We start from the raw sequence: 260,335 nt of genomic DNA, 5'->3' as shown, positions 1-260,335 counted from the left end.
AATGAAAGCACGGCAACTGACTAGATTTTTAAATCTAAGATGACTAATTTCTGTGCAGAATTTGATGTACTAAAGAAGCGGCCGCAAAGAGTTTCAAACGGAGAAAAATTTTCGCGAAACTCTCGTTCAGAACATGTTCTATCATACGCAGTCTATTATTTGGTTCTTGTTGATCATTATCAAAGAAAGCAGCAGTGTAAGTAACAACAAATAGCAGTCTCTTGCCATTGTTTCGCTAATGAGACGATTCCTCTCTTTTTTTAATTGTAGGCGGCGGTAGCGCGCACAAAAGCAAGCCATGCCGCGAGCAGCGACAGGCCGTAAACACGCACTATCGAATGCGTCAAACAATGCATGACACAGTATAGTAATGCATTTTCAGCTTAGAGTGACTGACGTAAACACCTATAACATAGAAAACGGAACTTATCAGATCAAAGCAAAATAAGCAATCGATTCAAACCAGACGAAGCACGTGAAAAAGGAAGGGTATCCGTATAAATACGGACGGAGCGCCTGACACATAGCAATGGCTACCTGGTAAAGCTTAACTGCTAAGCTTTCGACTCGAACCAAACTACTGTAGCTGTATGGTCATTCATTCGACCTAAATTGTGTCTCATATTACAATGGACCAACTTTGTTTTGATTTGGAGGTGCGGCCTAAAACTTTTCTCTCCCCTTGAATTTCGAGTCTCAAATTTCAGGTGCGGCTTAGATTTGGGATTTTTTTTTTCCTTTATTTCGAGTCTCATTTTTCAGGTGCGGCTTAGATTCGAGTGCGGTTTAGATTCGAGTAAATACGGTACATCTCCACTAACCTGTTTTCCACTGCCTTGTCTTACCTTTTCTCCGCTGTCTTCTGTTCACACTATTCCTTCTCCATCCAGATCATGTACTGCCTTCTCCTCCTCCCTCCCCCCCCCCCCCTCCCACCCCTCATGCAGGCATTCTCTCTCTCTCTCTCTCTCTCTCTCTCTCTTATATAGTCTTCCCTCTGAATTCATGCAGCCAGTGAGTCATCTGTTGAAAAATCAGTCTCATACTACAGAATATCCCCCTGCCCTCACCCCCCTTTCACCGCCTCATGCACTCTTCCATACTCCCTTCCCATCCATCTGCCAAGGCAACTACTATTATTGATAATAACCAGTCTGTCTTGTCACGGCCATGGGTTTGTTCATTTGGTGGGGTATCTATGTTTCTGAAAGTGTGTATTTCTATTACAGAAAGACCAAAAGCTTGAAAGCTAGTGTGAATAATGTTTTTCAGAATAAAATTCAGTCATCAGCTGCACAGATACTTTTATTTCACTTTACCAGTTTCAGTAGATTAAGTTGTGATTTTTCAGAAGCTTAGTATTGGTTTATCAGATAATAGCTTCTTCACAGAAGCCTAATGCCGCGATATCTCCAGACTCTACATATTCTATGTGGTTGGTGTAATCACTGCCAAAGCGAAATGAAAATATCTGTGTAACTGACAATCAAATTTTATTCTGAAATATATACTACAGTTGCTGAAAAATAGTAGCTATGAATAAAATACTTTTTTCTTTTGTGTATTTCTATGTGCCACACATCAGTCAGCTATAGGTGAGTGGTTGCCTTTTCTTTACTTTACATAAAGTCTTTGTTAGGTGTGATGGTGGCAGAGTGGTAAAGCCCTGTGTTCAGATAACAATTCACTTCCATGCACATGGATTCAAATAACAGTTCTTGCAATATTTTTTTTACTGTTCACCAACAGAATGAAAGTTTTTGTAAAATTTACATGTTGCTATTGTAAACAGTTAAACAAATCAGAGTACTTGCCTACAAACTCTATTTTTTCATTGTTTTTTCCTCACATAATATATTATGCTTTTTTATACAACTATTTCATCTGTGTGTCATATTCGAGGTCATGTTATTGTGTGGGCATGCCAGAAAATTCAGAGCTGATTTAAAAACAATGAATAACACCACATCAGAAGATAGAATCTAGGCTAAATGTCTGAACTATTCCATAATTCAATCTTGTATTGGAACAAAGAAATCAGGACCTGGGTATATAAGTTAAAGGAATAACTATTAGCAGCTTGAGTAAAAACAGAATTCATTTGTGGTGTTTGGCTTCCACAGACAACCTAACAATTCTCTCCAACTGCAAAAGAAATGATATACTTTCTAAAAGAATGTCATGAAATAGCAGCTAAAACTGGACTGCAGATCTCATACATAAAAACTCAGTCCATGGAAGAAACACCTCGGAATGTAGATGGACATCCTATAGTAGCTCAATTTGACAAAATATTTCAGGCACCTAAACTCAGATACCTAGGTGACATCATCTAACTTTCAGGATTAAATCATGAAGCAAACAAACAGAGAATCTCTGAATTACAAAAAGTCAAAATGTTATCCTGTAATGCAAAATTAAGATACTACATCTACATCTACGTGATTACTCTTCTATTCACAATAAAGTACCTGGCAGAGGGTTCAATGAACCACCTTCAAGCTGTCTCTCTACCATTCCATTCTCGAATGGCGCGCAGGAAAAACAGGCACTTAAATTTTTCTGTGTGAGCCCTAATTTCTCTTATTTTATCATGATGCTCATTTCTCCCTTTGTAGTTGGGTGCCAACAGAATGTTTTCGCAAGCGGAGGAGAAAACTTGTGATTGAAATTTCATGAGAAGATAGCGTCACAACAAAAAACACCTTTGTTTTAATGATTGCCACTCCAATTCACATATCATGTCTGTGGCACTATCTCCCCTGTTTAACGATAGTACATAATGAGCTGCCCTTCTTTGTACTTTTTCAATGTCATCCATCAGTCCCACCTGATGCAGATCCCACACCGCACAGCAGTACTCAAGAATAGGGCGGACAAGTGTAGTGTAAGCAGTCTCTTTGGTAGACCTGTTGCACCTTCTAAGTGTTCTGCCAATGAATCGCAGTCTTTGGTTTGCTCTACCCACAACATTATCTATGTGGTCATTCCAGTTTAGGTTATTTGTAATTGTAATCCCGAAGTATTTAGTTGAATTTACAGCTTTCAGGTTTGTGTGAGTTATCATGTAATCGAAATTTAGCGGATATCTGTCAGTACTCATGTGAATAACTTCACACTAAGCTTTACTCAGGGTCAATTGCCACTTTTCACACCATACAGATATCGTATCTAAATCATTTTGCAATTCGTTTTGGTCATCTGGTGACTTTATAAGATGGTTAATGACAGCATCATCTACAAACAATCTAAGAGGGCTACTCAGATTGTCTCCTATGTCATTAATATAGATCATGAACAATAGAGGGCCTACGTATACCACTTCCTTGAGGAACACCCGATATTACTTCTGTTTTACTTGATGACTTTCCATCTGTTATTACAAACTGTGACCTTCCTGGTAGGAAATGATGAATCCAGTCGCACAACTGAGGCGATATTCCATAGCCACACATTTGGTTGGAAGACACTTGTGAGGAACGGTGTCGAAAGCCTTCTGGAAATCTAAAAATATGGAATTAATTTGATATCTCCTGTCGATAACACTCATTAATTCATGAGTATAAAGAGCAAGTTGTGTTTCAAAAGAACGATATTTTGTGAATCCGTGGTGACAATGTGTCAATAAGTTTTCTTCTTCGAGGTAATTCATAATGTTCGAACACATTATATGTTCCAAAACCCTACTGCAAATCGATGTTAGTGATATGGGCCTGTAATTCAGCAGATTACTTCTACTTCCCTTTTTTGGTATTGGTGTGACTTAAGCAATTTTCCAGTCTTTAGATGCGGATCTTTCTGTGAGTGAGCGGTTGTATATAATTACTAAGTATGGAGCTATTGTATCAGCATACTCTGAAAGAAACCTGACTGGTATACAGTCTGCACCGGAGGCTGTGCCTTTATTAAGTGATTTAAGCTGCTTTGCTACACCGAGGATATCCACTTCTTTTTTTTCATCTTGGCAGTTGTTCTTGATTGGAATTCAGGAATATTTGCTTCATCTTCTTTGGTGAAGGAGTTCTGGGAAACCATGTTTAATAACTCTGCTTGTGTGGCACTGTCATCAATGACTTCAGCATTGTTATTGCGCAGTGAAGGTATTGATTGCATCTTGCCACTGGTGTGCTTTACATATGACCAGACTCTCTTTGGGTTTTCTGCCAGATTCCAAGACAGAGTTTGATTGTGGAAATTATAATAAGCATCTCACATTGAAGTATGTGTTATCTTTCAAACGTCTGCAAAACTTTGCCAATCTTGGGGATGTTGTGTTCTTTCAAAGTTGGCATGTTTTTTTCGTTGCTTCTGTAATAGCAATCTGACCCATTTTGTGTACCATGGGGGATCAGTACCAACACTTATTAATTAATGTGGTATATATCTCTCAATTGCCGTTGATACTATCTCTTTGAAACCATTCCACATCTTTTCTACACTTACATGATCAGAATGGAAGGAGTGGAAACTGTCTCTTAAAAAGGCATTAAGAGCATTTTTATCAGCTTTTTTAAATAGATGTTACTTTGCATTTCTTTTTGATGGTTGTGGGTGTTAACGGTATTTAGCCTAGCAGCAACTGCCTTGTGGTTGCTGTAACCGTCATGACACTCCCTATTTGTCCAGGATTATTTATCTTCGAGTGGGATCTTGTACTAATGCTTCAAAATAATTTTCTGAGAAAGCAGTAATCAAACTGCAAGTGCTATACACATGATAAACCTTAATAATTAGAGGGAGATTACTAGTTCATGATATACAAAAGCTAAAAAGAAAAATCATAAGAAAAATTTTTGGCCCGCTTGCAGAGATGGAACGTGGATGAAAAGGAAATCTCAGGAATCGTATCAGCACACTGAAAAGATCTGACACTTTCAAGGAAAAACAGTTACTGGTCATATTCTTAGAATGAAAGATGACATCTTACAATCTCATTGGCAGTTAAGAACAATTGGATGCTTAAAACTGAAAGAAATCTTCAGGAAATTGGTCACAGATCAGATGGTACAGGATATAGATGCATTCAGAACACTAAATGAGATAAATATTTTTTTAAAATTATATTTGCTCTTCGATTAAATCAGCCCAGGATTTGTCTTTGTTTTAAACTTTGTCCTCAAAATCATAAATTTTGAGTGAAATAAACACAAAGATCAACAGAGCAGCAGACCAATGAAATAAGTGATATAAGAACATAAGTGTTTCACCTTTTAATGAAAATATCATCATTTTTTCTACATCACATACATTATTTAGTTAAGTGATTTCCCTTACATTTCTACCTCTACACCTATCATATACAGGCATGCGGCCCAAACGTTTAATAATTCCAACCATGAAATATGGAAGTGAGTTAGTGCTTGTTTTAGGCACATAGTAAGTTGGCCTGGAATCAGAAACTAGCATCTCATTTAAATAATAATGTGCAATGTACTGATATGATGAAGGCAAACATGCGTGAGTGTGAAAAAAACTAGGTTTGAACTGAAAGCGGTGGTATATAGAATACCTTTTGCCTCACACAATATTGTGGACTGTGACATATAGATGTAGATGAAAACAATCTATCTTCCAACATGCGGTGTTACTAAGCATACAGCTACAAATCCTAAACAGTTGAAGACACCCCCAGTCTCCTGATTTACTGTAATTATGTAGAAAATTTGTGGTACAACGTAGGATCCTGCACTATAAGCAGTCATATTGCAAAGAAAAGCAGTATGAAGAAGCCACATCCTCAAGCATGGGACAATATGTCAGCAGCGGTACATCAAAACTGATTGAATCAACTAATAAATACTTCCAAAGAGTACTGACACAGAAGAAACAAGACATCTGTCTATGGTGGAATAATGTAAGGTATCTGTCTGTTTTCTATGTTTATTTTCTAAATAAAAGTCACTGCTTTGAATTTTCAGACTCCTTTATAAGTTGATACTGTTGCAGCAATTCAATCTTCAACATCAAATGCCTTTGCACCAGAATATTGTTTCTAAATTTTGTGATACATTCAGTTTACTTTAACATGAGGATTTGAACAAGAACTGTTAAATGAACCTTAGCATCATAATAATTGTTATTAGTCTGAAGTTGACAACTGCATAAAGTTATTTTATGCAATGTTTTATTTTGAATTATTTTGTGTACTTCATGTATAAAATAAACACATCATCATCTAAAATCAGTGGCACGCTTTATTCTTAACACAGTGAACTATTTCCTAAACAAGCTCCAATCCAGAAATATTTAGGTGCTCAAATACATTTTACACTTTGTGGAGACAGAGCAGAGGTAGGTAAACAAGGAAGTAATTACAAAAGTCCACTACAAAGAAAGTAAATACTGTCACATTGAAACCACAATCAAGTCTAAATCTGAAGACATGGGTGTTAATGAAGTACAACACTTAGCACTGAAAGCATGGCTATTACCAACGTAAGTGTACAGCCAGAACAGGGCTAATCTCCTGGATGGAGAGTATATTTCTAGAAACTTCAAATTTTTCCAGAATGCCAGTATTTACACAATTGTAGAGTCGTCTAGAGATACAAAAATAACGTATTTCAAGGACATCAACATGTTTAACAGATATAACCATCTGTCCTATCCCCATAGGCTACCTGTCCTATCCTCTAAAAGCGTGTTATATTTTGGCTCATTGATGGCATTGTATTACCTGGACAAATCCTATATCACTGTGATATGGCCCTTGCATGAATAAACAAATAAATAATTGCTGCTGGCCAGGTCTGAACTGGAAACCTGCAAGATGGCAACCAGCTATGCTAACCACTACACGACACTGTATGCACTATAGCTTGCAGCGTTGGTCACTCTCCTGAGCAACGACAACCTGCTGTTTCATCAGTGGTCTTCTGTATGGCAGAGCTGGTGGATCCTTGTATTCTGGCGGTGTTGTCACATCCTCTTCATTGTGATAAGTATCGTAAGTAGCCTCCCTCTTGTCGAAGATTCACAGTTGTTGAATGGGTCTTCAGTTTCCTTGAATCTCCCATCATTGATTTGTGCCTCTGGTGTGTACTAGGGATTCATATGGAGGACATGGACAACATCTCTGCATTTTTGTCTTTTGGATGAAAGGTCATAATTCTCAACTTTGTATGAGACATGTCATAAGCAATGAAAGATATACAATATGGCCCAGAGTAGGCTCTTTGACAACTTTGCTGATGGTCCTACTTTCCGCACAGGTTTAAAAATCCAAGCTAGTTCTCCTGGACTGTGTCTCACTGGTCAGTGCTTGGACTGTAGTCCAGGTCTGTACATGAGCCAGCTGTTGTGCTTCTTCAGTCTTGGTAATGTGATGTTTCAAATAGTTCTCATGAGTATTATCTGGATAAAATAGGGGCAGTGCAGCAGAAAGAACTGTGTGAAGCCAGTGTCTTGTTCTCTGTGTTGTTTGTGAATGTCACAAAGGGCACCACCTGGAGTGGCCATGCAGTTTGAGGCACTATGCCACGGATTGCACAGCCCCTCCCACCTGAGGTTCAAGTCCTCCCTTGGGTTGGGTGTGTGTGTGTTGTTCTTAGTATAAGTTAGTTCAAGTAGTGTGTAAGTCTAGGGACCGATGACCTCAGCAGTTTGGTCACTTAGGAATTCACACACATTTGAACATTTTCACAAAGGGCAGTATTGCATCCTAGTTTCTGTGTTTGACATCTACCAGTGTCTTATATCCATCAATTCCCATTTGTCGACTTCAGGAACTACCCCAATTCCATTTTGATGGAAGGGTGCTGCTCCAGGTGGGATTGGTGTCACATGCCTCAAAAGTAATTGCAGTACATGCTTCTGTCATTGGCATTCCGTACAGTGCCCTATGTAGTGTTTAACGGATTGGTAAAGATATAGCCAGTGATACCTGCATCAGATTCAGTCTAGAGTCTTCAGGAATCTCATATGAGCAGATGCTGGAGTGTCGTGGGAATACTTCAGGATGGCAATACCTTTCTTCTGTTGAGCAGCAATGTCATTTAATGCAGTAATCCACATTGGCATGTTCCACCAAAGGATTCATTAAAAGGCAGTTGGTGTCCTTATGTTTGCATCCACTTTTCTGTACCACTGTGATGATGTACTGCTGAAGCCTCAATGACCATCTTGCCACTTGACCTGAGTGATCCTTCAGACTAGTCAGCCAACATAGAGAATGGTGGTCCATCACAGAGATGAATGGTATGCCAAAAAAAATATGGGCAGAAATCGCTCGTAGACTTCGTCTCGGACTTGGTGAGTACTCTGGAACTGTAAGTTATCACCCTCTTTATACCTTTCTGAATCTGTACTAGAACTTCCCCTATTCCAAAATCCCTAGCATCAGTGTGAAGCTCTGTCTTGGCATTCTCATCATCAGTGCTAGAAATGGAGATGATGTCAGCACCCCCTTAAGGACAAGGAAAGATATTTCTTGCACATCATTCCCTGAAAATTTGGTGTCTCCTTGCAGTACTTCTTACAAGGGATGTGCTGTGGTACAGAAGATCCTGGTAGTACGAGCACATTCTGGGAAAACTTCTCACTTCACGAAGGTGCCGAGGAGTCAGAAAATCTGTGACTGTTCTCATTTTCTCTGGATTGGGCCGTCCCGATCCAGAGAAATAATCCATTACCATTCATCAGGTGCCCCAAGATTTTTCTTTCTTGGGCACTGAAGAGGCACTTTTTTCAGATTCAAGTAGAGACATGCAGTCGGAACACACACTTCATCACAGTTGTCAGGTGGTTGAGTTCTTCAAATGTTTTTGAAAAGATGATACTATCATCCAGATAGCAAAGACACATCATCCACTTAAGATGCCTAAGCAGATTGTCCATTATATTTTCAAAGTTAGCTGGAGCATTACATAGTCCAAACATGATAACTTTGAACTCTGGCGCAATCGGGAGTTATGAAGACAATCGTTTCCCAAACAGCCTCGTCAGCCTTGGTTCACTAGAAGCATGTCTGAATGTCCACAGCTGAGAAATGCTTTGCTCTATTCAGGGTGTTGCAATGTGTGGCAATGGATAGATATCTTTCTTCGTGGTTTTGTTGAGTCATTAGCAGGCGACACAGAAACCCCATATGCTGTGCTGCTGCTTCACACGGACTACCGGAGAGGACCAAGGACTTTCTGAAGGTTCAGTGATGACATCTTGCAGCATTTTCTCCACCTCCTTGTGGATTATTCATTCTTCAGCCAGCAAAACTCTAAATGAGCATTGGCTAATTGGTGGATGATCCTTAGTGTTGATACAGTGTTTTATCATGGGCTGCTTGGTCTGTATTTTATCTACTCAGGTTTTGAAAACAACTAAAAACTGACGCAAAATAGCTATTATTTGCTGACATCATTCCTAGGTCAGACCAGATCCTATTGGCAGTTTGACATATTAGCTGCCTCTGATGCATAGTCTGCAGTGGTACAGGAGCACAATTCTTCAGTGACACTAAGATGCCCTTCCTGTTATGGTTCAGCAGGGATGAGTTATGGCTGCTCATGACAATTAATGATCCAAAGTTCTCCTTAACCACCCACAATGCTTACGACCATCACTGGCATGTAGATTTCTTTTGTAAGCCTGAGTAGCTTTTTGCAATTGACAGATGCTTCACAGTTTAACTGTGCATCTTGACTGGTGACTGGGATTCATCTCAGATAATGATGGTAACAATGCCTTCAAAGGCAAAAAACCACCCAGAGCAATCTTCATTGTGTGCTTATTGGAATAGCTTTGTCAGTCTGTCCACACACTATGATTTCTTTGATGCCTGCAAGAAGTCCCATCTGAGAATGTTGTCATGATTACATTCTGTTATTGATAATTATTCTTGCAATACATGTTCCTGTTAGCTGGAATTATTTCCCATTTGTGATCTTCAGCACAACCACTTTTGTATGCCCTGACTAGATTTTCTGTCATCTTGGCAACTGTTGTCCATGGTGGTTGCCTCACTTAGTTTTCCTTGATTTGGCAGCTGGCAAGTGGAATGGTATTTGTTTATGGCAACAGGGAATGACTATGGAATGTTGAGTAAGGCGATGAATTTCTGCCTACAGTCGACTATGATGCCTGCAGTTGACTGCTGTGAATAGGACTGTTAAGGTAGTTGATGCCTTGTGGCATAATAGTTGTTGAACACTCATCTTATTTCTGTACAATAGTGTACAACATCCAGAGTGTCCACAATGGAAAGGGCCAAAACGCTCTGTACTTATGCCTGTGTCATTTTGCTATGGCCTCGAGCCCTGTTTTTCAATTGTTGTTCTGCTACACAAACCAGCTGTTGATTGTCATCAAATGTTTTCTTCAGCTCAAGTTTATTTGTCCAGCTACTGAGCTGCTCTGCATTGTTCTCAAACCATTGCTGGGCTGTGCCATCCAAGTGAAAGTATACATTTGCTAAACACATCATGTCATCCCACATGTTGTATCTGTCAACTCAGTTGAATCCTTTCAGCCATTTTGATGGGTCCTGAACAACAACTCCAGAAAATACTGATGGATGCGTGCTGTGCAGCTGACTTGCTGCTCTTTTGGAATCCATCTGTTTCCTGGATATATGGACTTTATTATTGATGTACTGCTTATATTCTGGCTATTGTCCATGTAGATGACCACTTTTACATTGCCTAATAGGAGCATGATGATCCAGATGTTTCGAAGTACCTGATGTCTCCACCAAACAATGCCATGTCGAAACCATAATGAAGTCCAAATCTGGAGGAAGAATTGTCAGTGTATTACAACACTTGGAACTGAAATCATATTTATTACTGACATCAGCTTACAGCCAGAACAGAACTGATCTGAACAGTGTGTGCAGTCGTTTATAAAAAGAAACGTCAAGTGTTCCAGAATGTTAGCATTTATACAACCATCAATATTCCATAGATACAAACATTACAAACAACAGATAATTACAGAACCTCCCATAATTGAAAAAATACAAAATAACAAATTACTGATGGGTTTGAACCAGCAGCCTGCAGCAAGCCAGCTAGAGACTCTAACCACAACAGCACACTGCATACACCAGAGCTCATGGCAATGTAATGTATACCATACTTATGGTGAAACATCATGATAATCAGCTATGACTCGTCACTCTTCTGCATTTTGTACTGACCTTATAATTTTTTGATAAATTCAACAGCTTGTTTCTTTTAATAGATCTTCCACTATTTTCTTTCTTGGCCACCTCTTGGCTTTCTTTTCTAAATTTTTATCTTCCAATGTGTGTGTGTTAAAACCTTATTGGCTAAATAAATGTTCACACAGCTTTGGGTTTTTTTCCCCCCCTGTAGGATATATGCTGCAAGATTTTTTTTCTCAATGATATCTTTCGAAACATCTAATTCAGTTTATTTCCTGTCCAGCTAGTCTTCATTAGTCTTCTCCAAAGTTACATTCTCATCACTTCTAAGTGTTTCCTGTCAACAAGTGCCCAGTTTTCATGGTCTTTCAGGAGCACAACCCAGATGAATGTCCTAACAAATTGGGCTTTTTCTTTGGTACTTAACAACTTGTTTACCAGTAGTTGTCTTCTTTCTTTGAAAGCACATGTAGCAGTTGTGTTTTTTTTCCTTGTTTACACACTGTGTATATTGTATTTTGTAATTTAAGTGCCTAGATAATAAAATTTATCAAGTATCCCAGTTTATTTCTGTTAGTTTAGGTGCCAGGTGTCATTTTTATTTGCTTACTATCATAATTATCAGAGTTTTACTATTAGTTTAAGTTCAAACTTTTTCGTGGTTGCTGAAAATTTAGGAAGTATATTCTGCAAATATTTTTCACTATCATATATTACAGTAAAATCATCTGCAAATCTATACGATGAATTTGAATTACAGTTCACTTTAACTCCATGTGGTTTTTTCTTCGTATAGTCTCATAGCTTTGTGATGAAAAGATTAAAACAATAACATGATACTGAATGTCCTTTTACTCTTTTTCTGATTTTGACTTTACATTGCTCTCCATTAACATCTGGCCTCTCGCACTGGTTTTTGTATATATCTGATAATGTTCTATCTTTTCAGTGTATCTTTCAGGATCTTCAAGTGTGTCTTCCTGCTAATTCTGTCAAATGCTCATTCTATACCAGTAAAGGTCATGTCAGTGTCACTAATTCCAATGTTTTCTTTAGCAGCTCTTGAGTGGTTAGAAGGCTTCTCTTGTTCCTGATTTTTGTCTAAAACCAAAGTGATCCTCTTCAAGTTCTATTCTGCATTTTGTGCTATGTTTTATGTTGAATTTATTTTTGCTGCATATGAAATTGGGCTTGGTGTTCTGTAAATAGAGCAGTCTTTGCTTATGAATGAATATTGCTTTACTTCCTGCAAAGCCATCTGGAAGAGACCAATAACAATAATAGTTTACAACTTTGTTTCATTTTTGACCATAATTCTGTCAGAGCTGAGCTGGCAGGTCATCTGGAACTAGAGCTTTCTTTGCTCTCATTTCTATTTTTATAATTAAAAGAACTCATCTGCTAACACTACTCCTCCTCCTTCCATGATGATGTCTTTTTCCTTTATAAAACCACAAATCTTCTCATTGTCTTGAATTGTAATATCTCAATCTTCCTGTAGACTTTATTACTCATTTCATCCCCTGCACATATCATTAAACCAATGTTCCTGAACCTATCTGCATTATTGTGTAATTTTTCTTGATTTACCGTGTGTTTTCCAGTATTTACAGTATTCCTTTCCTGGACTAAGTCTATTATGATGTCTGTCATCCACAGTTTTCTATGTCCCATTTTTTCCTCAGTGCTTCATATGTCATTTTTGTTATTTTATTTCGTTCCCTGATTTTATATGAGTATTATTTAATTTCACATCATGTCAACTATTACATATTCAGAAATTCTTCCATGGAGTAGGGGGAGCTGTGAAGCAGATATGATTTCAGTTTGCATTTATTTAATTGTAATATCTATTAAAGTCTGCACATCAGTAGGTACGTGGTTGATTTTTGTGGCTGAATACGTCACCCTCTCTTCTTTGCAAACCTAAGACTGAGTGATGGATAGAGCAAGCTATTTCTCTCTCAAGTATTATATTTATGAATATTAATATTACTGTCATTTTCAGACTATGATTGACTGTTGACAACAAACTTCATAAGGGAGAAAGTATATAGTGGGGCTGTTGTCAGTATGCCAAACTGTTTAAAGAACTATCTCTAAGACGTTCTAGAATCGACTCTACATATCTTTGGTGCAGGGTCAAAGGGGCTCAAGTCAAAACTATGACTTTTTTAGGAGAGCCACAATAAAGTTCACAATCCTATTTTAAATCCAAATATGTATGTATTTAGACTATAACACATTATTACATAGTAAATATTCCCTATTTTATGGCCCAAATTTCCTTGGGTTCTTAAGTTTATTTTTCCCCCCTTTTCATCCCGTAAATGTAGATATGTGCTCCAGCCCATTTGCATAATAATTTTATGACCTTAATGAGTGTGACATGAAACAACTTTATTTGCAAATAATTATCACATTCGGACAACATTATATGAGAAGCACTAAATATTAAACAAGAAAGTACATACTGTGTAAATATTTCTATAACATTCTACCGTATCTTCCTTCGCCGTCGGCGTTGTCGTTGTTACTGTGAGACACCGTTATACCAAGAGGAAAGGCGCGTCGATCTTAGAGCATGAGATATGATGACCTTAAGCCATTGACAACACACAACGGTCACGGTAGCACCTGATTCCAGAATAGCTGCAGTAGTTAAGATCTACGAACTATCCCCTGTTGACCAGGTCCCCAAAACTTAACTCGTAACGAGATCCCTTCAAAGCAAATTGTCATAACGATCGTCTATAAAGGCTTCGTACAATGAGAAGAAATGTTACGGTTGATGGAATAATAACAGATACGACCAAACTGTCTTGTCTCTTCTGCTTTATTTAACATAACTTCGTTCACAGTTTCATTTCCCATTCACCACTCATTCACCGAAACCCTTTGATGAACAGTTTTGGTTGCTTAACACCAACAGTCAATGATAATGATACAGCTTTTCTCCTTTTTATAAACTGAAGCCCGCTCTCCGTGATATAATTAAAAAAAAACCGGTCTCAATACCGCGTCCCTCGTGAGATGCGAATAGACTTATCCCGGAATTGACCGCCCTGTAGGTGTACTCAATTTAATGACCACACTTCGCTGTCTGCTATTTCGCGTAACTGAATGTCCATTTGTTAGTCTGATTATACAGTGTAGCTATTTAAAATTCGCCCCTATATTTTTGACAACGCACAATTAGCACTTCGCTACTTATTTGTCTTTTTTCTAAGAGTAAACGGAAAAAAAGACACCGTATCATCGGCTTAGTCGACATAAAGCAAAACACCTTAATATGCCCAATTTCACCTCTTCTTATAGGATCGGCTACCTTACTCATTAATTTACTACATATTATTTCCAGTAACACTAAACAGGTATCGCCGTTATATTTTAATTGTATTCAAAAGCATGTTACTACTATTATGACCAACCAAATCGTCACAAATCGCGCGGCGTGCGTTTTTAATGATAACTTTACGCTATTCAATTTCCGTTACAGCTATCTTGACTCGTAATGTTACAACATGTTATGGATGTTATGAACAAGAACAATATTGTAGATTCAGTTATTCCAGAAATCAGTCTGATGTTATAAATAAATCGAACACAATACAACAAGAATGCTACTCCAACTCAATTTCATTTAGATCTGGATCTTGTGCAATTGCATCCGGATTTGTAGGAAGATTCTATAAAATCTGGTATAAGAGGCGGCAGGTGAAGTAAATCCTCCTCCTTTTTGTTGGATATAGGCACGAGTGATTTGTATGTCCTTTCTACTTGGTCCATTCTTCTGAAACTCAACATCTGAAAGATTCGTCACCCAAGGAATTCTTGTAGTTGACCATTCCTTCATTGTTAGTATACTGCAGCCATTGACCAACATGCCATGAGTAATGTTCTCCATCTGTTTTTCCTTCTAGAAATAAAACTAGTTTTGAGCAGTCCAGCAAAATCATAAAACTGATCCTTGTTTAATTCAACAACGTTGAATTGTTTTTTTGCCAGTGCTCCTCCCCAACTGGTACCAATCATGAGGATAGTAAACTGGTACCTTGCCTTATTTCCTCCGTTTCTCTGTCGTGGAATGGTCGATGTCACATTCCATGTGCTTGTGTACAGCAACTAGGAATTTATGATTGATGACCCTGATGTGAGGGAAGTCTTTCAAAGCATCAATGAACATTGCTGCAATATGGGATTTTTTTATTTTGACCCCCACATGTGTCAGAATAAAAGATTATTTCTGAAATACACTCCTGGAAATGGAAAAAAGAACACATTGACACGGGTGTGTCAGACCCACCATACTTGCTCCGGACACTGCGAGAGGGCTGTACAAGCAATGATCACACGCACGGCACAGCGGACACACCAGGAACCGCGGTGTTGGCCGTCGAATGGCGCTAGCTGCGCAGCATTTGTGTACCGCCGCCGTCAGTGTCAGCCAGTTTGCCGTGGCATACGGAGCTACATCGCAGTCTTTAACACTGGTAGCATGCCGCGACAGCGTGGACGTGAACCGTATGTGCAGTTGACGGACTTTGAGCGAGGGCGTATAGTGGGCATGCGGGAGGCCGGGTGGACGTACCGCCGAATTGCTCAACACGTGGGGCGTGAGGTCTCCACAGTACATCGATGTTGTCGCCAGTGGTCGGCGGAAGGTGCACGTGCCCGTCGACCTGGGACCGGACCGCAGCGACGCACGGATGCACGCCAAGACCGTAGGATCCTACGCAGTGCCGTAGGGGACCGCACCGCCACTTCCCAGCAAATTAGGGACACTGTTGCTCCTGGGGTATCGGCGAGGACCATTCGCAACCGTCTCCATGAAGCTGGACTACGGTCCCGCACACCGTTAGGCCGTCTTCCGCTCACGCCCCAACATCGTGCAGCCCGCCTCCAGTGGTGTCGCGACAGGCGTGAATGGAGGGACGAATGGAGACGTGTCGTCTTCAACGATGAGAGTCGCTTCTGCCTTGGTGCCAATGATGGTCGTATGCGTGTTTGGCGCCGTGCAGGTGAGCGCCACAATCAGGACTGCATACGACCGAGGCACACAGGGCCAACACCCGGCATCATGGTGTGGGGAGCGATCTCCTACACTGGCTGTACACCACTGGTGATCGTCGAGGGGACACTGAATAGTGCACGGTACATCCAAACCGTCATCGAACCCATCGTTCTACCATTCCTAGACCGGCAAGGGAACTTGCTGTTCCAACAGGACAATGCACGTCCGCATGTATCCCGTGCCACCCAACGTGCTCTAGAAGGTGTAAGTCAACTACCCTGGCCAGCAAGATCTCCGGATCTGTCCCCCATTGAGCATGTTTGGGACTGGATGAAGCGTCGTCTCACGCGGTCTGCACGTCCAGCACGAACGCTGGTCCAACTGAGGCGCCAGGTGGAAATGGCATGGCAAGCCGTTCCACAGGACTACATCCAGCATCTCTACGATCGTCTCCATGGGAGAATAGCAGCCTGCATTGCTGCGAAAGGTGGATATACACTGTACTAGTGCCGACATTGTGCATGCTCTGTTGCCTGTGTCTATGTGCCTGTGGTTCTGTCAGTGTGATCATGTGATGTATCTGACCCCAGGAATGTGTCAATAAAGTTTCCCCTTCCTGGGACAATGAATTCACGGTGTTCTTATTTCAATTTCCAGGAGTGTATTTATGGGCATATTAGACAAATGCATGTATAAGTACGAAGTTATTTTGTTTGCTCCCCTACCAGCTAAAGCTTCACGCCACATATAGTTGGTGGATTGTCCTGCACCACTACGTGTACTGTCAAATTACGTGTCCCCAGCTGACGTTTGCAGAAAGCTACGGAAGAACCAAGGCATGGTGTAGGAAGGCATTGCTGCAGATCAAAGCTGAAACATTTTTTAGAATCATCTTGCTTACACATATCTTTGTCTTTTGCTTTTGATAAGTAAGCAAAGTCAGCTGCCTCTTGATGTAGGTTTTGTTTGGCTGAGTAATTTGGTAAATCTGCTGTATTACCAGTTTCTTTTGCAACTTGTATTTTCATACATAAGACATCACGTTTGTGGCATGTATCTATTCTGGGTTTTTTGAAGGAGAGTTTCGAGGTATGAAATTCCCTTTCATAGATAAATCTGGATACAGCTTTTGATTTGTTCTCTGTGTATAACTGGTACATAATTTGTAAATTCAGATGAGAAGGGAGATACCTCTTGTCATTGCCCCTCCTGGTGTAATGACTTTCATACATGGGGAAAGACAATAAATGAGCTCTTACGTCATTCAATTCTTTCTCACTCTTCTTATGTTTCATTGTATGTTTTCCACGCCTGTCACTGGGGGGTGTTCCAGTAGTACTTCGTCTTATTTTTAATGGCATGTCTAACAAATTTCTCATCCTTGTCTAGTGTGCTGAGGAAACTGTTTGCATACAGGTTTCCTTTGATCGTTGATTTCAAAACAGTATTCATGGGTTTCACTCCTGTTTCTAGAACATGTTTCCTTTCTGAGTCTCCTGGTTGCCACAAAATGCTTTGTTATAAACACAACTCTTTCATCATGTGAACCGAGTCCCCAGTATTGCGAAGAAATAGTTTTGTGAATATGATTATCCAGAATCAGAAAACATTTCTTTTTGCACTGTGTAAGAGCTTTCATCTTTCTAGCACATACTTCCTTCCCACTAACATTAATGTACAACTGTCCAGTATGCAAAAGAACAGTTCGTTCCTTGCACAGTGCTCTAGCCCAACAATGTTGAATAGCCGTACCTTCACCATTGCCACTGCTTGTAGAAGGCTGCTCAATTCCATCTCTTGAAAGAGATGTCTTCACCATAAGGTCTGCAGGAACATTTTACGCAATGTATTCTTCCTGCTGATCTGAATCAAGAGGGACTTTTAGTTTTTTAGTAACGTGACTTTTTCTTCTCATTATTATTTCATCATCGAGGCTGCTTTCACTTTCTGAATTGGTACATATGTCTTGTCTTGATCACTGTCATCATCATAATCCAAACTATTGGACAGTGAAGATGCTAGTTTGTTCATTGATGGTTTGTCAGGGGCTCCCTCCAATACACCCCACACTTTATCTTGTTTGGATAGCTGTGAAGACAATATTAAATTGTTATCACTGCATTCATCTAAAAATAAACAATAAAATGTTTTGTAGAAATTAATCGTGTTTCATATTCAGTATCCTTAATTTTTGTCTCTGTAGTTTTACAAGAAGTGCAATTTGACACAACTTTTATGAAGAGGCCTATATGACTACAGTTTATTTAGTCTTATAAAATGAAAGCTACTATACTGGTTTAGAGATCCACTTACTTGTGTTAATGCCAGCCTGTTTCTGCAGTGAATGAACCATTTCCTTCCCACGGGTAAACATTTTCAAACACGTTGAATAATCAGTGAATGTTAATCTTCCCTCTTTCACAATGCAACAACAATGCACATATTTATAGCACGAGCTTCCTCAATAATAAAGTATTGCCAACCCTGGGAAAGATTACGAAATAACAAATATAAATTAAAAAGTTGAGTGTTACTAAGGATTGGACTGGATTGCTTGTGGGAAGAGACCAAACAGCGAGGTCATCAGTCTCATCGGATTAAGGAAGGACAGGGAAGAAATTCAGCCGTGCCCTTTCAAAGGAACCATCCCGGCACTTGCCTGGAGTGATTTAGGGGAATCACGGAAAACCCAAATCAGGATGGCCGAACGCGGGATTGAACCATCGTCCTCCTGAATGCGAGTCCAGTGTGCTAACCAGTGCGCCACCTCGCTCGGTTGAGTGTTACTAAGGGCATATGCCAACATAAAACTTATTCAGTTTATGTCATACTGCTGATACAAAGGGCATAAGTTGACAGAAGCCCTTAATACAAAACAAATGTTAGCAAATATGACTTAAGGTACAGTGACAGTTTGAGTCAGTATGCCTTGTATTGCACCCTGACATAAGCCTTTTATATCACACTAAAGCTTGTGTTTTCCATGTCAATGTCATTTAACAAACCAAAAAGTGATTTGCGCCCTAATGACCCTGCACTAAAGATATTTGCCTTCACACTTCTGTGTAATAAAAATTTTTTTCCTAAATGAGTTCCTTGGAATATAATGTCTTAAGACATTAGTGAATGAAAATAAAAAGGTAATCTTTTTGCTGTGCTAATATTAGTCTTAGTCATAGGAAAGGGGAATTTTGTTAAAATTCAGTAAAGGCACGGTTGGGCGATGAAGTCTGGGGCCGCTGGCAGTGTGTGATAACAGTTGGCAGCCAGTAGGCCAGGCAGGGTAAACATGGAGTGGAGCAACAGCGAGACAGGGAAATGCAGCGTTGCTTTAAGTTACTGCAATGTATGAGGTGAGGCAGAAGGCCAGAGCTGGGAGTGGCGATGTGTAAGTGGATGACGTATGGGAATTTATCCCTGCCATAGTTTCTGTCTCTCTCTGACACTGCGTCAGAAGTGAGGGGAAAAGCAGTATAAATAGTCAGGCACTTTTAGCTTGATAGGGTGTGTTCCAGAGTCGGGTCGGACTTGTGCTGGTCTACGCTTGTAGGGGCCAGTCTGACAATTTTGTAAATATTCCATGTAAACCTGTACTTTGTTTCTCTGTACTTTTTTGGGCTGTATTCGCCTCCGTGGACACAACACCAGGGCGGGATGGAACAGCAGCCAGGAACTTTGAGATTCCACAATCTACCTGAAGGAGGGCAGTGACAGCGGTCTGTAGCTGGTCCAGGACAAGCCATGTTCGCTTCCCATCTAGCGTACTGGGGTCCGAGTGAGGCGTATGCTGCAGGAGGTGCAGCAGTGCTGAAACAGCGTTAGGGACGGTGGCGGGTGTTGCCATCCAGTGAGCACCACTAGGGGCAAGTTGCGGCATGGCGTCCAGGAGGGCAAGAGGTTCGAGTCCGGTCCTGTCCTGGGAGCAGCAGTAGGTATATGATTGACAGATAATTTATGTCCCATGTCCCATGGTTGGACAGAGCTGGCCAAACGGGGCGGAGGGCGACAGGGACCAGGGACCGTAACAGTCTCCGGAACCACAGGCAGTAGAGCAGCGCCAGTTGCTATGCCTCAGCGGGCGGCAACTGGGCGAGCGCGGCTGACTTCCATCGTCAGGCAGCCTTGATGACCGCAGCAGCGGTGTCGGCAGACCAGGAGTGCTGAGACAGCCAGACTCGTGGGCGGTGCGCCGACTATGCTTCTGTAAACTAGCTGAATAAAGGAATACTTCTGAATGCCGCTGTATCACACTGCACTGCCCCTTGACGCTATTGAACGTGCTCGGCCTCCTGATGAGAAATGGCGCGGTGGGGCCTGGTTTCAGCTCTGCCAACTGGAGTCCCGGGTTCGACCATAGACGGTCCACAACATTTTTGACATTTTCATCTCCACAATCTGATACCTGTGCCAAAGAAGTTATGGAGCTTAGTGGCTTAAGATCTGTAATGTTTGACTTCATGTTATTATTAATAAAAGTGTCTAAGAATTTAGCATATTCTGTTTCATTTATTGATGTACCCTAATTTTTTTAATGGTGTGGTCATGCCTTGTGCAGTGCAGAATTCCAAGTATTGTGTTTTATTTAAGATTATTGAAAGTCTGCAGATAAACAGATATTAGTTTTCTAGAAATTATTATTTTCTCCATTAGATTTGATTACAATTCTTGCGTCATAAGGAAAGAGAACTTCTACTGCTTCTTGGGTATATGATTGACAGATAATTTATGTATAAAGAGAATCAGACCAAATATTGATCCGTGTGGTACAACTGAATGGTTATTCCTGATTCTGAAGATGCTATTTCATTGTGTACACTCACTAAACTTCTTAATGTAACACACTACTTTCTTTTACTTATATAGGATGAAAACCAGTGTAAACCAGTTCAGTATTTTCAACATCTCTGTGACCATTTGCACTGCCCTTCTTTGTAGACATCCAATATCCCCTTTTTCCTACGTGGTATGAGTCCCATGAGTGTTTTGTGATGGAAATCCTCTACAGAGTGATTGCATTTTCCCATTCTATCAATGAACCAGAGCCTAGTCAACTGCTTTGCCAAAATATAAAGAATATTTTAAGTTGACTGATCTTACGTGATCATACAAACCACTATAATCAAAAAGTGAAAACACCAGGTAGGAATATCAACAATGTAGGAAAAGACAGATTGAGCTACTCACCATAAAGAAGACACATCACACGCACACGGAGGCACACCTCACGCACACACGACCACCAAATGCTGGAGTTGACAGGTGTGTGTGTGTGTGTGTGTGTGTGTGTGTGTGTGTGTGTGTGTGTGTGTGTATGTATGTATTACCCTCGTAAATTTGATCTGATATCAATTGTTAAACTGATGAAAATACAAATAGCAACAAGCTTCTTGAACAACTCAAAATAACTTTGCACAACATGAGTAAGTGATAATATCTTGATTTACATGCATTTACTATTATTTATTGTCCAACTAATTTTCATGTTATAATACTGTAGCATAAGTAACTATTGATATAAATGAAAAATACGTATGTCATAAAGCTTTGTCCAAGTTATACAAAACTTTATAGCTGTCCAGAATCATGAATTAAATACTTTATAAATAAAAAGGAGTTCAAACACGACCAAAAAAAAGTGGTATTGTAGATTTCTATTGGGGGAGAAATTCCAACATGGCTACATTTATTACAGTATGCAAAAAGTCAGATGGGCTAGAGAGACTGTAGTCAGCCATATGGAAATGGAAATGCCTTCTGGCTAGGGCCCTCCGGCACGTAGACCATTTGCCTGGTGCAAGTGTGGCTAGGGCCTCCCATCGGGTAGTCCGTTTGCCTGGTGCAAGTCTTTCATGTTGACACCACTTACTTGCATGTCAATGGGGATGAAATGATGATGATAACACCCAGTCCCTGAGCGGAGAAAATCTCCGACCCAGCCGTGAATCGAACCTGGGCCGTTAGGCATGACATTCCGTCGTGCTGACTATTCAGCTACCAGGAGCGGACAGTCAGCCATAGAACAGGAAAGAACCATGTGGATAAGTACAAGCAAACTGACTTAAGAAAGGATTGCACCCTAAACTTGGACACAGTTCACGAATGGGTATGGCCATCTTTTCATTACACTAAAAGGCTCAATATAATATTAACGCCTAAGTTTTAATCTTTTCAGATACAAAATAATGTTTTGAAAGATTCCATGTATGCAGTTACAACAAAGAACTTGTTCACTAATTAAAATTAACAGGATATTCACTTTCAAAAACTAACAGATCTTTGACAAATAAAATCAAGACAACCAAGGCCAGAGATTGAGAAAGTATTTGCTAGTCTATACAGTACAAGGAAGAAGCAAATTGAGCAACTGGGTAATTTGCTCTAACAGGCAGAACTCTTCAAAGACAGAAGGGTGGTTGAATGAAGAATGGATACCATACAAGAGGAAAATGCAGGAACATATTCAGTTTTTCTCAGCTAAAGACACACACTATTGCATCAAAACAGTAAAGTGTTAGATGCTTTTCTCTACTGGGGAAAAAAACTGTAATGCAAAATACTCTAATACTGGTAGTGGTGAGAACTATGGGTTTTTATCTAAATTAATACTGTGAACATTTTCCTGTGCACTTTGACTGACCATAAGTGAATGTGTGAGCTGGGGGTTAAAATTTAAAAAAGTGGAAATTTGTGTAAATCTTCCAGGAAAGCAGCTGTTGGAAAACTTATGGTTTATAAATGTTGCCATAATTAATTTTATTAAAAAAATGAAAGATCTGCAGGAAAAATGTGAAGAACGAGGTGATATACTTTGAATATATTTTAATTTCATACAGATTCTTCCTTTGCTGAATATACTAGTGCAAGAAAATTTTTATTATAGGCAACTATGGGTGGACCATATTTTGTAATCATAATCTCAAAGACAATAAGGCACATTTCTGTTCACATCTATAAGGCACTGGCCGCAAAATTTCCAAATGAGGTATGTTAAGTTCTGCTTCATTATGTTCAGAATAGGTAGTATCCTCTAAAGAGTGAAATAACTGCATATTTTTTACAACTACTTTGGGGGTAAAAATAAAAATTCGTTGAGTCATTTGACATGGGATGGTTTCGAAGATTGCTTGCTATTTCTCACAACAAGGTCATTCATTTCTTCTATCAACCTTGGCTTCAGTGCCATGAGATAAGATCAGACGGGGTGTATATGCCAGAACAGTATAAAGCCTTTGTCATCCACCCAAATGTAAACAATAAATCAGATGTAAAAGCAGTCACTTCTAATTATGTTCATAAGTTTAAAGACTGGTTGCCAGAAGTTTACAAGAGAACCTACTGCTCAATAGTCACAATTGGGATCAAAATATAAAGAGAAAATAATGTTTCCTCCAGCACAATTTGGTGAATTTGTTTACTCAAATGGTACACATGTATTTGTAAGTGCTAATGTTTACAAAGGCAATGAAATTACTTGGCCTATATTTTCTTTGTGAAAACCTGCACTGTATAGGTAGCATTGCCCTCACCTAAAGCATTAGCTGAGAAAATTCCCATTAATAGACAAAAAACCTCCAAGACAATCACAAAGTGAAACAGTACATTTCAACAGAACGCAGTTCCTCCTCTGAAGAATATTGAATTGGCTGTTTTGTGGTAAGAAATGTACTGACCATTATGTTCAAGAAGATAACACTGCACATATCCAATACTCCAACTAACTGTGGCTATTAGCTTTGAAATATTTGCAAATAAGACTGAAATAACTATTAAGATGTAAAAATGGTTAGTCGAAGTCTGACTTGTTCTTTAACATTAAACTATTTCATCTTGTACTACTCTTAACTGTTTATTGATTTACATAAATACTTCATCTAATGTTCCAATTATTATTATTATTATTATTATTATTATTATTATTAATTGAAGAACAGTAACATAGAATATACTGCATCTAATGTTCCTATTATTATATTAGAGAAGGATAGTTTCCACTCACCATATAGCAGGTCAACAATAGACACACATACACGTATGTGTGTGTGTGTTTTTTTTTTTTTTACAAGGCCGAAAGCTATAATTGTGAGAATCCACTAGATGGTGAGTGGCATCTTTCCTCCTCTAATATTGTTACATTCCATCCTGGACTTTTCATTGTTTGGTTCCAATTATTGTTATTTTTATTATTATTACTAATTGGAGAACAATAAAATAGATTCTATTTCGTATGCAGTGCCATAATGTTCTTTTTACAGGAGAAAATAAACTGAAAAGTAGTGTGAAATTTAGGTTATGCCACTTGTATACTTTCTATTTTTTTTTAAATTAGCCATTTTCATTTTCAATTGTACTTGCTAAAAACACATATTTCGAAACATTCTTAAGACATTATCTGTCACTTCCTTGCACAAATGGAATAAGTCAAGGTCTGATAAAATAATGTTCTGGGAACATGGTTTGTTGCACACTTAAGCTTCTTAAGCGCTAAACTTAGCCTGAGAAACGGGGCTACAAATATTACTTAATTATTGGAAGAATAAACACATTTTCTTTCAGTGTCTCAAAAGCTGAATTCCTTTCCTTGCCTTATCTCGATTCTGCAATGACTGATTCAGTTGTCACTCAGCCTATTGGCCCACTCCCCAATATCCTGTTGTTGTTCTCATTCTTCAGAGTGCATAGGAATCGTGTCAGAAGTGTGGTTACATTCCTTAGCCTCATGAGTTATTCTTTACTAAAAATGCATTGGGAAGTTCTTGAATCTCTTGATGTGCTGTCATTTTACAGTCCCTACTACAACGGTGGCTGCTCATTTTGGTGATACCAAATCAGCAAAAAATTTTAATACTCACAAGGAGAGGTCCACAGGTAAAACAATCTATAAGATGGTGTAGGTTACAGTTGCAGGTCTCAAAACCTGAAGCAATTCATCAGAGTGGGCCCTCATTTGCAAATAATAAAAAATAATTATTATTATGTGATCTATAGTAGCGTAGTAGAGTGACTAAGATACATTCATGACACACAGAAAGTTGTGGGTTTGAACCTTATCGGATGCTTTCAATTTTTTAATATTAAATTTTTATTGAAATGACTTTCATTATTATTTTTATTCAAATAATTGGTATAAAGCATTTTTTTAAATTTTTAGTCATCTGCTGCACCATTATGTTGACTTTTTTTATTTGCTCTAAATTTTTTCTTCGCTATCATTCTCTTTTCATTTGGAGTCATCGTGCACGTGATTTTAATTATTTTTATTTGCCTATGATACTTTTTAAACATTTGTAAATGCAGATATATTGGTTAAAAAATGAAAGATGAGATAATCTATTTACACTGTTTGTTCAAAGTGATTAAAATGTGTTTTTCATTACAAGATATACATTTTTTTGGATAGTAACTGTCATACAAACATTTCAAACATAAATTGTAACTGTACTTTGGCCAACACAGATGAAAATTTAATTGGAAAAAGAGATTAGATTAGATTAGATTAGATTAATACTTGTTCCATAGATCGTGAATACGACACTTCGTAATGATGTGGAACATGTCAGGTTAATAAAAGATGTCTGTACAAGATATTACATTACACAAAATATTGCATGACACTAATGTTTAAGATGGTTTTTTTCCCCCTCCCTTAAGTTATATCTAAAAATTCAGCCAATGAGTAGGAGTTGTCATCTAGAAATTCTTTTAATTTATTTTTAAATGTTGGTTGGCTATCTGTCAGGCTTTTGATGCTGTTTGGTAGGTGACCAAAGACTTTTGTGGCAGCATAATTTACCCCTTTCTGTGCCAAAGTCAGATTTAACCCTGCATAGTGAAGATCATCCTTTCTCCTGGTGTTATAGCTATGCACACTGCTATTACTTTTGAACTGGGTTGGATTATTAACAACAAATTTCATAAGTGAATATATATACTGTGAGGTTACTGTGAGGATCCCTAGATTCTTAAATAGATGTCTGCAGGATGCCCGTGGGTGGGCACCAGCAATTATTCTGATTACACGTTTTTGAGCAATGAATACTTTTCTACTCAACGATGAATTACACCAGAATATGATGCCATACGAAAGCAGTGAATGAAAGTAGGCATAGTAAGCTAATTTACTGAGATTCTTATCACTAAAATTTGCAATAACCCTAATAGCATACGTAGCTGAACTCAGACGTTTCAGCAGACCATCAATGTGTTGCTTCCAGTTTAACCTCTCATCAATGGACACACCTAAAAATTTTGAAAATTCTACCTTAGCTACAGACTTCTGTTCAAAGTCTATATTTATTACTGGAGTTGTGCAATTTACTGTACGGAACTGTATATACTGTGTTTTATCAAAATTTAAAGAGAGTCCGTTTGCTGAGAACCACTTAACAATTTTGTGAAAAACATCATTTACAATTACATCATTTATTTCTTGGTTTTTGGATGTTACTACTATACTTGTATCATCAGCAAAAAGAACTAACTTTGCATCTTCATCAATGTGGAATGGTAAGTCATTAATGTATATCAAGAACAGTAAAGGATTGTAAATAAACTAAATGCAAGCAAAATGAGGAATATAAATAATGAATGCAAAAATATGGCCAAATACATAAAATAATAAATTGAAAGAAATTGAATGTAAGTTAATACAGAAAAAGATACTTTAAATCACATAGACAAAGAATCCAAATGAAAAAAAAAGAAGACAGGAAGAAAAACTGAGGACAAATAAAATTAATACAATGATTAAAATGACATGACAATGAATTATAAATAAAGAAACTTACATTTAAATGAATTAACTGAATGAAAATAGTGGCCAAAGTCATAATATAAAATTTCAATGTACCTGAGAGGATTCAAACCCACAACATTCTCTGCACATCAGGAATATATTGTTACCACTACACTACACTACAAAGCTGCAAAATACTTATTTTTAAGGCACTCCAGAATGACACAAAATTCTTTTTTGTATATTACTGACAAACAAGGGCCCATTTTGATGAATTGCTTCAGAGTGTAATATCTGGGACCCTAACCTACACACTGTACAAATGGTTTCGAAGGTCAATCCTACCACTGGAGACCTCTTCTTGTCGATTAGAAAGATTGTCATTGCCAAAAGATGCAACAATTTTTGCAAACAGCATCTGTCAAGGAAAATCTAATGCTTATGTATTTGGTGTGTTATTGGCAGGTGCAGTGTTTGCTGCCACCAAGAAGAAGTAATCATCGAGTGTAGAAGGGACATGTTTTTAAACACTTCTTGGTCAACACTACTTGGTCTGTGATCTTCTCAGTATTTTTCACATAGTTATGTTTCCTATATTAACATTGCTCATTTGAGTGAAGCCATTTCTGTTTCATGCATATCATTATACTTACACACATTTTTTATTTACATGATAGTGCAATTTCTCATGGCTGAATACAGATGACTGTGTAAGGAATGGATTATCTAGAGTGACTGTGTTTGAAGACGTCCATTAGTTTTGTTCTGTCCTATCAACTGACATTTAGAGCATTTTGTAGCTGTACTAGGAAACTTTAGCTCATTTTCTATACAATGATTCACAAAGCTACTAGATAGTATAGATCAACAGTGTAGTCAATATAAAAGACTGTCTTTGTTATTTTATGAATGAGGAATCAATGTGACATTCATGAACATACACCAGGGCTTAATAGTACTTATATTCAGTGGTAGGTAATATAAGCAGCTAAACGAGGCTAGATTGTTACTCACCAAAAAGAAGAGTCATTATGGAGCAAACAGGCAAATAGGAAATGGCAATTACCAGAAAAGCTATTGGACCAATCCCATTTTCAGTGAGGTAACTCCCTCTCCCCAGTACCATGCCCCACATTTTTGTAAGTTCTATGCTCTGGAGAAGGACTGTATCCAGAAACTACCTCTTTGTCAGCTTTAGTTCAGAGACACAGGGCACAATACAGAACACATTTACCTCTTTATCCACAATGTGATCTCACTGCTATACACAGATGAGAGTAGGGGTGTTTACTGAAGTATTCTGTGGAAATGAATCTTCCACAGGGTGTGAGAAGGTAGAGCAATAAGACACAAGATGGGATATTGTTTTGATAACTTTATTTAATCTCTTGTTACAGAAGTAAAATACATCTCTTGCCAAATGGTTAGGTTCTGCTCTTAATGGAAGCACTGAGTATCTCTTGGGATCCTTTTACTTCACACACGCGTAATTATTTCTTTACAACTTGTATAACATCTTCATCATGCATAACATGATGCAAACCAACACGCTGTGGAGAATATTTTGTACTTGTCCCCTGCACAAAAAGAAATTACAGATTTTTCAGATCACCTAAGTTTTATGGCTCAGTCTCCAATAGATAACTTTTATTTTATGGTGAAAGATATACACATGAAATCTCCTTATTTCGATAAAGTAAAATCTTCTTACAGATATCATCCCCTATACTTCCCTAAACTCTACGCTACATATCATAACATGGTACCAGAACATTCTTGGTGGAATATAGATAAGGCATTGAGTTGTTGATAGGCACACAAACAAGACTACAAATGTCGCTGAGCTTTCAGATAAATCCTTGTACAGGGCTGAAGGAGGATTCATCCAAAAGCTCAGCACCATTCTCAGTCCTGTTTACATGCCTGTCGATAATTCAATGCCCCAACTATATGGTGAGCACTTATTTTTATTCCTTCCATTATCATACTATTACACCTACAGCCCTTTGCCTGACAGTCTCTGTATGGGTGATTTTACTAAATGAGAATACACTGCAACTACATCTGAGAGGATAAGGAGCAAAAAAGGCCATAAGTACAGGGCTATTACAAATGATTGAAGCGATTTCATAAATTCACTGTAGCTCCATTCATTGACATATGGTCACGACACACTACAAATACGTAGAAAAACTCAAAGTTTTGTTCGGCTGAAGCCGCACTTCAGGTTTCTGCTGCCAGAGCGCTCGAGAGCGCAGTGAGACAAAATGGCGACAGGAGCCGAGAAAGCGTATGTCGTGCTTGAAATGCACTCACATCAGTCAGTCATAACAGTGCAACGACACTTCAGGACGAAGTTCAACAAAGATCCACCAACTGCTAACTCCATTCGGCGATGGTATGCACAGTTTAAAGCTTCTGGATGCCTCCGTAAGGGGAAATCAACGGGTCAGCCTGCAGTGTACAAAGAAACGGTTGAACGCGTGCGGGCAAGTTTCACGCGTAGCCCGCGGAAGTCGACGAATAAAGCAAGCAGGGAGCTAAGCGTACCACAGCCGACGGTTTGGAAAATCTTACAGAAAAGGCTAAAGCAGGAGCCTTACCATTTACAATTGCTACAAGCCCTGACACCCGATGACAAAGTCAAACGCTTTGAATTTACGGCGCGGTTGCAACAGCTCATGGAAGAGGATGCGTTCAGTGCGAAACTTGTTTTCAGTGATGAAGCAACATTTTTTCTTAATGGTGAAGTGAACAGACACAATGTACGAATCTGGGCGGTAGAGAATCCTCACGCATTTGTGCAGCAAATTCGCAATTCACCAAAAGTTAACGTGTTTTGTGCAATCTCACGGTTTAAAGTTTACGGCCCCTTTTTCTTCTGCAAAAAAGACGTTACAGGACACGTGTATCTGGACATGCTGGAAAATTGGCTCATGCCACAACTGGACACCGATAGCGCCGACTTCATCTTTCAACAGGATGGTGCTCCACCGCACTTCTATCATGATGTTCGGCATTTCTTAACAGGAGATTGGAAAACCGATGGATCGGTCGTGGTGGAGAACCGATGGATCGGTCGTGGTGGAGATCATGATCAGCAATTCATGTCATGGCCTCCACGCTCTCCTGAATTAACCCCATGCGATTTCTTTCTGTGGGGTTATGTGAAAGATTCAGTGTTTAAACCTCCTCTACCAAGAAACGTGCCAGGACCGCGAGCTCGCATCAACGATGCTTTCGAACTCATTGATGGGGACATGCTGCGCCGAGTGTGGGAGGAACTTGATTATCAGCTTGATGTCTGCTGAATCACTAAAGGGGCACATATCGAACATTTGTGAATGCCTAAAAAAACTTTTTGAATTTTTGTATGTGTGTGCAAAGCATTGTGAAAATATCTCAAATAATAAAGTTATTGTAAAGCTGTAAAATCGCTTCAATCATTTGTAATAGCCCTGTATATATAACCAGAAATGTGTTTCATTGAGGTGCACTTACTTGAAGCCACAGAAAAAAGATTTTTGATAGTGTACGTTTAAATTATTGAAAGCACATGTGGGAACACGCCAACGAGTGGGAATGTTCTGTCTTATCTCCACACTCAACAGGGCTGGGAGCTCAAACACCACCATGTAGTAAGCCGTAATAGTAATGCCTGGCCAAACAAGCGGGCATTATGAAGGTTGGCGATACAACTCCTCGCAAAGGTAACCTTATCTGTGAATAGGATGGATAAAAAACTCCAGTAATGAGGTGCCTCTGCAATGAACCAGTGACAAAATCATCACCGCAGAGGCAAGTCTGTAGGTAATAACACCTGCATGTGGTGTTAGTAATACGGATAATGGCTGTTGTCACGGGGAATGTTCCACATGGTTGTCTGACTTACCCCTTGCATGTGAGATGTCTGCCTGGTGCTGATACCAGGATCACTGTCAAAAGTTATTTTATCTCCATCTTCAAGTGTGAGTACCTACTCTGCAACATATTTCCAGCCATATGTCCACATGACCATTTTTGCTCCTCATCCTCTCAGGGTTTGTTTCCTGCTGTCTGTCTCCATTTAGAAAAATCAACCTATATACCGATGTACACTTAATATATGTTAATAACTGCAGTAAAATATTACCAGGTTTCAATGTCAATGTTTTGCAAACTTGCACAATACATGCAACTGTTTGTGACTGAAATTTTTTACTTAAAAGACAACAATTGTCTGACACTTTTCCTTTGAATTAAATTACAACACCCACTATATCAATATAAATCTACGAAAATTACTGAGGGAAAACATGGTCACCTAGTATGAACAACAGAATCTGAAAGTATAACACTCTTTGCGACAATTAATTAGGCCTTCCATGTCAAATTACAAAAAAAATCCAAATGATAATCAAGCTAAACTTTCTCTTTGTTAATGATTATCAGGATGTAAAAAGCACAAATTATTTGTACAGCTACTTCCAGCTTTATACTATATTTGTGAAATAACAGTTACAGTTATCTACAATATTCACATGACACTTATTTAATGCCATCATGGGCGGTTTTAACTATAAATTTTATAATGGATGGTTGGTTGGTTATACACAAATTTCACTGGGCATCAACTGTGTGCATTGTTGCCACATTATTTCAAATAAAGTGAAGGACGTTTCAGGGAGCTTCCAAATTACTGTTTGGAAAAATCAAATAATGGGAACTCCAAGTAGGAATATCAAGAATGTAGGAAAAGACAAATTGCTACTTACCACAAAGAACACATGTGAAGTTTCAGATAGGCACAATTAAGAGATACTTACATAAAGCTTTTGGCCACAGCCTCCATCAGCTAAAGAGGAACACACGCCATTCATGCAGACACGCAAACACATCTCGTGCACACATGACCACCGACTCCAGCACCTCTGGCCAAAATGCTGGAGATGCTAGACTTGGCTGGCCAAAATGCTTGAGATGCTGGACTTTGCTCTCATGTATGCAAGAGGTAGTTTTGTTTTGCTTTGCTTTAGGGTGCAAACAACAACTGGGGTCATACGTGCCCAAGTCAAAACTATAGAACACAACAGAGAGGAGTTAAAAAATGACTATAAGTCAGTCCCAAGTGACATTAAGAGAAGATAGCTAAAAACAGGGGCGTGGAGAAAGAGCTAATAAAGACACCATGCAGAAACGGAGCTCCGAAACTAAAAATTAAATGGCCTTTGCCATGTTGCTTTAGCAGATAAAAAGTAAAATGCCGTCAACAGCCCCCACATATTTTGCCAAAATGGCCGATAACTCAGATGGCTAACCCAAGCGGGAATGTAAACGGTTAAAAAATGTACATTCCGTCAGGAAATGGTGGGCAGTTAAAACTTGGACGCAATGTGTACAGAGTGGTGGGGTAGCGCCACTTATCAAATGATGATGGCTAAAAAGGCAGTGCCCAATATGCAGCCTAGTTAAATTGACATCATCCTGGTGGGAGAGCCGAGAGGAGGTCATCCAAGCTGCTGGGAGAGGCTTAATAAACCGGAGCTTATTCCTGTGAAGGGAGGACCATTGACAATGCCAAAGGGACACCACCTCTTGCCAGACAGCAACACAGAGATCATCCGAGGGAATGTAGGGACTAGTGGGCTGAGGTACGAGGACTGCAGCCTTGGCAGCAGTGTCAGCAGCCTCGTTTCCTGGCAGACTGACATGACCAGGAACCCACATAAACATCACAGTGGCTCTACCAAGACTGAGCAAGTGACAGTTTTCCTGAACCCGCTGCACTAAGGGATGGGTGGTATTCAGCGCACATTGACTTTGAAAGGTGTTGGTGAGTCTGAGCAGAGGACACACTGTGGCCTGATACAGGGCGAAGAGCTTGGCTCTAAATACTGAGCAGGGTGCCAGAAGCTGATACCGAAAAACACAGGTGCCAATGACTAAGGCACACCCGACCCCATGGTCAGTCAGAGAGCCATCAGTGTACACAAAAGTACTAATGCAAAGTTCCATGCGAAGGTTGTGAAACTGAAGGCGATAGAGTGAGGCTGGAGTAGTGTCCTTAGGAAGCAAATGAAGGCCACGGTTAACATAGTCACTTCACTTCAAGAACCCACCAGAAAAGTTGCAGGTAGCCTGAAGTTAAGCTGCCATAGCAAGTGCTGAATGCGGACTCCAGATAGTAACAGAGAAAAGGGATGAACCCCATAGTGGCGATTGAGGGAATCATCGAGGGACGCATAGGATGAGTGGCCATGCATGGCAGACTAACGGCATGCATACCTGCTGTGGAGAAAGTCACAGCAGTAGGACAGTGGTAGTTCAGTAGCTTCAGCATACAGGCTCTCAACCAGGCTAGTGTAAAAGGCACCAGTTGCCAAAAGGATGCCACGATGGTGGATAGTGTTGAGACAGCATAAGAGGGATGGACGTGCAGATGTACAAACAAAGCACCCATAGTTGAGTTTCGAACAGACAAGGGACCAGCACAAACGGAGTAGGTGGTTCGATCGGCACCCCAGGAAGTACGATTGAGGACATGTAGGACAACCATTGAGGACACGTAGGACACTGAGGAGCCGCATACAGCAAGCTGCCAGGTAAGACACATGGTAGGACCAAGAGGGTTTCCTATTGAGCATGAGCCCCAGGAATTTCGTAGTTTCAACAAATGGAAGGGCAACAGGCCCAAGATGTAAAGATGATGGGAGAAACCTGCCAGACATTCATACAGACGGGTTTGTCAGTGGAAAAACGAAAGCTGATGTTGATACTCCACGAGTAATGACAATCAAGACATTGCTGAAGATGCCGCTCAGTGAGACAGGTCAGTGGAGAACTGCAATAGATGGCAAAATCGTCAACGAAAAGGGAGTCGGAAATGTCCAGCGGCAGACAGGCCATTATAGGGTTAAAGGCGATAGCAAAGAGGACGACACTCAGGACGGAACCCTGAGGCACACTATTTTCCTCAATAAAGGTGTCTGACAAGGCAGAACCCACACGCACCTTGAAAACTTGGTCTTTTAAAAATTCCTGAAGGAAACGGCAGATGCCCACGAAAGCCCCACGTGTAAGAGTACAGAGGAAATCAGTTCTCCAGCAGGTGTCGTAGGCCTTCTCCAAGTCGAAAAACACAGCCACAATCTGGGATTTCCACAGAAAACCATTCATGACATGGGTGGATAAAGTAACAAGACAGAAATCCACATTGTGCATTCATTAGTAAATTGTGCAACTCGAGCCACAATACCAGCCAGGCATGAATCATACATTCCATCACCTTGAAAACGCAGCTGGTGAGAGAGATGGGGCGGTAGTGTGGTAGTGAGAAGGAAGGTTTGTGTCCTTACCAGGCTTAGGTATGGGTATGAGAGTGGCTTCACACCAAAGTCCAGGAAATGTGCTCTCTGCCCAGATGCGGTTGTACGTGTTAAGCAGAAAGTGCATGCATGCAAGAGAAAGGTGTTGCAACATCCGAATGGAGGAAGGTAGGGTGATAGTGGGAAGAGCTTGAAACTTCCTTAAAATGGTGGCCCATGGTGTTGGAGACAGCAATAGGGTCCACAATAACATTGTCTGCTACTGTCAGGCCAGAAATTGGCGAATGGATCCTGGTCCCAGATAGCCATTGGAAGTTGGCCCACACAACAGAGGAACGGATGGGACTGTTAAAAGAACTAGTGAATGAAATCCAGCTAGCTTTTTTGCTTTCCCAAAGAAAGCAATGACACTTTCCATGCATCTGTTTATACGGAATGCAGATTGCCATTGTAGGTTGACGGTTTAAAACACGGAGAGCACACATGAATTGTGTCACAGCACACCTCAGTCCAAAAAGAGACTGGGACACGGTGTGGTAAAGAGAAAGTGCGAGGAATGGAACATTCTGCAGCAGTAAGTATAACATTTGTGAGATATTCCACCTGGTCATCACAACTGGGGAAATCTTGTGGTTTGAAGTTCACCAGGGAGGAGTAAAGCTGCCAGTCAGCCTTAGTAAGTTGCCATTTGGATGTGCATGCAGGTGGGGTAGGAGTCAGGAAACAGATAGCACAAGGGAAATGGTCGCTCGAGTAGGCACCAGAAAGAACAGACTACTCAAGACGATGGGCAAGGTGGGCAGTGCAGAAGAAGAGGTCCAAATAATAATAGGTGTGCAAGGAGTAGGAAAGGAAAATAGGTGCTCCAGTGTTAAGATGGGGAGGTAGCTGCCCAATAAGCTCAAGGAAGTCTGCCCTGGTGACATTGAATGACGGAGGGACATAAATGGTACAGACGGAAAAAATCAGGTGGGGAAGGAAAAGGCGAACTGCAATAGCTTGAAGATGGGTATTCAGGGAGATGGGTTGGCTATGAATGTCATCGCATACGAGCAGCATGATGCCCCCATGAGATAGGGTGCCGACCTCAGAAGGAAGGTGAAAACAAACCGGGAAGAAATGTGAAAGCTCAAACCAGTCGTGAGGGTTCAATTTCATTTTCTGAAGGCAGAGTACAAGGGGACACTGCAATGCTAAAAGCAGCCGTAAATCCTCTTTGTGGGACCGAAGGCCACAAACATTCCAATGGAGGAGAGGCATGATGAGGAAGAGGTGTAAGGGTGTCACCTCGGCGGCTGCCGAGTGACAGCCTGTGAAGAGTTGCTATTACAGGGCACAGAAGCAGGAGGATCCTGCTCCATGGGTTCCACAGAAGCATCGGATTGCTTGTGCAGTTGGTCTGTGGAGTTCAATGCTGAAAAATGTTGGTGGTGAGCACCGGTGACACGGAGGCTGGCTGGGCTAAGGTATCACATTGCGACACCGTTGAAGAGGATCTTCGAGTTGTCAAAGGAGAAGACAGTTTGCCTATGGTGGACTTCTTCGAGTGTTCCGGTTAGAGGTAGATTCAGGTGTTGGTTGTCTGGAGGGATATAGGAAGTCTTTATGGAAGTACTCTTTCTGGCCTACTGGTTGTGTAGCTGGTGGCTCGCCCCTTGAGGCGAGAGTTTAATGGCTTGTTGCACAGCTGAATGAGGGGATGGCGATGCTACCTTGACACTGGGCGATTTCAGAACCTCACAGCTGAATTGGAGATCACGTCTGTGTGGTCATGTCCTTCATGGAGCGAGGGGTAGCAAGAACAGAAATATAGGTGCCAGGGTTTGCGACTAGCCAACAACTTGTGAGCGACTGAGTACAGCACTTTTTCCTTTACCCAGATCTGTTGGACAGCCTGGTCATCAAGATACATGGGACAACCCTGAGAGGAGGTGGCACGGCCGCCATTGCAGTTGATACAGAGGGGAGAAGGAGGCAGACAATCGCCCTCATGCGCATCCCTACCACTGGTTACACATTTGGCTGGGTGTCGACAAGACGTTCTAGTGTGGTTGAAACAATGACACTGGTAGCAGCACATTGGGTTCAGAATGTATGGCTGCACTGTGATAATTTCATAGCCTGCTTTGATCTTGGACAGAAGTACCACAGTATCAAAGGTGAGAAAAAGAGTGTGGGTGAGCACTAAGGAGTAATGTGCCTTTTTCATTACCCGGTGGATCGCAAAAACACCCTGATCAGAGAGGTAAGATTGGATTTTGGCCACCTCAGCTAAACTGTTGAGCAGCCTAGTATAAATAACACCACAGGAAGAATTCAAAATTCTACGGGCCCTGACGTGAACAGGGTAGCAATGGAGAAGCGAGGTGGCAAGCAGTTGTTGTGCTTGAGAAGCAGTAGTAGTCTCCAACAGCAAAGTGCCATTCCGTACACGAGATTAGGTTTTCACACGATCAGCAATTGCATTAACACCTTTCTGAATAATAAATGGATTTACCTTGGCAAAGGACTGATCGTCTTCAGCATGTGAGACCACAAGGAACCATGGTGCAGCGGGAACAATCTTTGAATCGTTAGCCTCATTATGTTTATGTTTCGTAGATGTTGATTGTGAAGATGATTGACTCAGTGCGAGAAAATCCCCCATGATTGCCAGCATCTCCGATGGCGTGCTCCTTCCAACTGGGGGGCCCTCCTTCAAAAGGGGGCGCACCCACCTTAAGTGATTGTTCACATCTCAGGTCATACCTCCCGAACACTTGACAGAGGGAGCAATCGACAATTTGGGAAGGTTTCAGCTCAGGCACTCACCCCTCCTTGAGCCTGGCCCGTACCAGGGGTACACCCGAACCCTACTGTCATTCCGGGGCTGGGAATTACGCATTACCCAGTCACCTGTTACACGTCAGACACATGGGCCGGCCTTCAGGAGCAGACAGGAAAGAAGAAGAAAAAGAGGAACCTCAAACTTTGAAGCGGAGGAATGAGAGGAGAAGGGAAACAAAGAAAGGAAAAGGGAGTGAAAAACAATGAGACTCTGGTACCGCATGCCGTGGAATTTGAATCCGCGCCAGACGTCATGGACGTCGAAGACCCATAGAGGTCGCTGCACCATAGGTTGTGGCGGCGTGCACCTCCTGGCCCGCTTTTAGTGTGGGAGCGCCACCAGTGGAACACGTGGTCCCAGCGGCCAATAGCGGCGTCCCCAAGAGCGTACTTAAGCACCAGCCACTCGCACATCAAGTCATTCTTATCTCGCTTACGTCGGTTTGCACCTCGCTTGCACTAGACTGCTTTCTTCCTGGTTCGCGTACGAGTTTGTTTCCTTATGACTCTGTTGTTCGGTCTTGTCGTATTCGTTCTGTCCTATGTTGGTCGTGTCCATCCTTTTTCTTATGTTGTTGTTCGTGGGCCTCTCCGCGGGTCCCGCCGCGCCTTTCGTCAGTGCTACCCTGCAACCATCCTGGTCGCAGTTACAACACAGACTGTTCTTACATCATCGACAGACAATGCATAACATCCCCAATAACATCCCAGACATGTTCGCCAAGGGAGGGGGGAAAAAGAATAGCAAGATGATACACATGCAGCATGGAAAGGAAAAAAATATTGCAAAGGCTGGGGCTCCGTGGTAGACAAGCATGAACCCACCAAAGAGTGACAAGCCCCCTGGGGGGCGGGGGGCGGGGTGCATGAGGTTTGCTTGCTGAGTTGTGTGCATTTCTGTTTTGGCTCTGTGGCCAAAAGTTTTATGTAAGGGTCTTTTAAATGTGCCTGTCTGCAACTTAACGTGTCTTCCTTACAGTAAGTAGTAATCTGACTTTTCCTACATTGTCAATTACCGTTTGCCATTTCCATCGTACTTATGCATTCTTTGCAGTAATTGGTGGTTTGAAGGACCACGGTGGATTCTGAAAACTCACTGGAGAATTTTGACCAAGTTGTGACAGCACTTAAGCTCTATAGTTTTTATGTTTATCCTCTTCAATATCTGATATTCTTAATCACTGACAATTTGTTTATACCCTCAATTCGTCTGCAGTAACAGCATTTTGCCACAAGTGCTGTGCATAATACTCAAGAATGATAAAACCAGCATAAAACTGATTGCAACAATAGCATATATTATTTTTTAAGTGTTCTCAACAAACTCTCAGAACTCTCTGATAAACTAAATTCTAGTATACTCAATGCTTTGGCCTGAAAGTCACAAGAAGTTTATGTATTTTTCCTCCATCCCTTCCCTAGATTTTGGTGCGGGACAGTGGCACTGCAAATAAAGACGTCCAGGTTTCACATTCGAGTAGGTCCTACTATTTTTCAGTCACTTATAATTTCCTTTGCCTCAGGCAATGATTCATTAACATGAAAAAGTCAATTCGCACAACAGTTCAGAACCCATATTGAACTGTAGGCACCCATGTAACAGGCTAAGCCAGCTCCAAGGTTGGAGAAAGGCAATAACATACCATCTCCAATATGAACATGTCTAGTAAAGCACTGAGGTGTTTAAACCAATCTTTGGGTTGAGAAGAGCTTTTATTTACTTAAATTTCTTTTATAGAAATCTACATATATTAAAATCACATGAGCCAATTGCAGTTCCTCTTCTTTTCAAATCTCCCACATTTATTTAGCATATTTTAGGTGGTGATGGTCTAGTAAATTATATCCCTAATAGTAACATTTTCAGTTCTTGATTATAGTGTAGCAAATGTTCTTATTGGTTTGGGGCATTCAGTACTGACTGTTCGTCATCAATGAGGTCATAGACTTTTCTAGAAATTGAGGATAAGCAAAAGTATTAAAGAATCAGTTCAGTCATTCAGTCAGTTCATGCCCTTTTCAAAAGCAGGTATAAGTCTGTAACACAATTTAACTACTTGATTTTGAAGTTATAAAGAAATATTGTATTCTGTTTTATAGTAGCTTGTTTCGGATGATCTGAAGTACTTGTCATGTTGTCAAAAATGTTTTACACTAATAGTCTACTTTGAAGATCATGCAAAAAGCTGAGTTGTGTTTCAGTCCATGCTCATTTAAGTGTAAAGTGGATTCATGTGAGAGTTTATATACTTACCCAAACAAGTGCATATTTGAATGCAGCAGCCAATGTACGATGAATAGCGTGGCAAACATGCTCAACAGTAACACCTTTTCTTAAAATAAGGCCATCATCAAAGTCTGGAGGCTCACCAGGCTTCTTAGTGTACACACGAATCAAAGACAGATACTCCCACAGTTTCTCCAATAGGTAATCCAGATTTAGCTTCATATTGCAACTGAAAAAATAATGTGTGAAATTTTTTTTTTCTGTAACAGTGCACACTTTGTAATACACTACTGGCCATTAAAATTGCTACACCACGAAGATAACGTGCTACAGATGTGAAATTTAACCAACAGAAAGAAGATGCTATGATATGCAATTGATTAGCTTTTCAGAGCATTCACACAAGGCTGGCACCAGTGGCGACACCTACAACGTGCTGACATGAGGAAAGTTTCCAACCGATTTCTCACACACAAACAGCAATTGACCGGCGTTGCCTGGTGAAACATCGTTGTGATGCGCCATGTAAGGAGGAGAAATGCATAACCATCACATTTCCGACATTGATAAAGATCGGATTGTAGCCTATTGCGATTGCGGTTTATCGTATTGTGACATTGCTGCTCGCGTTGGTCGAGATCCAATGACTGTTAGCAGAATATGGAATCAGTGGGTTCAGGAGGGTAATACGGAATGCTGTGCTGGATCCCAACGGCCTCGTATCACTAGAAGTCAAGATGACAGACATCTCATCCGCATGGCTGTAATGGATCGTGCAGCCACGTCTCGATCCCTGAGTCAACAGATGGGGATGTATGCAAGACAACAACCATCTGCACGAACAGTTCGGCGATGTTTGCAGCAGCATGGACTATCAGCTTGGAGACCATGGCTGCGTTTACCCTTGACGCTGCATCACAGACAGGAGCGCCTGTGATGGTGTGCTCAACGACGAACCTGGGTGCATGAATGGAAAAACGTCATTTTTTCAGATGAATCCAGGTTCTGTTTACAGCATAATGATGCTTGCATGCATGTTTGGCGACATCGCAGAGAACACATATTGGAAGCGTATATTCGACATCGCCATACTGGCGTATCACCCGGCATGATGGTATGGGGTGCCATTGGTTACATGTCTCGGTCACCTCTTGTTCTCATTGACAGCCCTTTGAACAGTGGACGTTACATTTCAGATGTGTTACGAACCGTGGCTCTACCCTTCATTCGATCCCCTCGAAATCCTACATTTCAGCAGGATAATGCATGACCGCATGTTGCAGGCCCTGTACAGGCCTTTCTGGATACAGAAAATGTTCGACTGCTGCCCTGGCTAGCACATTCTCCAGATCTCTCACCAATTGAAAACGTTTGGTCAATGGTGGCCGAGCAACTGGCTCGTCACAATACGCGAGTCACTACTCTTGATGAACTGTGGTATCATGTTGAAGCTGCATGGGCAGCTGTACATGTACACGCCATCCAAGCTCTGTTTGACTCAATGTCCAGACAAGGCTGTTATTACGGCCAGAGGTGGTTGTTCTGGGTACTGATTTCTCAGGATCTACGCACCCATATTGCACGAAAATGTAATCACATGTCAGTTCTAGTATAACATATTTGTCCAATGAATACCCATTTATCATCTGCATTTCTTCTCGTTATAGAAATTTTAATGGCCAGTAGTGTATTATTATCATCAATGTTAACTATAATGCTCTTATCTAACTTCTCTGGCAGGTTTTACTTAATGTGACTTCTGTATAATCCTGCTCTCTGATGTAACAGCCATATAAATGTTTTACTGATTACTTATGATAATTTATATCACTGTAATTAATCTATGGATGTAACGTCTAAAGTATGTGCTGTAAAAGAATGAAGATGTTAAATTTCACTGGTTCACACACAGGGAAAGTAGGTGTGTAATCGTGTAAAACTTGGTGGGGGTGGGGGGTGGGGAAAGACCTACCACCCGCTGCAACAGAACTAGATAGGTGGGGATTGAAAAGGTGAATCTGGCAAACAAACTGCAAAGCTACTTTGTGGCATGAGTTAGTTTGTGGCTAGCAAGCAAAGAGCACACATCTTGTGAACTGAAAGAGGTGAGAAAAACTGCAAGACTATATAACGTAGCCTCAGATGCAGTCGTAACGTGGAATATTATTCATGGCGTACTTTGGTTAGCTCTGTACTAAGAAAATCTGACACTAAGAAGAGAATTTTCAGAACTTGTTACACTGGAGGAGTCATGGATACTTTTGCCACCTTTTTTGAATAGCACAGGAGATCAACATTGACACCACCTTCATCTCATTATCAGATGTGTACTGTATAATGGCATGAACCAGTTATATGGTTTCGTTTCCAATAATGAGTTTGAGTCTGGTAAATATTATGCTCAGTCACTGTTTTTTATGCTTAGTCATTCAACTAGACAGTATCCTATCCCAAGTGCTGCGATGAATCAGTGTATCCTATTTTACTAAACTGAAAAACAATTGTCTTCCTTAACAAAAGTTACAAAACTCTGAAGTTGTAAGATACATAATTATTCAGTGAGCAAAAGTTTTGAAATATTCCACACTGTTTTCATAAAGTGACAGTTAAAGTATTCGGTTCAAATATTTCGCTTATTCAAATAATAGTAAGCCTATTTATAACTTCATGTGTTGCGTAGTTAACAGTGTTTCCCAAATTGTGGTGACTAAAGTGTTCAGTCACAATTTGAATCTATGGATAGATTAGTTTCTGCATCCCCATGCTGACAGTTGAGCCAGATTTAAATGTCGTATAACAATAACAGCAATCAAGAATACGCAACTCCCATTTATCTTGCTAGTGCTTCCTTTCAATTGAAATCTTTAAGGAGAAAAAAATTAGTAAAATATCTTTCCATTAGGCAAGATCACAGTCAAAGAAGTATCCTTTTACAGGAATTACATTATCAGCATATTACTAATTTAATAGTAGCTGGTAGTGTTATAAATTTACAAAGATTATGCCAAATAAAGACTGTTCAGGACAAAAAACAGCTCTGTACATTCGTTTAAAATGCATGGAAAACAACAGAAGACATGTTCCAAGTCTCAAAGTAATGTGAATATGATTTCAATCGATGTAGTGGTTGAGTTAATGTGATCCCATGGTACAGTCTACAACAACTCTCATGGCACATTTCTGCATGTATCCCTAGGTTCATATACGTAAATGCTGAAAAGGACTAGGCACTTCCTTTAAGTATTGAAGAGGCAAGAAATTCAGTCACAAGTCTTTAGTGAACTTCAAGTTGTGAACCAGTTGTGACTAACAGTATCAAATTTGAATTAATTTACTTTATTGGCTGCCTCTTTGCTGTATACATGTTTGCTGTCATGTAAAAACAAAAAAGATGCAAGTTGCTCTCTGCTTTAATCACATACAAATAATTGTACTGGTAGTGAAACAAGAAGAAATACAGTTGAGTAACTTGTACGGAATGGATCCATTGTGAGTGATGGTGAAATAATTAACATTGTTACTTCAGAACTCGAGTGTCACCCATCCCATGAGAATGGACTTCTGGAGCTGCAGCCTTCTTCTGGAAAAAAAGGACCATGATGACAACCTATTGAAAGATAGGTACGTGACGACATAAAGTGTGCAAGAACAACATGGATGCGATAATTGAAACTGTAAAGCATGAACAAGTCTGAAAGGGGGGGGGGGTTCATTCAGCAGTGGAGCTTCATGGCCGATGTGTCTTTGATGGATAAATATGACAATAAAAATACGGCAGGAGGCTTTGCCAGTACTTTGCTTCCAAAGACACAGAAATATGCATTGTTATGTCTTCAGTTCCACACTAGTCACTTTCTCTTTTCTTCATATGAAAAAGACACATTTCCTCACTTTTCTCCTCTGTATATTTCTCTATAGAAGCTAGCCATTCTCTGCCTCTCCAGCAACATTTTTTATTGGTTGGCTTTCTCTTACTTCCATTGTCACAATTTTTTCCAATTGTTTTCTCTTACTTTTTCCCTTAGTTTCTCTACTCTCTGATTAGTGCTGGTTTCTTCATCCAATCACTTTTTTGTTGAGTTACTATACTATAAGTCAGTGGTTGTTTATTTCAGCTGCCAAGAAAGCACCTGTTCCACTTTGTCTAGAAAGCTGACTGAAAGAAGAATTAGCTAACCAGTAAGTTTGAGAGGGAAGAGACAATAAACGAAATGACTACACTCTTTGCTGGTTTACCAATACAAGGAATCAATGTCATATCACCAAAGGATAAGGATTATTGCTAAAATAAACAGCAGTTTTGTTGATTAAAGGTAAGCTTGCAGCTATCATGATAAGTATAATTACTTTCAGATATTTAATGACTTACAAAATTTGTGTTCTTTCACATGAATATTTGGAAATCAAGCAGTTGTGTAATGAAGGACAATTAAATTGAGGAAACTATGGACAATACGAAACTGAACTTTGTAGCTCTTATCAGACACTGGCTTGCCCAATATCACAAACATATCGTTAACTGGCAGTCACGGAATTTATGAACACCAGGAACAATAATGCAGTAAAGTAGAACAACTAAAAGCCCTTACCTCACGACAACACTATTTGGTTGTCTAGCAATTCGGTCTACTTCTTCTATTGATATCTGATCTATTTTATTATAAACATAAAGGCATGGCATATAGACTCTGTTAGCACTTATAACATCAATCAGTTCATCTGGTGTACAGTCTTCCCTAAACAGAACCTGAAAAAAAAATTATAGAAGAGAGGTATTACGTTACACTACTAATTCCATTTATTTCAACATTTAAATAAGGAACTAATACATTTTAATTCGGTGGAGGGAATGGGCTACCATATTTAAATCAAATTTGATATTGTGAAACCTTTTAAAAAAGCTAAAATGCGTTCTTGATAATTTTATTCCTTCTGCATGGCAAGATCTTTGAAATTCTTAAATTAGAGGCTGCGTGGTTAAAATACACAAGTAAATAATACATTTATCATTAATGAATAGTTACAGAAAGTATCACTTAATACTTAAATGCTACCAATAGGATTTCACAATTAACTTCAAGAAAGATGGGCAATGCCAAAGTAACCAATTCAGAAATTGCTTAAAAAGGTAAGAGACAACATTCAAGAGGTCGCAAAACTTATGAAGAAGAAAAATATTTTAAATAAGTGGACAATTATAGAATATAAATCACTATTAACTCACTCCTGTGAGGCTAATATCCCTTAGTCCATTTACTAAAAGAACTGCAAAATTATGCTTGCACTGAATGTTAGCTCTTCAAGGAATGTTTACGATGGATTGCCAAATTTGGTTGCATTGAAAGTTTGAATATTTTGTAAGTAATCATCTTAGAAAATGTACAGTTCCCATAAAAAAGCGCAGTTTAACTATTGTAATCAGCCTCTTCTTGTAAATATTCACAGATTTTGTCAACAAGCCACACTTCAAATGCCAATACACGAAAAAAAAAAAAAAAATATGTTCTCAAGACAGAATTACCTTCAAAAAACCTTTTATCCCCTACATTTACTGACCTATGGAGGCCTAGAACATATTAATGAACAAGGAGTAAAATGGTAATTAATGTATTACAAATGTTGATACAAACAACTGACACATACTCCACACAAAGTGATGTATGTGGAATTAATAGATCACTGGAGACACCTCTACAGAAACTATGGTTGAGCTTCATCCTGCATAATCAAAGATCAACAAGAAAATAAGTTAAATCTATGATAAAACAGTTCTTTGGATTAATACACAAATGGCAAATTAAAATTGGACATGTCTTCATAATAGCTGTGTTCAGGAAGCATAAAGCAAAATTATACTAAAGCAGTCCAGTTAACGTCTAGAATACAGCTAAAACAATAAAGCAGGAGAAATATGACAAAACATGTAAAGCTTGCCTATCTCGCATCAGCATAACTGTTATGCAGCTAATTACAATTTATAAAGCTACTGTCTACTTGTCAAGTACTTTGAGAAGGAAAGAATCGCACGCACGCACCCAACCAATTTCCAGTATCCATCCATCCATCCATCAAGGCATATTTAAATGTCAATGAAGTTAATATTCTGTATACTGACTCATTGTGTGTCTGTATTATATATCACACAAAGTGACCCATGGAACATATTATTAAATAACTAATCAATTACATCATAATCAAGACAGATCATATGTTAGTAAAATTTGCCAAGAACAAGCTATTTGCCTTAACATATTGTTTCTCATAGACAAAATCAATTAGTAAATGGACCAGTCAAAGGACAAACAGTACTAAGAATAAAACTGACTCTGATCTATTAAATGGTATATAATGATATTAGGAAACACACAAAGAGAACTTTGAAGCCTATATATATGTGTGTGTGTGTGTGTGTGTGTGTGTGTGTGTGTGTGTGGTTTGAGGTTTTCGGGCGCTAAACAGCGTGGTCATCAGCGCCCAAACGCATAGAAACTGGAACACATGCAGTGAAGGGACGAAGACGAACACCGAACAAGGAGAACGGCTAAAAGACACAGACCTGACGCAGTTCCAAATCCTCACATACAGAGGCAAAACAAGAGGAGAAAAAACGCACTAAAAGAGGAAAGGAAACACAAGGAAAAGAGAACAGAAATCGAAGTGAAACAAGTAGGTAATCGTGACTGGCGGACCTCTTAACTAAAGCCTGGGTGAGCCAGTCACCCAGCAGCACATTAAAATCCTCTCCCTAAAATCCGAGGCAACAAATTGGACAGGACACAAAACCGTAAGACCTTAACCACAGTCGTTGCGTCGTCTTGCAAAATAGAGGGCAAATCTGGTGGCAAGGAAACCACCGCCCTCTGGTCACACAATAAAGGACAGTCAAGTAAAATGTGGCGGACCGTAATCTGGGCGCCACAAACACTGCAGATTGGGGGGTCCTCCCGCCGGAGTAAAAAACCGTGCGTTAAGGGACTGTGCCCGATGCGGAGGCGAGTGAGGAGAACCTCATCCCGCCTGCATGACTGGTAGGACGTACGCCATGGCCGCGTGGTGGCCTTGACCAGACGCAGCTTATTTTCACCGACTGCCAGCCACTCCTCTTCCCATTGACACATAACACAAAAACGCAAAAGGGAGGTAACAGCATGGAGGGGGACGGCACATTCAACAACGTGAGGGGGGGAACATGCATCTTTGGCAGCCACATCCGCCAGTTCTCGTTTCCCCTAATACCCACGTGCCCCGGCACCCAGCAGAAAGAAACCTCCTTCCCCTGCCGTTGCAGGTGGAGTAGGGCATCGTGGATGTTCTGGACGACCGTATCCGCTGGGTACAAGTGTTGCATGGTCTGAAGGGCACTCAGGGAGTCAGAACAGATGAGAAACTTAAGACTGGGAACACATCTCATCTGCTCCAATGCCCGCAAGATCGCAAACAATTCGGCATCAAAGATGGTAAACGCTGCAGGAAGCCGTAACTTGACGACTCGATCAGGGAAAACAACAGCACAACCAACAGAGTCCCCCTGTTTAGAGCCATCCGTAAATACTGGTACATGGTCGGGATGCTGGTTTAAAATATCATAAAATAAGGAGGTAAAAACAAACGCAGGAGTGCAGCTCCTCCGGTACTCTGACAAGTCTAAAAGGACGCTGGGCTGCTGGAGCAACCAGGATGGCAGACGAGTAAAACCCTGGAGTTGGGGTGCCACACGCTCCACACCAAGGGACTCAAGCAAATGCTTGGCACGAATCCCAAATGGTATATTTGCCCTTGGGCGACTGGAAAAGAGACGTTCCATAGGTGGTCGGGCAACAGTAGGGTATTCAGGGGAGGTAGGACAGGCAAGGAATTGACACACCCGTCGCACCATGAGGAGTTTCCGCTGGATGGCGAGCGGCGGTTCCCCTGCCTCAGCACACAGGCTGGGGATGGGACTGGTACGGAAGGCACCAGTAGCCAACCTGATACCCTCATGGTGTACTGCATCAAGAATCTTCAGATACGAAGGCCTCGCTGACCCATACACAGTGCATCCATAGTCAAGACGCGACCGGACGAAAGCCCTATAAAACTGCAGCAGACGCGCCCGATCTGCTCCCTAGGACCGATGGCTCAGACACTTAATATATATTGATGACTTGCCATTCTATATTCACGAAGATGCAAAGCTGGTACTTTTTGCCGATGGTACAAGTATACCTATCACACTCCTTGCCTTTACAAATGTCTGCTTGTGTCTGTGTATATGCGGATGGATATATGTGTGTGTGCGAGTGTATACCTGTCCTTTTTCCCCCTAAGGTAAGTCTTTCCGCTCCCGGGATTGGAATGACTCCTTACCCTTTCCCTTAAAACCCAAATCCTTTTGTCTTTCCCTCTCCTTCCCTCTTTCCTGACGAGGCAACAGTTTGTTGCGAAAGCTTGAATTTTGTGTGTATGTTTGTGTGTCTGTCGACCTGCCAGCACTTTCATTTGGTAAGTCACATCATCTTTGTTTTATATATATAAAGGCAAATGCCTTTACAAATGTCTGCTTGTGTCTGTGTATGTGTGGATGGATATGTGTGTGTGTGTGCGAGTGTAAACCTGTCCTTTTTTCCCCCTAAGGTAAGTCTTTCCGCTCCCGGGATTGGAATGACTCCTTACCCTCTCCCTTAAAACCCAATCCTTTTGTCTTTCCTTCTCCTTCCCTCTTTCCTGACAAGGCAACCGTTGGTTGCGAAAGCTAGAGTTTTGTGTGTATGTTTGTGTTCATTTGTGTGTCTATCGACCTGCCAGCACTTTTGTTGGGTAAGTCTCATCATCTTTCTTTTTATATATATATATATATATATATATATATATATATATATATATATATATATATATATATATATATATATATATATATATATATATATATATATATATATATATATATATAAAATACTGGAGACCTACCGGATGTTTTGTGTTATAGTTCCCTCTTAGTGGTTGAAATTTAGACTACAGCCACACATTTGTGGGCTTCATTTACATTACAAATTTAATAAGAAAATACAAAATTTTTCACTCAAAAAAGATTTTTTTTTATAATTTGGAAAGTCACAGAATGCTGTTTTTCCTGTCATATTTCCAGATGCTACTGATGTAATTATAAACAGTATCTTCTCTGCTCCAGCTATCTGTATTATGTAAATATTTATTACTAAAAAGTAAACAAATTGCATTTTTATGAATTATTTAGTCCAAAACCCCCATCCAAAAGCCTTTGAGAATTCCACAAAATATTGTTTGGTTAACATGTTAGCAGTCAGTGCAAACACAGAAGGCAATATTTTTCTGTGTAAAATATTAAAAAATTTTCAAGATTCTGCATATTTTGCATCACTGAATTTATAGAGTAAAATATTCATGTTGGCAGTTCTGTATCCAGCACTCTTCTGTTTATAACAAATATGTGAGAACTTGCACATAAACCATTCTGTGTTGAGTTTTCTGTTTGGTTTGAACTTTTTGTTAGATACAATGTCAGTGTGGAAATACAGAGTGAAAGAGTGAGATGTTTGGACTACGAAAAAAGATACAAGAAGGTGGTGTTTAAGAAATCGAAAAACACTTCACAAATGTTGGAAATATGTTAAAGGTATTGCAGAAATATCTTGGTCCTCAAGTAATGGTATTACCATCACACCCATTGTGTAGGAATTGATACACCCACTACAAGAAGAAATTTAGCCACAACCCACCTGAACAATCACCATAGCCCAAATATGAAACTGAAAAAGACAATGCAGGTGTTTATATTCCTGGGTATGAAGCTGTTGATGCATTGAATGTTACCATTTCTGCCATAGTTCCTACTATATATCCCTGTAAACGACCACGAAAGATAAGAAGCACAAGAAGAAAACTATGTAAAAAAAAAGGGGAAGAAACTGAAACAAGTTTTACACAAGCTGCGGCCGAACCGCCCCACGAGGGGTCTCCCGGCCAAAAATGCCATACGCTCATTGTTATTATTAACATCTCCAAAACTTTGTGGAATGTACAATATAGATGCACTTGGTGCAGAACTTAATATGGTCGTATGTGCACAAACTGTGATGTGTGGTTTCAAAACCTAAATATTACACTATCTCCACAGCCACCTATACTGAGAAGGTACAGTTACTGACACTGATACCAGGCAGCTGCTCTCAGCAGCAGATATAGAAATAAATACCCACTTCCTCACATTATTTGATTTCAAAAGCTTGTAAAATAAAGAATGAGAAAGGTATTTGGGCAAGCCCAGATTCTTATTGTAGGCATCCATTGCAAGATGATATGCTTACTGTTGCTTTGGAATATTACCTAAATGATGACAAAGTTTGCAGCAGGCAAAGTCCTAACCAGGCTGATGTCATATCTGTTAGTGAAAACGGTGAAAAAGTTAAAAAGGTGAAAAAATATATGACAAAATAAATAAGAGAAGCATACCTCCCAATGAAAAATGAGAAATCGAATTTAAAAATTGGTCTCTTAATATTCTACTCTTTACAAAGAAAATGGGTAAAATGCCAGTAAGTGAAGGAAGTATGCACATGTATTTACTGTACTAATTTGAAACTTGTTCATCTCCCATCAAGCAGTGTCACAGGAGAGAACTGCACAGAGATGGACCTGATGCTTTTGAGTATATGTCAAGAGCCGCAAGATAAATGTTGGTTGCTGAAGTGTGCAACGCGTCCTGGTGCTGAAGTGATTACTGTTTCAGCACTACACCTTCAGGACACTGGCAATGACATAACTTATGTGTTGTGGGAGGGAGAAGAGATGGTGAAGAAGACAGTAGAGCCAGAGAAGTTTGTTACAGAGGTTAGGCATTGGATCATGAAAGAAATAGCTCACCATCATATCCAGAGGATTCAGAAACAGGCCATAGCAGAAGTAAAATCAGCCACATCCCAGAATGCTGACACATTAGTTCTTCATTTCTACTTTGCTGAAAACTGGTCTGTTGCTTTGCAAAACAAAATTCAAAGTTAACACTGGCACACATCACTGGTATCAACATTCATATGTACTGTTCACTTCATTGAAGCATCACATTGTTTTGCTATTGTCAGTGATGATCTCATTCTTGACAGTACACATGCATGCTATGCTGTCAGCATGATAATTGATGACATAGCATCTAGAGACCATGCATTTCCTAAACATATGTATGTGACTGATGGCACAGAATTTCACTTTAAAAACTGCTTTCAGCTTTATGTGCTTGGTAAATACTGTAGTACAGGAAATAAGACAAGAAAATGGATATTTTCAGCAACAAGTCATGGAAAAAGTGCATGTGATGGGTAGGAAGTCTCTGTAAACATATTGTAACAAGATTTAATTTCCAGCATGAAGCTGTTGATGCTATAAGAGATGCTATAAGAGATGCTACTGGATTTGTACATACCAGATCAACTTTAATAACAAACATGAAACTCTTAATCCTAAATGAAAGTACATTAAGGGAATTCTGTTTAAAAAGAGAGGTCATAGGAATTCAATCAAGTCACAACTGGGCTGCATCCTGGTGTGGCACATACATTGCAAGAACTATTCTCCACAAAATGCAGCCTGTTGCTACATGTGAAAATGCATACATTAGAAGACTTGTAGTGAGCCACTTCATTTCAGTTGTGATGGGACAGTTAATACGTGCCTCTCATGAGCTGCAAGATTTAACAGTCTCCTTTATGACACCTCATGGTCCTGCTAATGCTTTCAAATGGCCAGCATCAAATAATTAGTGTGCAGTTCCCATTTCCCAAGTGCTGCTCTTGTTGGACCATCCTTGTCCATGTGCAAATTCAGTTGGCTGTACAAGTTCAATGAGAAACAGATGAAAAAACAAATGAGCTCTTTTCAATAGTGCAGTGTCGATTGTTACATTACAGGCAATTTTAATTCATGGACAGTCATGAAGAAGTAAAATCATGACACAAAACAATTATAATTTGTGAATAATTCATAAAAAGAAAAATGGGTATAAATATTCTGTCTCTCATTTTTGTTATGAAATGCTTTCAAACACAATTATAAACTGCTTTCCCACTCACTTATATGTTGTAAAGTAATTATTTTGATTTGAAAATACCAATTTTGCATGACATTTGCTTAAAATCAGTGATCAATTTAAATATTTAAATGTCCATGATTTTTTTGACCTTGAGAGTAGAGCTAGGTCCACCTAAAAAATTTCTCACATTTTGTACAGACAAGTATTGCCCACTCTGACTGTACATTCCCTAACAGCAACGACTGACTAACATACCATGAAAGTTTCAGAACATTTAGGATGGGAGTTTTGGAAAAAATAATTTCTAAATAACCAAAAACTATTAGATTCTTTCATCTTTATGTACAATTTTTGACAGATTAAGAATTTCATGCCTTAATGTCATAGCTGACAGTTAGCAGGCCATCCACTTTATCATTTCCAAAGACAGTTAACATCCAGTGACTCCATATTTTCAAAAAATAATTTTGAAATTCACAAAAAGTTACAAATTTTCATAGTTTATTTTAAAAAACCGACAGAAAGAAACAGCTCAGACACGTGTATGTATTCATCATGTCTCATAGTATTGGGAACAAAATACCTATTGAAAATAAATTCAGTTGTCTATCACTTTCACTTTCTTTATTATAATTTTTCAATGTTCCCTTTCATTATGACATTTTCACAAATACTCTCATTTAGAGAGGTCTGTAACATTTTAACAAATCATCAGAAAATCAAAATATTGTAGTTTTGGAGAGGTATCATGAGGAACTTCAACATGTATTTTTTTCAGCAAACTTTGGAATAGTGATGTGACACATTCACTCTTGACCTGTGTGATTTGACAAGAAATTGCCCTCGATACAGTCAAAAACTACAGCTTTCATAGTTCCTTCTGTAACAAATACAGATCTCAAGGAGGTGTATATAACTGCCCTACACTGCATAAAACAATCGCCTCTGGTCTGTGTCTACCCCAGAGTGCAACTACAGAAAAGTTATTCTCATAAGAAAGAAAGTATTCTGTCATGCCAATGATGCAATTTAATATCAAGTGTGATTCATGTGATCAGGAATCTCATGCCCATTGTTTCAAAATGTTCTTGTCCCCACTGAAATCCCAGTGAACAGTTCTTTTTTATACGTTCAAAATGGATCCACACATTTGCAGCAATGTGAAATGAATGGTGTGCTCCAATACCCTTGCTTCTTACATGCTCTCGAATCAGAGCTGGACATCTGGAACCTTGTCATATGTTTGTGGTTTTACCACCATTCTCTCACCTCTCACTAATGAATTAATAGTTACAACCTGACACAAATTTAATGAAGCTGCAGTTTCCATAAGACTCTTTTGTAGACTTTTGTTAGTGCCACCTGCAGCTTTTTCCATTTTTGTACACCCAGTTGACCAGATGATTTCTTGGCAATCCTGGTATCTGCAAAGCATCTTTTGTATCACATCATATGACCTCTACATTCGAGTACATGATTTTTTCATAGTAATGGGAGTAGTCATAATGCTCTGATAGCCTAGTGACAAGCCAATCAAACAAAAATATTTTCTTTTGTGTTTACTTGTTTCTTTCTTTACTCACTTCAGCATTGAATATCTTATACTCGTGTAAAATCATCTGCACAAGTTTCTCATCTACTCGTGTAAGAGGACAAGTAGAGTTAAATGACAGGCCACCACCTTTCTTCACCTGAAAAAAAAAGATATATATACATATATATATAATAAATTAAATATGTAGTGACATGTTGAGAACAGACATCATTAAAATAAGCTTAAGGAGCGGGAGTGATAGAAATGATCTGCAAACTTTTGTTCCACGGGTGATTAAATGTACTTCCAGCTCTACATCTTTGATTACACTGCAATTTACATGTACATGTTTGGCAGATGGTTTATAGAACCACTTTCATACTCAATTCCAGCTTTTTCAATCCCTATGAGTATGTGGCAAAAATGAACCCCTATACATTTCTGTGCAAGTTAAGGCTTCTGTTTTACCACATTGTAGGTGGGAGTCAACAAAACATGTTGGCTTTCGAAGGTGAAAGATGGTGATTTTAATTTCATGAAAAAAAGTTCACCACAACAAAAGTCTGTTTTAATGATTGCCACCCCAATTGCTCTCTCTTATTTTGTGATAATACAAAATGAACTGCCATTCTCTGAACTTTTTCAGTGTCATCCATCAATCCTTCCAGCTTAAGTTGTTTGTAATTGTAAATCCTAGGTATTTAGTTGAATTGACAAAGTTTCCGCTTGTGTGATTTATCATGGAATGGAATTTATTTAGTACTAATGTATAGGACTTCATACTTTTTATTGCTTAGGTTCAACTGACACTTTTCATACCATGCACATAAAGTGTTTAAATCACTTTCGTAATTTGTTAGGATCATCTGCTGACTTTAATAGATGATAAGTGAAAGCATCTACAGAGGTGGCCAAATTATTATGGTAAAGCTGTAGCATCAACATTTACTTTGAAATTTTGTATTTAATGTGCATTTTACACAATCAGGTCAGATAAAATTTGGCGTGAATGTGGAGTGTTCAGACGTAAGTTTGAGCATTTGTAGAGAATTTTGAATTGCATAGGTTGGCTACAATGACTGCAAGACACTGACAGTTGACAATCGGGTGTGTGTATGCAGTCCTGCATTCATTATGTAACGAGAATTGTTTGAGTGTTGTGCTGATTGTTGATAATATTAGTGATTATCAGTTGTTTAAACAGTGTATAATGATCTAAGTAAACTACTTGGAATTAAGTTCAAGTACAAGATCAGAGGCCAATTGAGTGTTTATTTCAGTTCTTTTGGAGTCATGCAATTTCAGGTTATGGGTAGGACAGTTGCCGTTGTTAGGATACTTTTGGCAGAAGGGCACTACACACAGCATCAAATTGCTTCCAGACTTAGGATCTCTCAACAGACAGTGATTATCACTAAAAAATTTAAATTCAAAAAATTTGTTGATCGACAACAAAGCACAGGCAGATGCGAAAGGGAAGCAAAATTGAGCCCTAGAATTCTGTGAAAATTGAAAAATACTGTCACTTCCAATGGCAAAGCTACCAGTATGCAACTCTCTGTGCAGTTGGAGGATTATGGAGTGACAAGTGTCAGCTACAACTGGAAGGAGAGTTCTGAGTAACACAGGTCTGCCAGCACTTTGACCCCATCCTAAGACCAAGATCACCCCAGGAATTGCCTTCAAACGGTTGAACTGAAGAGAAACACTGCAACAATGGACTGTTGATGACTGGAAAAAGGTATTTACAAATAAATAAATAAATGAAAAAATAAAATAAAATAAAAAATAAATATGTGATTGGTACATATTTCACTAAATGAAATCATTCCTAAATGTTGCTCTTGAAAAATTTGTGGATATGGCTGACATGGGTAGCAAAATTTGCCTATGAATTTTTTTTAGTAATGCAATGTATGATACCAATGGAAGGCTTAATATTTACTTCTAGATGTGTTTCAGTGATGAATCAATCTTGTGTTCACAGAAGAAAGTAGCCAGTATGTGAGGAGGAGGGAAATGGGGTTTCATCAAGACTGTATATGCCATACTGTGAAGCATCCCACCTCAATTATGTTCTGGAGTGCTGCACTTCTCTGAACTTTCACGATTTACTCCGTTAATACTATCTAGTAAGGATCCAACCACACAGCAGTGCTCCAAGAGAAGACAGACAAGCATATTGTATGCAGTTTCTTTAGTAGACCTGTTGCATCTTATAAGTGTTCTGCCAATACAGTGCAGACTTTGGTTTGCCATCCCTGTAACATTTTCTACACCTTCCCTGTAACATTTTCTACGCATTCTTTCCAATTTAAGTTTTTCATAATTGTAATTCCTAGATATTTAGCTAAATTTACAGCCTTTAGATTTGATTTATCATCTGCAAACAACTGCAGAGGGCTGTTCAAACTGTCTCTCAAATCATTTATATAGATTAAGAACAGCAGAGAGCCTATACTAATTCATTAGGAAACTCCAACATAACATCCTGTCACTTACTAAGAGCTGTAATCTTTCTGATAGGAAAAAAAGTCGTTTGGAAATCTAGAAATATGGAATTACCCTGAAATCCCCTGTTAACAGAACTCATTACTTCATGTTTATAAAGAACAAGATGTGTTTCACAAGAAAGATACTTTCTGGATCTGTGTTGCTTATGTGTCAATAGATTGTTTTCTTTGAACAACGCTGCTGTAAGTTTCCCCAAGTGAAATTCCCTGATTTCCATACAAGTATTAGCACTTTTCGCCGACAAATTTTGAGATCTCAAGTGTAAGTAATATATAAGTTGACCAAAAAATGTAAGGAGTTCTGTATTTCTACACATGTTACTAACCCTCTAGTTTAGAATAAACAGCAAGTTGCCTCCTTTACAGGATTTGTGATCTGAGGGGTAAGTAAACAGGTAAGGAGAAGAACTTGAAGCCATATTGACTATTTTTCGACCGTAGCTGTCTCACAAATATGTAAAGTTTATTTTTATTTTTTTTTACAAAAAAAACTTTACAAAAGAGTAAGTTCATGTAAATAAAGGCAATTTTTGGACGAAGAATTTCTGTTTTTATTAACGAGTTAACTCTAACTTTGAATTAATATCAATCCTGTAATTGCTGACACTGAAACAGGAAAAACTGAGACAAATCATTTTATTCAAGAACTTGGCTTCTGTTTCTGTTAGCTTACTTTTTTGGTGGGTTTATTTAGTTTTTAAATAAACAGGAGCTGAACATTAAATTGTAAGACATTCAGGTAAAAATGCTGCAAACATATCAGTCCTCTTCAAATGCAGAACAAGTATTGACATAAATCTGTATCCCTAAAAACACAAATTCATCAAAGCAAAATATTGAAGTGTGTACAGAAAATTTTACTTGGCTAAAATTGTTTTTCCATCTAATAATTGTGGCAGTGACATATTATGAAATCATAATTTAAAAGAATCTTTTATGACAGAACCTAACATTTAATTATAATTTATCACTCCAAAATCTCATACATCACATTGAATACTTTGATTTTAAGGTGTTTATATTAAGACCATATTATAGCTTCCATCAATGCTTTTAAAGATAAAAGATATTTTCCATGGATGCAAACCTTTTTAACATATGTGATGGCATCAAATCATCATACAAATTATTTGAATCACAGTGCAAGAATTCAATATGAACAGAAAGCTGTTCACCAGATTAAGATCAGTAACAAATTTTAAGTATGTCACAACAGCTTTTATATCTAAAACACTCACAATCTTACTATTACATGAAAACTAAGCAGTTTTGCCTTTTAATTAGATGTTGCAATATGTGAAAATTCAGTAATTTTCAGGAAATTAGGTGACACCTTCAGTCCTTTCGTGTAAAACTCAAATTTTAAGCTGTGAGAAAACACACTACATGTATAAAATGGGCAGTCAATGGATTCAGACATTCTATTCAGTCTTGAGTGATAGAATGTGTATTTTTACATAGCTGCAGTCCCAATAATTATCAGCAGTCCCAATAATTACCATCTGGGGCTGGAGGACTGAGCAACTGGAACAATTATATACAAGTGCTAAAATAATATAACAATAAAATAAAAATAATAACAGTAGATTTCTTCATCATTTGTATACATGGTTTATCATATATTTTATTATGTGCAGGGATAGGAAATTTAAAATTTGTACTTGAAGTTAACTTTCAGCAAATACAGAATGTTTACCTGCCCAACATCTTACACAATGTACCTGAAAAGTTGTTAACAAAGAAACTAAGAATTTTTAACAATTCACATCATAACTGTAGTACACATCCTTGCAACATCCTACTAGAAATGGAAGTTCACATGTACAATAACAATGTTGATTTACTACTATCTCGTTTTCAAGTTTTGTCTCAAACCATATAAGAAATTTTTCAAATAATGGGCCTGAGGACAAATATTGCAGCACAGATGACATCAAAAAATTATTCCTTAGGATACATCTTTCTTTACACAGATGATTAGCAGTTGTCACACACCCTCCTGACAGATCAACAGTGTCTGTTGTTTTATGACACAAACCTACACTCTTGCACGGAACAACTAAATTTGGAAAGTTGAGATAGGTACTGAAAGATGTGGGTAATGATGTGTGCCTGAAAAGGCTGTGAAGTAAGATGTTCATCCGCAGAATGGTTGTGAGGCTCCTTCACAACTGATGGAAATGAAGTAACAAATGTTTTACAATACATGGCTGGAAATACTTTTTGGCAACAGTTAATGTCACACATTTTGTAACTAATTACTTTATGAATTTTCTTTTCTTTGTGTGCAGTTTACATCTGGCACATAAGCTGCCTGGCCATTATTTCCCTAAATTAGCATGGATTGTTATGGGCTCTCCCCTATGCTCAAAATTCTGGCACTAAATATTACAAGGGATTATGGAAAAAAAGGACACAAACTAGACTGTATAAAACATGTATTCATATTCTGAGGAGCCTGGTAAACTGAACATCAAAATGTAGGTCTTTTCAGTCATCTTTTTCATTAGGTTTCATACTTTGGTAACACCCTTGTCCTACAATATAGGATTTATGAACTATCCAAGCAAGATAATGCATCACACCAGACAAATGCAAAAGAAATATATTGTATACTACAAGATTAAAGTTTAAAAAATAAGAACAGCACTGGGGTATGTTCTGTGACTTTTCCCTGCCAAATAATAATATTCCGTATTCTGTCAAACAAACAATTCAAATCAATCAATGAAAACTAGTCAAAACTCATTTGTGAGAGAAGCGATCTCTCCATCAATTCCACTCAGTACAGTGGCTCTTTCAGCCAGTATCCATGACACTTTGGCCAGCAATTATTTAACATGCTGGACAATGGACCCTTTCTGTCTAGCTCTCTCAGCTTCTTCTTCTTCTTCTTCTTCTTCTTCTTCTCCTTCGTGTTGCTTCTGCTTTAAAGCCTCACCATACCAATCTCAAGCACCAAAATAGTCCACAATCATTCTCTTGTTAATGTCAATCTTGAAGATATCACCAGCTGATTTAAGGTCACTGTATACTTTATGTATGGCTTCCAATGACTTGGTTTCTTGGTTGACTATATACAGTCTTTATTAATGGAAGGACCTTGCTCTACAAAGGCCTGACCATGGCTCAAAATGAGAATCTTTTAAAGAAAGTTATACAAACACTGACAGGTGGTATCACCATCCAATAAGTCTCTTCAAAAGTGATCGATTCTCGTCTCAGTCCTCCAGTTGTTTGCACAGAGATCCAAAAATACCTCCTTAGCAACAAGCCGTATGAACTCTTTCTCAACTTTATCACAGTCCTCAGTACTATCTAATTCTATGAAGATAATTTCTGCAAGGCATTAAAGACTCTAGCCTTGCTAGTTCTTGCACTGCTATTTATCACAACTGGATCACAAAAGCTTATGTATCTACACATGCTGTCCTTCAAAGATGATGTAAGGAGGTAGTTTGAGCACATTTTGATTAGAAAGTCCCTGCACTCAGTCCTGAAAGAGCACCAGTGCCCCTTTGGCATGCACTTTTATTTTCTGAGTTCAGACCATACAACATGACATACGTTCATGTCTATTGCAGGAATATGACCAGCTTTATTATCAAGTATTATATCACATACAGGTTTTGTGGCAGATAATACTGCAGCCTTAATAACTAAGGACATCAAACCAGCAAGTAGAGACAGCAAAGCATTGTACAGGAAAGGTGGCATGGGGGCACCACATTCGAATTTCCTCAAAAAGGGTATGACCTGCACCAAAACAAAGCTAAAAAAAAAGATATTTTAGCTTGCAGTAGAGGCTCTTCAAGGTACTTCAACACTGTTCGCCAGCTGTAAGTATCTATTCTAATCTTGTGCTCCTTTACTTTGTCTGCATAAGTCTTTAGATACAGGATGATTTTTAAACCCCGGTCGGCTGCATCCTCGTTTTCCAGCCACTACAAGGAGCAAAATTTTTTGGTGGATTTTCAGGTTTATTAAATATTTTATAATCATCTTTTCTTGATAGGTACATTCTTCAACACATTATAAATCATCTCAGAAAGGTAAAATGCCCCAGTTAGTCTTTAAGGCTGCATTCTTGAAGCTCTGATGAATTGTATTAAGATTCCATATCAATAAAAACTGATGCACAGTTCCCACGAATACTCTTCAGATCAAGATGCAAATTATTCAAGATTGCCCAACTGACGTTAAGCCCATCCGTTGATACTTGAAGCAGGGTGATAACATTGAGATCAGAAGTTTCTGTCTTAAAACCATACAGCATATTGGAAGCACTGGAATGGCTTAAAAATGCAGATGAAAAATAGTGCATTTCAACTTGTTTGTGACCAAATCTGAGAGCAATATCTACTTGCAGCAACTCTTTCACCTGATTAATAAGGCTCTCATCAGATAAGATTACAACAGGAATATCCCCTTCAAGATCTTCAAAAATGTTTTTCCTAAAGAGTGGAGTTAAGCAATGAACAATACTGTATTATGTCTTAGTCCGCCCAGGCTGCATCTTACTAGCTACATTAGCATTGGGGAACAGGACCGGAAACAAAGCAGTCTGCTTTCCTGTAGCAGAAAAGGGCACACGATTTTCGACAGCATGCAAAGTTCATAATATATCTGCTCTTGTGTCGTCATTCTTAATCAGGTACTTTGATATGACTGTTAGCCGTTGCAGTGTTAGGAGCAATGGTGGAGGTGACAATACAACTGTTAGCACAGCGTTAGTGGCAGTGGTGGATGTGATGCCAGGGTGCAATAGCTGGGAGGTCAACAAACCAACTGTCAACTGCGAGCTTCCCGATTCACCAGTCACTGCGATCTTACCAGGAGCCAAGGGAGCGTATTTATGATGCACAGTTACCTCGTCAGATAACAGGGAGTGTGATCTGGAAGTACCAGCACCCCAAAAACAATCAAAATATCCAGATAAGACAATGACATGACCCTTGTGATACTACATACCTGCAACCTTTAAAATCTAAAAATTGGGAGATGTCGTTTTAAGAAATTAGAAGATACGACTCATCAAAAATCATGACTCTTTTGAGTATAGTCCCAAGACAACTGATTTGAGTCTTTTCCTGTGACGTCAAAAAGCTATATAATGGCTATAAAATTACAAATACAAACACTGGAACTAACCATTATCTGCAGCATTGTTCAACTGTTGGGATGTTTTCTTGACCATTTCTCCCATGATTGTGACCATTTTTGTTCTTGCAGAACTGTATTTTTTCGCTATACTGCTATCCGGTAACATTTTCCTGAACAGGTCACTAGCGTGGTCAGTGAAATTAATTGGCAAACTGTAAATGATGTAAATAATTCTAAGACCAAATTCTATTATTTTTTTTATTAGTCGCAAACTTAACATTTTCTCGGTGGTTTGAAACATCGCTTTTTCCACCAAGTGGTATCCAAATGTCAATATCTGTATGGTGTGCAAAATGGCAATTGACCGTAAATGAAGAAAATTGTGGTCATCCACATGAGTACTAAAAGATATTCATCAAATTTCTGCTAGAAGATAAATCGTACGAATCTCAAGGTGTCAGTTTAGCTAAACTAGTATTGCCTGTGGTCGAAATTTGACCAACTGAGTAAGTGGACCTGATCTGTGATTAAAAAAAGTCATATGTCTTAAAGTCATATGTCTTAAAGTGATACACTCAATGTGACCCACAGCAAATGCTCCATTGTAGCTATGAGTATTCTTGACGTCACTCTTTGATTTCACTTTTACTGTTCGATTCTTTTAAAAGAGTCCTTGATACAGAGTGTTGAAAAATAAGTTTTGTGTTAGATTAACTCACGACAACACAATGTGAATGCTGTTATATCGTGTAAAGAAACCTGAGATGTGTATTGGTTTGGATTACAAAATTTTGACTGTAAACCACAAATATAACTGAATTATTTGGAATTACGCTCAGTGCACATTTAAATGTATCTTTCAAAGCTACACTATGATTATTGTTATCAACGCCCACATTATTCTTGTTACTTTGCCTACGTAAAAATACTCTCTCTCTCTCTAGCTCTTCGTCTTTCTGTCCAACCCAATAGCGTTGTTCTTTGCGGCATAGCCTAAAATAAATATAGTTCCTACACAATAAGGGAAGCTTTTGCTATTCATAATGAAGAAATTAAAAATTAGAAATTTCAGATTTTGCACTGACAGCAGAAACTGAATATGAAGTTAGTTCTGTTTACTCTTTGATGAAAGCAAGGGAAAAAATGATGCTAATAAATTTTTTTTGCCTCTAAGAACTTGGTTACTAAATTACATTTTCCACTGCTGCCATCAATGATGTAGCAGTTGCGGCACTGTAACTGCCCGCTATTCGTGACATGAACCATCTGCAACATTAAAACATGAACCTCCCTAGAAAGCGATTTCATGAAATGTTGAAATGTTACTGTCGTGTGTCATTGGTACCCGAGCAACTCATCAGTACGCATGGTGGAAGATGGTGTCTACGTGCGAGATAGCAAAACTGTTATCGACTTTCATTATATGCCTATCACCCCTTTTACAAGGTGCTCTCAAAACCGGATTTCGTAAACCAATTTTCCAATACCATTTCTGGATGATCATGTAAACACTTCAAAATAAATTCTGGAAATCCGCTTCTAATTGCCGGTTTTCGAATTCCTCAATCGATTTTCACTCCCATGTAAATGCAACCAGTTTTGAAACGCGCTTCGGCTGTCAGATCTCGTCTTGTTTCTAGAAATTTTTGGCTAATATGGCGGGGTGGCTTTTTGTACAGTAAAGTATAAGTAGAAATATTAGACTGAAGCTGTTTACGGCTCATCTAACTGAAGAGAAATAGTGATCATGCTAACTAAATCAGAAAATGTTACAGCGGTTTTCCAGGTGCCATATTTAACTGGGCTAGCAAATCCGTTTCAGACCATAACACAACAGCGAAAAACCATTTTCGAAATTCGGTTTTTGTCTTTTGGAAAATGGTTGCATGTAAACATAGTGGGTGTCTACTTCCTTCTATCTCCCTTATACCTATGTACGCAGACAATTTTTTTGGGCAAATCTGTGGGAAAGTACCTTTCGAATTATGTAAGTTTCATTGGCCTCCTTGTATAATTAATATTAATCTGTACTTCTATTTTCGTGTTCAGGTATTACGATACCTAGGAATTACAATTATGAACAACTTTAATTGGAAAGACTATATGTGGAAAAGGCAAACCAAAAACTGCACTTTGTGGGCAGAATGCTTAGAAGATGCAGCAAATCATTCAAGAGATGGCCTACTCTACACTTGTCTGCCCTCTGCTACAGTACTGCTGCATGGTATGGGATCATTACCAGGTAAGGCTCACGGAGAACATAAAAAATATTCAAAGACAGGCAGCTCGTTTTGTATTATCCCGATATAGGGAAGAGAGTGTTATGGAAACGATACAGGAGTTGGGGTGCAAACATTAAAAACAAAGGCATTTCTTGTTGCGATGAAAGCTACTTACAAAATTTCAATCACCAATTTTCTCCTCCAAATAAGAAAATATTTTGTTAACCTCCAACTACATAGGGAGAAGGTATCACCATAATAAAATAAATCAGAGCATGAACACAAAACAGTTCGGTGGTCGTTTCTCCTGCGCACTGTTCCAAGCAAAAAAGTAAAGGAATAACCTGAAAACGGTACAATGAACCATCTGCCATGCCTTATGTATGAACTGCAGGCTAGCCGTGTGCATAAAAGTCACGAAATACAAAAAATGGATCTTTCCTTGACAAATAATGCATGGAAATTGTTGCAATATTTCTCCAAGAAAACAAAATGCTAATGTTTGAGGTCGGCTGATTTTTAAAATGTTTAAATGATTGCTCTGGTTGCAGCACTGTAACATATTATTATTGTTCCTAAAAATTTGGTGATGCTAATGTCTGCTGATTCATTGATTACAATGTTATACGTACTGTCACCAATATCTTGCCGCAAATTTTCCACAAAATAGGACCTTAGCACTCATTTTATAACTGCACTATGTTTTGTTCTATGCACCTGAAGTTTCTGGCAACTTCATTATCTAAATTTACTCATGTACAATTCACTTTAGTGACCATATGCTATGATCGCACAATGGCAAAAAATGCAACGGAACACTCAGCTTGGTTCACTTCTAAAGATGTTTTAATGGTTCTCAGAGCTACTTTTGTCAGGGTGCTGCAGCTGTCTTGTATTTTTTTGTGCCACGATGGCTTATATGTCGGCATAAGATTCTAACTAAATACTACGACAAAATTTACAAGATGCACTTGTGTCATTGCCAAAAATTCTTTCTAACCAGTCCACAAATTTACTATCATGTAGCCACCCAGCAAGACATTTATGGGCATTCTATGTCTTCAGTTTACCCATGTTTACTCCTAAAATAATATCCAATGATGTAAAAAACACCACTTTAACATCGGCGCTATATGTACGCACAATGCATGCAGCTGCAGATTTATTAATACTAGAACGCATAACAACACAGGAACAAAGACAAAATACCCTGTACTATAAATATTTAGGTGATATAAATTCAAGAGCTAGTAAATGTTAATAAATTAAATAGTGCTACTTTCTGCACATTGAATGGATCAAGTGAGTTTTAAAAGCAATTTTACTGTAAAACCACCCTAATATTTTTAAAATCTACCATAGTTCCCACTAGCCACTACACTGATACTCAAAACCCCAGGTTTAGTGAGAAAATCACTAGCTTGGCAGTACTGGCACAGTGACAAGCCACAAACTTAGGTCCAAACAGAGCACAAAACTGTACAATATGAGTATACGGTCTACAAAATCGCAGGAAAGAGGAAAAGTACAATCTATAACAAGTTGCGTGCAACTTCCTGATTTCTATAAACTACAACAAGTACATTGATTAAAAAGATTAATAAGCAAAGAACTTTCCATAGTTGGCCAAAAACCTAAATGATGGCTTTTCTAAACAACCATCTTAGGTTTGACAATCATTAGCTAAAAATCAGAAGAAATAATGGAATAATTGGGAGGCAGAAGAAAAAGCTGAAACTCGGGGTCTCCTGCCTAAATCAGGATAGTTGGCAGGACTGTACTATCAAGGGAAGAACAATAGATGTCAATAGATGGGTATGTCTGGTTTCAGAAAGGATGCGCGATGAAGAAGGGGTTGATGAAATCAACCCCCTAGTCTAAAGAAGCAAGAAGATCAGAAACTTCAGGAAAGGAGGGCGATGAGGCATACTTTGCCAATCCTCCCTCTTCACTGAAAAAGAAGTGGCAAATTTCCATAATGAATGCCAAAACTTGACAATAGAAAGGATGGGTTACGTCAAGCTGCACAACGGTATGACAAAAATGCCAAAGTCTGTCGGTCACTTTTGAGTGCCACTCAGCTCCGTTAGCAAGGTTTCCCAGCTTGCTCGATGTTCCTGTTCTCCTCACTTATATTTTAAAGCATTATTGGAATATCCTTTTAATTGCCTAACACATCACCAAAATGGCAGGGTCAAAATGCAATGCAGTCGTTGACCCATTAAGGTCAGCGAGATGTTGTGCAGCCTTTAAGAGGCTATGCATCACTTAAAAGTCATAGCACTTCACTTACTGAGGACTGATGTAAAAGACAAATGTCCGCTGTATTCTTAACTGCCGCAAATGCGTTTCAAGTGTTAGCTCCTTCCACGTAGGTGATTATGGCCATTTCCCTCACGTTGCTGAGAGCGAAAGACTTGCTGCATACTGTGCAATGTGCCTGGAATTCTGATGTCTTGTGGGCCTTGATGCCCTCAACCCTAGAGTCATACAGCATTCAGTTTCACCTGGCTTCATTTCACCATAATACTCTACTAGAACACTGCAAAAGTGGCCACAAGACTGAGGAAGGAAAGCTGTTTGTTGACAACACTCCTGCAACAATCAAGTGGTGATATGCCTTTGAAGGTGAGATGCCACACAAAAAATTTCCGGTGGGTTCTTTGATACCTGCAGCCCCTGTGTGTGTGTGTGTGTGTGTGTGTGTGTGTGTGTGTGTGTGTAGGCCCGACCTTGAGAGTGTACCAGTAAAATGCGAGATTAAAATATTCCCAGCATCCCTCAAGCGAGTTATCGAAACAAGATTTTGACAAATGATAGCACTGAAATATCTGAGCATTTTTTCTACCTGATAAGCATGCAGAATTTTCTTACCTAATATTAGTAACTGTATACTTATTCTGTCACACCTGCAAGTGTGTTAGGAAGCTATCTAGGTGACACTGTGCAAACTCCATTTTGTTTTGCCAAAGGAATTAAATCTTAACAAGGAAACAAGAGTAATGTAGCTGTTACTCAAAATGCACCACTTCTGAGTGAGTAGGTTTCAAGAGACAGCAAGTTTTAGTTGTTACAAATATAATGAAGGGGCTGTCCCAATGACTTATGTGTGAAAATTGACAGACGAACATTACACAAACAACAATGTAAAATATAGGGTGTACCAAGAGATGGTTGAAAAATTTCTAGACAGTGTTCCAACTGTGAACTACAGTGTTGTTATAAAAAACAATAGCTACAAACTTTGAAATAAAGTTTCAGGAAAAAATTCTTTGTTGGTGTGACCATATTGTCCACAGCAGCTTTATAATAACTGAAGGTGCTTTAAATCTGTCTTTGCAAGGTATTTAAAAAAAATAAAATAAAATAAAATAAAAAAAAGAGGATATTGCCAGACGAGGAACTACACTACTGGCCATTAAAATTGCTACACCAAGAAGAAATGCAGATGATAAACGGGTATTCATTGGACAAATATATTATACAAGAACTGACATATGATTACATTTTCATGCAATATGTGTGCATAGATCCTGAGAATACCCATTGCGGTCGGAGGAAGGCAATGGCAAACCTCCTCCACTAGGACCCTGTGCAATGGCAAACCTCCTCCACTAGGACCCTGTCAAGTAAGGCGGCGCGGGTCTCCCGCGTCGCTCCCCTACGCTCTGTAAAGAAGTATGGGACTCATCATCATCAGATACTGGGAAATCAATACCCAGAACAACCACCTCTGGCCGTAATAACGGCCTTGATACGCTTGGACATTGAGTCAAACAGAGCTTTGATGGTGTGTACATGTACAGCTGCCCATGCAGCTTCAACATGATACCACAGTTCATCAAGAGTAGTGACTGGCGTATTGTGATGAGCCAGTTGCTCGGCCACCACTGACCAGATGTTTTCAATTGGCGAGAGATCTGGAGAATGTGCTCGTCAGGGCAGCAGTCGAACATTTTCTGTATCCAGAAAGACCCGTACAGGACCTGCAACATGCGGTCGTGCATTATCCTGCAGGGATCGAATGAAGGGTAGAGCCACGGTTCATAACACATCTGAAATGTAACGTCCACTATTCAAAGTGCCATCAATGTGAACAAGAGGTGACAGAGACGTGTAACCAATGGCACCCCATACGATCACGCCGGGTGATAGGCCAGTATGGCGATGACGAATACACGTTTCGAATGTGCGTTCACCATGGTGACGCCAAACACGGATGCGACCATCATGATGCTGTAAACAGAACCTGGATTCATCCGAAAAAAATGACGTTTTGCCATTCATGCACCCAGGTTCGTCGTTGAGTACACCATCACAGGCACTCCTGTCTGTGATGCAGCGTCAAGGGTAAATGCATCCATGGTCTCGAAGCTGATAGTCCATGCTGCTGCAAACATCGTCGAACTGTTCGTGCAGATGGTTGTTGTCTTGCAAACATCCCCATCTGTTGATCGAAACGTGGCTGCACGATCCATTACAGCCATGCAGATAAGATGTCTGTCATCTCGACTGCTAGTGATACGAGGCCGTTGGGATCCAGCACGGCATTCCGTATCACCCTCCTGAAGCCACCGATTCCATATTCTGCTAACAGTCATTGGATCTCGACCAACACAAGCAGCAATGTTGCGATACGATAAACCACAATAACGATAGGCTACAATCCGACCTTTATCAATGTCGGAAATGTGATGGTTATGCATTTCTCCTCCTTACACGAGGCATCACAACAACGTTTCACCAGGCAATGCCGGTCAACTGCTGTTTATGTGTGAGAAATCGGCTGGAAGCTTTCCTTATGCCAGCACATTGTAGGTGTCGCCACCAGGGCCAGCCTTGTGTGAATGCTCTGAAAAGCTAATCATTTGCATATCACAGCATCTTCTTCCTGTCGATTAAATTTCGCATCTGTAGCATATCATCTATGTGGTGTAGCAATTTTAATGGCCAGTAGTATATAAACAAAAAAACTCTCAAGCAGATACCGTTTCCTGATGTGAGCAAAAATCTTAAGTACTGACATCAACATATTTTGTAACAAACTGTTTCTAGATAGAGAAAGCAGGCCAAATGCTGTGTGTGTTTCATAAAGACCACTAACGTGGGTTTTTTTTCCCCCCTTACTGCAATAAAGTGAAACATTTGGTGACAAAAATACGCATTTCCTTAAAGTCGCTAGACAGATTTAAAATATCTTCACTGATTTCTGAAATAACCTCGGAAAAAAGTAGGGCTCTTGAAAGAAGTGTAAAAGGCGGGGAAGAGTTATGTAAACTAACACTATAGGTGATCACCAAAAAATGTTGGTTCTACTATGTTCATTATTGTCAGTTATTACTCACTGCATTATGCCTATTGTTTTACCAGTAGTGTGCAATTTTTCTTTCGAAAAATATACAAGTACATAGCATACAAACTGCAGTGACTAGCACAATTTTCTTATCGGCCATACTTTCTAATACATTGAACTACTTTCTAAGTGCCAAAATGTGCTAGAATACATAAAATGTCTATAAAACATCTCGCCACATTGCCCATGGTCTCTGATCTGTCGAGGAACAGCACAGTCCTGGGTCCACGGATATATCGTGAAAATCTGCCACATTGCGCCACACATGTACACACCCATCCTGCGGGCGAATTGGTGAGACTAGGTCCGATGGACGGGGCCTGCACATTAGTGGAAAATGACAGGCTTCAGATCGGCAGGCCCAATCTGTTAGAGATATAGAAATGGCCTGCAGTTTTGGCCCATCGTGGTAATCCACTTGTGTTACCAGCTATTCACGAGTCACAGAGAGCATGTTGATGAAAAGAGACTGTGTGATCATTCCATGCAACAGATAACTTGTGTGAATACTCTGAAAATCAATAATATTGAGGATAGGTGCACTCACCCTAAAGATGATCGTTGAGCCACAGATAGGTACACAGAAAAGATAGTCACACTATCACAACTAAATATTCACCCATAGCCATTGTCAGAAAACAAAAGCACGCACACACACATTCACAGAGACACAACTCATGCACACATGACTGCCATTTCTGTCCTCTGCTTCTAAAGTTGCTGAGAATCAGATCCAAACAAACCACTGCTCACACCTCCCTGCCCCTCATCAGCAGCTGCTAGGCTAGCAGCAAGAAGTGGTGGCAGCACTGTGTGCAAAAGCTGAGGGGAGTGGTAGGAAAGGGAGAAGTAGTAGGCACGAGGGAGTAGGGAAGCAGCGCACGTACCAGCTGCACCTAGCCAGTGACGATGCATGATGTCTCGGTAAACAAACCATTTCATCTACAGAGGCAAAAATGAGATTTTCCCTTTTTTTCTTTTTTTTATGAATTTCCCTGGAATGTTTGAAATTCCCTGACATCCAGAACTTATGGCAAGCCTGTTTGAAATATTACACGATGATGGAACAAAAATTCTACTACAAATCAATGTTATTTATTTGAGCTTATAGGTCAGAGAATTCCTTTCTTGTGCATTGGTGTGATGTGCACAACTTTCCAGTCAGTACGGATCTTTCATCGAATGTGCAGTTGCATGTGAGTGCTAGAAATGAAGCTATTTTGTTATCCCGAAAAGAACCTACTTGGGATGAGATCTGAACTCGAAGCCTTGTGTATACCAGTAACTGAAGTTGTTTCACTACACTAACGAATCTATTTCATAAATTATTCATGTTGGCGCTGATCTTGATTCGAATTTTGGAGTATTTATTGCTCTTTCTTTGGTGAAGGAATTTCAGAAAACCGTATTTAATAATCTGCTTTATTAGCACTGTCATCGGTACCATTCCCATAGTTATCATGCAGTGATGGTACTGATTGTACACTCCTGGAAATTGAAATAAGAACACCGTCAATTCATTGTCCCAGGAAGGGGAAACTTTATTGACACATTCCTGGGGTCAGATACATCACATGATCACACTGACAGAACCACAGGCACATAGACACAGGCAACAGAGCATGCACAATGTCGGCAGTAGTACAGTGTATATCCACCTTTCGCAGCAATGCAGGCTGCTATTCTCCCATGGAGACGATCGTAGAGATGCTGGATGTAGTCCTGTGATGATGTTTGGTTTGTGGGGCGCTCAACAGCGTGGTTATCAGCGCCCGTACAATTACCCAATCTTTGCTCAGTCCAATTGCGCCACTTTCCTGGATGATGATGAAATGAGGACAACACAAACACCCAGTCATCTCGAGGCAGGTGAAAATCCCTGACCCCGCCGGGAATCGAACCCGGGACCCCGTGCTCGGGAAGCGAGAACGCTACCGCGAGACCACGAGCGGCGGACTGTAGTCCTGTGGAACGGCTTGCCATGCCATTTCCACCTGGCACCTCAGTTGGACCAGCGTTCGTGCTGGACGTGCAGACCGCGTGAGACGACGCTTCATCCAGTCCCAAAATTGCTCAATGGGGGACAGATCCGGAGATCTTGCTGGCCAGGGTAGTTGACTTACACCTTCTAGAGCACGTTGGGTGGCACGGGATACATGCGGACGTGCATTGTCCTGTTGGAACAGCAAGTTCCCTTGCCGGTCTAGGAATGGTAGAACGATGGGTTCGATGACGGTTTGGATGTACCGTGCACTATTCAGTGTCCCCTCGACGATCACCAGTGGTGTACGGCCGGTGTAGGAGATCGCTCCCCACACCATGATGCCGGGTGTTGGCCCTGTGTGCCTCGGTCGTATGCAGTCCTGATTGTGGCACTCACCTGCATGGCGCCAAACATGCATACGACCATCATTGGCACCAAGGCAGAAGCGACTCTCATCGCTGAAGACGACACGTCTCCATTCGTCCCTCCATTCACGCCTGTCGCGACACCACTGGAGGCGGGCTGCACGATGTTGGGGCGTGAGCGGAAGACGGCCTAACGGTGTGTGGGACCGTAGCCCAGCTTCATGGAGACGGTTGCGAATGGTCCTCGCCGATACCCCAGGAGCAACAGTGTCCCTAATTTGCTGGGAAGTGGCGGTGCGGCCCCCTACGGCACTGCGTAGGATCCTACGGTCTTGGCGTGCATCCGTGCATCGCTGCGGTCCGGTCCCAGGTCGACGGGCACGTGCACCTTCCGCCGACCACTGGCGACAACATCGATGTACTGTGGAGACCTCACACCCCACGTGTTGAGCAATTCGGCGGTACGTCCACCCGGCCTCCCGCATGCCCACTATACGCCCTCGCTCAAAGTCCGTCACCTGCACATACCGTTCACGTCCACGCTGTCGCGGCATGCTACCAGTGTTAAAGACTGCGATGGAGCTCCGTATGCCACGGCAAACTGGCTGACACTGACGGCGGCGGTGCACAAATGCTGCACAGCTAGCGCCATTCAACGCCCTACACTGCGGTTCCTGGTGTGTCCGCTGTGCCGTGCGTGTGATCATTGCTTGTACAGCCCTCTCGCAGTGTCCGGAGCAAGTATGGTGGGTCTGACACACCGGTGTCAATGTGTTCTTTTTTCCATTTCCAGGAGTGTATTTTGTTGCTTCTACAGAATCTCTCTGGATATTCTGCCAGATTAAAAAACAGAGTTTCAGCTTGCACTGAAATTCACACTTAAGTTTCAAGCTTTAGTAAACCATCACCAATGTTAAAGATTTTGTGTTCTTTTAAATCTGATGCGCTTTTTCTTTGTCTCTGCATCAGTGTCTTAACCTGTTTTGTGTGCCAGGGGGAATCTGTTCCATCTTTCAGTAACTTACTTGGAATAAAACTTGCAACTGATGAAACACAGCTGTTCAATGCTTACATAGTTGGAATGGAAGGAACAGAGATTGTCTGTTAGTGAGGTGTCAAGTGAATTTTTATCTGCTGCTTAAATAGACATATTCCATGTTTATTTGTGGAAAGTTTGGATGTTACGGCAGTTCATTTCACTAGAATGACCTTGTGGTCACTAATTCCTGTATCCATCACAACACACAATTTTCTCAGGATTGTTTGTCACCACAACCATTTACACTTCCCTTGAGCTCCTGAAACAACTGCTCAAAACAAATTTCTGAAAAAGCATTTAATACAATTTTGGATGATGCTTTATACCTACCGCTGACTTTAAAAATGTATTTTTGCCAACATATTGAGCGTAGAGTGAAGTCACCAGCAAGTGTAATTGCACAAACTGGATACTTGTTTGAAATGAGACTTAAATTTTCCTTTAATCAGGGTGTAGGTAAGAGGAATCTACCTATACTAACACACAGCAATTGTCTCTCTAATTTTCGTTACAAGGTGACCTACTTTCAACAGCAACAAACACACTGCCACTGACAGAATTCAATCCATCCCTTGTGTATACCATTGGGTCCTTGGTAAAATCTTCAGTTTAACTTTCTGTGGCTTAAGTCAGCTTTCAGTACCTGTAACTTTATCTGATTCAGTACTTCTACAGGCATCAGCTGCTTTGTTTCTTTCCCAATACAGCTATGATAATTTACAACTATAATAACAATGTTTTCTAGGTCTATTCTCATCCTTTGCCTGAACTGTTCTCTTTGAGTTGGTGGAAAGAGACATCCTGGGTGCCAGGAAGAGCACAGGGTACAGCCGACTGCTGTGGTGGCTCATTTTGGTACTAATTATGTGTGTCACTTCGGTTTGGAAAAGATTCCCTCTGGTTTTGGGCAGCTATCCAAAGTGGTAAAGATTGCACAGCTTGCTTGTGAGATGAAGGCAGGGCTTGCCATGTGTAGCATTATCAAGAGGGACTGGGACCTTTTGGCAAAGAGCTGAGTGGAAGGACTGAATCAGAGGCCCATACAGTCCTGCAACTCCTGTAGATTTTACAACTTGCGCCATATGGTGGAGAGGTTTCATGTTCTGCTTAATAGGTCAGCAGTCCATTATACACAGTATGTGTCTACATGGGTAGCAGGTGCAGCATGGACTGGACTTAACAGTTTCTTTAGATTAGAGTGTCTTGGAAAGGCACAAAAGGGTTTCAGTCTGAAAGGAAGCAGAGCAAACATAGGATGAGAGTAGAGCTAGAAACAATTGGTATTATATTTGTAAACTGTCATAGCTAAGTTGGGGAAGAAGCTGAGCACCAAGTGCTAACAGAAAGCACTGGAGCTCAAATCACTATAGGTACTTAAAGTTGGCTAAAACTGGAGTTAAGTCCAACAAACGTTTTTTTTTACAAAATGCCTGATGGTGTTAAGTATGTGGTAGCATTGTTTCTGTTAGAAGTAGTTCATCTTATAGTGAAATCGAAGTAGATTGTTCCTGTGAGTTAGTATGGGTGCAAGTTATACTTGACAACTGAAATACATTAATAACTGGTTCCTTTTAATGAATTCCAATTCACATGATGACAGTTACGAAACATTCAAAGAAAACTGGAGTCTTCTCAAATAGGTACCCACTCATACAGTTACAGCTGGCTGTGACTTCAATTTACCCTTGACTTGTTTGAAAAAATGTATGTTTAAAGTCATCCGAAATTATACTAAATCCTTTCTCCAAAACTTTTTAGTAATTAGCTCAGGAGCCCACTTGAAGTGTAAATGGTTGCAAAAACATATTGACCTCTTCACAACAAATAGTCCTGAGAAAATAGGGAGCATTGAGACCACAAGGTCATTGCAATTAGATTGAATACCGCAACAACCACATCCAACAAAAATAAATGCAAAATATTTCTATTAAAGAGCAGATAAGAATGCATTTTTAAGAGAAAGGCTCCATTCCTTCCAAACTAACCATGAAAGCATAGAGCAGACATGGCTTAAATTTGAAGAAATAGTATCAAAGGGAATTGAGAGATTTATACCAATATTAAGAGATGCAACTGATCTTTCATGGAACACAAAACAAGTCAGAACACTATTGCAGAAGCAACAAAAAGTATGGCAAATTTAAGAGAAAGCAAAATTCTCAAGATTGGCAACCTTTTACAGAAGTTCAAAATTTGACACAAACTTCAATTGAAACTTCCTGCCAGATTAAAACTATGTGCCCGACCGAGACTCGAACTCGGGACCTTTGCCTTTCGCGAGCAAGTGCTCTACCAACTGAGCTACCGAAGCACGACTCACGCCCGGTACTCACAGCTTTACTTCCGCCAGTACCTCGTCTCCTACCTTCAAACTTCAATTGAATGCTTTTAGTAGTTTCGACAATGAAATCTGGCAGAAAATCCAATAAGATTCTTGTCATATGCAAAGTACACCTGCAGAAAGACACAATCAATACCTTCAATCCATATTATGATGACATCCCTCTAAAATGATTTTGTTGTTGTTGTGGTCTTCAGTCCTGAGACTGGTTTGATGCAGCTCTCCATGCTACTCTATCCTGTGCAAGCTGCTTCATCTCCCAGTACCTACTGCAACATACATCCTTCTGAATCTGCTTAGTGTATTCATCTCTTGGTCTCCCTCTACGATTTTTACCCTCCACGCTGCCCTCCAATACTAAATTGGTGATCCCTCGATGTCTCAGAACATGTCCTACCAACCGATCCCTTCTTCTAGTTAAGTTGTGACACAAGCTCCTCTTCTCCCCAATTCTATTCAATACCTCCTCATTAGTTATGTGATCTACCCATCCAATCTTAAGCATTCTTCTGTAGCACCACATTTCAAAAGCTTCTATTCTCTTCTTGTCTAAACTATTTATTGTCCACGTTTCACTTCCATACATGGCTACACTCCATACAAATACTATCAGAAATGGCTTCCTGACACTTAAATCTATACTCGATGTTAACACATTTCTCTTCTTCAGAAACGCTTTCCTTGCCATTGCCAGTCTACATTTTATATCCTTTCTACTTCGACCATCATCAGTTATTTTGCTCCCCAAATAGCAAAACTCCTTTACTACTTTAAGTGTCTCATTTCCTAATCTAATTCCCTCAGCATCACCCGACTTAATTCGACTACATTCCATTATCCTCGTTTTGCTTTTGTTGATGTTCATCTTATATACTCCTTTCAGGACACTGCCCATTCCGTCCAACTGCTGTTTCAGGTCCTTTGCTGTCTCTGACAGAATTACAATGTCATCGGCGAACCTCAAAGTTTTTATTTCTTCTCCATGGATACCTACTCCGAGCTTTACTTTTGTTTCCTTTATTGCATGCTCAATATAAAGATTGAACAACATCGGGGATAGGCTACAACCCTGTCTCACTCCCTTCCCAACCACTGCTTCCCTTTCATACCCCTCGACTCATAACTGCCATCTGCTTTCTGTACAAATTGTAAATAGCCTTTCGCTCCCTGTATTTTACCCCTGCCACCTTCAGAATTTGAAAGAGAGTATTCCAGTCAACATTGTCAAAAGCTTTCTCCAAGTCTACAAATGCTAGAAACGTAGGTTTGCCTTTCCTTAATCTTTCTTCTAAGATAAGTCGTAGGGTCAGTATTGCCTCACGTGTTCCAACATTTCTACGGAATCCAAACTGATCTTCCCCGAGGTCAGCATCTATCAGTTTTTCCATTCGTCTGTAAAGAATTCGCGTTAGTATTTTGCAGCTGTGAGTTATTAAACTGATTGTTCGGTAATTTTCACATCTGTCAACACCTGCTTTCTTTGGGATTGGAACTATTATATTCTTCTTGAAGTCTGAGGGTATTTCGCCTGTCTCATACATCTTGCTCACCAGATGGTAGAGTTTTGTCAGGACTGGCTCTCCCAAGGCTGTCAGTAGTTCTAATGGAATGTTGTCTACTCCCGGGGCCTTGTTTCGACTTAGGTCTTTCAGTGCTCTGTCAAACTCTTTACGCAGTATTATATCTTCCATTTCATCTTCATCTACATCCTCTTCCATTTCCATAATATCGTCCTCAAGTACATCGCCCTTGTATAGACCCTCTATATACTCCTTCCACCTTTCTGCTTTCCCTTCTTTGCTTAGAACTGGGTTTCCATCTAAGCTCTTGATATTCATGCAAGTAGTTCTCCTTTCTCCAAAGGTCTCTTCAATTTTCCTGTAAGCAGTATCTATCTTACCCCTAGTGAGATATGCCTCTACATCCTTACATTTGTCCTCTAGCCATCCCTGCTTAGCCATTTTGCACTTCCTGTCGATCTCATTTTTGAGACGTTTGTATTCCTTTTTGCCTGCTTCATTTATTTCATTTTTATATTTTCTCCTTTCATCAATTAAATTCAATATTTCTTCTCTTACCCAAGGGTTTCTACTAGCCCTCGTCTTTTCACCTATTTGATCCTCTGCTGCCTTCACTATTTCATCCCTCAAAGCTACCCATTCTTCTTCTACTGTATTTCTTTCCCCCAGTCCTGTCAATTGTTCCCTTATGCTCTCCCTGAAACTGTACAACGTCTGGTTCTTTCAGTTTATCCAGGTCCCATCTCCTTAAATTCCCACCTTTTATTTTATTAAACAGAAATGCCTTCACCAAAGAAAACCTAGTAAATATTCTATAACTTGATCGCGAACACCTGCCGACATGAGTAAACTCAGAAGTAGATCTCCTCAGTGAAGTGAAACAGCTTGACTTACCTAATAATGGCAAGTATTCCACTCCAGACTTTACACCAAGTACGTTCATTTCAGCATATGCTGATGTAATAGCTCCATATTTAGTAAGCATATATAACTGCTCACTCAATAGAAGATCCGTACATAAAGACTGGAAAGTAGCACAGGTCACACCAAAAGTCAAGAAAGGAAATAGGATTCACCCAATGCACTACAGGCTCACATCACTCGTGTCAATTTGCAGTACATTTTCAGAACATAGACTGTGCTCAAACATTATGAATTACATCAAACACTGATTCATAAAATACCATTCCTGTTAAACACAACTAGCTCTCTATTCACTCGATGTAATGAATGCTATCAATAGGATCTCAAATTAATTCAGGTTTTTAGATTTCCAGAAGGCTTTCCAAAGCAACTTCTAATCAAACTGCATGCCTATGGTGTACCAGATCAGTAGTACAATTGCATTAAACAAAAGTGATATCTGGCATTCTCCAAGGGAGGCTTCTGCTATTCCTAAGCTACATAAACAATTTAGGAGGTAATCTGAACAGTCCTCTTAGATTGTTTGCAGATGATGCAGTTGTTTACCAGCTAGTAAAATCACAAGGAGTTCAAAACCAATTGCAAAATAATGTTGACAAAATATCTGTACAGTGCAAGAAATATGACTGACTCTAAATAATAAGAACTGTGAGGTCATCTGCTCAACTACTAAAAGAAACGTGTTAAATTTAGGTTACATGATAATTCACACAAATATAAAGGCTGTCAGTTGAACTGAAAACCTAGTGATTACAATTACAAACAATTTAAATTGGAACAATCAAACATATGTTGTTATGGGGAAGGCAAACCAGAGTACATTTTATTGGCAAAATGTTGCAACAAATCTATTAAAGAGACTGCATGCACGATGCTTGTCTGCCCTCTTCTGCAGTTTTACTGCACATTATGAGATCCTTATCAGACAGGAATGCTGGAGGACACTGAAAATGTTCAAAGAAGGGCAGCTCCTTTATATTATCACAAAATAGAGGAGTCCGGGTACAATATATGAGTTGTGGTGACAATCATTAAAAAGGAGGCATTTTTTTTATTGGAGTGTAATCTTTTCACAAAATTTCAATCACTAACTTTCTCCTCCAAACACAAAAATATTTTGTTGGCGGTCACCCACAAAGGGAGAACTGACCCTCATAATAATGTAAAGAGAAATTCTTCTTCTTCTTCTTCATGTGGTTAAAGTTTATTAAAATTGTGTGGACACAATAAGCTACATGAATTATACACAACACAATTATTTGCATACTGCGATCTTATCTTAAAATTAACATTGCAAAGCAATTCTCACATCATCTGCAAATTCCTATCCACTAATAATATATTCAGGCTATGTACCTTCTAGTCATCATCTTCAGGAAAACTAAGCTCAGAAAAGTTTAGATTTCAGACTGTTTGACTAAAGATGTCAGGTGAAAACTGACAATCCTTGGAGCCGCTTATGTGAGGTCCATCCTTCAGATTACAACCAAATAATTCAGTACATGTGTAATGCATATAATGACTTCTTAACAATACAATGAAAATGATAGTTGCTTCTCACCATATAGTGGAGATGCTGAGTTGTGGATAGGCACAACAAAAAGACTGTCACAAAATAAGCTTTTGGCCAACAAGGCCTTTGTCGAAAATACGAAAATAGACCCCCCCCTCCCCCCCCCCCCCCACACACACACACGTGCGTGCAAGTGCAACTTGCACACACAACCACAATCTCTGGCAGCTGGTGGTGTGTGTGTGTGTGTGTGTGTGTGTGTGTGTGTGTGTGTGTGTGTGTGTGTCCGAAAGCTTATTTTGCAACAGTCTTTTTGTTGTGCCTATCTGCGACTCAACACCTACACTACAAGGTGAGTAGGAACTATCCTTTTCATAATATTGTTACATTCTATCCTTGATGTTCCACTGATTGATTTTAATGATTTCCTAAGTTATTTCCAATCTAACCCAGATATAAATACAGATGGGGCACTAATGACAGCTGAAGTTTCAGAAACAAATTGTGAGGATGGAATAATAAGAACATTACGAAAAGGACAGATACACAGACACACACAATGCTAAACAAGTAAGCTTTGACCAAAAGGCTGTCTTTTGAATTAGAAAATACACACACAAATTCACTTACACACATGACCATTGTCTCTGCCAATGCCAGAGGCACTGGTCATGTGTGTGCATTTGCGTGGATGTATGTTTATGTTTTCTAGTTTGGAAGGAGGCCTTTTGGCCAAAAGCTTACTTGTTTAGCAGTCTTTTTGTTGTGCCTGCCTGCGACTCAGCATTTCCACTATATGGCAAGTAGCACTCTATCCTTTTCATAATATTGTCAACAAAATATATTAATATAACACCAGGTACCTAATGGTACTCTTAAGCGAAAATACAAATGAAACTAAAAAATTACCATAAAATTGTGTATGTGGAGCTGCATTGTGAACTGCAAGAGGAAGCTGTACTGGTTTGATGTGAAATGAATATAAAGAGACGAGGAAAGGTTAACACTTGAAGCTGTGAGTGAAAAGCAACAAAGTGCTTTAATGAATGAAACAGAAAGCAACATCGGAAAAAAGGGCAACAAAAAAGAATGGAACACAGAATGACAAAGAAAAAGATTGGAATACAGAATGAGACTGTGTAAATTATGGGGAAAAAAGGAAAAATTTACATAAGATGGTGGAATAATAACTAAAACTTTCACCTGGAATGTTTTGCGTTTGTGACATTCATTAATACTAAAGCAAAGATAAGACTAAGGCCAAATTAATCTTCATATGAGACATCAATTTTCTCTGTCATTATTTAATTTTTCAATTACTTTTCTAAAAATATCACACATCAAGTGTCTCACCTTTACTAAAAAACCTACTTTTGTCATTACGGATTCCAATACATCCACCATTGAAGAAACAGTCACCCACAAATAAACTCTGAAACTATCATACATCTAATACCCAACAGTTGAATTCTGAAGTACGGAAATTAAAGATACTGATTACTTACCCCACGGATGCTACCTGCTAAATGAGGCTTCTAACCGTACAGTGCTCGACACTTGCTTTGCAGATTACAGCATTTCTTCAAAATGTACTCAACTAGTCACACATTTTCTTCTTAATTAAGCTCTTCTACCCCCCCCCCCCCCCCCCCCCCAAAAAAAAAAAATGCTCATTGTAACAAAAACTGTCCTCCATTTTCAGAAGTATTTCATTGCTTCGGATGTCTTCAGCTTTATTGTGAATCTTCAACTTTACTGTGAAGTACGTGCCCTTCTGACACCATAAGCTATAAATGCTCATCCCTTGTAACAATTGCTACCAATGCCCACATTGAGTCAGTGGAATAATTCACATTTTATTTCTATTATTCTCTTCATTTCTTGTCAATTCTTATCAGTTGCAACCAATAGTATGTCTCTATTACTTCCTTAGCCACTTTTCTTGTCTTTATCGCTTTCAAATTGTATACAGGAAAACTACATTTAAACAAATGCCTAAAACTTTAGCTTATTTTTCTGTACTTTAAGTGTAAGGTTTCTACAGCTAAATTCTTCATTTGTGTGGGCATAGTGCCCATAGCTGCTTTATAATTCTTGATGGTATTTTTGGTCTGTTGTTGAAACTATAAAAATTCGGGATTTTGTCACCAGACGTTTTCCGCTTTATTGGGTTCAAATGGCTCTGAGCACTATGGGACTTAACTACTGAGGTCATCAGTCCCCTAGAGCTTAGAACTACTTAAACCTAACTAACCTAAGGACATCACACACATCCATGCTCGAGGCAGGATCCGAACCTGCGACCATAGCGGTCGCGAGGTTCCAGACTGAAGCGCCTAGAACCGCTCGGCCACACCAGCCGTCCTTTATTGAGGTAAAGCATCATCAGTGGTCTGCAATTAAGTCATTTACATTTTGATTTGCTTTTTAGATAGAAAAACAGTTTGTTAAGAGTGATTTGTACTTACGATGATTTTTCAGCCGATTTCTTGCTTACATCGGGAAATGCGGTCCACTACCACATTGATGTTTTTCTGTTTTTGACATTGATAATTTTCGTCTAATTCCTTAGCTGCTCTGTAGCACTATGCATTTCGCACACGACACTTTTATGCACACCACTGTATTTTGTTTCTTTTTGCACTTCATGTATGTGGTGTTGTTTGTGTTTTGTAGTGTTGCCAACGTGACCTTTCCACTACTCTGTCTTTGACCAACAACATTATTTTATTTACATTGTTGTACATGTGTAATTCCATTTAATGATGTTTCTGTGTATTTATGTACTGTGTAAGAGTAGAGAAGCAATAGCGATGTAGAGGGTTTTTTTTTTTTTTTTAGTGAGGGGGAACTATGTTGAGTGGACATAAGCATATAACATTGTTGTGGGAGGGGGTGAAGAATGGTAAAGGCTCTTCTCTTTTTCATGTAATTTCATCAATTGTTCTATATTGAGTCTGGTTTCCCATATTTGTTTGGTCATTGAGCAAAGGTTTATTTTGTCTTAATGTTTTTTGTATGTGGAAATTTTCTTGGAAAGCGAGGTGGTGTCTGTCTTTACTGATTTTTATGATATTCATATTGCTTGGTCTATGGGGTTCTCCTTTTAGATGATCCACAAATGTTGAATGATTTGTGCCGTATTTGAATGCTCTGATATGTTCTTTATATCTTATGTCAAATGTCCTGCCAGTCATTCCAGTGTATATCTTCTCAAAATCTCTGCAACTGAGCTGATAGATGGCACATTGCTGGTATCTGTCTGGTTTTGATTTTAGTTTTGGGATGTGCTTTTGTATGGCATTGTTTGTTTTGTAAGCAATGTTTATACCTTGTTTTTGATTATGTTTCCTATTTTAAAGGGAATTTGTTGTGGTGAGGTCATTGTATGCCATTTTCTTATTGTAGGGCAAGTTGTACGAGTTACTGTGGTTTGATTAGTTTTTTTCGTTATTTGGCTTTTTATTTTGTATTTGGTTCTGTGGGTGGTTTGAAGTTGCATTTAAGATAATGTCACTTCTTGTGGGTTTTCTGTACATGTCAAATGTGTGTTAATTATTGTCTTTTCTTATGGTTATGTCTGAAAAGTTGAGTGTATTTTCTTGTTCTTCTTCAATTGTGAACTTCATGTTTTGTGTACAGTATTTGTGTGTCTGTGTAGTTGATGTATTCTGCTTTAGGTTCATCTACCATGCATATTATGTCATCCATGTATCTGTACCAGTAGATGACACTGTAGCTTTTATTTGTGATTATGTCTACAAATATTAATTTTTCTATGTGATTCATGAAAATGTTGACTAATGTCCTGAGATAGGTGAACCCAAGGGTAAACCTTTTTCTTGTGTGTCGTATTCTTGATTGAATTCAAAATAATTTTGTTTTGTTATTAACTTTAATAATTTTATCATTTATCTGTGTGTTCGTGAGGTAGCTATTTGTGGGTTTTCAGATTTTCTTCAATTATTTTTATGGTTTCATTAACAGGGATGCAACTGTACATTACTAAAATCAAAACCAGACAGATACCAACAATGTGGCATCTACCAGGACAGTTGCAGAGGTTGTGAGAAGATATACTGGCAGGACACTTGACACAAGACATAAACAACATATCAGTGCATTCAAATACGGTATAAATCATTCAACATTTGCAGATCATCTAAAAGAAGAACACCATAGACCAAGCAATATTGAAAACGATATGAATATCATAAAAATCGTAAAGGCAGACACTTCCTCCCTTTCCAAGAAAATTTCCACATACAAAAAGCATTAACACAAAATAAACAGTTGCTCATTGACCAGATAAATATGGGAAACCAGGCTCTATACAGAATAATTAATGAAATAACATGAAAAAGAAAAGAGCCTTTTCCATCCTTCACCCTTCCCACAACCCTACAATGTCCCCCCCCTCCCCCAGCCCTCCCCCCCACAGTTTCAATTCACACTTCTTGCTCCTCACCTTCTCCTCTAACTCACACTCCATCACAATGCTATATGCTTAGCTTATGTCCACTCATCATAGTTTCCCCCTCCACTTGAAAAAAACTCTGCATCGTTATTGCTTCTATACTCTTACACAGTACATAAATATACAGAATCATTATTAAATGGAATTACACACGTACAACAATCAAAATTTAAAAAAAAAAGTTGTAGATCAAAGACAGAGTAGTGGAAAGGTCATGTTGGCAACACTACAAAACAGAAACAACAACACATACTTGAAGTACAAAAAGAAACAAAATACAGTGGTGTGCATAAAAGTGTGGTGTGCGAAATGCATAGCACTGCAGAACGTCTAAAAAATTAGACGAAAATTGTCAGTGTCAAAAACAGAAAAACATCAATGTGGTAGCAGACCGCATTTCCCGATTTAAGCGAGAAATCAGCTGAAAATCGTCATAAGTACAAATCAACCTATTCTTAACAAACTGTTTTTCAATCTAAAAAGCAAATCAAAATGTAAGTGACTTAACTGCAGACCACTGATGATGCTTTACCTCAATAAAGGCCGGCTGGTGTCGCCGAGCGGTTCTAGGCACTTCAGTCTGGAACTGCGCGACCGCTATGGTCACAAGTTCGGATCCTGCCTCGGTCATGGATGTGTGTGATGTCCTTAGGTTAGTTAGGTTTAAGTTGTTCTAAGTTCTAGGGGACTGATGACCTCAGATGTTAAGTCCCATAGTGCTCAGAGCCATTTGAACCTCGAAAAAGAATACAGTGGTGCGCCTAAGAGTGTGGTGTGCGAAATGCATAGTGCTGCAGAACATCTAAAAAATTAGACGAAAATTATCAGTGTCAAAAACAGAAAAACATTGATGTGCTAGCAGACCACATTTCCCAATGTAAGCAAGAAATCAGCCGAAAAATCACTGAAAGTACAAATCAACCTATTCTTAATGAATTATTTTTCAGTCTAAAAAGCAAATCAAAATGTAAATAGCTTAATTACAGACCAATGATGATGCTTTACCTCAATAAAGCGAAACGCATCTGGTGAAAAAACCACGCATTTTTGTAGCTGCAACAAAACACCAAAAATACCCTCAAGAATTTCTACAACTGCTTATTTATTTTAATTTTTCTTGATGAATATTCACTTAGTGTCACTTAGTGGCTGATTGCAGTGGGTTCATAGCTTTCAATATGGTATTTGTTGCTAACGTTCTAAATTTCAACCTTTTATACACTTCTAAAGGGCTTTCTACTCATCTTTGTTTCCCCTTTATCAGGCACCAGGCCAAGTTGGTATATTTATGGTACTTTAACTATTCTGTTTCAATCCAGATTCATTCTTCTTAAACTGGTCTTTAATCAGTTAATTCATGTTGCTTTATGTCTCCTTCTTGCCCTAAAACTTGGCCTGCATCATTTGTTTTGGTATTGTTCCACCTTCCATCCTCTTTACATGTCCAAACCATTTTAATCTGTTCTTCACAATTCTCTCATTAGGTTCCCTGTCATCCACTGTCAAAAAAGTTCCATTTCCATACACTGGCATATCGTAGGTAAACAAATCCATCAGTTATTTCTTTATTATGTCTGCTAAGTCTATTATTTTATTCATGACTTCACTTTCTGGACAAACTCCTGTATAATGAAATTCTTTATCCAATTTTCATACAGCAACTCACAGTCATTCATTTAGTTGAGTTTACTTACGAAAAAAAAGTGACTAAGAATTTAAGCAAATTATCATGAACTTTTCATTGTCAAACTGTAATTAATATATCCATCAAACAGTACACAATGGGTGTGGTTTCTTCATACATTTTTAATAAACGATTTATTGCAGCAGAATAGCCATTATAGTTTTACATTAGATTACAATCATTTGAGAGTGAATTACAAGGATGTATTGAGTGTCTGCATAATTCTTAGTAGATTACATTCAGTGTAGGTATTATAACAGATTATCATTGGAACCATTTATTGCATAGTCTCTAATTGATCTGGTCCTCTTGTTGCATGTTTCTATATGGTATCTCTCACAAGACTGCCCACATAGTGTAGACTTGCAAAGGTTTGACGGTTCGTGGTATGCTGTATTTGCACAAATTTCATGGTGGAATCCGTGTACTGTGAGTCTTGTAAGTACGTGTCTCATCTCAAAATTTGCTGCTGTCGAAGTGCGGTCGATCATGGCCCCGGATCCATAGAATTCCGTTGGTACTTCCTCTCTTTTCTTGAGTAGTGACCTTAGTAGGTTCTCCGATGCTGATGTGTTGGGAAGTAAGAACATTGTCCTTAGATCCTCGATGAGGAAAGATTCTCGGGCGAGAAGGTAGACTAATCTTGATCTTGTGGTTTTTGCTACCCCTAATGCTCTTTTGATATAGGTTGCTTTTACTCTTTCCAATGTTTCTAAGTTCTTTTCATTTAGGTGTATCCATATGATTTCTATCCCATAAGCCAGTATCGGTATTATTTTTGATTTAAAGAGTGCCATAGCTGTGTCTAGATTTAGTGTTCTGATGGAACTTATTTCGTTTATCGCTCTGATGGCCTGCGCCGCTTTCTCTGTTGTGTGTTTAGTGAAGCACTTTGCGGACGGCTGGAGTGTTATCCCTAGATATTTGTAATCTTTTGTGATAGATATTTCCTTTCCTTGTAGTGCAATTCTTGTCGTTTTTGGGATTTGCCCACCTGGTCTGAATACCATCATTTCCGTTTTGTCGGTGTTGATTACAAACTTGTGTTTTCTACACCATTTTTCCACGTCTTCTATAGTCTCCTGTAGTTTCTTTAAGTTTTTTGAGCCTATCACGATGTCGTCCGCGTAGGCATATGCTTCGACATCTTCGTCATGAGCGATTTCCATAATGTCCTTTGCTGCCAGAATGAACAGGAGCGGGCTTAGTGGGTCTCCTTGGAGTACTCTGTTTGTTTGCCTTATTGGTTCAGACAGGTCGAGGTTGTCCGAGATCCTTATCTCATTCCATTCATTTATGGAGTTTATAATCCTCGTCCAGACGCTGTCTCTTCCCAGAGTTTTGTCGAGCATCCTTTTTACTAATGATCGGTCGAGGAGATCGAAGGCCTTTGTGAAGTCTATGAATACAGCATAATATTTTTGTTTCTTATCGATGGTTTCCCATATGTTTTTTAAAAGCAGCTCCACTGCTGTGATAGTGGATCTTTTTTCCCTGAACCCGAATTGAGATTCTGGGAGGTGGTCTTCCAAAGTGTGTCTTATTCTTCCTGTGATTAGTTTTGTGAATACCTTAAAAGGGTTGTTTTCCAAGGCTATTCCTCTGTATTTGTTTGTGTCCTTTGGGTCGCCCTTCCCTTTGTACATTACCCTTACTATTGATTTTCTCCACTGGCCTGGGATTTTTGCTGTTTCAATGCATTTGTTATAAAGTTTTGTCCAGGTTGGTGCTAGCAGATGGGCTGTATCTTTAAGGTATTCGTTGTAAAGCATGTCCGGTCCTGCTGCTTTCTTCCTTTTTGTTGATTCGATGATGTTTCGGACCTCATTTGGAGTGAGTGGGGACCAGGCTGCCATCTCTTGTGATGTGAGCTCTTGACTTGCTACCTGTGCTCCTTCTCTACAATCTTTGTTGAGAATGTCTTTGAAATGTCTCGTCCATTCTTCCATGCTTATATAGTGTGACTGTGCCTGCTTTCGGGGGCGGATTGCAATGAATGGGTCTCTCCTGGCTTCTTCAGCTAGCCTTCTTCCCTCTTCTTCATACATTTTTGTGATCAGCATATGTATTTCAACAGCATCAGATTTTAATGCAGAGGTTAAACAAGTCCAAGTTCAGAAACCAATCAAATTTAATGCTTATCATGTACTACCCATAAGATTTTGCCCAAACATTCTTGGACAATGTAATTATTATGTCTCACCAAGCAATAGTCCACCATTTCAAATATTTGGGAACAGAAAAAATATCACATGGGGCCATGTCTGGCACACACGCAGGCAGGGACATTATTACAGTCTGTATTTGGCCAAAAATCACGAACAAGCAACAAAGTGTGAGCAGCTGCATTATCACACTACAAATAAGGGTTTTTTAATTTTTTTTTTTTATTTTTAACTGCCTCATACAATGGCACTGAGCTTTTAAGCAGTACTTCTTACTGATTGTTCAACATCATCGTAATGAGCACAAATTCACATTTGACAGAGCTTTATTTAGTCTCGGTGATTCAGAATGCTTGCACCACAGTCTAACGTAACAATCACAACACTCACTGCTGTAAAAGTAGTTACTGTTTAACAGCTGGGTCGACTCTAGCGCTCCAAGCGGCGAGAAAGTTAAATGTCAGATGCGTCATAAGCATAATGTTTGTTTTGCATTCCTTTCCTAAGTGATTTATGAAATATTTGAATTACTGTTTTGCCTCCAAGATTTGTGTAGTATCAGAAGACATAGATGTTTCTAAAAATGATCCTAAAATAAGCACAAGTAGGGATAAAATCATGAATCCAAAGGCAAGCTACAACACATTCATGAAGAAACACTTGTGACATTGGATAGAACTGCTGCTTACCACGTTGATATCAAAGGAATACAAACACACAGTTTCACACGTAAGAAGCACAGACATGCAAATGGGATCAATGCCTCATTTGTCGTTCCTAGATTAGATTAGTTTTTCGTTCCACAGATCCGTGCTGAGGAAATCCTCATGGATGTGGAACATGTCCTTAAAAAAAAAAAAAGCTGAAATAACAATACTAGTAGTATGAGTATATATAATACATCATTTTTTTAGCTGAAATAACAATACTAATAATATGAGCATATACAATACATCATTTGTTTCTATTAAAAAATTTGTCAATGGAGTAGGAGTAGTTGGCCACTAATAAGTCTTTCAGGCTCCTTTTAAACTGATCTTTATTTGTAACTAAATTTTTTTATGTTTGCTGGCAAATTATTGAAGATGAGTGTTCCTGAGTAGTGGACCCCTTCTTGGACTAAAGTAAGTGCTTTTAAGACCTTGTGCACATCATTTTTGTTCCTGGTATTGTATGTATGAACTGAGTTGTTTGTTGGAAAAAGAGATATATTATTTAGGACAAATTTCATTAAGGAGTAAATATACTGAGAGGCAGTAGTTAGTATACCCAGATCCTTGAAGAGGTTTCTACAGGACGTCCGTGAATTTACTCCACAGATAATACGTCTTACACGCTTTTGGACTCTGAAAACTTTTGCTTGACTTGAAGAGTTACCCCAAAATATTATTCCATATGACATTATGGAATGAAAGTAGGCAAAGTATGCAAGCTTTTTCATTTTTATGTTGCTTATGTCTGCTAACGTGTGAATTGCAAATACAGATTTATAAAGGTGTTTCTGCAGCTCTGTGGCGTGCTCCACCCAACTGAATTTCTTATCAAGTTGTAATCCCAGGAATTTAAGACTGTCAACCTTCATACTTTATGCACATGCTGGGTGGAAACCTCTTACAGGTTCTGGATTGCATGTAGCGAGTCTCTTCGAAGTTTAATGTCAGTGAGTTGGCTTTAAACCATTTATTAATATCCATGAAAATATCATTAGCAGATCTTTCTAGAACTACACTCGACATACTACTTATTGCAATACTTGTATCATCTGCAAACAAAATGAACTCTGCTTCTGGCAGTGTAGCTGATGAGAGATCATTAATGTACACAAGAAAAAGCAATGGCCCTAAGATGGATCCTTGTGGGACACCACATGTAATTTCTTCCCATTCTGATGATGACTGATGACTTAATTCACTAGTCCCTTGCACTGACACCCTTTGTTTCCTGTTAGCGACGTATGACATGAACCATTTTGCAGCACTGCCCGTGACACCATAGAATTCTAATTTATTTAAAAGGATGTTGTGGTTCACACAATCAAATGCCTTTGACAAATCACAGAAAATACCTGCTGCTTGTTATTTAATGAATTAAGTACATTTTCACTGTAGGTGTAAATAGCCTTCTCGATATCAGAACCCTTCAGAAATCCAAATTGTGTTCTTCATAATATGTTATTTGTGGTCAGATGGTTGAGAAGCTGCCTGTACATTACTTTTTCTAAAAAAATTTTAGAATGCTGGCATAAGTGAAATCAGTCTGTCGTTTGATGGTATCTCTTTATCCCCTTTCTTGAATAGAGGCTTAACATCTGCATATTTTAGCCAGTCAGGAAATCTCCCAGTTATAACTGACTGGTTACACAAGTAACTTAGAATTGTACTAAACTCACAAGAACATGCCTTAATTACCTTTGTTGATATTTCATCATAACCACTAGAATGCTTTGTTTTTAAAAATTTATTATGGAAGTTATTTCTTTTGGTGAAGTGAGTGACATATTCATGTTGTTGTTGTTGTTGTTGTTGTTGTTGTTGTGGTCTTCAGTCCTGAGACTGGTTTGATGCAGCTCTCCATGCTACTCTATCCTGTGCAAGCTTCTTCATCTCCCAGTACCTACTGCAACGTACATCCTTCTGAATCTTCTTAGTGTATTCATCTCTTGGTCTCCATCTACGATTTTTACCCTCCACGCTGCCCTCCAATACTAAATTGGTGATCCCTTGATGCCTCAGAACATGTCCTACCAACACATCCCTTCTCCTAGTCAAGTTATGCCACAAACTCCTCTTCTCCCCAATTCTATTCAATACCTCCTCATTCATTATGTGATCTACCCATTTAATCTTCAGCATTCTTCTGTGGCACCACATTTCAAAAGCTTCTATTCTATTCTTGTCCAAACTATTTATCGTCCATGTTTCACTTCCATACATGGCTACACTCCATACAAATACTATCAGAAATGACTTCCTGACACTTAAATCTATACTTGATGTTAACACATTTCTCTTCTTCAGAAACGCTTTCCTTGCCATTGCCAGTCTACATTTTATATCCTCTCTACTTCGACCATCATCAGTTATTTTGCTCTCCAAATAGCAAAACTCCTTTACTACTTTAAGTGTCTCATTTCCTAATCTAATACCCTCAACATCACCCGACTTAATTCGACTACATTCCATTATCCTCGTTTTGCTTTTGTTGATGTTCCTCTTATATCCTCCTTTCAAGACACTGTCCATTCCATTCAACTGCCCTTCCAAGTCCTTTGCTGTCTCTGACAGAATTACAATGTCATCGGCGAACCTCAAAGTTTTTATTTCTTCTCCATGGATTTTAATACCTACTCCAAACTTTTCTTTTGTTTCCTTTACAGCTTGCTCAATATACAGATTGAATAACATCGGGGATAGGCTACAACCCTGCCTCACTCCCTTCCCAACCACTGCTTCCCTTTCATGTCCCTCGATTCTTATAACTGCCATCTGGTTTCTGTACAAATTGTAAATAGCCTTTCGCTCCCTGTATTTTACCCCTGCCACCATTAAAATTTGAAAGAGTGTATTCCAGTCAACATTGTCAAAAGCTTTCTCCAAGTCTACAAATGCTAGAAACGTAGGTTTGCCTTTCCTTAATCTTTCTTCTAAGATAAGTCATAAGGTCAGTATTGCCTCACGTGTTCCAGTGTTTCTACGGAATCCAAACTGATCTTCCCCGAGTTCGGCTTCTACTAGTTTTTCCATTCGTCTGTAAAGAATTCGCGTTAGTATTTTGCAATTGTGGCTTATTAAACTGATTGTTCGATAATTTTCACATCTGTCAACACCTGCTTTCTTTGGAATTGGAATTATTATATTCTTCTTGAAGTCTGAGGGTATTTCGCCTGTTTCATACATCTTGCTCACCAGATGGTAGAGTTTCGTCAGGACTGGCTCTCCCAAGGCCGTCAGTAGTTCCAATGGAATGTTGTCTACTCCGGGGGCCTTGTTCCGACTCAGGTCTTTCAGTGCTCTGTCAAACTCTTCACGCAGTATCATATCTCCCATTTCATGTTCAACTACATCCTCTTCCATTTCCATAATATTGTCCTCAAGTACATCACCCTTGTATAGACCCTCTATATACTCCTTTCACCTTTCTGATTTCCCTTCTTTGCTTAGAACTGGGTTTCCATCTGAGCTCTTTATGTCCATACAAGTGGTTCTCTTTTCTCCAAAGGTCTCTTTAATTTTCCTGTAGGCAATATCTATCTTACCCCTAGTGAGATAAGCCTCTACATCCTTACATTTGTCCTCTAGCCATCCGTGCTTAGCCATTTTGCACTTCCTGTCGATCTCATTTTTGAGACGTTTGTATTCCTTTTTGCCTGCTTCACTTACTGCATTTTTATATTTTCTCCTTTCATCAATTAAATTCAGTATTTCTTCTGTTACCCTAGGATTTCTACTAGTCCTCGTCTTTTTACCTACTTGATCCTCTGCTGCCTTCACTACTTCATCCCTCAAAGCTACCCATTCTTCTTCTACTGTATTTCTTTCCCCATTCCTGCCAATTGTTCCCTTATGCTCTCCCTGAAACTCTGTACAACCTATGGTTCTTTCAGTTTATCCAGGTTCCATCTCCTTAAATTCCCACCTTTTTGCAGTTTCTTCAGTTTTAATCTACAGGTCATAACCAATAGATTGTGGTCAGAGTCCACATCTGCCCCTGGAAATGTCTTACAATTTAAAACCTGGTTCCTAAATCTCTGTCTTACCATTATATAATCTATCTGATACCTTTTAGTATCTGCAGGGTTCTTCCATGTATACAGCCTTCTTTCATGATTCTTGAACCAAGTGTTAGCTATGATTATGTTGTGCTCTGTGCTCTACCAGGCGGCTTCCTCTTTCATTTCTTAGCCCCAACCCATATTCACCTACTACATTTCCTTCTCTCCCTTTTCCTACTGTCGAATTCCCGTCACCTATGACTATTAAATTTTCGTCTCCCTTCACTATCTGAATAATTCCTTTTATCTCATCATACATTTCTTCAATTTCTTCATCATCTGCAGAAGTAGTTGGCATATAAACTTGTACTACTGTAGTAGGTGTGGGCTTCGTATCTATCTTGGCCACAACAATGCCTTCGCTGTGCTGTTTGTAGTAGCTTACCCACATTCCTATTTTCCTATTCATTATTAAACCTACTCCTGCATTACCCCTATTTGATTTTGTGTTTATAACCCTGTAGTCACCTGACCAGATGTCTTGTTCCTCCTGCCACCGAACTTCACTAATTCCCACTATATCTAACTTTAACCTATCCATTTCCCTTTTTAAATTTTCTAACCTACCTGCCCGATTAAGGGATCTGAAATTCCACGCTCCGATCTGTAGAACGCCAGTTTTCTTTCTCCTGATAACGACATCCTCTTGAGTAGTCCCCGCCCGGAGATCCGAATGGGGGACTATTTTACCTCCGGAATATTTTACCCAAGAGGACGCCATCATCATTTAATCATACAGTAAAGCTGCATGCCCTCGGGAAAAATTACGGCTGTAGTTTCCTCTTGCTTTCAGCCATTCGCAGTACCAGCACAGCAAACATATTCATGTATCTGAAGCTATTTGTAAAGGCTAGTTTCAGATATTCAATTATTTACTGATCCTGAAAATTCCATTCTATCAGTAACAGATATAAAGTACCTGTTAAATAGATTTGCCACACTATGCCCATCAGTTACTAATGTGTCATCTACCCTTAATGCTATTTGCTCCTGTTCCTTTCTGGTTCTACCAGTCTCCTCTTTCACTATACCCCATATTGTTTTTATTTTGTTCCCTGACATTGCTATCTTCTTCTCATAATGCATTTGTTTAGATGTCTGAATTACTTTTTTTTAATATTTTTCAGTATTCCTTGTATTTAGCTAAATGGTTGGTTGGTTGGTTTCGGGGAAAGAGACCAAACTGCGATGTCATCGGTCTCATCGGATTAGGGAAGGAAGTCGGCCGTGCCCTTTCAGAGGAACCATCCCGGCATTTGCCTAGAGCGATTTAGGGAAATCACGGAAAACCTAAATCAGGATGGCCAGACGCAGGATTGAACCGTCGTCCTCCCGAATGCGAGTCCAGGGTGCTAACCACTGCGCCACCTCGCTCGGTATTTAGCTAAATCATCAGCATTGGAGCTATTCTTGGTCGACAGATACATTTTCCTTTTTGTCTTACATTAAATCTTTATTCCTTATGTAACCCATGGTTTTGTTATTGATTTCTGTTTAATTTGAGTAACTTTTAGAGGAAAACAGTTTTCAAACATGGTACTGACATTGTTCATTAATGGGTTATATTTTTCATTCATGTCATGAACACTATAAACATCTTTCCAGTTAATATCTTTGAGCAGTTTTCTAAAACACTCGATTTTAGGTTGATTGACTACTCTCCTGAACTCAGATTTAGCAGTCTTGATAATCTGCTTAGAATTTACATCTAAAACAAGGAGCTGCATGTCATGATCTGATAGTCCATTTATTACAGGTTTTATGATATGATTTTGTTCCTTTGATTTGTCTATAAAAATGTTATCAATGGCTGTCCTCGAGGATTTAGTGATTCTAGTTGGAAAGTTTACAGTGTGAATTAGATTGAAAGACAACATTACTAACAGCAGTAAATGTTTACTGGAAAGTCACCAGCAATCAAAATTTCTAGAGCTTCTAGATGATTTATGAATAGATAATAATTTCCTGAAGGTGCTCGGTAAATAGTTACTATTATATAGGATCTGTTATGGAACTCTACTTCTGTTGCACATGCTTCTAGATGCTGCTCTAAACAAAATTTATTAATGTCAATGTTCTTGAATTTATGGCAGTTTTTAATAAATGTGGCAACTCCTCCTCCCTCCACATCTACTCTGCGGAAGTAGGAAGCTAGCTTAAATCCTGAAATGTCTAACATATCTATATCAGTGGTCACTTGATGTTCAGAGAGGCAGATTATGTCAATTTGGTTAGATGAAATCATTTCATCAATACAAATGAGTATTTCATCAACTTTATTTCTGAGTCCCAGAATGTTCTGGTGTAATAAAGATAACTGATACTGCATACTAATGGGATTATAACTGCTTTGACGAAGATGAACTGGCAGTTTCTGATTACTTTCTGTTGAACATTGCTTAAATGTAGGCTGTATGCTAAAATCTGACTCCTGTTCATTTGTTTTCTCAAACTGAGTGTGTCTACCATTCTCTCTTAAAACTTGTTTTCTTTCCCCCTTCCCTATCCTAAAAAAGGCATCCCTCTGACACCTGTGACCACTGGTATTTTACCACTTGTGACAGTGTCCCCCCTTAAGTTTTCTGCAATCAACTCTGACAGTTTTCCCTTCCCTTTCCTATTGAGGTGAAGGCCATGCCTAGTGTAGTCCCACCTATCAGTAGCGTCCACAGGAATCAAACCAATATGTGACCCTATATCCATCCTAAGCAGCCACTCCAACTCCAAGTTCACCCTCCCGACGGAAGAGTTCAAATGAGGCCGATCATGGCATCTCAACACAGACACAAATCCCACACTCGTACGTTTCGTTGCTGATGCTATCTTCACCAGGCCACTCTCTATGGAATATTCAGTCTCTGTCAATGCTATTTCCCGGACCACCCACTATAACCACGGCATCCTCCTTTGTGAAATCCTTGCATAAAGAACCTACATCCTCTGTTACCTGACCCAGATCTGCACTACGCTTGAAAAAGTTTGTGACCTGGTACTCTGGACCTAGATTTTCCTGCAGTAGTTGGCTAACAACTCTACCATGTGAACTACCTAACAACAGAACTTTCTTTCTCTTTACAAATTTCCCTACCTTTTTCAAGTCCTTGAAAGCTTGTTGTGCCCTTTCTACAGCTTCAGCTACAAGAGGCTCATCCGATTAGGTCTACTATGTTTTAGTCATTGCCGCCGTTTCCACAAGTATGACCTTCACCTTTATACTATTCTAAGTGGGACAATCAACTGCCAGATAGTGGGAGAAATATGCTGTGCATGTCCTCAAAGCCAATAAAAATGTCAGAAAGGCTGTTGTATGTTCAATCTGCCTTTAGAGTGTTTTTCATCCAATGACATATTCTCTAGTTTATCAGTATCAGAGAAATGCTGTACCTTCTGCTTTAAAAGGTGAAATATGTTGTCACTTATCACACGTTTCATTTGTATGCCTTCCACGTACCTCTGTAATGTATGCACTGATGGAAACACAAAACATTTTGACAAAACCTGTATGCCTGAGTGCTGTAATATAATAAATTAGGAGCAAACAGCTTATTTTCATCTTTCCACCTTGCAGCATGTTTCTCCTTCAATGACATTCTAATCTGGCTTAAGAACAAGTCAAGAGCATTTTCTTTTTTAAATATTGGGATCCTATAGTCCTCAAAATTTGTTTGTCGTTCTTCATTTGATCCTTATGACACAGTTTTTGTTGTTGTCTGTACTTAAAATGATAGGCACTTTCCTTGTCCCATAATAGTTTTGCACAAAGTCTAGCAATCTGCACATGCTGACACTCCACACACTTTTGCAAGACACAAATGACTACACTTAATCTAACCACTTCATCATCAAAGCAGGTCTCTGTTGACGATTCAGATAAACCTGGCACTCATATATGGAGAGTTGAACTGGCTCCTTCTGTACCACAAGAGTGTTTTACACCTTCAGATGGATTGCTGAACCTTTGTGTCCGTTTCCTCTTCTTCGTCAGTTGAGATGGCTTATTAGGGATGTCAAACACTGTGGGTACTGCATGCCACACGAGTCTATTACTGTCTGCATTCACGAACTTTTTTTGTTCAAAGTGTAGCAAACAAAAATTAACATTATTATAAAGGTAAACAGAGTCCTTTTTTAGAAGATGATCTTGTCTGGTATTCACTAGTTATTTTCCACTCCTAAAATGAAACATTAATCATTAATACACATGTAGTTTGCAAGCAAATCCCAATGATACACTTTGGTAACATGATGGTGTATACCTCTCGTGGTCCTTAGGAAACCTAAAAAGAGACAGATGTGATATCTTCTTGTTGTTGCTGCTGCAATTTATTGCATTACAGACACTCCTGTTTGTAAAGAATCATCGTACAAACCAAAATAAATAACTACTATCCACTTTTGCTTCCACGATCGCACTGAACCCAACAGATTTACTTACTGAGCGCTTGGTGCACTGCTGGTGCAGTAGGCAACAAAATCAAGGTGAAGTGTCGCGACTGTTATGTTAGACTGTGGCTTCCACTGAGACAACTGAGTCTTAGTTTCAATGTTATATCTGTTAACCTGTGTTTCTTCAACTATGATGTGTTTCAGTAGTTCTGCATCATTGCAGACATCAAGCAATTCTTGAGCGACTTCTGTTTGCCACTAACCCCCCCCCCCTCCCCTCCCCACCATAAAATTCAATGATTTTGGAATAAACTTTGCTGTCACATATTTCACATCAAAAAATTCATAGCATGTTCCAATTCATACACCAACATCATCAGTAACTTTTCTGATTGTGATTCGGCGATTGTTAATGATTTCCTGGGGCATCCAGGTAATTCATATCTTGAATGCCTTCACAGCTTTCTTTGAAATGAATACATTATTGTGAGTTAACATGTACAGTGGTGAGCTATGAGCTGGAACAGAATCATTGAAATCTTAAGCATTGTCACAGTTGGGGTTGAGCTGGGCTGGTCATGGTAGCCAGCAGCCACATAGCCACCGGCAGGAGAACAGTGGCAGGTAAGGTGGCAAGTAAGGATGGTTTTCCCAGACCCTTGAGCATGGGAGAGTTGGTTAGCAGTTTGGACAGTAAGGGTGAAGATGGCTGAGGCTCTACCCATGTTGGCTACCACAAATTGACTAAAGAATGCTTTGAAATTATGTACACAGTCAGAGCACTGTGGTTCTTGCATTCATTCTATAACAGAAGTTAAATCGTAAAAACTACAGAAGTTAAGATAGCACTTTAAATGTGTAATATTATACAATCCTTAAAAAATTAATGCTTGAATGTTTCAAACAATCTTCATAATCAAGGTGATGGATAACAACTGAGGACACAAGCTATCATCATTGAAAGTCGTGCTCCTGTACCTATTTTATTTATTGACTAATAACTGTGGACACTAGCTATCATCACTGAAAGTCATGCTCCTGTATCTATTTTATTTATTGAATAATACCATATTGTCTTGATTTTTAATTATACAAATGTGACAGATTATTGTATTCTCCACGCTTTCACAGAAAGTACATGGATCAAGAAATTTTCTTAAACCTTTACCTACCTGTGAGCCATATTTATAAAGTGACTCTTAATTAATTACTTAAATGTTAATTTAGCCTATAATGAAGATGCAAAACATTCAAAGTAAAACTTTTAAATGAAATATCTGATACCTCCGTTAAATGGAGTGCAAAGAGAAGCCTCTATTGAGTAGCCCATCTTTACTGGCATTTCCTTTGTGAATAACCCTTTAACACTCACAATACTCAATGCTATTTTGTGGTTAACAGATGGTGGGTAAACATTTAGACATTTCCGCTATGTTTGAATATATGCAAGCAACCATTAAATTTGAACCTTACAGTCTACAATAGTGTAGCCAGACATACTGTAGTTGAATATGTATCCATTTTTATTGATGACAGTCATTTCTACTTACTGCTGCCACCTATCTGAAATGTGGCTAACTACCTGTCCACTGTTCATTCCTGCAAGTTGGGGTGCTGCTTATCATCTATGTTACATAGAAAACACTCAACAATGGAGAGTAGACAGTTCATTTACTCCATTATTTGCTGTTGCGTATATACAGATGTTGTTCTCACATAAGTTATGACATTTCCTGTTTCACATTGATAAAACAGTAAAAACTGATTTATGTTCTGTCAAGGGTTAACCTTTATGAAAATATCTGTGTACTTCTCAGATCAATTTGCAGTAACAATTCAAGTGTCTGAACTAAACTTTCGGCTACTTATAGTATAGCTCATGACCATTCATTCATTACTGTGTTACGTGTTTCTTACATTCTGCATTAACGAGTTATGGAAAAAAATAAATCACTCAATGCATTAAGGCATGATATGATGGCTTTAAACCTACTTTTTCATGCTGTGACTTCCAACATATTTTGTATCAAATTATGTGTTGTTATGTACATATTTTGTATTGTGTGTAATGCAATTATATTATTCAAAGGCTAAGTTTTCATTTATTTTTTCACAGAATGTCCAGAAATTATTATATGGCAGCTGAACTGGAGAAGCTCAGTAACAAAGTGAGAAATTGCTTTTTTGAAGGTAGCAGTAATGACGACGCTTTCAGCTCTGCTTTGGGGGTGACAGTGATGTGATTGATATCAACAATATGACTGTTGGCAGTGTCAGCCCAACACTGTCAGCAGGCAATGATGATCACTATTAGCCAACTCTCCCCACTGTACTGCATAAACATGAGAGTAGGGGATTCAAATTGTGATTGTGAAGATGAAATAGCACCAACCTTCCTCAAGACAAGGCAATTAGAAGTTAGGATGAAGTATCTAATACTATTAATAATGTTTCTGGTGATGAAAACAATATTACTTTTAGTTTTTCAAAAACTGCAGCAGCACCTCAAACATTTTTCTCATTTCATTTCACTCAGCCAAATGCGTCAAATGTCCCAGTTGATTTATCATCGCAACTACAGATTTGTCTAGCTTGTATGGAACTCATGATGGAAACAATTGTAAAAGAGGCAAATTTACATGCTCAACAGAGAGGTGCTGATTTATGTATTTCTGCTACTGAACTGCAGGTCTTTCTCAGGGTACTACTAACAATATGGTAGCCTGTTTCACCACATTTTAGGCTATAATGGTCAGCTGATGATAATTTTAGTGAGCCAAGGATTTCTAAGGTAATGTCACTGACCAGATTTCTTAAAATTATGAGTAACCTAATCTCAATGACAATGAAAAAATGCCATAAAGAAGTAACAAAGACTGACAAGCTGTACAAAGTTAGGCTGGCAGTAGAACATCTTAAGAAGGTTCACAGAACTGTGTCGAACTGTTTGATCAACTTATGTCTTGCAACTCTAGTTTCTGGAAGTCTAGGAGATGGTGGATGAAATTGTTCTACGTGGTCATAGGTTCTGCTATTGTGAAGTCATACATTATATACAAGACAACTAGGCAACTGTCAACAAGCAGGGAAAAGCCAATGATTCATTTAAGATTCCGTAACTTGCTCGCAGATGAGCTGATAGGAAGTTATTGCAGTGGGGGTACAAAGAGAGAAGACCAAATGTTGTATTAACAAGTTCAAGTTAAAAATGAGGAGTGGCAGAGCTACAAAATCACTGCAGCAATTTATTAATGTTGAGAATCATTTACCAGTCAGAGGTAGTTGCAGAATATGTGCCTACTGCACTACAAAAAAAGTTGTCACAAGGTCTAATGTTATCTGCGTGAAGTGGCCTTGTGTTTAGATTGTTTTGTACCATTTCAGGTCAGTTTTCTTTGAGATTTTACATGTGCTGTGATAAGTTCAGTATGGTGTTAAGAGACTTTTTTTTTAAACACTAATGGTATGGTTTAAAATTTACATCAAATTACATTTGGCAATTAAGCAATGCGTTCTTCTTAATACTGAATAAATATGGGTAATGACAAGATCAGAAGAAGGTGTCCATATATTGGGCCACTTACTGCATGGCACTTTAAAGGAGCAGTGGCTAAATAATAAAACACTCAATACTGAGAAAACTAGGAATAATATTGTGGCCCCGTAAACTTTCCTGGCACAGTAATTGATGATATTCATATCAGGTCTTCTGCCGAAACATAACGTCATCTTGACACAATATTTCAGCAGTCTACCTGGCCACCATCTTCAGCAGAGTAAGCCATCACACTAACTCACCAGAACTGAAATAAAATCGCGGCAGCTTCAACTCATTTATACACCACCTGTAAGTCAACTGCAAGTGCAAACATTTCTGCCCTCTAGTGCGAAGCACGATAGTGTACCATTGGTGAATACTCGCGGAAACGGTAAATCAATATCAAACACTGTTGACACATTCTGATAACCAAAACAAAGACCATCGTTTTCTAGTGTCCAACAAAACTGGGTTCCAATTCTTACTTAAAGGATACCCCTTATCTCTGTTTATAATATTGTAAGTCAGTCAGATTTCAATAGCTTCTTTCAGTACATAGTTCCGATACCGCGTCACAAGAGTAACTACTTGTGTCTCATCATACAAAATTTTATCTCCTTCAGTAAGATAATGTTCCACAACCACAGATTTTTCTGGCTCAAATAAATGCATGTGGCAATGGTGATCCACGCATCAATCTTGGACTGTACAAATTGTTTGTCCAATACAGGCTTTCCCACAATGGCAGGGAATTTTGTAGGCACTAGGCTTTCTCAAACCCAAATCATCCTTCACTGCGCCAAGCAGCAGTCTAGTCTTAGTTGCCAAGCAGCAGCCTAGTATTAGTTGGTGGATAGAATACACTTTTAATACCAAATCTCTTTAAAATTCTTCCTATTTTTGAAGATAGGGGCAAGACTTAGTATCATGGGGTGGATATAAAATGATAAGTGGATCCTTCTATCGCCCACCAGACTCATTTCTTGATGTAACCGAAAACTTCAGAGACAACCTCAGTTCATGTGTACACAAGTTCCCCAAATGTACTGTAATCATCAGTGGAAACTTTAATCATCCAACAATTAATTGGGAAAATTACAGTTTTGTTAGTGGTGCGCACGATAAAACATCCTGTGACACTTTACAAAATACCTTCTCTAAAAACTACCTAGAACAGATAGCTAGAATCCCGTCTCAAGATGGAAATATACTGGATCTAATGGCAACAAATAGACCTAAAATCTTTGATGATGTCTACACCGAAACTGGTATCAGTGAGCATGACATGGTTGTGGCAACAATGATTACCAAAGCACAAAGGACAACTAAAACAAGCAAAAAGATATATATGATCAGCAGACTAGATAAAACATCAGTAGTGACATATCTCAATGAGGAACTTGAAACTTTCAGCACAGGACAGAAGCATGTACAGAAACTCTGGATCAAGTTTAAATGAATAACTGACCATGCACTGTATAGATATATACCCAGTAGAACAGTTCATAATGGGAGGGAACCTCCATGGTATACAGTCACTGTAAAGAAACTTCTAAAGAAACCAAGATTACTGCATAATAAGTGTAAAACAAAGCATAGGACTATAGATGCTGAGTGAAACATGGTTGGCTATCAAGAGAGCAATGCGTGATGCCTTCTATGACTACTGCAGCAGAATATTGTCAAATAACATTTCATTTCATAAAATCCAAAGAAATCCTGGTCATAAGTAAAGGCTATTAGTGGCACCAAACTTAAAAAGAGTCCAGTCCATAGCGAATGAGACAGGAATTGAAAATGAGGGTAGCGAAGCAAAAACTGAAATGTTTAACTCCATTTTCAAATATTCCTTTCAAAGGAAAACCCAGGAGAATTGCTCCAATTTAAACCTCATACCTCTGAAAGGATGAATGTAATAAGTATTAGTATCAGTGTTGTTGAGACAGAGTTGAAATCATTAAGACTGAATCCCTGTCAGATTCTATACTGAATTTGTGGCTGAGTTAGCCCCTCTAACTATAATCTATCATAGATCTCTCAAACAAAGAACCATGCCCAGTTCTTGGAAAAAGGCACAGGTCACCCCCATGTACAGGAAGGGTAGTAGAAGTGATTCACAAAACTATTGTCCCATATCCTTGACATCGATTTGTTGCAGAATTTTACAACATACTCTGAGCTCAAACATAGATTGGTTGGTTGGTCGATTTGAGGGACAGGACCAAACAGCAAGGTCATCGGTCCCACCAGATTAGTTACGGATGGAGTAGGAAATCGTCCATGCCTTTTCAAAGGAACCATCCCAGTATCTTCCTGAAGCGATTTAGGGAAATCATGGAAAACCTAAACCAGGATGGCCAGACATCGGTTTGAACCATCATCATCCTGGATACAAGTCCAGTGTGCTAACCAATGCACCACCTCACTTGGTAGCTCAAACATAACGACATATCTTGAACAAAATGACTTCCCCAATGCCGACTACTATGTATTATGAAATCATCGATCACGTTAAACCCAAGTCACACTTTTCTCACATGACTTACTGAAAGCTTTGGATCAAAGCAACCAGGTGAATGCAGTGTTTCTTGATTTCCAAAAAGCATTTAACTCAGTACCACACTTACACTTGTCATCAAGAGAGTATGATCATACGGGGTACCAAATGAAATTTGTGACTGGATTGAGGACTTTTTGGTAGGGAGGACATAGCATGTCATCTTGGATGGAGTCATCATCAGATGTAGAAGTAACTTCGGGTTCATCAGACGTAGGAAGTAACTTCAGGTATTCCCCAGGGAAACGTGTTGGGACCTTCCTGTTTATGTTGTATATTAAATACCTTGTAGACAATATTAATAGTAAAATCAGGCTTTTTTGCAGATGATGTAGTTATCTATAATGAAATATTAGCTGAGAGAAGCTGCATAAATATTCAGTCAGATCTTGATAAGATTTCAACGTGGTGCTGAGATTGGCAACTTGCTCTAAGAGTTCAGAAATGTAAAATTTTGCACTTCACGAAACTAAAAAACGAAAAAATGTATCAATGAGTCACCGCTGGAATCAGCCAACTCATACAAATACTTGGGTGTAGCACTTCATATGGTATGAAATGGAATGATCACATAGGTTCAGTCATGGGTAAAGCAGGTAGTGGTCTTTGGTTTATTGGTAGAATACTGGGGAAGTGCAATCAGTCTAAAACAGAAACTGCTTACAAATCACTTGTGCACCCAGTTCTAGAATTTTGCTCAAGTGTGTGGGACCTGTACCAGATAGGCATAACACAGGATATTGAATGTATACAGAGGAGGGCAGCATGAATGGTCACAGATTCGTTTAATCCATGGGAGAGTGTCACAGAGATACTGAAAGAACTGAACTGGCAGACTCTTGAAGACAGCTGTCAACTATCCTAAGAAAGTATATTAATGAAGTTTGAAGAACCGCCTTTAAATGATTATTCTAGGGATGTAATATAACCCCCTATTTATCATTCACATAGGGATCATGAGCATAAGATCAGAAAATTACTGCACACACAGAGGCATTCAAACAATCATTCCTCCCACACTCCATACATTGATGGAACAGGAAGAAACCCCTTAGTAACTGGTGCAATAGGATGTACCCACTGCCATGCATCTCACAGTGGTCTCCAGAGTATTTCCCACTAAAGGTAGGAATGCCACCAATTTGCTTGTGTCTTCTGTTGGTTCCCATGAAGTTCCAATCTGTAGAGCAAGACGGCTCTGACTGCCGCTATAACCATTCTGTTTGAACACTAATTTTAGATGCTCCAGTTCTTGTTTCACCCTATCTGCATCTGAGATAATGTAGATAGGATCCCTTTGTGTTGGTACAATGGATGACAACTTGATGCATGAAGGTATTGGTCCATATGTGTGGGCTTTTGATAAACACTGTCCCCTAATGTCCCATCATCCCTCCTGTAGACCAAGACTTCCAAAAAATAAAAGTTTTCCATCCTTTTCAATTTCCATCATGAACCTAATATTGGACTGCCCACAGTTAAAATGACCTAGGAAATGATTCAGAGCACCCCTCCAATGTTGCCATACCATAAATGTATCGTCAACATATTTCAAAAATCAAGCCAGTTTTAAGAACACCATCTTCAGTGCTGTGTCCTCAAAATCTTCCATAAACAAACTGGAAACTATGGGGGATAGTGGACTCCCCATAGCCACCTCCGTAAGTTTGTTCAAAGTACTTGCCATTAAATAAAACATATGACATCAACACATGTCGACAAAGCACAATTGTTTCTTCGTCCAATTTTCCACCAGTTAACTGCAAAGAATCTTCAAGCAGAACTCTCATAAAAAGTGACACAACATCAAAATTAATGAGCAAACCAATGGAATTGAAGCACAAAGACTTCATATTCAGAATAAAAACTAGAGAATTGCAAATAAGATGTTCGCATGTTCCAACATGGGGTATGGGAATGGAGTCTAAATACTTTGCAAAGTTGTAAGTACAAGTACCCAAACTGTTAACAATAGGCTGAAGAGGAACCTCTTGCTTGTGTAGCTTATGCAAATCATATAATCTCGGAGGGACTGTAGCAGCAGGTTGAAGTTTTTTAAGAACATAGTCGTATAATGAACTCTCCTTCAAAAATGAGTGTCTCGAGTTTTACAGGTTCAGTTGGATTGTTCTAATGTTTCGTATGTCGAGTCTGCAAGTAACAGATACATTGTACCAAAATAATCGTTCCACAATAGAAGAATCTTTACACTGGCCTTGTCTGCTTGTAGAATTACTAAATCTTAGTTTTCTATGATGGACTGGATCGTGCTGCTCTTTCAAGAGAGATGTTACTTTGCGGGGGTGGCACCCTACGCAACGTGTGCGTGACCTCTTGCCTAACTTCATCAGCTGGATACTCAGGAAAATTGGACACTGCTTCTTCAACTGCGCAAATGAATTCAGTAATGGGAACATTCCTGGATGTATGGGCAAAGTTTAATCCAATTTCCAATACAGCCAGCATAGCGTTATACAGTTGTTTGGTTGTGAGATTAATCACAACAAATTGACAGATAGATTATATAATGGTAAGACAGATATTTAGGAACCAGGTTTTAAATTGTAAGACATTTCCAGGGGCAGATGTGGACTCTGACCACAATCTATTGGTTATGAACTGTAGATTAAAACTGAAGAAACTGCAAAAAGATGGGAATTTGAGGAGATGGGACCTGGATAAACTGACTAAACCAGAGGTTGTACAGAGTTTCAGGGAGAGCATAAGGGAACAATTGACAACAATGGGGGAAAGAAATACAGCAGAAGATGAATGGGTAGCTTTGAGGGATGAAGTAGTGAAGGCAGCCGAGGATCAAGTAGGTAAAAAGACGAGGACTAGTAGAAATCCTTGGGTAACAGAAGAAATATTGAATTTAATTGACGAAAGGAGAAAATATAAAAATGCAGTAAATGAAACCGGCAAAAAGGAATACAAACGTCTCAAAAATGAGATCAAAAGGAAGTTCAAAATGGCTAAGCACGGATGGCTAGAGGACAAATGTAAGGATGTAGAGGCTTATCTCACTAAGGGTAAGATAGATATTGCCTACAGGAAAATTAAAGAGACCTTTGGAGAAAAGAGAACCACTTGTATAAATATCAAGAGCTCTGATGGAAACCCAGGATTAAGCAAAGAAGGGAAAGCAGAAAGGTGGGAGGAGTATATAGAGGGTCTATATAAGGGCGATGTACTTGAGGGCAATATTATGGAAATGGAAGAGGATGTAGATGAAGATGAAATGGCAGATATGATACTGCGTGAAGTTTGACAGAGCACTGAAAGACCTGAGTTGAAACAAGGCCCCGGGAGTAGACAACATTCCATTAGAACTACTGATAGCCTTGGGAGAGCCAATCCTGACAGAACTCTACTATCTGGTGACCAAGATGTATGAGACAGGTGAAATACCCTCAGACTTTAACAATAATATAATAATTCCAATACCAAAGAAAGTGGGTGTTGACAGATGTGAAAATTACCAAACTATCAGTTTAATAAGTCACAGCTGCAAAATACTAACGCAAATTCTTTACAGACGAATGGAAAAACTGGTAGAAGCCGACCTCGGGGAAGATCAGTTTGGGTTCCATAGAAATATTGGAACACGTGAGGCAATACTGACACTACAACTTACCTTAGAAGAAAGATTAAGGAAAGGCAAACCTACATTTCTAGCATTTGTAGACTTAGAGAAAGCTTTTGACAATGTTGACTGGAATACTCTCTTTCAAATTCTGAAGGTGGCAGGGGTAAAATACAGGGAGCGAAAGGCTATTTACAATATTTACAGAAACCAGATGGCAGTTATAATAAGAGTTGAGGGACATGAAAGGGAAGCAGTGGCTGGGAAGGGAGTGAGACAGGGTTGTAGCCTCTCCCCGATGTTATTCAATCTTTATATTGAGCAAGCAGTAAAGAAAACAAAAGAAAAATTCTGAGTAGGTATTAAAATCCAAGGAGAAGAAATAATAACTTTGAGGTTCGCCGATGACATTGTAATTCTGTCGGAGACAGCAAAGGACCTGAAACAGCAGTTGGACGGAATGGACAGTGTCCTGAAAGGAGTATATAAGATGAACACCAAAAAAAGCAAAATGAGGATAATGGAATGTGGTCAAATTAAATCAGGTGATGCTGAGATAATTACTCATAGATTATAAAATGAGACACTTAATGTAGTAAATGATTTTTACTATTTGGGGAGCAAAATAACCGATGATGGTCGAAGTAGAGAGGATATAAAATGTAGACTGGCAATGGGAAGTTAGGCATTTCTGAAGAAGAGGAATTTGTTAACATCGAGTATAGATTTAGGTGTCAGGAAGTCGTTTCTAAAAGTATTTGTATGGACTGTAGCCATGTATGGAAGTGAAACATGGACGATAAATAGTTTGGACAAGAATAGAATAGAAGCTTTTGAAATGTGGTGCCACAGAAGAATGTTGAAGATTAAATGGGTAGATCACATAACGAATGAGGAGGTATTGAATAGAATTGGGGAGAAGAGGAGTTTGTGGCATAACTTGACTAGAAGAAGGGATCTGTTGGTAGAACGTGTTCTGAGGCATCAAGGGATCACCAATTTAGTATTGGAGGGCAGTGTGGAGGGTAAAAATCCTAAAGGGAGACCAAGAGATGAATACACTAAGCAGATTCAAAAGGATGTAGGTTGCAGTAGGTACTGGGAGATGAAGAAGCTTGCACAGGATAGAGTAGCATGGAGAGCTGCATCAAACCAGTCTCAGGACTGAAGACAACAACAACATTGACAGGTATCATCTATTATTGTAGACTGAGAAGAAAGCAGTTGAAACTTTGAAGATTGCTTATTGACGGTGTATTATAAACACAGATAGCGCGTATCATTTAAGAGTTGGAGCACTGTTCTGTTTTACATTAAAAGTCATGAAAAAGTATCAACAGTGTTTGATATTGATTTATTGTTTCTGCGAGTTTTCATCACCTGTGTGCTCTCGTGCTTTGTGCTAGAGGGCAAATATGCTCACACATGCGGTGGACCTACAGGTGGTGTATAAACGAGCTGCCCCTGCGCTTTGATGTCAGTTCCAGTGAGTTAGTGTGACAGCTTACTCACCTGAATATGGCGGCCAGGTGGACTGGCAAAATATTGTGACAAGATGACGTTATGTTCTAGCTGGAGAACCAATACGAATATTATTAGGAATAATATTCACTAGAAAATTACAGCTTATTGTAGCCTGAGCGACTTAGAATTAAGTTTCCCAAAAATGATCCCTCTGAATAACAAGAAAATAATTTGCCCATTCAGAGATAAATGTGGTGGCTAATAATTTAGCCTGTGAGATTTAAAGGGTTAATGTTGAACATGTATGCAGAAATTTTATATTTAAATTAATTTTGAGTAAGGTAGTAGACTTAGGACACCGTGTTTGGTCTAATGGGGTGCAGGCAGGGAGAGACATTTCTTTGAACATGTATGTAGTATTTATGAACAATAGATACAGTATATTAAAGGGGGGTCCACTTTGTATGTTTTGTGATCACTGTAAAATTTGGTGAGCTTAATGAGAGCATATAACAGCACACAAGCGGTCACTGCTGGTCACTCCGTTCCAGGCAGTCACTGAATTAATTTAGCTGGATAGCTGTTTGGCTTTGGGACTTGTAAAGTGACAGGTTTTTGGCAGCAAGTGGCCTCACAAATACACACATCAAAAAAAGTTTTGCATCACCCCATCTCCCAGAACTCCTGAAGATAGATGTTGACTGTGGACATTGTAACATAGACACAGTCCCTTTGACTGATCAGAGATGTCACTAAACCTGCCCAAAGATGTAAACAACCATGCATGAGCAGCACCTATTAGACAGAGGGGGTCTGACAGCCGATTAGTTCCAGTCGACTCAAACTGTGCGCAATAGGCTGCATGATGAGCAACTTCACTCCCGACGTACACGGCGAGGTCCAGCTTTGTAACCACAACACCATGCAGCACGGTACAGAGGGGCCCAACAACATGCCGAATTGACCGCTCAGGATTGGCATCATGTTCTCTTCAGCGATGAGTGTCGCATATGCTTTGAACCAGACAATCATTGGTGACATGTTTGGAGGCAACCCGGTCAGGCTGAATGCCTTAGACACACTGTCCAGCGAGTGCAGAAAGGTGGAGGGGTCCCTGCTGTTGTGGGGTGGCATTATGTGGGGCCGACATACGCCGCTGGTGGTCATGTGGTCATGGAAGATGCCGCAATGGCTGTATGATATGTGAATGCCATCCTCTGACCAATAGTGCAACCATATCGGCAGCATATTGGCAACGCATTCGTCTTCATGGATGGCAATTCGCCCCCCATCGTCACATCTTGTGAATGACTTCTTTCGGGATAATGACATCACTTGACTTGACTTGTTCTTCAGACATGAACCATATCAAACACACCTGGGATTGATTGAAAAGGGTTGTTTATGGATGACGTGACCCACCAACCACTCTGAGGGATCTATGCCGAATCGTCACTGAGGAGTGGGACAATCTGAAAAAACAGTTCCTCAATGAACTTGCAGATAGTATGCCAGGATAAATACAGGCATGCATCAATGCAAGAGGACGTGCTACTGGGTATTAGGGAACCGGTGTGTACAACAATCTGGACCACCACCTCTGAAGGTGTGGTTTTCATGAGCAATAAAAAAGGCAGAAATGATGTTTATGTTGACCTCTATTCCAATTTTCTGTACAGGTTCCGGAACTCTCAGAACCAAGGTGATGAGAAACTTTCTTTGATGTGTGTACTTTAACTTTTGTTAAAACCTAGGAGAATTCCCGACTAAGTTGAACTTAGAATCTACGAGGGAGCTGGAGCTTTAACATTTCACAAATGTCTAGTGATGTGTACCTTAGGACGCTGAGTTATTTTGGCTACATTTAAGGATAGTTACTGGCTAGACTGTGTAAATACAGATTATTATATGCTTTCAAGTATTTTGATCACTATACTGAAATTTAATTATTTGTAAACTGTTGATTATTTTCTGAACTGTTTAGCAGAATGGGGCCTAATATTTCATGAATCAGAGACCTTTACTTAATTTTTCTGGGAATCTGCTACCACTTGGATATGTTTATATGCAGTTTTTCCTGAAATTATTGTGTTATTATTATCACTATTTTTATTTCGCGCACTTGGAATGTCATGTACGAATGGTTTTTTTGTATGTTGTATTCCACTCCATACATGACCTGTCAGACTGCTGATGTGTGTGCCAATTTTTACCTTACAGGTATTTTGCAGTTGCCATTTTTGAATTTATTTACTGTAGTGGGTCTACTATGCAGTGCCACTAAACCGTGATGTGTGATTTCACCTTTTGCAGAGGGCAGTTGCTGAAAGAGAGCACACATGTACCAACTATTAAAATGATGTAATCAGTTTGTGATACCCCTTCCGTATTATAATTGCAATGTTTCCTCTGCACAGTTTTGTTTTCAACTGTGGATGATACAGATCAAAACTCACAACAAGTCATAGCATGTACTGCTGCTCTCATTTGACATTAGAGAATGACAGTTCTTCCACATTCTTCAATTGTTCTGGCACTGACACTATCACCCACAACCTTAGCTCCATGGCTTCCACAACACTTCCAATCCGCAACACCATAGCTTAAGTGGCCCCTCCATAGCAGGTGGAGATGCTCACGCACTTCATGCCTTGATGTTCTGAGCTTAGGCCTTTTACACCAAATCTGCGCATACAGCAAACGAGAGCATGCACAATGGGGTGTTCCACACTTTACCATCTGATGACCCTCCCATGGCCACTTGAAAAATTATTTAGTATTCCTGATAAAAGCAAAAAGAACAAATAGACAGGCAGCCTCGAAACCTTCCACTGCAAAATTGATCGTAACTACTGTTCCCTACTCTTACCAGCTCTAGTATTAAATGATTTAAATAAATCTGTTCTTTGGTGTTACTTTTGAATATGAAAATTGAAACTGACTTTTTCATCAAAAATAAAATATTTAGTGCTGTGGATCTTAATTACTGTCTTCTTGGATGAAAAAGTGTAAATTATTAATTTTGCAGTAATGCATGGCATCTCCAGAGTGCAATAGAGCACACCCAAGGTTAAAGTTTTTCTTAGCAGCCAGTGTAAGAAACAGCTTTTCAAGATCTGTGTCATAATGTAGTTCTGAAAAATTCTTGACACTGTTATTGAAGCAAGTCAGACAGATACGATTCTGAACAGCTATGATAGTCTGTGTCAGTAGGGCAAGTTCCACAAATTTTCACTTTTCACAAAAGAGAACCTGTTCATTACAAAAGACCATGTTATTAAACACGGATCCCACAGTACTAACTAGCATTCAAAATCCTTGCTTGCACTTTGTATTGTAATTACTAGGAAAGGAAAGATGAGCATAATATTCACTTCAGAAATGAGAAAAATTTTACCTTTTAAGCCAACAATTATTATTTCATAAAAACGTTCTTCTCAGTGCTCAACTATACCCGGGCCACTGGAACATGTCACTTCAAGGTCACTCTCCAAGCGCCATAGATTTGGTAGTATAACTAACAATCAAGTGAGGAATGGGAGGCGCCACATCTTCTAAACCAATAACAGCACCTAACAAAAGCCGGTTCTGGCGTCAACGCTACCACGTTGCCGGCTTCCATGTAAACATTGTATGTTAGTGCGCGAATGCCTGCTGTTGTGTTGTGTTACCACCTCGACTAAAGTTTTTGTTTGTTAAACAATGTCACCAAAACAATGTCGTTCACCAAGCGACAATCCACTGCACCGTGGAGTGCCAAAAATAGTCAGGCTTTGGAATTGCTACAGAGGACGCGTGAGTTTTACGAGCAAGACAAAAATTTGTTTCTGTTCATGGGCATGAGTTGATTCCTGTCGATAATGTCTTAGAGCATACCTCGAAAATTCTAGTACTCAATGAAAGAACAGAAAAGTTATAAGGAAAGGGGTGCTACTTCAAGACTTACAAGACAGTGAAGTAAGCAGTGTGGAAGCCTACATGCTATGATTAGTGTGGAAGGAAGTCCCTGTGGATGAAACAGTGTGTTTTTAAGTACTCCAGGCAATGTGATACAATTCGTCAGCACACATACAGATACTATAAAAGGAAAGAATACTCCACAATAGCAAAGTTTTTAATTTCTTTACAAGAAAGTGAACTTTTCCCAGAGGGGTTGGTTGGTTGGTTGGTTTGTGGGATTGAAGGGACCAGACTGCTATGGTCATTGGTCCCTTATTCCAAAACCTTCAAACACTCACAAAGAATAAAAAACGAACAATGGACATGACAACAGACGACATAGGACAAGAAAGACGCAGACTGAGACCACACAAAAGGAATTAAAATCACACGAGTGTGACGGTGGTTGGCCGACCATAGAGACAAAAAAGGAAAAGCCAACCACCGAGAAACACATTAAAAACTCAGACTAAAATTGTAGGACAAAGGCCAGAATCAATACAAAAAGGACAAACACTTAAATTAAGTGATAAAAGCCCCCCGCCCAAATAAAATGCAAAACTAAGCCTGCCATAGCAGTGTCATCTTTTAAAAGGGCAGGGAGCGTATCAGGCAGCGCAAATGTCTGCCTGAGGAAAGTTAAAAGGGGACAGTCAACAAAATGTGGACCACTGTCAAAGCCGACCCACAGCGACATAGCGGCGGGTCCTCATTGCGCAGTAAATGGCTATGTGTCAAGTGAGTGGCCAATGCGGAGCCGACAAAGGACTACTGAGTCCTTGCGAGTGGCTCGCATGGGCGACTGCCACACATCCATCGTCTCCTTGATAGGACGGAGTGTGTTTGGTGTGGTCAGGTTGCACCATTCAGTGTCCCGAAGTTCGAAAACTTTGCGGCGTAAGATCGCTCGCAAATCAGTCTCTGGGAGATCAATGTCCAGAGATGGTTTACTGGTGGCCTGTTTGGCCAGGCGGTCAACATGTTCATTGCCCGGTATCCAAACATGGCCTGGGGTCCGCACAAAGACCACAGAGCGGCTGCAACGGGCAAGAGTATGGAGAGACTCTTGGACAGCCATCACCAGTCGAAAGCGAGGGAAGCACTGGTCGATAGCTCGTAAACTATTCAGGGAGTCGCTACAGATAACGAAGGACTCACCTGAGCAGGAGCGGATATACTCTAGGGCACGAAAAATGGCGACCAGCTCAGCAGTGAAAATGCTGCAGCCAGCCGGCAATGAATGTTGTTCGTAATAGTCTCCTAGAGTGAGAGCATAACCGACACAACCAGCGGCCATCGAACCGTCAGTGTAAACAACGCCAGAGCCGTGATACATGGCTAGGACGGAAAGAAAGTGGCGGCAGAAGGCCTCCGGAGGGAGTGAGTCCTTCGGGCCCTGTGCCAATTCAATCCGAAGGCAAGGGTGGGGCACACACCACGGGGGTGTACGCAGGGGGGCCTGGAAAGGAGGTGGAAGAGGGAAAACCCCAAGCCCGGAGAGAAGCGCTCTGACACGGACCACGATTGTACAACCTGACCGGGTCCGACGTTCTGGGAGATGGACGACCGACTGAGGGAACAGGAGACGATAATTTGGGTGCCCAGGCATGCTACAAACATGTGTATCATAAGCAACCAGCAATCATTGGCACCGTAACCACAGTGGAGGGACACCTGCCTCCACAAGTAGGCTGTTCACAGGGCTGGTCCAGAAAGCACCAGTGGCAAGTCAGATTCTGCTGTGAAGGATTGGGTCCAGCACCCGCAATGCAGAAGGGGATGCTGAACCATAAGCCAGGCTCCCATAATCCAGACGGGACTGGATTAACGCCTGGTAGAGCCGTAAGAGGGTAGATCGGTCGGCACCACAGCTGGTGTGGCTCAAGCATGGTAGAGCATTAAGATGCCGCCAACACATCTGTTTAAGCTGCCAAATATGTGGGAGCCAAGTCAACCAGGCATCAAAAACCACACCCAGAAACTGATGTGTCTCCACCACAGCAAGAGGTTCACCGTCAACATAAAGCCACGGCTCAGGGTGAACAGTGCATCGCCGGCAGAAATGCATAACGCAGGTCTTGGCAGCCGAAAACTGGAAGCCATGCGCTACAGCCCAAGACTGCGCCTTGCAGCTGACGTTCAGCAGCTGCAATGCCAATGGAGCTATAGTAGAGGCAGAAGTCATAAGCATACAAGGAAGCCGAGACAGACGTTCCCATCACCGCAGCGAGCCCGTTAATTGCAATTAAAAATAGCCAGACACTTAAGACGGACCCCTGCGGTACCCCGTTCTCCTGAACTCGGGGGGGGAACTATGGGAGACTGCGACTTGCACGTGGAAGGTACGATGCGACAGAAAATTTTGTAGGAAAATCGGCAGCGGACCCCGAAGACCCCAACCATGAAGCGTAGAGAGGATGTGATGGCGCCATGTCGTATCGTACGCCTTCCGCATGTCAAAAAAGACAGCGACGAGGTGCTGACGGCGGGCAAAGGCCATACAGATGGCTGACTCCAGGCTCACCAGATTGTCGGCGGCAGAGCAGCCTTTACAGAATCCACCCTGAGATGGAGCTAGTAGGCCCCGAGACTTGAGAACCCAACTCAACCTCCGGCTCACCATGTGTTCGAGCAACTTTCAAAGAATGTTGGTGAGGCTAATGGGGCAGTAGCTGTCTACCCCCAATACTTTCTTGCCAGGTTTCAAAATGGGGATAACAATGCTTTCCTGCCAATGCGACGGAAACTCACCCTCGACCCAGATATGGTTGTAAAGGTCGAGGAGGCATCGCTGGCAGTCCACGGAGAGGTGTTTCAGCATCTGACAGTGGATGCGATCTGGCCCGGGAGCTGTATCAGGGCAAGCGGCTAGGGCACTGTGGAATTCCCACTCACTGAATGGAACATTGTAGGATTCAGCATGGCGAGTGTGAAATGAAAGGCTCCGATGTTCCAACTGCTCTTTAATGGAGCAGAAAGCCAGTGAGTAATTCACAGAAGCGGAACTGAGAGCAAAATGGTCCGCTAAGTGGTTTGCAATCATGTTAGAGTCAGTATAAACTGCTCCATTCAGTGAGAGGGCAGGGACGCCGACAGGGGTCCTATAGCCATAGAGGCGCCTAATCTTGGCCCAAACCTGCGATGGAGAGATACGGAGGCCAATGCTGGAGACATACAGTTCCCAGTACTCCTGCTTGTGATGGTGAATGATGCAGCGGGCCCGCGCACGGAGCCGTTTAAAGGCGATGAGGTTTCCTAATGAGGGGTGCCGCTTGTGACGCTGGAGCACTCGCCTGCGATCTTTAATAGCCTCGGCGATCGCAGGCGACCACCAAGGCACAGTCCTCCGCCGAAGGGACCCAGAAGAATGGGGAATGGCAGATTCTGTGGCAGTAACGATGCCGGTGGTGACCGAGTGAACCACAGCATCAATGGCTTCATTAGAATAAGGCACAATGGCAGCAGTGGAGGAGAACAAGTCCCAGTCAGCCTTATTCAGAGCCCATCTGCAAGGGTGCCCAGAAGAGTGACACTGTGGCAGTGACAGAAAGATCGGAAAGTGGTCACTACCACACAGGTCGTCATGCACACTCCATTGGACAGATGGTAAGAGGCTAGGGCTGCAGATCGAAACGTCGATGGCGGAGTACGTGCCATGCGCCACACTGAAATGCGTGAAGGCACCATCATTTAAAATGGAAAGGTCGAGCTGTGTCAATACATTCTCAACGGTGGCGCTTCAACCTGTTGCCACTGACCCACCCCACAGAGGGTTATGGGAGTTGAAGTCGCCCAGTAACAGGAAATGTGGCGGCAACTGGGCTATCAGCGCAGCCAGAACATGCTGCGGGACATCACCATCCAGTGGAAGATACAGACTGCGAACAGTAACAGCCTGTGGCGTCCACACCCGAACAGCGACAGCCTCTAAAGGTGTTTGTAGAGGGACAGACTCGCTGTGAAGAGAGTGAAGAACATAAGTGCAGACACCACCAGATACCCTTTCATAAGCTGCCCGGTTCCTATAATAACCCCGATAGCCATGGAGGGCTGGGGTTCGCAATGCCGGAAACCAAGTTTCTTGAAGAGCAAAGCAGAGGAAAGGATGAAGGCTGAGAAGTTGTCGGAGCTCAGCAAGATGGTGGAAGAAACTGCCGCAGTTCCACTGGAGGATGACATTGTCCATGGCTGAGAAAGGTGTGAAGGGACTTGGGAGGCAGATTACGCCTCCTGGGCACCTGCTGCCACCGACTGACTACCTGTGCAACAGCTATTCATTGCATCTCAGGGACCGGCAAGATCCAGGTCCTCAGCGGACACCAGAATCTCCACCTCATCTTCAGACACAGAGCTGGAAGGTGGCGGTGGGACGGGTGCCACCGTAACGTCGGGATTCTTTGAAGCCTTTTTCTTTGTCTGCTTCGAGCTGTGCCTTTGGTGGTTCTCGCTGGGAGGGCCTCACTGGGTCAGTCTCAGGGATAGACCGTGAGGCCTTTAAGGAACCATTTGCACTCGAGCACAGACAATATTTAATTTAGTTAACTTAGATTATATGTATCGATTTTTTAAGACAAGAGAATGCAAAATAAAGCAATTAACACCGCTCTCTTGTCACAGCCAGTAGGCACCAACACATTCTTATGTCATTCGTTGTCCTAGAAGGACGTAATATTTTGTGTAGCTCCACAGTTAGCCATTTCATACTTATTTGCAGAAAAGAGGCGCAGAATTAATAAGTCGCTCTCATTTGTAAATGATCTGCAATTATTCCCCTATAATTTTACGTAAGTGTAATTTATATCGTAATGTATATGTTAAAATGAATATATGTTTTATTTAATCGTATGCTTTTCTTTGTTTTAGTAATTTTAGTCACTCCATTTTCATGATTGAAGCTCAGTTCAGATATTAGACTTTGTCTACAAAAAATATATAATGAGCCCTGGCTACGTTCCGTACATCTTCGGACGTGCGAAGCTTGATAAATTCATGGCGTAAAATTTTAATCTCTCAATTACTTACTCAACCAAACAAACAAGTATTATTATTATTATTATTATTATTATTATTATTATTACAAATTATTACTATTATTATATTATTACTATTATTATATTATTACTATTATTATTATTTTAATTTTTTTATTTGCTAAACTGGCGACTATGTGCCAGGACTCATTATTGTATCTGTACTACAACTAATTGTTCTTTTTCATGTACATCCTGACCGGCAACAACCCATGTGACGAGAATATGGAAGAAAGCGAATAAAATCTGGAGACAATTTGGACTGGAAATGCAATCTTCGCATCAAGACGACATGTATGGTAAGACGCAGCACTCGCGCATCCACAATTGATTCCAAGCACATTTTTCATTCAAAATTATTTTTCTCAGCATTAAATTCAATATTCAGTTTCCATTCAGTAATTTTTTCCAAATTCCGCGAAATCTCATTATTCAGGCGATTACATTCCGATCCAACAATACCCAAATTACATTGCACAATATGGCCGGCATTGTGCAAGATTCAAGCAACATGGCTAGTCACCATTAACACGTATGCTACTTTCGATCTTTAAAGTCATCTCTCAACCATTCTCAGTCATTTAAACACACAAATAGGCAGTACGTTTTCACACTACGCGTTTAAACAATTTTTTTTCTCGCACACAATTTATTCACGATATGGTAAAAACTCGACACCAGTACACAATGGAACAACAATCAAGTAATGGAAACATGGATACACAGACACATTCAGACACAGAAATTAATACAGACACGCAAACACATCAAAATAACCTGCTACACACACACACACAAAAACGCCGAAAGGAGCAATTCAGAACCAAACCTGAGAGACCACGTCACGTCTAATGACGCGGCGGGGGCAAGTTCATTTTGCAATCAAAATTTTGCCGCTTTACTGAATTCAATTTTGGAAGGCATATCCAATATTAAGCTAGATAATGACGAAAAATTCACACAATTAATGACAGACAATGCAGCCTTCAGAAATGACATAAAATCAGACTTCGCCACACTTGATTCAAAAGGTAGATGAGATTAATACACGTCTTTCCAAACAGGTCGACGATCTTACGGAGAAATTCGAAAATTTAGAGTTACGACAAAGCGACAACGCCAATCACATCCATGACTTGACAAAAACCTGTGAAACTATTAATTGCAAATTAGAATCAAACATGCACGCATGTGACGAAATTAATTTAAAGGTGAATACAATAGAAACAAACGTAGCTGACATTCACAAACAGATTCACACAACAATACAGATAGAGGCTGAACCCCATTTGTCTCGAATTAATTCACAATTTAAAGAATGGACGGCACACAAAGACGAAATTTTTGAAGAATGTATACAAAACAAATTGCCACATATTGTGCACGATTCTGTAGTGGAATACATGAACAATAGGCAAGTAATCGATGACGATATGCAAACAAAGACAACTCAATGCCAAGCACAACAGAATAGTACACCCACTACACATTTTTACACACACAAAAGAAAATCTCGATTTGAAAATGAACACATGTACACACACGAATTTCAACACTCAAATACACAATACACTGACACGCATAGCAACAGATATCCATCACCTGAAATACAATACAATTATTCTGATGAAGAACCATGTACACACAGGGAAGAATTCAATGATTACACGGAAAGAAACAGACGAACATGTAACAAAGAAGAAGAAAGTCTATTCAAGCACCGTAAATTCCAACCTTTTATACCAGGCAAAAACACTGTACACCCTGTCATCTTCTTAAAAGCTTTTAGGAACGCATTCCCACGTTCGTGGAGCGACCACAAACACATTGCGTACATTGTGGATTACATTCAAGGGGACACTGCTGTCTGGGCTTACCATGAAAGCAACAGGTGTGTAACATACGAGCAGTTTGAACGCGCCTTCTTGAATAAGTTTTGGTCACCCACTGTGCAGGAACGCATTCGCAAACAAGTCACTGAACCCGAACACTTCAATCCTAAAAACGGCAACCTGCGCAGATATTTCGAGAAGTACCTAAACATGACACACTTCCTTAATGAACCAGTGAAACCAAAAGATGTGATCCGATCACTGAAAGCAAGACTTCCTTTTAATATTAAAGAGAAATTACTGTACTTACCGGACGACGATCCTGAATATTTTTTGGAAAAGTTAGATGCTGTTGATTTACTATATGAAGAACAAGAACCAACACACAACTCACGCAGTAGGAATCAACATGTCTACATTGCTACATTACCAAACACACAGCAAAATTCACAACACACAGCAAAATTCACAACACACAGTAAACATGCAAAACAATCACCACAACTCACAGCTGCACACAAACAACAACTACAACAACAGGGAGATAACCCGTACAAAAAACGAAGAAACGACAATTTTAATTCAAGGAGGAATAATGGAAACAACAACGGACACAAAGCCAAACAGAAACACTGGCAAAGAAACAACAACACAGATTACACAAGAAATGGAACACCTACACAGCACTTTAACCAGAACGACAACCAGTATTATGTGAGACAGTGGCAAACACAGCAACCGCCACCACAAAATCATATTCAGATGCCACAAGGGAATTTTGCACGAACAAGCAACACAAACCAACAAGTGATTTCAGGCAGCCGAAAACAGACAGGCGATTGGCAAAGACAATATCCTAATGTAAATATTATTGAGGTAGCTAATGAAACTACAACTACACTTGCCAATGGCCAGACAAACCAGGTAAACTAGAACCAGTCATTACTGAACCCCAGGTTGTGACTGAGGAACATTTGGGGGGCAACTTCAATTTAGAAACTATGTTTGAATACACACTTGCTAGTGAAACTGTGAAACAAGAAAAATTAACATTTACACAACAAGAGTTGCCTACACTATTCTTAAGATATAATGAAAGTGGAAACTTAGCTGATGATCTGATAAATGACAACACACAATGTCACAATGTAAAGAAAAGATTTGTACTGTCTTCCACCTCACCTCAGGCATTGTAGGAGGTATACCTACTAACATAATTATTGATACAGGAGCTGCTGTCAGTATGATTTCTTACAATTTTTATACTATGATGAAGAAAACTTCTAAGATACCAGAGTTCCCAGTTCAAAACTGTTTAATATTAACTGCATTAGGTAATAAGTCAAGTAGAGTTAATAAGCAGGTATTTGTGACTGTTAATATGGGAAATGGAATCGTACAATGGCCTTTCCTAGTTGTCCAAAGCCTTGCTGCCAATTGTATATTGGGTATTGATTTTCTTTGTGAGAAGGACTGTACTATAGACTTCTCCAAAGGCATTTGTTATTTTAAGTATGAAGGCAGAGACATAGTTTTGAACTTGGACACTCGACTAGTAGACCATAACAAGCACTGTTCTGGCTACAAGATACAGATTATACGTGAGACTGACAGATTCCACACAACAACCTGTATCACACAGTGAGATAGTGAATGATGTACTTACACAAATTAATTCTAAGTTATCAGAATGTGATGCTATTAATGAAGAGGAGAGATCCCAACTTAAACATATTTTACTTAAGAATAAGGATGTTTTCACTAGTAAGCCAGGTAGGATCAACACATATATGTATACGATTGAAGTCAAGCCTCACCAAATCTATTACCACAAGTCATACAATGTACCTCTAGCTCTGCGACCTGCAGTTTGGGAAGAACTAAAGAAAATGATTACATGGAATATTATAGAACCATCAACATCTCCATATTGTAGCCCTTTGCATGTAGTGAAAAGACACAATGGAAGTATCAGGTTAGTATTACATGCAAGAGCTATCAACCAAATTATCTTACCTGTGAGGACACAACCAGAAAATCCTGACGAACAACTTCAGAAATTCTTGGATGCAAAATATTTCTCTACAATAGACCTTAAAAATTCGTTTTGGCAGGTGCCAATAAGCAAAGAATCCAGAAAATACACAGCCTTTATGTTTGGTGGCAGAACTTATCAATTTTGTGTATTACCATTTGGCCTAAATGTTAGCTCAGGAGTATTCATTACTGCACTAAACTCTGTACTTGGTGATGATTTACTAGAAACTGTTACACACTATGTAGATGACATACTGATTGCCTCAAAAATCTGGAAGGAACATACTGATACCCTGAACACTTTACTATGCAGATTCACACAAGCTGGTATCACTGCCAATATTTGTAAATCTAGATTTGCTTGTTCTGAGATCAAATACCTAGAACACATCATCAACACACAAGGCATTAAACCTGACCCTTCAAAATTAGATGCTATCACACATTTCCCCAGTCCCACTAATAAGAAACAGTTAAAATCATTTCTTGGTCTATGCTCATTTTTCAGAAGATTCATACCTAAACAGTTACTCAATAGCAGATACTTACTAAACTTATTAAAGAAGAAGCAGGTATGGATTTGGAACCAAGACTGTGAAAATGACTTTACTAAAATCAAAGAAGCCTTAGTAAATTCAAACATGCTGGAACATCCAGACTTCAATTTGAACTTTTGTATTGCTTGTGATGCATCAAATATTGGTTTGGGATGTTGTTTATTCGAACTTGTTAAAACAGGAACTCCAGAACATATTAAGATCATTGGTTTTGCCAGTCGGACTTTAATGGAATGTGAAAGATCTTACTCCACCACAGAATTGGAAACATTATCTATTATATGGGCATTTAAAAATTTTAATTATTATCTGTATGGAAGGCACACCATTATATACACTGACCATCAAGCACTTACCTTCCTTTTGTCATGTAAACTCATTCATCCTAGACTTACGCGCTGGGCACTTGCATTACAGAATTACTCTTTCGAAATCAAGCACATCAAGGGAAAAGACAACATAATAGCTGACACACTTTCAAGACTACCGCAAGGATTACACCATAACAATACAGACTTTGAGAACACACACGATTACAGAATACTACTCATGCAAGACAAACAGTTTACACAATACTACATAGACCTATGCAAGAACATGGCAACACTACAAGATTCAGATCCACACTGGTACAAAATAAAACAAATCATAGTACAACAACACAATGACACTTTACAAGACAGATACATGTTACACAACAACATACTTTTCTACAAAAGACACACAAATGCTACTAACTGGTGCGTCTGCATACGACAAGATTCTGTGCACAAACTCATTGCACACACTTGCACAGTTTGGGGACACTACGGAACAAAGAAATGTCTAAACAAGTTACAAATGTATTGCTATTTTCCAAACATAAGAAGAAAAATACATGATGTTATCAGCAAATGTCTCATATGTCAAAAATCCAAGCCACAAAATCAATCCACCAAAACAGATTTGCACTCTATCTTACCCACTGGACCTAGAGAGATACTTTGTACAGATGTTAGCGGACCTCATCCAACTAGCATCGGAGGTTGCAAATACATTCTAGCATTTTATGACATATTTTCAAAGCACATCAAACTTTTTGCCATTAAGTCACCCACAGCAAACACCATCATCAGAAGATTCACAAATGATTACATGCCATACTGTGGAAAACCTAAAGCCATTCTATCAGATAATGCCACGTATTATGCAGGATTCATCTGGAGAAAATTTCTAAAGGACAATAACATTAAGAGTATCTTTATTTCAAAGTTTCATGCATCAGCCAACCCTTGTGAGAGAATTTTTAGAGAATTAAATAGATTCATGAGAACTTAAACCTCAACACAGCACACAAACTGGATACATTACCTAGCACATTTTGAGGAAATACACAACAACAACACACCCTACACTCCCAGAGAAATCATGTTTGACACAAAGGAAACTAATGAATGGAGCAACCCACTACCAAAATTTTCTGACACCAAACCTTCACACGAGGAAAAGGTAAGGGAAGTACTCATTGCAATTACTGAACAAGCTGACATTAGAAATAAGAACTATGGTGCTAATCTGAAAAGAAGGCAAAACTTTACAATAGGCATGCAAGTTTTACTTAAGACCCACTACAAATCGTCATCACCTCTAAAACGTAATGTCAAGTGGCGTCCATTATATGAAGGTCCTTACACAATCATTGATATACCACACCCTGGAGCATATCTGCTACAAAACCCCAAGAATAAGAGAATTTTAGGTTTGTACCCTCACAAAGATTTGAAAACTTTTAGCCATTAGCAGAGTATACTGATATAACAACAAGGTAAGTCACATCTGGTACTTCAAGCTGGAAGAAGAAGAAGAAGAAGAAGATATAAGCTATAATCTTAAGTAGGCTATCTACATTTTACAGCAGCAGCAGCAGCAAGAAGATAAGACACAGGAAGAACTAACAATTTTCATGCAAAGCACAGTTACTGATTATATTTATTAATACCCTGCAGACAAGCTGACAGACTAAATGACCAGAGACAATTGCTGCCCTGAACCTGATATATTAATTGCCATGATAGACACTTGATTTGCTATTCACACTCACACCACAATCCACATGAATACAACATGAACAAAAGACACTCTACAGGAAATGACAAATGAGATTAATTGAGCAAGGCTATATATTTTATTTGTAAATGATACTTTGTGCATGTGCTAATTTGGAATTGATTGTGGATGTGACGTGTCGTGTCTTATTGTAATCATGACTTTTCAGGACAGATCATCTCCAAGATGTTTTCTAACCTACTATGAAAGTTTATGTTGCAGGAAACATTTAATGAGGAATTGTAGTACTGATGTAAAGGAAAATATACTTAAAAAGGAAAACTTTATTCAAAACAAAAAAAAGGTGGAAGAGCCCTATAAAAGGAAATGGAATTTCTTAATGTATCACAATACAATGAATCTATAACATATTTTTTCTATGTCTGACCCATATGTATTTGTAAATATCTAGTTTAATGCAATTGAAAAATGTAAAATATGTATATGTCTAAGCAAACAACGTAACGTAAATGTATAGGTACATGTTCCACAGAAAATTTTTTATATCTATGTAAACATGTAACAGAAAACTGCACTCAAAGTGAAGTGATATTTGTTATGTTTTGTGCTCTCTGTTGTGAACGAACATTTTGTTTTGCAACGAACAATGTATGAACAAGTTGTGTGCAAATATTTAAAAAAAACGGTTGGTTCACTGTGCTCATAATGGGACACTATAGGTGACGTGAGTCGTAAAACCACGGCACACTTTTCGACGAAACAATATCCAGGAGACGACATAACGACATACGCCTTTTGGAAGACGAAATTGGAGGTTATTGAGTAGACGTAACACGGACTGGTCAGTACGGAACCACTGACACCATGTATTCCTACCAAGACGAAACCACATTTTAACTGCGTCTTCCAAAGCACGCTTCATTGCGAGATTCTTGATCTCCAACTTGTTTCTTCAAGAACTTTCGTCTCAATGTAAACAAAATGTGTGACACGTGACATTTATTTTAAAGTACAAAGACTTTAGCACAGTATAAACCTTCTGTAACAAGTGACATTCTAAAGAAAATACGTTCACATATCTCTGAATATGCACAAAACCATTAATTAATTTTATTTATTGAATGAACATGTGTAATAACATTTTGAAGTGAAAGAGAACAACGGACTATATGCCCAACAATTTTTTACAAAGTAACAGCACAAGTGAATACGAACTGTGAAATTTGTTATAGTCAACAGAGAAATGAGAGCAGTGATAGCTCTGAGCCAGTGCACTGCACTCTGGTACTGGAGTTCCCAGGTTCAATACCGCTCGGAATCAAATATTTTTATTTTTTCTTTTCACTTTTATTTATCTTGTATGTAAATATTATTTATGTATTTGTATAGATGTATGACACTTATGATATTATATGTATGTTGAATCTGTGAATCAAGATACGTAATAACTTATGATTCATGACATGACAAAGAAAATACGTCAACAAATTGCTCAGCTGCAGGTGGTACACCTTTGCCCTCGCAATTTGGGGGGCAGTTTAAGGAACCATTTGCACTCGAGCACAGACAATATTTAATTTAGTTAACTTAGATTATATGTATCGATTTTTTAAGACAAGATAATGCAAAATAAAGCAATTAACACCGCTCTCTTGTCACAGCCAGTAGGCATCAACACACTCTTATGTCATTCGTTGTCCTAGAAGGACGTAATATTTTGTGTGGCTCCACAGTTAGCCATTTCATACTTATTTGCAGAAAAGAGGCGCAGAATTAATAAGTCGCTCTCATTTGTAAATGATCTGCAATTATTTCCCTATAATTTTACGTAAGTGTAATAAATATCGTAATGTATATGTTAAAATGAATATATATTTTATTTAATCGTATGCTTTTCTTTGTTTTAGTAATTTTAGTCACTCCATTTTCATGATTGAAGCTCAGGTCAGATATTAGACTTTGTCTACAAAAAATATATAATGAGCCCTGGCTATGTTCCGTACATCTCCGGACGTGTGAAGCTCGATAAATTCACGGCGTAAAATTTTAATCTCTCAATTACTTACTCAACCAAACAAACAAGTATTATTATTATTATTATTATTATTATTATTATTATTATTATTACAAATTATTACTATTATTATATTATTACTATTATTATTATTTTAATTTTTTTTATTTGCTAAAGGCCCTACGACCAGCGACTGGTGGTTGTTTCAGCCACTTGCAGGTGTCTGCTTTGGCACTGGGCAAAACCTGGGATGGGAGGGCCCCAAGGGACCTCTTCCTGGTGAGAGTAGCTGAAGAAGTCTTACACTTCTCTGGCTGGGAAGGGGGAACTAATGTCCCCGATGGTTGGAGTGGTGGTGTCCCTGAAGTAGATGGAGCAGGAGCAACAGGGAGTGAAGTGCCCCCCACAATCAAGGGAGCCGGTGGATTCTGACGTAGCAGAGAGCCAACCGTACGTGACGACATGGGAGATGACAGAACCGTTGTTGCAGCAGTGGTATAGGTTGATGGCATTGGCACAGGATGTAGCTGCTCATATTTCCGCCTAGCCTCGGAGTAGGTCAGGAGGTCCAGGGTCTTATATTCCATTATCTTCCATTCTTTCTGGAGTATCCTACAGTCCAGCGAGCAGGGGGGATGGTGTTCTCCGCAGTTAACACAGGGGCACATGGAGTATTTGCATGCGAAGGACGTCCACGTGATGCCGGAAGTACATCGGGATGACAAATGCCCAAACTTCCAGCATTTCAAATACCGCATCGGAGGAGGGATATATGGTTTCACATCACAGCGGTAAACCATAACCTTGACCTTTTCGGGTAAGATGTCACCCTCGAAGGCCAAGATGAAGGCACCGGTGGCTACCTGATTATCCCTCGGACCCCGATGGACGTGCCGGCTGAAGTGAACACCTCGTCGTTCTAGGTTGGCGCATAGTTCATCGTCCGTCTGTAGAAGAAGATCCCTGTGGAATATAATACCCTGGACCATGTTTAAACTCTTATGGGGCGTGAGGGTAACTGAAACATCCACCAACTTATCGCAAGCGAGCAACCTCCGTGACTGAGCAGAGGATGCTGTTTTGATTAGAACTGACCCAGAGCGCATTTTGGACAAGCCCTCCACCTCACCAAACTTGTCCTCTAAATGCTCCACAAAAAACTGAGGCTTGGTCGACATAAATGATTCACCATCAACTTGCGTACAGATGAGGTACTGGGGTGAATAATCTCCAATGCCTTCTTTAGCCATACGTTCCTCCCATGGAGTGGCCAGGGAGGGAAATGATCTCTGATTGTATTTCTTGCCATTGAGGGTAGACCTCGATCGCTTAGAGACTGATGGTGGGGGTCCACCAGTGAGAGATGATGCACCATGCTTCATTGCGGGTCATCCGCCATGATGCCACCCACTCCGACCAGGGGCTCTCCCCACGGGCGCCACCCATCCACAGCAAAGGCCACCTGGCAGTATGGCCTTTGCCGGGAGTCCTGATTCCCCAGGGAGATAGGCATCGACTCCTTGGCATACATGGGGAGGTAGCAGCTCAGGCATCAGCACTGCGATCCCTGTGTAGTCAGGGGGCTACCACCAAGAGGGTACATGACGACCCCACCACAACGGACTGGCTACCGTGCGGGATGTTGGGTGTCGAATATCTATGTATATCATGAGGGCGAAGATGGAAGTGCACAATGGAGGGAATGTATGCTACCCGGAACACACTACAGCTGATGTGGCCGGAAGCTCAATGTACATCCAACTCCATGACATAATCGGGTGTGCCAGATCTTAGGGCAAGATGGATTTAAGGTGCACCACATAAGGCGTCCTTCCCCAAATAGTACGCATTAATGGAAAATTTGGAAAGGTAGTGGTCAAACCCCTTAGGGGACCATCACATTAAAGGCCGAAACAGTTGAGACTCCTTTTAGTCGCCTCTTACGACAGGCAGGAATACCGCGGGTCTATTCTAACCCCTGAACCCGCAAGGGGTTCTCGGGGAGGGAGGGGTGGGGAGGGGAGGGGGGATGGGGGCGGCGGGCAGGGCGCCTCACTTAAGATGATAGATGATATTAAAAAGTATGGGCTTCCGTTTTAAAAAGCTAGATGGAATAAAACTGTAACTAGAAAGAGCTCATGTCATTGCAGCTCGTACCAGTTTCTTTCACAAAATTGTAGGAAAGGACATACACTCAGTCATATGGTTAGACAAAACCTGGGTCAACAGTGGAGAATCACTTGAGAAATGCTGGACAGATGATACTCCGAATAACAGCGGTCGTCAGCCAACAGGAAGAGGATCCCGATTAATTGTGGCCCATGTGCAGGATCTTCAAACGGCTTTGTGCCTGAAGGACTTCTAGTTTTTCGATAAAAAAAAAACTGGTGACTATCATGAGGATATGGACCACCCACGGTTTCTACAGTGGTTTAAAAATTTGTTGCTCCAGTTTAGTGTTCCGATAGTTTTTGTGATGGACAATGCATCATACCATTCCGTGATTTTAGATAAAACTCAGACCACTAGTGGCCGTAAAGAAACTATGGTGCAGTGGTTGCAGGTGAGTGACATTGCTGCGGACATGAGCATGACAAAGCTGCTGTTATACTTGCTCATGAAACAAAATAAGCCTGTGACACCTAAATATGTTGTAGATGAAATTGCAAGTGAACTTGGTAATTAGACTACCACCTTATTACTGCCATTTTAATCCAATTGAATTGGTTTGGAGTGAAGTCAGGGCGTACATTAGAAGTAACAACAAGACTTTTTCTATAAAAGAAGTGGAAAGACTGCTACATGAAGGTCTTGCTACTGTAGACGCTACCTCATGGAGGAAAAAAGTAGACCATGTTGCTGAACTGATAAGAGAAGCACAGACTATAGATGGCATTATAAATTAAAACGAAAAATTAATGATTTCTCTTAATGATGATGATGATGATGATGATGATGACGACGAAGACAATGGTTTTGGTGACAATTCTGATGATAGTGAAGGAGAACTGGATGGAATTGCACCATTGACATCGTAAATTGGTAAGTGTAAATGTATACAGAATTAATTCTTTTTCTCTCTGCAATCCGGTAGGCTATGCATGTTTTGCTTTATTTCTTTCTATGAATGTGGAGAGTGTGGTATTTGGTATGATTACATTTACATTATTATATAACGTTTTATATGCATTTATTACTGTAACAATTTGGAACAACTTTTCATAGATATTGTCATTAACTTCGGGTGTTTTTATTTCCCGGTTTCATATACTATCACACGCTGAGTCTCCGTCGTCGTCCTCTCCATTGTTAGAAAAATGTACTTTGTTGCACTTACGTATAAATGTTGATTGTAGCTTACATTTACAAAACGTACTTCAGAGTTGTGGGCATGTGCGGTGGCAGCTATTGCAACCTCACAATCGCAGTGTAGCCAACCACACACGAGCTGTCAAGTGACATGTTTCACCAGCCCAGGTATATTACAGTATATATTCAGCTTCTTATAAGAGCATATATTGACAAAAATTAATATTTTCTGATATCAAGCAGCAATGGCAGCTGTCATTTCTTTTTTTAACAATAGGAGTAAACCTCCTTTTAAAATGCGTCCTTCCATAGTCAAGTCTACTATTAGAAAAAGAAATCGTTATTAAAGTCTTGGAATACACAATTTTGTTAAAATTCATGGAACAATAACAAGCCAACGATGTTATTTACAATGCTGCACCCTTGCAAGCAAAAACGAGAATTCAGGCAGTATTTACATTTATATCATAGTCTGCATTACCCGTTATGAAGTGATACTATAACCATCACTTGGACAATATTTCCGGTTTCCGTGAACATCTTTCATCGGCTTAAGTGTTGTTCAGTAAAATTCACATGTTACACCACAGATTGTATGTGGATTACTAGGATCACCATTTCAATTATCTGTGTGTTTTAACTGGACGAATAAATAATTGGGTTTTGTCAAATCTAAACCCAAAGGTGTTGCTAACAATCAATTATCCAGAAGGATACAACATTTTATTAATTATATTAATATTCTAGTCATTTAGCTTGTACTTCAATTAAATTTGTAAATATTACACAATTTACACTCCAGGGCAATGAGTTACATCTGTGTGCAGCAAGTTTGGCTTTGTGGACATAAATTAAATTGTGCATAGCTCAATTGTAAGATGGTAACAAGCAAATATTTCTGATAGACATGCATTTGCCCAATGGCATATGATATCAATCCTTACAGTCACACCACTCTTAAGTCCTTGTTTTTGCGCAGCACACTCACAAAAAGCATTATTTTACATTCCTAAATCTTTGCTGCACTGTATTCCATATTCACGGCAAAATTTAATACAAATTCTTTGACCTATTTCCATCCAAAATAAATGATCGTCAGTACTACCAAAATACATATAATCTTTTTGACAGCTGACAGACTAAATAATGAATGTGGCTAACATTGTACAGATACTTTTCAGACATGTTTACCAACACAACAATGCAAAAATGTCATGAGAATTGAGCTAATGTAAATTACACAATTATCATTAGTTTTGAAACATTTCTGATATCTTCACTGGATTCAAAACTGAACTTAATGTTCTATAATGGCACATTTATCAATGATTACTTTTTCCACAATCTATCACTTCTCTTAATAATAAAAGTTAAAACTGCTGTTAATCCCATTACTTTGAACACCATACTGCTTTATTACACGTGACCTTTGAGCTGACTTTTACAGCCATTTATATGGGGACCTACAGTTTAAATCAAAACCACAGCAAAATTTAAAGTTTTTCAGATGTAAATAATTGCTAAAAGTGAAAGAAGCGGCATGTGACAGGGAAAGAAAAAAAAAAAAAAAAATAAATAAAAAAAAAAAAAAAAAAAAAAAAAATAATATCACTGGTGTGACTGAAGATTGAGCCCCGCACCTCTGTATTTATAAATCAGTAATTAATTCTAAGATTCTTTTTTAAGCAATGACTAGAATTTTTCAGAAATACAATTTTTCATTTATGTATAGTAGAACTCTTTCAAAAATTGCATTTATAACAATTTCTGAAGACTAACCTTGAAATATATATTTGGTTTCTTCTTGTTCAATCGGATGCCAACACTTTCCAGTTCCTTTTCCAGCAGGACCCTTTGAACATCCTGCTTGGTTGCATCAAGCATCATCATGACTAAATCTGCAGTTCGAGCTACAGCAATCACCTACAAGTGAAACAACAGTCATTAGTTCCATAACAAGGAAAAAAAAGCACAGAATTTAATACTTCACCATTCTTAGAATTATTTATTTGCAAATAGTATACAATTCATTTAGAAATGTGTTCTGAAGTTCTTGTGTAGTACAATATCAATAAACAGAAAATGTATTGCTGTATCTATGCCAAATGGAATCAGAAGCTTTGAAAGTTATTTTATTTAATCTTTCAGCCTACAACAAATATTCTGTTTTTTCCTCAAAATATTATTGTACAAAGCTTAAGTTAATTCTTCACCCGGAAATTGTATACAATAACATCTTTCATAATGAAGCATTTACCTTCGACCAGAAACAAGTTTTCAATCAAATGTTAAAATTTTTCGCTTACATTCACAGTTACATGTGATATCAATAAATAATACCGCAAATTAAAAAATTAAGATTAAGGTTTGGTATCTCACTGATGACAAAGTCCTTAGATGGAGCACTAGCCTGACTGGGGAAGAAGATCAGCTGTTTCCTTTCAAAAGTACTATACCAGTATCTGTCTTATGCAGTTTAGGGAGACCACGGAAAGTAGCCGAATGGGGATTTGAACAGCTGTCCTCCCAAAATGCAAATCCAGTGCCTCAATCACTACATCACCTCCCTCAATAACCATAACTTCAATCAATGGATTAATTTAGGCTAATGTACAGTCAATAAGACCTAAATTCAGGAAATAAAATAACAGCAATGGTGCTTATCATTATCTTTGATAATGATTCTGATAACTCGAAATACATATCACTATGAGTAAAGTAACTTAGTCTGCAAGCATGTCAGTGAGGGCTGTACCTCCTTTCCGAACTTGCAGAAAGGTATTCTAGGTGACTTACTAATTTCGATCCACGTGATTGTTAATTTTCCATTTGACAGTGGCCTCAAAATCATACAAATATTATAGGATATACACATTACCTGATACATAACTAATGTTATGTGCCCTGGATGATTATGGATGATTAAAGTATTTGCCCTTCCCCCATTCTCCTTGCTTGTTCTTATCATCATCCCCTAAACAGCAACCATAAGTTGCAATAATATGCTGGCCATTAAAATTGCAACTGCATGAATCTGACAAACATCAAATTGCCATGATGATGGAAAGATTTGTGTTCCCTTCTGTACTCCTATGGGGCATACACGACTAAGCAGTGTGCCAGTTAAGACAAATGACAATAAATGATGGGGCATGCTGGAAAAGCTGTGCAGGCTAGATCTAACATATTATACCTAAAAGCTAATAAGTACAGTAAAATTCCATGAGCTAATACCTCTTAATCAAGGAGGGCCCTCGCTCAGGGTGAAGACTCTGCACCAGGCAGACTATGAATGGCTTACAGCCTTTGTTTGGCATCATCTGGTGGCCCGGGAAGACCCACTTCAAAAAAGACATGCTTAACAGCAAAAGGGCACCAAAACAGCTGGGGACAGAATAACAATAACCTGTCTGTTACTCCCAGCGTGCATTGTACTTCACTGCACTATTTGCAATACACTGCACACAGTATTCCAATTGCTGATACCAGGAGGACGAACCAGGCTTTGTACACCCGCAGTCAATAGAAGCACCTCGAGGATATGCAGCTCAGGAAGGTGGTGCAGAAAAATGCGGTAACATTCCTCTTGCCAAACGAAGTGCGACAGAACACTGACACCGAATGTGGGATAAGAATTCTACGGTTCGCACATACCCCGGCAAAATGTGGCAGACAACGACACTAGTCACGTGGTGTTGCACGGACGAGCTGCCGAGTGCACAGCCGGAGTTGGTGCCTCATCGGAGTGGAACAAGAGACCGCTCAAGCGACCATTTGGCATGCTTACATGTGGAAAGGGTGGCTGTCTAAATTCTCCCACCAGTGCAAGTGACCAGCGAGTGTGTTGGGGGGCTGGTTTCCAATCTGTGTAGCCCGTCACCTGCTGCTACAGATAGAGGCACTGGAAGGATTCGCCACAATGTGTACTACATGCTATGACATGGAAATAATTAGCATTTCAGTGCAACTGCACAAATCAAATTGGACTACAAGCTATCCACATTCTGTATGCAAAGAAAGATTATGAAATGGGTTTCTCATTCAGAAATCACATCTGAATGTTGTTTGTTGTTAGGGGATCATGTTGTACTTCAAGTAAGGGAAACATCTACCAGTACATGCCAGAATTCTAAAGCAGCAGGATCATGTCCTACAGAGAACATAGTTCATCATTTTGCAATATTACTGCTGTCATGCAAATGTGGAAACTCTGAGTTCATGAGTACCACAGTCAATACCATGCACAATCTCTGTGGCTATGAGCCACTTGTGCCCGAGGGGACAGACATATACAGGACAGCGCAGGAAAATGGGAAATTTTGAAGTAATGTAATTTGCATGAATAAACACAGGAAAAACATTTTTACTGACAAAAATGCGTGTATACAGTATGCCATTTAAGTTTTCATTACAAACTGTATCTTTCTGTCTTAAAGATGACATCAGAAAGAGGTGAGATGTGGTCCCTTTTGATATTCACATTCTAATAGCCTGTTATGGGAACTCCTGGATACTGGGTGTAGCATATCTTGGGGAAAAACAGTGATTTTATCTCCAATCTTCTGCTTCAGTTCATGGATAGTTCCCTCTCACAACATCACCTTAAAAATTTAATTATGTATTCTTCCCACTGTGTTATATACACTCTATTCAGAGAATTTCATTATTTGCTCTCTTTCATGTGTTGCAATTTTAATGCCTAACAGTGTATGTTTTTTCAATAGATAACAGAACTGTGTGTCAGAAATAGACAGGAAAAATTTTAGAAAATTATAAAAAGCATCACATAACAACTGCAAATTAACAAAACATGAAAATCATGGGAAGTTGTGAAACAATAACAGTGATAGTATAGGTTGCTACTATGTGAACAGAACAATGCTAGGTTACAGTATTTACCCCCTCTAGAAAACATTTTCCCCAAGTTCATCACCTGAAAAATACAGGGTCATCTTAAATTCACAGATTAAACTTCTGTTGCTGAGGTAAGTATTGTTGTGTTGTGAGATAGCTACAAACAGTAAAATTTGGTGGAAACAGTAATGTAAAAAAATCAAGCAAAATTAGTGGTTTTAGCAAAATAATGCAAAACTGGCGGTCTTATTAAGAAACTGCATGATTTTGTTGTATAAAATAGTTATAAATCTGAGAATGGCAGTTTATTAATATTCATAACATAGGGACTTAAACTGATAGTTCATTTTCCGTGTAATTTACTTCGAAATGATGATGAAAATAGTGCCAAAATTAGCAAAAATAACATTGAATTTGGCAAAAATAAATAAATAAATAAAATTTAAAAAATGGATTTAGGAGTTATGTGACTGTAACTGTGACTCTCTGCTATTATAGTTGTAGCATACTAATTATTATTATTATTATTATTATTATTATTATTTCATTTTGTGAAGTGCATAATTTTACATTTCTGATTATTTAAAGCAACTTGCCAATCTTTGCACCATTTTGGAATCTTGTCAACATCTGCCTGAATATTTGTGCAGCTTCTTTCTAACAGTATTTTATTATAGATAATTGCATCAGCTGCAAAAATTCTGAAGTTAGTATTAATATTATCCGCAAGGTCATTAATATACAACATGAACAGCAAATGTTCCAACAGACTTCCATGAAGCACATCCAAATTTACTTCTACGTCTGACAATGACTCTCCATCCAAAATAACATGCTGTGGCGTCCCTACAAAAAATCCTCCACTTAAATATTACACTGGATACCCCTTATGATTATACTTTTGATGACAGGAAACTGCCCCATATGTGGCTATATGCGGGGAAAAAAGTACCCAAAGAGAAAACTGCCTGCAGAACTATCTTCCTATGTCAAGAAAAGTGGCTGAAGGTTGCTTGGAACAGAATACTAGACTATTTTCCTAACAGAAAGAGAATGTTGAAGCTAAGTTCTTTCATCCAAAACATTACAAAGAACGCCACAGGTTCAATAATAATTCCTGTTGGTACGATCACAGAAATTCCAACTAATGGATATTGTTGTCAATAAAGCTTTTAAAGCTCACCTCCAACAGCTTTGAGATGAGTGCCTTCTTAAAGAAGACCACACCTTAAAGAAACCCTCAATATCAATGCTGGGGTGGTGGATCCTTACTGCCTGGAGCAGAATCTCAAGTGACTATAATGAAAAGATTCAAACAGTTCTGCATATAAAATTACATGAATGGCTTATGAAACAACATAATACCAGAACACGTGACAAAAAGTAAGAAATTGCTGTAGGCTTTCAAATGAAAACAAACAAACAAACAAATTCTTCTTTGGTGCAGTCAATGTCATAATTTGCCACTCTACTTTAAAAATAAGTTTTACAGTACAGTCAGTTTAATCTTTAGAACAGTAAGCCAACTTTAAATTCAGTCTTTACTACTGTCTGACAACTTCAAACTTCATATTCTAATGTTTCTCTTGTTCATTTGAAGAACGAATCTGGTAAAGAAAAAATACATACATTAAAAAAAAGTTTTGCATCACCACGGTTCTGAGGGTTCCAGAACCTGTACAGAAAAATGGAATAGAGATCAACAAAACATCATTTCCAACCTTTTTATTGCTCATTAAAACCACACATTGGATGTTGTACCACCATACAGCAAGACCTTCAGAGGTGGTGGTCCAGATTGCTGTACACACCGGTACCTCTAATACCCAGTAGCACATCCTCTTGCATTGATGCATGCCTGTATTCGTCGTGGCATACTATCCAAAAGTTCATCATAGCACTGTTTGTCCAGATTGTCCCACTCCTCAATGGCGATTTGGCGTAGATCCCTCAGAGGGGTTGGTGGATCATGTCGACCATAAACAGCCCTTTTCAATCTATCCCAAGCATGTTTGATAGGGTTCATGTCTGAAGAACATGCTGGCCACTCTAGTCAAGTGATGTTGTTATCCTGAAGGAAGTCGCTCACAAAATGTGCACAATGGGGGCACGAACTGTCGTTCATGAAGACGAATGATCATCAATATGCTGCAGATACGATTGCACTATAAGTCGGAAGACGGCATTCAAGTATCGTACAGCCATTACGGTGCCTTACGTGACCACCGGCGCTGCACGTCGGCCCCATATAATGCCACCCCACAACAGCAGGGAACCTCCACCTTGCCGCACTCACTGGACAGTGTGTCTAAGGCATTAAGCCTGACCAGGTTGCCTCCAAACACATCGGTGAAGAGAACGTGATACCAATCCTGAGCAGTCTATTCGGCATGTTGTTGGGCCCATCTGTATTGCACTGCATGGTGTTGTAGTTACAAAGATGGACCTTGCCATGGACGTCTGAAGCGAAGTTGCGCATCAAGCAGCCTATTATGCACAGTTTGAGTCTTAACACAACATCCTGTGACTGTATGAAAAGCATTATTTAACATGGTGGCGTTGCTGTCAGGGTTCCTCCGAGCCATAATCCGTAGGTAGGGGTCATCCATTGCAGTAGTAGCCGTTGGGCGGCCTGAGCGAGGCATTACACTGGCAGTTCCTGTCTCTCTGTATCTCCTCCATGTCCGAACAACATCACTTTGGTGCACTCTGAGACACCTGGACACTTCCCTTGTTGAGAGCCCTTCCTGGCACAAAGTAACAATGTGGACACGATCAAAGCGCGTTATTGACCGTCTAGGCATGGTTGAACTACAGACAACATGAGCCATAAGGACTCTGTCTGTGATACAATACCCACAGTCAATGTCTATCTTCAGAAGTTCTGGGAACCGGGGTGATGCAAAACTTTTTTTGACTGTGTACAAAGTGTGACTTGTAGCTGTTTTCAGACACTTAAAATATATTGTGATATCGCAGACTCCTGGTTTACATAGTAAGTGAAAAACTGTCTGTGGTGACAACAATGTATGTGAACCATATCATTTGTTAATTTTATTTCTTTTTTTTCACCAAGTTGTGGACTATTAAACAGGGTGTCAGAAAAATGGGAACATTTCCACAATTTAATAAAACTAGAAGTGATGAAGGAAAGAAATTATATTCATAGTAATTAAAACTTTACAACTTTGCCATTTATGAAATATTGATGGAATTTATCATTTTTTTTTTTTTTAATTAGATGGTGTCCTCCTGACCGCTGCTACATCTCAGCTGGGATAATGTGAACTGCATCCAGAATTCTCTGTTTTAACTCATCCAGGGTTTTTGGTCGAGTTGTGTAGACTTTGCTCTTGAGGTAACCCCACAAGAAAAAAATCACAAACGGATAAATCTGGTGATCTAGGGGATCAGGGAATGTTACCAAATTGTGAGATAACATGGTTGCCAAACAATTCTCACACATATGCCATTGCTTGCCATGCAGTGTCTGATGTCACTCTGTCCTGCTGAAACCAGACTTCTTGAACGTTTGGAAAGTTGTTTAATGCAGGTGTAACGAAAGTTTGTAACATCTCCACGTAATGATTGGCACTGACAGTTATTGTGCTCCCCTGTTCATTTGTGAAAATATACGGTCCGATAATCCCATATGATGAAACACCACATCTACTGACACTTTGCTAGCATGTAAAGGGTGCTCATGACAGTCATTAGGATTTGTGCTTGCCCAGTAACGGCAGTTCTGTTTATTCACTTAACTGGTGAGATGAAAATATGCCTCATCTGACATCCACAACTTGTTTAGAAATTCATCGTCATTATTTATTTTTGTTATCAATTGTTGACAGAATCCTAATCGTAACTGGTAGTCATCATCCTTCAATTGTTGCACCACCTGTAGTTTCTACAGATGAAATTTTAAATCAAGATGATGAATTCTGCGAACACACTCCCAGGACATTTCAACCACTGCTGCTTGGTTATGACTGGATCGCTGTGGCCTCCGTAAGACAGACTCGCACACAACATCAATGTTCGCTGGAGAACGCACACTTCTTGGTCGTCCTGTTGGTTTCTTCTTGAAAACAGATCCAGTCTCTTCAAAGTTATAAATCCAACATTTTTTCGCTTGTTTCGATGTTATGGCATCATGATGTCCTAAATTACAGAAATGTCGAAACTCCCTCTGTGCCACCACCAAACTACTATTGCTTTTATAAAACATTTTTATGGCTAACACACGCTGTTGTCCATTTCACTGATCCATGATTACCGAAATGGAGGACTGTTTACTCGCTAACTGTCACGAACCTGCAGCGCTACCACCTGCCCATGGCTGCCACTACTAGTGAGAATGTATTAATTAATAATTAAAAGAAGCCTCTCCAAAGTAGGTAGTTCTTTAATATTAAGCGTCATCTTGTAGCCAGGTAAATATGGTGTTTTTCATATATCTCACTAGTATGAATTACGGCAATAGCTGCACAGATTAAATTTTGTTTGGAGTAGCCTACACTTAAGGGTAATCCGAGATTCTTTTAGATACAATATCCTTATACGACGATATGGCAGGCAATGAATTTTTAAGTACAGAAAAGAGTGCAGGGGGGGGGGGGGGGGGCAAGGGAGGAGGGAGGGAGGAAAGAGAAAGGAAGAAACAGAGGGAGGGAGGGACGGAGGGAAGAGAGAATGGTGGCTTCAGCTGTATGAGTACTCGAGATTAAGAGGTCAATACTGAACCTCTGTATCTATGCAAACATGTACGTAATGTACTGCTCGTCACTCACCCAAAGGCATCAGTAACAATCACCACCATATAACTTAATCATATAATTACTAACTGAGGCTACAGAATATAACGACGATGCATACAGATCATGCATGTCCATACCTGTACCTTGCTGAGATCTGTAACCAAAATCAAAGTCATGTGAGAGGTGGAATAAGGCCAAGTCACTATGCGCTATTTCACGTGGAGCAGACTGTTCCTACTTTTATAATTTAAAGCTGAAATCACGTATGAATTTTAACATGTGTGTTGTCTACGGTACTAGTGTTATGTATGTAGCATTACAATTAACAAACTTTCTGCGAAATAGCCTATATTAGGTGGTTTCTCCTCCTACAAAATCCTGCAGTTATCTGTCTGTCATGTTTCTTTGGATGGTACCATCTGCCAAGACAACTTCAAACTGCAACAACGTGCCAGACTTTGTTTACCATCAATCACCAATTGTCTCCGACAAACTGAGCTTGGCCAACCTTCTTAACATACCCCAGTCTTCACCACTGCCTCCCAGAGCAACACATAACTCATGACCAGAAAAACCAGTCACAACAGTACACTCTTCTCATCTTAGGCACTCTCCCCTCCAGAATTATCCAGATTATTAAGGGTCTCACTTTCAGCCCTAAACCTGCAGTTGATCGTGCTGCTTTAGTGAAGGACTTACTTTCCTTCACACATAATTTCAACTGAAAATATCACTTCGCAACCCAATCTCAAAACCTTTCCAACAGGAAACCTGACATTGAACCTTGTCTTGAACAGTTCTGACCATAATACCAACTTGATCCACAACCATTACCTCAGAGTCATCCTTTACAAGCTTTCCAAAAATTCCTCGCATCCACCATTGCTTCACAATCCTTCTTCAGGTGTCTGCAACATGACCCTAACATGTCCTCTGCAGAATTCCAAGCTCTTCGTTTCCCAAAAACTGGTGACTCCATCATTATCCTCCCAGGTAACAAAGGACCTGTCTCTGTTGTACTTGACTGATGGAAGTACATAAGCGAATGTCTATGCCAGCTGTCTGACATCTCTAGGTACAGCATCTGCCATCAAGATCCCATCCCTGTGATACAAACTAACATGCACTCCCTCCTTAAAACCTCAGGCCCCTCACAAGGACAGCCACATCAATCCATTTAACTTCTTACTCCACCTAAACCAAGCACCTCCCCCACCCCCTTGCTTACCTTCTTCCTAAGATTCATTAAGCCAATTACCCCAGTCGTTCCACAGTTGCTGGCTCCAAAGCACCCACCAAACATGTATGTCCTAATTGATCAACACCAGAAACCTACAGTACTTCCCTCCTGCATTAAAGACACCGAGCATTTCCTGGATCACTGAAATCTGTGCCCGTGCCACCCCACACCTTGCTTGTCACTACTGATGCTATCTACCTCTACACCAACAGCTATACAGGGTGTTACAAAAAGGTACGGCCAAACTTTCAGGAAATATTCCTCACACACAAAGAAAGAAAATATGTTATGTGGACATGTGTCCGGAAACGCTTACTTTCCATGTTAGAGCTCATTTTATTACTTCTCTTCAAATCATATTAATCATGGAATGGAAACACACAGCAACAGAATGTACCAGCGTGACTTCAAACACTTTGTTACAGGAAATGTTCAAAATGTCTTCCGTTAGCGACGATACATGCATCTACCCCCCGTCGCATGGAATCCCTGATGCACTGACGCAGCCCTGGAGAATGGCGTACTGTATCACAGCCGTCCACAATATGAGCACGAAGTCTCTATATTTGGTAGTGGGGTTGCGTAGACAAGAGCTTTCAAATGCCCCCATAAATGAAAGTCAAGAGGGTTGAGGTCAGGAGAGCGCGGAGGTCATGGAATTGGTCCGCCTCTACCAATCTATTGGTCACCGAATCTATTGTTGAGAAGTGTACGAACACTTCGCCTGAAATGTGCAGGAGCTCCATCATGCATGAACCACATGTTGTGTCGTACTTGTAAAGGCACATGTTCTAGCAGCACAGGTAGAGTATCCCGTATGAAGTCATGATAACATGCTTCCATAGGTGGAAGGACATGGGGCCCAATCAAGACATCACCAACAATGCCTGCCCAAACGTTCACAGAAAATCTGTGTTGATGACGTGATTGCACAATTGCGTGCAGATTCTCGTCAGCCCACACATGTTGATTGTGAAAATTTACAATTTGATCAAGTTGGAATGAAGCCTCATCCGTAAAGAGTACATTTGCACTGAAATGAGGATTGACACATTGTTGGATGAACCATTCACAGAAGTGTACCCGTGGAGGCCAATCAGCTGCTGATAGTGCCTGCACACGCTGTACATGGTACGGAAACAATGGTTCTCCCGTAGCACTCTCCATACAGTGACGTGGTCAACGTTACCTTGTACAGCAGCAACTTCTCTGACGCTGACATTAGGGTTATCGTCAACTGCACGAAGAATTGCCTTGTCCATTGCAGGTGTCCTCGTCATTCTAGGTCTTTCCCAGTCGCAAGTCACAGGCTGGAATGTTCCGGGCTCCCTAAGACGCCAATCAATTGCTTCGAACGTCTTCCTGTCAGGACACCTTCATTCTGGAAATCTGTCTCGATACAAACGTACCGCGTCACGGCTATTGCCCCATGCTAATCCATACATCAAATGGGCATTTGCCAACTCCGCATTTGTAAACATTGCACTGACTGCAAAACCACTTTCGTGATGAACACTAACCTGTTGATGCTACGTACTGATGTGCTCAATGCTAGTATTGTAGAGCAACGAGTCGCATGTCAACATAAGCACCAAAGTCAACATTACCTTCCTTCAATTGGGCCAACTGGCAGTGAATCGAGGAAGTACAGTACATACTGACGAAACTAAAATGAGCTCTAACATGGAAATCAAGCGTTTCTGGACACATGTCCACATAACATCTTTTCTTTATTTGTGTGTGAGGAATGTTTCCTGTAAGTTTGGCCGTACCTTTTTGTAACACCCTGTATTCATGGTCTGTCTACTGTTCAACATTTCCTCAGTCAGCACCCACCTGATTCCAAGCCTATGATATCCTTCCTGTTCGCCTTAATCAACTTTATACTTACAACAATTATTTTACCTTTGAGGAGCAGACATACAAACAGATCAGGGGCATAGTCATGAGAACCAAGTTGGCTCCTTCCAATGCTAACATTTTATGTGTCATCTGGAGGGGGTTTCCCTGGGATCCATAAGCATTCATTCAGCCCCTAGTTTGGTTTTTGACGCTGACTTCTCCTGAGTGAAGGTCAACACACCCTTCTGCTCACATTAAACCTACAAACAAACAACAATACTTACATTTCGACAGCTGCCATACTTTCCACATCAAATGTTCCCTCCCATACAGTCTAGGAATTCATAGCACACTTATCTGTTAAGATGCAGATTCTTTACAGCAATACACCACCATTCTCATCTCAGTCTGCATAGGGTATAATTACCCCACCTAATTCAAAAATAGATTTCCTGGACCATCACATACAATCCTGGTACTTCTGATCCCTCCAAAAAACAACTTTGGAGTACACCTCTTATCACTCAGTATTATCCTGTCTTGAATGAATTAATCAGCTACTTCGACAACTTCCTAAAATCATCTCCCGAAATAAGGTCCATTCTGTCAACCATTTTTGCGCGCCACATCCAGAATAGCTTTTTGTCACCCTCCCAATCTCTGCAGTGTCCTTGTCAGACCCTACTTTCCTTCTGCACCCATTTCCCTACACTATGGCTGCTACCCTGTGACCGTCCCTGCTGTAAGACTTGCCCTATGCACCATCCTACCACCACCTATACCAGCGACGTAAATGGTAAAACTTACGTTATCATAGGGAGAGCCACATGTGAAACAACACATGCCGATGCTAGCTATTATGTAGACATTGTTCGGCCTTTTACATCGATATGACTACCACAAAGTTATCAATTAGGATGAATCAGTGTAAGCAAAGGATAAATACTGGCAACCACAACATCCCATTATAACAGTCGTGGCCTTGGCGACACAGACCATCTGGATTATTCCCCCAGACATCAGTTTCTCAGAACTCCACAGGTGGCAACTGGCATTACAACATGTCCTTGGTTCTTGTCATCCACCTTGTCTCCATTTATGTTAATTTGTTCGGCTTCAGCATTTCTTCGCAACAACAATTCCTTTCTGTACTAGTTTTTAGTTTTTTATATCTTTTATTTTCTAACCTGTCTATTTGCCTCCCCCCTCTCTCCCCTCTACCACATGCAATGCACTTAGCCCTCTACTCTCATTAACTCGTGCATGATGTTTTGGCAGTAATCTCTATCTTACATACCTTCTCACTTAAGGCTCTCAGGATTTTAAATCTCATCCAGTGCAGTCCCAATCAGCCCTTCCTTCCCATCCTGTCTGGTAAGTCTCCCCTGACATGGGGCTGTGGGCTGCTTTTCCGAATACTCCCCATTTCCTAAACCTCAGCAGTGCTGTTCCTTCACACCTCTTCCTTCCCTTTCAACCATTCTGGCAGAAGAAGCAACCACTGGTTCCGAAGGCTTGCAGCTTTAAATACCTGTATATGAGTGTTCTGCAGCCACCGCTTGGTGAGTTAATTTTTTTATGTATATGAATACCCTTTTTCCTTATATTGTCCATCAGCTGGCTAATCTTTCACGTCAGTTCAAGAGGATACATGGTGTTTTCAGATGAATTCTCAAAATGTGTCTAAAATGTTAAATAAATGAAACAAAACTAGCATCAGGTTATATCCATGATATCTGGTTTTCGCCATACAATGTTAGTTAACATTCCATGATATTTGCTAAATCCAGAAAAGATAATGAAACAACATTAAGGCAGAATAAATTGGAAAACTGATTGTTAAGAAAATTGCTGTAGTGTTTGAATATATTAACATTTTTCATCTTAAAATCATTGTCAATTTTCTTTGCTGCTGTCAATTTTCTTCGCTGCTGTATCAATGAAAGTACAAATAAAATGAGTCTTACATTTCACTGTCCAATGCAGTTCACTTCTCGCATATTTCTCTGTAATACCCATTTTCTCTCTTCCGGTGTTTAGGTGTCGAATGCTATGGAAAATTAAACACTGATGGCAATGCATTTGAGTTTTCTTCTGATACCTAAGGCCTTCAGTTGAAAGAGTAAGGTGAATAGTTCTTATAAGTACTGCTTAGTGAGGTTACTTGCCTTAAAATTCTTTCTTTTCATGGCAAGAGTTCAAATATTCCTTTGCACTGCATCAGTATGAAACCTGGTCATCAATACTGAGACTGTGTAAAAAGAAGTTCTGAAGTTTACAACAACATGAACAGAAAGAAGTAACACCTTGAAATTAATATTCCTCAAATTTTGACGTGAATGTTTACGAGAAACATATCATTGCTTTCATAATATTTGTACACAAGTAACTCCTCACAAACAGAAGCAGAATGCATCTGTTCAGTAACAACATCAAAGACTGAGACTATATTTCATTGAATCGATCTCAAAAATTCTGTTTGCAGCAATTTTGCACCTTTAAATCAACCCCATTTGTGTGATGAAATGTTACTTTCTTCCAGGCAGTTTTTGGTGCAGCTGAACATTGCACAAAACTTCTCCACCATCATAAAATATTGAAAATTCAACAATAAAGAGAGAAATAATGCTTCAATGTGCTGCCTGCACTCAAAGTTCATCTGTAGCTGTTCAAAATGTTGGTTTCAGTATAATGACATCATGTACAGCATATGTAATTCCCCTAAGTATGTCCTGATGCTTCCCTGCTTCATTATTACCTTTTTGAAGCATTACATAAATTATCTATTTGTGTAAGCAGAATACATGTGGTCAACAGTAAATCAGCACCTTCTATCAATTAATGTGAATTTTTATATAGGTCCACTTATACTATTTCTTTTAGAATACAATGACCCAATGCTAGCTGAAAACAATTACTGCCTTTATTTACTTCCTTGTATAAAATTACTTTATAATAATTTAATATAATGCACACAAAAGATTTTAGCGTGCTATAATGATGGAATACTTTCGGTAGTAATTACAGTAGTCTAGGAGTAAACTCCGACATCATTCACTAATACTGGACTAGGTAATACAGATTTTATCTTGCTCCTCACTTCTTTTTCTTATACATTCGTCCTGCATCAGCACAGGGTCGGCACTGTTATGATCTGATTTTGCCTGGTGAATTTAAGGGTGGCCAAATACCCTTTCTGTCACCGCCACATTAAATCACCCTCTCACATGAAATACATGTATCCCAACAGTCTGCATGTAGTGTTATGCATGTGAAACTGAGTGAAAGTCTTCTAAATGTTTGCATATTGTGTAAATGAGGTGACACTTGGGTATCAGCCCAGTATTCACTAGTGGGATGTGGGGAAACTGCCTAAAAACCACATTCAGGCTGGCCGGCACACCAAACCTTGTCACTAATCTGCTGGATGGATTCGATCCAGGGCCAGTGCACCTTCTCATCTTGGAGATGGCACTTTAACATGCATTGCTAAACTCGGGGGGAAAGGGGGGGGGGGGGGGTTTGTCATGCAGCTTTTATCTTATTATTCCTCGGTAACTAAAATTTTCTTTCAGTCTCACTACGCTAACATTATGCAAGCTAATACTTCTGTAATAAATGTTATTTTTATGTTTGTCTACAACATAGCAACAATCCTAAAATACAGTAACACTCTAGTCAGGTATCATCTTATTTCAAGATTCTTTTAATCTTGTTACTATTTTTGATCAATTACATTTCCTAAATCCCTATACCGACCAATTTTTTTCATATCTAACTGCATTTGCTGCTTTTTCCTCTCAATATCAAAATTAGATAAAAGCCAGTAATTTACCTTGCATAAAAAGTTCTCGGTTTACTTGCCGCGTCAAATTTGGATAAAATCCCGAGCTTTCGATGACTACCTCTGTCATTTTTGTCAGGGGTAAAACTGATGGGACAAAGATGATGGCGGTAGTCATCGAAAGCTCGGGATTTTATCCAAATTTGATGTGGCAAGTAAAACTGAGAACTTTTTATGCAAGGACTCCGTCGCGAAAGGCTTCGTAGTCCTAGTAATTTACCCAACCTGTATAAGGAAAGTCTTTTTTTCTCCTTTTGTTTAGGTCTTTGATTTTGTGTGCTCTTTTTGAGAAGTAGTGGCTTTCCCCTATTTCAGTTTGTTAGCTCCAGGCTATAAAATCTGATAACACTGACAAAAAAAGGGAAGTCATTTCTTTTTTTTAAAAGAGCAAATATATATTTACAAAGAGGCTATCAAGAAAATTACTTTCTGGATGAAAATGCAGTCTGAACCTGGCTTGACAATATCATTAACTACAAATCGGTAGGTTTCTACAAGTGTGGGCTCTGTAAACTACATGAGCGTTGTAGACTGTTTATAATAATGTGAGACAAGTGTTGTTTTTATGATTATTTCTCCCTGATGTTTACTGCTGTGATCAATAAACTAATGGAAAAGGCTATAAAAAGTCTAATTTAATAAAACAAAGTATTTGTAACACCAGGACACCAAAATCATTATAAATTAATAAGACATTATGTACTTTAGATTTCAAAACAGTCATGTTTATACACTGCAATGTCAAGCTCCACTAGTTTGGAAATATGGCAATTGGAGTGTATACATAAAGAAATTGAGTAAAAAAAAAAAAAAAAAAACATTGCATTTAAAAGAAGTATCATAATATTTGTAACTTTGAACTATGAGGTACTGGAAGTAACAAGAAGACTTATGATGAGGAAGTTCTATTACATTTTCCCATAACAATTTTTGATCTGGTTGCCTGTAGCTCTGTCACAAAAGAGGTAATATGCTGTTCTCCCTCTAGATTGGAACTGAGACCTAATGCAGTCTTTGCATTACATCATGGACACATTATCTCACAACCAGCAAATAACTGCAGCATTTACCTCTCTCTCATTGCTAATACAGATAATTCACAATGTTAAAGAAAAAATTAATTGTAGTTTCTACATGGAACCAACTTTCTGGAATCAAAACCTTAAATTTATAGCTTGATGCCACTCCTTAACTGAAAATCATTCAGATTATTTTCTATGGAAATAACAGAAAATATTAAGTGAATTTAGCACGGTAATCCTGTGGCATCAAGCAAGTTAACTGACGATCACAGAGTTGCCAGACATATTCTGCATTGAAACTTTCTGGCAGATTAAAACTGTGTGCCAGACCAAAACTCGAACTCGGGACCTTTGCCTTTTGCGGGCAAGAGCTCTACCACCTGGTCCCGAGTTCAAATCTCGACCTGGCACACAGTTTTAATCTGCCAGGAAGTTTCATATCAGCGCACACTCCGCTGCAGAGTGAAAATCTCATTCTGGATATATTCTGCATTGTTTCCAAGTCTAGGTTATACTAGCAGCTAGAACAACACATTTCCACAGCCAAAGTGTATATTACGTGGGCCCAGAAATGAGAAGTGCAACTTACATCTAAATAATGCTGCAGCCGAAGGCCAAAATACCAAATGCAAAAAAACAAGGCATTGGGGTGGAGCATAGTTACAAATAATAGTCACATGAGGTGTGATTGGAAAGTTTTAAGAATGGATCCACTATAGCTTACTGGCTGGGTGGGCAGGTACACAGAGGGTGAGGAGTGAGTCATTGCCTTGTCCTTGAACGCCTTCTGACAGGAGACTGTGTTTCCTTTATTCAGTTTGTTGTGGCAGCTAGTTGAATGCGGGTCTGTTAGGGCTTGTTGCCGGATTCTGTCTGCATGAAAATGGACGAAACGGAGCAACGCGTTTGTGTGAAATTTTGTTTTAAAACCAGGAAATCAGCTTTTGAGACTTACGGACTATTAAAAACAACTTTTGGAGATAACTGTCAGTCAAATGTTTTTGTCTGGTTCAACAGATTTAAAAAGGGCCGCAAATCATTTGAAGATGAACCACGGTCCGGCCGAATGAAAATGCTGTGAAAGTTCGGGACTTAGTGCGCTCTGATCATAGACTTACAATTAGGGAGATGGCTGATGAACTTAATTTAAGTTTCTATGGAGTTCAGTTGATTTTAACTGAAGATCTGAACATGTGTCAAGTGTCCGCAAAATTCATCCCAAAAGTGTTGTCAAGTGACCAGAGACAACACCGACTTGAAGTATGCCAAGAACTGATTAATCGGACTAAAAATACCCAGATTTGTTAAATAGGGTAATTACAGGTGACGAATCTTGGGTATATGGATATGATCCTGAAACCTAAGTGCAGTCATCGCAATGGAAGACTCCAGTTTCACCAAGACTGTAAAAAGCATGGCAAAGTCAATCGAAGGTGAAGTTAATGTTGGTGATTTTTTTTTTCGATTCTACCGGTATTGTGCTTCATGAATTTACCTCTGGAGGACAGACAATTAACCAGGAATACTATAAATGTATTCTTGAGTGTTTGCGTGAAAAGGTGCGGAAGAAAAGGCCTGCATTGTGGAATGACAGGAGTTGCGTGCTACACCATGGCAATGCTCCGGCTCATTGTGCTTTCTCCATCATTGAATTTTTGACCAAATTCAAAATTCCTGTGCTTCCACAACCGCCATATTCCCCGGATTAGGCCCCTGTGGACTTCTACCTGTTTCCTAAACTGAAATTTTCACTGAAAGGGAAGCGATTTGACTCGATTGAATGCATCCAGGCAAATACCAAGAGCATCCTTAACAAACTTCAGGAAAAAATTTGGCAGGACTGTTTCCGAAAGTGGAAACACCGTTGGAGTCTGTGTGTTCACTCAGAAGGGGACTATTTTGAAGGAGATGCATCACAGTAGCATGTAAGTACAACCATTGTACAATTACAAGCCCATTCTTAAAACTTTCCAATCACACCTCGTATATACAGACTACAAACTAAAAATCATAAATTGATAACTGTCACAATTATTTTTATTTTTCTGTCTTAAGCATACTCTAGACTGGAAAGATTGTTCACCAAATGCAATTCACTGTTCTGGAACATCTTACGTGGTCATACTGTGAACATTATGAGTAAGTGACATATCATTTGATCATTGTACACTTGACAGAGACTTGACCTGGTGTGCAAGATATGAGATAGATAAAATATCCTTCAGATTTAAGAAGAATGTAATAACTCCAGTTCCAAAGAAGGTAGTGTCCTTACGTGTGGATATTACCGAACATCAGCTTCATGATTCATGCTTGATAAATGCTGACAAATTATTTTTTGGGAGAATGGAAAAACTGGTAGAAGTCGACCTCAGGGAAGATAAGTTTGCATTTTTGAGAAAGAGAAATCTGTTAACATCAATATAAATTTAAGTGTTAGGAAATCTTTCCTGTGAGTATTTGTCCAGAATGTAGCCTTGTGCAGAAATGCAACATGGCCAATATGCAGTTCAGACAAGAAAAGAATAAGAACTATTGAAATATGGTGCTACCTTAGAATGCCAAAGATTGGATGGGAAGATCGAGTAACTAATGAAGAGTTACTGAATCCAAATGGGAGGGAGGGGGGAGGGGGGGATGTAATTTCTGGCACAAACTGACAAGAGGAGAGGATCACTTGATAGGACACATCCTTAGGCATGAAGGAACCATCAATTTGGTACTGGACAGAAGGGAGAAAGGGGAAGAATTTTAGAGGGAGACCAAGAGGTGAATACAGTAACAAGGTTTAAATGGTTGTAGGTTGCAGCTCACAGATGAAGAGGCTTGCACAGGGTATGGTAGTGTGAAGACCTGCATCAAACCAGACTCAGCCTAAAGAACAGGGCAACAATTTAAAGAGGTTTTCTTAAAGATGCTATCGTTGGCACTAAACCAAAACAGAAGAACACAAACAAAAAGCCAACAACACAGCATTGATTCAGAAATGTGAACATCTGCATATAAATTCCATAAGCTGCAAATAAAAATATTAAGTTTCTAATGAGGAAAGTGAAATGTGCAAAGAAACAATGTACAATGACTGAAAAAATGTCCTGAAAAGACTTTAAGAAATGACGTCAGAATGTAAACAGCAACACAATATACTGACAGTGAAGTCTTTATTATGTCTTTCTTAAGCAAAATTGTTGTTCAGTCCATAATAATCACCCACCAGCGACAATTAATTTCTCCCTGTAATGATTACGAAACAGTTGCTGCTGATACTTTCAATTTCCAGCACACTTAAAACCAAAAGAAACCAAGTAACAATAAGAGGTGCGCCTAGCTGTGCATACATCGCATTTTCAATGCAATGCCTCTCAGCCGGCACAATTTACTCCTAGTTTATAGCATGATGGTTTCTTGGCTCTAGGCTATCACAACATTTACATGAGAATTATTGAGTAATTGTTAGAATAGACCTCAGGTGCCTGTTAGAAAATAATATAGCACTAACTGTACTGAAAGGCTCAACAAAATCAAGTCAATGTGGCTTGGAGTGGAATTTACACACAGTGCCCCCTCAGTAATATCAGGGGATACAAACAGGATGGTGCAGATGGTCAGTTTGTGCTAAAATGCCTGAAGACTATTCAAATGTTAGTGATCCATTATGCCAGATGACTATAATTTTTAATAGTCGTGCTCTAGCAACAGTATTGCATAGAGATACTCCATGCGTGAAATGCTGATATTCAAGCAAAAATTCTCTTGCTTCGAATAGGAGCATGCAGTCTCCTGAATCTTGTCTCTTTAATACAAATGTCACATAAGGGTTAAATGATTGCACTTTATTGAATTTGGTAATTATATGGGCCATAACTGATTAAAGTGTCTAACTGGTCTACATTAAAATCCTGATGGATTCCTGAAAGTGGAAAGTCACTCATGTGAGAATGATCCTTCTTGAAACAAGAAAATCACTTTCTGATGTCATTTCTTCAGTGGGACTTGCTGTTCACATGGAAGATATGTTTTGAATTTCCTCTGTTGCTTTCATCTATCTATTAAATCCCTGTCACAAATGTTAGTCCTATACCACTTGAGACTCATTAAATAAGATGATTATATTCTTAAGCGTGTGAGCTGCTCTCTTGTGTGTGTGTGTGTGTGTGTGTGTGTGTGTGTGTGTGTGTGTGTGTGTGTGTGTGTGTGTGTGAGAGATCATCTATTGTTGACGAGGCCTTAATGGCCGAAAGCTTTATTTATTTGACAGTCTTCTTGGTGTGCCTATCTGTGACTCAGCATCTCTGCTATATGGTGGGTGGCAACTTTCCTTCTTATAATACTGTTATATTCTTAAGATTCAGACATGCAAAATTTAGTACGTAAATACTTTTAAGAAAAATACTAGAACTTCAAATGAACCTGACATAGCAACAAACATGCCAAAACAACAAACAAATGTTATGAAGTTTTACACCAACCAATTTTCCTATGTCAGTTTTAATTGTGATGATGTTACTACAAGGTGCTCATTCACTTGGTTACCCTTTTATTGTTATTTTGGTTTCTTTCTGTCATAAATGTATTGCCAATCGAAATGTTCATTAGACCCTTTACTATTTTACTGATGAAGTAGCAGCAGTGACAATATTTAAATCATTTGAATGTTTTATACTTTTTGTTCTTTTGCTTTTAATAAAATAAATGGAAATTTTCCTTAAGGATGGCACATTTAGCCATTACTCTCAGCGTTTTTTTTTTTTTTTTTTTTTTTTTTTTTTTTTTTTTTCCTCACATTCTCCTTTCATGTTAACAGCAGCTAGACTCTGACATGCATTGCACACATTCATTGTTTTCATTTCCACACTGATTTTTGAAACCACTTTTCTGTTCACTGCAAATGCCTTGCATACTACCCTTTCTTAATTTCAAAACTATATGTTATTAGTACCTGACAAAATTGCTCTGTGGATGATCACACCTGGTGATCACATTTTGGGGGTACTGTCTGTGGCAACTTTCTTAACTAACCTTTTTTAGGTCTACAATGATAAAAAGACTGTTACCTCCTCATAATGTTTAAAGTACAATCACTAAAGATGTTCCAAAATAATGAATCATGTCCTGTGAATGAACTTTTCAGCTTACAAAAGTAACTGTGGCACTTACAGATTAATGATGTTTAGTTTGCAGTCGGTCCATTTAAATATTATTGATAACTACGTTCTACCCCTAAGCCTTGTTACAGTAATGGGAATAAAACTCACTGGCTTATACACTTGGTATTCAGGCCCACAGCGGCCGTGTCTTTGAGAAGCAAGTTGTACTCCTCACTTCTGAGCTTGCTTATGAAACACATCAGTTGTGGAAACATGTTCTTCTTGTCGCTAGTATAACCCAAATATAGAAACAACACAGAATATGTTTGGCAATTCTGTGATCATCAAGTTATTTCCTGGATGGAACAAGATTAACCTGCTATATTCGCATGATATTTTCTTGTCATTTCCACTGAATAATCTGAGTGATTCTTACTTAAGGTGTGGCATCCAGTTATCAGGTTATGGTTTAAACCCCAGGAAAATAGTTCCACACAGAAACTACAACTAAGTTTGCCTTTTATGTTGTGAATTGTCTGACAATGAGGGACAGGTAAATGCCACAGTTGTTTGCTAGCTGTGGGGTAACATGTCTGCACTGCAAAGCAAAGGGTGATTTGTTCTTTGTTACAATCCTGACACAGGCAAGCTTTTTACCTCTTCTGTGACAAAGGTATACGTAGCCACATCAAAAATCTGTACAAAAAAACCTTAATAAAACCCAAATCTTCTCCCTGATTAGACACACTGATGCCACGCAAATGTGACAGCCTTCACTGACCCCTCCTTGTATGGACCTGGAGCTATCTTACTGAACAAAAATTCTGAGAGCAAATGCCAATCACTGAACAAAAATTCTGTGCCAATCAATCACTTTTGCCCTGAAGACATTACAGGTGGGCGAACTTAATTACTTAAAAATTTGGGTGGCAATAGTAATAAGTTATAAGCAAAAGAAATTAGTTTAGGAACACTTGCAGAACAAAAATTTGAGAAATGAAACTAATAAAATACAGGAAATTTACATTTCACAAGACTGTTGCTCTACCAACATTATCATATAATACTCAGCAAGGCAAACTGGTAACCCAAGCATAGGCGGAACTAACTTGGTCACGAGACAATGTACAATCCTGATCAAACTGAAAGTAGGCCATTTTGCTACTCACATTGGCAGCGCAAAAATATCTTCTTGGAAAATATCTTCGTGGGACACCAAGGCAATCTGCTCTTAATTTCAGTAATTCTACTGATAATGAGAAGTAGACAGGTGGGACAGTGATAGTAAAGAAAGTGACAGAAGATGCAAGCAAATGTTTACACACAAAAATTAAGTCATTCATGCTGAGTGGAGCAGGATTTAAGCATCTGCCTCAATGCAGAACAGCTAAAATGTACACAATAAATGTATAATTGATGATATAAATAAATGTGTCATTAGTCAGCAATTTCTGAGATATTGTGAACAATACACAGAAATACCATATTTGCTAAAACTTCATAGTTTTTGTCACAGAACACTAGACTTCCAAGCTAGTAAAGGAACCCAGAAAAACATTTCCGTCTATGGGATTTGATTTTAGAAGGAGCCAGAATGGTCAAATTGTCATATGCTGACAAAGGAACAAAAAAAGGGATAATATATTATATTTTTTTAAATGAAAAATAAAGCATCAGAATTAAAGTAGCCAGTAGTTTATTTAGATGAACCATGGACTCGCACACACTACACTATGGATACATGCTGCAAAGTAACAATCTGTGATGAACACTACAAACAACAATGCCTGCAACATTTCATCGTTGTGAGCATAGTTTTGCTTCGTGTTCACTTCTGCTCTATAACACGAAAACATTGTGCAACCATGTAAACATCAACATACAAAAATCAGAAGTATGCAGGATATGGAAAGCTGAAGTTTGGCGTTAATTTGGGTGCACCAACTTACCCCTCTTCATTATACTGGCAAAACTTTGCAATTAAATGGTTCTCTTCTCATTGCCATCATGCTATCTAGGCCTAAATCCTAGAGAACTGGTCTGATGACGCAGCTTCGTGCAAGTCTTTTGACATTTTGCTACTACAGCATCTTGCAACACAATTTTGCTACTTTTATACCCAAGCATGTTTTATGTTGAGAGCCCAAGGTTGAGTGTCCCTCCTTCCAGACCTTTCCAACAGAGAAAAATTGAGGCAGCCTCTGGGAATCGAACCTGGGAGCTCAGCACTACTAGCCAAGAATGGTCATCACTAAACCACATAGCCAGTTTGCTTTTGGTGCTGTGACATAAGCTTTTACTGCTGTGACATTTGAAAACTTCAAAGCCATGTTTTGAACACAGAATCAGCATTACATCCGCAATTGAAACAGTAAATTACAAATCAACAGACAAGAAAATAGTAACAGGCATTGAACAGCCTAAAATGAGCAATGAAAAGGAAAAATAAGAGGCCCAAAGTAAGAACCAACACATTAGTGCAAACAGACTTTGCAAATGCAGCTGGTGTTCCAGATGGCTATAGCTACTGTGTTGCCAGCTCTAGCCAAAATTTTTGCAGTGATAATAGCCTCTAATTCGTTTCCTCAGATTTCGAGAATTTCTGTAAACTCAGTGATAAGCAACACCTGACCATTGCATTGTTCCAAACAGTGCTGACAAGTTTCCTCATAACATATAAATCCATCCTCTTAGTGAGTGCAGCCATGCAGAGTTACTGCTTGTATGCAGGCATCTCATTATCCAGCAAGGGGAACTGGTTAGCTGGAAAAGGGTGGCAGCATCGTCATGTTTACCCCAGAGAAGCAGGGAGGAGAGATAGCAACACTACACTGCTCTTAGAAGTTGAATTTTGTCACATGCTATGCATCTGTACATGCCACACAGTGAACTGCCTATTAATAACAATGGCAGAAAAAGGGTGTAAACCATATTTGGTTCAAATGGCTCTGAGCACTATGGGACTCAACTGCTGTGGTCATAAGTCCCCTAGAACTTAGAACTACTTAAACCTAACTAACCTAAGGACAGCACACAACACCCAGCCATCACGAGGCAGAGAAAATCCCTGACCCCGCCGGGAATCGAACCCGGGAACCCGGGCGTGGGAAGCGAGAACGCTACCGCACGACCACGAGATGCGGGCTGTAAACCATATTTCACATTGTCTACTCATAAAGCTACACTGGCAGTATCCTACCTTCCCTTGTGAAGTTACGACTGTCCGCAGCTGTGTCTGTTGTTTGTCATCTGTTCTATTAGTCACAACTGATAACGTTGACTATTTTTATTATATTTTCATTTTTCTTATGTGCTAAAGTATCTCTCTCCTCCAGAATCATCAAACAAATTTTTGGTTTGATACATGGTCTTTCTATTCTTCTAATGCTGGGGTGCTCAACCTTTATAGGCTCAAGATCTAGTACATGCAATTTAGTCCATTTAGAGATCTACCAACTTAAAAAATCATAGAACAATGAAGCCCATAAAACATAGCCAAAATAACCATTTTAAATACACAAACTACATAAAAGGTAATTTTCTATCGATCAAAAGTTGCAGGTCTAATAAGGTATTACAATTATGAAAAAAATTAAAATATACACCATCATAAATGTTGAAAAAGTTTAGTGAGCTGCTTGGTTTTGCATATTACTGGCAAGATTATTATAATCTGGTGAGTAATTTGTCAGAGCCAATCTTACACAGTCTAAAACATGAGGATCAGTCAATTTATTTCTACATTTATAATTCACTGTGAGCATCACTGAATACATTGCCTCACACAGACAAGTTGATTCCACTTTTACAATGTTAAGGAAGATTTTTACACTCATTAATTTCCAAAAGTTATCTTCACTGTATTCTCATTGGAAGAAAGTGTCCTTTTGAAATTGAATTATTTCCTCTTGATGTTCAGTCTCACTACACGAAGAGTACTCATTTTATATGAAATATCTCCCAGTTTTTGGAAAGGTTTAGCTATGACTGGTTGTACAGATTCTGTAGTATTGAGATATGAAAATTGGTTTTCAAACTCTGTTTCACTGCTGTCACATTGGCTGTATACTTCTTTGCAGCTACTTAAACCAATGATGTTTGTTGATGCGACAGTTCTGACAGTATTTGAGGAAAGTGTTCCACATGTAATTACAGTTTGTGAGCAACAGTTGTCTCACCATGCAGGAGAAAAGACTGTTGGATGGCACAAACATTATAGGCAATGAAATACAGATGAACACAAAAGTGGAGACAGTGTTGTCAGGTTTAGCTTCTACAAACACTGTGCAAAACACTCATTGTCAAAAACTTGTCTTTTACAAAGAAAGCTCATTTAAAAAGATTTCAGACAAAGGTTTTGAAATATCAACTTATAGCACCACAGCAGTCAACTGGTTGATTGCAATTTATGGTTTGAGTAACCCTGTTCTAATGTCACAGCAGCAAATGCAAACTAACAGCACAATTAGTTAGCGTTTTCGGCTACTAATGCTAAGATCCTGAGTAGAGTCCAGGTGACCATCTCAAAATTTTCTTTAGCGAAAGGGAGGAGGACTCTTCAGCCTTGTGATGCCACTTGAAAAGCTGCTTGAATGTAAAAGTAGTGTAATTGACATGCAAGTTGCCAAAGCAACAGTATGTAGAAAGGCTTGCACCTGGCTAGATGACAAGATGTGCACGTTGTTGAGGTTGGGGCATGACACTACTGTGGTGGTGGAATTGGCAATTCCTAAATCAAGAGAAGGTGCTGCTTACTCACCTGGATGTGGGTTGTACAGGTTATGGGGACTGGAACTCCTCAGCGAGCCATTAATGAAGCATCCCTATTCACATAGTCCTTTCTTCACTTTAATGTAGAGAGAGGATTGCAGAAGACAGGAAGCAATTACCCCTTTACGATGGCAGTGGTAGCTGGTGAGCTAGGAGCTGAGATGAGATGAGGACTGTCAGCTATGAAAACGGCTCATTTTAGCAGAGGTGGTGTTGGCATCAGTGAACCTCCTACAGTGTATGCCAGGCGCAGCTCCTGGTGGCCTGACTAAATGGTGGTCGCTGCATATCTCAGTGGGACAGACAGTGATAACCAGTAACATCCAGCATTGCTAAAGTCAAAGGCACATGCGTACACTGGGTGGTGACCAGCAATAGTAAAGGCCCTCAGGAACCAGTGAACAGCAACAGCGGGACCAGGCAGCCCATAGCCAACACTCAAACATGCAACCCACCAGGGATATATTCACCAACAGGACATAGTCACCTAGCAGGTGACCTAACATTGTGAATGCGTTAAGTCATCTGCACACAGACCCTTATACTTGAAAGATTTCAAATAAGTTCAACAGGATTTAGGTCTAGACAGTTTGGTCACAGTAGCAAGGGAACCTTTCCTTGCAAGGTTTATGTTCCTTAAAGTCAAAAGTTTGGCTACCCTTGCCCCCTGTATTTTTAATTTGCTCTGCATGAAAATCCAAAGCTTTCCTGTTATAGACAAAGAAGAGATGAGAACACAAAAAGGGAACTCTGCATTCACAACAATTATGCCTAAGCCAACATTGTGGATGAATGAGTCTGCAGCATCATTAGGAGAAAGCCTGGTTGTGGCCAATACTGTCGCCTCACACTAGTTAATGGGGTGGCGGGGGGAAGGGGAGGATTTGATATCCTCCAATGGGCAATGTCTCTCGTCCACATCGCAAAATGTAGTGGATGGCACAGCAGGCCACTATCAGTCCACTGTTTGTAAAGCTTACACATCAAATACATCTTATTAAATCAATCCTGCAATGTTTCTTGATTTCCCTTTGTTTACAAATAGTCTACATTATTGGGAAAAGATAGATTGCTACTCACTGTACAGATGAACCGCTGAGTTGCAGACAGGCGCAACAAGAAGTCTGTTATATATCGTACCTTTCGGCCAAAGCCTTCTTCAGCAAAGAAAACACATACACATTCACACAAGCAAGCACACACGACCACTACCACCAGCAGCTATGGTCTGAGTTACTGGTGCTAACAGTGATGTGTGCGTGAGATGTGCTTGCTGGTGTGAATGCTCTCTCATTCTAAAGCTCACTATCAACATGGCTTCAATTTTTAGTTGTATGTTCGTAACATTTGTTCGATCTTAACATTGTTAACTGAACTGATTAAGAGATTGACAAGTGCACAGCTTTTATCCTAAGCCACTTGTGTTGTATCCTGCGGGTTACTAAGTTGGCAACCATAAATTTTCAAGTATAATTTGCAGCATCAGAATATTTTTCCACAATTTTGTGGTCCACGATGATGCTGAGTACTTCAATGTGGTCAGAAACATACACCTGTAGCCTAGACTCATAATTTCTGTGCAAAATTTTAATTTCTACAAGAAGCTATCATTTTAATTTCTTGCTTTTAAGTTTTCACTTTTGTAATGTACAGCCATTTCATAAATCTAACTGAAATACATTGTAATGAAGGGTACACTTATCACACTTTACCAAAATTTATCATCAAAACATGGCTTGTTTTTCACTGAACACAGAAATGTGCGTATAAATAATACCAGGACTTTGAAAATTAAAAAAAAGAAAATAAAAATAAAAATTTATGTAGTTTTATGAAATTGAAATAAACTATCACAGGTGCATCAGCATCCAGCAAAAACTGGTAAAAATTTAATATTAAAAGAAAAGAAGTAAAAATATGTAAGACACAGAAAAGAAAATTTGTATTCTCACCTGCCGTCCTCTTCCTTTGCCTTGTGAAGCTCCTTCTATGATACCTGGCAAATCCAGGAGTTGGATGTTTGCACCTTTGTATTCAATAACTCCAGGTATACAAGTAAGAGTTGTGAATTCATACGAAGCAGTTTCACTCTGTGTAGTTGTTAGTGTGCTGAGAAGAGTAGACTGAAAGTTTACAAAGAAGGCGAGAATGTAATGGATGGCAAAAGACAAATTTAGGAATATTATTGTTTAGGATTAATATGCTCAACCTTACATGCTAATTATGCTTATCCATTACGGATATTTTAGAACCGTGACTATATATTAATGTAAATAAATTATACACAACTGCAACCAGTCACTTTTTCATTAATAATGCTTTATTACATTAACCGGTTTTCGAACCCTTTCAGGTTCATCTTCAGATGATTTCGGCAGAATCCGGGAAGTTACATCATTACTGGTAGTAGCATAATGCTGGGTGCTGGTTTGCGACAGTATAGGCGGCTTTTTTCGTATCTGTCTGCCTCCATTTTGATGTCCAGAACACTTGAACACGAACTATATTAGTTCACACTTTAACAGTTGTAAAGCGCATGCTGGATGCTGGTAAAGTGTCACTGTTAAAGTGTGAACTAATATAGTTCGTGTGAAAGTGTTCTGGACATCAAAATGGAGGCAGACAGATACGAAAAAAGCCGCCTATACTGTCGCAAACCAGCACCCAGCATTATGCTACTACCAGTAATGATGTAACTTCCCGGATTCTGCCGAAATCATCTGAAGATGAACCTGAAAGGGTTCGAAAACCGGTTAATGTAATAAAGCATTATTAATGAAAAAGTGACTGGTTGCAGTTGTGTATAATTTATTTACATTACATGCTAATGTCACATAAACAGCTATTTCTTCTGAGCAATAAAAATGTAGCACCCATACATCTTTTTAAAACTGATTTCTTTGAACTGAGGTAAATGGCTTTTACAAATGATTATCATATTTACATGCTGATATAATTTAAAAATGAGGAAGTGATACGCTATGTAGAAATAACATATGAAGGTCATGAAATTAACCACTGAAAATGAAGATTATCGGTATTCATTTGTAGAATTTGATTTAAACTTTCTTCGTAATACTTGTGAAAACTAAAAAACTGGATGCTGTGTTTCAAGCCAGTTTACAGAGCATTCAACATAGTAACTGATTTTTATATATGAGTATATGCTATTTCTATATGAGTATAGACGTAAAAAAAAAAATTACTTAAATGTCAAATCTGAATTTGAAAAACATTCTATAAGGCTAATATGAAATTGTTCTTGAAACAGACTGAATTAAATGTGACATCTGCTTTAGGATATTTAATCACCAGTTTTCTGAAACATCAGTATTTATATGTAAAGAATTCCTACCTTCACAGCAATACTGTGTTTTTGAAAACTGCATATGACTGTAGCCAAGAAAATGCGCATTGGGCCACTCTGTGCCAAGTGGTCTAATATCGAGAAATGTTCCCACATGACCATCATGGATTTTGATGAAATTTTGTATGAACATTCACACATGTTCTCAATGAATACTGGTAAAGTTTCAGTTTCATAAATTCAATACTTGCAGAGATATAGTCACTTGTTTGAAACTATAACACAGCTTCCAATAGTGCATCCTTGAATTTTCAGCAACTTTGAGATGAGATATCTCTGTAAGTATTTGCATGAAAGAAACAAAACTTGGCCATCTTATACAACTTTCAGAGCTCTTTAAAGTAAAATATTAAGAAAAGGATTTCTGAGCAATTTTCATATAGATAATTTGAAGCAAAGTTGGGCGAAAAAATAGCTGTTTAAAAAAAATGCGAACTTTAGTTTTTTGTATCTCCAAAAGTAATTGTGGGTTGTACATGAAACTTTGCACACCATAACTCACCAACACAAGGTCTTAGAATATAAAATTTCATTCTCCTATTGCTTTCCATTATTTCACAAATCTAGGATGAAGTTGACAATTTTTCAAAAAGTGCTAAAAATGGGTATTTTTAGTCAAATTTTTCAAAAAAGTGTTTTCTCCAAACTTTTCTAAACTATGGTCATTAGAAAGAGCATATTCTAAACTATCTAGAAAAGTGGATTTGGTTTTGCAATGCAAGCATATAAGGCCCTAAAAAGTATCATCATCAAAGAGGCGCACTGGAAGTTTGAACACATTATTCTGGGACTCAAATTAAACCTGAAACCTTTTATTATGTCTAATAAATGTTTATTAGTGCCTTGAATAATTGAAATAAAAAGATCTGGTAAATAGGCAATGAGACTGTCAGAAAAACTTGAAAACTATGAGAAGTAGCCATTCTGCTTTTATCGTAAGTGTTCATCTGCATAAAATGTTGATTAAACATCTAAGAGTTTTAATTTTGTATTTAATCACACTTAAATGTAGCCTACCACCTTGGTAAATACATAACCACTAGTTTCACAGAGAAAATTCACAAGATTCACTGTTTATAGAAAATATAATGGCTACAATTACTTTAACAATCAGATTGTTTCATTATTGTGAGCCTTGTTTGAACAATCAGTATTCCAGTGGTGTGTTTGCAACATACTGAGTGGGTTCTCTTGACTGAGTGTGGCTTGTTAAGTGATTCGTAAGACCATCAAAGTTTGTAATCCAACTTACAAAAATTGTTTTGATTGTGTCTTTTATAGCATAAATCTCTTATTAGATTTTTTCATTGGTATTATACAATGTGTATATTTTCATTCAGTAGCAATTTGTCTGAAATTTAAGCAGATTATAATTTGCACTTAGAGGCTAAATACATTATTTAGTTACTGATTGGAGATGGATGCAGAAGGGAACAGCAGCAAGGAGATAGTGGAACAAAGTGTCATGTCACGTTCTTTGCCAAAAAAGCTGCTTTAAAATGGTTTGCGGATTTTAGTGATGAGAAAAAAAGAGTTGTTGGTCCAACGTTCTGAAGCAAAGTTGGACAAATACCTCTCAAGTTCGCCTACACCATGAAGCCTTGTTATTCACACAATATGAGAGGTTACAAAAAAAAAAAAAAAAATGCTTCAATCCCTTTGGGAAGGTGAATCATAAAGTTAAGGGAGAGATTCGCACTCTTGATACTGAAACAGCTAATAAGGCTTCTGATATGTTGAAGAAGCAACTTGTTAATAACAAAGCCAGGTCAGAAAATTTGTCCGGCATGCAGGACTACCTTAAATAAACACTTGGACGAAGCTTTATCAGCCTCATCATCACATTCTGATGAGGAATTTACACCAAAAGAAGAATTAAATAGTAGGTTATTGTCTATCGGTATTTCACCCCTGAAGAGAACAGTAAGCTACAGAGATAAGCCCCAATATGTGAAGAAGAAAATTCAAAAGGCTCAAAATGTGATTAAAAACAGAATTTAAATGCAATGGGAGTAAACCAACAAACTGAAGATGCTAGTGAAATTAAGGAATGTGGAAACTATGCCGACTATGCACATTTGCTGACTGAACTGAAAGCCAAGATGCAGAATGCAATTCATAAAGAACAGATGCAAATTTTAATCTTGGCACCTGTAAGTTGGACAGTTAGACAAACAGCAGCTCAGTTCGGCGTGTCCGAAAGAATGGTGAAGAATGCTCGGAAACTTAAGGCAAAGAAGGGCATTCTGTCACTTCCCGAAAATAGGCAAAGCAGGAAATTACCAGCAGAAGTTGCTAGTAGAGTGCGAAATTTTTTTGAAGATGATGAGTATAGTAGGGTGTGCCCTGGAAAAAAGATAGTATTTCAGTTAGACTTTTAGATAGAAAGTCATACATGCCGAAAAGATTGTTACTTTGCAATTTACGGGAAATGTATGTTATCTATAAGAATATAAATGGTCCACAAATAGGGTTCTCAAAGTTTTGTGAAGTTAGACCCAAATGGTGTATAACAGTAGGATCAGCTGGAATGCATGCAGTTTGCACCTGTGCAATTCACCAAAATGTTAAGCTTATGCTTAGCGGAGCTGGTATACATGAAAATTATAAGGATATTCTCAGCAAAGCAGTTTGAACTCTACACAGTGCATGCTACATCGCTGTGAAAGGTGTCCTGGGCCCGAAGCTATAGCATCTGAAATTGCCAGCTATTTCCTAGATCACGAGCCACAGGAAGTTATTGTGTTTAAGCAATGGATACATACTGATCGGGCCACAATGGACACGAAGCAAATGGTAGTGGATGAATTTATTGAAGATGTAAAAAATAAAATATGGAGTCTGTCATGCCATCATTACAATGCCAAGCATTAAAGCTTGCATCTTAAAGGCCTTAAATGTCATCTGAAAGACGAAGAGCTTGTTGTCCTAATGGATTTTGCAGAAAATTATTCTTTTATCATTCAGGATGCTGTGCAAGGCTTCCACTGGGACAATAGTCAAACAACAATTCATCCATTTGTTATCTACTTTCATCAAAATGGGAAAGTAGAATCTTTAAGTTTTTGCATTATCAGTGATTGTTTGCAGCATGACACTATTACAGTTCACGTTTTTATCAAGGAGCTCATCAAATATATAAAAGCACGGTTTGCACAGATATCCCACATTCATTATTTCAGTGATGGCTCCAGTGCTCAATATAAAAATTTCAAAAATTTCCTAAATTTGTGCTATCATAAGAGTGAATTTGGAAGGACAGCCGAATGGAATTTTTTTCCTACTAGTCACGGGAAATCACCTTGTGATGGGATTGGAGGTACAACAAAGCAGTTAGCAGCAAGAGCAAGCTTGCAACGGCCACATAATGGACAAATTCTTACTCCCCTAGATCTGTTTCACTTCCGTTCTGAAAACATTAATGGAATTAAATTTGTTTTCGTCAGTAAAGATGAAATTGAAAAAAATATTGTGTCACAAGAAGAGAGGTTTAAACTTGGACAAACTGTAGCAGGCACTAGAGAAAATCATCACTTTTTACCTATTGATGAAACAACAATTCAGGTCAGCAGAGTTTCAAATGATTGTTCACCTTTTCTAGCTGAAATGGGTCACAGTAATGAAGGAGGCATATTAATGTCTGCTCTCCAACCAGGACAATATGTTGCATGCATCTATGAAAACGTGTGGTGGATTGGGAATATCTGTGACAGCTCCACAGAGCAAAGGGATGCATTAATAAACTTTATGCACCCACATGGTACAGCAAATTCATTTTATTGGCCACCAAGAAGTGACAAGTGATGGGTTCCGGAAAACCACATTATTGCAGTTATTCCAGCTCCATCAGTAAATTCATCTGGTCAGCAATACACCATTCCTCTTGATATTCATCAGAAAATTAATGTAGCATATCAAAAATTGAAACAGGTTAGAGGAAACAATCTAAGGAACCCAAGAGTGCCTTCTAATTTTACTCAGGGCACTTAAATAATTTTACTATCAGGCTTGGGAACCTGTGTAAAGAAACCATTATCAGGCTTGGGATCCTGTGGTAAAGAAACCCACCCGTGACTGTTGTTGCTAAGCTATCGGGCGTGGCCCTTATTGCAATGGGAATGCTGGTTTTCTCATGTGAAATGAAACTCGCAGTGGTTAAGTCACCATGGACCATAGCAACTCATTTATACACTTCTTTTCCATCAGTAAGCTGGTGGTGTTCATTAAACAGGCAACTAATAATTAGATGATCAAGCAAATAAATTTTACAATTTACATTCATTCTTAATAATAATTGTGTGTGTGTGTGTGTGTGTGTGTGTGTGTGTGTGTGTGTGTGTGTGTGTGTGAGAGAGAGAGAGAGAGAGAGAGAGAGAGAGAGAGAGAGAGAGAGAGAGAGAGAGAGAGAGAGGGAGGGAGGGAGGGAGGGGGGTGTGGCAATTAAGAAATAACATTGTTTCTATTTTTATTCTTTTGCTATTCAGACTTAAGCTAGGTCCTATTCATCAGGACTTCTTATTTCACTTATCCCAGACATTAATAAACATGTATAAGGCAAAATAAAAGATTTCAAGTGTAATTTGAGTGCCATAAACGTGTGTTCAAACTTCCAGTGCACCTCTTTGATGATACTTTTTAGGGCCTTATATGCATGCATTGCAAAACCAAATCCACTTTTCTCGATAGTTTAGAATATGTTCTTTCTAATGACCATAGTTTAGAAGAGTTTGGAAAAAACACTTTTTTGAAAAATTTGACTAAAAATACCCATTTTTAGCACTTTTTGAAAAATCATCAACTTTACCCTAGATTTGTGAAATAATGGAAAGCAATAGGAGAATGAAATTTTATATTCTAAGACCATGTGTTGGTGAGTTATGGTTTGCAAAGTTTCATGTACATCCCACAATTTCTTTTGGAGATATAAAAAACTAAAGCTCACATTTTTTTTTAAACAGCTTTTTTTTTGCCCAACTATGCTTCAAATTATCTATATGAAAATTGCTCAGAAATCTGTTTCTTAATATTTTACTTTAAACAGCTCTAAAAGTTATATAAGATGGCCAAGTTTTGTTTCTTTCATGCAAATACTTACAGAGAGATCTCATCTCAAAGTTGCTGAAAATTTAAGGACACACTATAGAAAGCTGTGCTATGGTCTTAAACAAGTGACTGTACCTCTGAAAAGTATTGAATTTCTGAAACTGAAACTTTACCAGTGTTCATTGAGAACATGTGTGAATGTTCATACAAAATTTCATCAAAATCCATGAGGGTCGTGTGGGAGCCCCTACACCACTTGGCATGGAATGACCCCATTGTATTATTTACTTGGAAGTAAAAATTTACTTACCTTTCCAACTGAAGGGAATCCTATCAAGGCAACACGAGCATCGCCCGATTTTAATACATCGAAACCTTCACCTTTCTCTGATTTTTTTGGTGGTTCAAGAAGTTGTGACCTGTATTTAGCTAGTTTCGCTTTCAGCAAACCAAGATGATATTCAGTTGCTGTGTGGAATGAATGTGTTGATTGATCAAATTCTTTGCAATAAGAATATTAATCTAAAGAAAGCTAACTCAGACAGTTATAACTCCAAAAAGAATACATGCAGGTTTATTTATTTTAGTGAATGTGTGTACTATAATCATACAGTGATAAACTTGCTTTAGGTATGGAATATGTCAAGATTACTGTTGCAAATATCTAGTTGTTCATCACATATAAAACACTTAAATTATCAATGAAGATATTAATGTACTAGAAACACAAAAATAAGTGATTGCCAGATTTGCATTGAATAAGGAATGATATGTTCAGTTTTGTCACATTAAGGTAACAAGTATCATTTATACATAGACCCCACATGACAATAACATTATAGACATAACATGTAAATTGAAAATTGAGAAACTGATATCTGTTGAAGAAAAGTACATACATAGTCCCGTAGTCTGTTAAATATGTGACAATAGCCACCACATATACATACATCAATTCCAATCTCTACGACCAACTACAAATGAAATATCCGATGTCAACGTTCATTGTCAATGACTTAAGTTAACAGCCTCCAAGTTTTTTGTGGCTAAATCTACACACAAAACTTTCTCAGAGCTCAAATTGCGCCATAAACCCCAACAATTAGTAAAAAGCAGGAATGATAAAGGCACGAGTACCTTCAAAAGCTAGCAATTCAACTCAAACAATATGTGGTGTAAACATTGAGAAAATTGTATGCATAAAACTGAGCTTTATTTCTGCCGCTTCAAATGTGGACAGTGTCTCACAAGCAAATTTTTATTTGAAGAATGTAAACAGTGATCTCTTTCCAACATTTTAATGTAGTAAACTCAATGAAGGTCGATAAGTATGAGAGTTTATATGAAGTTGATAAACATTCCACCAACAGCACAGCTACAGTTAGAGTTTCCAAAAGTGACAAGGCCTGGAGGAAGAACAAGATGAAGTATTCAAAATTGTCTAGCCTATCTTGTACTTTTTCTTTTACTAGCTGGGAGACTCCATGACAATTCAACACCGCACCCAACCCAACTTACACAGATTTCTTTCAGATTTGATGCACCCAATGAACCACACAAGAGATGGAAAACTAGAACCATGCAGAGGTATACAAAATTTATGAAGAAAGTTACAGATCTGCGAAGTTTGGAAATTGTGTGAACTTTACTTGCACCTGTCTCAACATAAATGACTACAATTCTGCTGGTAATCCAGATACAGCAATGAAATTTGTATAAATGAAATGCTAAAGAGTGGAGCTTTACACTGATTTGCAACACTGAGGGATCCTATGAGTTTTCACATTCGAGGACACTGACCTCAATCTTCAACCTTGAATATCTCAAAACACCACAAGGCATTATGACCAAAAATTTATTTTGTCTATGTCACTATACTAACAAGCTGTGGTAAGCAGCTATGTATCTGGGTTTTCTCCAGGACTATGGACAATAGTAGTTACCATTATTCTGACACACTGGCGAAAATTTCCTGCTGTGGGCAGCCAATCAGAAAGCCTTTTATTTCAACCAATCATCAGTAGCTTGTTTCATGGATGCGGCTCATTTGAGAGACTGCAGTGGACATGTGCTATAAAGTAATATTCAGTAACAGTTTGTGACAAATAGCTTTCAAGTCAAAATTGTACTGTTGCAATCTTGGTCTTGGAATAGTACCGAAGAATTTGAAGTATGTTTAGGAGTGGATGGTAAAAGTGTCCTAACATATTGCTAGATAGAAAAATTTGCAGCAAATGTGCAAAGCAAATATCATGAAGCCCGTCAATTCCTGTCAGGTGTTGCCTCAGCTCTGCTAGGTACTTCCAGTGAAGATGTTAAGTGAAGATGAAACGACATCAGATCTGGCAGTGGATTCTTTAAGTACCAGCCTTCAGTTTTTAGGTGAATCTCCTGTAAAACAAATAATAAAAAAATAAAAATAAAATAAAAAAAGGCTTCAGTGCAAGAAAAAATACCCAAAGCAGTAATTTGAAATGGTTGCTTCAGTGTTGGAGCATACTAATGTGGCATAACTGGAAAAAGAAGTGTGTGGAAAAAAATGGAGGAGGAGAACTCAGCTAAGCTGAAAGATAAGTTTCATTACACAAAATGTATGTGTGACAAAATATAAATTTTGACAGTACTTCCAAAGAGGTGGAGTAGAAGGAAAACCATGAAAGAATTTTCCACTTCAGGTCACATAGTACAAGGAGCAAAGCAGTTAGCATACCATGGTATATTAGTGACACCAAATCCAAAACCAGGCAAGCCATTGTGGGGAAAAAAAAAAAAAAAAAAAAAAAAAAAAAAAACAGTTCAACGTGTGTTATCCATGTGATGCCAGGGAGAAAAGTCTGTGTGTCGGTGAAATAAAATGTAATTAGTGTGCATATGCAGAAGCATCTAGGGTTGCGCAATCTTAAGGAATTGTATGCATATTTCAAAGACACATACTAAGATGAGCGACTGGATTCTCAAAATTTTGTGAGTTGCTGCCAAAGCACTGTGTTCTTGCGTATGTCAGTGGGATCTATGCTTGTGTCACACATAACTGTAACTTAATGGTTGAAGGGTGTAAATTTAAAGAACTAACACAATGTGAAGAACACATGTTACCATTGCAAAAGCACTGTGTAGCATTTGTTACAAGTATGTTTCTTAGGTGCATGTCCCTATTGTATAAGTCTGACCCAAGACTACTTGATTACCTGTTGAACTGTTCAGTATGAACTGCACTGATGAAATTATGAGTACATACAAGTGTTGATTAACCACAGGCAGGGTACTTCTAGAGACTATAACAAAATCTACAGAAGAGTTCAGTGATTTTACAATAGCTCCTACAACACTCATACATCACCCAGCAGCAGTCACAGATCTTTAGAGTCACTAAAGACAAACTCAAAGTAAATGAATATCGCATTGCTCGTCATTTTGTAGACAACTGCCCCAGGATGAAGTATTGGAATTTCCCTCGAATAATATACAGGTTACAATTCACCAGTTTGTAGCTTCTTATAGACACATGAATGCTACCGAAGTACACCAGGTGTCTTGTGAAAATAACTGTCTTCAGCACGATACATACGTGTGTATTCTTTCCAGCGCAATAACACCAACTTCTTAAAAAGTCACTTTCAATTCCAAAGCACATTTACCACTTTATGGATGGATGTGCTGCCCAATTAAAAAAAACAGAAAGAATTTCATGAATCTGCCCTACTATCAGGAAGATTTTCAAGTGCATTATTTTGCTGCAGCACATTGCAAAGGACCTAATAATGTGGTTGCAGAGACTGTAAAGAAATTAGCCACACTTGCCACCTTCAAGCAACCACAAGAAAACCAATCACAACAGGTGTTTCAGTGGTGCAAAAAAAAAAAAAAAATTCCTTCATCTGTCTTCAACTATACATTGGTTTCCCATTATGATTAAGATATGGCCAAGATAAAGTAACATTTCAGGAGTACAAGTAAAATTCTAGGTACCCACAGGCTTGTATAATACCAACTAACCAGAGGCAGTAAAAACAAGGAGGTATGCAGCTTCTTTAGTGAGCAGTGACGAGTCAGTAACTGCTATGTGGAAGGAAATGCTGTTCATACACATATGTAGATATGTGCCTGTGGGTATGATAGTCATTGGTGGGTTACATATGTCTTACAAACTTATGAAGAGACAGAGTATAGGTCAGCTTCTTGCACCTACATGAACCATCACCATTGTTTGTGTTTCCTGCCTTTCCAGACACTTGTGTAATCAGAAGATGGAACATTCTCATTCTCACAAGATTGGATCCAGTGACACCTACTGGAAGCACATACACTCTCCCTGCATCAGATCTGGTGAACATTAACGATTTAATCAGAGACTTGTAAAACAAGATGTAACCACTTTTTATTGACTCTTCACTGAAACTACCCTGTAAATGGTCCAAATACCCCTACAATAATATAAACCATATTCTCTCTAATAATATGCAGGTTTCAATTCACCAGTTTGTAGCTTATTATAGAGACATTACTTACGAATTTTATTTTCTAATAATTTGTGTTTCATATTAATATGCTACCTTTTACTTTTTGATAATGTACTAATGATGACAAAATTAATTTTTGGGTTAGTGGCACACTAGAGCAACACAAAAAAATTATATGTATATTACTAGGCCCTTTGCTGCCTATAAAAATGAATGTGGAGTGTTTTGATATATTCAAGGTCAATGACCTTGAATATGAAAATTCTTGAAAAATCTGCTATGTTGCATATTGATGTAAAGCTCTACTACTTAGTGTTCAATGATACAAGGTTCATTACTGCTTCATTACTGCATCTCGATTTGAACCACACTTACAGCCATTTATGTTGAGGTAGATGCACGTAAATTTAACACAATTTCTAAACTTTGCAGGCCTGTAACTTCCTTCATAATTGTCATATACTTGTGAAAATTGGTAGTTTTCAATCTCTTATCTCAATCATTGCATGCACCAAATTTGAAAGAAATCTAAGACAGTCAGGTTCAAAATATTACTTTTCCGTATTGAACTGATGTGGAAAGAACCAGCAACAGTTACATGAATTTCTTGTCAAGCCACAAAGCGACCAAGGACTCTTGACACTTCCCATCACTAATGTTAGCTACAGGGAGTGTAGAAAATCTGGTATTTCCATCACTGTCAGTGCCCATGAAGTTGCAGAGTGACAAGCTAACACCAAAACATTTCCATAATACAGACCAAGACACAAAGTATTATGATTTTTGAGATCAAAGATTTGCTGAGATTATGCCTGAAGGAAACCACGGAAAACCTAAATCAGGATGGCCGGACGTGGGATTGAACAGTCATCCTCTCAAACGCGATTCCAGTGTGCTAACCCCTGTGGTGCATTTCCCGGTTTTACTATTGTGCCACAGCATTTAAAGTCTGAGAGACTTTTTTACCCACTAAGGAGTGATAAAGTAGCACGTAAATTAAGTCACAAACATCATTCACTGTCCAAGTGTATACAGTAACACGAAATTCAGCGTACGATACCTGATGATAAGATCATACAATATCATATGTTCTAATAGACACCTACGGATGAAAAGTAATTAACAGTACTGAAAATGTAAGCAATCAAACCTTTATTCTGAGCAAACGTGGCTTTTAATTTGGTAACATCAGAAAGTAACATAAGAATGATATAAATTTAGAACTAAACTGAGAAATTTATTCCAGCACAATTTTTCGAATATGACAATTCAGTACCGGTAATGTGATCTTAGTGATCTTGTTCTACCTGTAGAAGCAAAATATAAAACTGAAAACTGACTTCCACCGCGAAATATTTGTAGCTGACGTTGATCGTATTGGAGGAAATCTATTTAATATCCAAATGACAATAACCATGCCATAACCAAAAAATTACCTTTGTTTTTTTGGGTTCTGGCGATTTCTTTCTCAATTTCCGATATCTTTTCCAAAATACCCATGTTGTACACCCGTGTCACTAACCACACTAGTTTATTTACCACCACACCATCTACATCGCAATGTGTACCTTCCAAAGATATGACTTCTGAAGTTTGTTTTTATTCTTCAAATATACATAGATTTTATTTCGCTGGTCAGAGGTGTTTCGGCGGATCTGTTTTTTTTTTTTATTTTTTTATTTATTGCCGGTTATTCAAGATGGCAACTGCGGACAAAATTTCACATAATATACATGGAGATATGAAGAACATGAGAAACATGTCTGATATGATAAAAACGGTTATTTAAGTAATTTATTTGTTTATGGATGATGACCGTGGGGGGGGGGGGAGGGGATTCTAGACAAGTGTTTACATTAAGTACACAGCCAAGTCGAGGTCTGAAATCCAGTCAGAAGCTTTTGCAGACACTGCACAGATCTTCTATTGTCCCTTAGAAAGTTCTGAAGTAATATTCAAATGTTACAGTAGTTTGTTGCTCTTCGTCGCAGTTATGCTGAGGAAAGGGCTTCCATTCTCATTGGTGCAGCAGTGCTCCACCTCTGCCCCAGCCAGATCTGATCCGATTCAGTGTGCACCAGCGTTGTTGAGACAGTTACCTACCTTTTTTTTTTTATTCTATTCATTTCCGCTCCTTAAGGAGGAGGAGGAGATTAGTGTTTAACGTCCCGTCGACAACGAGGTCATTAGAGACGGAGCACAAGCTCGAGTGAGGGAAGGATGGGGAAGGAAATCGGCCGTGCCCTTTCAAAGGAACCATCCCGGCATTTGCCTGAAGTGATTTAGGGAAATCACGGAAAACCTAAATCAGGATGACCGGAGACGGGATTGAACCGTCGTCCGCTCCTTAAGGGAGGCGGATGGGCCGCTGGAGAGCTTGTTGCTCTATTGGGGCCAGAGATGAGGTATTAAATTTTTCTTTTCTTTCTTTATTTTGTACTTATTGCTAACTTACATACTAAATACAGTTTTCCTATAATAGTGTTTGGCAATATACAATTGTTTTGTTATCTTAAAGACTAATTACAATTTTTATAATTTTTCAAGCAGTGGAAGTGGATATAGATTTAGAAATGGTGCTAAAACTAGAAATGAAATTAAAAAACAAAAATACAAAAGTACAAAAGTAAGGGCGACAGTGGAGGCGGGTATATGTGCCGTTTTGTTGCTTTCGATTAGGTAGGGTTTATGGTGGCAGGCGGTCGGGGTTCAATGCTTGGAGGTGGGGGGGGGGGGGGGGTAGGAGTGTCATTGTTCTGTATGTGTAATTGTCTTGCGTGTTCGTGTTGGTGTATAGTGTCAGGGACGGTATGGAGGGTGTTGTTTATGATAGTTCTAGGTGGGTAGGTGTATTTGTGTTTGGGTTTGTTTCTGTGTCTGGTTCTGTGGGTGTATATTGTGTGTAGGTCAGGTCGGGAGGTGAGGGTGGTTTTCCCATAGCGGGCTCTCAGGATGGCTAATCTTGTTTGAACGGGGGTGACTTTTGCTTCCTCAAAGACCTCTTGTCTGGGGGTGGAGGGAGGGAGTCGTAGGATGCTGCGAAGTATTCGTCTTTCGGTGCGGAAGATTCTTTCTGCTTGGGTCTTGGAGGTGCTGCCGCGTATTCAAATAGTGGGCAGACGAATGTTTTGTAAGTGTTTACAGCTGTCTTGTCATTGCAGCCTGTAAATTTGCCTTGTACCTGTCGTATGAGGTGTTGTCGTTGGTGGACTTTACTCAGGGTCTCTTTGATGTGGTTGCTCAGGTTGAGGTACTTGTCGAGGTGGACGCCTAGGTATTTTGCGTTGGAGGAGGGGAGGAGCTGGGTGCCCCACAGCGTGAGGGAGATGTGGTCCGGATTTTGGTTTGTCTTTTTGTGGATGTTGCGATGTTTGAATAGGATGAGTTGGGTTTTGGTGGGGTTGGGTTTGATGCGCCATTGTCGCATCCAGCCTTCAAGTTTTGTCAGGTAGGTCGCTGTCTGGTTGTTGATGGTGTTTATCGAGGGTCCTGAGTTCCAGTATGCCGTGTCGTCTGCGTATAATTGGAGTTGTTCAGTGGTTCTTGTCGGGGTGGGGATGTCAATGGTGTACAGGGAGTAGAGCAGGGGGGAGATAATCCCACCCTGAGCTACTCCTGCTTCGGGGCGGAAAGGGGATGAGGTGGTTTGGTTGATGTGGATTTGGCAGCGTCTGTCGTTTAATAGGGTTTTGATTAGTCGTACTGTCTGCGGTGGGAAGCCTGTCTTAAGCAGCTTGTATAAAAGTCCGTCATGCCAGATTTTGTCGAATGCCCGCTCGATGTCCAGAAATACAGCGAGTGTGCACTGTCCAAGGTTCTGGTGTCTTGTTATGTCTGAAGTGAGTCGGAGAAGGGGATCATTGGTGGAGTGGAGTTTTCGGAAGCCGGACTGGAGGTGAGGGATGAGTTGGAGTTTGTCAGTAAAGTGTGTGAGTCTGTCTGTAATTATTCTTTCGAAGGTCTTGCGCAGGACGTCAAGGAGGGATATGGGGCGATAGGATTTGGGGTCTGATTTGGGTTTGCCTGGTTTGGGGATCATGACGACTTTGGCGGAATTCCACGCTGTGGGGATGGTGTTGTGGGAGAGGCAGAAGTTGAAAAGGAGGGATAGGAGGGGGATGATGGTGTTGAGGGGGCAGTTGTGGAGGTGTAGACGCTGTATCCCGTTCTCGCCAGGGGCTGAGTTTCTGCCTGAGAAGATGGCCTTTTTAATTTCTCTCTCGGTAATTACATTCTGCAGTATAATTTCTTCTTCTGTGGGGGCGGTGGGGGAGACGAGTAGCAGGGGGAGTTCTGTGGTGACTGTATGGTGGAATGGTTCGATAAATAGGGGGTCCTGTGGGAATTTGTGGGTGTCTTCTAGGATGGTTTTGAAGGCTTCTGCTACTTGGGTGGGGTCGGTGGTGGGGGAGTCGCCTACGTTTAGTTTGAATGTCCTGTCAGTGTTTTGTCCCGTGAGTGTCTTGAATTTGTTCCAAAATTTGCGTCCTTGTCTGTAGTCAAGTTTGGAGCAGGTTTCGTCCCATTGTTTTTGTCGGTGTTCAGAGGTGAGTCGCTTAATTTCGTTGTTTAGCCTGTTCCAGATTGTTTTAAGGTCGGGGTTTCTGTCTTTGTTGATTTCGCGGTAGAGTTTTCTTTTTTCTCGGATCAGTCTGAGTATTTCGGGGGGAAGGTGCGGTTTGAAGGAGGCGATGGTTTTGGTGGGGATGGCTGCGTCGATGGCTGTCTTGATGGTGTCTATTATTCTGTCATTGACGTGGTTAAGGCCGTCGGTGTCGGTAATGGTTAGTGGGGCTAGTAGGTTGTTGTTAATGGTCTCTTTGTACTTTGCCCAGTCAGCTTTGCTATAGAGTCTTATCGTTCGGGAAGTGGGAGCTGGGGGAGGGGGATTGATGGCAGTGGTGTTGAAGAGGATGGGTAGGTGGGGGCTGGTAAGGGTGTCACCTACCAAATACTGGGTGATGGTATCAGAGAGGGAGGGGCTGTATAGGATGTGATCAGGAAGGGAGCAGCCGTTGTGTCCTATGAAGGTGAAGGTATTGATGGGAAGTCTTGTTGCGTTTTCGGTGGTGAGGAAGTCAAGTAGGTCGGTTCCATTTTGATTGTGTGTGATGTCTCCTAGTAGTTCATGTCTTGCGTTCAGGTCAGTAAGGAGGAAGTATTCTTTAAAGGTAGTTAGGTAGCGGAGGAAGGATCTTGGAAGTGGAGTGTTTGGTGGGTTGTATAGGCAGGCTATGATGAGGCGTCTGCGTCTGGGGCGGGGTATGGATATCATAACTGCCTCTAGATGTTGATATTGAGGTGGGAGTGGGACCTCTTGGGTGGCCAGGGTTGTCTTGGTGTATATAGCAACGCCGCCTCTGCTGTCAGGTCGGTGTTTGGCGTAGTGGTCGTAGTTGCGGTTGAGTCTCATATTGTCGGTAGGTTTGGTCCAGGTCTCTGCTAGTCCAAGGATGTCTATGTCGTTTCTGCAGAGGCAGTCGTTGAGAAGGGCTTTGCGGCTGTGGATGCCTTCTATGTTGACAAACAGGAGATTGGTGGGTTTTCTGCTGGGGTGTACTGCCATGAATGGGCTTAGGGGGGGGGGGGATGAGGGTGTTGGCATGTGTGTTTAACTTCTCAGTGCTTGCGAGTATGGTACTTTGACTATTGTCGTTGTGACGTTATTGCCTGCTTGATTGTATTTCAGGTCTTTGAGGAAGAATTTTTGGGCCACCTGTCGGAGAGTAGATATTATCTCTTGTCGCCGGTCTTGGAAGAGGGAAGCAAGTGTGAATGTGATGGATTTAAGGAAGTCCTCGATGAGAAGGTGAGGACCCGGTAACTTCCAGGGAGTTTAAATTAGTTGGTAAAATGGAAATGAGCGTTTGGCGTCATTTTTTTGTAACGTATATAAACTTTTATTTAAAGTTTTTAACAATTACAGATTTTTACTTGAAATGATCTGCTTTATTATTAATCGGTGATGGACATTTTCTCGTTTTTCTTTCGTTAGTGTTATTTGAATAGTCTTTTGGTAAGTAACAACACTTTTATTCGTTGAGTGTCCTTCAGATAATTTTTTTACACATTTGCGTTATTTTGATTTCTTGTATTTAAACTACACACATTGTAACATGTTCGCTATATGTTTGACAAAGGCGAAAGGAAGAAACAAGAAAAATATATATGAATAAATAAATGAAGGTTACTAATGTACTGCCTTTAGGTGGACGTATCAATTTGCACACATATATTGAGGCAAAGGATGTATAAAGTGAAAAATATTATAAGTCACAAAGAAGCAGGCTAAATTTAGGCACATGATGAGCAGAAGTAGAAACAAAAAGAAGAAGAAAACCGTAACTTGAATGGAGAGAGAGAGAGAGAGAGAGGGCGAGAGAGAGAGAGAGAGAATGTGGGTGAGCACATTGGTATATGAAAGGTACTATTTTAAATTTCGTTCTTACATTGCTACACTTGTTTGCTACCCTTTGCTTTATGTTTATGGCTGATCATTTCCTTTTTGCTTGTTTTATTTGGATATGAGGAACTGGATACTGTATCGATATAATTCGCATACGTCACTCTCACTTTGGTATTGCAACACGTACACACTTTCACGTTGTACACATTTTAGCAAACGCTTTCCGCACTACACCGCTCTTGACGTCAGGGCTTTGGAGGGATGGGTGGGTGACGTCCTCAGCGAGTGGGGAATGGGTGTCGTGGGAGGGCATCGGTCACGGCGTGTTGAAGGCGTCTCGGAAGGCGGCGTCCAGTGGGAACTGCAGGAAGTTCTGGAAGATCTCGTGGTACTTGGAGCGTTGTTTGGCCCTCTTGTGTTCCTCCCACAGGTCCGTGAGGAATTGCGCCTAACGGTCTGCCATTTGCTGACGATGGCGTGTGCTGTCTTGGCGATGATCCACATCGTGGCCAGGCGTTTTGGGTTGGGGAAAGGCTTCGCTTCTGGGATAGTGACAGCTGTGACGTGTATCGCCCTTTCGTCAGTTCTGTTGATGTGGGTGATCATTCTTCTCGCTGTCGCCCATATATTCCTGCTCTCTCTGCAAGCAAAGCGATGCTCGATGGTGTTGGTCCGGTTGCAGAGTTCGCAGTTTGGCGATTCCCACATGTTTATACGTGTCAGTTTTTCGTTGGTTGGCACTGTCTGGTGAATGATTTTGTACCAGGTGTCCCTGGTGTGCTCGGGAAGTATCCGTTCAGAGATGTTCTTCCAGACCTGTGACCAGTCGTGGTCTGGAAGTCTCATCTATATTTTGATCTTGCTTGCCTTCCCCCTCAGAAAGCTGTATATCTTCCTCGCCGTTCTCTGTTGTGGGTTGGCAACAACCGCGATGATGTAGCTCTTGTCGATCTTCATTTGTTTAATGTGCCGCAACTTGAACGGAATGTGGGCGGTGTCTACAGGTGCCTCTTCAGATTCCGGTTTGTAGTCGTTGATCAGGCTGGACGTTTTGCTGTTGTCGTTCTGGTTCTCCATTTTCATCGCTCGCTGCAGGAGCAGTGTCGCACACTTGGTCTTTACGTCCGTCAGACCGAGTCCGCCTTCATCCCTGGACAGGAAGCATGTCGCCTGGACGACTTTGAAAATTTCCCGTCTGCACAGCAGGTAGTACGCCGCACCTGTTATCGCTCGCGCAGTTTCTGTCCTTGCACATAGTTTTTGGGCCATGGACCACGCTTTCGACAGGATCGTTTCATTTATCAACTGCACTCTTTGGCTCAGCTTCAGGTTCCTGTTCGCGTGTGTCCTCACGAGCCCTTTTGTTGTGTTCAAGACGCTGCGCTAGTTTTTGCTGCCATTTTCAGTGGGCACTGTTATAGTTCTACTCCGAGTGTCACTCGGTACCACTGTCTCACTGTTCGCGATCTGCCGCTGCCCATCGGCAGTAGCGCTGTCTTCCTCGGATTCGTTTTGACGCCTGAAGCTCTTTCGAAGGATTCCATGATAGGCTGGATTTTTTCTAATTCTTCTTCATTTTGAATGAAAATGCCCATGTCATCGGCATAGGCCGTACATGCGATGTTTGTCGTACCTAATGTGTAGCCGCTGATGTCGGCTGTTAGTTTTCGTAATAGAGGGTCCAGGGTTATTGCGAATGGTGCCATCAATAAAGGGCACCCTTGCCTGACGGATCTTCATAATCGTATAGACTTGGAAATCCATCTGTTTACTATTATTTTAGAGGTGTCATTTGTGAAGATGTTCTTGTGAATTTTCGTCAGAATCCGAGGCATGAGATAGTTTTCACTAGGTACCGGTGACTGATCCTGTCGAAACCTTTGCGGAAATCGACACAGATTATGGCTGCGGGTCTCCTAGTTGTTGTAGCGTGGTCTATAATGTTCCTACATGTGCAGACGGCGCCCAATATGATCCTGCCAAGCACTGCACAGGTTTGCCATGGGCTAATGGCTTTCTTGAGTGCAACTTTGATGTTCGCAAGCCAGACACTTTGCTGCTATTTTATAATCAGAATTTAGGAGCGTTATGGGCCGAAAATCTTCGATTCCTTGGCTTCCTCCTCTTTGTGGAGCAGAATCACCGTCCCTTGCAGAAATTTTGATGGTAATTCTGCCCCCTTTAAGACTTCATTTACTATTTCAGTAAGTGTGCCGCCGACTGTGCCCCAGAGCGCAGTGTAGAATTCCATTGGGATTCCGTTTGCGCCTGGTGCACTTCCGAGTCTGGTGTCTTTAATGGCGGCTCTCACGTCGTCATCTGTCGCATTTTCATTTAATAGTGCCCGGTCTGCGTTGGTAAGGATCCGGTGGGTTTCTTGCAGGATCCTCGCCATTTCTGCGTCGTCGTTTTCTTCTCCTCGGAACAGGTTGTTGCAATGGTCTTCGACGTGGCTCATGATTTCTTTCTTCGTCGATGGTTTGTTGCCGTCCTTGTCAACGAGTTCCCTTATTTATTTACTGTTAGCCCTCTGTCTCTCCCTGTGCAGGTGGTGCAGCGTGGCAGGTTCATCTTCGATTTCGCCGTTTGTCTGGCTGCGGGGGATGACACTTCTCATTTTGTCCCTTTTTCCGTGCTCAGTATACGTGCCTTGAGCTTGAGTCTTTTGATCCGCGGCAGAAGCAGTTCGTCGTCCGCAGGGGCGTCCATTGCGTCTCGTAGGCATCTTGTGTAGAAATTTGTCGTGTTTCGTTTCCAGAAAGCCTTCTCAGCGCTGTACCTTATCAGTTCCCTTCTTATTTGCGTTTTGGCGTGTTCGACCTACCACTCAGTAATAGAATTATACTCGCCTCGCCTCTGTCCGCATGCATGAATCGTGTCAACAATTTCCTGCCTTAACTTTTCGTCTGTGAGGTGGCTTGTATTCAGCTTCCACGTCCCTCTTCCTGCTGCCAGCTTTCTTCTTAGTAGATGGAGTTTGCATTGATAGGCACAGTGGTCTGAGAAGATCCCAGGGCAGTCTTCTACGTACTTGCGTCACAGAGGTGGCCAACTGTCTGTTTACACACACACTGTCGATTCTGATTCTGCTGCAGATATACAGGTACATGAACTCGGGAACTATTGACAAGAATGGGGGAAAGAAACACAGTAGAAGAAGAATGGGTAACTTTGAGAGATGAGATAGTGAAGACGGCAGAGGATCACGTAGGTAAAAAGACGAGGACTAATAGAAATCCTTGGGTAACAGAAGAGATACTGAATTTAATTGATGAAAGGAGAAAATACAAAAATGCAGTAAGTGAATTAGGTAAAAAAGAACGCAAACGGTTCAAAAACGAGATCGACGCGAAGTGCAAAATGTAAGGATGTAGAGAGGCAAATTACTATTGGTAAGATAGATACTGCCTACAGGAAAATTAAAGACACCTTTGGAGAAGAGAGAACCACTTGCATGAATATCAAGAGCTCAGATGGAAACCCAGTTCTAAGCAAAGAAGGGAAAACAGAAAGGTGGAAGGAGTACATAGAGGGTCTATATAAGGGCGATGTTCTTGAGGACAATATTATGGAAATGAAAGAGAATGTAGATGAAGATGAAATAGGAGATGTGATACTGTGTGAAGAGTTTGACACAGCACTGGAAGACCTAAGCCGAAACAAGGCCCTGGGAATAGACAACATTCCATTAGAACTACTGACAGCCTTTGGAGAGCCAGGCCTAACAAAACTCTACCACCTAATGAGCAAGATGTATGAGACAGGCGAAATACCCTCAGACTTCTAGAAGAATATAATAATTCCAGTCCCAAAGAAAGCAGGTGTTGACAGATGTGAAAATTACCGAACTATCAGTTTAATAAGCCACGACTGCAAAATACTAACACAAATTCTTCACAGACACATGGAAAAACTGGTAGAAGCCGATCTTGGGCAAGATCAGTTTGGATTCCGTAGAAATGTTGGAACACATGAGGCAATTCTGACCCTACGACTTATCTTAGAAAATAGATTAAGGAAAGGCAAACCTACGTTTCTAGCATTTCTAGACTTAGAAAAAGCTTTTGACAATGTTGATTGGAATACTCTGTTTCAAATTCTGAAGGTGGAAGGGGTAAAATACAGGGAGCGAAAGGCTTTTTACAATTTGTACAGAAACCAGATGGCAGTTATAAGAGTTGAGGACATGAAAGGAAAGCAGTGGTTGGAAAGGGAGTGAGACAGGGTTGTAGCCTATACCCGATGTTATTCAATCTGTATATTGAGCAATCAGTAAAGGAAACAAAAGAAAAATTCGGAGTAGGAATTAAAATTCATGGAGAAGAAATAAAAACATTGTAATTCCGTCAGAGACAGAAAAGGACCTGAAAGAGCAGCTGAACGGAATGGACAGTTGATTGGCGATTCCATGAAGTGCTGTGTGCACAACGACCATATATGTGAAACTAGACAGAAGGTCAGCATTGGCCGTAATATTGATGTTTTATTGATAGCAAAATCATTTTCAATCAATAGTGATCATCTTCAGTGCTGTGGTGTACAAATTAAACTCATAGGCACTGGTTTCTTAGCTTTGGTTACTGATAATAACTTGATACCAGTGCCTATCAGTTTAATTTGTACACCACAGCACTGAAGATGATCACTATGTGATTGAAAATCGATTTTGGAATGAACAGTGTCATGGAAGGAAAACAAGGATAATGGATTAAATCGGGTGATGCTACGGGAATTAGATAGGAAACGAGACGCTTAAAGTAGTAAATAAGTTTTGCTATTTGGGGAGCAAAATAACTGATGATGATCGTAGTAGAGAGGATATAAAATGTAGACTGGCAATGGTAAGGAAAGCATTTCTGAAGAAGAGAAATTTGTTAACATCGAGTATAGATTTAAGTGTCAGAAAGTCGTTTCTGAAAGTATTTGTATGGAGTGTAGCCATTTATGGAAGTGATATATGGATGATAAATAGTTTGGACAGGAAGAAAATAGAAGTTTTCGAAATGTGGTGCTACAGAAGAATGCTGAAGATTAGATGGGTAGATCACATAACTAGTAAGGAAGTATTGAATAGAATTGGAGAGAAGAGAAATTTGTGGCACAACTTGACTAGAAGAAGGGATCCATTGGTAGGGCATATTCTGAGGCATCAAGGGATCACCAATTTGTTATTGGAGAACCGTGTGGAGGGTAAAAATCGTAGAGGGAGACCAAGAGATGAATACACTAAACAGATTCAGAAGGATGAGGGTTGCAGTAGGTACTGGGAGATGAAGAAGCTTGCACAGGTTAGAGTAGCATGGAGAGCTGCATCAGACCAGTCTCTGGACTGAAGACCACAACAACAACAAGTGAACAACGGATTCGTAGTACAACACAGATGGCAGCATTACCCCATACTAACCTATGGTAACGGTAATGGTAGTCACAATGGCAATAGAGAAAACAATAAATTCAAAGCTGGATGTAAAAGAAGTGGGCAAAAATTTAACAAAAACAACTTCAATGGGCCAGTAGCGTATGGCCAGTCTGTACAATATGAACAGACACCAGCTACAGACAATAATCAGCCGATCGTTTGGCAAACACAAAACAGTACCAGACAGCCATATAATCCCAGACAGCGGGATTCGCCAGCAAAGTAACGCACATATGCCGAATAACACGCGAAGGCAAAGAGAGTTTCAGTCCAGAGCCTCACAGGATACTAATTGACATAATCAGACACCAGCAGTCCGTATAGTGGTAGTTACACCTAACCCAGAGACCAATGCCACCGCAACGCCAGAAAACTTGAACAGGTCACGGTAGGCCCCCATTCTGTGACCCTGGAGGAGAGTGGGGGTATGAGCTTGATCGACAATTGCTTTATCAGATACGATCAAGGTAATGATGTGAAAGATGATCAGTGTCAAAGAAATGAGGGTACACAGAAAAACTTGACACAGAACAAGGTAAAAGCTACTATCAAAGCCAAAATATTTGTCCTTGATATACATATTGTGCTTGACACAGGTGGTACAACTAACATGGACAAAGAGTGAAGCAGTAATGAAAGAGATTAACATGATGTTTGGATGGCGCATAATAAACCATCACTTTCACCTTATTGTAGGTCCTATTTTGGCCATGAGTAAGCTAGATGGCAAGATGTTCTTGGTTCTCAATGCATGTAACAATAATAATAATATTATTGTACCAGTCCAAACACGTCCGGACAATTAGAGGAACAGCTTATAAAATTCCATGATGCTAAATTTCTTACTATGATCGATCTCTTGTATTCATATTGGCAAATAAAGCAACATGAAGAAAGTCAGGAGTATACCGCCTTTGTATGTGGGGGTAGGAGCTTCAAATTCCAAATATTACCCTTCGGACTGAATGTAAGTGCAGGTGTATTTATCTCTGCACTGGGCAAAGTACTATGGCCCTAACTTTTGAGTAAAGTAACAATATACATGGATGACCTTTTAGTCGCTACACCCACTTGGGTAAAACACGTAAGATCAACTGAAAAAGTATTGAGCCTCTTTTCTGAAAATGGAGTATTAGCAAATCTCAATGATGATGATGATGATGATGTTTTGGTTTGTGGGGCGCTCAACTGTGTGGTTATCAGCGCCCGTACAATTATCCAATCTTTGTTCAGTCCAATTTCGCCACTTTCCTGGATGATGATGAAATGATGAGAACAACACAAACACCCAGTCATCTCGAGGCAGGTGAAAATCCCTGACCCCGCCGGGAATCGAACCCGGCAAATCTCAAGAAATCTAATATCAGACAAGAGAAGGTAAAATTTTTAGGGCATATAATCTCTTTGGAAGGCATACTTCCAGATCCTAAAAAAACTTGATGTCATTAGGAACAGTCCTGGTCTTCAAAACAAGAGGCAATTGAAGGTATGCTTAGGTCTACTCTCATTTTTCAGGAAATTCATCCCCAACCAACCTATGAGCAGCGATGCTTTACTCAATCTTCTCCAGAAAAACAGTGAACTCAGCAGCATAGGAAGAAACGGAAGAGTAAGCAGCCTCTGCTTAATAATAATACATGCCTGTCTGTAGTTGTTATTATTATATTCCGCAGCGGTGGCGACCTCCAGATTGTCAATACCTGCAGAGGCAGTGTTCTCCAGCTTGTCGAGACATGCAGCAGCACAACAACCCAGCTCGTCAGGAACTACAGCAGTGGCAGCGATCTCTGGGACGTGAGATCCTGTAGTGCAACTGGTCAGTATGTTGGAGCAGTACAACGATCTACTATTGTTGGTGTCACTCATCGATTTGCATGATGAAGGCACCCAACAGCAGAGCACATACCTGTCAATGACATGCAGAAGTGCACTGGGGGTCTGAAGCAGAATGGTGTAGGTCAGTACTGGACTCCAACATATGCACCATACATCGAATTGCGGGACATTCCAGTGACACTGCATGGACAGAGTGTGGATATAGTGGATGAAAAGATACCAATTGATCCCAGTGCACTACTACTACTGCTCACTTCTACATATAATTTAACTGCTAGCAGGTCAAAGCGTCTGAATGTAGGTATACAAGCAGACTGGTATGTGGTGATGGTGATTGAGAATGTGATGGAGAGTGTTACAATGTGGTTTACTCAGCTGGAATGGGATGAGGTATGGCGTGCAATGCCACACATCAACACTTATTTGACTACAGAGTGTAACCATCACACTGGCCGGAGTGGCTGAGCGGTTCTAGGCGCCACAGTCTGGAACCGCGCGACCGCTACGGTCGCAGGTTCGAATCCTGCCTCAGGCATGGATGTGTGTGAAGTCCTTAGGTTAGTTAGGTTTAAGTAGTTCTAAGTTCTAGGGGACTTACGACCTCAGCAGTTGAGTTAAATAGTGCTCAGAGCCATTTTTGTAACCACCACTTTCTCCTCCAAACATTCACTCTGGTGGTCTGATACTAACTATCACATCAGCGTATGATAACTCAGCACTCAGGGTGAAACCTGGGGGTATATCCATTGATTTACAACACTCTACTGTTACGAACTTATTTGGACTAAGGATGGTGCTACCTCTTGTGTCAGAGAGACTGCAGTGCTGGCTATGTGTATTCAAGCTGTGTACAATGATGTTGTGACCTATCTTTGTGTGTATAGAATGTATGTAAATGATTTAGAACAGAGCTTTAGTTCATGTTCAATGCAATGCCAAAGTCAACTACTATTGCTACAACAGGCATGGAGTCTATCGACGCTAAATTTATGGATTGAATACCTATGTTTTGTGATGCTCTTATCAGTGAGTGGAATTTAGTGCATACAAGAAGCAGTTATTCAAAAAATGCTGTGCTAAGGTGAAAAATGAACCGGTGGATTTTGATGATGTACTGCAACCTATGTACCATTGCTGATGCAAAAATAAAGAAATAATATAATATCGTAAATTTTTTGTTTTTCTCACTTGATAATCCTTTCATTATACCATACAGATGAGTTAGCCATCGGAGTTCAGTCAGTAAGGGGCTAATTACTGATTTCGATAAAGTGGACACAAATATTACTATTAATACAAGTGTTTTTTTCTGTAAGAGCCCATTCCATATCAATACCTGACGTAGTTGGTATCATGGTAGGGTGAGTCCTGTGATGAAGTAGGGGACCAGCAGCAGCAGAAGAAGAAGAAGAATGGGATATTTCTTCCCGATAATGTACGAGCAATAATAATGGGTCCTTCCAACTATGGCAAGACAAACGTTCTCATGTCGCTGCTGACACACCCAGATGGAGTCCACATTGAACATGTATGTGTATTTTCAGAAACGCTGTTTCAGCCCAAATACTAACTGTTACAGCAAATATTGCAAGCTGTCTATGGTGTGAGATACATGGCATTTAGTGAAACCAGTCGTATCTCTCCACCAGAAAAAGTAAAGCCAAACACCTTGTTCATATTTGACAATGTTTTTGTAGGAAACTATAATCAAATTCGAAGATATTTAGTTTTTGGTCGCTGTATGGTGTTTACCTATTTTATTTACATCAGACAGATTCCAGAATCACAAGACAGTTGGTGAGGGATAATGTAAACATCATTATAGCCTTCAAACAAGACAATTTGAATTTAAAGTGCATATATCAAACATATGTATGAACTGATACATCATTCAATGAATTTGTAAAGATATGCAGAGGTAACTGGAATCACACAGTACAGGTTTCTCGTTATTAATAAAACAAGAAAACTGAATGGTGGTAGGTATAGACAAAATTTCCAAGCGTTTCTATATATATATAACTGTGAAAAGAGATTAATACATCAGTGTACATCTCAACATGGACAAATTCGCACACATGTCAGGCACTCAGCGTGATGGGATAGGTGTAAATAATAGAACATTTGCTTGTACATGGATGCAAAAATTTAGACTCTCAAACTGAAGTTTGGGGATGTACACAGAGAACTAGAGACATAATATCCGATTCTTCTGAGATCGATCAACATGTTAAATGATATGGTTGATGTATCTGAAAAGAAAGTAAACGACTTAACCTTAAAGACTGATATAACTGAAACGAATGTGGACAAGAATGTATATATAGTGTACCTTGCATAGAACTCTGATTAGTCTATAACAAAATGTCAGCTAACCATAAGGTCATCGAGGCATGGAAGGCTATTTGAGAGAAATTATGACTGCTAAGGTTAGGGCATTTGAAGCGAGAGCAAACACTAAGAGAAACCTTTAAGTCAGTCACTGAATCTCTCAGCAAAATTATGCAAAGGCGACAATGCTATTGCCAATTTCATTAACCATCACAATGATGTTAGGATAGACAGAATATATGACATCAGCATGGTAAAACCAAACGTGCTGGGCATGCAGCCTATAAGTTTAACAGATAACACAATGCAGATTGTTGTTGTTGTGGTCTGCAGTCCTGAGACTGGTTTGATGCAGCTCTCCATTCTACTCTATCCTGCGCAAGCTTCTTCATCTCCCAATACCTACCGCAACCTACATCCTTCTGAATCTGCTTAGTGTATTCATCTCTTGGTCTCCCCCTACGATTTTTACCCTCCACGCTGCCCTCCAATACTAAATTGGTGATCCCTTGATGCCTCAGAACATGTCCTACCAACCGATCCCTTCTTCTGGTCAACTTGTGCCACAAACTCCTCTTCTCCCCAATCCTAATCAGTACCTCCTCATTAGTTACGTGATCTACCCATCTAATCTTCAGCATTCTTCTGTAGCACCACATTTCGAAAGCTTCTATTCTCTTCTTGTCCAAACTATTTACCGTCCATGTTTCACTTCCATACATGGCTACACTCCATACAAATACATTCAGAAATGACTTCCTGACACTTAAATCTATACTCGATGTTAACAAATTTCTCTTCTTCAGAAACGCTTTCCTTGCCATTGCCAGTCTACATTTTATATCTTCTCTACTTCGACCGTCATCAGTTACTTTGCTCCCCAAATAGCAAAACTCCTTTACTACTTTAAGTGTCTCATTTCCTAATCTAATACCCTCAACATCACCCGACTTAATTCGACTACATTCCATTCTCCTCATTTTGCTTTTGTTGATGTTCATCTTATATCCTCCCTTCAAGACACCATCCATTCTGTTCAACTGCTCTTCCAAGTCCTTTGCTGTCTCTGACAGAATTACAATGTCATCGGCGAACCTCAAAGTTTTTATTTCTTCTCCATGGATTTTAATACCTACTCCAAATTTTTCTTTTGTTTCCTTTACTGCTTGCTCAATATACAGATTGAATAACATCGGGGAGAGGCTACAACCCTGTCTTACTCCCTTCCCAACCACTGCTTCCCTTTCATGTCCCTCGACTCTTATAACTGCCATCTGCTTTCAGTACAAATTGTAAATAGCCTTTCGCTCCCTGTATTTTACCCCTGCCACCTTTAGAATTTGAAAGAGAGTATTCCAGTCAACATTGTCAAAAGCTTTCTCTAAGTCTACAAATGCTAGAAACGTAGGTTTGCCTTTCCTTAATCTTTCTTCTAACATAAGTCATAAGGTCAGTATTGCCTCACGTGTTCCAGTATATCTACGGTATCCAAACTGATCTTCCCCGAGGTCGGCTTCTACTAGTTTTTCCATTCGTCTGTAAAGAATTTGTGTTAGTATTTTGCAGCTGTGGCTTATTAAACTGATTGTTCGGTAATTCTCACATCTGTCAACACCTGCTTTCTTTGGGATTGGAATTATTATATTCTTCTTGAAGTCTGAGGGTATTTTGCCTGTTTCATACATCTTGCTCACCAGATGGTAGAGTTTTGTCAGGACTGGCTCTCCCAAGGCCGTCAGTAGTTCCAATGGAATGTTGTCTACTCCGGGAGCCTAGTTTCGACTTAGGTCTTTCAGTGCTCTGTCAAACTCTTCACGCAGTATCGTATCTCCCATTTCATCTTCATCTACATCCTCTTCCATTTCCATAATATTGTCCTCAAGTACATCGCCCTTGTATAGACCCTCTATATACTCCTTCCACCTTTCTGCTTTCCCTTCTTTGCTTAGAACTGGGTTTCCATCGGAGCTCTTGATGTCATACAAGTGGTTCTCTTATCTCCAAAGGTCTCTTTAATTTCCCTGTAGGCAGTATCTATCTTACCCCTAGTGATATAAGCCTCTACATCCTTACATTTGTCCTCTAGCCATCCCTGCTTAGCCATTTTGCACTTCCTGTCGATCTCATTTTTGAGATGTTTGTATTCCTTTTTGCCTGCTTCATTTACTGCATTTTTATATTTTCTCCTTTCATCAATTAAATTCAATATTTCTTCTGTTACCCAAGGATTTCTACTAGCCCTCGTCTTTTTACCTACTTAATCCTCTGCCGCCTTCACTACTTCATCCCTCAAAGCTACCCATTCTTCTTCTACTGTATTTCTTTCCACCACTCCTGTCAATTGTTCCCTTATGCTCCCCCTGAAACTCTGTACAACCTCTGGTTCTTTCAGTTTATGCAGGTCCCATCTCCTTAAATTCCCACCTTTTTGCAGTTTCTTCAGTTTTAATCTACAGGTCATAACCAATAGATTGTGGTCAGAATCCACATCTGCCCCTGGAAATGTCTTACAATTTAAAACCTGGTTCCTAAATCTCTGACTTATCATTATATAATCTATCTGATACCTTTTAGTATCTCCAGGGTTCTTCCATGTATACAACCTTCTATCATGATTCTTAAACCAAGTGTTAGCTATGATGAAATTCCACCAGGCGGCTTCCTCTTTCATTTCTTAGCCCCAATCCATATTCACCTACTACGTTTCCTTCTCTCCCTTTTCCTACTCTCGAATTCCAGTCACCCATGACTATTAAATTTTCGTCTCCCTTCACTATCTGAATAATTTCTTTTATTTCACCATACATTTCTTCAATTTCTTCGTCATCTGCAGAGCTAGTTGGCATATAAACTTGTACTACTGTAGTAGGTGTGGGCTTTGTATCTATCTTGGCCACAATAATGCGTTCACTATGCTGTTTGTAGTAGCTTACCCACGTTCCTATTTTCCTATTCATTATTAAACCTACTCCTGCATTACCCCTATTTGATTTTGCGTTTATAACCCTGTAGTCACCTGACCAGAAGTCTTGTTCCTCCTGCCACCGAACTTCACTAATTCCCATTATATCTAACTTTAACCTATCCATTTCCCTTTTCAAATTTTCTAACCTACCTGCCCGATTAAGGGATCTGACATTCCACGCTCCTTCCGTAGAACGCCAGTTTTCTTTCTCCTGATAACGACATCCTCTTGAGTGGTCCCCGCCAAGAAATCCAAATGGGGGACTATTTTACCTCCGGAATATTTTACCCAAGAGGACGCCATCATCATTTAATCATACAGTAAAGCTGCATGCCCTCGGGAAAAATTACGGCTGTAGTTTCCCCTTGCTTTCAGCCGTTCACAGTACCAGCACAGCAAGGCCGTTTTGGTTTGGATACAAGGCCAGATCAGTCAATCATCCAGACTGTTGCCCTTGCAACTACTGAAAAGGCTGCTGCCCCTCTTCAGGAACCACACGTTTGTCTGGCCTCTCAACAGATACGCCTCCGTTGTGGTTGTACCTACGGTATGGCTATCTGTATCGCTGAGGCACACAAGCCTCCCCACCAACGGCAAGGTCCATGGGTCATGGGGGGGGGGGCAGATTATGATAGGAAATTTCAAAGAACACAAAGTCTAGTTAACCTTATTTTCCTTGGACCATCAAAATCTATACAAGATTTGTTGTTGATAAAACAATATGGTCAAGTTTAAATTTGGGTTGGGAGTACATTTCAAACAAGCTATGAACATCACTCATCATTCACTAATGAATAAGGCAACCTAAAGATGAGTCATGCCATCAGTAGTGTCAACAGGAAATAGTTTCCTGAAGCAGAAAGGAGCAAGAAGAAGCAGAAGAAGATTATCAAAAACCTCAGACAGAATTATTCCATTTCTAATCCCTGGACTGGCAGGTGGATTCACAATTGATTCTTTAGCAGAAGATGCAGTAGGCATTGCTTTCACAGTGAAAAATGTTAGAAGTGCATAGGTGCAGCTTGATGATGTGAAAAGACATAATGGCATGATGGAGTCTGCGATGAACAGAAATGGAGTATATCTAAAACTATATAGGAAAGGGCTTGGGCTCTTCATTTAAAAGGTTTGTAGCTATACTACCCAATGGAAATTTAGAAATGCAGGTCTGCTGAAATTCATCAAAAAAATCAATATAACGAGATTTCGAGAGGTGTTTATGTGGAATACATTACCCAATGCTATGTGGAAATCCAAAGAATGTGGGATTGTGAATTTAGATGTGGCAGGTGACACTCACTGGGTGGCTTATGAGAAAAAAACCGACGAATAACATCTTCTGTTTAGATTTGTTTGGTGACATGCGCCCAGCAGACGAATTACGTTGAATCTACGAATTACGTTGAATCTACGAATTACGCTGATTCTTTACCTGCCACTGTGTGTTCTACCATCTCCAACATTACGTAGTTGTGGAGTCATCTGTGCCTCATATTTCTCCTAACTTTCAAGATTATGTAAAGATCAGCATTACACAGTCTTTCATCAGTTGAGATTTAGATGTGATGTCATATAATCTGACTTTAAAAGAGCCGTTACATTTGAATTACTTTTCATTGATTGATTTAAGCAGAGGGTATTGGAGTACTGCACTGAGTGGATTGGAGACATACAACAGCATTCCCAGTAACACTGAGGCAAGCAATAAACTACTTCTAGGAGGTGGTGAAATTCTGGAACAGTACATAGCACATATGTAATTGATGATTTAAAAGAGGTTTTTAGATGGATAAGAAAAGGCAGTGACTTATGTGCAGATGTGAATACTCTTAAATCAGAAATAAGGACAACTGGAAAAACAACTGAGTTTAACCGTGCTGATTCCATAGGACCAGTGCTAGGTTTCACAAGGAGTCAAGTTTTGCATAATTCCGATAAAGTTTATGTATCAGACAAGACAGTTGATATACTACTTACAGCACAATCTATGCCAAGTGTAGTATCACAATGAACTCTTATCTCAATGATAGGTTGATTCATACAATCTAGTTTCTTTGTTGCAGTTGGACCAGGATATTAATATTAGACTGTTGAAGCTATTTACCTTCCAGTGGCTGTCCAGACATTAGATGATGTAGAGCAGCGGTTATTAATCTATGGCCTACGGGCCACATGTAGTCCAAATGCAGCCTGCAGTAATCAGCTGTATTATATAATACCCATTGAGCAACTAGCAGTTAAAAACAAAAGTGTCAACTAGCGATAGGAGCTTCTCAAGGGTGTAGTTTTCCTGCTCAATAACGAACGAAAATACTTAAAGACACTAATACTTTAAGATGAGCTTAATTTCAATTGATGTTAGTAATTTAGCCTTGAGCTAAGTCAAGATTTATACATATACAAGAATACAATTTTTTTGTGTTAAATGACAGTATACTTTCCTTCAGAGCTGTAAAACTTACCAATCCTTTAAATGGTATAAGTTTTATACTCCGGTTTAGAGATTCCTGGCTCTTTCAAAAACGAAACACAGCAAAAAACAATGCGTTTTGGAAAGATCTTTGATGTGTAGCAACATGTACACTGCATATTTTCCTCTACGAAAGTATAAATACGAATTCCGTCAAATACGGCACGGTTGCTTTCAAAGCACTGAAATCGAGATTGCAAAGCGCTTTTGTCAGCCAGTCACAGCTCATGTCACATGATCTAGCCAGCCAAAACAGTACATATTCAGAGCATAGGACACATGATGTAGTCTGACAATAGCAAGGTCACTGTTAAGTAGCACAAACTCGCAAATATGAAAAGTTAATGGTTTAAATTAACACACTTATGGCATAACTGCAAAAAAAGCTAAGCATTAATATTTAATATTGGTCTTTTTTTTAGCTTGTGTTACGATTTAATTTATATCAAACACAAACATTACAATAAAATTTTAAATTTTGCATAAATGGCTAGTTGATTTGGTCTGAAATAAATTTTTCTATGTGGCTGGCCCACGAAGTGTTAAGTTTTGAATGAGAATCAAACAATTCATGAATTAAGAAATTCATAGCACATTCTGACACGTGACATAGTTCATTATGCGTAACAGAAAATTTTCTTTGAATGTAACACTTCTCAGACCATCATTTGCAATATTTTCCCATGACCTGTTAAGGCCCCCACACAAGTGACAGATTGCAATAAATCATTGAATATGATATTGCCTGTAATCGTTCGTTCGTTTTCACAACTTGCACATGCGCAATTTCAATCACTATTATGAACAGCACTGAGTCAAGAAGTTCCAGTATAGAAAATGAACTGCTATATTTAGGAGCAGCTGCAGCTAGTTCTGTATTCTCAGGAATACTTGCAAAACATAATTTAAGAATAAATGAGAATGTTTCTTCAGACTTTCCTTCGAAACTGTAAGTTACTTTACAGAATATATTACATTTTTCACTGATGTCAATTGAGTTGTGTACATTTTTCCTGTGTGCCAATACAATTTCTTTTACATTTATTAGTCCTTAAGTCGTTTTTATTCATTCGCCTTATAATTTAACTGTAAGTATTTACACAATTTACACGAAGTGTGTACAGGGATGTTGTCAACAATTACCATAATTCTTGTTATAAGTTGTACAAAGGTAAGTTACATTATATGAAATGACAAGATTTGAATATAACTGTATAATAGATTTACCCAGAACATTTAAATCCAACTGTCCTGTAAACATTACAGTAGTTATGCATGTCTTTAATAATCTGTATAATAACTCCACAAGTAACTCAAAATCATGACAGGGTGCCCACTGTATCACGACTACGAACTTCCCATGAGTTCTACTTCTATAGCACAAGCTTCAAAATGCTAATCACTGCAAAATTGGACGGCGCATTTTGCATTATTTTGTAATATAAATGCAACTCCCACTTCCACTTCACTTCTCTGAATAGATCAAGGTCCTCGGATAACTTGAAATTCTAACATAAATTTCTAACTCACCATGTGCAATGCAAAACAAAACAAAACTGCACAACCATGCTTAATAAATAGGGAAATGAGTTACTAGCATATTGCCACACATCACTGCCAACCAGTCAGCCAGCACGAACTGCACAGGATCCTTCAGACTGGCTGAGATTTCCACGTGTTCAACAATCAATGATTGATCACTTCAATCTGATACCAGAAATGCGATTTGTTAAGTGATCGATCTCCCACGTGACATCACTGCAGCCCATCGCTCGTGTGGGGGTCACTTTCGCAATGTAAATAGTTGACATCATGCTAACTGAATGACGTTTATTGTTGCAAAATACTACATTATCTTTGCCATAAAGCCTTTGTCATATTTTGCTGTCGGTCAGCGTTGCCAACCACACGATCTGGATCATACATGAACGGTAATTTAAGATGATACATGAACATATTATCCACCCTTCAGATCGCACATCTATTGTATGATCTTTTTGAAACTCTTACTATTGTTAAGATTTTATCTTTTTTATTATTTTGATTTTTTATGGTTTATTTAATTTTTGACAATTTATTTCACAAATACGATTTTGAGCAGCCTGTCCAGTCACTGGATTCCCCAATTTCAGTACGCTGCATCTGCTTAAGTTAGATTAGAGATTAGATTAGTTTTTCCATTCCATAGATCCATGCTGAGGAGGTCCTCATGGATCAGTTATTCAGTTATTTCCCAAGATGAATCCCCTGGGTAATTCATCATATTGACTGTTCTGCATCTTGTGTGGTGCTCATAAATAAGTGAAAACTATTACAGTTAACTTGTTGGCTCAAGTGGCGTCAGTAACCAATTTATAAAATGTTAAGTAGGGCAAAACTGTGTCAATGGAAACAGAAGACAGTGCTAGCAGTCCTAGTACTCCCAAGAAATCTACAGCAGGCATGTTTAAATGTAAGATGTGAAAACAAAGATATAGAAAAGTCTGAGAAACTAATTCTGATTTTAAAAGTTGGTTGTACACTGATGAGTTGAACTCTGAAAAAGGTAGATGAAGAATTTGTAACGTAACTTTTGTGTCTGAATTGGGATGGGTTAAAAAAAAGAGCCTAAAAGTGAAAATCATATAAAAAGTGGTGGTGGTGTCATCTAAAAGCCAGAAAATTTTGAACACATTTGTGAAATCAGTTACAACTGATGTGTATAAATAATCAGGATCACAGTACTGAATTTAAATCTGCGGGAATCGTGGCAGAACATAATCTTCCTTTCAGTGTTGTAGATCACCTGGACGGCATAGTTAAGAGTTGCTTTCCTGATTCTAAAATAGCCGACGCCATACATTTGCGTCGCATTAAATGTTCCCAGATCGTAAAGCAAGTGATAGGAGAGAGCCATAAGAAGAAACTTGCAGAAAAACTGAGACACAAAAAATTCAGTGTTCTTATTGATGAGTCAGCAGAAGTAGGATCTGTTAGAACGTCGTGTATCGTGGTTAGATATTTTCATAAAGATACAAACAAAACTGAAAATTAATTTTGGAATCTTTGTGGAATTTTTAAGATGGGTGAATAAGATAAGGCAAAAGAAGGTACCACAAGGAAAAACCTTATTCTTACCCAATGCTTTCATTTTCAAACCACAATGGTTCTGAAAACAGAATATGGGATTTGATTCTGATGACTGTAATTCTATGATGGAGTCAAAAAACTCTGTTGCAACTCTATTAACTGAAAAATGTCCTGGCTAATTATCCTAGAATGTATACATCACTCACTACACATATGTGCCAGTGAAGCTTGTAAATGTCTTCCCAGATGTTGTGAAAACATAGCTATGAACATTCACAAGCATTTTAAGGCTACAGCTAAGAGACAGGCACAATTGCACGAATTTCAAAAGTTTTAACATATCAAAATTCATGTACTGTTGCACCCATTACAGACAAGATGGCTATCTTTGTGAGCTATTGTAGTGAGAATTTTAGAACAGTGGAATCCTTTGCATCTCTATTTTAATTCTAAATACCTAGAGGAGAGGCTAGTTGCACCAGAAGAAATTCACAGATCACTTGATGCCAATTTTTTTAAATGATTCATTTTTGGCCTATATCTTACAGAAATCACAGATTTAAATAAACATTTCCAGGGCAGTAAAGTTGTTGTTATTGACTTACGTGAAAATATGGTACAATGGTACAAGCAAATATTGCTTTACGACATGGACTGCCAGTATGTCGTAACCAATAAACTGATTGACATTGACCCCAACAACAGATCACCAGTTCCTCCTGACAGCCAAATGTGTTTGGCAGTTGAAATTCCGAAGGCAGTTCAGAAATCAGAAATATATAATGAACAGGATCTGTCTGAATACTTTTAATGCAGATTTACATATTTCATGAAGACAGAATGTTCAGAACTGAAAAAGAGATATAACATTGACGATTATTTATTGCCATTGCTTGCAGTTTTGGCGCCTAAAAGGGCTCATTCAAAGTAAAAAAAGACAAAAAACTTTGTCTCTTATACCTCTTATGTCAAAATTACCAAGAATATTCTCTCTAGTTCAGTAGTCATCAAACTTTTTTGCTAAAGGGCCAAAACTAACAATATGATATGGCACCTTGGGCCATAGATTTCCAGGTCTTTTTATTAACTTGCAAACCACATAAATGGTGTTTTATGAACCTCCAATAGACTAACTATAGTAAAGAAGCGAGAGGTTTACCCCTGGCTTTCTAGCACTTATCGTTAAAGTCAATACCATTCGGACCACTATGTGTAGAATATTCTCTGTTTCAGATTGTTGTCACCCTCAATGACCCGAAAATTGTAACACTGTAATTGCCCAACGAAATGTTGCTGCATTGTCTTTGTGAACAGATGGTTAATAACAGCAAATGGACTTATACTTCAATGTATTATGTAACATGACACACGATCATGACTGTTTTGAAAGTCATTTTTCATCAACTCACTTGGCTGAACTACAACAGCCTCTATTTTATTTTATACTAGATGAGATACCTGACATTAGCTAGATATGTATTTATTCCAATCTTATTATGTTCCACTACTCAAGAGGACGTCATTATCAGGAGAAAGAAAACTGGCGTTCTACAGATCGGAGCGTGGAATGTCAGATCCCTAAATCGAGCAGGTAGGTTAGAAAATTTAAAAAGGGAAATGGATAGGTTAAAGTTAGATATAGTGGGAATTAGTGAAGTTCGGTGGCAAGAGGAATTAGACTTTTGGTCAGGTGAATACAAGGTTATAAATACAAAATCAAATAGGGGTAATGCAGGAGTAGGTTTAATAATGAATAAAAATATAGGAGTACGGGTAAGCTACTACAAACGGCATAGTGAACGCATTATTGTGGCCAAGATAGCCACGAAGCCCACGCCTACTATGGTAGTACAAGTTTATATGCCAACTAGCTTTGCGGATGACGAAGAAATTGATGAAATGTATGATGAGAGAAAAGAAATTACTCAGTTAGTGAAGTGGGACGAAAATTTAATAGTCATGGGTGACTGGAATTCGAGAGTAGGAAAAGGGAGAGAAGGAAACGTAGAATGTCAATATGGATTGGGGCTAAGAAATGAAAGAGGAAGCTGTCTGGTAGAATTTTGCACAGAGCATAACTTAATCATAGCTAACACTTGGTTCAAGAATAATAAAAGAAGGTTGTATACATTGAAGAATCCCGGAGATACTAAAAGATATCAGATAGATTATTTCCAGGGGCAGCTGTGGACTCTGATCACAATCTATTGGTTATGACCTGTAGATTAAAACTGAAGAAACTGCAAAAAGTTGGGAAGTTAAGGAGATGGGACCTGGATAAACTGACTAAACCAGAGGTTGTACAGAGTTTCAGGGAACAATTGACAGCAATGGGGGAAAGAAGTACAGTAGAAGAAGAATGGGTAGCTCTGAGGGGTAGAAGAAGAATGGGTAGCTCTGAGGGATGAAGTAGTGAAGGCAACAGAGGATCAAGTAGGTAAAAAGACAAGGGCTAGTAGAACTCCTTGGGTAACAGAAGAAATATTGAATTTAATTGATGAAAGGAGAAAATATAAAAATGCAGTAAATGAAGCAGGCAAAAAGGAATAGAAACGTTTCAAAAATGAGATCGACAGGAACTGCAAAAGCAGGGATGGCTAGAGGACAAATGTAAGGATGTAGATATGTATATCACTAGGGGTAAGATAGATACTGCCTACAGGAAAATTAAAGAGACCTTTGGAGATAAGAGAACCACTTGTATGAATATCAAGAGCTCAGATGAAAACCCAGTCCTAAGCAAAGAAGGGAAAGCAGAAAGGCGGAAGGAGTATATAGAGGGACTATACAAGGGTGATGTTCTCAAGGACAATATTAAAAAAATGGAAGAGAATATAGATGAAGATGAAATAGGAGATGATACTGCGTGAAGAGTTTGACAGAGCACTGAAAGACCTAAGTCGAAACAAGGCCCTGGGAGTAGACAACATCCCATTAGAACTACTGACAGCCATGGGAGAGCCAGTCCTGACAAAACTCTACCATCTGGTGTGCAAGATGTATGAGACAGGGAAATACCCTGAACGTCAAGAAGAATACAGGGTGATTCAAAAACAATACCACAACTTTAAAAATGTGTATTTAATGAAAGAAACATAATATAACCTTCTGTTATACATCATTACAAAGAGTATTTAAAAAGGTTTTTTTTCACTCAAAAACAAGTTCAGAGATGTTCAATATGGCCCCCTCCAGACACTCGACCAATATCAACCCGATACTCCAACTCGTTCCACACTCTCTGTAGCATATCAGGCGTAACAGTTTGGATAGCTGCTGTTATTTCTCGTTTCAAATCATCAATGGTGGCTGGGAGAGGTGGCCGAAACACCATATCCTTAACATACCCCCATAATAAAAAATCGCAGGGGGTAAGATCAGGGCTTCTTGGAGGCCAGTGATGAAGTGCTCTGTCACGGGCTGCCTGGCGGCCGATCCATCGCCTCGGGTAGTTGACGTTCAGGTAGTTATGGACAGATAAGTGCCAATGTGGTGGCGCTCCATCCTGCTGAAATATGAATTGTTGTGCTTCTTGTTCGAACTGAGGGAACAGCCAATTCTCTAACATCTCCAGATACTGTAGTCCAGTTACAGTAGCACCTTCGAAGAAAAAGGGACCAAAAACTTTATTGGCTGAAATGGCACAGAAAACGTTCACCTTAGGCGAGTCACGTTCATACTGAGTTGTTTCCCGCGGATTCTCAGTGCACTCTGAACAACTGTCGTCGATTCACTTCTGCCGTACTCAATAACACAAAAAGCTTTCTGTTGAGCGGTCGCCATCTTAGCATCAACTGACGCTGACGCCTAGTCAACAGCGCCTCAAGCGAACAAATGTACAACTAAATGAAACTTTATAGCTTCCTTAATTCGCCGACAGATAGTGCTTAGCTCTGCCTTTTGTCGTTGCAGAGTTTTAAATTCCTAAAGTTGTGGTATTCTTTTTGAATCACCCTGTATAATAATTCCAATCCCAAGGAAAGCAGGTGTTGACGTATGTGAAAATTACCGAACTATCAGTTTAATAAGTAACAGCTGCAAAATACTAACACGAATTCTTTACAGACGAATGTAAAAACTGGTAGAAGCCGACCTCGGGGAAGATCAGTTTGGATTCTGTAGAAATATTGGAACACATGAGGCAAGACTGACCTTACGATTTATCTTAGAAGAAAGATTAAGGAAAGGCAAACCTACGTTTCTAGCATTTGTAGACTTAGAGAAAGCTTTTGACAATGTTGACTGGCATACTCTCTTTCAAATTCTAAAGGTGGCAAGGGTAAAATACAGGAAGGCTATATACAATTGGTACAGAAACCAGATGGCAGTTATAAGAGTCAAGGTACATGAAAGGGAGGCAGTGGTTGGGAAGGGAGTGAGACAGGATTGTAGCCTCTCCCCAATGTTATTCAATCTGTATTTTGAGCAAGCTGTAAAGGAAACAAAAGAAAAATTCGGAGTAGGTACTAAAATCCATGGAGAAGAAATAAAAACTTTGAGGTTCGCTGATGACATTGTAATTCTGTCAGAGACAGCAAACGACTTGGAAGAGCAGTTGAATGGAATGGACAGTGTCTTGAAAGGAGGATATAAGATGAACATCAACAAAAGCAAAACGAGGATCATGGAATGTAGTCGAATTAAGTCGGGTGATGCTGAGGGAATTAGACTAGGAAATGAGACACTTAAAGTAGTAAAGGAGTTTTACCATTTGGGGAGCAAAATAACTGATGATGGTCGTAGTAGAGAAGATATAAAATGTAGACTGGCAATGGCTAGGAAAGCGTTTCTGAAGAAGATAAATTTGTTAACATCGAGTATAGATTTAAGTGCCTGGAAGTCGTTTCTGAAAATATTTGTATGGAGTGTAGCCATGTATGGAAGTGAAACATGGACGATAAATAGTTTGGACAGGAAGAGAATCGAAGCTTTCGAAATGTCGTGCTACAGAACAATGCTGAAGATTACATGGGTAGATCACATAACTAATGAGTAGGTATTGAATAGAAATGGGGAGGAGTTTGTGGCACAACTTGACGAGAAGAAGGGACTGGTCGGTAGGACATGTTCTGAGGCATCAAGGGATCACCAATTGCATTGGAGGGCAGTGTGGAGGGTAAAAATCGTAGGGAGAGACCAAGAGATGAATACACCAAGCAGATTCAGAAGGATGTAGTTTGCAGTAGATCCTGGGAGATGAAGAAACTTGCACAGGATAGGGTAACATGGAGAGCTGCATCAAACCAGTCTCAGGACTGAAGACCACAACAACAACATGTTATTCTGTCTCTTCCTTCTCTCACTCTCTGTCGTCCATCTCGACTTTCGCCTCACTCACCATATTTATCTGTCCATTTCGCACTCCCCCTTTATGTGTCCATGTCCTCCTCCACTTTATCCCCCAACAATAGCATCCCCTGCCCCCATTAAGACGTTGCCTTTACTTACCCACAATTACAGATTGAAAATAATATGCGTATTAGTGTGGTTGAAATCGAACCGAGGGTTTAGGAGGAGAAGTGGAGGATAAACACAGACACATTTTTAAGAGCTAATGACTAATTACTTCTAATAACAAATATGTGTTACACATGACCATCTCTATAACGCGTATTCATGAATCCAACTCACTTTCATTTGATACAATAGCAGATAATTGGTACGAGGCACACGCACCCATTTGTTGTCAGCACTGAGAAACCAACAGGAAAACATTTCCATTATTACGTCCCCTCCCACCGCAACGAAAAATCAGCGGAAAATCTCGTTTCAAATCATCAATGGTGGCTGGGAGAGGTGGCCGAAACACCATATCCTTAACATACCCCCATAATAAAAAATCGCAGGGGGTAAGATCAGGGCTTCTGTAAATGTGATAGAACAACTTTACACACTCCTTACAATTCTTCCAGTATATTTTTCATTTGACGAAGGAGACAGGTACAGCTGACACGTGAAAACCATTTATTCTTTTATTCTTTACCGGATTTGGATATACAGGGTGATTAAAAAAGAATACCACAACTTTAAAAATGTGTATTTAATGAAAGAAACATAATATAACTTTCTGTTATACATCATTACAAAGAGTATTTAAAAAGGTTTTTTTTCACTCAAAAACAAGTTCAGAGATGTTCAATATGGCCCCCTTCAGACACTCGACCAATATCAACCCGATACTCCAACTCGTTCCACACTCTCTGTAGCATATCAGGCGTAACAGTTTGGATAGCTGCTGTTATTTCTCGTTTCAAATCATCAATGGTGGCTGGGAGAGGTGGCCAAAACACCATATCCTTAACATACCCCCATAATAAAAAATCGCAGGGGGTAAGATCAGGGCTTCTTGGAGGCCAGTGATGAAGTGCTCCGTCACGGGCTGCCTGGCGGCCGATCCATCGCCTCGGGTAGTTGACGTTCAGGTAGTTATGGACAGATAAGTGCCAATGTGGTGGCGCTCCATCCTGCTGAAATATGAATTGTTGTGCTTCTTGTTCGAACTGAGGGAACAGCCAATTCTCTAACATCTCCAGATACTGTAGTCCAGTTACAGTAGCACCTTCGAAGAAAAAGGGACCAAAAACTTTATTGGCTGAAATGGCACAGAAAACGTTCACCTTAGGCGAGTCACGTTCATACTGAGTTGTTTCCCGCGGATTCTCAGTGCACTCTGAACAACTGTCGTCGATTCACTTCTGCCGTACTCAATAACACAAAAAGCTTTCTGTTGAGCGGTCGCCATCTTAGCATCAACTGACGCTGACGCCTAGTCAACAGCGCCTCAAGCGAACAAATGTACAACTAAATGAAACTTTATAGCTTCCTTAATTCGCCGACAGATAGTGCTTAGCTCTGCCTTTTGTCGTTGCAGAGTTTTAAATTCCTAAAGTTGTGGTATTCTTTTTGAATCACCCTGTATATCATTTATTGTTCTTCATAAACTGTAAACATTAGCACCTGTTAGAATGAAATAGTACTTTCAGGAACAAACCACTCGCAACTGTTGGATGTATGCGACTCCTTCGCCAAATAACATTGCTGTGCAGCTGCTGACAACAATATGTTTATGACACTGAAATTCTGCAAATACAGGGAAAAAGATTTCTTTAAATTCCCGTCCGCCGGTTTGACAACTATTAGATTACGAGGGATATATTCGTAGGAGACATACGAGTAGGTGTGTCACGTTGTCAACAATTACATTTTTAGTCAGTCTTCACAGAGTCGAGTGTTTCCTTTTTTTTGAGACCGACTGGAATAATCGTTGTGGTAGCATGAGAGCCATTCGCAGACTTTCACATAATGACTGTCACCATGTTTATGAGTTTTGAAAACTGCATAAAATACTGCTGATCAAATTTCAATAAACTGGAAAAAAGCGTACGGTGCATCTGACTAATTCATTCCAGTTTAAATATCTCTCTGAAAATAAAATTCACATGACTTGCACAATCATACAATATTCATTTAGCTAGGCAGGAGCATATGAAGGGTGAAGGGAAGGAAGGGAATGATCAGTAATTTTGAGCCACTACCAAAAACAAATCTGGGATCAGTGTATCTTGTCCCTGAAATTTATTTTAAAGTACTTTCATGCAGGATGAGACAGATGTATTATTACAATATTATATCACATTATTCAAATGGCCACAAAAACTTTATTATAATTGCGTTAATCTCAAACTTTCCAAAAAATGTAGAAATAAATAAGAAATTAAAAAATAAGAAAAGGACAGATGCACTGCACATGCAACAGGCTATACAGGGTGTCACACCTAACATTACCGCTGGATATATTTCGTAAACCACATCAAATGCTGACGAATCGATTCCACAGACCGAACGTGAGGAGAGGGGCTAGTGTAATTGGTTAATACAAACCATAAAAAAGTGCACAAAGTATGTTTTTTAACACAAACCTAGGTTTTTTTAAAATGGAACCCTGTTAGTTTTGTTAGCACATCTTAACATATAAACAAATACGTAATCAGTGCCGTTTGTTGCATTGTAAAATGTTAATTACATCCGGAGATATTGTAACCTAAAGTTGACGCTTGAGTATCACTCCTCCGCTGTTCGATCGTGTGTATCGGAGAGCACCGAATTACGTAGGGATCCAAAGGGAACGGTGATGAACCTTAGGTACAGAAGAGACTGGAACAGCACATTGCGTCCACATGCTAACACCTTTTTATTGGTCTTTTTCACTGACGCACATGTACATTACCATGAGGGGTGAGGTACACGTACACATGTGGTTTCCGTTTTCAATTACGGAGTGGAATAGAGTGTGTCCCGACATGTCAGGCCAATAGATGTTCAATTTGGTGGCCATCATTTGCTGCACACAATTGCAATCTCTGCCGTAATGAATGTCGTACACATCGCAGTACATCTGGTGTAATGTGCCGCAGGCTGCCACAATACGTTGTTTCATATCCTCTGGGGTTGTAGGCACATCACGGTACACACTCTCCTTTAACGTGCCCCACAGAAAGAAGTCCAGAGGTGTAAGATCAGGAGAACGGGCTGGTCAATTTATGCGTCCTCCACGTCCTATGAAACGCCTGTCGAACATCCTGTCAAGGGTCAGCATAGTGTTAATTGCGGAATGTGCAGGTGCACCATCAAGCTGATACCACATACGTCGACGCGTTTCCATTGGGACATTTTCGAGCAACGTTGGCAGATCATTGTGTAGAAACGCGATGTATGTTGCAGCTGTTTGGGCCCCTGCAATGAAGTGAGGACCAATTAGTTGGTCGCCAATGATTCCGCACCATACATTTACAGTCAACGGTCGCTGTCGCTCTACCTGTCTGAGCCAGCGAGGATTGTCCACAGACCAGTAATGCATGTGTCGTAGATTCATTGCCCCGTGGTTGTGAAACCCACTTCATCGGTAAACAGGTAGAACTGCAACGCATTCTCTGTTAATGCCCATTGACAGAATTGCACTCGATGATTAAAGTCATCAACATGTAATTGCTGATGTAGCGACACATGAAACGGGTGAAAGCGGTGACGATGCAGTCAGTATGCGCATGACACTACTTTGACTCAGTCCACCGGCTCTCGCAATGTCCCGTGTATTCATGTGTGGGTTCATGGCAACAGCAGCTAACACACCAACTGCACCCGCTTCTCCTGTGACGGGCCTGTTACGGACCAGTTTGCGTGCTACGACTATACCTGTTGCATACAGTTGGCGGTAGATGTTTTGCAATGTGCGGCACGTTGTATGCTCTCTGTCCAGGTACCGTTCTGCATACACCCTGCAGGCTTCAGCTGCATTTCGTCGACACTCGCCATAGATGAGTATCATCTCCGCCTTTTCAGAGTTCGAATCATGGAGGTAAGAATAGAGGGAGACGCCGTGACGTCACAGCTGTGAAGCTATGTGAAGCCGAGGGTAGCTATCTCAATCCGACCAAAACATTGCTGCTGTAAGCTTGTGTGCATAGGATAGTCGCTCGCTTTTGGAAGGATTTTGCGCTATTATGGTGACTTGTGTGGTGTTCGGATGTACGAATCGTTCTGATCGTGATGCGAAATCGAAGGGAATAACGTTTCATGTGTAAGTTGTCTCGTTAAGTGTGATTTTACAACTTCATTGTGAATGAACGTGTGCTACATCGGTACTTGTACTATAGCGTGTTTTTCTCTTGTATGATTTTAGATTTCCTAAAAATGAAAGTCGGAAAGCTCTGTGGGAGAATGCCGTGAGGAGGAAGAATTGGCGTGCGTCTAAATGGAGCACTAGATGTTCTCAGCATTTCCGAGAAGAGGACATAGACCGAACTTCCCTTTCAACAGTAAGGCTCCGAGAAAATGCTGGACCATCAGTTTTCCCTACACACCCAAAACATTTGCAAAAGGTATGTTAATTCAAAGAATTAAATTCTTAGTTTTCAAGTTCACGTTTCAGTATAATACGTACGTATCGTCGATAATCGAAGAGTTGAGTAACTCACTTTGTCTTCATCATGTACCAAATTAAAAGCTAACACTACATTAACTGGCGTAAAGTATAGGCCTAAACAGGACACTGTGTAGATTTGCCATTCTATGTACCGTATTTCAGTAAATATTGGTGGTAATGAACAGTGTTTCCCAGTAGTGTAACGTAACTGAAATGTCCCAGTACATATTACAAACAAGATGTATTTATGGGGCTTTGGAGGGAGGGCATAGCTAACTTAGTTTTCAGTTTCTATTATTTAGTTTGTGATACACGTTTATTACTGAATTAACAAAATTGTATCGTTTACATTGAAGGCTAGCTATACGTAATATTGCATTAAAAACTATTTGTAATCAGAAGAAACGCGGAATTTCGCCTTTACGAGATTTTATTTTAAACAAAATCTTTGAAACAACCAATCTGATGACGTTACATGCGTATATGGTGCAATTAGCGACTGTAATACACGCAGCGCTATAGCACGCTGGCAATGTTTTGGTCAGAGTGTCATGGCAGCGAGCCACGCCCCCATGGCTTCAAAACGTAGTACGGCTGGGATACGTAGCATCATCTCCCCTTATTCTTACCTCCATGGTTCGAATACACAATGGTCACAGTTCCTACAACAATACACTATCACAGACGTCTGTTAACACGGTGTACTACAGTTGGTCTGCGTGCGGAGACGAATGCAGAATGGCCAGCCGGATTGGCCGAGCGGTTAAAGGCGCTACAGTCTGGAACCGCACGACCGCTACGGTCGCAGGTTCGAATCCTGCCTCGGGCATGGCTGTGTGTGATGTCCTTATGTTAGTTAGGTTTAAGTAGTTCTAAGTTCTAGGGGACTTATGACCACAGCAGTTGAGTCCCATAGTGCTCAGAGCCATTTTGAACGAATGCAGAATAACAATAGCAGCAAGCGCTACATGCGGACACTGCGACAGCTAGAGCAAACCACAACAGTGCACTACAGCCACACTCGTGAACACGGTCGTCATCGTAAACGTGTCCCTGCAGATGCTGCCCGCCGACCGTGGCCCGTGTTTGTTACAACACGCAACTGAACGTCGGAGGTTTCAAGCGTAAACTTTAGGTTACAATATCTCCGGATGTAACTAACATTTTACAATGCAACGAACGGCACTGATTACGTATTTGTTTATATGTTCAGATGTGCTAACAAAACTAACGTGGTTCCATTTAAAAAAACGTAGGTTTGTGTTAAAAAACATACTTCCGTGCATTTTTGTATGGTTTGTATTAAACAGTTACACTAGCCCCTCTCCTCACGTTCGGTCTGTGGAATCGGTTCGTCAGTATTTGATGTGGTTTACGAAATATATGCAGCGGTAACGTTAGGTGACTCACCCTGTATAAGAAAGCTACAGGTCTGTTATTGAATCTGGTTTTTATTAATTGTAATTGCAAAACAAACGTAAATACAAACACATAATTTTTCATTAATGTTACTTGAGATGTTGAACATTTTTGGTTATGTCGTCTATATCTGCCTCGTTTGGGTTGCATGCAATGTTCATTGCGTCTTCCAAATGACTGGACAACCGATTACGATATTTTTTTTTTTCAGGTATGAAGCTTCACAAAGGTAAGATGCAGGAAATAGTGTTAAAATGAACTGTGCACAGCCTCGTAATTTTTTTTTTTTTGTTAGGCACACATTTCCAAAATTCAGTGTACTTTTGTGTTTCACGATGTTCTATAAACAGAGCTTTAAGTTGTGTGTCATGCTGAAGTTCGATTATTTCATTTAGCAAATTAGTTTTGGGAAATCCAAATTGGCAGAATAATTTGAGATCATCATGTCTAACATGCCAAGGGTTCTCTACGAGAATGAAACAGCTTCAGATATTTCTAACATCTGCAAATCTGTTTTTTATTTCGTCCAAATATCTAAATAGTTTCGGCGATAGTTAGGAAAATTAGATCTTTTGCTTGGAGTTCTTTTATATGTAATTGCATGTTGGCTTCAAACGAAAATATTTTTTTAGTTATTTGCCAATTATCTTGTTTGGTCCTTGTAATTCCAAGGTAAGTGTGTTGAATTATTGTGTAATATCGGTCAAAAAAGCTCTAAGTATCCACCATTCATCATCATAAAGTTCAGAATAATTTTTGCCACTTTGTTGAAAGAAAAAAATAATTTCAGATTTCAAATAGACAAACTATTCCAGCATTTTTCCTTTGCTTAGCCATCTGACAGCAGTATGTAGGAGAACATCACTGTTCATGGGCACGAACGAAATTTGTAATGCTTATAACCGTTTGCATAACATTCTTCAATTTGGTATTTGAAATTTGACATGCCAAACTTTCTTGATGCAGTAAGCAGTCAATGGAGAGTAAATTTGGCAAATTCCATTCCTTCTTAATCAGTGCTCTCAAACCATTGTTGACGCCCATAATTGACAGACAACCATCTGTACATACTGATATTAATTTGCTGATAGATAAGTCTTTTTTGTTACAAATTCTTTAATTGCATCCACACACAGAATCACATCCTTTTGTGCGACCTTTCATGGTTATAATTGCTAAAATATCATCGTCTATTACACCTTCATTTGTGCAGTAACGCACAAATAATTAAAACTGAGCTATCGAAGCTAAATCTGTACTGGAATCACATGCAAGACTGAAGTATTTGCATAGTTGACTTTATTAATTACTGCCTCAAACATATATTTTGAAATATCTTCTATATGACGCCGACGGGTAGATTCTGAAAGTGTGAGCTTATTCAGCTGATATTTGTTTACTGCTGGAGACAATTTGAAACAAAGTTTCAGAAACAATCATCATAGATTGCTTCACTAATTCAGCATCAGTGAAAGCTTTCATGTTTTTTTGGCAGAATATTACATACGAGGTGCATTCAAGTTCTATGGCCTCCGATTTTTTTTCTCCGGACTGGAAAGAGATAGAACATGCGCATTGTTTTAAAATGAGGCCGCGTTCATTGTCAATACGTCCCAGAGATGGCAGCACCATACAGCAGATGGAATTTTACCGCCAGCGGCGAGAATGAGAAGTGTTTTAAATACTTAAAATGGCGACGTTTTCCTTACTTGAACAGCATGCAATCATTCGTTTTCTGAATTTGCGTGGTGTGAAACCAATTGAAATTCATCGACAGTTGAAAGAGACATGTGGTGATGGAGTTATGGATGTGTCGAAAGTGCATTCGTGGGTGCGACAGTTTAATGAAGGCAGAACATCGTGTGACAACAAACCGAAACAACCTCGGGCTCGCACAAGCCGGTCTGACGACATGATCGAGAAAGTGGAGAGAATTGTTTTGGGGGATCGCCGAATGACTGTTGAACAGGTCGCCTCCAGAGTTGGCATTTCTGTGGGTTCTGTGCACACAATCCTGCATGACGACCTGGAAATGCGAAAAGTGTTATCCAGGTGGGTGCCACGATTGCTGACGGACGACCACATGGCTGCCCGTGTGGCATGTTGCCAAGCAATGTTGTTGCGCAATGACAGCATGAATGGGACTTTCTTTTCGTCGGTTGTAGCAATGGATGAGACGTGGATGCCATTTTTCAATCCAGAAACAAAGCGCCAATCAGCTCAATGGAAGCACACAGATTCACCGCCACCAAAAAAATTTCGGGTAACCGCCAGTGCTGAAAAAATGATGGTGTCCATGTTCTGGGACAGCGAGGGCGTAATCCTTACCCATTGCGTTCCAAAGGGCACTACGGTTACAGGTGCATCCTAAGAAAATGTTTTGAAGAACAAATTCCTTCCTGCACTGCAACAAAAACGTCCGGGAAGGGCTGCGCGTGTGCTGTTTCACCAAGACAACGCACCCGCACATCGAGCTAACGTTACGCAACAGTTTCTTCGTGATAACAACTTTGAAGTGATTCCTCATGCTCCTTACTCACCTGACCTGGCTCCTAGTGACTTCTGGCTTTTTCCAACAATGAAAGACACTCTCCGTGGCCGCACATTCACCAGCCGTGTTGCTATTGCCTCAGTGATTTTCCAGTGGTCAAAACAGACTCCTAAAGAAACCTTCGCCGCTGCCATGGAATCATGGCGTCAGTGTTGTGAAAAATGTGTACGTCTGCAGGGCGATTACGTCGAGAAGTAACGCCAGTTTCATTGATTTTGGGTGAGTAGTTAATTAGAAAAAAAGAAATCGGAGGCTTTAGAACTTGAATGCACCTCGTACTTGGTATGATGATCTTATGACAGCCTTACTTTGCCCAACTGCTGCTAACATAACGTTTTGTTGACGACGAATAGTAGATTTTAGATGAGCAACTTTTTCCTTTCTTTCATTTGAATTCAAAGGAAAAGCTACTGTAAATGAATTGTGCTTACTTGTGTAGTGACGAAATAAATTGTATCTCGTCAGTCCCACAATCGTATCCTGGCATATTAAGCAAGTAGCAGTACCTTCTTTGTGTCCATGTATAAAGCAAAGCTCTTCTTCCCATACTTCTTGGAAACTTCATTTCTCTTCACATATTTTCCTCTTCGTCACTGTTCTTGAGGGTACATCAGACATTATTAATTCCACTAATAATTATATCACCAAATATGAGCACAAATACACTCAATATGCGACGAACGCTCAGGGGCATCGAAACTTAGTTCACGACTGACACGACAAAGCTAACAAAGAGGCGGCTGCGGGACAAGCCCGCCGCCGACAAACGAGCGGCCGTGGGCACCCAGCGGCTGTGATGCACGGCTCACATTGTCGGCTAGCAGGCCGCTCTCGCCTTTAGCGCTGCGTGATACTGGCAAGTGACTCGTTAAGGGTGGTAGGACGTCCAACGGGCCGACTTGGAGCAGGAGAGGCACCACAGGACATTTTAAGTTGCACTGTCCAAAAATTTACAAATAAATTCATAAAACTTTGTCAGCATGACCAGGAAGGATTCAGAATTCACACTCATAGGAGTGGAAGTTCGAAAACATATCGAAATGTTTTTGTTTTTTTTTTACATGTGAAATTTCATCATTTTTTTTACTTACTAATGGCAGTATTTGTTGCTATAGGTACACTTTTCTTCATACGTAAGAGAGATTCTTCGATGAATTTTGCACAGCATACAAACCATACTTAAAGGTGTATGAAACTCTAAAATATTCCAAATCTATCAAAAACTGTGGTAAAAACTGAGGTAATTAACTATAAAATTTGTTTTTCCTAAACATGAAGTTTAAAATATAACAGTTCATTCGTTTTTTCATAAATTAAATAAATTCTAGAGTTTCATGCACCTGTGAGTATGGTATGTATGCTGTGCAAAATTCATCGAAGAATATCTCTAACTTATGAAGAAAAGTGTACCTACAGCAACAAATGCAGCCATTAGTAAGTGAAAAAATGATGAAATTTCGCATGTAAAAATTTTATTTTGTTATGTTTTCGAACTTTCACTGCAATGAGTGTGAATCCTGAATCCTTCCTGGTGTTACTGACAAAGTTTTATGAATTTATTTGTAAAATTATAGACACTGGCAATTAAAATCTCCTGTGATGCCTCTCCTGCTCCAAGTCGGCCCGTTTGACGTCCTACCCCCCTTAAATGAAAGAGCTGGATGGTTTTCAGTTACCTAATTACTTCCCCGAATTTAATCACAATTCTACGCAGTTTCCGCAAACAAAACACCGCTACGCCAGACAAGTGGATAACTAATACTACCCGTGCGAAACCGAGGAGGGTCGCGGGCCGCACGAAAACATATGGGCCGCATGCGGCCCGCGGTTTGACAACCACAACAAACCGATGATAACTAGAGGTAACTTCCCATCGTAAAAATGGTCGAAAATATTAAGAACTGTTCAGAAGTGAGCGTACTTTGGGGGAACATAATATAAAAACTTTATATGGCAAGAGAGAATTCCCAGCCCTACCAGAATTTACACTCTCATGTTTATCCCTTCCACATTCAAATGCCGACTGCGAAAGAGTTTTTAGTATGATGACTCTTGTTGTTGTTGTTGTTGTTGTTGTTGTTGTGGTCTTCAGTCCAGAGACTGGTTTGATGCAGCTCTCCATGCTACTCTATCCTGCGCAAGATTCTTCATCTCCCAGTAACTACTGCAACCTAAATCCTTCTGAATCTGTTTAGTGTATTCATCTCTTGGTCTCCCCCTACGATTATTACCCTCCACGCTGCCCTCAAATACTAAATTGGTGATCCCTTGATGCCTCAGAATATGCCCTACCAACCGATCCCTTCTTCTAGTCAAGTTGTGCCACAAATTCCTCTTCTCCCCAGTTCTATTCAATACCTCCTCATTTGTTATGTGAGATACCTATCTAATCTTCAGCATTCTTCTGTAGCACCACATTTCGAAAGCTTCTATTCTCTTCTTGTCCAAACTATTTACCGTCCATGTTTCACTTCCATACATGGCTACACTCCATACAAATACATTCAGAAATGACTTCCTGACACTTAAATCTATACTCGATGTTAACAAATTTCTCTTCTTCAGAAACGCTTTCCTTGCCATTGCCAGTCTACATTTTATATCTTCTCTACTTCGACCGTCATCAGTTACTTTGCTCCCCAAATAGCAAAACTCCTTTACTACTTTAAGTGTCTCATTTCCTAATCTAATTCCCTCAGCATCACCTGACTTAGTTCGACTACATTCCATTATCCTCATTTTGCTTTTGTTGATGTTCATCTTATATCCTCCTTTCAAGACACTGTCCATTCCATTCAACTGCTCTTCCAAGTCATTTGCTGTCTCTGACAGAATTACAATGTCATCGGCGACCTCAAAGTTTTTATTTCTTCTCCATGGATTTTAATACCTACTCCAAATTTTTCTTTTGTTTCCTTTACTGCTTGCTCAACATACAGATTGAATAACATTGGGGAGAGGCTACAACCCAGTCTCACTCCCTTCCCAACCACTGCTTCCCTTTCATGTCCCTCAATTCTTACAACTGCCACCTGCTTTCTGTACAAACTGTAAATAGCCTTTCGCTCCCTGTATTTTACCCTTGCCACCTTTAGAATTTGAAAGGGAGTATGCCAGTCAACATTGTCAAAAGCTTTCTCTAAGTCTACAAATGCTAGAAACGTAGGTTTGCCTTTCCTTAATCTTTCTTCTAAGATAAATCGTAAGGTCAGTATTGCCTCATGTGTTCCAATATTTCTACAGAATCCAAACTGATCTTCCCCGAGGTCGGCTTTTACCAGTTTTTCCATTTGTCTGTAAAGAATTCGTGTTAGTATTTTGCAGCTATTACTTATTAAACTGATAGTTCGGTAATTTTCACATCTGTCAACACCTGCTTTCTTTGGGATTTGAATTATTATGTTCTTCTTGAAGTCTGAGGGTATTTTGCCTGTTTCATAATCTTGCTCACCAGATGGTAGAGTTTTGTTAGGACTGGCTCTCCCAAGGCTGTCAGTAGTTCTAATGGAATGTTGTTTACTCCCAGGGCCTTGTTTTGACTTAGGTCTTTCAGTGCTCTGTCAAACTCTTCACGCAGTATCATCTCCTATTTCATCTTCATCTACATTCTCTTCCATTTCTGTAATATTGTCCTTGAGAACATCACCCTCGTATAGTCCCTCTATATACTCCTACCACCTTTCTGCTTTCCCTTCTTTGCTTAGAACTGGGTTTCCATCTGAGCTCTTTATGTTCATACAAGTGGTTCTCTTATCTCCAAAGGTCTCTTTAATTTTCCTGTAGGCAGTATCTATCTTACCCCTAGTGATATACATATCTACATCCTTACATTTGTCCTCTAGCCATCCCTGCTTTTGCAGTTCCTGTCGATCTCATTTTTGAAACGTTTCTATTCCTTTTTGCCTGCTTCACTTACTGCATTTTTATATTTTCTCCTTTCATCAATTAAATTCAATCTCTCTTCTGTTACCCAAGGATTCCTATTAGCCCTCACCTTTTTACCCATTTGATCCTCTGGTACCTTCACTATTTCTCTCTCAAAGCTACCCATTCTTCTTCTATTGTATTTCTTTCCCCCATTCCTGTCAATTGTTCCCTTATGCTCTCCCTGAAACTCTGTACAACCTCTGGTTTAGTCAGTTTATCCAGGTCCCATCTCCTTAACTTCCCACCTTTTTGCAGTTTCTTCAGTTTTCATCCACAGTTCAATCAATAGATTGTGGTCAGAGTCGACAGCTGTCCCTGGAAATGTCTTACAATTTAAAACCTGGTTCCTGAATCTCTGTCTTACCATTATAATATCTGAGACCTTCCAGTATCTCCAGGCTTCTTCCATGTACACAACCTTCTTTTATGGTTCTTGAACCAAGTGTTAGCTATGATTAAGTTACGCTCTGTGCAAAATATGCAATGATGACTCTTATAAAAGTGAAAAAATAGGGATATGCTTGTTACTTACACAGCGCATCCAGAGGAGAATGAAGCAGTACGAAGATGAGGAAGAGGAGGAGGAAGAAGAAGACGGTACATTCTATTTTTAAGCCTTCTGCCAAGATAAGCAAATAATAAGGTAGGATTTATATAATTTTATGAATCATATTTAATTTTTATTAATTATTTGCTAATAAAAATTAAAAATCAGTAGCACTAAAATGTGCAAAAATTAATGTGAAATAATTGAACATACCTTTTTTTACACTATGTGATCAAAAGTGTCCAGACACCCCCAAAAACACACTTTTTAATATTAGGTGCATTGTGCTGCCACCTGCTACCAGGTTACTCCGTATCAGGAAGGACCTCAGTAGTCATTAGACATCGTGAGAGGGCGGAGGGGGGGGGGGGGCACTCTGTGTAACTCACGGATTTCGAACATGGTTAGGAGATTAGGTGTTACTTGGTCATACGTCTGTTCGCGAGATTTCGACACTCATACACATACTTAGGTCCACTGTTTCCAATGTGATAGTGATGTGGAAACGTGAAGGGACATGTACAGCACAAAAGTGCACAGGCCGACCTCGTCTGTTGACTGACAAGAGACCGCCGACAGTTGAAGACGGTCACAATGTATAATAGGCAGCCATCTATAAAGACCATCACACATGAATTCCAAACTGCATCAGGATCCACTGCAAGTACTACAACAGTTAGGCAGGTCGTGATAAAACTTGGATTTCATGGTCGAGCAGCTGCTCATAAGCCACCCACCATGCCAGTAAATGCCAAACGACGCCTCACTTGGTGTAAGAAGCATAAACATTGGACGATTGAACAGTGCAATGTGGCGATTCGATGGCAGAGTGTGGGTATGACAAATGCCCGGTGAACATAATCTGCCACTATATGTAGTGCCAACAGTAAAATTCGGAGGCGGCAATGTTATGGTGTGGTCATGATTTTCATGGAGGGGGCTTGTGCCCCTTGTTGTTTTGTGTGGCACTATCACAGCACAGGCCTACATTGATGTTTTAAGCACCTTCTTGCTTCCCACTGCCGAAGAGCAATTCAGGGATGGCGATTGCATTTTTCAACATAATCGAGCACCTGTTCATAATGCACGGCCTGTGGCGGAGTGGTTACATGACAATAACATCCCTGTAATGGACTGACCTGCACGGAGTCCTGACCTGAATCCTACAAGAACACCTTTGTGATGTTTTGGAATGCCAACTTCATGCCAGGCCTTACCGATCGACATCAATACCTCTCCTCAGTGCAGCACTCCGTGAAGGATCGGCTGCCATTCCCCAAGCACCTGATTGAACGTATGCCTGCGAGAGTGGAAGCTATCACCAAGTCTAAGGGTGGGCCAACACCATATTGAATTCCAGCATTACCGATGGAGGGTGCCACGAACTTGCCTCGTGTCCGGATACTTTTGATCACATAGCCTGTACGTGGTGCCAGCACAGTCTAACGTAACGGTCATCACACACTGTGGTATGAAAGTTGTAACCATTTGACAGGTGGAGCGACACTAGCATTCCAAGTGGTGAAAAAGCAGTGACCTGTGTGGCAACGATGTTTGTTTTTAATATTTTCTGCTTAATCAAAGAAATAGTTATGTTTCGCATTCCATATATTAGTAAATTACCGAGAGACATAAATTAACGTAAAGTAAATGTAAAAACAGCCAAATTTCACTGATTCAATGACAAATGACAATTTACTCCTGAAGAAATACTTCCGAATATCTGTGTAACTGCAACTTCCTCCACTAAAAGCAAGTGTATAAAAACACATTTCATGCACGAGTAGTGTATATTCCTGTTCTTGCCTGCTCTTATTATGATGATGACTTATTGACGTGTTAAGAATGTTTATGGAGTCTAATGATTCACGCATTCCTACAGTTCACTCGACTTTTAAAACAAATATTTTTATAAGTGTAATTACTTTTGCTTCAAAAGGGAACATGTTCAAGATTCTTGCCATTTTTGTTCAGATGTAAAAATTATTGTGAAATTTGTTTCTGTGTTGGGGGACAGTTTTATTTCCTTTGACGTTTTATTATCACATGTCTGTGATTTTGCATTCAGCTACAGGTGTGGTGGCTTACTTCGTCCATTAAATAAAGTAGGAATTACATTCCGCACACGTTTCCTACATTCTACATTCACTGATTTTGATATAAATGTAGCAAATAAAACTTCACCTTGTTGGATAGATATAAGCTGTGTTTCTGCAAAATATCAATTCTTCTGATGTTCACTAGCAATTTTTTGTTATTAAAAGAGAATGATGTTCTTCAGTAAATATCTGTACGTTACAAGAGAATAAGAAATAAGCCATCCTGTAAGGTGCTGTTTCATATCTCCCAGGGTCCTTGGGAAAATAAAGAATGAGAAATGTGCTATAATTTTTTAATTATTGTCGATTTTTTTGCTCTTAATATGCTGTCTATTGTATAAACTATGTTGCAATTCAATATAAATGATAGCATTCACACTCATGCGATTTTGCAGTCAGAAGTTTCTCTTGATGGCCACTTGGCTCACTGCTATCGCAGTGGGTAACAACATATATATACGGAGTGTTGTGACTAATGTTAGACTGTACACATGTGTCACACACCACAGACTATGCACGGATGCACATTTCAGACATTGGAGAGTACACAATGTATTAAAGCGAAGGGTGCGGCTGATCACTGTCCGGCGGAGCTTGCTCAAGCAACTGAGCCAGCCTCCAGATCTACGACAACTAGGCAGACGACACAGGAACACACACTGGTTTAACCTCAGGACTTTTGTGAGCTCTGAGCTCTACATTATTATAAACCGGATGCCTCAAATGTATGGATATCTGGGCCGAGAAGAGGATGAAAGTTGCTATCAGGTCTACCGGAAATACCAGTTGCCGTATGACCTACTGAGCATGGCTACAGATGAGGTGATCCAACCATCAGGATCCCTGCTGGGCGCTATGACTGAAGATGTTGCTGTCCCGCTAGAGGTGGCCCTGAAGAGTGTTGTGCCACTGGACCTGGCTACCCAAGAAGCCAGAGCTATGCTGGGTGCCTCATCGGTTGATACCATTCAAGAAGACACAGCCGCGCCAGCGTCTGCCCCACTAGGACAAACTGACTCTGATGTCCCTGTCTGACTGGGAGAAAACTCCACTCAAGACACACTGGTCATTCTGGAAGCGAATCTGGAGTACCTCCTATCAGAGGAGGCACCAATGGAAGTTCAACAGGCCTAGTGGAAATGCCCAGATACCACTGACATGAACAACTATTGTCCAGTGTGCTAACCACTGCACCACCTTGTTTGGTAAGATCTGTGGGGTATAGTTAAGAGATTAGATGTAAAAATAAGGGTAAAGCATAAGGGAATAAAGAATGCCACTTTGAGATGTTTACACTATCAAATAAAATTATTGTACAATAAATTTGTAACTAATGACATGGTCATCACATCAGGGTGCCTGTAGGAACAGATTAGGTCCACAAAGCAGCACAGTAGATAGAAACTTCACCCTGCTGTTAACATTTTCTTATGACACTTTGAATCCAAATGTATCCAAAAATAGATTTGAATTCAAATGTCCCCAAAAATAGATAAGGCTGAAATGAAACAAAGTACAGTGAAAGAATGGGTAACACCAAATATTGTAGTGTCTAGTGCCAAGAACAAAGTGTTATGATTACAATGATTTCCAGTGCTATCACAGTAACACAGACTACAGACCACTTTGATGGGGTAGCTTACATGTCTCAGTTGTACAGATAGCTTTACTGTAGGTGCAACTACAACAGAGTATTGTGTGTTGAGGGGTCAGACTAACATATTTTTTGAAGAGGGACAGCAACCTTCTCAGAAGCTGCAGGCACAACACCCTGCGTGTCTGACTGATCTGACTTTATATCATTAGCCAACATTACCTTCCTTTACTAGTGCTGCAAATGGGTAAAAAAAAAACTACAGCCATCATACTTCTTGAGACATCGCAGCTCTACTCTATGGTTATGTGATGATGGCATCATCCTCCTTAAAGCCTTCTGGAAGTAGAATAGTACTTCATTCACATCTCCAGGCAGAGAGTACTCAGAATGTTGGTCCTTTAATCTGGAGGAAATGTCAGACAGTTTCAAAAGAGAAATTGATACATTGAAGTGATGTAAGTACATGTTTACCAACTAAAAATCAAATGGGCATAGGAGTAGGGTTAATAATGAATAAGAGAAGGGAAATGCATCAGTGTTAACATGGACAGTATAGTTAATGCATTATCAAAGCCAAGACTTTCCACAGTGGTAAAAGGTTATTTGTCTACTAGCTCTACAGAGGACAGTTTGACAAAAATGTATGACAAGACTGAACTAATTGCGATGGGCATTGGAATTCAAGGGAGAGTACAAAAAATAGTAGGAGAACAAGGATGGGGAAGGGGGGGGGGGAGGAGGAATGGAAGGGTAAGCCACATGTTAACATTTTGCACAGGCAACAACATCATTGTAATTAGTTGGTTTAATAATTACTCACAAAGATTGTATACATTAAAATATGGAGTTGGAACTTGCATCAACTCAAAGAACTGGAGGTGGTTGCAAGTTTCATAGGTAGCATTAAGCAACTCTTTACTGAAGTGGAGGGAAAGGATGGAGGTGAGATATGATACTAGGAGAAGACATTTTGCAGAGCACTGAAACATTTAAACTGAAATCAGACATCTGGAGTAGACAATGTTCCCTCAGAATTAATTACGTGCCTTGGGAGAACCAACCACAATAAAACTGTTCTACCTGATAAACAGAATATATGAGATGGGAAGTACTGTAAAACTTCTAGAAGAATGTAATAACGCCAATTCTAAAGAAGACAGATACTGACTGATGAGAATATTGCTTCAGCATCAGCTTAATAAGTCACAGTTGAAAATATTAATACAAATTATTTACATACTGACACTATGATTTATCTTAGAAGATAGATTAGGGAAAGGCAATACTACTTATAGCACTTGATTACTTAGAGAATGATGACTGGAAGACATTATTTGAAATTTTGAAGATAGCTGGGATAAAATACTGGAGGCAAAAGGTTGCTTACAACTTGTATATTGGGAGAAATAAGAAATTTGAATTTGACAATACCATTATAACTGAAGGGGTTGGCAGAAAAAGGCACAGAGGTAGAGTATATTTTGAGATGTTGCATGTTATATTTCTGATTAAATTTGAAGACAATGACATAAATACAATAACATGGAATAATTTACATTTAAATCCATATGCTCTAGTATTGCATATTGTAGTGCTTCAAGAATTTCCGGGTAAATTCTAGAAACACTTGGCTCTCCACCATCTCGAACACCCAATGACAAGGGTTAGAGAGCCTTTTTACTGTGCCACACATGTCTGTGTGTGTGCAGGAGGGACAGCTGTCACGAGGAGCCAGGAGCCGTGTCAGACGAGTGGCCCCGACAAGTGGTTACAAGCAGCACCCTAGAAGTTATAAAAAGTCAAAGAGTATTTGGATAATGTTCCATGGTGTGTGGTGTCATGAGGACTGTTACAGAGACAGATGAAGCATGTGTTATATAGAGACTTTTACTTTATGTCTTGGCTCTGCATTAGGCAGAACATATATAACTGTTTGAATGTTTAGTAGATTCTGGCATTTATCATGGAACCAGTTGGCTTACTGGAGTTTGTACAGAATAATTGTTACTTTGGGACAAGAGTCGAAAATACATTGTTGTTGAACTGACAAGAGTCTATGAGTACATAATTTATTTCAAGAATATAGAGCTGGTTAATAATATTCCCCTTAAACTGATACAGTCTTCGGAGATGAATTAAACAGTGAGAGCAACATAGCTGATAACCCAAAGAAGAGGATCAGCTGCATGCACATTGTGTAAGTCAACTGGAAGAGATGTGCGAGTCGTGCAACTCAAACACCGCACTGCCTCTTGTCGTCCAAGAAAGCGTTTGAATAAAATACTACTTACTATCAGTGTGTGTTGCATTAAGAAATGCAACAGATAATGTGAACATCCTACTTTTAACTAAATTGAGGGTCGTAGCTTTCTTCTGCACACTCGTACACCAACCTATTTATGGGTCAAAATGATGACTTACTGAAACCCTCAGCTGCCGACAGGTGTTGCTGATATACCTCGATGTGGACAGCTGAAAATGTGTGCCCCGACTGGGACTCGAACCTGGGATCTCCTGCTTACATGGCAGACGCTCTATCCATTTGAGGCACTGAGGACACAGATGAATAGTGCGACTGCAGGGACTTATCCCTTGCACGCTTCCCGTGAGACTCACATTCCCAACTGTCCTCAATTATACAAATGTAATGTACCTTATAGACATTTGCCCATTCACTCATTACTCGCGCACGCTTTGGCGATTCCCGTAAGAGTTTGGGCAACCTGTGCGCTTTCGCACAGACGAAGGTCAATGGCTGGGTAGCCTTTATATATATATATATATATATATATATATATATATATATATATATATATATATATATATATATATAGTAACTGTTCTCAAAAGAACAGATTACTGTTGTTGACCGTGCAAGGGATAAGTCCCTGCAGTTGCACTATTCATCTGTGTCCTCGGTAGCACAGATGGATTGAGCGTCTGCCATGTAAGCAGGAGATCCCAGGTTCGAGTCCCGGTCGGGGCCCATATTTTCAGCTGTCCACATCGAGGTATATCAACAACACCTGCCGGCAGCTGAGGGTTTCAGTTAGTCATCATTTATTCCAGGGAAAAGCTGCACGGTCAACAACAGTAATCTGTTCTTTCGAGAAGAGTTACTGTCTTCATATATATATACTACCCAGCCATTGACCTTTGTCTGTGCGAAAGCGCACAGGTTGCCCAAACTCTTACGGGAATCGCCAAAGCGTGCGCGAGTAATGAGTGAATGGGCAAATGTCTATAAGGTACATTACTTTTGTAGAATTGTGGACAGTTGGGAATGTGAGTCTCACGGGAAGCGTGAGAGGGATACGTCCCTGCAGTCGCACTATTCATCTGTGTCCTTGATGGCTCAGATGGATAGAGCGTCTGCCATGTAAGCAGGAGATCCCGGGTTCGAGTCCCAGTCGGGGCGCGCAATTTCAGCTGTCCACATCGAGGTATATCAACAACACCTGTCGGCAGCTGAGGGTTTCAGTTAGTCATCATTTATTCCAGGGGAAAGCTGCACAGTCAACAACAGTAATCTGTTCTTTCGAGAACAGTTACTGTCTTCATACATATCTATGGGTCGCTTAGAGGACGCCTTCTTGGTTACCCAGGCTTCCCAACCCAAAGTTTGGTACAGATTTATTGATGACATCTTCATGATCTGGACTCATAGTGAAGAAGAACTCCAGAATTTCCTCTCCAACCTCAACTCCTTTGGTTCCATCAGATTCACCTCGTCCTACTCCAAATCCCATGCCACTTTCCTCGACGTTGACCCCCCCTGTCCAATGGCCAGCTTCACACATCCGTCCACATCAAACCCACCAACAAGCAACAGTACCTCCATTATGACAGCTGCCACCTATTCCATATCAAACGGTCCCTTCCCTACAGCCTAGGTCTTTGTGGCAAACGAATCTGCTCCAGTCATGAATCCCTGAACCATAACACCAACAACCTGAAAACAGCTTTCGCATCCCGCAACTACCCTCTCGATCTGGTACAGAAGCAAATAACCAGAGCCACTTCCTTATCCCCCCAAACCCAGAACCTCCCACAGAGGAATCCCAAAAGTGCCCCACTTGTGAGAGGATACTTTCCGGGACTGGATCAGACTCTGAATGTGGCTCTCCAGCAGGGATACGACTTCCTCAAATCTTGCCCTGAAATGAGATCCATCCTTCATGAAATCCTCCCCACTCCACCAAGAGTGTCTTTCCGCCGTCCACCTAACCTTCATAACCTCTTGGTTCATCCCTATGAAATCCCCAAACCACCTTCCCTACCCTCTGGCTCCTACCCTTGTAACCGCCCCCGGTGTAAAACCTGTCCCATGCACCCTCCCACAACCACCTACTCCAGTCCTGTAACCCGGAAGGCATACATGATCAAAGGCAGAGCCACATGTGACAGCACCCACGTGATTTACCAACTGACCTGCCTACACTGTGAAGCTTTCTGTGTGGGAATGACCAGCAACAAACTGTCCATTCGCATGAACGGACACAGGCAGACAATGTTTGTTGGTAATGAGGATCACCCTGTGGCTAAACATGCCTTGGTGCACGGCCAGCACATCTTGGAACAGTGTTACACCGTCCGGGTTATCTGGATACTTCCCACCGACACCAACCTATCAGAACTCCGGAGATGGGAACTTGCCCTTCAATATATCCTCTCTTCCCGTTACCCACCAGGCCTCAACCTCCGCTAATTTCAAGTTGCCGCCGCTCATACATCACCTGTCATTCAATAACATCTTTGCCTCTGTACTTCCGCCTCGACTGACATCTCTACCCAAACTCCTTGCCTTTACATATGTCTACTTGTGTTTTGTTATGTGCGGATGGATATGTGTGTGTGTGTGTGCGCGCGAGTGTATACCTGTCCCTTTTTCCCCCCGGGATTGGAATGACTCCTTACCCTCTCCCTTAAAACCCACATCCTTTCGTCTTTCCCTCTTTCCTGATGAAGCAACCGTGGGTTGCGAAAGCTTGAAATTTGTGTGTGTGTTTGTTATTGTTTCTATCAACGTACCAATGCTTTCGTTTGGTAAGTTACAGAATCTTTTGGAGCGTAGTAAAACAAAGTCAGGTGATGTCAACTGTATTAGATTTGGAAATGAAATAGTGAAAGTAATAGATGAGTTCTGATGAGTTTTACTATTCAAGCAGCAAAATAGTTGACAATTGTCAGAGTAGAGAGGGTATTATATGCAGACTAGCATATATAAATTTTAAGGGTTAGGATTTTTTTAAAAAAACAAGGAGAAAAATGGACACTAAATAGTACAGACAAGAAGAGAAAATAAGTTTCTGAAAAGTAGTGTTACAGAAGATTGCTGAAGATTAGATGGTTCCACTGAGTGATTAATGAAGAGAGACTATCAGAGTTGGGAGAAAAGAATGTTGTGGTACAACTTGACCAAAAGGGATAGTTTTAATTCAGCAGGAAAGTTCTGGTAGAACATAAAATAATTTAAGAGTAAAGGAGATCACCCAATGAACAGCAGAAGTGTTGCATCGTCGACACGTACAAACCTGTCAATTACTCTACACACTTCTGATATTCGAGAGTTGTCTCCTTCACTTTTAAATGATTTATATTCTACCAGAAGTAATAGTTTGTCAGCATAGATTCTGAGGTGTCAAGAAAGTAGTCAATTTGGTAATGGAGGGGAGAGGTGTGTGTGTGTGTGTGTGAGGGGGGGGGGGGGGGGGGGGGGGAGCATGCGTGCATGGTGGTAGGCTAAAAATTGTAGAGACAGACCAAGGCTTCTGGACTACGGTAAGCAGATTCACGTGGAAATAGACTGCAATAGATATGGAGAGGTGAAGAAACATGAGCAGAGACGAAGAGACATCAGGAGTAATATAACAACATCGAAAACAACAAGAAGAGCTGAAACTACATTATCTTCCATTGTTTCAATCCATTCAGTTTTGCAAAAGTACCACACAACAGAATACTGACCATTTTTCAGAGCAAAAGTCATTGAATGTTTCCCAGTTTGTCTTTCTCAATGGTATTTTCTGGGACCTAGTCAAAACCTGTAATTGCTTGGTACATAGAACTGCTAAAATGTTATGATATTAATTATGTATCTTGTGTACTGATGGGTCTTACTTCCATAATATAAAGATGAGGTCACCTCTATAAACAGTATTATGTGAGTGAAACTAAACTCAGAATAGGGGAAAGTAAAAAAAAACTGAGTCACATAATGTTCAATGCAGGGTCCACTACTACTTTTAATACTGTACACATTATTTCCAATAATTTAAAGGACTTTTCAGTAACTGCAATGTTTATTGATGTTACAAGCACACAAACACTAGACTGAAATTCAACCAAACTAGATAAAGCCCAGATGATAACTGAACAGGTCTGTAAGTAATTCAGAGTGAACAGTTTAAACCGTAGTCTCAAAAGGACCTGATTATACTTTGGAAATTAATTAAAATTTATTTGTGTTACTTTAAATTGAGAGTAATGAGCATGCAAGAAATGAAACACTATGTGCAAAATATCTTGGTGTCTAGCTGGAGAACGAGCTAAAATTGTGTCAACACACAGCTAAATTAATCAAATGGTTCACTCTGGCACGATTTGCACTTAAAATATAGTTCAGGATTTTAAGACAAGGAAGACAGTGTCCACTCCTGATGCCTTATGGCATTACCTTTTGCAGGAATGCAGCCATCTAAAAGTACTCATACAGCGCAAACAAGTAGTAGCAACACTGCAAAATGAGGATAATCTTACAACTAACATGCCTCACTGTTTACCTCCCAATTTATACGTATAGTTTCTAGCAAATTTACTCCTTAATGTCCTCTATTGGTAATATTAAAACCAATTTCAGAATAGCTGTGGTTTACACACTGATAATACATTTCTTGTTGGGAGTTCAAAGAAAATTTCTTCAGTCTAATGCACAGTTTCTTAACAATCTGTCAACAGAACAGGATAAAGTAAGAAAAAGGTGATTCACCAAAAATTGCCAGAATATCTTACTAGATACCTACCCAAAACCTACACGAGTATCTAGATCATAGGATAAATAACTTCTTTTAGCAGTGTGACAAGTGGCAAAATCATCTGCACACAAGTTAGTCTTTCAGCATCTAGATAACTGTTGATCTGTAAGAATTATCAGTGTACTTGTGTAAATATGCAGACTGTAGAACTTAACAGCAACAACTTTGTAGAACAGAAGTAGTGGCACCTTTTTCAGAGTAGTATTTCATTCATTTTAGTGTGTGCATGAACAAACAGGGGCTGCAAAAGTTTAATGATACTTATTTGTTAATGCAATAAACATAATACAATTTCTGGTGGCTACTTCCCCATCTTAATTGTGTACCTCACTATATACCAGTCCTGAATATAATCTTCATTATGGAACCTTCCGAATAGAATGGATGGATGAGTCTGAATAACTTGCAGAAATGAGGTTGGGTAAATTATTTTAAAACCACCGACATTTCAACACTTAACGCATTCTATCATTTTCAAAGTAAAAAAATTACAGAGTGATTACTTGTTGAAATGTTGGGAACTTTTAGACTAATTTACTGAGGCACTTTACTGTGAATTATTTGAACATGATATATATTGGAAAAATACTGAAGCTAGATGAATGAATACACATGCTCTCTGAGCGTTTTTGTACAGCTTGTGTCACATTATACCTCCTCTTATATTTCACTTTTGTACAGCATTATTCACAATGAAGACATAATAGTAATTTATTTGCCACTATTATTTTGGATCCTTTTTCTCTAAATACATCTGATCTATCAGTAACCTTTAAGCACTCACACCAATTAAACATATCCAATAATCAGCCTTGTTTAATGTTTAGGACTTCCCGTTTTGAATCAATTACACATTGCCAGATATCAAGACAACAAATTAAACACAACACGGCACACAGTATAACTTGCTTGTCACTGCAATATTAAACAACAATCATGGCATAGATAGCGATGTTGTGCATTAGAATACATAGGTCATCATAAATTAACAACTATCCAAAACATCTATTTACTTGCTGTGAAAGGTTCAAAGTCATCTAAATATGACAACACATGAGAGTACAAAATATCTACATGCTAAACTACTGAAATTGGGAGTCCTGTTTCTAAATAACATCAGAACAAATACATATTTTGGAGTAAAGACTTCCCAGCAATCATAGCTCAGTAAGTTAGATGAGATATCACTGTAACTGAAAATTTTGCCTACGTACACCAAGGGAGAGTTGGTGGGCTGTCATCATTGCCTATACAATTACAAATAACCTTGCCTATAAAGATTGTACCACAGATTATAGCAAAGATCTGTCAGAAAATAGTTCGGAAATGCCTGAAGAGTTGAACACAACCAGTACTTGTTGTAAACAGACACAATTACATTTGATTACACAATCAGAATCAGTCATAATCATCAAACATCTTGCAGCATCATTCCACAGACATTTAGGGAGGAGAGACTACATAAATATAACTTTGGGGTAAGATAGGTGTTGCACAGATCTAGTGAAGGAATTCTAAAGAAATGTAATTCACAATCAACAGTCGCTTATAAAACTTATTAACTATTCTTGAATATTGTTTTTCAATCTGCTGAGTTGATGGAGAAGAGAGAAAATGTTTAAAGAGCTGTGTGATTCCTCAAAAGTTTGTTCACTTAGTGCAAGTGTGTGTCAAAAATGCTCAATGAACACCAGTGTGTGTCTACACATGAAAGCCTTAGTATCACAGAGGCCATTCTTCTAGAGATCAGAAGTGCCTATGTTGTAATATGTATGAAGCAACATTACTTCCTACAACATACTTTTTTTTGGATAATGACCATGTTAGTAAACTAAAACAATTCATCTTTCTACTAAAGTGTATCGAAACACTTTCTTCCTGGGTACAATGCAAAAACAGAATAGGAAGGGTGGAAGGTTGGGTACACAATGGGTTTGTAACACTATATGAGACTACTGCACCCTATCTGGTAGCTTGCAGAGCATACTTTTAGACTACAGCTCTTGTATTTTGTTGAATATTCTCTCGTTTTCAAACAGCTTAATCTTGTAGGCTCCATCAGACCACTAATTATCACACTCAACTTTGACAAACTGCCTATTGGCTTCTGTCTCGGGTTCTTCGGCCGACGTTCATCTAATGATTTTTCTGACGTTTCGCCAGCACGAGTGGCTGGCATTGTCAAAGCTTCACCCTCCATTGCCGGTGGTGAACTGGCAATGGAGGGTGAAGCTTTGACAATGCCAGCCACTCGTGCTGGCGAAACGTCAGAAAAATCATTAGATGAACGTCGGCCGAAGAACCCGAGACAGAAGCCAATAGGCAGTTTGTCAACAAGTGGCCACGAAAGCCTCAACAATTTTGTACACTCAACTTTGTTACATGAATGAAGAGTCAAGGCATTTTTGTCAAGATGCGAAATGAAACAGAATGAACACATTTTATTTGAGTGGTAGCATATTTTATAAGTGGCGTCAGTGTGCAAATGAAGTACTGAGCAACATTCTTTAACAAAACTGAACCTTTAACGATCCTCGACATATCAACACAATGACATAATGAAGGAATAAGCTATGTACCATAAATGTTACTTGTGAAGAATATCAAGGAATTGAATGGCAAATTGTTGGAAGAAAGACACTGTTCTTTTTGTCATCTTCTTTTGCCTTCATCCCATATCTATATAGGGTTGGCATGTTAATAACCATAACTGACACTCTTGACGATGGAAGGCGGCTGTATACCTTTCGTTTTGCCATTCCCTTACATCCTTGGGCTGGAATTTGTATACCAATATTGCTTGCACTTAATGTTGTCCATGTGAATGTGCGCGAATGTTTTCTAAATATTTGTGAATCATGTAACTAAGGTGGACGTGGGTACCACCACACTATTCACCTAGTAGGATGAGAAAAACTGCCTAAAAACCTCACCTGCCAGGCAAATTCAATTCGGGACCACATCTTTCCAAATTTCAAAAGCAGCATGGCTATCCAGGCTGGTTTCACAGTCCTGTTTGTATGTTGGGTAAATATAAAAAGCACCATTTAGCAGACTGTAATATTCTGGTGCATCCATTATATTTAGTAGAAAGACTAAATTACAAAAAAATGGTATATATATGAACAGACTTTTCCTCTCAGTACACAGACAGGACAAAGGGTGTAATAAATATTGGTAGAAAATATCCCAACACAGCCTACCATGAACTGAGGATGCTAAGTGGAATTACTGCTTGCACCATTCTCTTACCTACCACTCTTCACTTCCTTAAAATAGCTCCCCAATTCCAAATGTTAACAGATTACTTCTGTCTTTGTCTTACTTTTATTACCGGTCAAAGTATGCTATCAGTAAGGTAGACAATTCAGTTAAACACAGCTTAGTAGTTTCATTTTCAGTTCATATGTTTGATTTCATTGTCTATTTTGTTAACAGTACAGTATCTTTGTATCAACTAAAACCTTTGATAGAGCTGACTTGACTTTTAACCTAACCTTGACCTTGAGCAACACTACAGATCCGTAGGCTATATCAACACAATTAAAATTTCATATTCTCATCCACTGGCTTCACCAACTCGCAACCAAATTGTCACCTTTCATCCTTACCTATGCTTTGGACAATGGTACAAAACAGTCTGCCACCACAACTTAGCGCTGCTGTGATCTTCAGTCCAAAGACTGGTTTCATGCAGCTCTCTATGTTACTCTATCCTGTGCGGGCCTCATCTTCTCCGAATATCTACTGCAACTTACATCCATTTGAATCTACTTACTGTATTTGAGCATTGGTTTCCCACTACAACGTTTACCACTCCAACACTAAATTTTTGATACATTGATATCTCAAAATAATTCTATTGATCAATCCCCACTTTTATTCAAATTATGCCACAAAATTATTTTCTTCTGAATTCTATTCAGTATTTTCACATTGGTTATGTGATCTACCAATTTAATCTTAAACATTCTTCCTTGTCTGAATTGCTTATTGTCCATGTTACGCTTCCATACAAGGCTACATTCCTTCAGAAAAGACTTGCTAACACTTCAGTTTATATCAGATGTTACATTCCTTTTCTTCAGAAATGCTTTTCTTGCCCTTGCCAGTCTACATTTCATATCCTCTCTACTTCAGCCATGATGAATTATTTTACTGCACCAATAGAAAAACTTAATTCCCATGGTATTGACTAATTTAATTCAACTAAATTTTATTACCCTCATTTTGGTCTTATTGATGCACATCTCATATCCTCCTTTCAAGTCACTGCCAATCCCATTCAACTGCTCTTCCAAGTTGTTTGCTGTCTGACAAAATTACAAACTTTTTTTCTTTTTTATTTCTTCTCCATGAACTTTAATGCTTCTTCAAACTCCATATCTCACTCTCTTCTCAACCACTGCTTCTCTTTCGCGCCATTCAACACCTAGAACTGTCATCCGGCTGCCCTACATGTTGGAAACAACCGTTTGCTAATTTTACCCCGCTACCTTTAGAATTCTAAAGAGTGTATACTAGACAACATTTCAAAAGCTTTCTTTAAGTGTGCAAATGCTACATCTTTAGGTTTGCTGTGCCTTAACCTATCTTCTAAGATAAGTCGTAGAGTCTGTTTTGTCTCACATATTCCTATATTTTCCAGAACCCACACTGACCCGCCCCTAAGTCGGATTTTACAAGTTTTCCATTCTTCTGTGAATAATTTACATCAGTATTCTGCAACAATGACCTATTAAACTCAGGGTTTAGGAATATTCACAGCTGCTTTCTTCAGAAGTGACACCACAATTTACATTAAAAAAATAATTTAGATGCAAAAAAAATATTGTCAGTGTTTCAGTCTTGGAAAAGCACACATTCTGTTGTCTTAGAAAGTTTCCACCTGTATACAAACATTAATCTAGCAATGCATTCTGCATCTTACTTCCTATCACTGATAAATATCAAGCTAAACAGAAACATGTTTCACACCTTTACCTGTTGCAGTCCTACATCTACACCCTAACTCTGCAAACCATTGATGTGTATGGCAGAGTATACTGCCGCAGTACTAAGTATTAGGGTTTCTTCCCATTCCATTCATATGTGGAGCATGCGAAGAAATAATGCTTAAATCCCTTTGTGTGTGTGTGAGTGTGAGTGTGTGTGTGTGTGTGTGTGTGTGTGTGTGTGTGTGTGTGGGTGCGCTGAAAAGTTTTGCTGCACTTTGTCATTAAATATTATCTACTGGAAATACAAACAAGAAATATTTAATTCTACATACCTCTTTTCAAATAAAATCCTCAAAAGTAAAAAGTAATAATTATTGTGCGCACTAAGCTGCTCAACGCTCATGATTTAACATTACTGCCAAGGAGATAAATAAATGTAAATGTCGTGAGACTAGGGCCTCCCATCGGGTAGACCGTTCGCCGGGTGCAAGCCAAGAAGACTGAATATCTCTAAGTTAACACTAAAAGCGTACCTTTAATTCGGCTTCTAAAGATACTGTATGCACTACTTCACTTTATTAAAGAATATTCTTCAAGGGTTCTCTGTTACATTACTAAGAAACAATGCTTTATAGAAACAATTGGAATGGCCTGGCAACATACCGCAAAAACTGGGGATGTTTGTCCTGCCTGTGTATGACACTGACATTGAGAAAATATTAGATAAATGGTATTCGGCTATTTTCTACTGATGAGAGTCAAAATCATGAATCCATATGTTTAGCAATATTAATAAGTGTTTTACAGTCACCATATTTTTAGACTAGAAGCCAATATCACTTGAAGAAAGGACCATAATCCACAAACATGTACTATGTTTGGAGAGCAATAAGATTGCTTCATTTACTTAAACAAAGATCAACTCTTTGAAGTACTACTAAATGCAGAGCTGCTTCTGCTTCATACAAACTACTCAGTAAGTCAGATACCTAATCTGTTCAAAGAGACCTAGCAGTAGTTCCACACTCATCTATTCCCTGATGAACCCTCTTAGGTCATCCCTAAATACTAATAACTGTCATGAATGATGAGGAACAAGAAATAAAATTTTATTAGATTCAGCAAACTCTGAACTTAAGCCTTGTTAACCAGAGCTAGTGTTTTGCAGCGACATTTAAGGCACTACCGAACACCCGTAACATGTATGTTTTGCTTAATACATTAGCCTTGTGAGATATGAAATTTAACAGACAAAATCTTAATTTATGCACTCATTTCTTTATTCTTGGTGTACTCAAATGTCTGGCTTGGATATGCAGCTCTACCCTATCCAATTTCTCCGTAAACAACATGTAATTTTGATTGCAAAAATGTAGCCTACATAGTGAGGAATTAATATGCAAATGACTACCAGAGTGGACACCACAAAAATTGCAAAGTGTGATAAATTATCACTTACAATGTTGTATGGACACAGCATTAAATGTAAGTACACCACTCCTTTCCTATCTTACAGGCAGTATCATGGTGTATATGAGGTTTATGGAACAAAAACCATAAGCACTTTTAAACACGTTTTAATTACACACAATACAACAATTGCTCATCACAGAGCTATAACAACAAATAAATAAGTAGACAATATACCTGTTTATCTTTGGTTTGCACTACAGTACTACATTACAGTACAAGCCAAGTGCAGCATTTGTGACAACCTCGGATTGCTTTCTCAAGCTAGTTATTGAGCCTTGGCTTCCAACTTCCTCTTCAGTGATTCTGGCATCTCTGGAGGTGGCGGCCGTGGTAGTCTTAACCAGACCTTCACAGCATCATAAATAAACCATTGCGCAGCTGTAAGTGTACCAATCATCACTATCCTGGGCATCAGACCCTTCCACATTCCTGCAAAGCCCAATTTTTTGGCTGCCTCAAGGGCAGTCGAACCTTTATCTTGATTCAGTTTTGAGACAACTGTGTCAGCTGGATGAGACACTATGGCACAGAAGATACCCGCTATGTAACCCGCTGCAAAAGTAACAACCAGTTGCTCCCCCTTGGTGCACTCCGATCTTGGCTTTGGAACAACATATTTGTATAATATTTCAATCGTCCGCTCGAAACAAGCGAACTTCATCATTGTATACGGGATCTGCCGCATCCACAAAGGAACAAGGCTCTTATAAAAGCTATTTAAACCGTCTTCTCTGTACATAATCGGCATTGCTGCCCTTAACGTTGTAACGAATCCTGGCTGAGTCTGAATTCTAACTTTCGCAGATTCCATTGGACTAAGCGCAATGTCCGCAAAAAATTCAGCTGTGGCAGAAGCTGCCAAATACAATGATGTACGCCAAACGTATGAATTTTCTTCGCCAAGAATATTAGAGTAAAATACTTTAAAAACTTCGTATAGTCCGAACTTACACAATCCTTGCATGGAATATCCGAAAAATGTTGGGGCCCAGCCTTTCGCCAAACCTCGCACTCCATCTTCTTTCAAAGTGACCTTGAAGCCGTTAAAAACGTTCTTGTACTTCGCTGGATCCACTTGCAATCTACACTTCACTAAATCAAGCGGCACAACCATAGTATGAGTAATTCCACAGGACAATATTCCTCCCAATCCACACAAGGCGAAGTACTTTCCGGAGGCGAACTCACACGAATCTTCTGGGCTAGTATATACTGCGGCAGCTGCTATGTTTCGACCAGGAACGGCATGTATTCTTCCTTCACATGATGCTGTATTAAATGGGCTGCAGAACGGATTTGCTGCCGCAGAATCTAACAAGGACTTCCACATCTTGCCCACCCCACCTCGTCCACCGTTGGTCCGCCCGCTACTGCGAAAATTTAACTCCGCGGTTAGCAAAGAGTAATAACAAAGAAGACAGAGCGTTCGTCACCTTGAGAGCTATGAGATTTGAAGAGATTTTCTCGTTAAAAAGTGTTGACAGATACTCAGTTATAGCTGAAGTTTCAATTTTTGTGTGTTGAATTTGCGTAATAGGACAGAGTTTTGAGCGTAAGAAAGCAACGCGAGAAACTAGAGCAGATACGTTATTTTCCATGTAAGTTTGGTTATCATCTTTGAAACTGCGATATCTTTCATGTATTTAGCTGAACGGCGCGAAGATACGATTTATTTTAGGGTGAGTACCTCCCAACAAAGTGAAAGAGGTGGCAGTACTACTTTGTTCCTCATGTAATCGTGACAATTGTATTGTGGATGGAAAATGTGTGTTAGTACATCATTAGACATGGAGTACCAAATAGAGTGGCGTCTTAAAACAATATTAGAAGAATATTTTCAGTTTTTCACTATAATCCGCATCTTAAGGCTGGATTTATGAGTGTATAAATGTATTCAAATGTCTGCTCAGTGTAGGACAGTGGACATTCAACTGTATTTGCAAAATCATGTCTTATAAGTTTCTAATGTAAATTACTGGCGAAGAATGAAAAGAAACTGAGTAGACTTTTTCTTAGTTATTAAAAAGAAGTAATCTGTATCGTCACTTCTCTCACTTGAACGTTCAAAATGTGAAATATGCATTCAAATGTTATCTATTTGCTAACTTAAGTACGTGCGTTTGCTGCGCCATGATCATTTTTCTTTCCTTTGCTGTGCCATGATCATTTTTCTTTCCTTTGCTTACTACCATTCCCCCATCTACAACAGTAGTAACTTAAGATACCATTCCATTAGACGAAATGTTATGGAATTCCCCTTTCGTACTATTTATGACCTCTATGCAACATTTGATGTACTGGATGCGAAAAAGGCGAGGTTTCGTAAGCTCCGAACTGAAGTGGAAAAGGATACCAGCTGTGAAATCTATTTTTAGACGACGGCGGCTGTGCCGAATAGGAGGCCGTATATGGCTCCTTCTGCGGGGGACGACGTAAACCAATTTGTAGATTAATAGTAAGCAATTTAATACTTCATCAGTTATCTTTGCGGGATTTTCCATACACTTTTTTATTAGGCAGTTTTACATTGGGGCGAAACACGATCGTCGCATAGCGGTAAAAAAAAAAAAAGTTGCAACTGATATTCCTAGAGGAAGTACTTAAATGAGGACATGAACCATTCGACGATGAATAAATTCATCTTAGTCTTATCGTAAGTAGCTCTGCAGAGGTCAATCGTCAGTTACGTTAGGAGGCCACTTTACTGCGTATTGGGTGGACTAGGCCTACATCGAGCTACCCTTTCGTTTAGTGGTTTTATTACTTCCCGTTAACGCTAGTGGACTTTCACAATCGGAATTATGTTCGCTCGTAATTTATCATGTTTATTCGGTACATTCCGGCCTTTGAGGATATTCGTGTAGTTAACTTTGTTTTTAAAATCGAACTGCATTGATTTGGGCTTTCTGCATGCTGGAAATAGCTCTTCGTTCTTGTCGTGTTTCTGATTGCACAACATAAACCTAAAATTCAATGTATGTTGCAGGATGGAATTATATAATGTTACTCAGTTTAATAATTTATTCGAACTAAGATCTACAGCCATTACAAAATTATTAAGCGAGTAATTTTTTCCCCTTATTAGATTGTAATTATTAGTAAGAAGTCTAGCCGTCCGACAAAGTCAGCCCATTTCAGCCGAAACAAAAACAAATTAAGGAATGGAATTGGTGCATATTTCATCTGTGGGAATATGCTCACTTGTTTTTTCTTTCATTCATTGTTTCGTCTATAGGGTCCCTTGAAACAGGCTGTAGGGACTGAATCAGCTGACTTTTCTCTCATAATTAGAAACCCATAAATGAAAAAATTACGTCACTTAATGTTCGTCAAGTCTGACATGAATTCTATTCCAGAACAGTTTAAGTGATCCTTAAATAAAATGTCGTTATTCGTTGTTTGAATTTCTACTCTTCGTGTAGGCCGTAGAGGCTATTTCGCCTCTTAGTTGCAGACTTACACGGCTTGAAAGTTCACCAACAGGAAAATAAATTTCATGGGCATACATGTTAATCCAGGGAAATAGGAATATATCTTCATTTTGTTTTAACATACTTTCTGTTTTTTAACTAACTTGGTGAAACAATGTATTTGCGTTTGGCATTAACTAAACGAAACACTTTTGTGTCTTGTCTCACGAAATTAAACAAGGCAAACATGTTTTTCGTTTGGTAAATACAATAGTTTCTATGGTACTTCTTATCCACATGCTCCACATACAAAATACTGCAAGGTTTTAAGAAATTGCATAAAACTACTTAGTCATCTTAGTAAGTGAGACTAATAACTCAGAATTCTACGTTTATTTATCAGAGGGAGTATTAGGCAACAGATGACTAGAACAGAGGAAAGAAACGCAGTAGAAGACGAATGGGTAGATTTAAGAGATGAAATAATAAAGGCAGCAGAGGATCAAGTACATAAAGTGACAAGGCATTGTAGAAATCCTTGGATATTACAAGAGATATTGAACTTAATTGATGATGCATTAAATTATGCAGCAAATGAAGTAGGTGAAAGGGAATACAAATGTTTGAAAATGAGATTGACAGGAAGTGCAAAATGGCTAAGCAGGAATGCCAAGAAGACAAATGTAAGTACTTAGGAGCATATTTCACTAGGGGAAAGATAGATACTCCCTACAGGAAAATTAAAGAGACCTTTGGAGTAAGGAGAAGCAGCTGTGTGAATATCAAGATCTCAGATGGAAAACCAGTTTAAGCAAAGAAGGGAAAGGTGGAAGGATTATGTAGAGGGTTTATACAAGGGAGATGAACTTGAAGGTAGTATTATAGAAACGGATGTGGATATAGACAAAGATGAGATACTGCCAGAAGAATTTGACAGAGCTCTGAAAGATCTAAGTTGAAAGAAGGCCCGTGGGTCAGACGATATTCCATCACAATTACTGATAGCCTTAGTAGAGCTAGATATCTATTCCAAAGAAAGCAGTTGCTGACATGGTTGCAAAATATGAACACGAATTTTTTAAGGAAGGATGGAAAAATTATTTTTGATGTTGCTGAGCAACAGTCATACAATAATTTTAAATGAACACATCATCATTGACTGTATCGTTGCTTATTTAATTGCAACCCAGATTTCAGCCTTTTATGCCATTTTCAAGTGATTGAGTTTATGTCATTAACATATATTGCAGAACATCAAGCTATAAATAAATAAATAATAATAATAAATAAATAAATGGTTTATTTGTCCATAATAACTTGTACAGTTGTCGACATAGTCTGTTTATAAACATATGAACATAAATAAGAGTTTAGAAATAAAGATAAATTATACATAACACACATTAAATATCCTTGATGAAATGGAAATATTTAGCAATTAACAGTTGCTTTACTTTTGTCTTAAATATGTTTCCCTTTAACAGTTTTATATTATTTGGCAGTCTGTTATAAAAATGTCCTCCAGCAGAAAATGGACTATGATCTGGTGCCCTTTTATTACTAAATTTTATGTGGCAATCCTCTCTTTTTCTTGTATATAATTATGGATTTCACTATTTATTCTAATATGTTCCATATTTTCTTTTACATACAGTATAGTCCTGAGAACATACAATGAGTACACAGTTAGTATGTTATACATAATGAAGTATTCTCTACAGGACTAATATTAGCTATTATCCTAACTGCTCTTTCCTGGGCGCTGAAAACCTGATACATGTGTCCCACCCCAATTCTCAATACCATATTGTAGATGGGAGTGTATGATTTCACAATAGATTTGTCTTAAGACAGGTGGCGCTATTATACCAGAGAAGCATTTTTGCAGGTATGTATTACAGGAGATTTTTTTACACACATAGTTGATGTGCTCCTTCTGTGTAAGATCTTCATTTACTTTAATACCCGGGAATTTATGTTTATCAGTTGTTTCAACTGAATACTCTGGTTTAGTATCCACTTGTCTTGATTTATAATTTAGCAGAAACTCCATCAGAATTGTCTTGTCCTTATTTAGTGTCAGATTGTTTTTAGTAAGATGTTCTGTGATGAGGTTAATGTTCTCTGTATTATTTTGCACTGCTAACTCATTTTGTAGAGCCCCAGCTTATGAAGGAGATATCATCGGAATAATTTTGTTGAATTATTATGTCATTGATATACACAATACACAACAAAGATTCGATAATGCTTCCTTGAGAGACTCCACAGTTAGAAATTTTATAAGATGATTTTACTGTTTGTGTATGTCCCCCATTTGTATTATACAGCTTAACACATTGTCTCCTGTCAGCAAGGTAAATGGTACTCCTCTGACTCCATAAGTTTCTAATTTATATAGGAGAATGGAATGCTTTGAATAGGCCTAAAAAGGTGCCAATAACTTTGTTTTCAGCATCAAGTTTATCCAGTGCTGCTTGAAAAAATGTACCTACAGCTTTATTGTAGACCTGCCCTTCCTGAAACCGTGCTGAGAGCTTTTGAGTAGATTGTACTTGCAGAAAAATGACTCAAATTGATCAAGAAGAAGCCTTCCCAACAACTTACTGAGTATTGATGTCAATGAAACAGGCCTATAATTTTGCATGTCTGTAGTCACTCCCTTTCTGTGTACCGGTCTTATTTCAGTGACTTTTAACAAGTGAGGAAATGATCCCTGACTGAAAGAGCTGTTTATTAAATATTGTAGTGGCTTTATTAATTCGTTACTGCAGTCTCTCAGAAATTTGGCAGAGATGTCATCGCAGCCACTGGATGATTTTGTTTTTAAGTTGGAAATGGTTTTTCAGGATTTCCAATTCTGTAACACACCTTCAGGAAGAATGAGTTACTGACATAACTGGAATTTAGCATTTGTGGTGGGTCAATCACATCCTCCCCACTCATCTTACAAAATTGGTCTACGAATCTCTCTCATTCTTCCTTTGGTCACTCAGCAATTTTTCATTGCCTCTTATTATTATCTTATTGCATACTACATTGTCACTTCCCCTGCTTTCCTTGTTTACTATGATCATGCTGTTTTGCTAATATTGCTGGATTGCCTCATCTGTTTTGCATATGTCTGTCCTTTTAATGTCTGGTCATAAACTGGGGAGCGAATATTTTTCTTAATTTATGGCTAATTTTGAGTTTGATGTCCTGCAATATATGTTAATGACATAAACACAATCACTTGAAAATGATATAAAAGGCCGAAACTTGGGTTGTAAATTAAATAAACAACAATACATTCAAATAGCGGTGTGTCAATTAAAAAAAAAAAAAAATAGAAAAACTGACAGAAGTTGATCTCGGGGAAGATCAGTTTGGAATTCTGGAACAATGTAGGAACATGTGAGGCAACACTGACCCTAAGACCTTACGTAAAACATAGGATAAGGAAAGGCAAACAAACATTTACAGCATTTGTAGACTTAAAAAAAGCCTTTAACAATACTGACTGGACTACGCTCTTTGAAATTCAGAAGGAGCAGGAGTAAAATACAGAGAGCAAAAGACAATTTACAACTTGTATAAAAACCAAACAGCAGTTATAAGAGTTGAGGGGCATGAAAGGGAAGCAGTGGTTGAGAAGGGAGTGAGACAGGGTTGTAGCCTATCCCCGATTTTATTCAAACTGTATATTGAACAAGCAATAAAGGAAACCAAACAAAAATTTGGAGTCGGAATTAAAGTTCAGGGTGAAGAAATAAAAACTTTGAGTTTTGCCTGATGAAATTGTAATTCTGTCAGAGATAGCAAAGGACTTGAAAGAGCATTTGAACGGGGTGGACAGTGTCTTGAAAGGAGGATATAAGATGAATATCAACAAAAGCAAAACAAGGGTAATGGAATGCAGTTAAATTAAATCATGTGATGCTAATGGAATTAGATTAGGAAACAAGACACTTAAAGTAGTAGATGAGTTTTGCTACTTGGGCAGCAAAATAACTGATGATGGCTGAAGTAGAGAGGATATAGAATGTAGACTGGCAATGGCAAGAAAAGCACTTCTTAGAAGAGAAATTTGTTAACATCAAATTTAGATCTAAGTGTTAGGAAGTCTTCCTGAAGGTCTGAAGTGTAGCCACATGTGGAAGTGAAACATGGATGATAAATGATTTAGAAAAAAAGAGAATAGAAGCTTTACTACAGAAGAATGTTGAAAATTAGATGGGTTGATCACGTAACTAATGAGGGGGTACTGGACAGAATTGGGGCGCAATTTGATCAGAAGAAGGGATCGGTTGATAGGACGCATTCCAAGACACAAAAGGTCCATCATTTAATATTGGAGGGAAGTGTGAGGGGGTAAAAATCATAGCGAGAGACCAAGACACTTATACAGTAAGCACATTCTGAAGGATGTAAGTAGTTATTTGGAGATGATGAGGCTCACACAGGATAGAGTAGCGTGGAGAGCTACATCAAACCCGTCTTCGGACTGAAGACCACAACAACAACACGGAACCTGCATTAATACTGCGGTAAAATTATTACTCAGTGTATTGTGAGTTCAAGGATCTTACAATTCATTAAGTTTCTGTGCTTGTTGATTCTAGTTTTAGTATGCCATTGTGAAATATTACATAGGAATGAAGAAGAAACGTTTTATTTTTCTGTGCCATTAATAACCTGTTTCAACTTCTGTAAATGTCTCCATGCCATTATCAACACACGGATTTCAGTTTCTCTAGCTAATTACAGAATTCTTGAGTCACAGCATCAAAGTACCCCTCCAAGATTTATCTAGTATGTAGTAAGAGGTTTGTGAATTTATATTCTGATTGATAAAGACAGGTATGTTATATATGGTATGAATGTTGTCGTGCCATGCCAGGGATCAATCTGTTACCACAACCATTATTTCATATTCTCATTCCAGTTCTCGCCTAGTCTCTTTTTTTTTAAATGTACTTATCGATATACAGCTGCTCAGTGTGTGTGTGTGTGTGTGTGTGTTTGAAGAGTAGAACTGGTTAAAATATCAAGTACATTGTAAATTGTAAGTATCTGTCAGTAACAAGCATCCTTCCTTGGTACAGCATGTTGAAACATTCTTCTCTCTTCTTTCCTTTCGTTTTTAGTAATAAAGGCAAAGAATGACATACATATGTTTAAATGTAAACATTTACTAACTTATGATATTGGAAATATTGTCCCATCCCCTATTTTAATTGGTAAATTACACATTGTAGCTGTAAAAATTTTAAAAAGTACTTTTTTTTATTAATGTCCCCAGATTTTGGGCATTTAAAACTGCTTTGGGCAAATTCCCAGGCAAATGCCCATTTATAAATGTCCTGCCCACTGGACATTTGCTGGGCCCACATCACTATTCTAAATGATCTTAGCAGAAATTATGTCACCACTGAGCAATATGTTATGCAATTACCAATGTGTTCCTGTTTTAAAGACAATTAATTAAAGAAGGAAGAGTATAGTTATTTCAGAAAAGACTACAGTCATTTAGAACCTTAACTTCATCCAAACAAAGACTTCAGCAGATAGCGTACAAGTGAACATGTGCCTCACGAATAAGTTCTTACCATAAGGAGATGAACTTTGACTACTGCCAACAGTAGAACTAAAAACTAAAAGTTTCTTCCTCAAGGAGGAGAGAGAGATAAGATTAAGAATGAACAGTCCACTTGGACTTGTAGGTGAGATGAAGCAAAAGGAGGAGGGGGGGGGGGGGGGAGGAGGATGTCAGAGAGAGAGAAAGAGAGTATGTTGTTAAAGATTGTATACTAGTAACCACTGAGCCAGCATCAGGACAGAGAAACAGGTTGAATAAGAAGTAAAAATGGATTAGAAGGAAGAGGAATGAAAAGTGTAATTCAGAGAGAGAGGGAGAAAGGTAAGGGCTATTTTATTTATTTATTTCATGTACAGGTCAACCTATTTGTGAATACATCACAGGATATGAGACATGTCACAAGTCTGTTGTCATTATATTTTATGTTTTTATGTAAACTACTGAAGTATCTGCAACATAAGATTTTATTACAGATAAAATAGAAGTATATTTAAGTGTTGTTACAGTATTGAATAAAACCATGCACACAGATAAGGATCTGGGAATGTATCTGAGTGTTAAGGTGCATGTCTACTATACACTGACTCCAGGACAAATGATTTTAAGAAAAGACCTGGGATGAAATATATAAGGAACCAAATGCTAACATAAAATTTATTCTGTTCCATGATAAATTCACAATAATTATTCGAAAATCACTTTCCACAAAAGCTTAATCAGAAAACACATTAAACAGTCATGTACAAAACCATGGATCACAAAAGGAGTTAAAGTATCTTGTGAAAAGAAAAGGGAAATGAATCTGTTGGCAAGAAGTAGAGACCCTGTAGTACAGTGGAACCTTTCTTAGCAAGCAAAAGTCCTTCCAGAATCTTACTTGTAGTGCAAAACACTTGTTAAGCAAAACATTTTATCGTGTATAAATTGATGTAAAATATGATAATGCATTCCATGCAGAAAAAGTACTAAAAGTCTTATCCTATTCATGCCATTTATTCAAAGAAAATTATACATATAGTGTTATTTACTTTATTATTCACAATGCATAACTAATTCTTTTTTGTTAGGAAGCTATCTATAGTCATTTGTTTCTGCCATCACAGCAATATCGTCAAATAAATTTGTAGCACATGTACCCTCTGCTTTATTGGATTGATGGTTTTCAGTGTACAATACAAACGATTTCCATGCTTTCAGCATTTTTCTCCTTGATGCAGAAGATTGCTGGTTTGTTACTGTCTCCTCCTCCTCCTCCACCTCCTCCTCTGAAGAACTACTCTCCATAGCTTCCTGCTGTGAAACACACTGCAACTCCATAACCTCTTCGGTGATCATTTCTTGGCTGTGATCATCCACAACCTTTGCTCTTGGCAAAAGACACACTCTCGTCGACTACAGGCTCCACAGGTAGTGACGCGAATGCCTCAGAGACAATGCACTCTGGCCGAAGCTTCTTCCAAGCAGAAGTGAGAATTTACCTTTGCCTATGCCTTTTTGATCATCTTGATACAGGCAACGATGTTGAAGTGATATTTCCAAAACTCTCTGAGAGAGAGATTGGTAGCTTCAGTCATCTCAAAGCAATGCTCAACGAGTGCTTTCATGTAACACTTCTTAAAGTTAGAAATAATCTGCTGGTCCATTGGAGGGAGTAATAGAGTAGTGTTGGGAGGCAGAAAATGGATCTTGATGAATTGAAATTCTTCAAGAAGGTGGTTTTGTAGGCCTGGAGAATGGGCAGGAATGGTGTCCATAACAAGCAAGACATGGAATGGCAGATTCATCTCAAGCAAATATTTTTTCACCAAAGGACCAAACACTTCAGTGATTCAATCACAAAAAAGATCACATCACCCTAGCCTCATCACATGTGACCTGCTCTTTTGAACTTTACACTTCTTGAAGGCTTGCGGAGTTTCTGAATGATGAACAATCAGTGGTTTAATTTTCATTGACACAGAATAGCAGTGTGAGAAAGTCTTTCATTGGCTTGTGACCAGGCAGTGCATTCTCCCCTTCTATTACAAAGGTATGCTTCCACTTCTTTTTCCAGAACAGACCTGTCTCGTCACAATTACAAACCTGTTGGAGAAGATAACCCTCAGAATCTACGAGCATCTTGAAGTTTCTGATTAAGTTCTCTGCTGCCTTTGTGTTGGAGCTTGCTGCTTTGCTGTGCCTCACAATGATGTGGGTGTGGTTCTTTTCTTAAACTTCTTGAGCCACCCATAGCTTCCCTTAAACACTTCTTCAGCTGCTGATGATCCTGGCGTCTTCTTAATAAGGTCAGTGAAAATCATTCTTGCCTTCTCACAAATGATGTTCTCGTTAATAGTGTTGGCTTGCAATTGCTTCTCATTTATCCATATAAGAAGCAACCTTTCAACATTGTCCAGAATTATGAAACCATTGTTTAGATACTCATGTGACTCCCTTTGAAGCATCTGTCTCCGTAATCTTGTCCTTTTTATTGAGGATAGTGCAAAAGTTGATGTAGACTGATTGTATGTGTGTGCAAAATCAGCAATACTCATCCTATGTTCGCATTTTTCAGTGATTTTACATTTCATTTATAAGGCCATTTTCTTTCTCTTTTGGTCATCTTCTTGTGGCTTTATCTTCAGGGACATTCTGGATACAAAAAACACTGTGTGAACACAAGTTTAGGAAAAGGTGTGATCACAAGCTGCGCTGAGATGGTAGCAGAAAGAATGCAATTCATTTTTTTACAATTTGTTTTGCTCATTATGCGAATTGCGCTTTATGTGAGGTGCTTGTTAAGTGAGGTTTCGCTATAGTTGCACACTACAAAAACTACGCAAAGTTACTCAGAAAAGTTATAAAAAATTAAGGAACTTGCACATTATGTCAACCAGTAATTCTGACAACAGACTGAAGGCTATATGGAATGTAGTGAACCAAGAGACTGGACAACCAACCACAGAACAGGATACCATCACTAATGAACTGAATGGAAGGGCTATAAATGATGAGTCACAGGAAGAAAATATATTTAATAATTGCTTCTTAAATATACTAGAATGTATAGGGGTAAATAGTTCAAGAGAAAATTTGCAGCAGTATGTGGAAGAAGCACCTCTCAAAGAATTCAGTCAAATTAATGTATCACCAGCTTCTTATGAAATTAAGAAAATTATACGCCCTCTCAAAAATAAAAACTCACCTGCTTGATGGTGTTTCTAATAGAATACTGAAGTTTTTTCCCATATAATGAACACTGTCATCTGAAATATGTAATGCATCACTAATGCAAGGCATTTTTCAGAGAGACTGAAAGGTACCATTGTAAAACCCATCCATAAGAAAGGTGACAGAAGAAATGTCAATAAGTACCAACCTGTTTCATTGCTAACATTATTTTCCAAATTTTTAGAGAAGATGGTGTATCCTAGAATAGAATCTCACGTGAGCAACAGTAATATCCTCAGCAAATCACAGTTTGGATTTCAGAAGAGTTGCTCTACTGAGAATGCCACTTATATGTTCACCCACTAAATTTTTACAAGCATTAAATAAAAAAAAAATAGTGCAGGTTGGTATGTACTGCAACCTATCTAAGGCACTTGACTGTGTGAATCACAGTATTCTCTGACATAGATTGAAGTTTTGTGGGATTGATGGTATAACTAACCAATGGACAATGTCATATATAACTAAAATAATGCGGAAAGTTTTACTTATTGTTAGTAGTTCAGCCAATGTAATCTGGTGACTTTATTCTGAATGGGGAGAAATGAAGTATGGGGTTCCCCATAGGTCAGTCTTAGGTTCACTATTGTTCCTGATATATGTAAATGAGTTTTTGTCTAATATACAAGAAGAATTAGTACTTTTTGCAGGTGACACTAGTATTGTAATCAATCCAACGTACACACAGAAACAAAAGAAGTAGTAAACACTGTTCTTAAAAGTATAATTGACTGGTTTTCTGGGAATGGTCTCACCCTCAGTTTTAAAAAGACACAATATATTCAGTTCTGAATATTTAAGGGTACTAAACCTGTGGAAAGTGTAACACATGGTGAGGAAATAAAAAATAGGATGGACCCTCAAAACTCTTAGGTGTTGATATAGATGATAATTCAACTGGAAAAAGCACATTTTGAAACTCTTAAAACAACTTAGTTCAGCCACATTTGCATGTAGAATCATTGTAAATATTGGGGAGATAAATCAGTAAGGTGACATAATTTACATATTTTCAGTCTATAATGTGATATGGAATAATATTCTGGTCTCTTTAAAGAGTTGGGCATTCTGACCACTGCTACACAGTATATTTATTCCTTCATGAAGTTTATTGTAAATAATCCACGGTACTTCAAAAGGAACAATGCCGTACATAATTAAATACCAGAATGAAAAATGACTTTCTTTACAACACACTGAAGTTGTCTTTAGCACAAAAAGGGTCCACCAAGCTGCAACAAAATTGTTTGATAACTTACCCAGGAATATAAACTGTCTGACAGACAGCAAACTAAAATTTGAAAACACCTTAAAAAAGTTACTTCTTGATAACACATTCTATTCTGTAGAAGAATTTCTATTACTGTAATGTGTAAAAATTGGTGGGTAGCAATTACTTATTCGCATCTATATATATATATATATATATATATATATATACACCTAAAAACAAAGATGATGTGACTTACCAAATGAAAGTGCTGGCAGGTCGACAGACACACAAACGAACACAAACATACACACAAAATTCAAGCTTTCGCAACAAACTGTTGCCTCATCAGGAAAGGGGGAAGGAGAGGGAAAGACGAAAGGATGTGGGTTTTAAGGGAGAGGGTAAGGAGTCATTCCAATCCCGGGAGTGGAAAGACTTACCTTAGGGGGAAAAAAGGACAGGTATACACTCGCACACACACACATATCCATCCGCATATACACAGACACAAGCAAACATTTCTTACGGTAAAAGGGGAAGGTGAATACAAAGGGAAACTACTGGTAAAAACAGAAAGAGAAAATAAAGAGAAAAAAGAGAAATAAGACAACAGGAAAGATTTCGAAATGCAAAGGCGACAATAACAAACGTAATTGTTGGGTTCAAATTAATGATATGGTTATAATAGAAGGAAACATTCCACAAAGGAAAAATATACCTAAAAACAAAGATGATGTGACTTACCAAATGAAAGTGCTGGCAGGTCGACAGACACACAAACGAACACAAACATACACACAAAATTCAAGCTATCGCAACAAACTGTTGCCTCATCAGGAAAGGGGGAAGGAGAGGGAAAGACGAAAGGATGTGGGTTTTAAGGGAGAGGGTAAGGAGTCATTCCAATCCCGGGAGCGGAAAGACTTACCTTAGGGGGAAAAAAGGACAGGTATACACTCGCACACACACACATATCCATCCGCATATACACAGACACAAGCAAACAAGCACACAGATGTGTGGATGGATATGTGTGTGTGTGTGTGTGCGAGTGTATACCCGTCCCTTTTTCCCCCTAAGGTAAGTCTTTCCACTCCCGGGACTGGAATGACTTATTTCCCTCTCCCTTAAAACCCAAATCCTTTCGTCTTTCCCTCTCCTTCCCTCTTTCCTGATGAGGCAACAGTTTGTTGCGAAAGCTTGAATTTTGTGTGTATGTTTGTGTTCGTTTGTGTGTCTGTCGACCTGCCAGCACTTTCATTTGGTAAGTCACATCATCTTTATATATATATATATAGGTATACACTCGCACACACACACATATCCATCCGCATATACACAGACACAAGCAGACATTTGTAAAGGCAAACTCTTTGCCTTTACAAATGTCTGCTTGTGTCTGTGTATATGCAGATGGATATGTGTGTGTGCGCGAGTGTATACCTGTCCTTTTTTCCCCCTAAGGTAAGTCTTTCTGCTCCCGGGATTGGAATGACTCCTTACCCTCTCCCTTAAAACCCAAATCCTTTCGTCTTTCCCTCTCCTTCCCTCTTTCCTGACGAGGTAACCATTGGTTGCAAAAGCTAGAATTTTGTGTGTATGTTTGTGTTTCTTTGTGTGTCTATCGACCTGCCAGCGCTTTTGTTTGGTAAGTCTCATCATCTTTCTTTTAGATATATTTTTCCCACGTGGAATGTTTCCCTCTATATATATATATATATATATATATATATATATATATATATATATATATATATATATATATATATATATATATATATATATATATAAAAAGAAAGATGATGAGACTTACCAAACAAATGTGCTGGCAGGTCGATAGACACACAAACAAACACAAACATACACACAAAATTCTAGCTTTCGCAACCAACGGTTGCCTCGTCAGGAAAGAGGGAAGGAGAAGGAAAGACAAAAGGATATGGGTTTTAAGGGAGAGGGTAAGGAGTCATTCCAATCCCGGGAGCGGAAAGACTTACCTTAGGGGGAAAAAAGGACGGGTATACACTCGCACACACACACATATCCATCCACACATACACAGACACAAGCGTGGATGGATGGTGTGTGGATGGATATGTGTGTGTGTGCGAGTGTATACCTGTCCTTTTTTCCCCCTAAGGTAAGTCTTTCCGCTCCCGGGATTGGAATGACTCCTTACACTCTCCCTTAAAACCCATATCCTTTTGTCTTTCCTTCTCCTTCCCTCTTTCCTGACGAGGCAACCGTTGGTTGCGAAAGCTAGAATTTTGTGTGTATGTTTGTGTGTCTACCGACTTGCCAGCGCTGTTGTTTGGTAAGTCTCATCATCTTTCTTTTTAAATATATTTTTCCCACGTGGAATGTTTCCCTCTGAAGGAAACATTCCATGTAGGAAAAATATACCTAAAAACAAAGATGATGTGACTTACCAAATGAAAGTGCTGGCAGGTCGACAGACACACAAACGAACACAAACATACACACAAAATTCAAGCTTTCGCAACAAACTATTGCCTCATCAGGAAAGAGGGAAGGAGAGGGAAAAACGAAAGGATGTGGGTTTTAAGGGAGAGGGTAAGGAGTCATTCCAGTCCCGGGAGCGGAAAGACTTACCTTAGGAGGAAAAAAGGACGGGTATAAACTCGCACACACACACATATCCATCCACACATATACAGACCCCCTAAGGTAAGTCTTTCCACTCCCGGGACTGGAATGACTCCTTACCCTCTCCCTTAAAACCCACATCCTTTCGTCTTTCCCTCTCCTTCCCTCTTTCCTGATGAGGCAACAGTTTGTTGCGAAAGCTTGAATTTTGTGTGTATGTTTGTGTGTCTGTCGACCTGCCAGCACTTTCATTTGGTAAGTCACATCATCTTTGTTTTTAGGTGTGTATATATAAAAGGATTTGGGTTGTAAGGGAGAGGGTAAGGAGTCATTCCAATCCCGGGAGCGGAAAGACTTACCTTAGGGGGAAAGCCCTATAAAACTGTAGCAGACGCGCCCGATCTGCTCCCCAGGACCGATGGCTCAGACACTTAATATATATTGATGACTTGCCATTCTATATTCACGAAGATGCAAAGCTGGTACTTTTTGCCGATGGTACAAGTATACCTATCACACTCCTTGCCTTTACAAATGTCTGCTTGTGTCTGTGTATATGCGGATGGATATATGTGTGTGTGTGTGCGAGTGTACACCTGTCCTTTTTCCCCCTAAGGTAAGTCTTTCCGCTCCCGGGATTGGAATGACTCCTTACCCTCTCCCTTAAAACCCATATCCTTTTGTCTTTCCTTCTCCTTCCCTCTTTCCTGACGAGGCAACCGTTGGTTGCGAAAGCTAGATTTTTGTGTGTATGTTTGTGTTTGTTTGTGTGTCTATCGACCTGCCAGCGCTTTTGTTTGGTAAGTCTCATCATCTTTCTTTTTATATATATATATATATATATATATATATATATATATATATATATATATATATATATATATATATATATATGTGTGTGTTCAGCATGTAGGCATATTTAAAAATTAAGTTTTGATGTGAATGTAAAATTGTTTGGTCATCATCATTGCTATTTATCATGCAAGCGATCCATGAAACATGAAACTAACTAACCTAAGAACTCTTCTATAACATAAAATGACCCAAGCAGTAGTGAGAAACTGCCATAATGAGTTTTTTTCTTTTTTTAATCATCCACTAAACAATTAACTTTTGAAAGGAGGGCCTTAAAAATCTTGTAGCCACTGGAATCTAACCTTTTCTCCACCAAATACAGGTCTGTATGATCATAGGCTTGCGTGCCTCAACGATGCAGATAGCCACTCTGAAGGTGCAACCACAACAGAGGGGTATCTGTTGAGAGGCCAGACAAACGTGTGCTTCCTGAAGAGGGGCAGCAGCCTTTTCAGTAGTTGCAGGGGCAACAGTCTGGATGATTGACTGATATGGCCCTGTAACACTAACCAAAACGGCCTTGCTGTTGTGGTACTGCAAACGGCTGAAAGCAAGGGGAAACTACAGCCATAATTTTTCCTGAGGGCATGCAGCTTTACTGTATGATTAAATGATGATGGCGTCCTCTTGGGTAAAATATTCCGGAGGTAAAATAGTCCCCTATTCGGATCTCCGGGCGGGGACTACTCAAGAGGACGTCATTATCAGGAGAAAGAAAACTGGCGTTCTACAGAACAGAGTGTGGAATGTCAGATCCTTTAATTGGGCAGGTAGGTTAGAAAATTTAAAAAGGGAAATGGATAGGTTAAAGTTATATATAGTGGGAATTAGTGAAGTCAGGTGGCAGGAGGAACAAGACTTTTGGTCAGGTGAATACAGGGTTATAAATACAAAATCAAATAGGGCAATGCAGGAGTAGGTTTAATAATGAATAAAAAAAATAGGAGTGTGGGTAAGCTACTACAAACAGCATAGTGAACACATTATTGTGGCCAAGATAGACACGAAGCCCACGCCTACTACAGTAGTACAAGTTTATATGCCAACTACCTCTGCAGATGATGAAAAAATTGATGAAATGTATGATGAGATAAAAGAAATTATTCAGGTAGTGAAGGGAGACGAAAATTTAATAGTCATGGGCAACTGGAATTCGAGAGTAGGAAAAGGGAGAGAAGGAAACATAGTAGGTGAATATGCATTGGGGCTAACCAATGAAAGAGTAAGCCGCCTGGTAGAATTTTGCACAGAGCATAACTTAATCATAGCTAACACTTGGTTCTAGAATCATGAAAGAAGGTTGTGTACGTGGAAGAACCATGGAGATACTAGAAGGTTTCAGATAGCTTATATAATGGCAAGACAGAGATTTAGGAACCAGATTTTAAATTGTAATGCATTTCCAGGGGCAGATGTGGACTCTGACCACAATCTATTGGTTATGAACTGTAGATTAAAACTGAAGAAACTGCAAAAACTTGGGAATTTAAGAAGATGGGACTTGGATAAACTGAAAGAACCAGATGTTGTACAGAGTTTCAGAGAGAGCATAGGGGAACAATTGACAGGAATGGTGGAAAGAAATACAGTAGAAGAAGAATGGGTAGCTTTGAGGAATGAAATATTGAAGGCAGCAGAGGATCAAGTAGGTAAAAAGACGAGGGCTAGTAGAAATCCTTGGGTAACAGAAGAGATACTGAATTTAATTGATGAAAGGAGAAAATACAAAAATGCAGTAAGTGAAGCAGGCAAAAAGGAATACAAATGTCTCAAAAATGAGATCGACAGGAAGTGCAAAATGGCTAAGCAGGGATGGCTAGAGGGCAAATGTAAGGATGTAGAGGCAAATCTCACAAGGGGTAAGATAGATACCGCCTACAGGGGGATTAAAGAGACCTTTGGAGAAAAGAGAACCACTTGCATGAATATCAAGAGCTCAGATGGAAACCCAGTTCTGAGCAAAGAAGGGAAGGCAGAAAGGTGGAAGGAGTATATAGAGGGTCTATACAGGGGTGATGTTTTTGAGGACAGTATTATGGAAATGGAAGAGAAGGAAGATGAAGATGAAATGGGAGAAACAATACTGCGTGAAGAGTTTGACAGAGCACTGAAAGACTGAGTCGAAACAAGACCCCGGGAATAGACAACATTCCCTTAGAACTACTGACAGCCTTGGGAGAGCCAGTCCTGACAAAACTCTACTATCTGGTGAGCAAGATGTATGAGACAGGCGAAATACCCTCAGACTTCAAGAAGAATATAATAGTTCCAATCCCAAAGAAAGCAGGTGTTGACAGATGTGACAATTACCGAACTATCAGTTTAATAAGTCACAGCTGCAAAATACTAACGCAAATTCTTTACAGACCAATGGAAAAACTGGTAGAAGCCAACCTCGGGGAAGATCAGTTTGGATTCCGTAGAAATGTTGGAACACGTGAGGCAATACTGACCCTACGACTTATTTTGGAAGAAAGATTAAGGAAAGGCAAACCTACGTTTGTAGCATTTGTAGACTTAGAGAAAGCTTTTGACAATGTTGACTGGAATACTCTCTTTCAAATTCTGAAGGTGGCAGGGGTAAAATACAGGGAGCAATAGGCTATTTACAGTTTGTACAGAAAGCAGATGGCAGTTATAAGAGTCGAGGGACATGAAAGGGAAGCAGTGGTTGGGAAGGGAGTGAGACAGGGTTGTGGCCTATCCCCGATGCCATTCAATCTGTATATTGAGCAAGCAGTAAAGGAAACAAAAGTACAGTTCAGAGTAGGTATTAAAATCCATGGAGAAGAAAGAAAAACTTTGAGGTTCACCGATGACATTGTAATTCTGTCGGAGACAGCAAACGACTTGGAAGAGCAGTTGAACGGAATGGACAGTGTCTTGAAAGGAGGGTATAAGATGGACATCAACAAAAGCAAAACGAGGATAATGGAATGTAGTCGAATTAAGTCGGGTGATGCTGAGGGAATTATATTAGGAAATGAGACAATTAAAGAAGTAAAGGAGTTTTGCTGTTTGGGGAGCAAAATAACTGATGATGGTCGAAGTAGAGAATAGAAGCTTTCGAAATGTGGTGCTACAGAAGAATGCTGAAGATTAGACGGGTAGATCACATAACTAATGAGGAGGTATTGAACAGAATTGGGGAGAAGAGGAGTTTGTGGCACAACTTGACTAGAAGAAGGAATCGGTTGATAGGACATGTTCTGAGGCATCAAGGGATTACCAATTTAGTACTGGAGGGCAGCATGGAGGGTAAAAATTGTAGAGGGAGACCAAGAGATGAATACACTAAGCAGATTCAGAAGGATGTAGGCTGCAGTAGGTACTGGGAGATGAAGAAGCTTGCACAGGATAGAGTTGCATGGAGAGCTGCATCAAACCAGTCTCAGGACTGAAGACCACAACAGCAACAATGATCATAGCAGAAATATTTTTTGTAACCCTTTCTCCACCATATACAGGTTTGTATTTCTTATAGTATCGTGATTATGATATACATTGTTAGGCTTAAAAGGGGGCCTTTCTTTTCTTATGAAACACATCGGGGGAAATATATATTGTGTGACAGATTTTACAGTTTGTTATGCCGGAGCCAAGGTAGCCCCTGAGGGCCGGTAACCCATATTACACCACAGAGGACGGGGTTGTCTATGTCCAAGGCGTACCAAAAGCACCATGGTAAACACTGGCTATTTACATACAAGCTAATGGAAACAGACATTCCAAGCTTTAATTCCTGCAGGGGGAGCTCGAGCCACGGTGTGCAGGAAGTATCACTAAGCCAAAACCTGATTGGCTGGAGACAGCTATTTAGGGGCTAGAACCAGTCCTAAAGTTCAGTTCACTCCAGATGCTGACCTTGTGGACTTTGACCACTGAAGATTATGTCTTCATCTCTGAATTGGACTTTTACTAGTGTGTGTGTGTTTTATCATGAACCTTGGTGGAGAATTAGAAGTGAACTTTTGTTTGCCTCACTTAGGAGACTTTTATGGGCATCGGTATTGTTACCTTTCTTTTGTTGTTCAGTCATCAACCTTGTAAACGTACATAAACAAAAGTTGTGTTTGTGACAAATTGGAAATTATCAGTCACTACACAAGTGGCAATGAGTTGGTGCCTGCATGTGTCTTCCTCATGGCAGAAGTTATACTTCAGCAGCTGTTCCAAAGTGTGCATGACTTACTACAAGGTTTTCAACAGTTTTGCAAAAAATCTCAGGATACACAGGGATGTTTATTTATGGAACTCTTGCAAAACCGCCCGGTTCTGCTGCCTCTGATGTTTCCTACTTTCAACGAGGATGCTGAAGACTGGGAAACATATAAGAAGCGGCTCCAGCAGCATTTTCATATCCACCAGGTTGTCCAAGAGGGTGCTTGTCATTCCTACTTTATGTCCTGGAACCACTCCAAAGTGTATGTTCTCTTTATGAAACTCCAACCTTGATCTCTGGATTCTTTGACTTTCTCGCGGCTTACTACCAATGACGGTTCCACGTGTTGGCTGCCCGTGTCAAATTTTACCAGTGTCGCAAGAAGGCCAGCTAATCCTATCAACAGTGAGCAGCGGAACTGCAAGGTCTCAGCCGGAAATGTCACTTCAACACACGAGTCTCCAAAGAATCCTACGCAGATGCGATGGTTCGTGATCACCCCATCCAGGCTGCCCCTGACGCGGCTTTCCGGCGCAACACCTCCAGACTCGACGATCCTACTCTGGATCAGATCATTGATGTAGCATTCAAGTACGACGTCTCTACGGCACCCCACAAGCATTTGGAATCCTGGGCGGAAGTGGTGGCCCTCTGCGACCGTGACACCTCGGAGCCCGTCGCATTGCTGGTGGAGGTCGAAGACATTGTCACTGTCCATTCCGATGACTGGTGCCGACTGTCCTGTTCTGCACAGCGTCGACAGGGAAGCTGCCCTGTCCATGAATTCGCACCCTTGGACGGCTCCGCAGGTTCTGGTGCAGACCGTCGCTGCACGGAGGCCCTCGTGCCCTTGCTAACACCGTCAGCCCCTCCGGCTGCCGTCCTGCCGGGATGCTTTAAGAACCATGCACGAGAAGACTACCCTCACAGGTGGGCATATTGTGCAGTGTGTACCCATAACGGACATGTCCGTTCAGTCTGCTGATCTCTGCAGCCCCCTCCTCATCCAGCCAACGACTGTCGGGGGCCTATACCTAAGGATATCAACCAGGTGCAGTCTTCGGGGTCTTCCAAACTGATGATCAACGTTCAGGACAATGGTCATCTGCTGCAGATGCAGGTGGATACTGGAGCAGCAGTCTCACTGATCAATTATTCCTCTTATTCGAAGATTGGGGCGCCTCCCTCCCCCCCCCCCCCCCACCCCCCGTCCCCACCGGTGCCCACACCTCAACGCCTCCTTACTCATAATAAGCAAGTGATTGCCCTCTTGGGTCAGTTCACAGCTACTGTCCTGTATAAATTGGTTTGCCGGGACATTACCTTCCTTGTGGTCAACAATGCGGCCACAGCGGATCTCTTCGAGTTGGATGCCTTACGGGCCTTTGGCTTCGCCATTGACAACAATGTTCATCTGGTGTCTTCCCAGGTTCTGTTTCTGGCAGTTGATACCTTGTCCACGGAATTCCAGGACCTCTTCTCACCAGGCATCGGCTGTGCTCAAGATTTTCATGCATCACTCCAGCTGAAACTGTCTGCCTACCCTAAACACTTCCGGGCCCGGCAGGTTCCCCACACCCTTCAGCAGCCTCTTCAACAAGAAATGGACTGTCTCACCATGGAGGGAGTTGTCACTCTGATCCATTACAGTTTGTGGGTGACACCCTTGGTTGTCCTCAAGAGATCAGATGCGCATCTTCGAGTTTGTAGTGACTTCAAGGCTACGCTTAACCCTCAGCTACAGGTTGCAGACTATCCCCTCCCGCATCCCAAGGACCTGTTCTCCAAGCTCGCAGGGGGACAATTTTTTTCGAAGATCGATCTTGCCGAGGCCTATCTCCAAATACCTTTCACTGAGCCTTCTACTCACTTGGCCATCATCAACACACCGTTTTGGTTGCTCCAGTTGAACTGCTTCATGTATGGCATTGCTAGTGCTCTGGCCATCTTTCAGCATCACTTCGAACAGTTCTTGCGGGATGTGCCAGGTTGTATAAACTATCTCAATGACATTGTCATCACCAGCTGTACCGCGGATGAACATCTCCGTTATCTGCGACAGTTGTTCCTGCGCCTGCGGACTGCGGGCCTAAAATGCAACCTTGCTAAATGCTCCTTTTTTTTCAACCTGCTATCTCCTACCTGGGTCACAGCATTTCCCACAATTGCATATCGCCTACCTCCTCCCACATCCGCTATAATGGCCCTTCCTCATCCAAGTGACGTCCACCAATTGTGGTCTTTCCTGGGTAAAATTGTCTACTATTGAAAGTTCATTCCCTCCGCCACCCACATTGTGGCGCCCCTGCATCACCTATGCCGAAAGAACATGCCTTTTCATTGGTCCCCGGCTTGTGAATCAGCTTTACAAACCTTAACGTGGAGGTTGCACTGTGCGGCGTCTCTCTTCCAATATAATCCCTCTCTTCCTCTCCTCTTGGCTGCAGACGCCTCAGATGACTGTGTTGGGGCTGTCCTTTCGCACCGTCTACCAGATGGATTGGAACGCCCAGTGGCGTATGTATCTCAATCCATTACAGATGCCCAATGCAAATATTCCCAAATTGAGAAGGAGGCCATCGTGTTTTCCTATACCAAATTCTTCCCGTACCTTGACGGTACGTGTTTTTGCTTAATCACTGACCATAAGCCCCTCGTGGCCTTATTTTCTCCATCAGCCCAGTTACCCATGAAGACTTCCCACTGCCTGCAGTGATGGGCCCTATTCCTTCCACGTTTTAGGTACACCATCCATTTCTGGCCCACATCCTAGCATGCCAATGCTGATGCCTTGTCTCAGCTCCTCTCCATCCAGGATTCGGCATTCAATTTGTCGGACCTCCAAATTTTTCAGGCCCATGACGACATACAGGATGCTTAGCTGCATTCCCAGTCACAGCTGAGAGGATCGCCACAGCGACGACCACAGATCCGCTCCTGCAACTGGTGCGCCACTATGTTCTCTGCGTCTGGCCGACACTTCCTCCGCCTCACGCCCAGGCTGACCTCCAATTGTTCTTCTCCATCCGCCATCAACTGGTGGCTGTCAACGGGGTGCTCCTCTGTGTGGGAAATGACACTAATCCACAAGTCATCGTACCAACTTCCCTGCGGTCCCGGATTCGCCATGTCTTACAACAAATGTCACTGGGGTATTGCCCGGACGAAAACCCTCATACGTCGCCATGTCTTCTGGGTAGGTGTGACAACGGATATGGAGCGAATGGTCTGGGATTGTCAGCAGTGTACCCAGGCCATTCCCACACCATGACAGTCCTTACAATCCTGGCTGGCTGCTTCCCTCCCATGGGAATGCATCCATGTGGATTTTGTGGGACTTACTGGTTACTCATCATGGATGCCTACTCCCACTTATCCTATGCTCCTCTATCACCACAGAGAATACCATCATGGCCCTGTCAAAAAATTTTCCATTGATGGCCTTCCCGTCACCTTGATACCTGACAATGGCATGCAATTTTGCGATCAAGAGTTCGCCAAATTCTGCCATGATATTGGTATCCACCACGTCTTTACGCTTCCTATCCATCCCCAATCCAGTGGAGAGGCGGAGCGCCTTGTTCACACTTTTAAAACTAAGATGAAGAAGTACATGGAGGACTGTTCTCCAGAAGAAACTTTTACGTTATTTCTCAGTACCTACAGGGCCACGCTGGTGGGTGACAAGAGTCCAGCTGAACTGCTCCATGGTTGCCAACCTCGGACCCTACTCCATCTCCTCCTGCCGCAGGTTGGACTTTGCTCCCTGCCCAGCACTTCTCGATATTCATCTGGCTCCAAGGTGTGAGCTCGCGTTTTCTGGCCCCGGCCCAGCTGGCTTCCGGGAGTCGTTATCTGGCCCCATGGTTGACAGCTGTTCGACATAGGCCTGGACGACTGGGAGGTTTTGTGTCACCGCAACCAACTGCATCCTTGTTTCCTCGAGCAGCTGCAGCCCCAAACACCAGCTCCTCTCTCTCTCCCATTGCCAGCCCCTTCCTTGGGGCCTAGGTCGATGCCCTCTCCTTAGTTGATGGATGATCTTCCTGGAGATAGCCAGCACACGCCGGCTGCTAGCCCCATGAGCCCACTTCCTAGCCCTTCTTCGGCACCGCCTCGGTTGGATGACGCAGACGTCCCCACACTGCTTGCCCAGCCTGACATCGCCTCGCAACTGCCACTGCTTTGGTATTCCAGCTGCCTTGTGCAGAAGGCGGCACCCTACTCACTGGCAGCCGGGTTCCACTGACTCCTTCAGGAGGACTTAGCTGCAGATCAGCCTACGGCACCGGACTATATTGGTACTTTCTCCCCCGCAGTCCCCTGTGCCGCACCAGCTTTTCCAAGAGGGGAGGGGTATTATGCTGGAGCCAAGGTGGCCCCTGAGGGCCGGCAACCCATATTACACCACAGAGGACAGGGTTATCTATGTCCAAGACGTGGTAAACACTGGCTATTTACATACAAGCTAATGGAAACAGACATTCCGAGCACTAATTCCTGCAGGGGGAGCTCGAGCCACGGCCTGCAGGAAGTATCACTATACCAAAACCTGATTGGTTTTGCCCCTATTTAGGGGCTAGAACCAGCCCCAAAGTTCAGTTCACTCCGGATGCCGACCGTGTGGAATTCGACCCCTGAAGATTACATCTTTATCTCTGAATTGGTCTTTTACTAGTGTGTGTGTGTGTGTGTGTGTATGTGTTATCACGAATCTTAGTGGAAAATTAGAAGTGAACTTTCGTTTGCCTCACTTAGGAGACTTTTACTGGCATCGTTATTGTTACCTTTCTTTTGTTGTTCAGTCATCAACCTTGTAAATGTACCTAAATAAAAGTTGTGTTTGTGACAAATTGCGAATTACCAGTCACTACACAGTTCCTTATAAATGTTGCTGCATGTAGTTATAAAGTGGACTGCACTTGTTATTCGTATGGCTCTTTTTTGTGGATATAGCACTTTTCTAGTCAGCAGCTGATTTACCCAAAATATGATTCCATATGCCATAATGGCTTGAAAATAACCATAATAAGCTAATTTAACAGTTTCCATATTTCTACAAGAGCTAACAATGTGTAAAGCATAATCTGCAGAACAGTCTTTTGCACATATCCAGGTTTTGGTTGGCTAATTTAGTTTGATCTCAATATGTAAGCACAGGTATTTTGAGGATCCACCTGAAAGTTTTCTGTCATCTACCTACCTTCCATTAGATCATCATCTTGGTCTTCTGTTGCATATTGGAATCTAGCAAAGAACTTCTACATTTACAACAATTCTGTTCAAACAATGGTAAAGTGTGTGGCAAGGGTACATCCCATTGTTCCAGTTATTTGATCTTTTTTCTGTTCCATTCACATATGGAGCTTGGGAGAAACAATTGATTCAGTGCCTCTGTGCATGATGTAATTATTTTAGTATTGTCTTGGTGATCTGTAGGGAGCGATACATAGGGAGTTGTAAGATATCCCCAGATTCATCACTTAAAAGTGGTTCTACAAATTTTCGAAGTAGATTTTCATGGGATAGTTTGCATCTGTCTTCAAGCATCAGCCACTTCAGTTCCTTCAGCATCTGTGTAACACTCTCTTGTAGGTTGTACAAACTTGTGACCATTCATGCCACCATCCTTTGTATTTGTTTAGTATCTCCCATAAACCCTACTTGGTATGGGGCCCACACATGGTCACACAAGTGGTTTGTATGCAATTTCCCTTGTAGACTGATTATATTTCCCTACTAATGTACCAGTGAATCACAGCCTGCCACCAGCTTTACCTATTACAGACTATGGTCATTCCATTTCATATCCGTACAAATTATTACACCAAGATAAGTGAATGAGTTGACTGATTCCAACTGTGACTCAGTGATGTCATAGACATAGGATACTACTTTTTTTTTCATTTTGTGAAGAGCACAGTTCTACATTCATGAACATTAAAGCAAGTTGCCAACCCCTACACTATTTTGAAATCTTATCAAGAACTAACTGAAGATTTATCAGTTTCTTTTAGACAGTACTGTGTTATATGTAACTGCATTAGCTGTGAAAACTCTGAGATTAATACTATTATCAGCAAGGTCATTTGTGTACAAAGCAAACAGTAAAGCTAATAACACACTTCCCTGGGGAACACCTGAAGTTACTTCTACATCCATTGATGACTCTCCAGCCAAGATACTTTCATAATCTTTCATCAATAAAATAAAAAAACCTCAGTCCAGTCACTAATTTTGCTTCATACACCATATCTCCTACTTTTGATAATATGAGGGGTGTCTGTAAAATAAGGTTCCCAATTTTTTTTCACAGTTTAGAACATGTTTATTTCATGAATTCGTACATTTTTGGAAATTTCAGACTTTAACCTATTTTTCTATGTAGTCGCCACTGAGGTCAATAATTTTTGCATATGGTGTATGAGCTTTTGAATGCCCAAGTTAAAAAAATCTGCCACCAAGTGGCGCAGATACCTGAAACTGCTTCTCCCAGCTCTTCTCTGTCGCCGAAATGCGTTCCACCCAGGTGTTTCTTCGTGTCAGGGAAGAGATGGTAGACACTTGGGGCTAAGTCCATGCTGTAGGGTCGGTGTTTGACAATACCCCATCCAAATTTTGCAATGAGTTTGTTGGTGGATTTAGCGGTGTGTGGTCGACCGTTATGCTGATGCAAACGCACCCCCTTGGACAGCATATCCCTCATCTTATTTTGAATTGCACGGTGCAATTTTTGCAGTGTCTCGCAGTACCCAGCAGCATTGATTGTTGTACCGGTGGGCAAGAACTCACATAACAATACCCCCTTCCTGTCCCAAAACACTGATGCCATCACTTTGCCGACACTTTGCGGTTGTTTGAATTTTCATGATCTCGGTGACTCTGGGAGCTTCCATTGTTTGGACTGTTCTTTGGTTTCGGTTGTGTGGTAGTGCACCCAAGCCTCATCTCCAGTGCTGATGGAGTCGAGGTATTCCTTGCCATGAGTTCCATGATCTTGAAGAAGTTCTTGGGCCGCTTCAACACGTTGACGTTTGTGGTCAACATTCTTGACACCCACCTCGTGCAAACCTTAGCATACCCTAGATGCTCCATCAAAATCTTGTCAATAGAGGTTTTGCTGACATTAGGGATCATTTAGGAGAGCTCATGCTCCACCACTCTTCTATCTGAGAGCACCGCTGCCTCCAGTTTTGCAATTGTTTCGTCAGAAACAGATGGCCGTCTGGAACGCTCCTCACTGTGGACATTATTACGCCCATTCTTGAACTCTCTGCACCATTTGCACGTATGTTGTACACTCATACTCTTGTCTCCATAGATTTTGCATAACTGGGAATGGATTTCTGCTGGCGCAATGTTTTTTGCAGACAGGAAACCGATCACCGAGCACAGCTCATACCTGGCGGGTGAAGCGAGGGGGAGATCCATCACGTATGGCAGCCAAGCCAAGACTGAGCTCTGCAGGCAGCTCGCTAGGGAGGGAATTCAAGATACACTACAGAATTGTGGGATCCACCGTAACAGTGTTTTTCAGGACTGTAGCGCCATGGACAACCCTTGTAAGTGTTGTTGGGGTCCTGAGTCAAATGCTTTTCAGAAATCAAAAAATACTGCATCTACCTGCATGTCTTGATCTGTGGCTTTCAGACTGTCATGTAAGAAAGGTGGGAGTTGTATTTCAAATGACTGATATGTTTGGAATTGATGCCAATCTGCATAGAGGAGGTCGTTCCATCGAAGACACCTCATTACATTTGAGCTTAGAATATATTCTAAGTTTTTACAACAAATGGATGTCAAGAATATTGGATAGTACTTTGGTGGATTATTTCTGTTACCCTTCCTCCAGGCTGGGGTGACTTGTGCTTTCTTCCAACTACTCGGCACATTTTTTTTGTTGGAGGGATGTGACTCTGGTTGTTGATAGAAGGATCCAATTATAGTTTTATGCCCACTCCTTTTACAGTGTCTTGCCCAAAAAATCTTGTTTGTGGCTTCAGTTTTTATGTTGGTGGATTTGAGTGAAGTATCTACTCCTACAGATACACCACCTCCATTCCTCATTAGCCTATCCTTTTGATATACACTTAAATTTTTCCACAAAATTTCACTGCTGCCAGCATTGGTTTTTAACCAGCTTTATGTAGTTAGTATTATGTGACCTTCACTGCTTCTCAGGAGCGCTTTAAACTCTGGCACTTTGTTGTGAATGCTTTCAATAGGATGTCAAATAATGGGCAATGCAGCTGTTATAAATCCTTTATTAAAGGCATGACCAGTTTCTTAATTTAAATTATGTCATGAGGTGTATGATCTTCCAGCTGTGGGTCAACAATTTTTGTTAATCATGCAACAAAAAACCAGTCCAGAGCTGAAAATTTTATTCATTTGATGGCTAGTTTCGGGCCGAGACCCATTTTCAAATCATTGTAACATAGTCAAAAATGGTATTTCCGCAAATGTGGAAACCATGTCGAAAATGCGCAATGAACACTTACAGCACATACAGACAATGTATTTGAAAATGGGTCTCGGCCCAAAACTAGCATCACCTGACTACAAAAAGTAAAATTTGCAACTCTGGACTGGTTTTTTGTTGTATATCATCAGGTACACATCCGAATAAAAAGATGAAAAAGCCCATAAACAATACTATGCAGAAACCATATCACCATGATAAAAAGTGCCTGTAAGACTAAATACTTACATTATAGGGGTCAAGCCTTTTTTACAGTGTGATCTAAACAAGTCTTTAAAATTTTGGAAATTTAAAAAGAAAGTGATGGTAATGGATTAAAAAGTGGCAATGGAACTGGAACCTATGAACAAATGAGAGAAATGATTATAAAAAGGACCAGAAAAAGTGGGGGAGGGGGGAAATGAAATGTAGAGTCAACAGTATCTCAGCTGATGGGATAGAACGCAGCATACATGGACTGACAGGATATAAAAAACATAGGCCCAAGGGAAACGGCACATGTGTGGAAGTTTAAATAACATTTGATAAAATTTAAGTAAATGAATTGTAGAGAATTGGAACATGCTACCACAAGCACTCCCAAAGAATTCTGCACAGCTGTCAAGCAACAGCTAAGTATGTACTGGATGGGAGCTAACCGCTATGCATGGTGTGACACCAGTTCTGAATGTTGGTGGCTTTACTTGGTCCACCGTCATTACTGACTTATATTTTGACTCAGACCTTATGAGGAAATTTAGTAAAGATACTCACAGTGAGCTTGCTAAACAATTAATAAAATTCTCATTTAGAGTGAATGAACTCATTCATAACCAATGTGGCCGTGAAGTCATGCTCTAATCTTAATAAACTTAAACATCTCCCACATATAATATGGATCCATAATTGTATGTGTAAATATGTATGCACTTCCTATTTTATGTAAAACATTATCTGTATAATTAAACTAACCCGTCCTTACTATGTGCTGCATGGGTCGTGCTCTAAGTGATAATAATTTTATGGTATGGCTGTTTTGTGTGTGCCAAAACTGATGAGCTGAATGAGATGATCTTGAAATATAGGGTGAATCAAATTGGTGTTTCCTGTATGTTGTTCTGACTGATGACTTTCAATCCAGAGGCTGGCTATGAAGAAGGGCCTTAACACAGCCGAGTGACATCACCTATGCCATTTCTTTGATACCAACTATTGTGACCATTGTTCTCTGCGACATGAGTTTGAGCCTGACATCCTCTACCTCAATGGGTGGACAGTTGGGTGAAAAAGGACGAAAGTGGAAATGCAGAACGTTTCAACAGGAGAAAGGTAGGAACCCACATATGGTGAACCAGCAGGCCATACGCCAAGCACCTTGAATGCCATCTCTGGAAAAAATGACGATTTTTTCCCACTAAGTACACTAGCCCAAATAGTGAGGTAGGTGTTTACTCCCTGTACCTAATTTTAAATAACTCCAGCAAAGTATTCATCACTCTCGAATAAACTAAATGAAATAGAAATAATTTTAAATGAACTAAATGATATTTCTGTACTGTGCTTTACAGAACACTGGCTCAAACAAGATATGTTAGCACAAACATGCATTCCTCAGTTCAGATTGCAAGCATGTTTTGTAGGAAAATATTGAGTCATGGGGGTACCTGTGCATATGTTAGAGGGAATATTGAATTCAATAGTGTAACCATAGCTGTCCTATGAAAAAGATACAGAACTCTTTATAGCTGAAGTAGCAAGGCAATATACAGTTATTATTTGTGTATACAGTTCACCAAATGGAGACATAAAAGTGTTTTACAATCACATGGAGGAATTCTTGGAAGAAATTCACTCTCCCCAAAAAAATATAAATATATGTGGTGACTCTAATATTGATTTCTCGAAATCCAATCAATTCAGAGATGACATTATAAATCTTCTACAATCATTCAACATCAGTGCAACAGTAACTGAACCAGCTCAAGAAACACCAACCTCTGCATCTATTATTGATCAGATCTTGATAAACGCGTGCAAATATGCCTATAACATATAAGAAGTAAACAGAGGTTTTAGTGATCACAGTGCTCAAATTCTTGCTATGAATATTTCAGGACACTTAATTCCCAGTAGGATATGACACTCTGTAAGGAATTTCAGCATACAAAGTGTGGAATATTTTTGTTGTATGACTGTAATGATACTAATGAGAAAAATGATAAGTTTATGGCTACAATCAAACATTGTTTTTTGAAATGGCTTTCCCCAAGAAAATAGCTACATTTAAGTTACTCAAAAAACAAACAAGTGGATTACAAAAGGGATAAGGATATTGTCTCAAAATAAAAGGAGATTGTATGAGTACTTAAAAAAAACGCTACAAAAGCACACTAACACTAGTTATTTCAAAAGAAAAAAAAGAACTAGAAAATGACAAAATATTGTGTAATTCCAAGAATAAAACTAAAGCAACCTGACAAATTATAGGGAAAGAAATGGGCACCAGGCCAGCTAATCACAGTAATTTAGAGCTGATTATGAATAAAAATAATCTAACTGACCCCCAAACATGTGGCTAGTGCTTTCAACAATTATTTCTCTTATACAGCACATCAGTTAATAAATACACTTTCAACAATTATTTCTCTCATACAGCACTTCAGTTAATAAATACTCACCTTTACAAACAGCCAACCTGTCACTCAGATCAAAAAATTCATCTTAACACATTATTCACGCATCCAACACCTGAGGAACTAACAAAAATCCTAAAAGAATAACCTAATAAATATTCAGTGGCTGTTGATGAGACATCAGATGCTTTTATCAAAGTTAGCACAAAATTTATTGTGGAACCACTAAGAGACATAGTAAATTCTTTTTTTGAGAGTGGTGTGTTTCCAAATAATCTAAAAACAGCAAAAGTAACATATTTGCATAAGAAGGGCAGAAAAGTGATATTGCTAATTATAGACCAGTATTGTCAGGCTTCAGCAAAATTATGGAAAAAATGTTCCTTAGAAGATTAACAGTTTTCGTAACAAAGAGAGGCTAAAAAGTGACTACCAACACGGGTTCAGAGCGAGAGAGTCAACTCAGACATCCAATTTTGCCTTCTTAAATGAAGTATTAAAAGCAGTGGATGATAAGCAACATGTATTTGGGATATTTCTGGATCTAAGTAAAGCCTTCAATGTTATTGGTCATGGTATCCTCTTGTGTAAATTAGGTAATTATGGAATTAGAGGCCAGTCTGAAAGGTGGCTCCAGTAATCGTCAGCAGATTACAGCAATAAAACACAAAGATAGTGAAACACAAAAAAATCCTAGTTTTTACAGTGATGAGGAGAAAATCAAGTATGGAGTCCCACAAGGGTCAGTTCTGCGACCTGTCCAATTTCTGCTGTATATAAATGACTTGGCTAGTAAAATGCATGATGGAACCACAGTACTCTTTGCAGATGTCACTAATATTCTAATTAAATCACAGAATGAGTAACATCT

General features: G+C 39.6%; 2 protein-coding genes across 3 annotated transcripts; both read right to left on the bottom strand.

The window, feature by feature from the left end:
- Nucleotides 1-28,204: 28,204 nt before the first annotated feature.
- LOC126162014 (developmentally-regulated GTP-binding protein 2) lies at nt 28,205-168,927 on the bottom strand. Of its 2 annotated transcripts, XM_049918235.1 has the most exons (8): nt 168,767-168,926; nt 163,181-163,338; nt 156,413-156,583; nt 128,824-128,967; nt 52,825-52,932; nt 43,791-43,948; nt 39,229-39,430; nt 28,205-28,421 (listed from the first exon to the last, which is right to left on the bottom strand). In XM_049918235.1, exons 1-8 carry the CDS (start codon nt 168,828-168,830, stop codon nt 28,335-28,337), a joined length of 1,092 nt encoding a protein of 363 aa, XP_049774192.1. In that variant the 5' UTR covers nt 168,831-168,926; the 3' UTR covers nt 28,205-28,334. The 2 variants fall into 2 exon arrangements, with proteins under 2 accessions (XP_049774192.1, XP_049774193.1); XM_049918236.1 differs by lacking the exon at nt 52,825-52,932 and having other exon boundaries at nt 168,767-168,927.
- Nucleotides 168,928-227,420: 58,493 nt separating this feature from the next.
- On the bottom strand, nt 227,421-228,718 carry LOC126162013 (phosphate carrier protein, mitochondrial-like). The gene has a single exon (XM_049918234.1). It carries the CDS (start codon nt 228,660-228,662, stop codon nt 227,598-227,600), a length of 1,065 nt encoding a protein of 354 aa, XP_049774191.1. The 5' UTR covers nt 228,663-228,718; the 3' UTR covers nt 227,421-227,597.
- Between the last annotated feature and the right edge of the window lie 31,617 nt (nt 228,719-260,335).

Source organism: Schistocerca cancellata, chromosome 2 (genome assembly GCF_023864275.1).
Source record: "Schistocerca cancellata isolate TAMUIC-IGC-003103 chromosome 2, iqSchCanc2.1, whole genome shotgun sequence".
Lineage (NCBI taxonomy): Eukaryota > Metazoa > Arthropoda > Insecta > Orthoptera > Acrididae > Schistocerca > Schistocerca cancellata.
This window is presented reverse-complemented; position numbering and strand designations above follow the sequence as displayed.

Excerpts from the sequence above, each read along its gene's own strand:
- LOC126162014 (XM_049918235.1), bottom strand. The coding sequence starts at position 168,830 with ATGGGTATTTTGGAAAAGATATCGGAAATTGAGAAAGAAATCGCCAGA. Across the intron at positions 163,339-168,766 it reads CAGAACCCAAAAAAACAAAG|CAACTGAATATCATCTTGGT; the intron begins GTAATTTTTTGG and ends CATTCCACACAG. Across the intron at positions 128,968-156,412 it reads GCAAAGGAAGAGGACGGCAG|GTGATTGCTGTAGCTCGAAC; the intron begins GTGAGAATACAA and ends TTTCACTTGTAG.
- LOC126162013 (XM_049918234.1), bottom strand. The coding sequence starts at position 228,662 with ATGTGGAAGTCCTTGTTAGATTCTGCGGCAGCAAATCCGTTCTGCAGC.